Source organism: Bacillus rossius, chromosome 2, assembly GCF_032445375.1.
Source record: "Bacillus rossius redtenbacheri isolate Brsri chromosome 2, Brsri_v3, whole genome shotgun sequence".
In the NCBI taxonomy this organism is placed as follows: Eukaryota; Metazoa; Arthropoda; class Insecta; order Phasmatodea; family Bacillidae; genus Bacillus; species Bacillus rossius.
Window position 1 is genome coordinate 95,295,876 of NC_086331.1, and position 286,734 is coordinate 95,582,609.

Below are 286,734 nucleotides of genomic sequence, written 5' to 3' on the forward strand. Positions count from 1 at the left end.
TATATCCCCCAGCCTGGTACAATGGTCAGTGGCATACAGTGGCAAAATACAGTTACCCATAAGATCTCGGCACACTTCCCTAATTTAACAAATACTTTACAACATTACTATATTACACATGAATGCTAATTGGTGCCACAGTTTAATAGAGGCCAAGACACATCATTGTTTAGTCTGTATGTGTATAAATTATAGTTGCCATCTATGGGCGCTGGCTGAACTAACATTCCATAGAAGCACCAGGTCGGAGACATGTACAATGTCTTTCAGACAAGGGTCTGTTCCAGAAAGAGGTGGGTTTATTGGCGAGCGGTTGCAAGTCGGGCTTGAATCGACCTCCGGCCGGACGACGTTAACACTAAATTACACTAAACTATATGCTCTAGAATGTTCTTCGCAGGAGCTCTGGCTGAGGTGCCGATGAGGCATAAAGTCCCTTGAGACCAAAGTGCTCATCGACTGTCAGTGTCACCTTATATGCTAAACTGTCCTATCTCCTTTAACCATTGTTCTGAGTGTTTGTTGTTTTCCAATATTTATCATAAAAATTTAATTCCTTGCATTAAATAATAGTTTATTTCATACCTTCTATAAAAAACATAAACCTCTTAATCCTATTATGATATAAAAAGGAATTTTTTCCTGATTTTATATTGCATTATTTTAACTGAACGTTTATGGCTGTATTATTCAACGATTCCAAACAATTAGTGCTAGTGATTCATCTATGGTCACCGCCTATAAATTTTGTTAGCAAAATACGTTGAAGTACAATTGAATAGTTTCTTATGTCTAAGAATTTAGTTTGTTTTTACTGCAAGTACTCTTGAGTTTGGTTATTAATGTGAGTGGCGTTTATTTACTTACATTGTCTTAGAAGTGTTGTAGACCCTAGTGTTATCTTTGTGTGATGTGTTTTAGTACGGTTTATAACAAAAACATTTTGGGTAACTATCTGTAATAGAACTAATTTTATTATCGATCCGGAAATGATTTTAAAGGTTGAAAATATTTCTCAAAATATAGTATTTGAATTTGTTTGTTATGTATAAGAAATTCAGTGTTTTATTGGAAGCGCTATGAACACCAAGGCATCTGTGGTGTAAGGGTTAAAATATTTTGGGTAAATATGTATTGTACGGATTAGCGCCAAAAAAAATCGTACAAATATGAAATAACTTTCATTATATGCTATCTTACGTCCTCTTTTCTGAACCGCCTGCGGAGATAAAAAATTCCAATTACTTTTGGAGATATCGAATTTTTTAATATTCATTTTTTGGCGATTTTTTTAAAAAAAATTTTTACAAATCCGAAAATACCTTTATTCTGTGCTCTTTAATTTCCTCTTTTCATTAAACCCGGCGGAGATCAGAAATTCCAAATACTTTAGGAGATATGGAATTTTTAATTTTCATGTTGTGCACTGATGCGGCGTTAAGCGGGAAGCCTACGATTCACACATCCTTCTGGACATACCCGAATACTCACGTTGGCAAGCCTTCTTTTCTTAAAATTAGCAAGAAGTAATTAAAAATACTTGAAAACACTGTGGATGGTTGGTTATATTAGGTAAGTATAGCTACATTAAAAAAACTGTAAAATCATTTTATGGTTGCTTAGCAAATAACTTTTTAATGTGTAGCTATCCAGCGCTAGGAAACCGTTTACATGATTTCACAGTATTTTTAATGTAGCTATCCTAACCAAATCAACCATCCACAATGTTTTGAAGTATTTATAATGTAGCTAACATAACCTAATTGACCATTAGTTTTCATGAGTTGCATATTTATTTACAATAAAAAAATTTAAAAAACCCGAAGATGCACGATCGGGCGTATTGCCTCTCGTCTGTTGAAAGAAGGCTTGCCAACGTGAATATTCGGGTATGTCCAGAAAGATGAGTGAATCGTAGGCTTCCCGCGTTTCACCATTGTTGCTTGTTTACAAGTATTAATTTTTTTTTTTTCGCGACGTATTTGAACGACTACATCACGTAAAAAGAAAATTACGTGAGTTCCTACTGTTCATCCTTTTTCCCGGTTTGTTAGGTCAGGTCAGCTACATTATAAATACTTTAAAACTAAACAACCATTAAAATTAATTTTTATTATTTTTAATGTCCGTTCAGTTTCAAAGTATTTATACTGTAGCTGACCTGACCTAATCTACCTTTGTCCCGTTTTGTTAGGTCAGGTCAGTTGCATTATAAATACTTAAAACTATACAAGTAAAATTAATTGATATTATTTTTAATTTCCGTTTATTTTGAAGTATTTATCATGTAACTAACCTTACCTAATGGAAAATTTCTGTTATTTAGGCATTCACGCACACACGGCAAAATATAAAATGGCGTCTGTTGAATGATTACATAGGGCTTGTATTGCAAAATAAGAACGGCGATATCTCCAAAAGTAATTGGAATTTTTAATCTCCGCAGGCGGTTTTGAAAAGAGGACGTAAAAGAGCATATAATGAAAGTTATTTCATATTTGTATGATTTTTTTTGGCGCTAATCCGTACAATACATATTTACCATATTTTGAGTTAATTCTTGAACATGGTGGCTTTTACGTAAATAAATAATGAAAAGTGTATATTTGGGTACTATTAATTGTGCGTTAAAATCATTCAATTTTTTGGAAATCGCACAAAGATTTAAAATATCCTATAGTGATCAGAAACTTTCCATTAGTTGATACTCCTGAATGAAAGCCAGATTTCAATAAAAATAATACATTCTAAAATGCTTTTTTCTTAAAGTACATAGTTTACCAGTAAGGTGACTATTTTGAAGAAATGTTAGGTTACATGGTAAATATGTACAGTCGCGGTAGATGCCAAAAAAAATGCTAAAAATTCGAAAACACATTTATTCTGTGCTCTTTCACTTCCTCTTTTCAAATCAACCGGCGGAGATAAGAAATTCCAAATACTTTATGAGATATCGAATTTTTTTTAATTAAGCAATACAACGCCCGTTTAACCCTTCGAACGTCGCCATTTTTTATTTTGACGTGTGTTAGTGAATGCGTAATAAATAAAATGGTCGATTAGGTCAGGTCAGTTACATTATAAATACTTTCAAACTAAGCGGACATTAAAAATAATGTGAATTTAATTTAATGGTTCTTTAGTTTTAAATTATTTATAATGTAACTGACCTGACCTAACAAAACCCGGACAAATGATGAACATTAACAACTCACGTTATTTTTTTTAACTTATTACTTGCGCAACAATATCCAAATAAAAAAATAATACTTTAAAATTAGAAACGTTAAAAACTCACCTAAGCTGGAGGCGGGTACATTTCCTTTGCCACTATAAGGAAATGATGTAGTCGTTCACGGCAGAAGTTGACCGATTAATTAAACATCGTATTGAACAATAAATGAATAAATAATCACGTATTGGTTCATTTGAATACTGACCAATCACGGAATAAATAATCACCTATTGGTTAATTTGAATACTGGCCAATCACGGAACAGCCACGTGACAAAATTGTCCAATAAGAAACATGATACTCGTAAACAAGAAACCTTATTATCTATGACAAGAAACAATGGTGATCGCCGCATACTACGCAGGTATTGTGATGAAAATTAAAAAATTAGATATCTCCTGAGGAAGTGAAAGGGCACAGAATAAAAGTATTTTCAGATTTTTAGCATTTTTTTTGGCATCTACCGCGACTGTACATATTTACCGGTTACATTATACAGGGTGTCTACTGACCCTGGAAAACCTGGAAATATCAGGGAATTTTGTAATCAGGGAATAATCAGGGAAAAATCAGGGAATTTTTTTAAAAATCAGGGAATTTTTGTTTGGTAGGTTGTAGTTGGCAATACGTTTTTTGTTTATTGATCAGCTTGCATTGACGTGGCATCATGTGTATCCCCTCCCATTTTTATTTTTGAATGGCAAATAACGAACAGTTCCCACGTCCATTTTCTTTTATTTACCATCAGATTCGGAAGAGTCGTCAAATCACTTGATACAAACTGGTTCAAGATGGTCTGTTATCCTGCTGATGTACGTGCTGCAGCATGTGCTTCCCACGTTCAGATTATACTGACAGGTGCATTTAATTTTAAGTATCTATGGATGCCCTCAACGTAAACTGGACATTTTTGTTATCTTTGAAAACAGATATCACAGACACTTTTGGTGAAGATTCGCCATTGTTGCTAGAAATTGGTAGCTGTGGGCTTCATACGGTCCATGGTGCTTTCAAAACTGGAATTTCTGCTACACAATGAGACGTTGTTAGTTTTTTGAGGCACAGTTACTATTTGTTTAAGCACGTACCTGCAAGGAGGGCAGATTACATTAGAATAACTAGATCAGAGCTTTTTCCCAAGAAATTTTGTGCAATCAGATGGAATACTGCAGTTGCTGAGCGTGCCATGAAAACGTTACCCCATTTAAATAAATTTGTTAGTGAAGTTTCTATTTCATCTCTCTCTTTCAGTGTAGTGAAAAGTGCTCTTGAAGATAATCTAAAAGTAAAATTGACATTCTTCCACTTTTTGGCGGCAGAGCTGGAATTGTTTCTCACAATGTTCCAAAGTGAAGCACCCATGGCACCTTTTCTCTATGATTCACTGGTAGACATTTTATTAGCTTTGGCAGGAAAGTTTTTGAAACCAGAAGTACTGAAGAGCTTTAGGGAGAAATGCAATTATCTCGATTGGATGTAGATAACCAGGAAAATCTATTGACTGCTAACAATATCAAGTTGGGTTATGCAGTACGCCATGCCATCAAGAAAGAGAAAGTACCAGAAAAGTCTGTCCTGTTACAGAAAAATGATAGGACTTGTCTAAAGGTTATGGTAAAAAAAACTTCAAGACAAAAGTCCCCTGAAGTACAATCTTACCAAGGGAATTTCCTGCTTATGTCCGTCTGTGGCTTTAAATTCGGGTGTGAGGAAACAGCGTGTGAAGTACAGTTTAGAATGTTGTCTTCAAAACAGGTGGCTATCAGGACAAGAAGCTGATAACATAGAGTGATCATATCAGTTGGTATGTTCCTCGCAAGATTCTGCAGCACTGTTCACATCTTTTTCTCGAGAAGACGGGCGCCTTGATCACTTGTGGATGCTCATTCTTAAGGCACATACAGTAGCTTCCAAAACAGGCCTTCTAAAGTTTGTGAGGATGGTGTTGGTACTTTCCCATGGAAATGCATCATTGGAAAGAGGATTTTCAGTGAATTCTAATCTGCTGACAGAAAACTTGCAGGAAGAAATACTGATCGCATGAAGACAGATGTATGACTTTGTTCAACGTTCTGGAGGTGTAGAGCATGTAGATATCACCAAGTCCATGTTACAGTATGTAAGAAATGCTAGTTGTAGGCGTAAGGAAGCCCTGCAAACAAAACAAAAAGAAAAGGAAGCTACAGACAAGAAGAAGGCAGAAAAAAGAAGAGTTTAAGAGATCAAGGCATTGCAGTTGAAGAAGGCTTGAATGTTGGATTTGGCTCGTTCTGAAGTAAGTGCAATAGACGCAAAAGTTGATTCACTGCGAAATTGATGGGAGCTTCCTTTTACTAATGTTTTTTGCAAAAGGAAGTGTGTGAAATATTTGTAGCAGCATGTTTTATTTGCCATCAATTGAGTCACTTTGGCCACGTTTGGAAGAAGGTAATTTTTTTTACTAATTTAAGTAAGTTGAAATACTTTGAAACCCGTCAATGTAATATTATGCAGTTTTTTTTCAGTTTCTTGGAATGTTGTAATTTTGTTAAAGAAAACCTGGAAAAATTCAGTTTTAGACCTGGAAAACCTGGAAAAATCAGGGAATTTAATTTACTAGATCTGGTAGACACCCTGATTATAGCTGTATCCGAATAGTGGCCTAATGGATCCCTTAGCTAAGGGATCCATAGATAGTGCATTGTAATGGACGCGGCCATCTTTGAGTTGTATCCGAATTCTCACAAGGGATGTCGATGCATCCTCTCATGCGTCCAATAGTTTGATATTTTTAGGGATGCGACTCTTGCATCCACTGATACATCCATACATCCCTTAGCTTTGTTATTGTGAACATAACCCTTAAAGAGCGAACGTGTGATACGAGATAGTTAATCAAAATGTATTTTGAACTAGAAGATAAACACGTGAAATGTAACTATGGTATTTATAAATACTTATACCATAAGTATATGTTTACATAATTCACATAATCAGTAAATTATTTTGATTTGTAGGAACAACAAGTCCCGAATTAAAATTTTCTTCCATATTTCAATTCCCAACGATAATTGAAATCATCCAAAATTGTGTACAATTTTGAATGTTCATTTACATTTTACTGGCCCACCTTAGATGTCATGAATATAAAATACAAATCCACATTAGTACAATGATAAACCAACAGGTAGTGCTAGCTGTTAAACAATTCGGATATCGTACATCCTTTAGAATGCATCCTTTAAACTGTGGGTGCATTTGTTTAGGGATGTAGGGACGTGAACTTAAAGGATGCATTCCTAGGTATTCGGATACAGCCTATGAATGGAGAAATTGTGAGAATGGTTGGTTAGGTTATGTTAGCTACATTTAAAATTTGTTATTAATCACAAACTGATCAACAGTATTTTTAATGTAGCAAACCTAACCAATAATTTGCACATTTTAAAGTATTTTATTTGTCACTGTAATTGTTCCGTATCACGTATCCAAGTTTATTCCTTGATCCCGATGGCATGATCATGTATGATTTGTCATGTGGTACCTACATGATGCTTGCTGTTTTAATTTAGTATGTCGAGAGATCTTGGACGTAACAAAAATATTATAGGTAATTCAAACAATGTTACGATGTAAACAAAATTCATTTTCAGATTTTTATGTGACCTGATAATATAATCATAATTCTTTGTATCTGAAATAATTCATATTTCAGCACAGAATGGTTAAGGGGATTGGTGCACCAGCATCGTATTAAAAAAAACAATATATTTGTTAATGATTCAGCTGCTAGAGAAGATTTGAACCATTCTGGTGTAAAATTTATTTTTTAATTTTTTTATTTTAATTAAGTTATTGCTGATTTTCGGGAATTTTTTAAATTCAAGCTTTATTAAAAAACTATAAAGAATTCAGTGGTAAAACTTTCGCAGATAAATTTTCAGACACGGGAGATATAACTGTGACCATTATTTTATCTGTAATCATTATTAATTTAACGTATTTACAATTTGAATTTTAATAAATAAGCTGCTACGAAATTACGTGATATTCATTTGCGAATTTAATAACATTCGCGTTTTCATTTGTAATTAAAACGCCTACATATATGTCGGCTGAATGATTGACTTTATTTTAGTCTTTAGCTTATTGCAGTCGGACCTAAAGTAAAAATGTAGCTGTAGAAATTTGAGCAGCGTGCAAGCTCGGATACGAGGAATTATGGAGCGCGCTGGACAGTAGTGACACCTTGCGACAGTTTTCCAAACTTTTTGCAGCTTGTTCCCACCCAGCCACAGCTGTCTGCTGTTTACGAAGGGGAGACGGGATTTCGCGGGAAACTGATATGAAGGTCAACGTACTCATTTTCAGTAGATAAGAGAACGTGTTTGGTATAGCTCGGCGTATAATTGAATGGTTATTCTCTGTTATTATTTAGCACAGTGATTTAGCTAGATGTTTTTTGTTGTAAGCGTGAGATTTATTCAGGAATAAAATGCAGAAGAAACCTCCACCAAGCAGCGTACACAAAAGAACAAAACTATCGAAAACCATTAGAGCGCTTAGAAAAAAGAATAAAGAAAGATACGAGATTATTTTATTATAGCTTTTTTTACCATTTATATTTATTTTTCAGAGTTGCGTATGTACAACGCGATGGACGCGATGCGACAACAAAAAGATGTGTAAAATTTTAAACATTTTTTTTTTGGTTTTTTCAGCAATGCGTGAACCATTCATTAACTATACTCAACATGTATCCGTATAATTACGTTTGAGTTTTTTTTTATGACAGGCACCAATGTTAACAAGTTTATTAAGCCACAATAGACTTTTTTCAGAAAACTAAGTGTAGCAGAAAACACTCAACATAGTCTCACACAAAATCAGTTTACATGAATGCAGTTTTAAGAAGTAAGCTACGTAAATAATAGTTAAAAATTATTTAATATCTGCTGGTAACGTTTCCAAAGTATCAGCTTCGCCTTCATTCACAAACAATATTCGTGAGCTTATTTATTTATTATGCTGGCTATTCGTTGGTGACTGTTAGGACTGCAAAATTAGTAAATATTTTTCACCCTATCCTGAGTTAAATCTAAGTGTGCGCGGTTAGATGAGGACCTAGATGTGTCTCAGGCTTACGCCTTTACACTCTACTCATGCGGGGTATTAACCATGCGCGTAAGGGCGCGTTGCCATTGACCTGTAGGATAGTCTCAACAATCCTCTACGAACTCGAAAAATGTCACCTGCTCATTGCCTACTTGACTTGTGACAACTGTTTGTTGTAATGCCTGTGATTCATCGTTGATTTTGTTGAGGAGTTTTCAGTGATTCAGAGCCTCCCATTTAACTGTGGCCGAATTGAAGAAGCATGTTACATGCTTGAATTCATAGCGAATGGAAACCACAAATATTTACTGATGTAGTGGTTGGTAAAAAAAATATTATTCGTATCGCGTCCATTGCTTCGCGCCATTATGGCTCCTATATTATATGGATTTATAAAATATAACGATTCATTTACGACACTTAAGATAAGGTGTGTAGGATTTTAAGAATTCACTTGAATTAATATTTAAGAACATATTTCAGGATAACTTATGTAGACGCTCGTACAGACGGCACCGGTTGTGATGACTCATTGTTACCAGAGCAGGGGCCACGCATGTGAAACCTCAACACAACTCGAAAATCAGTAAGTATTACATTGAAATGTGTCTGCTACAAATGTTCAGGAATTATAACTTTGAAATCGAGTAGAAATATTCCTGCAATCAGCATTAGGTATATTTTAATAGACATTGAAAGCGAATCATTAAGTAGCTTCAAAATCCAAATACCGGAATACAGATAGTCTGTAACAATACAGACCTCACAGACTAGATATGGTCCAGATTGTTAATACTAACACATTTGAAAAAAAACGGACTAGTTACTGAATATGTTGAAATTTTGTAAACCTGTTACTTTATATGATTGGTGATGTAATAATGTCTCTTGGAAACTACATAAGATTTTAACTGCTTTTATTTCTCCATAAATTCGCAAATCACCATGGCAGCCATTTTACGATCATGATTTAATTCTTAAATTTTAAATTAGTTTATTTGTTGAGAGCCTGGTACAATGTGTCTGACCACTAAAGCGATCCGAGCCGCGTAGTGTATACTACTGCGAGGTTGCCGAAGTAGGCTCGGGTCGGGACGAATTTCGCTGTGAAGAAACAAAGGTTTTTAATACATGGAAAATTATCCCAAAGCCGAAAATTTGTACAGTAGTAGAATGAAAATTCTTAGTAACACGTCAAAAGTTTAAGTACTGCCGCAAACTTTGTGCGTCACACCAAAAACGGGCAGTTAAGTCCAAAATGACAATTTTATGCAACGATCCACAATAATGGATATTGCAAATGCACTTTATGGAGTAGACCGTCAGTATGGAACCCAAAATAATCTAGAAACATTGCCCTATCTGAGGATAGTGATAAAAAGCACAAAGTTTTAACATGTTTCTATAAAATATACCTTTTAAATCATTAAAGTTAACGAATTCACTTTCATTCAATTTTAAGGAAATATAAATACATCTTACATAAACTTAAAGAGCCCAACGTGGAAATCGCTTAAAGTAAACGTTGTTGCATATTTATTCATCTTTAAATTGGTATATTTTTTAAGTGTCTCATACAATTAGTCTGACCACTAAAGCGATCCGAGCCGCGTAGTGTATACTACTGCGAGGTTGTCGAAGTAGGCTCGGGTCGGGACGAATTTCGCTGTTAAGAAACAAACATTTTTAATACATGGAAAATTATCCCAAAGCAAAAATTTTGTACAGTAGTAGAATGAACATTTCTTAGTAACACGTCAAAAGTTTACTGATGAAACCTTGTGATCACACCAATAATGAGCAGTTGAGTCCTTAATGATAATTTCTACAATGATCCACAAAAATGTTTCGTAAATTTAATAACTTTAATACTTTTTTAAGCCGGTTCTCATTATGGCACCAAAGTAATATAAAAGAATGTCCTACATGGAAACTGTGATAAACACCTCAATGTTTAAACGTCCTATTATTAAATTGGTAATTTTAATCATAAAAGGTAAGAAATATATTTTTTTTATAGAAATTTGACTACATGTTACATAAATATGTTGAGTGTAGCGTCAAAATCACTTCATAAATATTGTCTGTGTGTTTTTTTTAAAGGTTTTAATGTGTATATTTTGAGTGTCTGGTACAATAGTCTGACCACTGATGTATTTCAAGCTGCGTAGTGTGTGTGTGCAGCAGTGTTAAAGTCGCTCGTGCTGGGACGTTTTTTGCTCCAGAAAACTAAGGTTTTTAATGTATGGTAATTCCAGACTGAATTTTACTCTGAAAGAATAAAAGTTTCCTAACTGCAGGTGATTTTTGCTGCTTACGTAGATAAAAATCTTCCAGGATGCGATTTACTTAGTTAAAAATGTTAGTATGATCGACTCTTTAATTTCTAAATTATAAATAAATAACAATAGAACTTCCCGGAAAGTTGTGATAAACTGACGATATTACGCGAGTAGCAGACCCGTACGTGACTACAGAGAAAGGCTATTTTCCTTGACCGTTAAGATTTCTGGGACGAACACCCTCTCACAGCTGGGGTCATAAAATACGGTCAAACTCTTGCAAAAACATCCACCACCGCTCTTTGCCACTAGCAATTCAACGAAGTAAGCTAGGCGCAGCACTCCAATGAATTAACTTAGAAAAAAAATACTAAATATGTAATTCTATCAATACATTTTACAACACAACTTATGTTTTATTTATTTTCTGGAAAAAAATAATATTATCATACAAATTATGTTATAAAAGTGACAAAACTCAATAAGCACATTTACGGTGTATCGTTTTCTTCAATTGTTATGTAGTAAACTAATTTCATATAATTAAATATATATATATTTTATAATATAGGCTACATTAAAATTTTGCACAGTTCTGATCTAAAATAATATAATGTATTAGAAATAAAAAATAATTATATTTTTTGGTATTAAAATATTTTTTAATAATAACATTTTTGTAACAAAATACGAACACACATATATAAAAATAGAGGTCCTCTAGAATTTTTATTTACAAGTTCCAAGCAGAAATTGTTTATTGTTAATTTTATTGTATCAAAAATCATTCATATAAGAAAAAAGAATATGTATATCTCAATAGATGTAACATGAATACACCCTATCATATGCATTAAATATATTTTAAGTAATTCCTAAATAAGACCAAGTTTATTGAGTGTCGCAGTACGCAGCGTGTTTCAAAGCCCGCCGGCCGTGAAAGATCAGTAGGGCCGCAGTACACTGCAATGCTCGGGCAGCTTTAATGAGGCAACTAATTATGCTAGACTCTTTATAAATATACTATCTTAAAGCTAAAAGTATAATTAAAAACATTTATTTAGACATTTTTTCTTATTGGGCTCTTCAAATCGGTGTAAATCGTATTTTTATCTGGGTGGCAAAGATAAAATAAATATATGTCGTGAATTAATCGCTTTGTATCATATCTTAAATATTAAAAATTTAAATTTTTTCTAACATTAATGGGCGTATTACAGTTTCTAGATTATTTTGGTAAGTTTACGGACAGTCAAAATTATAAACTGTATAAATGGGTAGTATTTTAATGGACTGATGCTGTCACCTAGGACTTAAATGCAAATTTTCGGTGATAACGCACAAGGTCTTCAGCGGTAAACTTTCGGTATGTTATCAAGCATAGTCAACTCTACCACAGTACAAAAATTCAGCTTTGGACAAATTTTTCACAGGTTGTCTTGGTTTCCTGGAGTAACATGAAAGTCTACGCGGGGAAGGGCGGCTACCTGATCCGAGAATGAAGGATAGGGCGAGATGGGAAGCGAAGATAAGAGCTGGTTGGGTGTCCGTGTTGGAGAGAGAGAGAGAGAGAGAGAGAGAGAGAGAGAGAGAGAGAGAGAGAGAGAGAGAGAGAGAGAGAGAGAGAGAGAGAGAAAGGCGATATTGTGGAAGACCTTCGAAAGATTCCCGCTAGATGGCAGGCCTCAGAGCTGCAACATTCGACAACCTCCCCTCACAGAAGCTCTCTCGCCACTAACTTGCCAAATCTCACCCGCTAGCTTATATACGTGCTGGCTGGCCGTACAGTAGTAATAAACAAGCATTTATAAAACACTTAAGCTCATTTCCAACAAATTCTGACGAATGACTGTTTTTTGTCCTGCACCAATCCCCTTAATATCCAGTTTTACTACCTTAGTATATTTTTTAATTATAAATGAATTTAATGCAATTTATGATTGTTACTTTATTTGATGTTTGAACTGCTGCTGTAAGTTAAATTAAAGAATAAGCTAGTGAACAGTGACCATGCTCTGTATCTGGTTGAATTAGTGTAAATTGTGAAATGAGCTACTAAATTAATTCCATTGGCATTTATAATTACATTGTGAAAAAATAAAATAGCTCAAAAATATAAGAGATGATTGTGAAGTAATTAACTCTTTCAAATATTAATTATCTTGAAAGACTACAAAATAAAATATTTAGGCATACTCAGTCATTTTTATAAACTACAGTTCATGACCCATATGTATTGAGTAGCTGAGTTATACCTTTAGGATAGGTGAGTTGAATGATATTGAGCAAACAAATTGTAGATAGGGCTGAAGTCTAATTTTAAATAGCTTTTTAATGTTTATCTTAAATTTAATAAATTTAGCAACAACTTAATTCTTCATAATGCTGCACACTCAAAACTATTGTTTTCTCTCGATTTTCCATAAAAGCACCAATAATATAATAGGCTGTATTGTTGTTCTCTTACAAACTCCAAAGCCTTAAGTTAGTTAGCGACTAAACCTATGTTAGTAATTGGCCAAATTTAACTTTTTTTTTTAGATTATTACAGGCATTCAGGATTGACCTAGGATTTATTAGTGAATTGTCTAAAGTCCACTGTTAATTCACCACTTAATTGTGACATTTTATTACCACCATAAACTTGGGCCTTTGAATAGCAAGTTCCAGCTAAACATATAAAATAAATATAAACACTTAAAAATTATCGTGATGCCAATTTTCAGAAAGGATATAAGTGTGGGCACTGACAAATTTGTAGAATAATGTTTGTAACGTTGCAAGACATCTGCCCTCCTAGCTAAATAATTTTCTTTTTAAACTATTTCATGAATGTAAACATTTCTTAAAAAAAGTCTCAATAAGAATATTTTTCCCTTTTTATGTATTTTAGGGTTGATATTTTTCACTTGCTGTGTGTTCTAAGAATGTACCTTGTATTTTAACAGACATTTTAAAACATTACTATTTTTTATGTAATTATTCACAAATAAGCCATTGTACTGGATTTTTGCCTGTTTTGGCATACTTTTTCAGGTTTTTCTAAATGAGTTTAATTTTGTAAAGTAATTTGTATTATAATTGCTGGTACATAAGGTTCTAGAACAATGGATTTGGTGTGGGATGTATTAGAGTGAGGCATAAGATGTCTGTAAGTGCAAGTGAGAAAGAAACAGTGATTCCCCAGTAAGAGAGAGACAAAAGCTGGGATTCCCCACTGGTCGTGGGAACTAAGTGATAACTGCTGTCTCACGATGTGGGAGAGAGAGAGAGAGAATGTAAAGTCCCTGGCTCTATGGATAGATAACTGTTTTCAAGGTGTGTCGTGTATTCTGATTGGCTTGTGATTTGTAGTGTGAATGAAGCGTGTGTGTGATTGGTCGGTGAGGTCATGTGACTGCCCTTCCTGCGTGGAGGAACCAGTGTCATGATCTCACCAGTCGTCTGTCAATCGCTGCAAGGCGAGGGCGCGTTCGGTGGCTCGTGGCGGCGGTGTTTTCGCCAGGTGCGGCCGTATTTGAGGCTGCACAGATTTCGGGTACTTACCATAAAAGGTTACTGAAAGACTTAATATGTTTGTTTTCGGTAATTTTCATTGCTCGAGCTGCAAGCATTTTTCAACAGGTGGAGATACGTGTTGAATGCGTGAGCAAAATATATGTAGTTTTGGATGCGGTTGTTTCGTCTTTCGGACAATAAAACTATCAAATGAATAAGGAAGAAAATCTATCTTTATCCTCTGCTTGCTTGCACCTTAATTCTACAAATTTTTACATGAAGCTACTATCTCGTTAACCTCACAATGACTACACCGTATGCAAAATCCATTGTTGTAGATATAATGTAGGTTTCAGTGGGCAAATTTTTATAACATATAAGCAAGAGATTGCTATAATACGAATTCACAAGATTTGCCTAAAAGTACATACCGTACAACATTTAACGTTGACTAGGTTGAAGCACGTAAGTATTAAAATCTTTCCCTGTATTTAGGATATCACTTACATAAATTTAATTTTGATTTTGGAAAGTTGTGTATATTTTTAAGAGGAATACCTTTAAATCACACAGTGAGATCAACTTTAACGCAGGTTTGTGTTAACAGAAATTTTAAATCCCAGTAATGTAATGAAAATAAAAAACACCAATTAAAGCTTGGATTAGGAAAACTATGTCACTCAAAACTGTATTCAAACCAATATACAAAAAAATGAAGGCTTATTTTGTAGCATGCTTTGAACCTTCCCTGCAAGAAAACGAGATTACTGATTACATCACAAATGAACTGAATCTTTCACTAGTGAAGATGTCTAAACTTCATACCAAGTATAACACTTAGCTATGCTTCCTTCCATATCTCTGTTTTGGAAGAGGATTTTCCTAGAATAAAGAACTCAGAATGGGTGTCTCAGCCAGTTTTATGGGAAATTGCATCCCAAACAAGTTGCTAATGACAGTGCAACGGCCTGTGATCCTGTAAACATTAACGGTGCTTCAGATGTCATCTCTAACACGGCACACGGAGGAGCACCTCCAATGTAAAACCTTGCCTTGTCCCCAAGAGTCAGAGGCCTAAGAACTAAATATACTGAGATTTTGCACATACCCAATATGATATCTGCCTTACCAAAACATGGTTTAATGATTCAAGTATCAATTTTCATTACTTTACGATCAATATTTAATTTTCAGAACTGGCAGAAATGCAGATATCACAATGATGGAAAGAGGTGGTGGTGTTTTAATAGCAGTAAAAAAACATATTTTTCCTTCTTTACATCAATCTCATCATTATGATTAGCCTGGAATCGAAGCAAAATGCATAAAAATTCAAATCTTTCTTTATAAATATCTTACATTGAACATCATCTATATACCACCTCAAACAACCCCAAATATATATGTTACATATTTTGAAGCACCTGAAGACCAATTTTAGTTATTATAAGATTATATTTTAATTGTTAGTGACTTTAATGTGCCGGGTGTGGATTGGTTCAATAACCATACTCTGAACATATCCCATAGCTATATCAAGTCCAAGGCTCAGTCCCAACTTAATTTTGCCATGGGTATGAACCTAAATCACCAATAATACACAACCTATCAATTCTCTACTTGACGTGTGTTTAACTGATCTATCTAAATGTGTGGTCTCGAAAGCAGGCAATGCATTAATTTAAGATCTGCCACATTCTACTCTCAATATTAAAATTACCATGGAAATTTATTCAACCACAATTAAGGACCCTGCACATATAGAAATTAAAAAATTGTTATTATTTAGTTTTATATAATGTCATAGAAGGTCATGACTGGTTTGATTTCTACAAGTCAACAGATGTAAACCTTTTGGCTAATGAATTAACAAAGTGTTTATGACAATTTAAATACTTTTATCCCAATGTCGACTGCCCGTGTTTCCAAATTCCCCCACTTTTGCACACTTTGGCATACTTGTACACTACACTTTTGCACACTTGTACACTTTTGCACACTCGTACACTTTTGCACACTTGTACACTTTTGCACACTTGCCTATTGGAGCATTCGTGCCCTCGTGTTATTGGGAACTTACATATTTGTTGCTGTTTCTTGGGGGTGGTGCGTCGGGCTATTCACAATCTGGAGCCGTTGACGCGGTCTGTGATCGCTGGAGCAGCCTTGAGCAGGGTCTACATGGTGGCGTATGGCTCAGGTTTAACCATACAATGCTGTAGGCATAGGCTGGTCGTGGTGGTAGGGACCCGCCTGCGCTGACGCCACCCTGACTTAAGAGACTATTGCGGCAGAGGGCAACACAAGGGTTTGAGCTTATTGTTGTGCTCTACGCCATGGGCTGTCTTCGCAAGAAAATATTGTTCTTTCATGTATGTTTTACTATTTTAATTGTGTAAATCAGTATTGTTAAAAAGTGTTATGTGAGTATTTTGTTGTATGTAGTTATTAAGATCATACCCACATTCTTACTATTTGCAATTATTAATTTTTGTTTAATTAAAAGATACTAATAATTTATCTCTATACACACCTAATATGCAAGAAGTTTCTTTTCTGGCACATGGACTCCACACACACATTTTTTTTCCGTTTAAGCTTGATAATATAAATATTAAAAAAAACTGTAGCTATTAAAGACCTAGGCGTTACACTTGACTTTAAATTATGTTTCCATCAACATATTAATGTTAAGACTTTGGTATCTAGCTCACACAGAACCCTAGCTTTAATCAAATGTATTACCTACCTTGCATCAGAAAATTTCTCTTTACTTACTCTTTTTGTTAATTATAACCAAACTAGAATATGGTTCTGTAATTTGAAATAACATTAAATCTTCTGACAGTGACAAACTTGAAAATATACAAACTAAAATTTTTGAATTGATAAATTAAAAGCATCTTTAAGACCTTTTCTACTGCCCTTAATCAAACACAGCAAGCTATTAGAGTCACTTTTGGTTCGCAACTGCTATAAATCTAAAATAGCAATAATTATTTTTTTTGCAAGTGTTAAAATAAAGAATTAAGTTGCTCACCCATTTAATAATGGTTTTACTGTAAGTGGCCTTATGTCAAGTAATTCACAATGTCAAATATATTATCTTTTTCACCATTAATGTACTTGAAAGACCACACAAATATTTTTGGGCTAATTCTGTATAAGTCGTGTACTGCAGTTTACAATAGGTATTAATTTGCAGAATATACAATGTTCAGTACCACCAAATTGTAGACAGTTCATTACACCTAACTTCATTTCAAGTCCGTTAAATTATTGTAATTGACAACCTTACCTGTAAAATGAAACTCAGCTTTCTTTTTCAAATAATTTAGTACAAAAATGCGCAGCCACCATTATTCATTCAAAACAAATGTGTTTGAGATATAAGGCTTAATTAATATAAACTATCCATTCATGGACATTATTATTATAATTGTCAAACACTTTAGGCACTTTTATCAAAATTTAACATCCATGTTCATTAATCAATACATTTATTTATGAAAACAAGGTCTACAATCTTCAGTGAATACAGTAAACACAATAGCCAGCCACCTCATTGATTTTTATGGCAATTTTTTGAGGTCATTTGATTAAGATCCCAGTTACAAACAAAAGATGTGTAAGCTCAAAGGCAATCAAATGTAGCCAATTTCACCTATTAAACCATCCTGTTTATTTTAAAGTATTTATAATGTAGCTAACCTTACTAATCTGTAGGTAACTCAATTTCACAGACTTTTTAAGGTAGCTAACATAACTTAACTGTTCACAACTAACTCTATTTTTAATGAATCTAACTTAACCAACCGTTCACACGATTTCACAATATTTTTGATGTAGCTAACCTTAGGCAACCAACAATTCACACCTTTGTACAGTATTTTTAATATCAACATAACCTTACAAATCCTTTTCACAATTTTATGATATTTTTAATGTATTTAACATAACCTTACTACTTGTTAAGACAGTTAACTACTGGTAAACTACTTTAAGTATCATAACACTCTCTTAGAGAGTAATTCAAAAGCATGTCAGGAAGGGACAAAATAAAAGCATTTTAGATTTTGATTTTTCTTGTTTGCAGAATCCTCTAAATTATTTTTTTCTACCAAAAATAATTAAAAATTCAAAAATGGATGTTTTTTTCCTTATTTCCAAACATTTTTTTTTAATCATTCCCTACGAGGACATGGTGGTACTTCAATTAGTTGACTTTTTTAATGAGTGGTTATGTTAGCTACATTACAAATATTGTGAAATCGTGAGAATGGTCAGTAATAATAGGTTTGATTGATACATTAAAAATAATTAAAAATTGTGTGGGAGCATTACAGACTGGTTGGACCGTGCCAAAACCTTTTCTAACAATGGTAACAAACATGTTTTGTAGAGTAATAGAAATACATTCTTGACCAATATTTTACAGCACATTTTTGGTCTATGTGACTACTGGCTGGAATTCTAAGCATATCAATTTCTAAGTCCGCATCGACGGAAGTTTTCTTGGTGCTAGTGGAACATGCCAGAAATCTAACAAAGTTTGTAAGAGAATTATGAACCAGAAATATTGAATTGTGGTGACATTTAAATAAATCATGCTACTAAAGTATATATTTACATCCTTGTGGACCTAACCACCAATCTGAAAACACCAAATAGCATCTTTTAGGGGTTTTTATGGAATAAAATACCTAAGTACTAAAAATGATTCAAAATATTACGAATGAAATATACAACTATTAAACTAGGGCATCATTTATTTGAACATTTATAAGCAGCTGATTTTGTGTGGTACCATTTGCATGTATGGTATTAAATGTTTTTTTTTAATATTGTATTAAACTAGCATTGTCTGAAAAGAAGTGTTAATCAGGTTTTATACATGTTAACACTATTCTGGTGTATTTTATAATTTGTACAACATTTAAGTTTAATACTAGATGTTTTATGTATGCTTTGAATTTGTTGTATATATCTGGAAATATTTTAAAAATCATCTTGCATTAAAATTTTTAGGATGATCATCTTGAGTCTTGGTCTACATTTGGGATGCTTGCTTTTGACATTGGTCAGTGCACAAGTAATGCTACCAAATAGTGACTGGAAATGCCCTCAACACTGGAGTCAGTTTGAATCATCTTGCTACCGATTTATGAAGTCTCCACTGCGTAATCGAAATGATGCTAGACGGAATTGTCAGGTGAGTATTCGGTGTTTGGAAAATCACATAATTAACAATAATTTCCCATGTGGCTGTTACTGTGTAGGAAACTTCCTTTTAATGTTATGGTTTTCAGGAATGAACAGTATTTGTTTTTTTTTTGGAAGAAGTTACATTTTCAGTAATGAACCTTTTGGCAATATTTATGTTTGTAAAATAAAAAATATATAAACATTTTACGTGAATGTTAAAATGAAGCCTGAATGTTTGTTTTTATTGCACACTGAGTTACTTGGTATGAGTCAAGGAATTGGAAGTTTATAAGGTGCGCCACCAAACCTGTTAAATGCTGGTGAACTGTTTGCTGGTCCTAACCTGCGGGGAGGGAAAAAATAGAACATCCAATGCAGTTGGGTATGGCCCCTTTTTCTCTAGTCTCAATTTTGAACAACTCATTTGAGAAGGAAGATATATATAAGTTGAAACTGATTTGTTTCTCTACAGTAGCCCAACAGTTCCATTTTTTGTCTGAATGTTTTATATCATAGTCATAGCCCCACCCTTCAATTGGAAAATTTAAGTAATGCAATTAAAATTATTTAACTGATACTGATATCTTAAATAATTTGGTGAAACAATTGTTGGAAAGCAATTTATTTTTCCAGTTTGATCTCTGAAGGAGCAATGTATCAGTTGTTAATTTGGCTTAACTCATTTGCACAAATATAGAGGAAGATCCAGTTTTTTCAATGCTGTGTTTTTGTCTTTCATAATTTGTGTATCACATGTGCTCTATTTCTACTTTTTAGTAAGAATGGCCCAATTTTTTGCATATTGGCCCTACATTTCCTGCTTTTTGCTTCTTTTACTGCAGACATGCTTGGGTTTAATAGGCTGTTCTCTTTTCTTTAAAACAACTTAACATTTGTAATTTTAAAATTTTTGGCTCCTTGGGTTCTTTTACTATTTTCAGAGTTAAAAAAGTTGCTGGAAGTTCTTCATGTAATAGAAGTAAACACACAATGTTTAATCTAGAGCATTTGTTTATAATTAACACTTAGCTATTCTTTCATCAAAGCATTTGTTTAAGTTCTATACGTATAATGGACTAATTTTTAATTTTATTTCATTTCATTCTGTATACTGTACTTGATAGTATTGTTTAATTTTTTTCAGGCTTATAGTTCTGATCTAGTTAGCATAAACAGTTTGGAAGAACATGGATTTTTAATATACCAGTTACTTTGGCAAGATCCTCAACATCGTAGGTGGTACACAAGTGCTTTTCAGCAAAGTCCTGACTATTGGATTAATGAAGGTGATGGAACTCAGCTTGTTAATATGGACAGTGCCTTTCTTCCAGAACAGCAGCAACCACAACCAATGTCACAATCAGTAGCAAATAAAGATTTTCTTGTATACAGGTAAGGAAAAGAAAAAAAATATAATAGTCTAGTTTTATGATGTGTTTATATCTTGAAGTAGTGTTTTTTTAAAACTATTGTTGCTTTTTGCTTTCACTATTCAAATTACCTTTTTCTGTGAGATTGCAGGCAGAGTAGTACGTAAGCTAGAATGTTAGAGTTTTTATGTGTAGTTTGCAGTAAGCCGCCTCTTTTTTTTTTTTTTTTTTCAAAGGCCTCGCTTCAGAGTACTTTTTAGGTTAGTGGGAAGGGAAAGGTTGGAAGAGGGGGAAAGTTATATCAGGGGTACCGTAGGGGAGTGTTATGTGGCTTCTTATGTTCACTTTCATGATGAATGATATAAGGGTGGAATGTGAAGTAGATTGAGAATGTTTGTGTATGAAACCGAAGGGGCACACCTACAGGGTGATCTGGAGAAGTTGGACTGATTGAGGGCAAATCGGGTGAAGATAACTATAAGCAAGTTTAAGTTTACAAGGAGAAGAACATTATTAAAGGAAGTATGTTGTTGGAAGAGACAAGACAAATAACTGGGGGTAACCCTACAGAGAAAGCTAGGATGGGGAAAGCAGGTATAGCAGGTTGTAAGGAAAGTGACGAGGGTCTGGGGCGGTTTGGCAGGACCTTAAAGGGAACAGGAAAGAAAGTAAAAGTAAAGGCTTATTCCACGTTGGTTGGGCCAATGATGGAGTATGTGGACTCTATTTGGGGCCTGTATGTGATGACAAAAATAGAAGAGTTAGCAAAGGTAGAACGCAGAGCAGCGAGATGGCTGATGAGTATGTGGTGAAAGGGATGGGAAGAGTGGTAGACATAGACTAGATCAAGGAGCTGGATTGGGACACACTACAGGGGAGGACAAAGGTAGAAAGATTGGTAAGGTCGTTTATAGCGGTCAAGGAGGAGAGAGGTTGGGGGAACCTGGAAGATAGATTGCAGAGAGATGCTAACAGAGGGAGGAGAGATCATGAGTGGAAGATCCAGAGGGAGTGGAGATGAATAGAAAGTGGTAAGCACTCATTCCTAGTGAGGACGGGCCATGAATGGAATAGGCTTGAGAGGAAGCTATTGGTTGTGAAGGGTGGGAAGGACTTACGTAAGAAGCTTTGGGTAACTGAATAAAAAGTAAGGGGGGAAAACTCAATTCCACCGGATGAAAGTCCAATTGCAAGCATATTATTGAAGTGAATTGAACATTGCTATTTTAAGGCTCAGTCTCTCATTGAAAGTTGATAATTACTTAATTTTTATGGCACTGAGGGCTATTTCTATAAATTTTTACACGATACCTCTCTTGTATTTGTGGTTCTGCCTCAAATATTTTCAACAGAAATTCTTTAAGAGTAATATAATGGTTGTAAAAAGTCATGTGTTTGACAAGACTATCACTTATGTGACTTTTTACACTTGGTGAATATCAGTTGAAAATATTTGTGATGAGAAAATTAAACAAAATTGTGTGTAAGATGAAGCCTTAAATCGTGGCACTGGCTAGTCAAAGGTAGAATGTGATGCACTCATGTGCAATACAAATTTCAGTTGGAGGAATAATTAGACAACAAAAAAGCAGTTCCAGTCACGTTTTCCATAGGGATTATTGATGCATTGGGTGAATGCATGCATGTCCATCTTCGTCTCTTGATTACCAAAAAGTCGGCTGTTTATGGCTGCTTGTGAAACTGCAAAATCACTTTCAGGAGCCTATATCACTGATTGGAACATTGCTCACGACCACGGTCTACGAAGACTTTCGGGAAAATCTAATCAATACAAATGGTAATCTCTGAGGTGGTGCATTTGTATCCACCATCAGCAATGTGTAAAAACACAACTTGGAGAACTTTTGTTAATTTTTTATTTAATTCTGAGCCTATCATCAGCAGTAAGGTCATTAGAGATGTTTAAAACAACACAGAGCAAGGATATTGGGAAAGGAGTCGTTCATGGTTTGCATTTGTCTGGAATGATTTCTGGAAAGCAGGAAAAACCAGAATGGATGGCTGAACCAGAATTGGAACCAGAGTCATCTGGAGTGAGAGTCCAGGGTCTCTCCATTGCACCACCTTGTGCTATAGTGGACAATTCTCAATAACGAAAATTGTTTTTAGTCACCTATTGTGTCTGCTATGGTGAAGTTTCACTATACATCAGATTTGTCAAGTAAGAATCCTATTTTAAGAAATTGTATGATCTTTTTTAGTGTCTAGTGTTGTCATAAATTTTAAATTTAGTCATTAATTCAACAGGAATCATTAAAAATCGTGAGTTAATTTTTTGTTAGAAAATAAGTTACTTGGTTTTCCTTTTAAACTAATTTTAATTTTATTTCTTGTGTTTACCATTGTTACTCTGATATTTCTTATCATATTAATTTCATAAAACTATGTCCATACAGTAATTTGGCTGTCTTGTGATGAAATAATCAAACGTTTTCTACAACCAGTTTGTTCCCCATTTGTTTTTCTTGTCTTATAGCTTCACACTGATACCATTGCTCAGGACTGAAGTATATTCAGTAGAAATTTGCTGTTAAGGACTTTTTATTTTATCAAGTACCAAAATTTAATAAGCAGAATCTTAAAGCTAAAGCTTCATTTTAAATTATGTATTCACAAATGTACTTTTGAATTTATTGAAATATATGGCTTGCAGTATGTAGGTTAAAAAGTGTAAAAGTAAGTGAGTTCGGAGGCTCACAGTGTTAACATCATTTCAACATTTTACTTGTTGGAGCCTTTTATACGTGCTGGCTGTTATTGATGATGTCAAGAAGTGTACCATAAATGTCTCTTTCTTTTATTTCCGGGAATTTGTCAGATTACAGTCTTATTCTTTTTTTTTTTTTACAGTTTTTCGAATCTGCAGAAGCGTTGGGGCTTTGAAAAAGTAACAGGCGATGAGCTACTACTATTTATTTGTGAGGCTCCTGTTTCAAAGTTGCACTATATGGTGGTTGATGATCGTACATATCAGTATGGTTTGGATGTGATTGATCCTGAAAAAATACCCCGTGGGCCATTTTTTATCAAGCAACCCCATGATGTTGTGTTCGATATGTCTAAGAAGAAGGAAACTAATGATGTTTCACTTAGGTAAGTGAAAAAGCATTACTGATGTTTGTTACTTTTTTTAACAACTTTATTAGTGTTCTTCTTTATTGCTCAACTTACATTTTAAGGTTAATTTAAATTATTCTTCTTTAATTGGTATGTAAAGCAGTGCATAGATTCAGAATTCTTTATTAATAGAGTTTTTGGGTTGAAATATTATAACTAGACATTCCACTTTTGAATAACTGCTGCCAAATTATCAACTTTACAGGTGAACCAGAGCACCCAAGAATAAGATATTTTGAATACATTATTTTAGTGATGGCCCGATATCCAAAAACCAGATATCGATACCAATATTTCCAAGTTTACCGATCCGATACCTGATATTCCGATAATAGGCCTATCTCATTTCTAACACTGATTCTATAAAATTGTGGTTCTGGAGTTTTGTTAGAGACAATAATGAAAAATGTTAAATATTAATAAAACATACTTATGTGAATGTATATTACAGAGAAAGCTAGGATGGGGAAAGCAGGTATAGCAGGTTGTAAGGAAAGTGACGAGGGTCTGGGGCGGTTCAATTGGCAAATTTTGTGACCATTGTTCAAGTGTATCACTCCATTTATTGGGTGTGAAAACACGTTAAAAATACGTGAAAAGTAATTTCAATACAACTTTAAAACGTACTGCAGAGTTTATAAAACCACACATCTTTATTTATGTTGTTGGCAATGCACTCATTATAGCCAACATAGTACCTTTGCTGCAACTTGCCCTACTTAAACACGTTTCATATTTTAGCTTTTGTAAAACTTACGTAACGTCTTTGTATAGAACAGCTGTTGGCGACCATGAAACGACACGGAAATAAAATGCAACTTTATTCTTCTTCATGTTTACTTACGGCTACACCACTTATTAAATTAAATATCGTAATTATTTTCGTTTATGTTTTCAATTTATGTACACTTAGTGAACTTCGAAAATTCATCAAGCGAAAACATTTTGCGAAATCTGAAACAAATAAATATGCACTAATGACTGGGATTTGTGTACACATGGAAGAATTGTACCGTTGGGATGCATTGCAGTATCAGAAAGAAGAAATAGGCTTGAAATTGTTTCAGTGGAAAATATGCTTGGAATTACTAGGTAATATGGTGACGTGAAGAAAGATAAATTACGCCCGTGGAAAATAAGCTTGGAATTACAGTTAAGGTTATATGATAAGTATTATTGGCGAGAGCAAACATTGGTTATCAAATTATCGCAAGTATTTACCGATGTCCGATATTGAAAAATGTTCCGATATTACCGATCTCTGATATCGAATATCGGGCCATCACTACAATATTTGCTATTGTTCATATCTATAGCAAAGCTTCAGTATAGTAAATTTAAAGGCATCAATCAGAATTATCACTTGTCATTCTGAAGTCCTATGTTCTGAATAATAAGTAATGCTGAATTTTAAGTTTATGATTGTTGTTTCATAGATGGTTGACAAGTAGAGAATGCCAAGAATATATTAGTGGAAAGAAATTTTAATTCAATACAAATATTATTCAAATAACAGCTTGTGAAATTAAATTAGAATACATAATGGGGGAATATACATATATTGCAAATTACTTGTACCTGTGTAATTTCCATGATTAAATGTCTTTAATTTACTTGTGAATTTAAAGTAAAAATTTGTCCGTGGTTTTTTGCAAACAAGTAAACATCCTAGGCATGACAATCAATAATGACAGAAATTTTATATTTTCCAGCACATCCTCAAGCTGGAAATTAATATTTTGTTAGTTGCAGGGCAGATGTTTAATAACCTTGAAGCAACTGGTTTTTGAAATTTAAGTATGCCTGTTACAAGTAATTTTATGTGGAAATATATTTATTCTACTTTCAGGAAAGTAGTTTTGTTTTAGTTAATTTCATTTTCCTTTATTTTTATTTAAGTATGCCTGTTACAAGTAATTTTATGTGGAAATATATTTATTCTAATTTCAGGAAAGTAGTTTTGTTTTAGTTAATTTCATTTTCCTTTATTTTTATTTTGTTTCAAAGAGCTAAAGCTCATATACAGAAACTGTACAAATGTCAATTCTTTGGATGGTGAAGAGTGGAGAGGTAATAGGGAATGTTTATTACAGTTGTTCGGAGAAGTAGTGTTTAAGGATTCTGAGAAGTGTTGCTATAAATAATAATTTACAATTACTTGGGAAGAGGGCTTTCAGGATTCAATGCAGTGATGTTATAAACTAACAATACACTAACACAATATGTACTATGTAAAAAAAAATACATGATACAGAAACAGTACATGATAAATAAACAGTGAATAAATGATACAGAAATAGTACATGATCAGAATTAGATAGGTACATCACACATCAGCAATATACATTATTGTACCTTTAATTGTCATAATAATAATATGTTCAGTCTAACCTAGGAATGTGAAATGATCTAAGAAAATTTTGTGATACAAAATGTAGCCAGACAAAATGAATTTTCACGTCAAAGTTTTTTAGCCATGTTAAGTCTGCACATAATCCTTAACTGCCCGATGGGTTGCAATTCTCGTTGCCCCAAACATTGCTATTTGTTTACAGAAAAACCAACAACATAACAACCTGCTAATGCCATGGCTGCCAACCTAGATATTATTTACTACAAGTTCAAATATTACACTCCTTTCCTCCAACAATGATCTACTCTACTACGTTAACATTTTATTTCCCCTGAACACATGGTACATAATCACCTTATTTCTTCGGTTTCTCTCCAACACGTGATAACTTCTGCTTCGCTGCTGCTGGTGCTGTCCCCAGTCCCAAGTCCTGTTCACCCGAGCCAGGAACGTCCTATAGGGAGAACGGGAGACTCCCGCGCAGTTCCTCTGCTGAAGGCCTCCAGATCCTCTGATTCTGTTAAGGGCGTATGGTTACTGTGTATAACAGCCTGGGAATGGCCCTGTTACTTCTCTGCCGTCTTCTGGATGCTCTGTTTCGTCCAATGGGAACCCCAAAAACGGATCTGCTTTGTCGCCTTGTGAGACCAGTTGGGCCGCTGGTTGGGAGGACTCTCCAACCCTAGGGTCCCTTTTTGGCAAGGCCTGCTACAACCTCCTCGAGTGGAGCTAACTGCATGGCACAACAGACCAGCGTGCACAGGAGTTACTGGTTAATATGTGGTTTGGTAATCAGCCCTCCGTCCTCTTGAACACTTCCTCTGCACCACCCTTGAGACCCACTTAGGGCCAGTAACATAGTTGCGAATTAGTATAAGGTCACCATCTCTAAACCTGCGCCCAATGTTAACACTATCCTCCCTGGCTCTTTCATCCGTCTGTATACCCGATGAATGGGGAAAAAACTTGTTGAAACATGTATGCAGTGTAAGGCCCATTGTCACCGTGCTAGGAGTTATGTGCACCGCAAATAACAATCTCTGTATTATATTTTTCCAATCCCCTGATTTTAACTTCCTCAGCATGCCCGGAACATGCAGGTCTTGATGAGACTGAGTAACCCTACTTAAGACATTAGCATGTCCAATTTGCACCCCTGGCCAGTTTATAATGGTATAGTCATACATGTTTAATAGCAAGCTCCAGCGTAGCATCCGTGGCGGCCAAATGTCTGGCGTCTGGTGCTGTGAATCTAACAATCGTAGTAACGGTTTATGGTCCGTTATAACAGTAAATACCACAGAAATTTTGTCACCCCAAAAATCACAGGCAAAGCTTCTTTATCTATTTGGACATTGTTGCGTTAAAATTTCTGTAATGTCAGAGATCCGAATGCGAATGGTTGTTCCTCCATCATTCATGACATGCGCCAGAACCGCACTAACCTGGTAGTCTGACGCGTTGCAGGTAAGCACCAAAGGCAGTGAAGGGTTGTACTGCACCAATACACTGTCTGCCTGTAAGAGCTTCTTGGCTCTGGTAAATGCTCTAACATGTTTGTTCTCCCTACTCCCAGCCAGCATTCTTCTTGAGGAGCGGGTGTAGTGGCTCCAGCACATTTGCCTTGTTTCCCAAAAATCTTACATAATAATAAAATAACCCTAAAAATACCTGTTGTTCTTTTAATTACATGGCTCTGGCACATTGTAAATAAACTTTGTCTAGTGTAGGGTAAATACCTTCAGCATCTATCTTGTATCCTGGAAACACACATTTAGCTTTTTTTAATCGCAATCCACTTTTTTAAATTCTTGCAGCCACCTCTGTTACTCTCGCCCAATGTTCTTCACAATGCTACTTACCCCAGCTAACATGGTTTCCATCAATCTTTGGAATATTGCTGGGCCATTACTCACTCCAAACTGTAGCCGATGAACTCTAAAAAGACCTTTGTGGGTGTTGACTGTTGGAAATCCGCTGTTGGATCATCAACTTGTACCTGAAGATATTTTAATGTTGCAAGACCCCTGCCCTCCTAGCTAAATATTTTTCTTTTTAAACTATTTTCATGAAAGTAAACATTTCTTAAAAAAAGTCTCAATATGAATATGTTACAGTTTTTATGTATTTTAGAGTTGATATTTTTCACTTGCTGTGTGTTTTAAGAATGTACCTTGTATTTTAACAGACATTTTCAATCATTACTATTTTTTATGTAATTATTCACAAATAAGCTGTTATACTGGATTTTTGCCTGTTTTGGCCTACTCTTTTAGGTTTTTCTAAATAAGTTTAATTTTGTAAAGTAATTTGTATTATGATTGCTGATACATAATGGATTTGGTTTGAGATGTATTAGAGAGAGGTATAAGAGGCCTGTAGTGCAAGTGAGAAAGAAACGGTGATTCCCCAGTAAGAGAGAGACAAAAGCTGGGATTCCCCACTGGTCGTGGGAACTGAGTGATAACTGCTGTCTCACGGTGTGGGAGAGAGAAAGAGAATGTTAAGTCCCTGGCTCTATGGATAGAAAACTGTTTTCAATGTATGTCGCGTATTCTTATTGGCTTGTGATGTGTAGTGTGAAGGAAGCGGGTGTGTGATTGGTCAGTGAGGTAATGTGACTTCTCCTCCCTGCATGAAGGACACAGTGTCATGATCTCACCAGTCGTCTGTCGATCGCTGCACCAGGAGGGCGCGTTCGGTGGCTTCTCATAAATTATGTTGTAATTGGTGGAAGAGAAAATTTAACGGTGGTGGTCAGAGCCATGTCAAGTTTTAAGTTAACCTAATTGTTTTTATATTTTCATTCGGCCATACTAATTAGAAATTGTGACCACCTTCGTCAGCGTTTGGCTCGTGGCGAAATTCGGTTTCGCTGGGTGCGGCCCTGTTTGAGGTCGCACTGATTTCGTGTACTTAGAGTAAGATTTTACTGAAGGACTTAAGCTACGTTTGTTTTTCCTAATTTTCATCACCCGAGCTACGAGCAATTCTCGACAGGCGGATATATGTGTTGAATGAGTGAGCAAAATATTAAAAGTGATTGAGTTCAGTTGTTTCGTCTTTCGGACAATAAAACTCTCGAATGAAAAGGAAAGAAAATCTTTTCATTTCATATAACGAACTGTAACAATATGCATACTACAAATCTAATTTTGTGAAGTATATTCCTCCTGCCAATGATGCCAGTGCTTCATTGATAGAAGGCAAGGGATAATTCTCTGTCCTGCATACTGTGTTTACTGTACCATTGTAGTCTGCACAAATTTGTACAGACCCATCTGCCTTCATTATTGGCACAATTGGTGTTGCCCATGCAGAGTAGGGGGCAGGCTTATATATTCCTCTTGCCATGAGTGTGTAAATTGACACGCCTACCTTCTTTCTGATGGCACTGACAGACTTTGAAACAATTGGCTTCATCTTTAAGATGTGATAGTTACTGGTGGACCTTTATACTGTCTCAGATCACTATTGTTGAACATTCTAGTATATCTTAATATCAGTTCCTTGACCCATTTCCATCTACCTCATCCAATTTCACTCTACCCTCAGTCATTGTAAATATACCCTTAACTGAAATACCAAATGTATGAAACCAGTTTCTCACTAGTAAACTTGACTCATTGCCCTCAGCCACCAACAAGGAAAGCGTCGCAGAGTTCTTCCGTTGCACATTCTCACCTCATTATTCTTTGTCCCTTTTACCTTCAACTGTTCTTGCGACCTCGTGCACAAAGCAGTGTTACAACTGTTCAAGACTTTCCGTTCCGGCCACACCGACTTGTAGGTCCCCAGCTAATACCTGCAAAACTATCCCCCGTGTCAAATTTCATTCTGTGATTGTGAGCATCGAGCAAAAGATTTACAACTATTGCTGCTGTAGTTTTTAACACCTGAAGGTTGTTCAAACTGTACAGTGTCAATGTGCCATGTAGCTCTTGCTCCTGTAGGCTTACAGTATCAGACAGCAAGTGCATCCTACCATTGTGAACCTTTTCCTCCTGCCTTTCCTTGCAGCCTACTGTTTGTGTTTATCTTCTTTTTCATAATGCATGCTCTTTCTAAGTGACTCAGCCTGGAACATTAACGGCATACTGTTGTTACATGCCTACAAGATTTTGCTGAATAGGGTCCCGAACACCGCCAACATGGCTGCTTAAGTGGAATTTCTGTTGATTTTTCCTTTGCTAATACATGCTCCATCTGCTTTCCCCGATCTGTACATCTTTTCCCCTGCCACCTCATGCTTTGCATTGTGGTTGTCATCATGTGGTCTTACCTTTGTACTTGTCTCACTTCTTAAATGCGACACATTCCTCCCTGCTGCCATGGCAATGTCAACAACATCCTTGAAAGTGATCTTATCCTTTGCCAACATGATGTGCTGTACTGCCCTGTCCCACACCCCACACACCAGCCGTCCCGTAAGATTTGTTCCAGATTTGGAAGGTTGTAATGCATTCTTAAGCATCACAACTCTGCCAAATACACTGTTATACCTTCCCCTTCATGTTAATCCAGTTTAAGAATCTTGTACATCTCCACGATCTTGCTGGGCTTCAGCCTCAAAGTGCGCAGTGAGCTTTGTAAACACTTCACTGAGTTGCACCTGAACAGTTTTGTAAGGTGCGATTAAACACATGACCAAGTCGTACAGCTTTGACCCACAAACTGTAAAAAACACCGTAAACTTTGCATTGTCGGTGTTGATTTTACTTGCAATGAAATAACTTAATTTGTTCCCAATATGACTTCCACGTGTCCCAACCCACCACTAATTCTTCAATCACTCTGATGGTAGCCATTGTGCTATAGCCTCATAACCCTTATTCTCACTGGCACTCCTACATACAATTCTCGTTGCCACTGTTTTGTCTGCACGTAATCCTTAACCACCCAATGGTTCTCATTTCCCCAAACATTGCCGTTAGTTTACTGCACAACCAACAACATAACCTCTCACACTTCTGGCCTTCCGCTCATTGCCATGACTGCCAATTTAGATATTTTGCCCCACAGTGTCATAAATTACAAGCCATTAGATAGTTTTATGATCGTACAATTAGTATAATTCTTAACATCCTAGAGATGAGTGTTCAATTAAGTTTTAAATACATCTATGTTAGTTAAGGATTGTAAGCCTTGAGAGGGAGTGTTCAATTTTTTAAAGGTGTTGCATGTAAATAATTTAGACCAAATGTTTTAGATTTCACTGATATGTCCACGAACTCTATTTGATTTTCTTAACTAGCATCAAAGAACTCAATTCAGAAGACAAGTAAGTGTGTTACTGTGTACACAGCAGTTGTTGGTGTCCACGTAGGTAGATAAAATAACATTTTGATGACAATTTTTGTAGAATTTCTAGCTGTTTTCAGCTTGTTAATGCTAAACTGTGTCCTTAATGTATTATGATAAGTTAACTAGGAAAAGTGAACTAGGAAAAATATACTATTAGATTCTGGTATTTTATCTTTAATACGTTATAGTACACCAATTACGGAAGACACTTTTCTAACTATACACCTGATGTGTTCAGTCCGTGTTAGATATTTTTCTATGGTCGATCCTAAAAATTTCACGTTATCTACTTGTATGATTTCAGTGAAGTTTACTTTTAGTATCCTGGTAGGATTAACAACTATATTGGGCTTGCATATTATAATATTTTTTGTTTTTGTTTCATTTAGAGCTTACTTGTTCCTAGTAAGCCAATCTTATATTTAAATCTTGTATTTCCTCTAGCATATGGTCTATGTTATTGCCAGTGTATAGTAAGTTAGTGTCAATTGCATAGATTGTTATTTGGCCTTTTAAATTACAGTTTGCCAAATCATTGATATATACTAAGAATAAAAGGGGTCTGAGTTTTGAACTTTGTGGAACGCCACTTAGTATTGTCTCCAGGGTTAGAAAAAAACTAGGTTTGTTTTATGTTTAAACAAGGTTTTTTAAGTTAAAACCAGCTTTTTTGTATTACGTTATTTTGGTTCTCAGCATGTACAAATAAAGGCCATACAACATCCTGCTTTCTGCCGTGGCAGCCAGGAGTGGGGCGCTCAATGTCGAGGGTTGTAACAAGGCGCAACGTCCAAGAGTAAAATGCGAGACGTCAAAGGTCGTCATCCGGCCGGTACTAGATGTCCTAACAACCCCCTCTACTCTTTGTTTGTTAATTAGGAGTTACCTTGATCCTCGGCCTGGCGTCAAACATACTACGTATTTCCTAGCCTGACTCCGGAATCTAGCACCTGACATGCCTAGGTTGTGGCTGCGGTCATAAACATACTTTCTCTTTAACTGGCAAGAACAGTGGTCAAGGGTGGAAAGGGGGGGGGGGGGGAGAGAGAGCTATGTTTACCTATGTGCAAGTCTTTTTCTCTTTCAGTAGCTTGCAAACCGACTGGCAGGACTGATGTGTGATATCTGTCAGTAATATGGAGGTAATTTCAAAATAGTCACCTACCTCTGCCAAGTCAGTACTGCACTTGACCCAAGAGCGTACATTAAATGAGGGAGCAGGAGTATGTTTTAAAAATTGTGGTAGAGGCACTCAATGTTGAGGGCTGTGATGGAAAGTGTAACATTCAGGAGTGTATTAACTTTGAGAGGTCAAGGTCACCAATGTAAAGGTCACCCCAAGATGGTGGCTGAGGTCAAGGTCAATTTGCCTTCTTACTCCAGCACCTGGGCCTGAACTCTCATTATGCCACTAATATGGAGCTTTTTGGTATTGCCAATGGAGTGCCCTAGAAATATGAACATTACTGGATTATTATTTATTCAGTTTTATAACAAAGATAAAAACCAATAAAATTAAAAAAAATTCTTTGTATTGAGCTACAAATTGTTTTAACAAATACACTTTAGTAATGGACTAAAGAAAACAATTTAATACAGAATTTATTAATTGTATTGTGGTATTCTGTTTAGGACTTCTTAGCTAAATGGGCAAGCACTTAAATTGAACAAAATAAATAAAAAAAAATTCATTGCAGATGTAGTACCTACATTTAGTGGAGCATTTTGTTGTACTTAATTTTTACTATAGATATGAGGTATGGCTATGAATAACCGGACTGAAGTCATAACACTTTTTATTCATCACCAATTACAGCAGAAGTTTTATCACCTTCAATGTACTCCCCTTGGTGATCCCTACACCGCTCCATACTACGTTTCCATTGTTGAAAGCAGTCTTGGAAGTCCTCTTCTGACACCTGGTTGAGAACCTCAGTCTCTTTTGCTTTAACCGCTTCCACATTTTCAAATCTTGTTCCCTTCCGTGCTGACTTGACCTTGGGAAATAGAAAAAAGTCACGGGGCGAGGTCGGGCTAGTACAGTGGATGTTCCAACACGGTGATGCCATATTTTGTGAGAAACGCTTTCACAGACAAGGCAGAATGGGCTGGTGCATTGTCTTGGTGAAGAATCCAGGACTTGGTCTTCCACAAATTGGGTCTTCGTTTTCTCACACGCTCACGTAGGGCCGTCAGAACCTCAATGTAGAAATGTTGATTGACCGTCTGACTCGAGTACCCAGTGAACTTAGACAATGCCACGAATGTCGAAAAAGACAATAATCATTGTTTTGAATTTAGATTTTCTCATCCTGGCTTTTTTTTACCTTGGCAAGCTTGGGCTCTTCCAATGTATGGATTACCTCTTTGTTTCGGAATCGTAAGTAAAATACCACTATCCATCACAATCACCTTGTCTAACAAATTTGGATTAGTGGCGATGTTGTTTAGGATGTCAGTTCATATGTTCTGTCTTGATTCCTTTTGCTCGGGAGTGAGGAGTTTAGGCACCATTTTTGCGCAAACCTTCCACATGTTAAATGATTCATGCAAAATCTGTCGAACACTTTCTTTGTTGATTGCTGTCATTTCAGCAAGCCCTCAAATGCTCAGAAGGTGATCAGCGTGGATTAATTTATCAATTTGTTAAATTTTTTCGTCCGTTTTTGACGTTGAGGGCCGTCCTGGGCGCAGATCGTCTTCGGTCGTTTCACATCCTTCTTTAAATCGTTTAAACCACTCAAAAACTTGAGTATGGGATAAACATTCATTCCCGTAGACTTATTTAAACATTGCATAAGCTTATGTGGCAGTTTTCCCTAGTTTAACAAGAAACTTGATGTTAACCAGTCGCTCCGTCTGACCACTTGGCATTTTTCCGTTGCGTCGCTAGTGCTTAGACTAATTCAATCAACTGCTACAGTCAAACTGAGCCCTGCTGGCTTGTCTAGCGAGCTCAAGGTGGGGGAAGGACCATCAGAGACAGTCATTTTCAAACATGTCGCGACACGCTCGCAGTTTGCTGGGAGCAATATCAGTCCTGTTATTTAATTTAATAGCCACACCTCGTATATGAGTAATTTATAAAGCATTTAGGTATTTTAATTTATAGAATACATTTATGTCTTTTGTAGTGTGCAGGGTTTGTACGCCTTCTTAATTACCTTGAAAAGTCATTAATCTGTCTAATTGAATTAGGGCCCTTAAAAATACTTAAATTTCTCTAAGAAACTTAAAAAACTCTTTAATAGAAACAAATAGCATGCAACTAATATATATATGCAGGTATTTTTATTTTCTTTTGTTTCCAACTTTTCAGCAAACAATGCTTTGCGATTGCTACGTACAATTGGCAAATTTAAGGCCACGGCATAAGACTCTATGTATATAAAAAATATTTTGGATTTTTTTTTTCCTATTTTGTATCTCACTTTTAAACTAAAAATGTGTGCTTTACTCCCTTACTTTTAACTTATAAAGTAAATGTAATTAGTGATAAAATTAAAAAAAAATGTTATGGCTACAAATTTCAGATAGATGTTAAGGCTTGTGTTAGATATGTGTTTCAGAGATAATCCTGAACAATAGGGGCTTATCTATAACAATTGTACTAACCATCAAAATTATTTTTTATGCATTTATTATTATCATTGTTTTTTTCTTGAGAGATTTTGTGATATTACAAATAGTTTTCTACCTCTTGATAGTGGTGAAAGCGATGAAGTTAAGTTGTCCTTAAAAACTCTTTAATTTTTGATTGCACAATAGGTACAAACCATGAATTATAGAGTAATATTTTGATGATTGGATTTGCCTCACTATTAAGCTTGTGCTTTATTATATATTTTTGTATTTAACTATTAGTGTTAGTGTACAGTTTTTAAATGTTTCAGCTGTTTTGCTGGTGGTTATCCAACACCAACATACAACTGGTTCAAAGAGGACTATGAAAATGATCGTTTGGTGGCCAGACAAATAGATCCTTTTTCAGATAAGCGTTACACTTTAACTGGTGGAACACTTATTATTTATGACCCACAACAGGTAATTATATTTTAAGTCAAGAATAGATGTATAATATTTTTTTTATTTTCTCTGTGTTATCTTAATTAAAAAATCTCTATCCGTACACAAAACATCTTTCAGTGATCCCTTTGTGGGGTGAGATTGATTATAATAACAAAAATTAAACTCGGGAGTGTATGCAGAATTTAATTTAGGGTGGGGGGAGGGATAGAACCACGTGTGCTGTTTTGCTTTCAATTTCTTTCCTTTTGTGAGTGAGAGATGTTGCTGCTAGAGGAAATAGACAGATGCACTATTGGTATCTGAATCTTATTTTGACCATTGTGAAATTTTGTTTCCATATATTTTACTGTAGTTTTCCAATTTAAAAGATCCCCTTACATCTGTATTTCATGTAGCATCTGAGACCAGTTAGTTTGCTTCTATCTAAGGAGGATCAGCCTTTATTAATAAATTGCTGCCTTAATGTTAATGTGACCTTACATTATGCTTATTTGTTATTGGTCGAATCAGCTTATCTTTTTTTCCCAACAGCTTATTATGGAAGAACTTTGCATATCAATGACCTAGCAAACCTGGTATCTCACAAAAATGATATTTTACAGGATGAATGAACTGTTTTTAGTATTTATACTTTGAAATGGTTACTAATAACCACATAAATGCAAACTTTAAAAAGCATATGGTTAGAAGTCTAAATTTTTTTTGGAGATTTTACATTAATTAATGGAGTTAAGCGGTTGGCAATGTTACTTTCATGTAGATAAAAGTTCTATCATGCCACATTTGAAACAATATTTTCATTGATATTAATGAACATTTTGCTTTGGACTATGTTTATTAATTTTTACAAATAAGAATAACTAGTTGTAACAATATTTACATAATATATTACAACATACATAAGGTATTTTATAGCAGTAAGTATGATTTAAAATTTTATACCTGTATGCACACCTTACAGTGGGGTTTATTGTTGTTATTTTTTCAATAAAAGAAATGCAGGCATTTAGGTTTTTTGTATCCATAGACCAGAGAAATGCTATTGGTTTTCTACTGTTTTTCAAATGGAAATTCATCATAAAAATTATGAAAATATGCCTCTATAGTTACTTACGTGATTGCAGATGTTCGTATTTCATTTTCTTCACTTTGAGTCTCTCTCTATATGGCCTAGAGAATGGTTGAAATGCTTTGGCAAATTGGTTTCTTTTCATCCATTTGGGTAGAAGAGTCCAGCTGAGAATTGCAGCTTGTAGAAAATATTTCCATCTTGACAATATCACCGGGCTTTCAAATCAGTCACGTTGGTTCTCCAGCTTTTCATCCAGGTCTAATGGTAGTGTATAAGTGGTGTTAATAAAATCGTAAAGTACTCATAGTTTACATACTTGACCACATAAGGCCATATATTCTTTCTTGTATTTTTGAATTAATGTGTATCTTTTAGTTGTTGCTCAGTCGTAGCATGCATTCAGTCTGCCTCCATTTAGGTGTGCCTTCTCCAAATATTTCTGTTAAGTGACATTTTTGCTATTGTGATGTGCAGAAAAGCATTTGACAATGTATTGTTCTTATTTGGATGACAGAGCATTAGCCATCACTATTAACTGTAAATACACCACATTCTTGTAAATTGCTCTGTTCTGGTGGCTGTAATGGCATTGCTACAATTTTCTCTGCTGTAGACATCCTGAAAGTAGAACTATTGATTTTAGTATGTTGAGACAACTGAAATGTTTTACGTTTCTCCATGGAAATTAAACATCAAATGTCGAATCAAAGATGAAATTTGAGAAGTAAATAATTATATAACATAGAATTTGTGATAACCGTATCAATTAATAAATAATTCAAGTTTTGGGTAATTGTGTAACTGCAATAATAATACTTCAGATAGAATGTTTTTACTTCACAATATGCAGTGTAACGCAGTCAAAAATGTTTATGTGAGACCTCTCAACTCCACACAATTCATTAAATTACACAATGTTCTTGTAATAATTTTTTATACTATAATAATAAGCAGTAAAATGAGCATTGAAACTACTTGCTTGAATACATTTTATGTTCTGTGTTTCACACATAAATTATGACAAACAATAAGAAACAATACAAACATAATGACAAATTGCTTCAAGAGCCATGTAGATTGAAGGGTTACTAGGTTTGCCAACTCAAATATTTATATGATGAGTTATACAAAAACACATTTGATTCAAGTTGTATTTTACTTGGGGTTATTAGCTTTACTGTTTCTGTCAGTGTCAAGATTTGTCACTGGATTAATGGTACCAAAATGTACAAACTAACCAAAAGTGGAGTTACAAGGTGTGCTAAGAAAACCATGTGGCTAGGCCAAGAGATACTCAGCCTGAGTGTATCTTTTTGGTACACATCCTAGTGAATTTTAATTTACCATGTTATAGTCTGGTTTTTTTTTGCAATGGAGTAAAATAACTTGAGAAATTATGCAGGCCATGTGTATATTGTAGAAAACAGACTAACAAACATATTAATGCAAAATGGTGGAAACAAGCAGAAATTATCTGTTGTCATATAATATTAGTAAACGTAGATAACTCGATAGAATGAATTCAGTCAGGAAACAAAACAAACCAACACAAAAACCACACAGTGAGTAATCAAATGGATGTACAACAAAAACAAAACTACTAAGTCAAACAGCTCTGTATGAAACCACAAAGTCAGCACATTATTAGTGAAAATCTTAATATTCACCCAAATGAGTACGAAACTAAGACACCACATGCAAACTCACAATGCTTCAGACAATGAAACAGTTGCAACATATTCCTGGGAACTACCAAATGAAACTTTTTTGTTTACCTTATAACTCATGTTGCAGGTGTTATGCCTGCTATTTCGTTGTTACTTTGTATGCATACTTAAACCTGAACATATATATTCTTGGTATGCTGACCTTAGGCTCTGGCCTTTAGATAGAAGTAAGTGTCAGAGATAGTACAACTTAAGTTTTAGCTGTTTTTATGAGGTTTTCATTTGTTTTGAGTGTAAATGAAAACTGCATGAACATTTCTGCCCTTTTTAATTTTGTAGCAATTTGTCATGTTTTCCAAGCTTTAGAGCAAGGCACTCCATCCTTCATCTTGGCACTGCGCTATGTGCGATTGGCTGGCATTATTGATCAGTTATGCAAGTGGTGTCGGGTAGCTTCCCAGATGGCAACACTATGTTAAGGATACTTCCGGTTTAGCTTTATCTCATGCACATAAAACAGGTGTCTGTTAAGTTGTTCTTGCAGAGATACGTTATTGGGTAGACTTATAGCGAGTTTGGGGTATTGCTGATGTAATATTCCTATCTCATCTCTACCTATGCAGTGCACATTATATTTGTGTCACCTTTCTTGTTTTGTCTTGTTTATTTTTTTTCATTACTTCCTCTAAAAAGAAGGGGACTTCTCATTTCGGTTTTATACATTACTTAACCATCTGGAAGATCCAAAGTGGTCGGGAGTGCCAACACATGAATTTTTGTGGCAAAGGTTATCTGCTTAATCCCAACGCCAAGCGTTACTCAAATGTATGTTGCAGAGTCTGTACCCAAGTTTTTTGGAGCCCAATTAAACTTGTAAGTTCTGATTGCCTGAAGTCTTTGTCCATAACCATGTGACATGAAACTATATCTTAATATTTATCCTTAACCTTTCTAATGTGTAAATGTAACATTTAGGTCTTTGCTTTGTTAGTTAAATATTTTGAACTTACTAGGTTATTAAGATTTTTCAGTACTATAACATTTTTCTTTTAACAGATTACAGACAGGGGCACATACCATTGCAAAGCAACCAATAAATTTGGTACTATTGTGTCAGAAAGTGTTCAGCTTTCATTTGGATATATAAATGAATTTAATCTTAAACGAGCGGCTGAATCGGGAAATCAAAACTGGGGAAAAGCTATATACTGTGATCCACCACCACATTATCCAGGTAAGATTTAATATTTATACACAGTACTATGTATTTGACCAGTAGTATAAAATACACTAACATGTTCAGTAGGGTCCTTGGTGACCTTGTTTGCTGAGGCATTGTGCTAAAGTGTTAAGGGTCTGTGTTTTAATCCCACTCCCAGCATAACTTAGTGTATGAGTGCTGAGTTTTTTCCCCAAGTGGTTTGGCACCCTCTATAATTTGGAAATCTGGTTATTTTAGGATTTGGTTCATAAGCATTTGACAAATGCTGTAGGCATATTCACCTATTTAATATATGCAAGGAATCCTGAATTTTCATGGTATCATCATGTATTGAAATTTTTTTGTACAGAAAATTCTGTATTCTATATATAAGAAAAATCATTTTTGAATAGTTTTTAACTAAAACTATATGCCTGTCATTCTTTATTTCCAACATAATTCCACTTTCAAGACATTTCTCATTGTGCAACAATTAATTGGATTCTTTCCACATTAAAGTCTGCCTCCAGAGTATGGACCCACTACATATATTTTTCATTAGGTAATTGTAGGAATAATTAGTAGGGAAATAAGGGGAAATAACTGGGCGTAGCAGTGAAAGGAAATAATTAGCATATTAAATAAGGATTTTGTTGACCTGGAACTTTACTAATTATTAAGAAAAAAATTAAAATTTTTAGACACAATTGAGAATAAAATAATATGCAATTTAATTCGCAGTGGATTAGACTCTACCAGCCTATTTGATTCTAAAGGAAAAATGTATTTAGCGATCACTCTTCTGGCTATGTGTGTTTTCAGAGTTACTTTTCTTCCAACTAACTTATTTCTACGAAACTCTCCATTAGGACTTTTTCAATGTGATATCTGTGGTGTAGCAAGGGAGTAGCATTTGCAGTATGGTATGTACTGACACCACCATATGAGAAGGGCACGGGATCTGATGAGAGGCACTCCGTAGGGATTGCAAATGTGGTTGCTAGACTTAGTTCCCAGATGGCAATGTTTTAAGCATAAAAACATGGCTAGCTCTCAGCATCGAGCATGCTACGATAACTTACACTGTAGATGTTTAATTACTGTGTGCTCTTTGGTGTCCCACTTGCCTCAATCCGGACTTGCGCTCCCTCGTGGTGGACTCTATAACTCATGTGAATGCATCGTTATTCCGCTCAACACGGCTCACGTGGTTACACATAATCAGTTTAGGTTAGGGCAGAGTCTAGTCACATCTCGTGATATAACTTCGGCAAGCAAATATGCAGTTAAATATCCCAGAAGTCTGCCTCTGGGATGAATGAAAAGAGTGAGTATGTAAGTCTATAGTCTTTAGGCTGCAGAGAACATCCTACCTCTTTAGGAATCTATAGAAGACTGAAGGAGAGGCCAGTGCTGAAAGGCGCTGGGTGGGTATGTTCACATAATTTGGGATGATATATTTACTAAAGATAACTTTTTCATAAGAACAAATTCATTGGGGTTTTCCACTGACATAATTGATAAGTTAGCCTATAAATGAGTGTGCAGGTAATCAATGAGTGTAGTGAAATAAACACTACCAATGAGAATTAATTAATATAAAATACTTTTAAGCACTGCCAATTCACATGCACATGACTGCTGCCAGTATGCTGTTTAAATGGCAACTAGCATACATGTGCACACATGCTGTGGAGGAGGGGGGTTTAAGTGGAGAAAGTGGTGTCATGCTGTATCAGGTTGACAAACTAAGGGCACAGTCCTCAATTAATGTCAGGTTTTTAGTTTTGAGTCTTGTATGTTTGGTCATATTTGTTTACAAACCACTTTAATTTAGCACTAAATTCTGTAATTTTTATTATCTCCAAAAAATATATTGCATAAAAATGAATGCTACAAAATAATTTAATGTTTTGTTATCTATAAGAAGAGGTTTATGTTTGTTATATAAACCACTAACCATCAGTGTCAGCCTAGCACCTCATGTGGGATGCAATATTATTAAAGTTTGCAAGTCTGGATAACCTGTCTTGGAAAACTTTGAAAGGATAGACAAATTTAATTTAAAATGCAATGTTAGGTAAGTAATATATTTTAGAAAAGAATTCTCTAACTGTGAAAAAAATTCTCTATGGGTGTCAGTAAAGTAATTTCTATTAACAGGGGAGTTTTGTAAAAAAAAACATCGTACTGCAGAAAACTAAGCGATCATAACAACTATTTAGGCTTTAAAAGTGAAAATTTTGCAATAAAAATTTGGTAGCTGCTATTTAATTAAAAGAACTATAGGAAATCCTTCTTTTTTTATGGTAACTTTGAACACTCAGGGAAAATTGGTCCAGAAATTCTGGTACAACAATTTGGTGCACTAGAACACTCTGAGCAGAGGGGTTGGAATGGCATCAAACAGAGCAAAAGTCCTCTAAGCTTCTGTGCTAGAGGTGTGTTATTTATTACTGTTCTGTAAACAAGTTTTGCATAAATATGTTTTGTAAAATATTCTTTGTAATATGTATTTTTTGTGATATTTTGGTTTTTAAAATTTTTTATTGGTTTTCAGTTACATTTTATTTGAATTTAAAGAAAAGTTTTTAAAATTGTTTGATTTAGTCAATCAATAGTAAGTTTACGGTAAAAGTTCTGTTTTGTAATCTTGTGGAGTAGTGTGTGACAGTTGGGGAATACAGTTTGGATTTGTTTTATGTATATTTTTTCTTCTGTTTACTTTCAGCTGTGAAATACTATTGGGTTCGTGACACATTCCTGAACTTAGTTGAAGAAGATAAGCGCGTTTTTGTCTCATACGATGGTGCACTGTATTTCTCTGCATTGGAACATATTGACACAGGAAATTATAGTTGCATGGTGCAGAGTAGTGTTTCAGATAAGGGCCGCAATGGCCCATTCTTTCGTCTCACAGCAAATCCTCATTGTAAGTATGAAGTTTTGGTATTAAGTGTTAAACATATTTTTGTTTTTAATATTGAATGAGAAATGGCACTTAATACACTCCATGAAAAACTGCAACAATGTTACATATTTTAGAGTTTGACTATTCTATATTAATAAAAATGTAAATGTTCATTTGTACTAAGTAGCTAATCTCTGAAAGTTCTTCACTGATTGCCTTGAAATTTTGACACAACTTTGCATTCGTGTATGCATGTGTTTTTATATAATAAAAAAAATATATATTGATTCAAACTCATGTACACATGATGGAAGTGAAATTTTTTTGGCGATTCAAACCTCGATTTGTAAGTGCTCTCTTAATGTGTGCTTTCGCTTCCTTTTTTCTTTCCTTTTAACCAGACTGAGCCATGTAGAATTTCTAAATTTGTTTTTTTATTTCCATTTCTGCTTGATTCTTTACCAAAAATGTAAATTTTCAATTTTGGTTTTTAATAGTCTGACCATAAATGCATATAGTATTTACATTTTAGTATGTGAGCTATCTTAAATAAAGAAAGTAGGTATTCATCTGTAATATGATGAGTGTAACAGCTGTAGTTTATAGTTTTCATGAAAAATGTAATTATACTCATTAAAAATTATTTAGTTTAATAGTTGATTTATTCTAAATAAAATCATAACCAACAATGTAGATATTGCCTATAAAAGATATAGCACCCAGCCTTTTCTGTATATAGTGAGGGTTTCTTTGTAGTAAAACACTAATGTACTTTAATAGTTAATTTTATGGTTAAATTTTATTTCCAAGAACTGCAGATATTATAATGATTTAAGTATAATTATAAATATAATCACAAATCGGCTTTAATGCTCTATCTGACAGAACAGTCTCATGATTTGTCGAATACCATAATTCCTATACAACTCATTAACTGTTTGTAAATAAGAATCTATTAGTCATATCCATATTTTTAAATTCATACAAAGAAATATAAACTGAAATGTTTTAATTTACCCACACATCAAAAATTTTGGTTTGTTGCTATTAATTATGTTGCCTGCATTGTACCTGTAAGTATTTTATCAGTTGATTTCCACTCACGTTTAATGTATATTCTATGAATAGGTTAGCTGAATAGTTTGAAGTGTTTTCATACAAATAGTTAGTCTAATATGTTTAACAAGTAACTATTTTTGTCAATTTTTTTGCAGCAAATTATCAACAACTTCAGTTTCCTAATCACTTTCCAAAGGCTTTTCCTGATGCCCCAGTTGCAGGAAAAGAAGTTAGATTGGAGTGTGTTGCATTTGGCTAGTAAGTACTGCTATGTGTGATTACTACATATTTTAGGCAATAGAAGTAATCGGTATAGAACCATTATTGGAATTCAAAAATATCTTGTGTCAGGACTGTGGTCTGTCAATTAATAAAAATTATTTGACATTGTAATAACTGGACGGCCAAATTTAGTCATAAATAATTTGAAACAATCCTGGTTAGTAATGTATGAAATATTAACATAATTTTTAAATTAAAAATAAATATTATTGCCAGCTAACAATCCATGCCTCCTTCAGATATTTGTTATGTACTTAATTATCAGAGCCATAATCCTATACTTAATGCCACGGTGGTTGGTTGGTCTAATCATTTGCCTCCCACCAAGGTGAGCTGGTTTGATTCCCAACTAGATTACCTCGGAATATTCCTAAGTGTGAAATATGGCTGATGTTACAGTAAGCCAGTGGATTTTCTTGGCTACCTCGTTTCCCCCCACCCATTCATTCTCTCAATACTCCATTCCCCTCTTCCTTCATCATCTCTAATGACCAAGTGTAAATGAGACGGTTAGCAAAAATTCATTCATTCATCTACTCTTGGCTCTTTTACAGATATTTGTAATAATGTGTGTGTGTTTATAATGCAAAGATAAATTTTAACTTAAGTTGCATGATGTACACAACTGTAGTCAATGTGGACCTTGGTTTATTTTAATATGTGGGTAATAACTTTCTCACACTTTTTCAGTCCAGCACCATCATATAATTGGACGAGGCGAGGGGCTAGTTTGCCTCGTGGAGCAGTTATAAGTAACTACAACCGTGTACTCACCATTCCAAGTGTACAAGTAGAAGATCAGGGTGAATATGTGTGCAGAGCACATAATGATAGAGCAGCTATTGAAAACAGTGTTTTTCTTAGCATACAAGGTTTGTGAAATTTTATACGAAAACCAACAGGCCTTTTGTTTTCTAATGAAACCAATAAATTATGTTTGTACTTCCTTTTAGGGTTATTGTAAAATAATTATTTTTAACCATTTGGTGCTGGATTATATGATGCATGATAAAGTCTGTAAAAGTGGTGTGGTTAGGATGGATTAATTTGAATATTGAAAGAATATTGTGTAAATAATTAGGGGAGGCTGGGGAGGGTTGGGACAGATTTAAAATATATGTTTTTTAACTCTTCAAATTTATTTTATTTCAATATCTGTCCTGGCTATGTTACTAATTGAACTTTAGGCTATGTCTGCAAATTTTTTCAAAGAAATAATTGGTGTACTTTTTAACAATACATGTGTTTTAATCAGAAGCTTACTGTTGTCCCAAGCCTCCCTATGTTAGGGAGGATTGGGACAACAGTAGGGGAGGATTGGGACAACACAAAAAAAAATTTCTCCCTTATTCATATAGCATAATATGAAGACCAACATAATTTATATTTACATGTACACAAACGGCATATGAACCTACTAAAACAAAATTTTGACATAGGTAGGCGTATATCATTCAGGCACAGGCTTATTAGTATAGCAATTTGTCTATCTAGCAATTTGTCTATCAGTCCCTTTAAACAAAACTTGTTGCCTTGCTTGTAGTTTTTAGGCTAAAAGTTTCAATAGCAAAATTTTTTGATGACAACAAAAATAACCATAGCTCATTATTCAAAAAATATTCAAAATATGCTCCCAAGCTATTTTTTGTGCATGCACATATTTACATTGGCACATCAATTAAGCCTTATCGAATTATTAATGAAAATATAAATGAAGAGGAAGAAAACTTGAGCTTTAGTCCGGCCCTACGAGTTCCGCCGCTAGTCACAGGATCTCGGAGCTTAGTGATGATGTCATTGTCTGCCACTAATGATATATCATCAACCTCTGGATAATAGAAGTTAAATGTTTCACCATCTCTTCGCAAAAATTGAATTTGATATTCAAAGCCACTTTCAATTACGGACTGGATTCGTCCTACATAGTGCACACAGGAGGATTTGGTTGCAAATTTTACAATAACATAGTTCCCTTCGTTAAACTTTCGGTCACTCGCATCATTATCAATTTCTGATTCACTGTCTGACATCTCCAAGGGCAAATCATTTGACTCTTCACTAATGCCACTAATGTCATCTTCGAAGCTATCAAACATTTTTTTAGTTTTATCTGGAGCAGATTTTTTTCTTGCCTCTAATTTTTTTCTTCCTCGCATTGCATACTGCTGCTCTAGCTCCCATTTCTCTGGTGTGTCTGTGAGAATTCTAGTTCTTCCTGGCTTTCGACCTCCACGAGAAGTTTTACGAGCTGGAGCTTTGGGGTATGGTCTTATGTGTTCTGGTGTAATTGTTGCACGGACTTCACTAGTGCCCTCAAGTATTAGTGAACAATTTCTAGTGTCACTATTGGTGGTAAGGATAGAAAGTGTGCCTGTTTGGGAGGATGCTGCTAGCTCATTGTTCATGTCTAAGGTCTGTGATGGAGAGAAATGAGGTGTGATGTGCATAGCACTTGATGTAGATGGTGACACTTCTGAGTTAGCAATGGTGGTGGTAGGTAGACCTGTGTTACTGTCAACATTTTGTGGTATAGGTCGATCTGTTATTGCAGAGCATAAGAAGTCATCACCACTAAATACATCAGAATTGAAGGGATATATTCCAGTCTTTGTAAATCCTGCCTGAATGTTTCGAGGTGTGAATGCTTGACTGTAAGCTTTGTTTACAATACTGGGAATATGGTTAATGGTAATAGTTTTTCCAGGATTGCTAAGCATCCATTCGTCACAAGCACTATTATAATACTTTTTGAAGGGTCCAAAGACACTGACATCCAAAGGCTGCAGCTTATTGGAACAGTGCGGAGGCAGTGTCAGTAAAATAATATTGTTCTCCTTACAGTAGTTCAGGCCTTCAAGAGATAAATGACTTTCATGGTTGTCTAGAATTAAGAGCACAGGTTGGTCAGCAGAAACATTAGTGTATTTTTTGAAATGCTGAAGAAATAATACAAAACTAGGACCTGTCATCCACCCAGATACATGAGCTGAACCAGAAGAACCTGTAGGAGCTCCTATCATCATGATGTGCTCTTTGTAATGCACTCTTGGAAATATGAAGAATGTAGGTATTGAGTTGCCTATAGCATTCACAGCACTACACATCGTAACAAGATTTCCTCGCTCCACAGATGTAGCTTGGCAAACTTGTTTGCATCCTTTACTTGCAATAACTTTGTCTGGTACTTCAACAGTTTTTAAACCAGTCTCATCACAGTTGTAGATCGTGTGCGCTTCCAACTTGTATCTTGAATAAACACTATTTAAGTTAGAAAAGAAATCCCCTACATTTTTCCTATTAAAACTGGTGCCTCTAGATAAGCTTGTGGCTTCCGGTTTCCGCAGTGACAAATTTAGATTTCTTGCCATATATACCCGCATCCAGTCTAAGCCTGCCATTTCATTCGTAAACCAGTTGTCAGGTACTTTGATTTTGTTCGCTTTTGCAAACTGGAAAGCTAATTTTCTAACACCAACTTTTGATAATCCATAATTTAGTTTTGAGGAATGAATGCAATAGTTTGCTAATAACTTTTCCTCTTCAATAGTGAATATTTGGGAATGTGTATATGGGGGGATCCAAACTTCTTGGCATGATCAAAGGAAGAAACATTTTCTACTGCATAACGTGCCAGTGAAGATTTTGGAATTCCAAACTTTTTAGATGTTGCCCTCAAACTCTTGCCTTCCTTCAGGTCAGCTGTTGCTTGCTTGATTACATCCCATGAAGGAATGCTACGAGAAGTGGTCTTTTTGTATTTCTGAGGCATATTTTGACCTAGTTGCTTAAATCACCATCTGTAACAACCATATTTGTAATTGAGGTTAGTAAACTTGTTTACAAATTAATATGTTAATGACATTACAAATTTTGGCTTATTATAGACGCCTAATCATAAATCCCAATCAACACTTGACCAAATATGTGAAGTACTATAATTAATATACAAAACAGCCAAAATTTTAAAAGTTTGTAAAATGTTTTCTCAATTCTGCTAATTTTTAGGTGTGATGTAGTTACTAGGGGAGGGTTTGGACAGTCCCAACCCTCCCCACACATCTTGTCCCAATGCTCCCCGTGAGATGTTTTTGTATTGAATTAAAATATTTTCACCTTTAAGGTTATAATCATAGCATTATGTCAACTTTACATTTTGCTGAGATACTGGATGCACTGTTTAAACATGATTCAAACAAACTAGGTCTACTAATTTGCAGCTAGTACAAACAAATTACATACCCTCAAAAATTACTTTAGTCCAGTGAAATTAGAAAAATGTGTTCTTTCTTCTTAGATGCTTCTTTAGAACTGCCAAAACAATATGGCTGACAGCTTTGACACTAAAGCAAACTAAAAAAAAATTATCTGCCCAGTGCTACCATCCTTTATAATTAAAAATTAGATGTCCCATTCCTCCCTCTGTCCCAACCCTCCCCATTCTCCCCTACATCTTTTTTTTCCACTTTAAAGTCATAATTTTACTCCCAATCTTTATTTTTACAACATAGGTTGCTTATTTATATATTTCTATTTTTTGCAAGCCTCCCTAGCACTCTCAGAGCTGTTACATGGTTGCTACAGTACTAGAAAACTGGGAAAACTGAGAAAAGTCAGAGAATTTAAAATGATTCCGGGAAGTGTCAGGGAAATCACAACATATTTCTCGAATTTATTCTTCTGTTAATAGTGAAACAGAAAATACCACTTTCATCAACGTTCAGACACCTCAAAAAATTCAGAAACTTTTAATATCACAAAATTAGGGTTGATTTTCCTTCTTTTCGTGAATTCTCAGACTTTTTCTATAAACACATAGTTTAACAAGGAAAAAAAAAGTTATTTACACATGATTACATACAAGTTCGATAGCCTTTACGCAATAGTTTCAGGAGAATCGATAGAAATCATTTGCAAACACGTATTTTGATCTTAAACTGTGTTAATTTTTTTATGCGGCCATTTATTATGATGGGCGTGTGTTGTCAATAAATAACTAAACACTGAATTTATTAAAATAATTCGGGAGATTGCCGGCTCTTGTTTACTATAGAGATAAAATCATGGAGAGTTGGGGTTTATGTGTTAATATTAAACAAAATATATGAAACGCACATGTTGTGATGCCCGTGGGAAGAAAAATGGCATTTAGAAATTCAAAATTAAAAGAAAAACAACATGATGTGCTATGAAATTGGTGTCATGACCATAATCAACAAATCTTCAAGAGTGTTCATATGAAGTGAGGTACTTGTGAAAGTAGTGTACTACCACAAAGTGTCCGTACAGACATTTAATTCTTATTTAAATGTATTTTCAGTATTATTTATATACTTTCTTATTGTTTGAATTAACCTTCTCTCGTGTCAATGCATTTTTACGAGCACGCTATTGTTGTATTACCTTAACTTGAAAAACACTATAGGTCTAACCTGAAAACAAGAACTTATAATAAGTATTTTGAACCTTATTATTATGAACTTATTTTTCCTATGTATTGTTGGAAGTCCTACTGATTTTTCATGTATGTTTCATCCTGTTCACATTTTTTATTTGGAATCTTATTGTTTTTCGAGATATTACTTACCTGTGATTTAACACTATTGTTGTGACCGAAGGCCATGAGATGCTGCTCTGGATCTCCCAGACAGGGTCTTCACGGGATTCGGCAGCACCGGAACAGGAAGTAGATTAAAAATTAAGAAATAGGTTTTTTTTGGCGTTACCACGTATAGGCTGAGGCCTAACGCCTTGGTGATTAAAATCTATAAAATATGGTTTTCTTGCATTGTTGCTTATATGGTGTAATGTAAAATTGTGCATCTAGACCCAGACATCGACAGTGAGTAAAGTTGTTCTGGAACTAAGGAAATTATTTTAGATGAAAATTGACTTAAGTTTCACTAGTAAAGGTACGCCATAAGCAAATAGCGTCGCCATTGTACTAAGCAAGGGGCTTATAGCAAAAGTGATTTTACGCCCGCGTTAATTGTTGAACTGTACCGTCACGTAAACTATGTAACCTTAAACATTATTTGGAACGAAGATCAAATATTTTTGGCTGTTTTTAAAGAGAAGTACGTTTTCCGAACACTCAGTGGTCCTTCAGATCGATTAAAAATTGCTTCTACTGAGTAATGCCGTGTGCCTTAAGTAACTATTATTTTCTGTTTTCGTTATAACTATCTCTTTGAATTTAAACTGTATTAAAGTATCTACAAACATTTGTAATTTATCTGTGCCTCCGTATCTCCCAATGAGTTTAGCTACAATTAGACTCCGGAAGGGATTGATCACATGTAAATTTTAAATATTCAAAATAATTATAATATTTTTTTTTTGCTCAGAAATAAAGCCTGTAAAATATAATAAATTTTCAACTAATCCTCAACTACGTCATACACCAAATAGAATTGTAAACTTATTGTACGATTTTCATGTTTATTAATCTTAATACTGTTTAAATAAGATTTTCAAGGTTTTCAGTATTCAGTGTTTGGTTTTATGTGTCAGTGTTTTGTCGTTAGTGAAAGTGTTTGCTGTGTCTTGTCTCCTGTTTATAGTCATTTTATATACCATTTCCACCTTCACAACTATATTTTCATTCAGACTGCTCTTAATTTTAAATAATAAATCTTCCACCATTAAATATTTTTGTTTCTCTCATCATAATTATCTTGTTATTTCTTTTTCTAACTGCATTCCTACCAGTATACTATAGTCTAGGTTTCCATAGCATACTGACCATATCATTTACAGTTTATCAGCAACAGGAGTCATTTGTTGTTGGCTCATTTATTTTCATGTATTTAGTGTTCAAGGGTTTTAGTACAAATTAGTTTTAAATATGTCAACGAGTCATCAACACCACAGATTAAACATTTTCTTCACCTCTGTGGTATCACCCACCATACTCAAGTATTAATTCTGTAAGCTGAAGTATAAGGTTAAGTTCCGAGCTCAGAAAAAAAAAAATATATATATAATTATAAATGTATATATATATAATTATATATATATATAATATATATAATTTTAAAGCTACTGGGCAGTCCCCACTCCTCCTATATATATATATATATATATATATATATATATATATATAGTGGGGACTGCCCAGTAGCTTTAAAATTCAGGTAACCTCTACTTGTGAAATGGGAAACCTTAGGTAAACATGAAATAAATAATTATATTTTATATTATTTGTAATTTAAATTATATTACAAATTTGGTTATACACATTCTATTAAGTGGTTCCTACTTCATTAATATAAATTTTTTTCATTTCAACATCAAATTTTAGGTTAGGTTAGCTAGAACCAATTGTTCAAATACATTCAAAGTATTTTTGATGAAGTTAACCTAGTCTACACTATCTAAAATATTTTTAATGTAGCCAACCTATTCCACTGATTATTATGATCACACACTAATTGTAATATATAAAAGCTAACCTAACTACTCAGAGTGTAAACTACTGGTAAAAAACTTGAATGATTGTAAATTGTGTGAAGGAGTTAAAATGCAACTTACAACTATTTTTTCCAGAAATGAGGCTTTGTTTCAGAATGGCCAATAATTAATTTTAATAGGTTGAGTTCAACTGACTAAAAATATATTGTAGGTGCAGTTGAAATACTGTGCTAGTGTTTTCTTCCAAGGAAAGAGATTTTATTATGTAATTATTAATTAATTTGGTATGCATATGTTTTAATATGAAAATGGGCCATTTGAACGGCACATTCAACCTTCTTTTCCTGCAGAAAAAAGTGTTAACATCAAGTGGCGCTTTAGGATGTTTAGTGTGTGAAAGGTCGAGGAAATTCATTACTTCAGGTCTGGAAAACCTGGAAAAGTGAGGGAATTTTGGAATTACAAGCTTGTAGCAACCATGTGTTATCATTTATTAGTTTCTATTTTGTTATTTGTTACAATTATTTTGATATTCAAGCTGAGGATACAAAAAATTGTTTAATATTTTATTTTGCTTTAATACTTCTACCTCTCAAAGTAATTTTGTTCGATTTGCATGGTTTTGAAGTAATTACGACAATAAATTACAGCATCATTTGAGTTGTTCAGTCATAAATTCAAAGTAGCACTACTTTTCATTCATGTGAATTAGCACGGACATTGGCAACATCACTTTTATAGCATGAAACTCAATCCAACAAATTAATAATATGAAGAATCAATTGATAGTTTGCCCTTTCCTTGTCACCACTCACCACCTCGGGCTAGCTCAAATTAGGTGATGAGTGGAACATACAGGTTGCAGGTCACGAAGAAAGAAGGAATTTATACACAATGTTCAATGTATTACCTGGTTTTAATTATTCATTTAAAAATCACAAAATATTTAGCACAACCGAACAAATAAAAATTAAATGTACATTAAAAAGAAGATAAAACCCGGAGCCATCGCCCGACCACGGCATGCTCGGCCCGCCGCCTGAACAACGACCGCTCGGCCTGGTGCTCGGACAATGACTGATCTTACAGCCTTCCTCTCCCTTGTGCGGGCAGTGTTCTGGGCTCGCTGACGTAATTTTCAGCCAATCACGGCGCATGGCAACGAAAGCTTCCACGAAATGCTTGCTTCTGTTCCCACGACGCAGCGATTTTGTATCTTTCTCGCACTCCCGTGACCGTGACTCACACGCCTAGCGTGTGAAACAAAGCCTCGGTCGTGGAAAAAATGAAGGAAAATCACGTCAGCATGCCTTTCCCCACAAAGAAGCCAGCAAAAAAATACTTGAAATATAAATTTGTGAATTTTATAAATAAAAACAATAAACCCGGAGAATTATTTTCACAATAACTTTGAAAATGGAAAAACTTTAAATCTAACCTGAAATATGACAAAAAGTTTATAATAAATTATTATTGCTGGGATGGATGGGGAAGGCTGTAATCTACGTTGTTACATCCTTAAAAACTATTTTTTTTTTTACCTTCATTGCCCATTTACTTCAGCCCAACTAACATAGTACAGTATTTGGAATTTTTAATCTGTAATTTAATTTTACAATGTTTACTCTCAAAATGGAACCACATTTTTTTAATTGTATGTGAAATGTATTTTGACATATAATTAATACAGTAAATTAATTTTAACAAGAGTTGCATCTTGATTAAAATGGTAGTCAACATATTCAATAAGAAAAATTCCATGGTTGAGAAAAAAATTATTTTGATTAACATACATTCTTAAGGAAAAATTGTATTTGATAAGAATTTTTTTATTAGAGCTCTGTTTTCCTGGAATGAATTAAGGCATTACTTTGAGGGGCTGGTGTGTTGAAGTGACACTGTAATTACACTTATTTGGGTAGTGCTGGTAGTTCTCTCGAAAGAAGAGTGAAATAATTGGTGGTGCTTGTTGATGTGCTTGCTAAGAGGTTGTTAAGTCACGAAAATTTGAGCCGAGCCTTTTGAAATTTATTTGAAAATGTGCTAATGTTCGGAGATTTAACTTTCAAACATAGAGTTAGGAGGCACAGTGTTTAGAGACTGGACTCTTATTCCAGTCTAGCTGGTCTGACCATCCTGATTTTGGTTTTTCATGATTTCCAAAATCATTCCAGGTAAATGCTGGAATGGTTTCTTACAGTAGACTTTGGTCAATGCCTTGTACACTTAATATCTGTAATGACCTTCTGTGGACAAGATGCTAAGCAAATCATTCTAACTTTGCTATAATTGACCAAAAAATAACATGTGTAGATCTTCAAAAGCTTGTTTGAATCAGCATTTATACAAAATATGTATTAATTCTCAGTAGCAACAGTAAAAATTATATATCAGAATATCTGTGGCAGTTGCTAATGTTGTTTACACCATTTTGGCAATTGTAGGTCATGTAATATATCAGTCGGATTCTGTTATTTCATATTTTGATATAATCCAGAAAATGTAGAATTTGACAGTTTTCTACAGCCAGAAAATTCAAATAAGAAAGTAATAAAATTGAAACTGACTAGCAAAATATAAGTTTGAATACAGTTTTGTCTTGCTGCAAATTTAAATCAGTTTGACATGGCTATTTCAACAAATTATATTGGTATAGCTCAAACTCGGCTTAGTGCTAAAATAAGGTGGCTTTTCACACATTGATTTTTTATTCTATATTTTTTTAAATTGAACTGGAAGCAAATGTTCATGTTTCTAATTTGTGTGTGATTTTTGTTGAAATGTTTTAGCTGAACCAAATTTTACTATACCACTGACTGATAAGCATATGGACAATGGAGGAGAACTTACATGGACTTGTGAAGCATTTGGAATTCCAGATGTAATGTACAGTTGGTTACGAAATGGAGAATTGCTTGATGTTTCAAGATTGCCAGATCAAGATAGAGACCGCTATAACATTGTGGATAATGTGTTAATTATTCAGCACTTGGACCCTGAGAGAGATCAAGCTATGTATCAGTGCAGAGCTTCAAACCAGCTGAAAACAAAGTTTTCTTCTGCTCAGCTTCGAGTTCTTTGTAAGTACTTTGTAAATAGTAAGTAATTTGGTTTCACTAACATTTTAATTTTGAGCACAGGATTGACCACAAAAAAAACAGTGAAGTTTTATTATAAACAGAAAAATGAAATGTCAAAACAAAATACAATTGTTTGGCTATTTTTCCACATAGCCACCTGACATAACACTAGACTAGGGGTGCATGAGTACTCAAAATTTTGAATCAAGTCGATTTTTAAGTACTAGACTCGAGCCTAATTTTAAAGAAGCTGGAAAAATTCGAGTAGTTCACTGTTTGGTCTAGGGACATAATAAAACATTCTTGAAACTTCGTTAATACAAACCTGGAGTAATCTAGGATTATATACCTGCTAATTTTGAAGCTCATACACCACAGTGTAGTATAAAATGTAATTAGTTGATGCAGAATTAATTAAAAAGGTATTTGTTACAATTTAAGTATGCTTATAATCTCTCGCCATTTTATTATTTTAACTATGTAGATAATTAAGTACTGAATTCGCTAGCGATGGTGGCTGATTTTACTTAATCTCATACTGTATAAAATTTTCATTTTGGTTTAGACGTAATTGGGCATTGTCGTTACAATTTTGTTATGTTAACCTATACTACAAAAACAAAAAAATATATAACTTTTGTGCAAATGCCATACTCAAAATTTTGTAGAATTCACTGCAGTAACAACTGTTTTCTTAAAATGGGCTTTGAAAAGCCTTTTCAACATAAATATTATTTATACCATGTGTCATTGAAAAGAAATAAACATACCAATACACGTCGATTTTACAGTAAGCCTAGCTGAACATAATAATGGTGTATGTGAAGACAAATGAATGAGTGACAAAATAAACATTGACAAAGCACCATAGTTACCGCACAAATAAAAGAACTACCATAAAAAGAACTACAGTTACTGTAGAAGCACAATAACTTAACACAGATGCATCATAGTTACCGTAAATTACTTCAGATATACATATGGGGCAAATTAAATGTTACAGCGCACTCTTACTTCTATGGGTGAGCCGATGCCGATTGCCAATTATTAAGATCGGCCGATTTTGGTCATTTTGTCATTTGCATGATCGGCTTCATGCATGCCGATCCTTTTTGCCGATTACAGCTTTCTGAACACAAAAAAAAATATCTACGTAACACAAAAGCGCTGACATATTTTTTTGCTTCAGAACTGTTGCTTGACGTTTTTAAAACATTTACGTTACTTACGTCTTTTAATATTTCTGTAGAAAAAAATTAAGTAAAGTTATTCTTAAAAAATTAACATATTCATGAAAAGTACGTTTGTTAAAAAAGAGTAAACAAAAGCACACCAAACCATTTAATAAGTCATGCATAGGGACCTGTTCTTTTCGCGATCGCGATTAAACAACGATAAACGTGAAATCGCCGTAAAATACAGTTTTTACGCGAAATCGCCATAACACAGCGTTTTTAAACAAAATTTAGTATTAAAACGCGAAATCGCAGTGTTTTTACGCAAAATTTAAATACTGGGTAAAAGACTTGTCTCGTCACTGGTAAACAAACACCGCAACATGGCCGCCACTGAACATTAGTCATAAATGCACTAAAGCAAACAAAAGCTTACACACGCTCACGTTATAATGTTAAACTCAAAAATATACTGTAAAAATACGCAAAACTACGGCGTTTATTATCCTTTCCGGCATAATGTTTGGATTGATAAAACAAACAAGCGAAGTTTTAAAGCTTACGCACACCACTCGGGCCACTGATGTCAGCTTGGAACAGCGACACCGGATAAATTTAAAAGCAAGTAGATGATTGGGCGAATGGTGGCGAACTGTGTTTAGAACAGCCTTACGTGAGTGGCCATACCACGTCAGCCGGAGGCGCTGGCATATAGTTGGAACAGCGTCTTAATATCAAGCAGAAAGCATTTTAAATTGCGCCAAAAAACGGAAAAATGTAAACAAACATTCATTTTCGAATGGTGTGACGATGATGATTAGTTGGTCAACAGTGTGTTATAGATTTTGTTAAAGGGATTAATAGTTTTCCAGATTAGTTTATGGGAACAAACTAATAATCAGTGTCTAAATCAAAAGTTTGTTATATAAATATATGTAACCTATTTGTTTAGGGTATTCAGTAATGAGTAGGTTCAAGTAAAATTATTTAACTTAAATAATTTCAGGGTGATTATGTAGTGTAGCGGTATTTGCGGAAAAAAAAATGTTAAAAATCTGAAAATACTTTTATTATATGCTCTTTCACTTCCTCTTTTCATTAAACCCGGTGGAGATAAGAAATTCCAAATACTTTAGGAGATATCGCCGTTCTTATTTTGCAATACAAGACCTGTGTTATCATTCGACCGTCGCAATTTTTTTATTTTGCCGTGTGTTCGTGAATGCCTAATTAATTTAAATGGTCGATTGGGTCAGGTCAGTTACATTATAAATACTTTCAAAATAAGCGGACATTAAAAATTATGTGAATTAATTTTAATGGTTGTTTAGTTTTAAAGTATTTATAATGTAACTGACCTGACCAAACAAACCAGGACAAATGATGAACAGTAGGAACTCACGTAATTATTTTTTTACTTATTACTTGCGCAACAATATCCAAATTACAAATAAAACATTAAAATTTGAAACGTTTAAAACTCACCTAAGTTAGAGGCGGGTGCAATTCCTTTGCCATTAGTAGAAAATGATGTAGTTGTTCACCTACGTCGTGAAAAAAAAAAATTCATACTCGTAAACAAGAAACAATGTTGAAAGCTGCATGAATGCTCAAGTATTGTGATGAAAATTAAAAAATTTGATATCTCCTAAAGTATTTGGAATTTCTTATCTCCGCCGGGTTTAATGAAAAGAAGAAGTGAAAGAGCATATAATAAAAGTATTTTTGGATTTTTAACATTTTTTTTTCCGCAAATACCGCTACACTACATATTTACCAATTTCAGATATATTTACGGTAACACACACACTTTTTTTTTCAAGTTTTTAGCACCGCTTTTGTGTTATCAAGTGAATTTTAGCACAGCTTTTGTGTTTTAAGTGAATTTTAACACCGCTTTTGCTAATGTTTAATGACAAAATCGGAGAATTTTGTTTACCACTTTCAGGTACACTTTGTTCAACTTAAAATAGAAAAAAGAAAACGCATTGCGTCGTCGTGATGTCCATACTACTTGTTTATTTTCATTGTTGTGTTTATTTGTTTGCTACGTTGTCCAGGTTTGTTTTCTGAACTATCGTCTTAGTACACACCATGAAAAAGTGCGGGTTATTAAATTTAGTTAACTCGATAAGAGAAAGAGCACGCACGTTGCATGCATACAGCGAGCTATCAATATTGATATTCGACGACGTGCGCTCGTTCTACATTGGAATCAACATAATTAAACATGAATAATGCAACCGGCTACATTTTTGTATGCTATATGTACAGGATGGCGACCAACCGGGAAAACCAGGAAAACCGGGAGAAGTCAGGGAATTTTGCCAGCAGGGAAAAGTCATGGAAAAGTCAGGAAATTTTTCAAATAGTCAGGGAAAAAATTTAATCTTGTCTAAAGTTCCTGCTGCAGCATTTTACAGCTTAATATTATTCATAGTCTTTGTTAATTTTATGTAGCGAATTATTAACTGAAATTCTGAAAACTATAATTTATATGAAGTTTGACATTTTAATAAAGCCATTTTTGATGTCGCGGGTCTTTGAAAAACTCTTTGCTGTGTTTGCGTTGCTGATAACTACTGGCTGGCGCCCACGCGCAAGCATTGTATTGCCACCATAGTCATGGTACGTGTACCAAATTATTCTATGCTTACTAGTTTTATAGCTCATAGTACACCGAGATAGTTTTATTTTTGTTTCTCGTATTATTGGCAACTGTGGTACAAGTACACGAACGTTTTGGGATGAAAACGTGTGTGCTTTTTTTCCCCCCAGTCGTGTAGTGCTTCTCTACGTTTTACTTTTCAGATGTACTATTTATTTTATTTTGCTGTCCTCTTTGTGTAAACGTTTTGAATAGTGGCGTGTACAAGTTTTCAGTATTATTTAGTAAGTTAGTCAGGCTTTGTTCTGAAGATAAAAAGGAGAGGATAGAAGTAGAAGACAAAGATGAAAAAAAAAATGTGCGCGGGATCAGATATGAACGTGTGGGCTGGGGAAGAATATTGCCGTTGCTGAAAGCTAAGAGTAAAGGTGAGTAATGAGTTACAATAATTTACATAATTGGGTAAAATGGCGTGTATAACAGTTCTGTTTTTAATCTTCACTTAACATACACTATAATCGAAAAATTTTAATATATAAAAGGATTTATTTTATAGCTAGTTAAAGAAATATTATTTATGAAATGTGTTCATTATAGTGATTAGAATACCGTTTTGTAAATATACAAATTTTAATTTTTTTTAAGATTTAGAAATAATCAACAAAAAATGTGATATTATTTACAGGCAACAAAATTACGTACATTATTAAGAAAAAAGACCCATCACTCTTCTAATTTGTTACCTTACAATTAGACATAGAAAAACTAATAAAAACTCTTAAGTAAGATTGTTTGCTAATATTGCTTAAGAATGTGATGTTCATTAGGACCTATATATAATTCACTAAACATTAGCAAGTTCATCATCACTTAACATACACTATAATCGAAAAATTTTAATTTCTAAAAGCTATTATTGTTTGTCTGATTTTGGTTTGACATATATTTGTGTATGTTATCTGATAAGTTAGTTAATATGCAAAAATAAGAAGGTTTTACGCTTAAAAAAATTGATGAGATTGTTAGGCATGGTCAGGGAATAAAAATGATTGTCCTGGAAAAGTCAGGGAAAAGTCAGGGAATTTATTCTTTACAGTTTGGTAGCCACCCTGATGTAGCGGCGACGAAGATGAAAAGATAAAGATTAAAACGTTTGAAAAAATTTTTAAAAGAAAATTTACACCTCAGACAACTTCATATTTCTGTAAATTTAATACGTAAACGGTAAAATCCAAATGAATAATAGATTTCAACTATAATATACATTGTTTTATCTGGGAAAACTACGTACACAAAGCAGTTAGATTTAAACAGCGGGACCAAAACATATTGCGACTTTTTTTCCCCTCCAAATTTGGACGTCAAAAATAACGGTGCAACAATTATGCGATAAAACACGGGTATGTATATGGACGACTCGATTGAAACAATCCATTACTAATTGATTGTGTAACAAACTGCGATAGTTGACCTCGACTGTCTGGCGTGTTTACAACAGTATTTTCATCACGTTTTTCTTTTAGTCATTTTGTTAATGTTTTGAAAGTCAGAGTTAAAAATTGGAGTTTATATTTTCCAGTTAAATATTGCATTTTGATTGTAAATGTCAAAGGAAAGCAGCTTTGTTTGGAAACATTTTACAGTTGTTGTAGGTGATGAGGGGAAAGCAACCTCTGCAAAGCCGAAATTTCACGTGGTGGAAATTCGACACTTGGCTTCAACACCACAAATTTGTCAAGACATTTAATGTCATTGCATGACCGTGAAATATATTGTGTGTATATATATATATATACAGTGCATATATATTTTTTACCAACAGTGATCACGTTTGTATCTTTATACAATACTTTTCAAGTAATTTGGAGCATATTTTACAACCAACTTAAAAAAGCACTAATCGGTCAAAAAAATCGGCATGATCGGTACCACATTTCTGGCATCGGCATGATCGGCAAATGTGGTGATCGGCTCACCCCTACTTGAATCACCCACCGATCACAAGCATGATGAAACAATGAAAAATATATTGTTTTTTACACTATAAAGATGGGAAGGCAAAAGATTTTTTATCATTTGAGTCCTACATCTAAGAAACTTCTCAGTGTACATTTTTTTTTCGCTTACCTTTTGCTGCCCTAAATATGTTAAGAAAAGTGTTTAAAAAATTATTTAAATGCATGCCAAAAATTGTTGTTAAACAGAATACATCTTAGAAAACATTTTTCTAAAACCAGTGTGTTAACTATATACACACCTTTTTGTACATATCATGCGAATATCAGTCGGTAACTGTAAAGGCAGGTGTTTCAGGTCGCACAACAATACATAGAGGCTAAAAATGAGACCTTAAACATTTAATGGGATTCAAACCATTAGGATGCTAACTTGGTGCTCATGAATTAAGTAATGCCAGGTTGTTGGGCAAGAAGCTGCGACCCTTGCAACGTGAGCGCGATGGTTAGCAATCAGCTACTGAGGATTCCTCATGTGAGTGGGGATCACTTAAAGTGAAACAAGAAGCATCAAAGTTCACATCACAAGGCAACATAATATCACAAGAATAACATATAACATGCAGTCATGGATTAGGTACGCGTCTCACAACGTTAAATTTTACAACATAAAAGTATTTGATGCTGAATCACAGTGACAAAACACTAGCCAAAGTAAAACATATGCTAAGAAGGCTAATAAGGGAAGGGGGTTAGTTTTGAAGTTAATTTGATTTACATTTAAATACTTCACTCACCTATGTCTCAACAGAGATTTGAACCAAGAACCTTGTGTACCTAAGTGGACTGGCACTTAAAACATCCATACCAAAGTAATTTACAAGTTTCTGGCTGAATGTTTGATACTCTAGTTGTATACAGTAAACTAAATGAACACTAAATCTTACCCTCTTTTATCGCATAATCGTTGCACGCGCATAATAGTTGCACCTATATTTTAGGGCGTCAAAATTTGTATAAAAAAACATCTTGTGTAATCGTTGCATGATGTTTTTGGTCCTGCTAAGAGATCCCGAGTGCTTTATGTGGGTATTTTTTCCGTATAAAACGAGGTATTTTAAAGTAGATATCTAATATTTATTCGGAAATTACCTCTTACTTATTTAATTAATGGAAATTCGAAGTTGTCTGATGCGTAAATTTTCTTTTAAAGACTTTTTAAACGTTATAACCTTTTTTTCTTTTTGTTTGCGTTGCCGCGGTGTACCGCCTATAAAAATGTAGCCAGCGCCAGTTGACATCATTCATGTTTAGTTATGTTGCTTCCATATAGAGCGCACACACGTAGTCGAATATCGATATCTCGCCGATTGTATGCAACGCGCGCTATCTGTTGAGTGCCGAGTTAACTACATCTGATGCCCAGCACTCTTTTGTGGTAAGTGTGTACTACGACGATAGTTACGCGTTCACGTCACAGATTCAAGTGGCTTGCGTCACAAATTTTGTTTTTCTATTTAAAGTTGAAGAAAGGTTTTGGTTGCATGACTTATTAATTTAAATTGTGTGGCGTGCTCTTTTATACTTCACTTTTTAAATAAACGTACTTTCCATGGATGCGTTTTGTTTTTATGAATAACTCTACCTAACAAAAAAAAATATTTTTCTCGCATAAACATTGCACCCCTACTTTTCAAACTTGGTTGTATCATAAAATGTGTGACAATTATGTGATAAAACACGGTATTAAAAAAATTATAATCTTTCCTTGCATAAATTTAATAATTTAATAAGATAATATATTTTATATTTATAGTTACAGTGTTTATTGTATCATGTCTCTATATTATATAGTCAAAGGGTGAAATTTCCTAACTTTACTTAATATTGTAAATACTGTATAAAGTATTTCACATATGAAGGAATATATTATACAGTGGGCTTCCAATTATCTAGGTACGGATCATCCAGTATGCGGGTTAACACTGCCATATTTCACTTCCATAAACCATAAATGCAAAAATAATTTTTGATTATTTATTTTTTTATTTTTGTGATAACTGGCCTGCGTAGTTTCAAGGCAGCATTCGTAATGCAGCAGTATTTCTTTCTGTAGTAATCTCTAAAAATATTAAATGCAAACAAGTGATGCTTGACATTCAACAAAAACTAAAAATTATAGACCATCGAGACTTAAAATACGGCAATGTAAAATATGTTTGTTTTAGTGATATGTACTGTAACTATTTCTGTAAATTATGGCTCACATGAATTGTGTATATCCTTAATTATACAGTGTTTGTCTAGATAGTCAGGATGATCAAATTTTGACTAAACATTTTTTTTTGACATTGCTTTAACCGTATTTTTCGGTTATCATTGGACCATTTGCCAGTCGTTACCACAGTGTATCAGATGTCTACTGTAGGTGTACCTTTTAGTTATGAATAGTAGACTTAATCAAGTTCCTAAGTATCTGTTATTGTAAGCTGTATATGATGGTAACTTAAATAATCTGAATAACTTGGAATTTGCAATTTTGAGTTCATTTTAAGGGGTCTGTCTCGGGTTAGGAATATGTACAAAATTTTACTTTTCCCATCTCTACCTAAAACCCTTAAAACTGTAAGTTTTGGTCTAATCAAAAATCCAACAATTTAGCTATTAAACTGATAATGTCAATATCATTATACAAGTTATCATGATTTTAAAGTTCAGGAAATTGCAGTGAAGTTGTAATGCTAGTAAGAGCTGTTTAATAAACTGAACAGTTAGTTTTCCGCTTAAATTGAATAAAGAACTTATGACCATATGGTGTTAACTATGTTTAAATGATTTCACTTTCTTTCAGCTTTGAAACCATCATTTAAAAAACATCCGTTGGAAGCAGAAACTTATGCTGCTGAAGGAGGCAATATCACCCTATTCTGTAATCCAGAAGCAGCCCCAAGACCCAAGTTCATTTGGAAGAAAGATGGAAATGTCATCGGTAAGTCTTGGCTCTACTATTCTTGGAGGAATATTGTGTAGTAGGGTTACTCTTAGTTATTTTACCCAGTTTATTTATTTTAAGTTTTTTAGTTTTCCATTTTTATAAGGATCAAGCCATTACCTTCACCATATAAGTGTGATGCCTCAGCCATTGCGACAATCAAGAGCTACTGTTAAGGATAAGCATAGCTGAAAAGCTAGTACTGTCAACTCTATTCTACGACTGTTCCAGTATCCAGGAAAATGGACCAACTTGGGATCAACTTTGACCCATTCCTATCCTCTTAACCCAAAAATCACATTTACGTCTGAGTTTAACCTTCTTTGGCACAGAAGTGACTCACTGTTTTATTGAATTACTAATTTATTTTAATAGGCAGACATCTTGCAAAAATAAAAGATACCCTGTTAGTGCAAAACAAGAATAATAAATTGTACCACATTTGTTTTAATGAGGATGCATGAAGTGTATTTTAAATGGCTTTTCGCATTAAAAACAGCTAGAAATTATTATTGAAACGTTAGCATTTTGTTAAAGGTCTATTACCGGGTCTTGGCTGCATTAAATACTCCGTGACAAAGGATATGAGGGTGGGTGGGTCCTGTGATGTAGGAAGCAAGTGAGAGGCCATAACATGTGAGGGAAAGGCAATTAGAATACCTCTTTCCCTTGCCTTTTTTCACAATTGATACCACCTACTTAGCGGCTACCTACTACAAGAAGATTGTTAGCATTTGTTTTTGTTAAGTTTAGAACCCAAACAAATCACATTCTCTCATGCACCATGTGTGTGACAGTCACTTATGCCTCAAACCCAGTTGTATTGTGCCATTAGGATACAGCTACAGGAACTTTAAAAAGGCAGTACACAGGCATAACGTTTTAGTAATTTAACTGTAACTCGTGAATGTTTAAACTCAACATGTTGAAAATCGAAACTGAGGTGGTTTACTTGGAAACATTTGTAAACACATTTGTAAACTACAATGCTGCTAAAAGAAGAAACTGACTTAATGTTGCACTGATTCTTCTGTGTCTATGTGCAGTTTTGTGAATACAAATGCTGATGGAATAATATTTGTATAGTTAGCTGCACCTGTTAGTTAATGGAATATATTAAATCAGTGCAAAAAAATAAGCAAGAATAATATGTGTTCTTGTTGGTCTGGGAAATTTTAAAAAATAACACCTGTTTCTAATGGGGCCCAGATGCGGCACTAATCTATGAGTGACGAGCTGCAGACACAGTCGCTTCTGAGTGATTGACTACAACTGCATTCCTAACTCGGTGCTCCAGTTGCCCATATTTTTTTTTTTTTGCTGAAGATTCAAGAGTGAAAGGCAAATCCTTTTTAATCATCTTCACTAGATATTTTTGTTGCACTTGGTATTGAAGGCGTGTAGCCTAAGTTCATCCAATTTTATTAATTTTTTTATTATGAATTTAAAAAACTTTACTTGACACTCATCTGAAGAAATAGGATATGGGATTGGTTTTAGGGAAAGGGGAGCAGATAGGCTGGCAAGCTTGGCAGCTTGGAGCAGCAGGGTAGCTGGAGGAATGTCTACCTTGAAGTGGTGTGGGTGTGCTATGTTAGAGCACTGAGCAATAACACACAGCTGTTGGTCCTCAAATTCAAGCCACTTTCCTACTGTTCTGGTAACCTTTGTTAGATAACACACGCTAGATGTTAGCACAGTGCCCAAAATATCTTTATCAATATAATTTTCTGGCCTAATTTTAGTCAAATTTTCAACCAAATATATCACTGATTTCTTAAAAAAATGTTTTTTCCCTATAGGTTTGTTATAGTTCAAGATCCAGGGTCTATTTTTGCAATTGATCACTATCAAGCTAATTTTCCGTGAGCTTCATTTTGATGAGAGCCCAACTTTTTCTCTTACAAAAATTTTTGATTGTGGTAGCGAACAGGGGTAGCAGGGATAAATTGTCAATTTGATGATTGTCAAAAATTGATTACTAACGTTTTTTTTTAAATCTCAAGATAATTATCTGAACTATTCGAAAAAATATTTGTCTTACAAAATGTATGGTTTGATCCTTTGAACATGTATCGATAACAAGGCCATAAAAAATTATTATTAACTATCTGATTTTTTTCTGTTGCTTAGTTTATATTTATATAAACAGTCACATTGTCCTTCCTACAAATTGCGTGCTATGTTATCCCGGTCCTACGCTCAAAAGTTGTTAATACCACAAGACCATTTTTCTCATTACTAACTGTAGGAGAAAAATTATACATAATAGGATAGTGTGTTTTCTGTCTAAATGAAACAGTGTCCTATAACTTTATTTTACAATAAACTAGGTACAAAAATTTGTGTTTTTACATATTAAAAAAAAAACTTGATCTTCATCAAATTCATCTGATAAACCTTCATCATCTTCGCTACTACCATCACTCTCATCTTTATCTCCTTCATTTTCCTCATCCGTGACATCTGACTCAGCAATAACATGAAAAAATAAAATAAATTGCTGAATAATCAATCAATAATTAACAATAGTATTAATAGCGTAACTTGTAAGTCAGTAGACAATTCTTCAAAAGTTGGACTTTGGGGATCATCAAACCAGTAAAATTCATATTTGCCATCAATTATTGTCCATCAGCACCTCCTCAACAGTATTATCCAAATATTTAATATTACTGGTTTCATCATTAATTATTATCGAACTCTGGTCAATATTTCTGTAAATGATAACATGCAAAGCAATTACATAATTAAAAAAGAAATAAATAATTTCAAAAAGCTTTTAAGAGATTTCTATTCAGACGGATAGAATTGAAAACAAAATTTTAATGGCATAATTCCAAGAACAGTATATTCAGATTAACTTGTTTTGAAAAATGAACAATTACTAAAAAAATACATAAAAATTATTTAATTAACTAACCTTGAAGCGCATGGCAATGGGTCCGCTTCTACATTTAGAGCATACGTTAAGGATATCGAGGGATCTATGATTCCAGTAGATTGAGATGCTGATGATGTCAAAGCTGGCTCAGTGCTGTGTATGAGAAATTATTAAAAAAAATTAAAAATGGTTTATATGAGAAACATTCTATTGAAAAAATTATCCCATATTAAATTAATATTTAGTAAAATAGTCATATAAAAACATAAATTTCAATGATAAAAAATTTAGTATGTATGTTGCATAGTAATGGATAAAATAATTTTTAAGTACTTCCGAGAACAGTCGATCATTTCCGAACATACTCGAATTCTCAGACTCTTGATCGAGTAAATTAAAAACACGTAAAATTTACTATTGCATTTAATACATTTATATTACACTCCAAATTTATTAAGAAAATATGTAAAATATCATGTACTTTCTAAAATTATTGTTTACACAATGTAACAAAATTTCACAATACTAATGATTGATTTTTTTTCTTAATAGCGTGAAAGTATGAACTTAAATTATATTTCATTTATTTTAAAAATAAAGTCCAAAAATATTCGATCGACTTACCTTTCATAAGACAAATATTTAGATTTCACTCGAAATTCTTTGTAGCAAGAGGAATGATAACCTATTATTTTGTCATTCCAATTTTCAGGCAGTACATCATCTCAATATTTGTGTTGATGATGCTTTCGAGCAGATAAAAAAGTTTTACAAGAAAACCAAATGTCTTTATTAAATTTCTTTACTTCTCTTTTTTCTCAAAAAGTTAGGTTTTCACAAAGTAAATTATACAAAAAACATTTCTTGAAATAATTTCTCGAGTGACAAACACGTGGTCGACTGAAAAAATCTTTGCACGGTTATGGTCAACACTAACATGGGATACCTGATACACAGTAAGCAATGCTCTGCGCATGTGTACTGATGTGACTCCGCTGTAGTAGCGATATGCAGAAAATAAATAGATTTTTAATTTCATTAATTTCAAATATGTATTCAATTGTAGGACCGGGATAATGTACCACGCAATTTGTAGGACAATGTGACTTAAATTATATAAATATAAACTAAGCAACAGAAAAAAAATCAACTGGTTAGTAATAATTTTTTGTGACCTTGTTATCGATACATGTTCGAAGGAAGGGACTCTTTCTTTGATCAAACCATACATTTTGTAGGACAAATATTTTTTCGAATAATTCAGATAATTATCTTGAGATTTAACAAAAAAAAAACCCAGTTAGTAATCAATTTTTGACAATCATCAAATCGACATAATTTATCCCTGCTACCCCTGTTTGCTACCACAATGAAAAAATTTGTAAGAGAAAAAGTTGGGCGTCTCATCAAAATGAAGCTACTCACGGAAAATTAGCTTGATAGTGATCAGTTGCAAAAATAGATCCTGGATCATAGACTATTATTCCCGAGGGTTAAAAAATTGGGATTTGACTTGTAATTTATTATTCATTCTAAAGCATTTAATACTGTTTTAAATTCATGAATGCTGTTACTACAATATCAATAGTAATTGTCATATATCTTAATAAGTATTTGTAAAACAAGTTATATATTAAAATTTTTGTTGCTGAAGGCCATTTCATCCTGATTTAAGTACTCCATGGTTTTCTCAAATTACTTAAGAAAATTGCAGGAATGTTTCCTTGGCAAAAGCCATGGCCAGATATTTCCCTAGTTCACTTTATTTATGTTGTATGTCTTAGTCTATACGTAAAGCCATATACAAAAAAATACGTACAATCAGTTGCATAACTACAGTGTTTGTTTTACTACATGTATCCTGCTCCGAACTTTTGGTTTTATCTAATTAGCAAGACACATATGGAGTAAGGTGGTGCTGTGGTAAGACTCTGGACTAGCATTCCAGATGACCCATGTTCAAATTTTGGTCTGGTAATCCTGATGTTAAACAAAAAAAAAAAAGATGAAAGCTTGAAGTGGCAGCTCAACTGAAGGTGCAGCTGTCTCAGAATATAAATGAATTATTTCAAAAAAATCCATTAACTTGCTGTGCTTTAGACTTTATTTATGTACATGTGAATCAAAAAGATCATAATTGCATTTTAATCATCATCCTCCACATTATTTTTAGTTGCTGTAACTTGTAATGTTTCTTTTGCTTGCTCACAGGTGCTGGAGGACGTCGCAGGATTCTTGAAAACGGCAACCTCATCATCAGTCCAGTTTCACGCGATGATGAAGGTGTCTATACTTGCAATGCCCAAAATATGTATGGCTCTGATGAAAGTCGTGGAAGGCTTATAGTTTTAAGTAAGTATATTTAGTTTGATAAAAGTTTTAAAAAGTGGCTGTACGCTTATGTTAAAGTTTAGGAACTTTTTCAGTGTCTTTGTTTTATTTTTGTTGGGTAATTTCTATTGTGCTTCATTAAAAGAATGATGCAACTATAAACAAAATATACTTTTTTGTTTTGGAAAGCATTTTGTTGTCGTTGTGATTTGATCATCGAACATGACCAAAGCATGAAATAATTTTACACATAAGGACAGGCATATGGTTTACTTCCTCTTTCAAGGAAATTAGCTCAGGGGAAGAATGAAGAGGCATCAGTGTAAGATTTAGGTCAGGATGCTATTAATTGAGAAGTTTTTCACGGATACACTTGCAAAATCATTTTATGGTTAGATACTGGGTCAGTAGGACTGATTTTCGCCACAGCCGTAGCATCTGTCGAAGTCATGTCACTGATGTAGGTTCATTGATAAAATATATTGCCTGATGAAGATAATTCCTAAACATTGAATTCCATAAAAAATGTTACAACAGGGTGACTACCGGCTTTGAATTTCTGGAAAAGAGGAAAATATGCATGAATTTTCACCGCCTGGAAAAAACCTGGAATTATGCTTGAATTACTTGTTGTTGCCGGGAATCTCATCACTCACAAATATGTCTGCTAGTTTTACAGGTTATGTAAAATCCAGACTTTTGATTTTAGAATTTCATTTCAAATTAACAAAAAACCAGTAATAGTATTTACTGTTTGCTAATGGTGACAGTTCTACTGTAAAGTGGTTTCGTCAACTTTTATTAATTTTAACAACCACTGCCATATTGAAAATTTGCAGCTGATCACCAAACAATTGAATACCTTTATCATCCTTGGGCATTTCCATCGTCAATATGTAGGTGGTGTTACTTTACAGAAGGTTTTATGCTTAGACGTAGAGTGAATATGGTTTTAAATACATACAAAGTGCACCCAACTTACTGAGGCTTTGCTTACGAGACGTTAATTTTACCTAATAATTTAGTGTTTTCAATTTTCTATTGATTGAATTTCGTATACAGCTTCCGACCAATTTTATGATATAAATGCCCAGAATCTTCTTCCCGGTTTTAGTTTGTACAGGCGAGCTACTACATTGGAAAATAGGTGTAATTTGTGAAAAATGTAAGTTCCCCAGATAGTCCAGTCAATGAAAAGTTGTAGAGGGAAATGGAAGGAACACAATTTTTGACTTTGGGACTTTGTTTGGAATAGTAAGGAGGTAAACATACTAAAAGTCCCCACTTCTAGGTGGTGAGCGGGAGGGAGGGGGGCAAGTAGAAGGTCCCTTTTTTCGGTTTTTCTCTTATAAATCGGAAACTATACGCTCTAGTGAAAAGACCAATCTATACTTAAATAAAGCTGATAAAATTTTCCACAAAATTTATTCGTTTTAATTTTTCGCTATCTTGCATAGTTTATGAGATATTTGCGTTCAAATTCGCTAATTTTTAGGGGGGAAAGGTTTTTTCGTACGTTTTTTGCCCCATTTGACAAGATAACTTTTTATATGTTCGTCGTACGTAAAGGTCACGCGGAAAGAAAGCTGTAGAGAATAAAATTGTCTTTAATAAAAACCAAACATTTTAATTTTATCTTCAATCACTAAGAAGTTAGAGCAATTTTACCTTTTTGTGTAAATCGCGAGAATTTACAGCATAGTTTAAATTCCGTCTTTTTTGTTATTCCACTGATCTAACTCTAAATGTAAGCCAATAGATACGTTTTAATATGTGTAAACAGTATCAAGTATCAACTACATATAGGCTAAGTGGCGTATAAAGAAATAATATGAACATACATTATATATTTGCCTTAACTTATGTACCTAGTTCTTTAACAGTATAATTAATTTGGTGTCGTATAAAACTATTTTCGGCACCCTGAATGTAATGGAGCAACTTTGACAGCTCCATCTCTTACCCCTTAAGAAATGCAGTTACTATATATGATGAAAACTTCCTAATAATACTCATAATTGGCACTTTATCAAGGATCACTGCATTTTTAATTAGGAGCAATAATAACCCTCTACACAAGCAATAACACTTGTATACAGTTAAATTTATAAAATATATAATGTACTTTTAATAATGTATAATATATGTATCTATTAACTGTACATTCATTCCGTAAAGGAATTGTGTTAGGGTGAGTATAGAGGCAACAACATTTGTACTTAACTATTTTACTGACACATGAACTTGTAAATGTTTTTGTAGAACTATGTTACTTTTCAGTTAATAATATATTATTACCTTATAGTACAATTGTGCAGTAATAGTTGTTATCAATTCCTGGCTCTTTTGGGGTGAGATGGTCCGGGCTCGTCATGGGAACTTAGCCATGGGGTGGGTTCTGCTTCGTTTTCCTCTTCATCTGTTGAGAAAGGAGATAGATCTTGGAGGATGACTGGCAGAGTATAGATGTCGAGTTCTTCATCTTCATTGTCCAAGAGGGGGCCCCCATTAAGACAGTTACCCTGGCAACTTTGGCAGGCAGGGGAACACTTGAGAGATGCCTTTCTGCATCCACATTTGGTGGTGGCACAATCCTTCGTGCACCGACAAAATATCATTTTTAATATTTCATCTGGTGCAGCCTGTTGCTCACTGTGCACCGGTGTTAGAAATTTATTGGTGGTTAGCTTCCACCCATACATCTGAGGAGGCAGCTCATGTCCCAACCACGTCTGGACTTGGTGATATGTCCTCAGTGAATGTTGTTTCGCTGCCCCCTCAGTGGGTGTAAGGCTTGAGATGTCCGGTTTTATATTGGCTACCGATTTAACAAAAGATTGGTAACGGTAAGCGTTTAAAGACCTCTCTTTAGGTTGGGCTCCATACCACCTCAAAATACACTTTTTTCCAGCTTCCTCTATATCATCCTTTGTTGAGGAAAGGTCTGAGAAAACTGCAGCAGCTCCCTGGACATCTGGAGACTTCAAATACATTTTGATAAATCCAAGCTTACTCTTTCGGAAGGCTGCTGAGGTGGTATCGCACCCAGTGAAGGCATGTAGAAAAAGTATATCCCGCAGCCCCTGGGTCTGAAGCTCCTGGGTAGAAAACAATGAACGATTTATGTTTCCACGTCCAGGCTTTACGAAAATTATATCCTGGTCACCAGGTGTTTTGGCCATCAACAGGACTATTAGGTCGACATCCTCACCTATAACAGCAACAGCAGTGGTATGTGATAACTCTACAGCTGTGTCTACAATGAGGACATCGGCATCGTTCTGTGCTTGAAGGGTACTGATTCCATGTGCCTGTAGTATGACCTTTAGTATGTTAATCAGTCGACTTTTGTTGTAGACATTTGAAAGGAAGTCTTCCTGCTTCACAGTTATGACTGTCTCCTGATTAAAATGTATGTCGGCTGACTTTCTGAGATGGTACCGCCTTTGCTGCTCAGCGACCTTGGTACTTGATGATGATCTCGTGTACCCATCAAACACTACAGTACAACTCCTTCCACGATAGTGGCTGTTCACGAAATTGGCATACCCATCACAAATTACAGATATCGTGGAACCTCTTGGCCATATAACTTTGTGGAGGAGAAGTCCTCCGTCCATAACAATGTCAAAGTGTGTCACATGTACTTCTTTGGTTGTTGCTTTGAGCTCTTTGTAGAGAACCGACTTCCTCGATTTCCTCATCCCACCCTCATTGAAGAAAGCCAAAGGGAAAGGAGCTAATTCATATTGCAAATAAGTTTTTAAATCTTGGTCAGTTTTCTTGCTTATGGCTATGCGTTGGAATAGCAAAAAAGGATCCACCGACACTTTTTCGTCATTGATCTTGATTGACGAGCTTACAGTCGAAAGGGGGAGTGCTAGATTTTTTCGAGACAGTTTAATATCAGAAAATGGGCAACTCACCATTTTAGCTATTGCTTGTTTACCAACTGTAACAGCATTGTAGCATGTGATTGTTTTGTCACCAACCACCCCAGTCGCAATGGATATTATGTCGCAGGTGGCCGGAAAGGGAAAATATTTCCCAAACCACTGAATTAGTTTGGTAACATCAGCTGCATCCCTAATTTGGCGGGCTTGTCCAAAATCTTTGTGCTGCTCACTTGATGTGAATAGAACCCCACAAAACTCTTCTATGGAGGTACAAATATCATGTGTCGCACTCATTCCAACTACCCATTTGCTGAGTGTACTATTTGTCACACCTCTACCACGAGTCATGCCACCTTGGCTAGAAAATGCTCGCATAAGGGTGGTCTCAATGGTCATATCGGACCACACCCCTGACCAAAAGCGATCAGATTGGCGCATTGTAAAGTAACTGCTATTTACAAATTTGTTGTACTGTTCGGCTGTCAGTTTTGAAGACAGAGTTTCCATATCTTGGATGTATAAATGGCATGACTTGGCATAGGGAAAGTGCCCTGAAGCATGAAAGTACGGGATCATTTGCTTCACACAAACAAGGTGTCCTTTCCAATCCCCAGACCTCTCAGCATGAATGTACTCTTTCATCAGGCATACCATTTTGAAGTACTGCACCCAAAGTTTTGCTGTTGGTCCCTTATCACTGAGTTGATCCAGTGCAGCTCTGAATTTCATGGACACTTCTTTAAGGTGAGAGTTTTTATTTATTGAAAGCACAGAGGGAGGCTCGTTAAGAAAATTTGATGTAACTTCTTCAATACATGTCTGCTCTTCTTCTGTCAACAGAATGTTTTCTAATATTATGTTTGACAAAGCTGTGGTTGCGAGCAAATGTCCTCTCACTGCCCTGGCAAAAGCACGGCCTTGCAGCATTTTGTCTACTGACAGAGGAGCATAGACAACACTCAGAAGTTCCCTCAGACCACTTCCAGACATCAAATAGCCAATGGCTCCCAAAAAGGACATCAGGATGTGGAATCCCCCAAGACGCACCACACATGTTGAAAGTTTTGAGTCAGGTGGAGCAGCTGCCACAATCTCTCTGGCCTTCCAATAAAGAGGCTGGTCAAACGTAACGATCAAGCACTGTTGCTTAATAAGTTTTCCACATAAATTAGCTGCATATTGTAATGCTGTATAGATGGTATCGTAGCTGGAGGGAGGTGAATTTATGAAGGGAAGAGGTACAACTCTTGTCTTCTCGCTGAAGTGTCCTGTTGTAATGTACTGCATGTATCCTTTCCACTCTGGTATTGAAATACCTTGATGTTTAGCAACAAACCACAAGGTTTCATGAGGATAAGGATGTTCTTGTTCATCTGAAATCACCAATTCTTGTACCATGATTTTTCGCAACCCCACTTCCTTGCCGTGAAATGTTTCGAGTGGAATAATCCCGAGTTTTCCTGTCTCCCGCGATGTTGGCATGTTGATCAGTCTAGGAATGTCGGATCCTTTCTCCACAGAACTGGACGGTGTAAAACATCTGATACCACCCATAGCATGAAAAGAATTGAGCCCGTCGATAGAGCACACATTAAAGTCAGCATTGTCAAATACGAATTGGCTGAATGAGTCTGACTTGAAAGTTGGTTGAGCATGCATGAGAGCAGAAAATTCCAATGTTTGGGCTTCATAATACGATGAACAAAAACCCAAATTCGCTAGAACATCAATTAGTCTTTTAGAGGCATATTTCCTGTGGAGAAAGAGGGAAAGACTGCTCATTACTGAAGACGTGAATGTGCGTGGTCTGACAATCGAGGCGATAGCATGCCCAATAGCAATACACTTTGTCTTTGTTTCTTTGACTCTTTTTGTTTTTTTCATCATCACATCCTCTAGAAAGGTTAGTAAGGTTCGAGGGAGAGCTTCTGCATCCTTAAGGAAATCATCACTAGGGGGATATTTTTCATAAGTGTACAATTCACTCTGAATATCTTGCCGAATGATTTCGGCAGCTTTTTTGACAATCCTGAGTCGTTCATCACATGCATTGTCCTCCTTGTGTTCGTACCAAGCATCACGTATCAGTTGTTGCCCAGCATCTCTAAAACATAGCACTGGAACTTTGAATCTGTTCGAGCCTTCAGTCACTAGTATACGATCCCCATACTTTGCTTCAAGTTGTGCTTTTATTGTTTTCCATACAGGTTTGACACCAGTGACGACACCAAGTATTTCGGTCTGTGAAAATTGGCAGTCAGTTGTCTCTTCAATGTAGGCACAAATTTCATCCATTGCTCTTGTAACATTGGCAGACTGGGGCAAACGACTGTCTAATTGCGGTTGAGCATAATAATGCTTAACAAATTTCAAACGACAATCATTGTGATAAACACCCTCCTCAGCGACGAGGTCGTTAATACAGGATAAGCGACCTAATACTTCATTGCCCCAACTATCTTTTCTTAACGAGGCGGCTTCCAGACATGTTTTTTGTAACTCAATAGTGCGAACATTAAACACTTTCCTCCTTTTATTCAGAGGCTTCTTGTCTTCACTTTTTATAGGCTGTCCACAGAAGAAACAATTCTTCTTAAAATCGAATATTGGAATTTTAGATCTCACAACCGCCGGTTGTGAAGATGTTGATGCTTCATATTTTTTCAAAGCTACAATCGTATTGTTCCTTGTGTAATTTTTTCGACACAAAGTGTGGACAAGAAATGACTCCAAACCATCTAGTTGTCGTATTTTGCCATCACCCCTCTCTTTGCTGGCTTTTTTAAGGGAATGTATTCCCTTTTGACTCACCTTTGAAACACCGTCACTTGATTCACTTATCTCTTCATCACACACAAAACACCTACTACTCATTGTGACGCTAAAACACTCTTGATATTGAACAACTACTGTAATATGTGGCACATATAAAACGTTTCTCAACCGAACGCAACATTTCACAAGCGCAGTTGAGATACAACTGAATGGTAAGGAATCTGGTGTTGGGCCCCCAGCTTGCGAGCCCTTCGGAATTCCTGAGGGGGGTGAGGGGTGGGGATAACGGTCCCCATTGTATGCGAGGTTCGAGTGGACGGCCTGGGGGCGGACCCTGAGAATATCACGCTGTCTGAACTTACAAGGTCGAACAAAAATGACCTGAGATACAGTGAGTCACTGTATCTCTACAAAGGAGCCCTGAAAGATCTTCCATTCGATTCCCGGTGCCAAAAATAGTATGAAACGATACCAAACAATATTACAATTGGAGAACTATATATGTACCTGAAAAAACATTATATATACATGTATACAAATAATTTATTTATGTGCCATTTATATATACTATACATATAATACTATTTATACGCATAAATATGTATATATTAACTTATATATAGTTAGAGCAGTAGAATAGCGAAAAATACGGAAGTTAAACTATTCTGAAAAATCTCGCGATTTACACAAATAGGTAAAATTGCTCTAACTTTACAATGATTGAAGATAAAACTAAAATGTTTGGTTTTTCTAAAAGAAAATTTAATTCTCTACAACTTTCTTTCTGCATGACCATCACGTAACACGAACGGATAAAGAGTTATCTAGTCAAATAGGGCAAAAAAGTAAGAAAAAAACATTTCCCCCCTAAAAATTAGTGAATTTGAACGCCAATATCTCATAAACTATGCGAGATAGAGAAAAATTGAAACGAATACATTTTGTGGAAAATTTTATCAGCTTTATTTTAGTGTAGATTGGTCTTTTCACTAGAGCGTATAGTTTCCAAGATATAAGAGAAAAACCGAAAAAAGGGACCTTCAACATGCCCCCCTCCCTCCCGCTCACCACATAGAAGTGGGGACTTTTAGTATGTTTACCTCCTTACTAGTCCAAACAAAGTCCCAAAGTCAAAAATTGTGTTCCTTCCATTTCCCTCTACACCCCCCTTTTGAGCATTCATTGACTGGACTAAGAAGAGTTATTCTTATTTCTGTTCACGGTGATCAAGTTGAGACGTTTATCTTCTCTCCTGTCAGTAGTTTTATGTTACGTTTTTGCATGGGGAAAATGTAAGTAAATTTATTTCCTATCACAAATTGTTAATTGCATAACTGGCTCTATCAATACTGATTAAAAAATATTTTCTTACCATTTGCATGTAAGAGTACAAGCTTTGTTTTTTTTGGCCTAATATGATTTAAAGCCCTGGTACGAGTAGGTGGTCCTCAGACTTGACCCTATCTGATTCTGAAATTTTATTGTACGTGATGTCACTCTGTACGTTTCCAGTTGGCCAACTTTAATATTTGGGGTCGTCAGCAGGCTGGCAGGGTGTGTGGATTCCATTCGCCATTGTTTTGTGATGTCATGAATGACATATGCCAAATCAAAGGTTTATCCGGTGTACAAAGGTGCAGTAAACACTATTTGGGTTCATTGAAAAAATATATATTACATGAAATAAAACATATTAATAAGCAAAGTATGTTGTTAAAACATGCTCACTCACAAACTTTGGCTGGCTGAAAATGTGTTTGAGAGCATAAACAAGAGGGTTGCATTCACATTTTTTTTGTTTTCACTTTTTTATTCTTTAATTATGTTGTATTTAATTTTGTAATAAGTTATAGGTCTAAAATTTTTATTTATAAAATGTGCCACAATTAGTTAATGAAAGGACAATTCTGTGAAAGCTTCTATTAACAAAAAAAAAATGAAGTATTTCGATGAGCACATGAAAATGTACCTAGCAAGTGTTTACTTTATTCACAAACTCTAGATCTATATTGACTAGAGAAGAGTGTAACAAATTTTTGCATAGGTTTCTTGAGTGGTTCTTGCCTACCATTATTATCTTTATTCTCAGCTATTAATAGTGTTATGGCGAGCAACAAAATGTAAGATATAGTAGCTTAAAAATTTTTAATAAAATTATGAGTCTTAAAATATAAAAGTGCCTGTGAATAACATTTAAATATTTCTGATATTTTAATAAGTACAATAGCTTATGTTTCAGTAATAAGCCAATAAAGGCACTTTGGAAATTTAACGTACCACATGACTATGCATATTAATCATTTTTGTTTGGGTATGTAGTTTGGGACTTATTCTATTAAAGTATAATTTTTTTAAGTTCCGGTAGCTTGGAAACAATAATTAAATTGTTTATGCTGTCTTTTGTTGGCATACAAGTACAGGGCGTGTGCCGTTAGTAAATAACTTTATATCAGCATCTTCAATTTGCGTAGTTTGACCATCAAGCAAATTCCTTTAAAAACTAAATTTTTATCCTTGAAAACCTGGAAATGTGCATGAATTTTAAAATCAAAGTTTGGTGGCCACCCTGTACAATAATTTTGAGTTGAACCTTTTCAGCTGCTGTGCTATGAAATTACACTTGATGACACACAAAATATACATTTTTTTTTTTTTTTACAAACTCAGTTTCAAGATCATATAAGTTAAATGTGAGCTAGTTCTAAGCCTACTTGCAGGTACCTTTGCAATTTAACTTTCTTCATTTGAGCTTCAGAAAATTACTTTTAAGTAAAATACGGTAAGTTTTGCTACTACATTGTTTTGCAAACTCTCCAGGGAAATACTGGGAGTCATCCTTTCTATAGGGAGTCCTCTGTTATCATGATAGCTAATGCTTATGTGATGTGGGTTTTGGGTTCAATTTTAACCCCTTGTCCCATTGTTTGAAACCTTTATGCATAACTGTGTGATTTAATTTTACCCTGTTTAATTTAGGTCAAATGCAGATTTGTTTCCAAGTGTCTCTTTTGTTTATATTGATTCTTCAGTCTCCAAAAATTTTGTTGTTGATGAGATGTCAAGCTCAGTTTAAAAAAATAAGTTCAGTGTTTTACTTGAAACTTATTTCTTTGGTTACTAAATCTAATGTTTACGTGAAACATTCCTAAACTTGTAAACATTTCAAGTAGCCTTACTTCCATGCAAATTAAAGGTAGTATATCTGTTGCATATTTTTTGCAAAGTTAGTTGAAATAAAAATTTGAATATTTTAGGGATGCACAAATTAGGACAACTAATTAGATGGCAGAACTTAAACTATCAGGTTTAAATTACATGCTACTGGCTGCCTCATTATATAGCTGGAATATCTTCAAAGAAATTGACATTTATTTAAGTTTATTGAAGTATCAAACTTTTCAAGACTTGAAAATATTTTTGACGTGACCACGTCTAATAAATCGATGAACGCCGGCTGCACGCACAAAAAAGTGTCCCACTACGGATGTCCCACTACGGATGTGTCCTGTTTGCTTTTTGTACGAATGCGTGGCATCTCTCTTCATGCTCATTGTACGCATGCGTGGCATCTCTCTTCCACTCAATTGGAACAACCATCGATTTGACTTTTCAATCATATTTTTTTTTGTGTCTTAAGTTAAGTTAATAAATTTCCTAAAATAATGTTTAACTAGAAATATTTTAAAGTTTTCCTAACAGAATTTCAAACTAGAAATATTTTAAAGGCATTCATTGGATTGAAATTTGGAAAGTTTCAATTTTGTAATCCTTTTAGTTCATTATAACTATACTTCCTGATTATCATACAAGAAAAATCTAGTGCAAATTTTTTTTTGGTTTCAAGGTAGTTAATGCTCAAAAAAATATACAATTTAAACAGTTCTTCATGCAAAATTCAAATAATGAATTGAAAGTTTATGCACACCTTTATCCTGGTTGATATTGATGAATTAAATATTATAAGTTCATTTGAACCCATTGTAAACTTCCAGAGCTTACATTTTCAGACTTTATTTTTTATCCTCTACAAAATTATGGTTATAAATACAGGCTTGAAATTGATACTTGCCTTTTAAAAAAATCTACATATTTGATTGTGTACGTAGTATTTTTGTGTTTAGAAAAAAGAAGAAATTAATTCATACTCCAAACCATATTTTCCATGTTTTCAAGTGAAGTGAAAAGTGCCTTTGTTAGCTTGTTAAAGATTTTGAATCACTTGAAACAAACCTTCTGAAGAACATAAGTTTAAATATTAATAAACCCTACTGATTTGTTTCAGGGGGCCCGAGATTTTTGCAGGAAATGGTGCCTCAATTAGTAACGTCAGTTCAGAGGAATGTTGAACTTCAGTGCCATGCTGTCTCAGAGGAAATCCTTGATGTTGCTTATATTTGGACACACAATGGGCTTCGAATTAAGGATACAGATTCAATGCGCACAAGAGTGGTAAGTCAGTTATGATTTTATGTTATTAAACTGTTCCCACACTTGCAGATATTTTCAACATGCTATAAAAATAGTAATATGCAGCCTCTTTCATAATTTGGACATATATCAGAATATTTTGTACAGAAAGTTGGAATGTTTTCTATTATATGAGTGTTTAAGGTAAGTAGTCAACAGCCAATTAGTTAACATTGTGTTATAAACTCATTCACTTTCCTATTCAATACAATAACCTAAGAGCTTCTAATATTTAGAAGCAAAATTGATCTTAAATTTGGCCAATTCGGAAAGAGAAGGCTGTTTGTGCATTTGCAGCTAATGAACATGTAGTATGCTGTAAATATTTTTTTGATTCCATTAAGTTTTCATTTTAAGTTTCTTACACGAGTTTCTTGTTCCAAAAAATATCTAATAACTAGCTTAGAAGTTAAATCGTATTCATGTAGTACAAAACATTCCACTTTCCTTAGTAGCTATATGCTTAAAATATTAGTCTCAACTAATTTTAAAATCAATGGCTAAATGTGATGTGTTTTTATGAATGCAAAAGTTTAATTGTGTGTCCATTTATTGTACGCTTATAGTCAGGGTTGGCTGATTTAAACCACAATTTTTATACTAAGTGTTTTTTTTTTTTAAATATTTTAAAATAGAATAGCTTCATCAATTTTAATGAAAGGTCTAATTTCACTCTAATAACTACAATAGTTTGCTCATTAATGTTTCTTATGATACAGGAACATATAATTATATACTAATCAAGATCTTATTTAAATTATCTGAATAAGTTGTATCCCTGTTAAATTCTCCTCTAAAATTGAATTAATTGGTAAATTATAGTGATGGGTCGAGTCACCCTATTTCAGCATCGAGTCGAGTTCGAGTTAAACAAAGAAATTTATCTTCCCGAGTCGAGCTCGAGTCGAACTCATAGAAATTTGTCTTCGAGTTGAACTCGAGCCAAACTCATGGAAATTTATCGAGGTTCAAGTGGCAGAATGATGAGCGAAATAAATATAAGTTAAATATTTCTCAATATAATATAATTATTGAAGGTTGCACTACACATTTTGATTTTTTGTCTTTTTTTTTTTATCTTCATACTGAAAAATGCACATCCAAGTGACGAATCAGACTTGAAGTTGTTGATGACGGAGTGTTGTAAATTTTTTTGCAGCACTTGAATCTAGCTGTCTGATGATCAATTTTTTCAAAAAATTCCCAAATCTCTGCTCTTGATTTCTGTTCGTCACTTTGTAACGTCCCAAGCCGTACAAACATATCCATTCCACTAATACTAAACCGTTTATGATTAATACGACGCCGGTGACGCAAACATTACTTTCAAGTTTAAACATAAACATCAACAGCCTCAATTTTCCGTTCGGCCATGGAAAACTGGTTGGAGATTTCAATTATTGTTGATATCGATTTGTCAAAGTGGCAACATTCCCTGGCTGTAAGATGACTTACGTAGGCCATTGGCCCAGAGTTAAAATGGCGGCTATCTAGTGTTTAGTAGTAAATATTATTTACTTCCAAAGCTGCCCAAATATTAACGATGTTCGCGGTCTTGTTCATGACTGAATCTAGAGAACATTTTTTAATTCCGTTATAGTTAAATAAAGGTATTTTGTTGGAATTAGAAATATTAAGTGCATATTGAATGATGGGATGCACTGTTTGCGGTTATACACGATCGAAAATAAATAATATTCCGACCTTATTTTCAAGGTTTTCAGTGTTGGATCAGAGGTTTTCCACTAGGTAGGCCTAAATAATACATTTTATTTTATTTTAAAGTCCATGGTTTCAGATAAGTACCTTCACGATTGGAAAATGTGCAACATTATGGTCGAGCCAAAAACTAAACTTTGACGAGACTCGAGGACACGATCTTAATCAACTCGGTTTTCGAGTCGAGTTTAGTTTCGCCGGCTCGACTCGACTCGCTCGATTTTTCGAGTCTCGACCCATCACTAGTAAATTATAGTCAAAAGTGTAAAAAAAAAAAGAAGAAATAAACTAAATTTATGATTTTACAAAAATATTCTATTTTGAGGAAAATTCCTGTGACTGTACTGTAAATCCCCTTTCTGTGGGAAACTTCCATTTTATAAAGAATCCTCGTGTGGAGAAATACCGGTATATATCTTGCATCGTGGCTTTTCCGCAAAGTAAAAATAAAATTACGAAAATACCATTTTCCAACACTAGAGACATTCCTGTATTTACCCTGACAACAGCATTAATAAATTCCTACTAGTTCCTGAGAAATCCCAGTTTTTAGCTCACATTTCAATATCTGTGCATTGCCGCTGAGAAAGTATGTGGTGGTGATGTTTTAATTATGTAAATAATTGTACATGATAATTGTGAGAATGCTGCTGCATCCTTTTTTACGTGTATTTTCTTTTAAAATGTGTTGAACCAAAAGTCTGCAATCATTGTAGAAAAATAATGGAGACAGTATAAACTTCTACAAATACTACTTTATTTTACTGCCATGATGAAAAATAAAACTAGGTGGGTGCATCAAGTGAAAAGTCCGAGCAGAACACTTATTAAAAGTTGTTCGTGTAAGCGTGTAAGGGTAAAGAGAGAAATGTTTTTACATAGGCTTAACCTGGCATTTTCTCCATGGAAATAGTGTTTTCAGAATCACTTGGCTATTTACTTGGTTTTGTTATCAGTGCTGGAATCAGTCACTATTAAGTTAAGTCTTTAATAATACTGACATGTAGATGGGGGTTACAGAAAATAATTAAGTTGAGTTGACTGAGTTAACTCATTCAAGTGACCAGGTGTACTCTTGTGATGTTTCTGAATGCTTTAATGCTCACTCACATGCTGAATTTGTTAATATTATTTCAGGGCTTTTTGTATAAATTTATTCCTATACCTACCTTGAATATGTTGTTGTATCACAAATTTTCTCACCAGATATTTACTAAACATTATTTTCCAGCTGTAAAATTTCCTGAAAGTGTTCATAAATGTGAACATTTGCTTGACTTTTTACAGCTATCAGATAATATTAGTAAAAATCTGTTGAGAAAATTTAATTTAGTTAACCATAAAATGCAAGCAATGTATAGGAATAAATTTATACATAAAGCCCTGAAATATTAGTAATGACAATGAAAAAAAAAAAAAAGGAAATAACCAACTCAGCAAGTCAGACAAAGCCTTAAAGCAATTATTATTATAAGATAGTAATATTCTAATTATAACGCAGAAGCATTTGTATCATTTGTAAAGTTCAATGATACATAATTAATATAATGATAGTGAATAAGTATATTAAAATTATTTTTATGTCTTCAAATAGTAAAATGAGTAGGGGATGAGTTTTGGGTATTTATTTTTGTACTGAATTAAGGTTATCTTTAGGGTCACAATGGGTGAGTGTCTTCCCATAAGGTGAACTGGGTTTGATTTCCAGCTTGGTCAAAACAATATTTTTCACGTGGTGGAATTTGCAGCAAGCCAGTAAGCTTTCTCAGTACACCCATTTCCCCCATGCTTTTTATTTCAGAATATTGATGGTGGTGTTTTGGATATTTACAATACAACTTTGGCTGAAGCTGGAGATTATGAATGCATAGTGAAGAGTGCAGTCGGTAGAATTTCATCCAAAACTTCATTGATAGTTGAAGGTCCACCTGGCCCACCAGGTATGAACCAATACAGTACCTGAAAAAATTTGTGTACATTAATATGAACTTGATACTCAGGAATCACAGATTCATAAATTGGTAAAAAATTATGTAGCCTACTTCAAAAAGGAAAAAAAAGAGGTTTGTTTATGTTATTAGATATCCTTCCTGTCTCGTATTACATTTGTATGTGTTCTTTTAGTTTTAAGTTTTGCAAGAACTTATGACTCATTTTTTGTTAGAGCATTTGAAATTTAAAAAATTCTACAAGTACCTTGTTCATATTCAGGAGAAGTTTGTCATTTTCATGCTTTTAGTCATGCTAACTCCATATTCATCAATCTTTACAAATATCCAAATACGGCCACTTTTATTTTTCTTGGCATGCTACCGCTGGAGTGTTACATTGTGCCATCAGCTCATTCTGTTGGGTCCTCAGTGGCAGTAACTTCTAATGTGTTGCTCATGTGTTGAGGGTCATGCATTCAATCCCAACTCCCTGGCATGACTAAATTTAATGAGAACCAATGGCAATACAATAATAGTATGCACATGTCGGGAGAAATGGCGGGCAGGTGACATCACCAAGCAGTCATGGCAATGCTTGCTGATCACAGCATTGTGTGTTGTGGAGAACAGGGCATATAAATATCTTTAGCTGCTACTTTCTGTGCAGTGTACATTTGTAATAATAGAAACAAGAACACTAAGATTGTTTAACATGTTTCCTAAAGACAATGATCTATAAAGCTATAGGATGGTGCTCATAGGACAGAAGATAAACTAAAGGTTAATATAGCTGAACAAAACTCGCAATGAATTTCAAAATAGTGGTTATATTATATACAGTTAATAGCCTACAAAACAAAATCATAGAACATTATTTATTGTATGACCAAGGCTAGTGTATTATTTTAGTGTTTTTGGACAGTGAGTTAAAGCCCTCGCATGTTAATTTTTCTTTAGATCACATTCAATTTTTATTGGATTGGCAATTCCTTGAATGGCACATAATACCACTAAAATGTCGTAACTGTGGCCATCTGTTCATTCAAGGAATTGATCCATCCAATTCTCAAAAATGAACAGAAAACAAATATTAATTTTTGAAAACATTTTGTTTGCTATTGAATACCTATCTACTACTACAACAGCAAATTTATTCCTACAGCACATTGTTGTATTACTGATTGAATACTAATATAAATTGCAATTCACAATTATTGAATTGTATATGAACTCAGATCCTCTACTGTTACACAACTTCCAAGTGTTCAACAATAATTTCAATATTCTTTGAAATTTTTTGTTCAAATACATATTCTTATTAATTAATTTTTGTTCAAAAATGTAAAATGTGAACCATCAGTTTTTCTTAATACTGCATATCGTTCGTCCGGAAGAACAGTGACACAACTCAAAAAAGTAAGTTTTTCAGGAAACGAAATTGAAAATTTTACCTAATTTTGATATGTTTTCTCTCACAATTTTGGAAAGGTAGGTTTTCTATAACAAGCCCTATTATGAATTTCATATCTTGTATTTATTTTACAGTCGGATTTTTTCAGAAGAACTGTTTATATACTTTTTAAAATAATATTTAAAAAAATTATTTTGACTTATGACACTTTTCTTGTGATAGGTATTGTTAAGTTTTTGAGTTAAGTAATGTATGCAAAATAAAAAAAATGCCACAAAGAATGTTTTGATAGAAATTTAAACTTAAATCGCTTTATTAGGCTTTGAAATATTATGTACTGATTGCAGACATAATAATAATAATAATAATAATTATTATTATTGTTATTATTGTTATTGTTATTATTTAACTACACATTTTCAAACTACATAAGTTGACAGTTTTGAATTACAAAAATTAACAATTAACAGTTACACATCTATAATCAAAACTTTCAAGTAGCATACACAATGAATTATACTCTAATACATTTATTTTCCCTTCTAATTAAAGTAAAGGTATGCCAAGAACAGTTTTATCTACAAACTAAGAATTAAGTTTTAATACAATACTTTCAGAAATTCCACACTATCAATTCAGACTGCAGACCAAAAAATATTACTAATTATTGTTTTGTTATACAAATTGAAACTTTTCATTTACAAATTAGTATAAAATGTCGCATAGCAATTTGGAATACATTTTTTCCTCAACAGAGACAATAGACCATCTTTTTTCTTCTCGGAAATCCCTAGTTTTCTTTGGTACGCTTTCTGCAACTGAATGTTTGACACCTTGCTATGTTTATTATCTCTTCTAGACTGCAAAACATCAACTTGTTTGAATTCACTTTCTTCATAGGAAGTCTTGTAGAAGAGTTTTACAAACTGATCCTTCTTCACCTTGAGCACTTTAACTTCCGAAATCTTGAAATGTTCTCCATCAGTATTTTTTATTATCCGAAGGCCAAGTTCAGCTGGTAAAGCTTTCATATCGTTTATGTCTTCATGGCAGATTTCATGCACTCTGTAGGGCTTTCCGGTTTTCTTTGCGCATCGTATTAGGGACACGTACTGTTCAGGAACATAAATTGGTCCTGACTTTAGGGCTCGAGGGATGTGTCTCTCTATCACCGAATGAGCACCGTCCCCTTCATTTTGACGGTGTTCGGTTATGAGAAACTTATGTGTTATACTTTGTATCCACGAAAACTTTATCATTGCATACATGTACGTAGCTATCAAGAAACGGTTTTTTTGTTGACCAGCGCAGTTGTCGGAATAGAAAATCACATCAATTTCGTCCGAATGATCTGTTTTCGTACTTTCGAGATACAGTAGAACAAGGGAACCTATTTCAATTACTCCTCTTTTAGCCTCTCCCTCGTGCCATACATAGCATTCAACTTGGTTAGTTTTCACATTGTACTTAGTGAAGTTGAAAACACTCAGTTTTGACACAAAATAAAATGAGGAGGCTTGTCCATTTGGACAGGGTAGCACTGCTTGAAAATCGAACACAGCTACTATGGCGTTGGAGTTGGACTTATCATTTGCCTTTTCTTCTCGGGATAGCTTGGTTTCTTCAATGTGAGTATCATAACTACACTGTAATTCAGCTTTTTCCTCTTCATTAGCATTTGAATAAGCAAGGCACTGTTCGCACTGATCCTTCTTAGGAACAAAGAATGATAAGTTGAACTCTTCGGGGAATATTCGGAAATACAGGACATAATTAGCAGAGGGCTGGCTAGTCTCTTTGCACATTTGTTCATAGTCCCTATGTAGTTCCGCAATCGTTTTGTTTCTTTCTATATACTTCTTGTTTTTCACAGCACGGCAATAATGGCTTGGTATGCAAGGGATGCTATTTATGTGATTTCTCACACTTTCCTTGACGTTCTCGTCCACTTTATGGTGATGCCCGTGTTTTCTTCTCATATCCAAGGAGAGAATGTTGCCTGTTGAAGTATTTTTCTTCTGCTGAACAGTTCTTATTGACCTGTCATTAATGCAAAGAGTCGACTTGAAAAAATGCTTACAAACACGAGTTCGCTTACCCTCAGTAACAAAATGAAATGCATTATTAGGAAGCCTGTTACTGTCCCCTTTGAGGTACTGATATTTCAGTTTTACCTCTGACATACTAGCCAACAGGAATTCACGTTGCCTTTGCAAGTCCTTGAAGCCCCAGTACTCATTGAAAATATTCCTACGCTGATCTTCAGTGAACTTACTAAAACATTTTAGTCTGCATTTTACGTTGCATGGTGGTTGTAATTCTCTGCCTGCGACAACCTTTTGGCTGTTAGAAAATGATGTATAACTTTCACCAGCATTTCTCGCTCTTTTAGCTCGATTCTTTTGCCACTCGTCTGGATTACGTAACCTTTTTATACCCCTCTGCTTATTTTTGCTGGGTCTCAAAACACACCTCTATGTAGCTTTTCCACTTGTTGATGTACGGATCAGCATTTTCAAATCCCTCTATTTGTAGTGATTTAACATTCGATGCTTTGTCAGATGTAGAGTCTGTAGGATCTAAGGCATTGCAGTCTGGATCAGCCACGCTGTCATCACTTGACAAGTCTGATACAGAATCGCTGCTGGAAAGTTCATTGTGGCCAGAAGCATTTGCTGGAGGGTTACACACACTGGCCCTTCCAATATTGTCCGGAAAAAAATGCACAAAAAGTTTTATTTTATTGATTATAAATTCTTGTCAATAATTATAGTTAAAACATTACAAAAATAATTACGTACCTAAGTTTAATTTTTGGCGTCATAAGTTTTTTCAGGATGTTTATCAGTCGTATTAATATCGGACATGCTTTCTTGTATATCACCTTTTTTGTTTATAGCGATGTGCCACATACAAACACGGCCAGATGTAGCTCTTTCCTCTTCTTTGTCATTATCATGCTCTTTGCAGAGTCTGAGTATTAAATCACAGCGACTGTTACTGGACATTGTTATCTGAAATAAACAATAAAATTTAGTGTCAAGCATATCATTGAGAGTCTACAGTATGCTAATTATGATAGAAATATCTTAACACAATCATGAAATGCCATTGTTACAATTGATGAACGAACATACAATCTAGGCTCACACTCATTGCCATAAAACAAAAATTACAATAGCTACGCATCTTTGGGAACATAGCTTTTTCCGAACCTTTTAACTTTAATATCATATTTTAATATATTTCATTTAATAATTGTATAATACCAGTTTAGTAATGTTATCGGACTGACACAATTAAAAATGCAGGATTATAATTTGTTCTGAGCTTAACTCAGCACAGTCATTGCAATAATTCTAAATTATAAAATATGAAAGAGAGATTCGAACAAGATAGAAATTGAAAACGGATCGCTAAAAAAAATCTACACATATTAAAAAGTTGTTCCATTCTTGATCTTTATTTAGAATTGAGTTTCTGTTTACAGAACCACTTTAAACCAGTGATTCTGGGAGACCGATAATGTAAAATTTTCAGGAACAGTGACAACTTCTTAATACATACAAATACCATCTTAATAGATGCAGAAACCGTAAGGAAATTCAATCACATAAACAGACACATATCTAATTAGCAGTATACTTTATTTAATAAGTGTAATATTTTTACTCACTTTCAACGAACAGTGACACAAATCATAAAGTGTCACTCTTTTTGAACAAATCACAACTCATGAACAGCACCTTTTTGGGATATGTCGTTCTTCCTGTTTAAAACACAGTTTAACTCTGTGAACGTCGTGACTCTCAACGAAATGTGACGTTCTTCTTGCCCCGCCTGAAACTCATCTGCTGAAAACAAAGGTGACACTACTGCCATTTGGTGAGCGGTTACTGCCTGTAGTTTTGTGATGTTTTTTTAGAGAAAAGTATGAATGATTAGGAATGTGTTTCAATGCATAACTCAAAATCCGGGTTTTTTGAGTTGTGTCACTGTTCTTCTGGACTAACGATATGTTTTTTCTGAGACATTTTATGTATATTAACATTAATAATGTTTTTGGTTTTCAAATAAAATTGTTAAAAGTTTTTAAAGGCTCGATCATCTGGTATGATCATTACTTAAGATATGAGTAAAATGATTAAAAAAATACAAATCTATGATTAATGGACCTTGCAGACCTTACACCTGCATTGTAAAATATTTAGGTAGCAGTGTAGCAATAGTTTGCATGCCTCAATTATTCTGGAGTGATAGAGCAGAAACTCACTCTTTACTTTTACAAAATAATTAGTACTATAGTTAACATAACCATTATTATTTACAAAATGGTAACATAGGGAATATTTTTAATTTCTTGAAATTTAAATCCCTAATTCAATTGGATCTGAAAAGACATAGTATTAGGCAATTTGCTTTGTACATATTATTACAATTTATGTTGTGGGGAGAATTGGGTTTGTAAGGGATAGCCCAATTAAGTTTTATTAAAGTTTTATTGATTACTAATATTTACATCAATAATAAATAATCCTTCTTAAAAACGCCTAATCACCAATTACTCACACTTAAAATGTTTATTCCCAAGTCACTCAGTGTCTGTCAAGTTCCACAGTCCGTACTCCTCACTAGGCCGCACTCCCCGTGCAACTCTCGCCGCACTCCTCGCGCAACTCTCGCCGCACTCCTCGCGCAACTCTCGCCGCACTCCTCGCGCAACTCTCGCCGCACTCCTCGCGCAACTCTCGCCGCACTCCTCGCGCAACTCTCGCCGCACTCCTCGCGCAACTCTCGCCGCACTCCTCGCGCAACTCTCGCCGCACTCCTCGCGCAACTCTCGCCGCACTCCTCGCGCAACTCTCGCCGCACTCCTCGCGCAACTCTCGCCGCACTCCTCGCAGAACTCTCGCCGCACTCCTCGCAGATCTTACGTGGCACACCCCGTGGAACTGTTGCCAAAAACTTGCTGCTGAACTCACCGCAGGACTCTGTCACCAAATCTGGCCGCACCCACTGCACTCACTGCACTCACTGTCGCGGGACTCGTCGCTGACTCATGTTGCACCCGTTGCTGAAATCTCGCTGCACTCCGTTGCCGAACTCTTGCTGTTTCTGTCGTTGAACTCTCGCCGCACTTGCGGCACTCACCGGTCCTCACCGCCACGAGACTCTGTCGCCCCAAAAACTCCCGTGGAGGCTGGCGTCCCTGCTTAAGTAGTCTGTGGCGCCCTTCTAGAACTGACGAGAGCAGCTGGGGCGAGTCGCTTCATCCTGTGCCGACCCGACGCCCAAAGCGTCGAGAATAGTGCCGCTTGCTCATGCCATGAGCCGCGGAATTTCCAAGGCTGCTCAGCGATAGATATCAGCACTGAGGCAGGACGCAGTGGGGGGAGGGGGGTAGCGACGACCCTTTTAATCCGGCCAGGCATGCGTGGCAGGCTTTAGTTAGTGAACACCATGTGACACGGCGCATGATGCCAGTTGCCTGGTAGGGCGGCCAGCCAGCTCCGAACTTGGCGCCTGTTGTGGTCCTGTCTGCGTTCGTAACAATATTAAGGTTTAATTATTTTATAATAATTTCTCACTTGTTCACGGAGTAAGGTGTTGCATTGATTAGCCACTTGACTTGGGCTAGAGTCCTGGTTCAGTCAACTTGCTGTTGTCAATGGTTTCCCTTTATCACCCCAGGCACTGCCAAAATATTTCCTGAACACAGGCTGTGGCGATTCCTTCTTTAATCGCCCTCTTCTTTGTAGTTGTGTGTTACCACACCTCCCTGTCAACAAGATGTGAACCTTAAAAAAATTTACATTGAAGGAAATCTAATATAGTGAAATAAGAGTTGTCAAGAAATTTAAATTAATAAATGAAAGGTTTTCAGAATTTGACCAGTAACTAAGAAGCAGAGTCTCCTTTTTGAAAAGACCATGGCAATCAGAAAGACTTACTCGTAAACACTCTAGATTAGTTTGGCAATAGTTAGTTATAATTTAAAATTTCCAAGCTAGTTAAACAGGGGTCCCCTTTGATAAACTCATTGTTGGTTAGGTTGCATTGATAATATCAGCTGTGTAAACCATTGTTTAAAGTGTTATAAAATTCTTTAGAGCAAGAGATAGCTTTAATTGGTCATTTGAGTTAGTTACTTGAAATGGAGGCTAGTTATTTATCATGAAAGTAGTTTTGAACTGTTCCTAAGTTTGGAACTGCATTCTAAATAATTAAGATTAAGTGTAGGGTAATGAAATGTATTTAAATTTTTTTACTAAACCTTTCACCTCATAAATTCAGATTTTAAAATCTCTTATAAAAATTCTTACATGTAAGCTAATTCTAAAACACTATTTTGAGGTGAGTAAGCAATATCAGTAGTAAACTAAAACATACTCGTAAGTCTTATTATAAAATTTTCCAAAAATTTTTTTACATTAATGCACACAAACATCTTGACAAGTAAACTGGTAATAGTGTTGCTTAGATAAAGGTTGTGCTGAAAAAGAAATTCCCAAAAATTGTGTGCCAATGTTTTTTCAAGTTAGTCTCATAGACTATGTTGGTTAATTCATTTTATTGATAGTATTACTATAATTTGAAGGCTGTTCCCAAAAATTTTGAACCATAGCTGTATACATTTTGTGTTTCATTTTAAATATTCTTACCAGATATTTATTATGTTTTATTTAATTGCAGTAAAACATAATTATGACCACTTGTGTGACATTTTATAACTTCCAAGCAATGTTTAGTCAATATCTAATAACAAAATTTGTAACAAGTAACAATTTTACTCTAAAGCATCCATTTAGATTTCAGTTGGGACTAAACAGGTTTGTAATCATTAGTTTCAACTAATGCTTATAATACAGTACTTGCAAGTTGTTATTCAGAGAGAAAAGATCTTACAATTAATTATGCTAACTAAAAAATTCTTACATTATAATTCAATTTACTAATATATTGGCATATAGTATGTTTACAGCAAAATGATAGTGCTATCAACAAAATTTGTATTTATTTGTTTTTTATGTTAAAACTTATAGTTTTCACTTTTTCAATTTTTTTGTCTTTTTTATCTCATATAGCATACATACTAAACCGAAAAAGTGAAGGAAAAAAAAATCACCTTTACTGTGTAAGTTTTTGTATATTGAAATGTAATCTTTACTGTAAAGGAAACAGGACAGTGAATTATTGTATTTACATGGTAAGTTTTGCATTGAAATAACAGTATTAGAATATTGGTGGAAGCATTTCTGTTACTAGTATTACTTGAAAATTTAGACTTAGTTGGAGGATAATATTTTGACTTTGCCAATGATTTGATATAAAGCTATACATAATTTGCCAATGAACTGATGTAAAGATCTTCATTATGTGCCTTTAATTGACCAGTATTCCATAATTTTGATTGTAGACTGAAAAATAATGTGTTTTAGGTGGTGTTCAGGTCATCAGCGTTGTGAAGACTTCAGCAACAATTCAGTGGACAGATGGTGCGTCAAATGGACGCCCAATCACCAAGTATTTGGTCCATGGTCGTACTAACTGGAATAACACTTGGATAGTGTTAGTTGAAAGTAAGAATTTTTTTGATATTTTGCAGTTAATTGACTTTTATGTGTTATTTTGTTAATTTTAATGTGGTTTTGTGCAATGAATGAAATGTATTTGTTGTAAAGTATTTGCATGCGATTTGTTTTAGATGTTTTTGCAAGGGAAGTGAATCGCTATAATGGGAGAAAGGAAACCGTTCTGGAGAACAGCCTCTCACCGTGGTCAAGCTATGAGTTTCGTGTTGCGGCTAGCAATGATCTTGGCTATGGCCCACCTTCGTCACCGTCTCCAGTGTACAGTACGCCTCCAGATCGCCCTTACAAGGCTCCTGCAAATATCGGTGGAGGGGGTGGCAAAATTGGTGATCTGACCATTACATGGCAGGTAATATACTATGTAATATATTTAGTTTCTCGGCTGTTTTATTACTATGTGCTGAAATTCAGTAGCCCAGAATTATAAAACAAGACGTCCAGTTATTGAAATTGGACTTAATCAGATCCACTGAACTGTTCTTAAAGTAATATTTAAATATATGCAAAACAGTACTTCATTAAATATTTTGTGTACATGGAAAAAACAGTTAATGTATGAAAAGCTGGGCTATGCTGTTTCCAACCCTTTTTTGGACGTTATTGCTTAAAATAGTTCGGTGACAGGCAGCAGCATAGGCTTTTGCGAGCCTTAAATGTTTCTTCATTTTTGCCCAAGAACAATAGTGTTCTCAGTATGTACCATGGTTTCAAGTTGACTGTGAAATATAGTCATTGCTTCTCTTTTAGTTTTAAAGTAAAGTAACTGTAAACATTTTGCAAGTTGTTTAGGAGCAGCAAATTGTCTTGGTGATGTAAAGTTTTTTGGTATGGAACTATGTAGTCATCATACAATTTTAGTTAAAAGAATAGAGGAACAAAACTTTATTTTTGACTTCTGTTTATTTTCATACTTCTGTTTATTATCATCTCAATTCTCTATCAAATTGATAGTAATAATTTGGGAGTTTAAAAGAAATTTTTTTAGTACCTATGAAACTTTTTAAGGGTTTACTAGTGACTTGCATATAACTGGAACAGATCATAGTCATTAGCCAGTACGGTGTTTTCACACCCCTTCATAAAAATAAACTAATGCTCAAATAAATCCAAGTATAAGCAATGAAGCATCTTCACACATGTAAAAATATCCATCATTAGCTTGACCTTCAAATCTGAGAATTGCTGCATGGGATTTTATTAGCTGTCACGCATGGTCATGCACTGGGGTGCAGCACATTGTCTTTTGTAAACATATTGTTACATTCCAGGTTGGCCCGGCAAAACAACCCAGAAAATAACAAGACCCTTTAAAAATCTTACTGTTGCAGGTAGTTACTTAAAGATTGTTTTTAAGTTAACCAAAGCAAGTTATTTGGTAAAGTTTTTATTTTGAAAAATAAAAGTGTATTCAAACTTCTTTTGTTTAGGAATTTCTCGAAGAAGAAAAAACACAACTTGAACCTACAGTACCAACCACAGTTCAGTCCCCTGATCAGAGTTTGTTAGTTGGAAAAGCTGGTCGGATTACTTTTTGATAAAAAAATTTTACAATACATACCAACACACTTCGTTGGACTTCACAGCTTCCTGTCACTTGATATTAAAAAAAAAAATTTAAACCCTGGATTAAGTTCACTTAACAGGTACGTCCTCACACGGAAATATTTCCTGGGTGGGTAATGACGGTCACCCTGGGCCGATGGCGACGCCGACGCCTAGGGTCAAATTTATAATATTGTCTGAAAAAATAATACCGTATTTACTCGCGTAAAAGCCCCCCTTTTTTTCCAAATTTTCGACTCCAAAAAAGGGGAGGTGGCCTATACGCGAATTTGGAGGAAAAAAATAGATTTTTCTTTTTTTCAGGTATGAAAAACTAACATTTAATAAAAGCAAAATGAAATACCGCCACAACTTATTTAAACGCCAATTAAATTTTGATTAAATGAAACAGCTGGCGGAACGACTGGCAAGTCGTGCGTCTTTGTTCAAATGAGGGAGGGTGGGGGAGGCAGCGACACGGCAGGAGGGAGAGAGAGAGAGAGGCAGTAGCCCGCAGGGGGGAGAGGCAGCGCTTGGCTGGGGAGGAGAGAGACAGAGGCAGCGCTGGGGCAGGGGGGAAGAGAGGCAGAGGCGTGGCTTAACCTCCCTCCTACCAGCTAGCCAGCCAACCAGACAAAGGAGTGTAGGTACCTGCTCCACCCACTTCCCTTCCCCTCTACTTCCACTCTTCTTCTCTGACAACACAGCACATCAACACAAGCGCGCGAGTCCAGCTTTCTTTATCTTTATGTCGTTTGAGATACGACAACTGCGTACGTCTGTCACGCCTCACAACAGTCCTACTGAGAGCGGACAAACTATAATACCAGTCTCTGTATCACTGCCGCTTATAAAATCACCTCCCGCCGCTCACAATACATGGCTTGCTGTTTGATGCATGCCAAGCTGCCCTGCCCTAAGATAAACCCAGAAAAACACGTTTTGAAATTTTTTCTCAAAAATGTTTACAAAAAAGGAGGGGGGGTGGGCGTATACACGGGCGGGGCCTTTACGCGAGCAAATACAGTAATTAAAAAAAGGTTGCAACTCGGCCTGGCCCTGACCAGCAGGCATTAAGTTGTCACTTAGTACATTTTTCTTCATGAGTTCACGAGTTGTCGACGACGAAACCGCACGCGGTGCCCATCGAGCGACATCTGCCTTGCACCACGCATTTACCTTCCTTTCAAAAGTTGGAAAACAAAGGGAGGCAATCCCGTGGGCCAACTGACCAAATACAACACAGTATTCAGTACCTGACCATATAGGGAAATTGTGCTTACAAATTTTATTTTATGAAAAGCTGGAAAAGCACATCACACTACCTCATGGCTTGCCCTGATTGGCTGGCGAGGCAGCGCCCAGCGCAAGTTCCAGTCTATTGCTCCCTGTGCTGGGTTTTTCCAACAACACAACTAACTTGATGCTTTAAAAATAACTTGATGACGACAGAGTGTTGCACCTGTCTTCCATTCTTTTCCAATCGTCTAGAATGTTCTAGAACATCAGTCTTATTGCCCATAGTGTGCTTTATATTGTAGAAATGTAATTAATTAATATATTAATTTTAACTGACTAAACAAATTAGAGTGAAAGAATAATAATAAAAAATACTACATTAAACTTTATGTAAAACTTAACCCAAATAATAATTTTAAAGCACAAACAAAATACTTTAAATGCCTATGCATAATAAAAGAAACACAAGTATAAATTAATTATGAAGAAAAAATACTATGCAAATTAGTTAAAATATTATTAACGTAGGGCAGAAGATACGCTGTTTTACAATCTGACTTAGTGATCATAAACACCAAAGCACTTAAGATAAAGAAACACATTTGAAAACAATTCATAAATAGTTTAATGTTTAGACCAGGGGTTCCCAAAGTGTGCGCCGCGGCGCCCTGGTGCGCCGTAGAAAGTTAAGAAGGGCGCCGTGAAGCGATTCTCTTTGCCATTCTCCGAAACCTCAACTTAAGTGTTCGCGGGTACAAAATAAACAATTTAATTTCTAGCGCTCGCGTAGTGCTTCGCTTACTTGCGCACTCGCCGAAACTTATCTACTACACGCCCGAGACAAGTATGGTCCCGGTAAAAATGTGAACTACCCAAGGTCAGACGGACCCCTCCCTCCGCAACACTGTCCCCTCCCTTCACCTAGTCCGCCTCGAGGGTCAGAACGCATGTCGCGGGTGGGGCGGCAAGTAGAGCTCACCCATCACATTGACTAGCTAGGTAGCTAAAGTATTTTATTTTTGTTGTTCTTAAGTCTCTCTTGAATGTTTTTGTGTTAATTTTAATTCTTATAAATATAAATGTACAGTTCAGATTCATAATGAGGATATTTTAATTTTTGTGGTTATTTACCTAACTAGTATCATTGTACCTATCTATTTCGACGAGCCAAATAGGTTAGGGCGCCGAGACAAAATAGTAAACACGTATTTGCGCCGCGAAATGAAAAAGATTGGGAAACCCTGGTTTAGACCATTTTCATTTTTAAAAGCAGCAGATTTTGGTGGTATTGTTTTTTATTTTTTTAAACTCTGTTTATTAATAAAGATATTACTCATTAAATATGTCACTAAAATATATTTCACGAAGGTAGTTTAATTTTATTGTGATATATGATGCATTTTCACAATAAAATATTTTGTCATAAGCATCTCTTGGACAGAATTACTCGGAACAATAAAAATATTGGCAAGCTTTGTGTTCTCTTTTTGAAAAATGTACTTGTCAGTAATGTAATAATGAGATAAGAGATATAAAATAAAACTATGTAAAATTAAATTTTTTCTATCCATTTCTTCCATTCATTTTGGTACAAACTTCATGTAAAATAAACTACATTAATTGAATTAAATATATTAATGTATTAAACTTTTGTGTTTTAAGTTAAGTTTTGTTAAACAGATGATAAACCTTTTTTTGACGTGACAACGTCTAATAAATCGATGAACGCCGGCTGCACGCATGAAAAAGTGTCCCGTAACGCACATTGTCCCACTACGGATGTCCCACTACGGATGTGTCCTGTTATGCTCATTGTACGCATGCGTGGCATCTCTCTTCTACTTGATTGAAACAACAATCGATTTGACTTTTCAATCATATTTTCGTCGTTTGAATTATTAATATTATGTAATTTAACGATCGTCCACCGATTTGCAGCAGACAATATCTTTTTAATTTCCCGCCTACCACTATAAGAAATAAATATGGCGGACTACATACATTTTTAAAACTCCCACAACACAAAACAAAATTTATATATATATATATATATATATATATATATATATATATATATATATATATATATATATATATATATATATATAAAACATCTGAAACAATTATTTTCAATATGGCCTTGTGGCTGTGCAGTTAGCATTGCAGGGTGTCTACTAGGTCACGAAAGTCACGAATGTTGTAAAAGGTCACGAAAGTCCGAAAAAAGTCACAATTTTTAAGTATATTTTGGTAAAAGTCACGAAAAAATTAATTACAAGGCTAATGTGTATTTCTTGTGCACTGATCTTGTATATACCATATTTTTTGTGCTTTTGGCAGCTTGCATTTTCAGGAAAATCATCGCTTAAGATGTTCTCACACAATACATTTTCCCGTGTTTAACTAGGCCAGTCCCGCCATTTTCGCCATAAGACGTTTACTTTAAATTCCCGTTCAAAATGTTGCTTACAGCTTCTATTCTCCTACGTTCAACGTCATAATTTTGACATAGAATGCAGAGAAAATTTTAATAATAGTGAATTGCTCTTCTTTATTTATAAAAAAAGTCCATTCAAATGCTGTGAAAACGTAATTTATTCAATTCTCGTACTTTACACGCTTAAAAAAGGATGGTATTCGTTCCGTGGCGGTCACGGCGTAGTCAGTTTCATTCTTACTCTACAGATCGCACATAATCGTTTGCAGCTGTCAAGGCGTCAATGCGCGCGACCTGCGTCCATATCGATAAGTTGTTGGCCAAATGGCGAGCGTTCATAATCGAACTATTAGCGTTGAGTTCATTTGTTTATTGCTTGCTTGTGTGTACGAAACGTAAATTTATGTTTGGCTAGGATAAAAGAAAGCCAAAAATTTGTGCACAAAATGTGTGATGTATTTTCGTGTTTTGGTTTTGTTAACGACTATGTTTACAAATTACAAAACAACAAAATCCCTAAGTTGCCGCCCTATTATATTTTCCAACTGAAATCATTGTCGAAGTGGTTAAAGTGCTACGGAATGGAATTGTAATATTTTCTATGATATAATGTGCTGAAAATGTTTGCTAACAAATGTTAACGTGTTTTAGCGCTTAAAGTGCTACGAAAAATTGGCATGCGGGAAAGCAGATATAATTAATTTTATTCAATTAAGTTTCAAACTAACCTTCATTTGTAGGCTTAACTTATGTCTTTTTTTCCAGCACTTAGGCCTGTATATTTTGATAAAGAAACGTAAAAGTTCAATTTGTCATTTTATTTTTGATGTAAGGTATAGGCTACACTTAATTTTATAACATTTAAAAATTATACCGTTTTGACAAGTTTCGTGGTCACACTTCAGTGGAAATTGTCATGAAAAAGTCAAGAAAAAGTCACTAATTTTTATTTTTGTAACTCAGTAGACACCCTGTTGCTGACTATCAATCCAAAGGTTGATGGTTCGAATCCTGGCTGCTGCAAATTTTTTTTTGTACTTGTAAAAATAAATACGGAGTGCGCGAATCTTCAAAAGTAATAAATATATTTAAATTAATGAATGCAAATAAAAGTAAATTTATTAATAAAATTGTACATTTCATTTCACTCCTTCTTTGTATCCATACAAAATAGTGATAATTCAATAAAAATTATTCAATTTTATTCATAAAAATATGCAGAGGTAGATTTTATCATACAAAAGATAGAAAAATTAAAAAAAAATGTCTTCCTCAAAGAATATAATATTTTTCTGGATCACTCATTTCATCAATGTTTTGTTATGACATCACGTTAAACTATCGTCCGTAAACCGACTTTACAGACAACAAATTTTTTTGTATGCATTTGTTTCATATGGTGTATAAACTTGTTTTTCAGTGTTATATAGTGTATTGGCATGCCTTTCTGTTTTATTTTGGTTTTATCACAGTTAACCATAAAAACTTGTACCCATTAATACCATGCCAGCTTAATGCATTCTGTGCATTTATACTTGGGATGGGCCGAGACTTGAAAACTTGAGCCGAATCGAGCGAGTGACTAAAGCTCGAATCAATTTGAAAATCAAGTTCTTTATATTTGACAGGACAAGACTCGACTATCTTTTTCTTTAACTTGTTACATATGCAATGAGCAATGAGCATAAAATCACGTACAATTATTTTGCAAACACTTCCCAAAATAATCTCATTTTTATATCATTGCAGTTTTTTTAAGTATGGTAATTTTACACAATTACACTGCCCGAATAACGTAATTTTTTGATTTTTTTTTTTTTTTTTTTTGCTATTTTCATCTCAAAACACTTGAAAAGACTTCATTTTGAAATGGCCTGCTGTACGACAGAGTTTTGAACACAGCAGACAAACTATTAAAAGAAAATATTTTTATTTTTCAATCTTTTTTTTCTATTATAGCAGCAATTGATAGTATCTCTGCTCAGCACAAACATGAAAGTGTTGCATCATGTCTCTTCATATCTTTGACTATCGAGTAAAATGACGAATGCCTAACCTCTAGCAGTGTGCGGACTTCTTTTTTTATTTTTTCAAAAACATTTTCACTCTTAGTTTGATGCCATTTTTAAAAGAAATTTTTGACGTGACATTTGAAAATGCCTATGTATTGCCATTTTTGAAGTCTGGTCATTCATTTCTAACCAGAAAATTGCAGATGACAAAGTTAATTTTCAGTTTGGTTGCATTTTTATTTAAGTAAGTATACTTAATGTGCATGATTTTTGCGTGTCCTTTTAATAACACTAAAAAAATAATACTTGAGAAGATAGTGTTTTTATTTTAGAAATATATAAGAAAATTCCGAAAATCAATATACAGTACCGGTCAAACGTAGTTTATCTTGAGCAGAAGATGATCTACGCGCAGGAAGAAAGCATGCTTCTGTAGCTTACTCGATAGTTAAGTTATGAATTTTTAAATATCATGTAAAAGAGTGCTCTTTTTTTTTTTTTTCAATAAATGTGCCCGGCTTTTCTTTGGATATTTTTTCGGATTTTTTTTATTCAACCAAACTGACAACCACACTTTTCTATGAAAACAAAAAATTCCACGTGAATGTAACTTTAACAGTATAGGACACAAAAATTTTTGTATGTCACAAAATGTGGTAATTTTGTAGTTCCAAGAAAATCTTTAAAAATTAATAACACCTAAACTAAAAAAAGCCTATCGTCGCAGCTGTAGCTATTCTTTACTTATATGTAAAAGAATATTTTAAAAAAATGTAATACATTTCTCGGCAAAACTTTAGGTTCTATGTGCTGTTTTATTATTTTACACAGTGGTCTTAAACTTTTGACCGGTACTGTATTGGAGTACAAATGTTGCTAGATTATGCTGTGAATGGCCTTTTTTTTTAAATCAACTAGTTTCTTAAAAAAAACTTTATAGTCAGGAGGTCTGAAGTTTAGGGGATAATCCTAAAGAAAAGCCATTGTAATTTCAAAAAATATTATTTTTCTACTTCATAACAGTTTGAGTCCTCCTCTAAGACGGTACAGTGATACATTAATTAGTTTATCAATAGTTCACAGTTTTAATGAGAGATTGTACATGAAAAATTGTGTGAAATTAAGAGAACAAACGGTTAGGTTGGGTAGCTACACTAAGAATGCCGACATATGAATTCAAGTATGTATTTTAACTTCATGTATTACTATTTTATGTAATTTTATTATAGCTTACCATTCAAACAATTTTTCAGTATGTTAACTGTAGCTATACTGACCTAACAAACTAATCCAGCCAACCATTCTCACCGTTTGTAATGCATTTAACCTAACCTATTCACTCTTAAAAAAGGAGAACTACTACTTGTATCACGATGCTCTCTTTGAAAACACGTTTGGAAGTTTCAAATAGAATTGCGAATGTTTTTATAGAAAAGATGCTCTCCTTCAGAGTTACCATTTAAAGAAATTGTAGGATTAAAATCATTTCAAATAAGAAAAAAAAAACATTTTTTTAAGCTATCACCGATATTGTCTCAAATTGAATTCACTTAACCATTAAATTTTCCTTGGCTTTCAAAGGCCTTCACATCTACTCAGTTTTTCAGCACAAATACTCTATTTTAAAATAAATTATAAATGGCTATAATTGATAGTTATATTTTACTTATTCACTTGATACCAATGACTCACTCATTGAAGACATGTATGAACATTAATATAATACTTATGGTAAATTAATATAAACACCAGGAACATAAAATTAAACTCTAAAATTTCTGCAATTACTCAAGCTCAGCTTGATTTTTAAGAACTCACCCGGACTAAAAAAATTTGCTGACTCATCTATCTCTAATTTTTACCCGCCATCCTATTACAGCAAGGTGTGTGGGCAGAGTGTATGTTTAAACTGATCATAGGTTGAAATATTACAATTCATATTACTTATAAAATTCTGTGTGTACTCATACACGAAAAAGTATAAATCATGACACAAAAAAAATCCCTGAGAAAGAAGTCATAGCAGTAGGTGGTAGGCCAACATTTTCCCAATGTTTACAGTTGATTCACCAGAAACAAAACCTCGCAAGAGTGAAAAAAGGATGTAGGCAGCTGCTGACGGGTATTTGCAGACTGGCCTGTATCCTAAGTTTAACAGATCCTCAGCTACCCATCCGAAACATGCCATTTTGAAATTGTGCCTCCCTGTCCCCCCAATGGTCTAGGAGTTGATATTTAAAGTAAAGGGTTGGTTAGGTCGGCCACATTAAAAATCTGAATAATTGTTGTGCTTTCCAGAAAGCACAATTCTGAAGTTGCACAAATACTGTTTTTACAGGCAGGTAACTGATGACCTGTGAATGTTAGGCTTCCCGCAAGTTGGCAGGAAATGATGCATTGGAGAAGTGTATGACACACTCATGCATGCTATTTACTATAGTAAGTTAGCGCAGTTAAGGCGTGCAACATTTATAAGAAAAATTAAATGTTTTGTGCATTGATACCACTGAAAATTATGCAGGAATTGGCAGATATATTATTAAAACTGTGAAAATTGATGGAAAATGTTATTTTGAATCTCTGACAACTAACCGAAAAGTCAGTACTATTTTAAAATGAGTGATTTTATTCTGAATTTAAATAAATCTGTACAATTTATTTATGGAACTTTCAGTATAACTTAAGTTACTGTTAAAATTCATAAAGTTATCATCATTAGTCAATACAGTAGACTTACCTGAGCTTCCTTGGTGTGGATTTATGATTTTGTTTTTATTTTTTTACATTTCTCCTTAAAACCTTTAATCCATTTGATAAAGCATTGGGTATGTTAGTAAACCAATTTTCTTTTTTGGAAACTTCAAGAATTATCAAATTCAAAATATATTTGTGAAGTTTCTTACCATACATCATGATATCTGTGAATGTGACCTTATATTTAGTATATTTTTACAACACATCATTTCTAAACCAAACAATTGATTTGATTTCTAATTTATGTTATTTTTTAAATAAAGTTTTATTTAAGAATGTTAGGGAAAAGTGAAGAAGACAACTGCTGCAAACTTGAAATCAAAGAAAGTTGTTGATCCAGCCAGTATGATATGAATTTTTTTGGTCCTTCTAGCAAATGAAAGGATGGTTCCTTGTTAATGACCATTATAGATTGTTCCATGTTAGTTCATTGTTTTATGCACCAGGGCACTTCATGCTTGAGTTGCCCTTAGTTTTTTTTGTTTGTGTTGAAGAACCCCAGGTATGTCTTTGGTGGAATCATTTATTAAATTTCAACTGGTATTATTTCAGTTAACAAAAAATAAAAATCACTAACTTTATTACATTAAACAAAATATTCTTTATGATATTTTAATTATTATTTCTTTAGTAATCATCGTTCATTATGCACCAGGTTTTATTTTTAATGGGTTGTAAATACATACAGCATGCACTTATTTCTCAAAAAATAATTTAGGCCATGTGCTTGCAACCCACATTATGGGAGAAACCAGACAAGTGCTATTGTGCTTAGCTACAGTGACTTACTGCGTATCTTTTCTTAACCTCTAGTTAAGTTTTGAAGGAAGAACTAAATCTATACATACTACTTGGGTGAATTATTATGATTGGTCCTGTTTCCATTTAACATAAAAGTAAAAATAACAGGGTGGCCACTCACCGGGAAAACCGGGAAAACCGGGATTTATCAGGGAAATCACGTTGATCGGGAATTATCAGGGAAATGTCAGGGAATTTTTTTAATAACCGGGAATTTTTTGTGTCATGTATATTTCCGCAGAGCTGCCAACCATTACGGATTTTCCGTAATTATTACGGATTTAACACAATATTACGGAATTACGGAACATCGCTGGTTTATTACGGAAACGAGGCTTTGTGCTGCTGGGTAACGAAAAAAAATTCCGTTTCTGGTGTGCGTGTTTCGTGAACGCAGTTCGAATACATCACGTGGTTGCGCAGATAACGGAACTGATAAATGTGTGCATGTACTGTCGAAATAAGTAGATTAATTGTTGTGTTTTGTAATAGAAATGGTACGGTATTACGTCCGTTGTACGATACAACTAGTATATATTCTCGGTCTTTTCGTTTGTTAGCTACTTACATCACGATAATTTTTGTACGGTACTTTGGCTAACCTGTCTTGTGTTATTTACTTTCTTGAAAGCCATTTTTTTCATCAAAGTGTTATTGTCGTGTGTACAGACGTGAAACCTTTTTATGTTGTTCGATAGTGTTGTGTTCTTCAGTGCCGGTTGTAGAAATGAAGCGTGTGACAGAACAATGTGTATCTGGGGCAAAAAAAAAAAAAAGAACGTTATTCTTCAGAATTTTTGACCAAACTATATAAAAGAATGGCCATGCTTGTCATCTTCAAATGTTTTGGAACGCCACGCTTTTTGTAATGTATGCACGTGTGACTTTTCGATTGCGCATGGTGGAAGGGATGACTGAGGACGGCATATTGAATCAAAGAAACATGCAGAACATTTTAAAGCCGTGACGAGCAATAAATCTATATCGTCGTTTTTCGGTACATCTGAAGAAACGAAAGTAACAAACGCAGACTTATAGTTTTCAAGTTTTTTGGTAGAACACAATTTACCGATAGCAGTATCCGATCATTCGGGTAATTTGTATTGAGCTATGTTTTCGGGCTCAAAAATTGCACAGAAATACAGCTGTGCGAGAGCAAAAAAATCTGCCTTAGTGGAGTATATGGCTGGTGAAACTAAATTGAAACTGTTGAATCTTTAGTAAGTGGACCATTTGCTTTAGCTACAGATGGGAGTACTGATTGTAATGCAGTGAAGATTTATCCATTAGTTGTTTCATTTTTAAATCAAACACAAGGTAAAATTTGCACTGTACTGTTATCCCTTGTTGAGAGTACTAAGACTAAGAATATTTCACAACTAGAAATGTTACACTTCAAAAATGAATTAAAGAACAGTTATCAAAAGTTGTGTGAAAAAATGTTTGAGCGCTCGCCACTGAAATACCCCATTACATAAAACAAAACACAGACTGCAGGTCATTGAACGGGACGCTATAATGTAAAGTGACATATTTAAAATGTATTTGTTATTTAACGAACTTCCGTATGTATATAATAAAGAAAATACAGCAGGGTGCTAAAATATGAGTAATCTCTTTCTATAATATTATCTTTTTTCATCAAAAGTATGTTTTTTTGTAATTGTAAATATCAGGGAAATTTTGAATTTTTAATCAGGGAAATCAGGGAAAAATCAGGGAATATTTTTGGTGACTGTGAGTGGCCACCATGAATAAGGATGTAAAAAAATGTGAATTTTTTACTAGATGCTGAAACTATTATTTGTATAGCTAACATTTATCATTTTAAAATGATCATTTATAGATGATGTTATTTTAAGAATAGGCACTTGTAATAGCCAAATAATGATTACAAAATGTTAAAAGTAAGTTCTTTTACCTTTTAAAAAATTATTATTTTCCAGCAATTTCGAGAGAAGAATGTGTCATAGGGAACAAATTTAAATGATAAAAATTGTTGGAAATTTTACTATCAAGAAAGAGGGTTTCTACAAAGTTTTGTTATCTGTAACCATTTTGATTTTCTTGGCAAATAACGAGTTTCTTTTTAGTTGGCTATGTACTCAAAGTTTAATAATTTTGTTGGTAAATATTAATGTTGTGAGTTTAAAACTCGCATAAAACATTGTAAATGTGAAATACATATGTTGAAAAAAAATAGATTTTTGATTCCACACTAGTGTCGGTACTACCATAGCGATGCTGTCCAAGTCGCACCAAGTTTACACTCAGGCTGAGATACCAGATTCTTAGAGACCTGCAAAATTCGCGGTTTCGATGGCCTTCAGGATAGACTGCACATACCCCTGTACACTGGGGCAAATAACGCAAGTTCATTGGCTGCCGACTTGTAAGTCGTCTCAGCTGGTTTGTATGTGATTCGATCCTTCTTTGGTTGAGGGTTTATAACTGGTTGAGATTCGTCCAGATGAACAGTAAGCCAATAGCAAAATTATCTAAGAGGTATATGAGTTTGCATTCTAGCCTATCACCCAATGAATCCGCGAATTTTGCAGGTCTCTACAGATTCTGCATTCATTTGCTTTGATTGTGAAGGCCTAGATACTAGGCTATTTTCTTATTCCCTCAACATGTCACTGTTCTTCTGTTCTTACTCTTTGTGTTCGTATTATTTCACATATTCTGTTTTGATATTTTACTTTTATATGCTATTAGCTATGGATTGGCTTGGTTGGAAAATTACATGCTGTTATATAAAGTGTCATTTATGCTACTTTTGATCAATATTGTTATCTGGCTGAACCATTACAATAACACAGGATGCACAAAACAATATCTACAGCTATACTCAAAAAATAGATAGAGACTATTGACTGTTGGCCACTAGTAGCCATTGCAAGGATGGGGAGGGGTGATGTGTTTGGATGCTGACAGCGATGTGAGGGTTGTACAGTAGTCACAGCCATCTGCGAGGGTTGGCCAACCTCCTCACCTCCTCAGCTGACATGTAACTCCCTGTTTTACTATTTATTCGTGCTGTTCTAGAACTGCTTGCACATTGAAGTTTATATAATTTGATCTGTTATTTATTTCAAGTGGGTGTCTGCATACATTTCTTATAGTATTCTTATTAACAGGTTACTACCTCATAAGAGGCCATGTATTCTTCTGGTGATTAAAATAGTGTCCATTAATAAAAGTACCTGTTAAGGCTCAGTTAAGTTATTGCATTCTCAGGTCCTTGTTTTTTATATAGTACAATTTATAGGGATTTTGCACTAAATAAGCATTGCCTTTTTGATTTTTATTGCAAATTTCATCAACATATATATGCCACATGTTACTTGCTATGCCTAAAGAATCGGTTAAATATTCCTAATTAAAATTTTTGCTTGGTTGATAGTATCATCACTCGCTAGCAATTTATTTTCTAGATTTCCACACATGCGTATGCATATTCAAAATAAGTTTCTATTGTTTCATTTTTGAAACTATTTCTTTTTAAAAATCTGAAAATAATTGGAACATGTTGTGTGAGACCAAGCCTTAAGAAAAGGTTAACTGCAATGCATGATAAGCATATTGTTCTTAGATTGCAGTGTGTAATGTTATGAGCATTCACTGACTTTTTCCATTACACAATTTATTCTGTAAAATTTTTGGTTATGTAGTATTTACTTATTGTTGGATATAAATTTACACTCAAAGAGTGAAAAAACTTAATAAAACTAGACTTAACTGTAGTTCTATTCTGCTATAGAATAAGATGGATGTAGCATATCCCCTCAAGCAATAAAAATCTACCCTGACTAATGTTGTGTGCATGCTACGTACTCAAAAAACAAGTAATGGTTGTCTTTACAGTAATGGATCTGTTTATCTTTGCTAATGTGCACTCCTGTTTTCATAAATATATGTAAACAAATAAAAGCTATTTTAGGCAGGCCTTTCATTTGTAAAATATTTTTTATCCAACTTGTTTAGGACTTGGATTTCATACTATACTGAAAGGTGTTTAAGTATAAAATGTTGTTGATAAAAAACTTGAAGCTATGTTGAGTATTCGTGTAGAATAAGTCCATTTAAATGTTAAACATAAACTATGGAAAAGGATATGCACGTTTAAGAAATTGGTGACCTACTAGGGAGAGCATACCATATGAAAATATTTTTCGAAATGCATGAATGCGAACATGAAAAGAAAGAATCAACTGTAACACCATGCTGCTCCAAAAATTCCTTTCTCATTATTTATTGAAAAGGAATAAAATAAATAGGGTATTTTAATAATAACTGAATAACTAAAAGATGACTAAAGGTATAAAAAAATGTAAAGAAACTCGTTATATCAAAAATGAGGATTATGTAGGGTGTATTGCTTTCAAACTTTTGTTTGCGATACTACCCGCTCCTTCCATTTTAATGCATGGTAATTATCATCATTACAATATTGCATAAATGCCATTATAATATTCTTATCATTTTTAAATGCAAGTTTTATTAAAATATTTTCTCTTGCTTTCTAAAGCAGTCAGTACATCTAAACCCTCAAATTTTTATATTCAGTTTGTTTTTTGATGGGTATACTTCTTTGGTTTAATGACAGATATCACCATGTTTTCTAGGCATTGCTAATTTCTTCTCTTATTATTTTGCTGCTTTTCCATTCCTGTCTAATATTAGAGATTGCATACAGGTCAATAAAATCATGAGAATGTAACGTAAATGGGGACTGGTTAAAAGTTACAAAAAGTTCTGAAATAGTAATGATGCTGAATATTTCAAAACTTTAGTTTCCAGCAGCATTTTACTAACTTCCAGATTGCTTTTTGATGCCTCATTAGTTTATAGTCACACATTAATTATACCTATTTTAAAACTGTTGACGTATATTATGGAAAAGCATCTCTGAAAAGTAGACCTGTTCAAATATCAGTTTCTTAGTTTGAATTGAATACAAATATTAATATCAAATTATTCGCGAATATGAATATTGAATTCAAATAGTAAGAATGAGAATAAGAATCCCACAAAAAATTTTTTCAAGTCACTTGTGGAAAATTATACAAATAATACTAAAGTGAAAGGTTGGTTAAGTTTAGTCAGCTACAATAATTATAAGGAAAATGTTTGTTAAAATATTTAAATTTTGAAATAAATATATATTTTTTAAACTATGCAGCTAACCTAACTTAAAATAACCGAACTTAACCTAACCCAACCAACCAACCAACCAACTAACCAACCAACTAACCAACCTTTCATTTTAATTTTTTATTTGCCTTATTTTCCACAACCTGCTACTCTACACATTGACCAGAAATTTTTCGCGAACCGCAAAATATCTGAAATCCATTGCAATCTATTTTATGGAAAACTTTATTCTTTTTTTAAATGCTGTATTCCCAAATTAGTGTTTGAATGATCTAATATTTACATATTTAAACCCTAGTTATTCACAATTTTCAATGTTAAAGGCAGCTAGGTAAATTGTATTTTAGTTCAGCAATATTATAAACACAATTTTTGCTCATTTCAATTGGAGTCCTAAACCATTATTTACTTTTTTTAAAAAAAATACATTTTCGAGTCTTAACGTCTGTTACATCATAGATATATACAGCAAGTAAGCTGCTACTGTATCATGTGATGTTAGATTGATTGTAGCTATTGATTTATACGCCGTTGAAAGTATGACGATTACTTCTTTTAATGCCCATATCAATGGAGTGTCCATATTTTGTGGTGTTTGGTCCGTGGTTGTTGACGTTTGTTTATTTTTTCCCAAGTTCTGGTGCATGTGACAAAAAGAATACAAATAATATTTGGTTTATAAGTTTGAAATGACAAATATGATGTGTTTTGAATTGTTTACTTGATTTTTTCCATTACTGTTTAGCGAGACAGAAGCAAAAAAACTTTGAATACTTGTATGTTTAAAATGTTGCTTATTGTTCATGTTTATTATGAAGTCCCATTAAACATCAAAGAAGAGTATATCGCACAAATGACTTAATCTCATCAGTAAACATTATATGACAAACTCACAATATATGCTATGTAAGGTATTCGTAAACAAATGAATATTCATTATTTTGAAGTGTTAGTATTTGAGGTCAAATCCAATACGAATAGTTTATTATTCGTATTTGAAAATTCGAATGTTCGCACAGGCATACTGAAAAGGTTTTAGTTTTATAACATTGAAATTGACTTGTTTCAGTAAATAGAAGTTAATAACATATTTGTTCAAGTTTAATGTTTGTCTTTTTAATATGGATAAAAATAATTCTGGGATAATAAAAATAGTTGTACAGAAGTTTCATTAAAAGGTTATGTAAGAGTCCTGAAATTGGTTCAGATTTTGTAGACATTCTGTATCTTACAGTGTTATTTTCACCAAGAAGTCACTGTTAAACATGCAGGAAGGGAAATGGAGGTAATTTTTATAAGGGCAATTTATTGACATGTCAGCTGCTAATGATTAAATTTATGCTAGCATTTTAAGTATATACATGCCGTAAATGTGTTAATCTATTTCTACTAGTTTGTTTGTATACTTATTAAAGAAAATCTGACTGCTTAGTTTTGTGGTTGCATTTTCCAAGTTATGTTAATAAATTATTATATTTTTATAGCCATTGAAACCACAAGATCAAAATGGGCCTGGTATACACTACAAGATATTTTGGAGAAGAAAAGATAATGAAATTGAATTTAAGACACTTGTTCTGAAGGAGTATGGAAATATTGGCCTGTTTGTGGTCCACATTCAACATGAATTTTACTACACCAAATATGATGTCAAAGTTCAGGTAATTGAAAGCATGGTTAAATAATCAAATTTGACCTATGGTTAAATAATTAAATATTGATTGTCACAGACATAAAATTTGTTTAAAGACTGGAGAAGTAGTATGAAGAATAAACTAAGGTCAACTACTTTGATTAAATTAGAGTTTGATCAAATGATATACCCTGATCTTAACCTTATAAACTTTTTACCACTACTTATGAATGTTTAATATGACATGTACTATTATCACAGTGTTTGGTTTAATTTGCAGGCAATAAATGAAGTCTCAAGTGGTCCAGAATCTGAAATTGTTACGATTTACAGTGCAGAAGATATGCCCCAGGTGGCACCTGTTCAAGTGGCTGCTTTGTCGTACAATTCAACAGCTTTAAATGTGAGCTGGTTGCCCATAGATCAGACAAGGGAAAAGATACGAGGAAAACTTATTGGTCACAGGGTGAGTACTCTCATTCATAGGAAAAGTTCCATAGGTTAAAGGGGTTTTGAAGAAATACCTTTTAAAATGGCATTGCAGTTATCTTTTGATATCATGTACTCCACTAACCTACCCATAAAGTTACAGCTATAACATTAGTAGATTATTCCAGCTTTTTAAAAATCATTTTTTGTAATTTTTGATGAGGAAACTGACCTATAATTCTTCATTTTGATGTTTGATGGGTCAGATCACTCGCCTCACACCAAGGCATATCCCAATTTGATTCCCAGCAGGGTCAAACCAGAAGTTTTTAGAAGTTAACATGATGCATGGCAGAAATTGCAGTGATTTGGTTGGTTTTCTCTTATATTTCTTATTTCCCTCACCATTGCAGTCTGTTACTGCTCTCTCCCACTGTTTCAGCTGGGTCATTCCACATCAACTTACCAAATTTTGTAAATGGCTCAGGCTCGACCCTCTTCCATTTGATTTAAACATTGACAGAATGCTGTGCATAATTTTAATGGCTAACTCAAATGGTTATGGCACCAAAGCCCAGCCTGTGTGTGGCTGTGGGCAACACAAAAGTGATTCACGTCAATTCTGTCTGGTTTGACGTCCTACAGCTGTGCACTTAATAGGGGTTTACAAAAACTTTTTTTTTCAGTTTGAATCAAAGTCGAAGATTTAACTTAGATTTACAAAAATCATGCAACTGCAATTTAAGGTCTTAGTTATATAACCAAAATGGTTGTAGTGCAAGGATTTAGTTTATTAGTAACTTTTTGAGTTGTAGGCAATTTTTTTTTTCAAGTTTTCAAATTTCTACCCTGCAACAAGTTGTTAGATATTGTGACTGTTAATTTGTATACATGTATTATAATTTTTGCTATGTAATCTTGAATAACTAATGTCTAACAAGAGGATTCACCAGGAGGACCTGAGATGAGCCGTCCACCATTTTGAATTGTTTCGTCATGGGGGCCATCTTGGATGACTTTGACCTTGATCCCAGATGCCATCTTGGTTTCTGCCATATTGGATTCTGAGATTCTGACATGGATTCTGACATCATGCCCACCATCTTGGATGTCCTTGACTACAGCCAGTTTGGATTTGGCCATTTTGAATTATGTCTCAGCCACGATCTTGGAATCTAGAACATTTTGCCATTCTGAATTGTGTCACAACCACCGTCTTGGATTCCGCCATCTGGGATGATGTCACATCCCCATTGTGTTTTCTAGAACCTTCTGATATTTGATTTTCTATAACTTTCCACTATATTGGATTCTGCCTTCTTAGATTAAGTAATGTACACCATATTGAAAGTCCGTAACTATCCAAACAAATCTGAAAAATTAAAAAATGTAAAAAAAAATAATTTTGCATCCACCATGTTGTCGGCCATTTTGGCCGCTGTATTTAAAATCTGTAATCATAAACCTAAAAATTCCAAAAATCACGAAAAAAAAATTACTTGCTACTATACCGATTGATTTGACCGATTCCTGTCCTTGGTTTGATGCTTTGTTGATGAAAGAAGTAAAATTTAGTTTAAAGTTATATACATATATTTTATTAAATTTCACTGCAATTTAACATTTTACCATAAAAATCAAAACCCCAGGTTGCAGAAATTAAAAACAAACACACATTTTTACATACATTATTTATTACATAAAGTTTTCTCTGCTACAAGTACTATCAAGCAAATGACTAAATTCTTTAACATTTCTTTATATCTTCAGTATTCCTGCAGTGTGAAGAGAGTCCTTTGCATGTCTTTTCACTTTATCAGGTCTACTAATTCGTACACTGCATTTTTCGCACACACGAGAATTTTATATTTCATTAAAAGAACAGTGGTACTTTGCACTAGATATGTTTATTAATGTCTTGCCACAGAAGATGCAGACTTTGGAAATACTGAACACCAACTAATCTCAGGAAACATTCTGAAGAGAGCCAATGTGCACTGCACCACAGCTAGAGAAGGACTGAGGGTCCCATTGTCTGGGCCTCACTTATATACCCATGGTTGCTGGTATAAAATGAAAGTTAAAGTAGTGAATATATTAATTGTTTGTGTATAGTTAAATAATATTTTAAGAGGTTAAGTTGAAAGTACATTAAGTCTCTAGAAATAAAACAGATAAAATAAAATTTTACACATTTATTTAAAAAGTACACAAATTACGCATACATGTTAAGGCATTAAGTGTTTTTACAACAAGAGTTTTTTTTACACTGCACTGACTGCCTTGTCGACTCCAGTTCCAAGTGTTTCGCTGGCCTCAGGGTCAGAAACACAGGTATCAGACTGGTCATGCTCTGATATACTCTCAGCGATGACTATTTCAGTTGACATGGACAGCAACATCTGTGACTACAGCTGCGACATGATGTTTGACTCGGTGCTTGTTGGAACATGATCACTTACAGAACAATAACGAGAAGTGTGTTTTCTCTGTCAGTTAGGCATCTACGTAGATGTATCGCAGGTCGTAACAGGTGCTACAGTTCGTTATATGAAATAAAAAGATTTTCTTCCTTTTTCATTTGAGAGTTTTATTGTCCAAAAGACGAAATAACTGAATCCAATCACTTTCAATATTTTGTTCATTCATTCAACACGTATATCCGCCTGTCGAGAAATGCTCGCAGCTCGGCCGATGAAAATTAAAGAAAACAAACGTAGCTTAAGTCCTTCAGTAACATCTTACTGTAAGTACACGAGATCAGTGCGGCCTCATAAACAGGGCCGCACCCAGCGAAACCGAATTTCGCCCTGAGCCAAATGCCGACGAAGGTGGTCACAATTTCTAATTAGAATGGCAGAATGAAAATATAAAAACAATTAGGTTAACTTAAAACTTGACATGGCTCTGACCACCAACGTTAAATTTTCCATCCTGCAATTCTCCTACATATTTGGCGAGAAGCCACCAACGCGCCCTCGTTGTGAAGCGATCGACAGACGACTGGTGAAATCATGACAGTGTGTCCTTCACGCAGGGAGGGCAGTCACATGACCTCACCGACCAATCACACACACGCTTCATTCACACTACAAATCACAAGCCAATAAGAATATGCGACATACATTGAAAACACTTTTATATCCATAAAGCCAGGGACTTTACCTTCTCTTTCTCTCTCCCACACCGTGAGACAGCAGTTATCACTTAGTTCCCACGACCAGTGGGGAATCCCAGCTTTTGTCTCTCTCTTACTGGGGAATCACTGTTTCTTTCTCACTTGCACTTACAGGCCTCTTATGCCTCTCTCTTTTTACACATCACCCCAGACACAGTCCCTTGTTCTAGAATCATTATGCAACATCTGCATTCTAATAAAACATAATATATAATTATAATACAATATTCAAATTTAAATAAATAATAGAAACAACTCATTACACATAATATTAGGTAAATATAAGTAGCAAAACAAAGTTGAAAGGATGACAGAAGAAACATGATTATTAAATGATTATAAATTCAGAATAAAATATACTGGCAACCTAACCCCTTCTTAGTAACACTTTTATTAGTAGAAAAGGCTTGTATACTGCAAAGCTACACAGGTTGGAACAAGTCTTGACCTGTACAGTTTGGTGTTGCATGTACAAATGAAACCACTATTTCTTCGATGCTAGCTGGAAGGATCTTGTGTGTTCTCATGTGTTAGATGGCACATTGTCGAGGTTCACAGCAATCTATCAGCTGCTGAGAGTGTTTGTAGGACAGAGGAATGAGCGAAATTCACCAGTGCTGAGCACTTTCATAGTAGGTTTCTGTATATGTTCGTAAATATTCAGCATCCCAGTAACTGTACTCGGCACTGCTGAAGCTAGGTCATAAGCTCACATACACTTTGGTAGGATGAAACGAAAATATCTTCTTGCAGGTCGAATTACAACTGGAGGCACAAACTGTTGCATGCTTTTATACATCCAGGAACAGTGAAGTCTCAAACAAGTCTACTCACACTCGGAAAACCATTTTCGCGTTAACTGAAAGTTGTGCCAAGCGCACGTGAGGTTGCTCGCTTTACATACACTGGCATGATGTGCCATCTCCTCTTGGAGCCATCACATGCACATGCCTCCGTGTTGAAGAACCACTCCATGCAGCTATTTTTGCTTATGTGTTTAGGGCAGCCAGTGCATGGAATGGCATTGAGGCATGGTGCAGGATGACACAGGATGTGCAGAAAGTCCATGTTACAGGATGTGTCATGCTTACCAACCAATACAAAGTCAATGGGAACTTGCTTGGGTGCCATCAGATTCCAACATTGGGTTGCTGTGAGATCTGAAGCCTCATATGTTGGTTATTTGCACAATAAGACCACTCGGCTTTGTGCAAACCCACAATTCGGCTTCTCTCAATTTCTCATTGTTTTTCTAATCATTTACACAATCATCACTTGTATGCACAAGTATGAAATAATGTTAAACTTGGACTTTTTTTGTTGTCAGACAGTGTATAAATACATAAAATGGGAGACAAGTTGAGATTAACTGTTGTCATAATACTACGAAAAAACTCAGAAGTAATTAAGTCAGTAAACAACAAAATTGATTCAAAATAGTTAATAATTGAATGCACAGTGGAAGAAATTAATATTGAAAACAGCAAACAATTTTGAAAAACACAATGATAGTACAAAGGAACAACTCAGCAAAAAACTTGACACAAAGAGAGCACTGGTAAAAATTTGCAATGTTTTGAAACTACAGTTTGTTCCTTTCCTCATGAAAACGTGCTGATTAGTTGTTGTTTTCAACCCTCTCCCTTTATGACCAATGACAAACAAGCATCCTCCAGATTGGTTGTGTAGTTGTTTCTCTGTGCTATTGGCTGAGCCTGGAGTTAATACCCAAGTGATGTGAAGCCCACCAAATCCCATCATTTAGGTCTTTGTATGGATAAAACCCTTCCTGTATCTTTCACTTTTAGTATTTAGTTGATATAAGTGAAATGACAACATTTTGTAGCTATTATCTGTATGATTATTATTGCTTTTGAGATAAACTGCTTCAAAACGTTTCCCCTTAACTTAAAAATATAGAAAAGTCCTAATATTTGTACTGAAACCATTATGTTTATGAATTGTTGTAGTTGAAGTACTGGAGGAAAGATAGTCGTGAAGAAGAGGCTACTTATTACTTGAGCCGAAGCACACGTTCATGGGCAGTTATTGTCGGTCTGCAGCCAGATACATATTATTATGTAAAAGTTATGGCATACAATTCTGCCGGAGAGGGTCCTGAAAGTGAACGGTATCTTGGTAAGTATGGACTTTAAATTAAAACATGACTTAAAATGGCTTAACTGTAGAGAATGTGTTTAACTTGGTTACAGTGGTTGTAGCTATTAATGTTAAATATCGGTAGCTACTGTTATAATGTCACAATATCACAATAAGTTGAATTCGTTTTATGAACAAGAATGCATTCTAAATTAATATTGATCATTCTTGTAAGTGGGTATGGGTAGTAAAGTAAATACAAAAATAATTTTTTTTTGTGTGGGTGTAGTGCCAATTTTTGTGCATTTTAAATAAAATTATCGGATTTTATATAAAAATTATGAGTGTCAGATTTTAGCCAGTCTTTTGTGATCTGATTTTTTTAATCCATGCATAATTTTTTTTTTATTTAAATGAGAGGGAAAACAAGGGGCATAATCTTTTATAAGCACTTAGTATATGATTACTGTTTTTTCATTGATTAGTTATTGGCAAGGAATTTTTCTAAGTTTCACATGTTGTTTCAATGCTTAATGAGAATTATATGGTGGATTTCGTTGTCAAGCCAAAAGTAATGTGAAATACATTAACTTAATATTTTAAAACTTTTCATCCTACTGACATTTTTATATTGGTACTTCTTGAAACTTACAAAGTAATAGAGAAGTTCTTGTTCATAGTGGTCATATTACTCCACAGATGTGCTAGCATCTGCACGCATAAACACACATATTCAGTGCGCACATACATACACAGGCTCACACAAAATTCTCTTAGTGGTGTTAGTGTAAAGTTTCACTGTAATAACCTTAAAGGGGCTAAAAATATTACTTGTTAAAGTGAAGTTTTTGATAATGAAGGAAAGTTTTCCATGAACTGTTATTTAATAGACTAAATTCCTTAATAGGTGGCTAAAACAACTGTCAAATATGTTGAAAATAAAAAATGAAATCACTCCATTAACCCAATATATTTAAATGCTATTTTAAATATAGATGGTTAGTAATTTATTTTAGGGTAGGATTACATTCATTACTACAAAATAATACTTGGCATAGAAATAATAGCTAGAATTGATTTTACTAGTTATACTTTACCCTAGCTGTGCAATGACGTCTTGATTTAGAGGCTGTAAATGTTAATGGTGCATATGAAAGTAAGCTAAAGAAAATCAAGCTCGTGTTGCTGGAAATTTATTATATATGATTGCAAGTATTTAGAACTCAAACAAAGGTGAAGTTTTTAGTGCTTCAATTGTTACTTAAATAAACATACAGCACACAAATCGCCAGTGCACTAGCATTGCAACTGGCCTGAAAACAGTCAAAACAAACACCACAGTTTTGGTAGGTTATAGAAATTATTTATTTAAACAAAAATGGTAATCTGGCATTATTGTATGTCTGGCCACATAAATACTGTTCTTTAGCATGGATATTTTACGAACCATCCAAAAATTGAATTAAAATATTTCTTAGTGTTGAAAATTTTTTACAGTAGAATGTACTGTTTTTTTTTTACCATAACCAAATTAATGGTTTGTTGTTGGGAAGTATTAATAAAATTGAAATTCTTTAACATGGTGCTTTGCTTTACAATTTTTTTTGTAGCTTTTGAGGTCTTTAATTTCGACTACCAAGTGTTTTAAGTATTAAAGGAATTCTAGTAGAAAATACTTTGGGGATAAAAGTGTGTGTGTGTGTGCGTTTGTTATTTATTTATAGTAGAAGGCTGATTAACACATCCTGATGTACTTCAGATTGAGGTACAATGCTGTGATGATTGTATCCTCTGCCTATGAAAAGTAACCAAGTATTTAGGAAATATCTTTTCAGCATTTTTAGTAGTATGCAGAGGTTTTATTTTATATAGACACTTCTCCCTTTATCGGATGGTGGCCTATGGTTGATTGGGCCAGGTAGGAATCATTAGTTTGTTTATGGGTGTCAAGATTAACAGTTGTTTGCATTTCATTTATTTGAGTTTCAGTAAGCTTCTCTAAAAAGCGAGACCAGTGTCCTACCACTGTATCACCTTGCTCTTTAATTTTTTAATTTGGCTTACTGTGCAGGTGATTAGCTGAAAATAATTGTGGGAAAGGGAAACGCCCAATTACTATTTGATTTTGACACCTACTGCCTGGTTAGGGAGATAAGTGGAAGATGGGAACTTTAAGGGCCTCGCCCCTTGGAGGAGATACCGCGCTAGAAACACCACAGCGAGCATTGTACTTATCTTCCCGCCTCACTAACACAAATTCCTCAGTGATAAGGTGTGCACATTTATTACCCAGATATCAGTTAGCGTAAAAAAATAAGATATGGGAAAGTGTGCTAACTTGTTGCAAGCACGAGATGCAGTTGGAATCTTAAGGTATGATGTAACTACGTGGCATGCAGACAGGCGATAGGGTCATTACCTGTTGAGAGTTTCTCCAAGTGGAGGCTCCGGGGTTGCTGCTGATACACGTTGGAATAATAGATGTTAAATCTGATATGATGTTTAAAAATGCACACATACATACTGCTCCTGTACAGACATGATCACAACCACTACGGGCCGAGGCTCGTCAGCATATGCTGGGTTGAAGAAAGTATTTGGCATATGGGTGCTTAGTGTGCCAGTGCAGAAAGTGTGAGGAACATGTAGTTAATCCCCTGGAACATTTGTGACATGGTTAGTAGAATTTCAAATAACTGTAGCACATTATAATACATAAATGGCTTAAATACAATAAGCCAAGATGAAGGATGGTTAAGTTTTCTACTGCATGGTTATCACAAAAAAGGCTGCATATTTTTGAACCAAGTTGTATAAAAGTCTACTGAGGCACCTTGTGGTGAATTACAGAATCAAGCCAGTGATCAACTAGGCTAGTCAGATACTCATTTTCTTGACTGTGTTAAATATAGATAATGACATTTGTACTGTGTATCCTGTACTGTATTCTTTTTATTATATCGCATGTAATATTCCTTTTGCAAGAAATATTATCGTGTATAAAGTCAGTATATTTTTATGATATTTTTACTACTCTAGACTTTTTAAACACAACACAACTAAGCCTACGCTCCCCAAAGAAAAACTAAAATATCTTTACATTATTTACCAACCAAAAAACAACCAAATTTATTCAAGCTAAAATAATTTAGCCTTAATTTATTTACCTTGAAATCGTCATTCTCAAATTATCTATACTATTTGAGCTTGACTTTTTAGACTAAGTAATGTGTTGTTTTTAATTATAATGTATCTTAAATAGTCTTACTGTATATATTTATTTATCTTAAGCAGTATGTTTTGTTAATTATATTTGTTTAAATTAAGTTTATAGACCATTTTATATAAATTTTGAATCCATATTATTAAGAGACAACTAAAAATTAAATGTAAAAAAGATGCATTTTTTTTTGTGTTTTGTACATAAAACTTGCTTGTATACATATTATTTTAGCAAATTAAAAATCAGGCTGAGAATTATTTGTAAGAATTTATTTTCTCTTATATGTTTGCTTCCACGTATGTTTTGCACTTTTGCCATTTATTATCATTATAAATCTTGTTTAATCATTTACATCACTAAAAAAAAAATCAGTTAAAGGTTGATTACCAATGTCAGTTTCTTTGTGTTTTTGCAGAGCGAACATACAGAAAAGCTCCTCAGAATCCACCATCATCTGTTCACGTAATAGGTGTTGATCCTTCAACAGTAAGGGTTGTGTGGCGGTATGTTGCCCCAAGTTTGGAAGAGGAACCTCTTATTGGTTATAAGGTATCAATTTCATATTTCTTAACATTTTATTGGAGGATTGGTAGTTGTTTTCTGGTGTGATTACTTCATTAACCCTTTATTCAGCAGTTTAGTACCTATCTTTACTTAATGAATTGTTTTTTGATCACCAATAACATTTAAAACTTACAGTAAAATCCCAACTATTGTGTAGCAACCTGTATCTTTGATTCTGTTGTCCTAAACTTATTATCCATATGTCATCTGAGGTGTGGGAAAAAACAGCTACTGTATTGTGAAGTTAAAGTTCAAACAATCTGCAAAACTCCCACCCAGGGGTGCAGAAAATGTACAGGGACCAATATTTCCCCAGAACACCATAATTTTATTCAAAATTTCCCCTAAAACTGCGTAAATTTTCGTGTACGGTAATGGACAATTAAATTATGTTTAAAATTATGTACCGTCATTAAAATTTGAGTTTTGTTACATATTTTACACTTAATTTCATTATGAAAAATACATTAAAACATGCACTGTTTTCTTAAGTCAATCATCTCCGAGAAATGGCAGCCTTCCTCTCTCTTTGTGAAGTTTGTCAATCAACTTCGAAGTGTTGTACACCTTGAGACGAGATGCTGAAGAAAATCGTGTAAAATGGTACTTTCCACCATGGAAATGCCTGTCCAAAGATTCTTTTAACAGCTGTGAAGCCTTGTGAACTGGAGGTCCATTCCAAGAAATAAAGACTTCATGGAACAGAGTGTCAAAATGAATATTCCGATTATGGAGGTGGTTCCCAATAACTGATCCTACTGATTCACAAACTGCTTCACTACATATTTTCATACAGTTCTCAAGCAGATAAATTATTTCAGGAATGTGAGCAAACACATCAGGGTTAGTAAATGCTTCTTTTATTACTGTGTTGTCCTGAACGATTAATTTTGGTTTCTGATTTTCTTCTAAAGAATCGACGTTTTTGAAAAATGGTGTGTTTAAAAGGTTGTTTCTCAAACTATTAAGTTGAGAAAAAAGAACCTCACTGTCTAGCTTGCATCCTCTGTTTTCATAGACCCATGCAACAAGAGTTTCTAGAGATTCCTTAATTGTAGGCACAGCTGATGTATCTGGAGGGCATGTCAAGTATTTGCTGCTAAAACATTTCCTCATATTTTCTACTATTGGTGGTTCAGTAATTCTAAGTGCAAGTTTTTCAAGAAGTGTTACACAAAAAGTTGCTAATTTTGTTCTGGAAAGTTTGAAACTCTTCATTTGATGCTTCGTCCTCCTGATGCGAAGTCTGGGAACGGCTTGATCTAAGACAGTCTGGATTAACCAACAGACAGTCTTGATATACATGGCATTTTAAAGAGTCAATTTCCTTTACAAGAGATGGAAAGTTTTTTTCAGTTATGCACCCTTGTTTCAGTTCCATTACCATGTCATTGTGTTTATCATGCAATTGTAATAATCAAAGATTGTCCAAATGCAAGTGTTTACATTCTGAGAAGTACAGCTGAATTCTGTTACAAGCTCCAATATATCAATAGTCCCAAGCAGTTGATATATAAAACTAGGACTGGAAAAATTATTCAGTTCCAATGAGTAATCCTTGGCTTGAGTATTGTTGCCTTTCTTGATGCATTCAGTGCGCTTCTTTTGTAAGTCTATAAAAAACAACTTGAAGTATTTTTTGAATGTTTGATAAACTCTTAATTCACTCTGAACAAAACAAGTTTCCTGGAATGATTTTGGATTCAAAACAGCCACTTGTAATTTATCTGCTAAAGCAATTATTTCTTCATAGCCAATACCCCAATTGTAGTGTTTCATTAAATGACCTACAGTTTGAGCTTGATTGTTGAGCCATGATAATGACTGAACTTTACGAACATCATTTAAAACACACTCTAGCCTATGGGCTAAGTCCCACATAGGAAGAAAGAAGTCATGATGGGCATCTTTACAAAGGCTTACTAATTTTTTGTCCACACCAAGATCGAAATATTGGCCATCAAATGCCATTCCATTAAGTTGTTCACTCAACTTAATTTTAAAGTTTTCAAGGGCACACTGCAGTTTTTCAACTAGAACAACACCTTTGTGTGAGGTACCACATGGTGAGATATCAATCACGATGCATGTCTGAACACCCTCTACAAGTGTAACCAAACATGTTATCTGGTATGTTCGGTGTAGTTTGGTGATTTTGTCCGCTGTAACTGACACAAGGGGAAGATGATTTGTCACTGGATTTTTTGTACTTAAAAAGTCACATATTTTTGCATTCATAGTAAAGAATATATTTTTCCTGTATTCCCTGAAAAATTCGGTGGAATGATTAAGTTCATCAACATCAGCATCATTTAGAACATTTAAACTCAATAAACGTTCAAAAAACTTGCCACCCTTTCCTTCTTTGATTGCACTGTAAGCACTCCTGGCAACTATAAGTCCCACCTTTTCGTGTTCTTTGTTCACCTTCACATTCATTTTTTCTGTTGTTTCAGAAAACTTTACACACCACTTATGTGCATTTGATTCTAAATGATCAATGATGTGGGTCTTCATATTTCGAAACTCAGTACTCTGAGTTGGTTGCATCAACTGTTTTTCACTTGGAAGAGTAAAAATACCAAAACTGCTGGTTTTTAGAATAGCTACTTCCTTAGGAATACATTTATAATGTTCTACACATGGAGAACATTGAATTGTTGTTGTACCGCCGACTAAACAAGGCATAATTTGACAAATTTCTGGAACTGTTTTGCAAACTCTAAGTAACTTAATTTTTGTTTCAAATGCTTCATTATCGAGTGTTAACGTTGGAATGACTCGGGCCTTCGTCACAGATTTATTTGGTTTCAATAATACATCAACTTTGTTAGTAAGGCTAGACAATGTTTGGAAAATAGTCGCTAACTGCTGATCTCGGCAGAGTTTTTTTCGTCAACAGCATCATTGTCATCTTGTGTGCGAGACGAAACTGGTGATTCCCGACTCAGTGTTTCCTCAATTTGAATGACAGACGAGTCTTCTAATTTTCTTACTTTGTTTGAAGGTTCACAGCTACTATTACAGGGGAAATCATTTTCAGTCATATTAATGGTACAAAGTTCTACAGCATCGCCGGTTTTGTTTGTTACAAATGTGGAAATACTACTTTGGTCTTTAGTTCTAGGTTTTTCATTGGGATGTTTACTATAAACGTGCTTTGTGAGCTTATCGCGTCTCCCTCGCCAGTCACAAAATGCACAGTTTACGTCTTGTTTACTTTTGAAAGTATACATTGTTTTCCTTGAAGAAATTCACAACATAGGCCTACATTAAGAATCGGGTCGCGGCAAACAACACACAGTGTAGGCCTAATCACAGAGCGAGTAATATACTGCAAAATATCTCCACATTTTTCAAATTACTTCGAAAAAACAACAAAACAACTGATTTTACCGTAATGATACGCCAGATACGTCTTTATCTCGAAAAATCGTTAGACAGTTGTTACTTGTTACGGAACTATTATCGATCTCTAAAGCGAATGTCGAGAATATCAAATCGAAATCTCTTGCTTGCATCGTAGCGTCACCGCTCTCTTTTCTCGCACATGTACTAAAGATGCAAGCTGCTAGTTTTTTTTGACCATTCATTACTAGGTAGCTAAAACTGTTTATATATCGGTCACAGAGAAAAGTATTTAAGATTTTACGAAATTTTAATCTCAGAATAAATCCCGGGTGAAATGTATTCTACCGTTGCATTTCACACAGGCAACGATTGTGCGTAGTAACTTTTTTTTATCTACGTGTGTGACAATCAACCAGACAAAACCGAGCGTTGTACACGTAATAAAAATAAATAAAAATACAACCTCGGATATATTAATTATTAAACAAGTCAGTGGTAACAAAGATTACCAGACAAACTAATAAGAAGCAAACTAAACACACGCAATACGCTGTTCTATAAAGCGATAAAATAAACGGTAGGTTATGTACGTTTGTTTATAAGACCGGGTTGGAATCGAGGGACCTAAAGTTTATGTAGTCATGAAAGTGTAATGATTAGATATATTTATTATATGGTAAAACTAGGACTGTACTGACGGGTAGTGTGTGATAACACGACCTGAGTGTTCAGCAATAATTTTGCATGTAATGTAAACATGTTCCAGTGTTTTTTCTCAACAAATATTTCCCCCAAGGTGCCCTGATTTCCCCCGAACATTGTTCGCGCGATCGGACATATTCTGCACCCCTGCTCCCACCTAATCTTCATGAGTAGAGATGATGAAAAATAGCATTTAAAAAGCTACTTTATAGTATTTATTTTTTGTTCTGTAGCATTTATTAGCGTTTATAATTTTTTTAAGTCCTGTAGTATGCGTTGTTCAAAAAATGCTTTTTAAAAATATAGGAATATAATATAATAATACTGACATAGTAATTACATATAGTAATAAACTAATAAAGAATTGAATCAAAATACAAATAGCAAATACAGCTACATGGGACAATCAATCATACAAATTGTTGTTTCTGATCACTAGTAACACAACATACTGTAGCAGAGAAATTTGACACACTAAAAAAATTACACATGTTCATGACAATTCATTATTAAATTAAAGCATTGAACATGTTTCAATGGTATTCCCGGTCATCCTTGTCCTCCTGTCAGTGACAATGAGGGCAATAACAATGAACGCGGGTGGTTTGTTGTGACACACAGCAGGAGGAGGGAGGAGAGGCGGAGGGTGGCTTGTTGAATGATGGACGGCGAGGGGTGGGAGAGACTTTTTTTTTGCTCGTAAGGAATATGAGGGGGGAAGGGAAGTTTGAGGGTGGCATGTTGAATAATGGAAGGTGAGGGGTGGGTGAGACTTTCTTTTGCTCGTAAGTAATGCGAGGGGGGAAGGGAAGTTTGTTTTACAGTTACCGGGTAGTGTTTATGAGGAAAATAACAAGTTATACAGCTGACTTCAAACAGAAAGGTGTGAAGTATGCCGAATGAAACGGAAAAAATGTGGCGGCGAGAAAATAAGATACGGCAGTAACTAATGTCAAGTACTGACTGGTGCAGCCAAACATAATCCAGAAGGCTCCGAAAGATTTCGAAGGATGAAACGAGGAAAATATCCAGAAATAGAAGCGGCCGTGTCCGTGAGTGACAGGCAAAGAGATACGGTACGTACAGTAATTTATTGTACATCTCGCCCGGGACACGAGTTGTGTTTACAGCACTTTAGTGCAGACTGTACTGGTTGGCCTTGACAACTTCCGCTGGCTTATCGCTGCACGCGCGCAAACACACACACACACACACACACACACACACAGAGAGAGCTGCCTAGTGCCTTGCCGGTTGCAGCTTCTTGGAAACAAAACATGTGCTCTGACGGAAAAAAATCCAGTAACTCAAAATAACACAATGGTTATTTAGTAGGTATGTAGCGCAATTTCGCAAGTTGGTTAGTTTATCACATTTTATCGCTGGTAAACGGGTTTGTCGCATTTATTTGCGGCTATATCGTTAAAACGATTTTTCATCATCTCTATTCATGAGGCATAACAGGTATGGCTGATGCTGGAAGAGCCAAATTTGGAGTCTTCTGCATATACCTTTTAATGTTTTAATTGAATATTGGGCTTCAGTGGCTAGAATCTGTATGTGTTAATTTCAGGATTTAATAATTATCATAAAAAAGATGTAGAATTATGTAGAAAACCATTCACTTGCCATGCATGTGGTAACAAAATTACATATCAAAAGAAAAAGATTTGAGTTTTGTCATTCCTAGTTAAAAGTTCTAATCATGTCATCCAAGTTAAAATTTAAAAGTTCAAATCCCCAGGAGGAGAAACGAGAAAGGGCTGTGTTCAAGCGAAACCAAAGAAATGGCTTGTGAGAGTCACACATTTTATTATCTGTAAATATATGGTTAACAAAGACAAACAGATAAATCTCGAGCACTCAATTGGTCGTGTGCACATGTTCTTTGTTTCTTGACTTGTTCAAGGACATACACAGAATGTGCCTATCAACAAAAACATTTTGATTATTACTAACAAGTCGTACATCAGCTTTAATATATAGTGAAATCTTATTATTCTGAAAAATCAACAAAGTGAATAATTATGTTTAAAATATTTATTGCCTCCAATATTTACAATAGCAAGACTGGAATAAAAAAAAACTTGCATATATTAAATGAGACTAAGCCAAGCGAGTAATATTTTAAGAATAAAATATCTGAGGCAAACAAATGTTCAAATCACTTGAGGACAAAACTGAAACAACTGTTTAGAATATTATAACATCCTCAAACATTTCGTTTTCATATACAATACCTCAAACACAAATATTTTCCCCCAAAACCTCTACCAACTTCAAATGAACCCCTCGAGTATGTGGGTGAAATATGGCCGGCCACTCGCCTTAAGAGTTCGTGGGGCGTCCTGTCCCAGGCTCGCTCATCGAGTCGTCTCTTCCACCAGGACATCTGCCAACTAGTACTCTCTTGCCCCAACAGCACTCGAGCCAGACTTCGATGCTGTACTTCCAAACAGGAACAATGAATTGCCCCAATGTCTCCGACTCAGCGACGCGAAAAACAGGCCCCGGCCTGTTGGGAAGAGGGGGAGGGAGAAGGGGGGGGGGAGATAGAAGTTATGGGCAAGGACTAGCAACCACAACAAATTAGTAGTCCTTTTGAAGTCATGCATGTTATGTCTACATACAATAGAATCTTGATTTTATATTCCCATTTAAACTTAATTCTTAATTACACTAATTCCTCCTTCCCCCTTCACAACTTATATCCTGCGTATTCTGTAACAATCCACACTTCCGGCTTGCTCAAAATTGATGTGATAATTCACAAGTCACAGTGGGTGCCATATTCTGACCACAAAAAAGAACATGTGTCAAAATTACAAACTGGTTGCACAAATCATCTGCACTGGTTCCAAAACACAAATTTACTGTTCATGAGTATCACATGATTAAAATTATATGCTGTTCGCAAGTAAATCCGGTGTTTGCTTCTAACTCGCAGTACAAGCTGATGGACTCCGTCCTTGGAACAGTGACAAAATTACTTTTATTATTGTTTTAGTCTGTTACCGACGACTGTGGCCAAAATTTCCGAATACAAAAAAAGGTTGAAATATAAAGGGTAGAGCCCTTACCACAACCTCAAAATTGTCTCATCACTACATTCTTTGTTAAATGTGAGCCACCGCCTGACATGCGACTTCTCGGTACCTCTTACAAAAGCTTACTGACACCATAGCTACCTCTCTCTTCCAAAAAAGACAAAAATGCACAATAAATATCAGCCAATACTGGAGCATGGGTACAGCAGTTCAACCAAATTGTGAGTCTTTCCCATGCGCTTGTACCTCTCTCTCTCGCTCTCTCACTCTCTCACTCTCTCTCACTCTCGTGCTCGCTCCAATGCTTATGTAACAGGCAAACTATTGTATCAGCTAGCTTTCAAACACAGAACCATAGCAAAAAATAAAATCAAAAAGAACATTACGTGAACCTCCATAAAACTTAACCAACCAAAATAGGTAACAGCAACTTAAAAAGTCTTAGTTAAATGGAATTAAATAAATTAGAAAATTTTTACAATATGAACTCATGTAACTTATAATCATTAAACACGTTGCAAATGCCCAAATACTTCTCAAAATAATAAAAAGCCAGTATTTATATGATATCAAAAAACCACACCAAGTACTGTATATGATCCGACAACATAATAAATCTTAAATAAAACTCTTTAATAAGTCAGGACTGCTGTAGCCTGGATCTTTACAATGCAACCACAGAATTGAAAAACCTCAAGCAGCTGCTCCTTAGGGTGTTGTAAGTGAAACACCAGCTCTCACTTGCAGCATCCTAAGACATGTGGTGGGTAAACAAACTCAAGTATACTACTTTTAAGTTGAGGAAACTTGAGATGTTGCGAAATGGCATCCGTAAACATATGTACATATGTGTTGCTACACTTGCTAAGCAGCGCCTGAAAAAACTCCCAAGTCTCCGACTAGACCAAATTTTGCTTTGACCCTGCGCGACTCATTGCCTTCCAATCTCAGTAAACTAAAGAACAATTTCAAACTGGAACTTGAATTTGAAGAACCTACGTTACTAGGGGAAAGTGCCTCGACTTGCTGTTACCCGATGCCTCCATGGTTACACACATGCTGGACCAGCTTAACTCACAGCTCCCGAACGGTGTCAGTGGGCAGGCATGACTTCTCATGCTCCTCCAAATGTAACACCTTGAATTCTGTAAATTCTCGCAAAGAGTAAGCATCAGTTTAGTACTTTCTTATTTTCAAGGATTCTGTTCACTGATTTTGAACTTGGAATATGAAGACCCCTGATGCTGAAGGCAAGAGTGCTAATTTATATTGATAATGAACCATTAAATTCATAGCTCAGGTGTATATAGTGAATCATCTTACTTTATAGTACAGGAGTTCCTTGTAAATAATAACTATAAAGCTTGGAATAGTTCTTTCACTTTAAAATGCAGTACATCAGAACACTTTTTTTGCAGGCAAAATTACATCCATAATTGATGTGTTGTGGTCATAATTTAGGAAATATTTGTCTTTTCTATTAATATAAAAATTAATGAAGCTTCAATCAAAAAGACTTAACTGAAAACGAAAATAAACTGCCGGCCGGTACAAGATACGTTTAGCATTTTACATACATCTTGATATTTTAATATTTAGTTTTGGTATCCTTGCTTAGTAATTATGTTAAATACACATATCAGTAGATGGCTTAGCTGCAGACTTGTGATGACAGCTGGTCAGTAGTAAAGGAGGATTTTCGCAGGCCGAGTAATTTATGGGTTGACCAGCTCCTGGACAGCGGTAGAGTCCAGCAATGGCTACAATGGGTAGAGAAATGCTCAGGCTAAGACAGTGTGGCTGAGAACAAAGGGTGAATTTTAGGAGTCTTGAATATTCAAGTACATACACCCACAATGATGTTAGTGTTTAAAAGTGTGAAAGTATTTTCAGAAATTTTTTGAAGACGTTCTAGGAGAATTAAACCACTTCACTTAACTACATAGTTCTTTAAGAAAGTAGTGAGGATTATCCCTACACTAAATGACTTCATGTCAATTACAAAATTTATCTGCAATATCTCACACAGAGAATAGCCAATGATGTGGAAGTATGGCTGACTGGAGACTAAATGTTGAAGGCTGGTGCGACCATGTGTAGTTAAACCTGGACCGAAGGCCTGGCAGAAGGATTCCAGAAGTCACCAGTGGCAGGGGTTATTTCTTTCAGCGTAAAATGCCTAGAGAGAGTGAGGGGAGGTAGCCAAAGCGGAGGCAGACCACCCAGTAAGTGGCACTCTTGGCGGCAAACTCAGGAACTACAGAGGCTAAAGTTTAGTTACCACAGCCACTGGCAGTTTGTTTCCAGAGCTCAGCGGTAGTCATAGATCTGAAGTGAGTAGTTAAAAATATTGCCAATAGATGGCTCACAGTGTCCGTCCGAGGTAAACAGACATCTCCAAAATAAAGGGGGGTGGGGGGTGCGCCAAAGCATACAGACATTTGGGAGGACAAAAGGGGTAGGGGGCGGCCCTGATGACCACAACGGCAAGAATGGGGTTTAAGTCAGGAACACTACACAGCAGTGGAGCGAGGCTGCCGTGGCAGTTTCCGACGTAATTATCAGTGCTACGCCGAGAAGACGCCAGCAGGAACCTAAGCGTGCTTGTGCAAAATGGCGCAGCGCATTGGAGACCTAGGCATGACGGTATGGTTGTTCAACCGGGCTATATGGTTGTGCGCAGCAGACGATAACTTGCATGAGCTAGCTGAGGAGAAGGCTAATCACGCATGAAAATGGAAATGAAGTGGGCTGGGGCCCGTGTGGCTATAGGCAACTTAAACAGTTCTTGGGGCACTAGAGTAGGGAGAACTCCAAACAATACTAGAAACCAGTAAAAATTTCATAAAAATATACACTCAGTCACATTATTGAAACATCATTAAGTTGTTATTAATTTAAAGGTATATATTGTGCTCAGAATTAACTAATTAGCAGCACATACTCTCTCGCACAAAGGCGAAGCTCAGGTTACGATACGCAAAAGATAAACATTAGTTTGGGCTGGTAACCTAACTACCCTGGTTACAAATGCAACTAACAACAAACATAGTAAAGATGAGTAATAACTCGTCATAGACAATTAAATAACAGAAAAGTGTGTGATACTGCCATACTAGTCAAATGGGACTTTCCCTTGCATACCGTGTGGCACTACTTCCTATAGGTAGGGCCTGGAAAATTTGGGTGTTTTCAGTATGCAAAAAGCGGGTACTTTCAAATTAGAAAAGCGGTGGTTTAAAGTCTGTATTTTCGTTATGCAATGAAAATTTTACCGGTATTTTAAATGTTGACTAAATAGTGCAGTTATTGAATATAATAGTTTACATATTTAATAAACGATCCATGTATACTAGGAATAGACTAATATGCATAATAATAGCCAATTTAATCCAAAACAGTTACACAAAACAGACACCTTGCTATAGATGTTTGCAACTACAAATTTTCTTCTTTTTTTTCGGCTGCCGATGCCACATGCTTAGCCGAATTTAGGTGTTTGTCAATGGAATTTTTTTGGGTTAAATGATACTTTAACCTTACGTGAGTATAAGTGATCTGCAAATACGTAGAATCCCACTGATGCGACCCCTCACGGTTCCCGGAAAAAAGGACTTATAAACTGAATGGCCGCAATAGAGAATTCGGGCCGATTCTCCCCCCCCCCCCAAATATATCTAAATACATTAAAAAATAACAGTTTTTTCGCATATATTTCATATTCAAATAGTCTATGGAGTAAAAAAGACAACTTTTTTAAATTCATTTTACACCTCGGACTCGCATACCCTGAACCATGGGCGCAAATCTGTAGGATTTCCAGGGGGGGCCCGTGAATTCTGTGGTTTAAGAATTTTGCGCTAGAGGTCAACCGAAACAAGTCTTCTCTGGATGATAAGCTCGTATGTTATACACTTTATTTTTACGTAAGTGATATTAACAATAAAGCAGAGCAACATATGTTTTAGTAATTATTAATTAATGACTATAAAAAGTGATCTCTCAAACATGTTTGAATAATTTGATAACCTAAATACATAAAATATCCATGAAAAAATCTATAAAAATAATATACGTGAATGTAATGCAAATAGATAACACCCCACCTATACATTACCATTTTCCAAAAGTGTTTATTCTGATTTCAATTTAAAAATAAATGATTAAATTAAAATAAAACAAATATTTAAGGGGGGCTCCCATACAACAAACGTGAAAACAGAATAAAATTTCACAAATGATGTATTTCTGTTGCCGCTGTAACAAGAAATACTAAAACAGAATAAAATAAATATTTAAGTGGGGCTCCCATACAACAGACATGATTTTTTTTGCCGTTTTTATAGATGATGGTACGGAAGCCTTCGTGCACTAGTTCGACTCGCACTTTGTCGGGTTTTTTTATGCCAAATCACATAATTACTGTGATTCAAATGCTGTTCGTGAAATTCTTTGTTCACAGTTTTTGATGCGCCCCAAAAACCCAAAGCGCCAAAGCTAATAAACGGATCAACATCAAATGAACGATCGAATCATATTTAAACCCTTTAAGACTATTTTATTTAGTAAATGCATCAACCAGGTAAAAAAGAAAAAAACCTAATGACACAAATGAAAAATCTCGGAGATAGAACTATGAAATTTATCCTACAGCTAATTGAACCACATACATTTATCGGCTTATATTTAGTATAATCAGTATTTTGGCAGTGAATTATTTAGTTAAAATATGCCGCTTGATTAGTTATTAAAAAGACGCGTTTGCTTCCTTATTAACTTAAATACGGATGTGTAACGTTTAATTACTTCTTTCTCACTCTTACTTCTGTTTACTCGTGCAGTATTGCAGTTATCAAATAACAAATGTTATAAAGTGATTATCGGCCATGAATTGTGAAAATTATCGTTTGATAATAAAAGGGGAGTGATTTTAAATTCCATATTGACGAGAAAAAAAAATTATTCCCTGTATATTCACATGTAACGTACAGAGCAGCTAGCCTTACAGAATGGAGATGAGCTAAAAAATTCCAGAAAATGGTATATAAGTTGAGTTCGTAAATAAACTAAATTCTGTTATAAAAAATAACGTTACATAATCACTTAAATAAAATATATTACCTAAATAATAGTCACTACTTATAAAACAATCAAGCTTACCAGGTGAGAATCAGATTCTGTTTTCCGTTTCTTCCGCGTCACGAACTTATCCATGTTGATGTTTGCCAAGAAAGCAGAAGACTGGCGCACACGAGAGCAAAACCACTTTAAAAACAGACTACCTGAAACCTATAATACTGTCGTTTCAGAGGACAAGGTAGTGTGGGTAACAATGGGGAGGAAATGCTAACGGAACCCTACCCTAGCTTCGTCCTTTGGAATGAACGGTTTCTAGGAATTAAGGGTTTCAAAGTTCTCACTGGAAAACTCCATACCATGGCTTTCGCAGAAGGGGTAAGGGAAAATAACTACGGAACTCGTAGGTACGAATGTAAAGCATGTCAAAGTGTTTGTCGTGGTTGTAAATAATAATCTGATGCTGTGTACACCATTAACTTTAAAATCACGAAGTGGGCCCCCCCAAGGAGGGGCCCATTAATTCCAGGGGGGGGCCGGGCCCCCCTGGCCCCCCCGGATCTACGCCCATGCCCTGAACAATGGGTTCCGATAAATACTCGCGCTAAGTGAATTTGCGTCACGCGAGTTCGTCTATGCTAGCCGGCTGGTGGTTATTTTAGTTCAAAACGTGGCGAAGGAACTTGTGTGGATCAGGTAGAAAACATTCGGCTATAAACGAAAGATATAAGAACAATGCTATCCTGAAATGCTGTGACATGTTTTTGGAGTAGATAATCACAGCGACAGACCGACAGGATGCGCGCCCGCCCCTGCCGTCAGCGATGTTTATTTTGACAGCTCAAGCAATTATCTTGTCCACGTCCTTTCACAGCGTAAAAAAAAAATAAGATAAAAACACTTTGGAATGCAGATGGAAAAGTAACTATGCAGTAAAATAAATATGTTTACGGCCCTGCTAAATTTTTCTATTCAATAAAATTCTAGGCATTAGTGATTTTTCAGCAGAAACTGCTGTGTGACTAATAAACAAATTGTTTCATAATAACTTAAACTTATAAAGTATTTATTAACGGCGAAGGACAGTCGTATAAGCCCATAAAAATATTTATTTTACTGAGAATGGACTATACAACCTGGCTTTTGGCGCACGCGGTGTGGGAGGGGAGGAAGATGCTGACAGTTTCTCACGCAGAAGGTTGAAATAAGGAAGGGAGAGTGTTGAAATGTTAGATGGAAAAGGGGGGGGGGGGGGGGTGTTTTTACATGGTTTGTGGCTCTGGGAGGGATGAGCCTTGAAGAATTAGCAGGGGATGGGAGAGGTAAGCGTCACGTCACGTATGACGTCAAGCCGCCGCTACCGCCAGCCTGGCCGGACGAGTTTCTTATGCTCTCGCAGAAGCTACCTCAGCGGCTTTTCGTGCGGGCGGGTAAGATAACATCTAACATGACAGCTGAGACGGCTTTTCGTGCGATAGTGGAACGCGCCGAGCTCGGCTAGACACTGCCGCGTGGACAGTCTAGAGGGGTGGTATCTATTTTTAGCCGTCTTTTGTATGCCTGCCTGCTTACAGTACAGCTCTCGCCAAGATAAACGTGAACACATAGCGTCCAACAAAGTGTAACAGACTTGTTTTTCAGCCGATTTTGCTCAAATTTTCGACTTTCTCTGCTCAAATTTTTCACGGTTTCTCAAAAAACAGTCGTATAAACGGAATGGACGCATCAGAGGGGGGGTCGTATCGGCGGGATTCTACTGTAATGGTACTTTTCGGGGATATATTCGCAGTGTAATATAGAAATGTTGTGGTTTTCGCGAATGTACTTACTTTTCGCGTTTTCATGTGAAATTCGCGCGAATTTTCGCAAAATTCGCGATCGCGAAAAATTCCAGGCCCTACCTATAGGTGGAGACGTGCACTCAAAACACAGATAGTAAAAAATATACATGACAAGTTATGACTGCTATGAATAAACACTAGAACAGAAAGACTAAGACTCAGACAAAAACTGCATTCCAAGACTAAAACAGGGAAAGCTGAATACGGCAATCATGCTGTCATAACAAACATTATGGCAAATGAAAAACAATATTAATTAATTCGAACATAGTTTAGATAGGGCAAGCCTAATGGGAATTTAAGAAACAGAAGGCACTTATCTTTTGTCTCAACCAACAGACTCAGCCCCACGTAAGGGCACGAGGGACAAAGCACACGCAACTTATGCTTAACAACTCATATACCTAGCTAGCCATCATCAACCTGCTCAAACCATCATCCACAGCCACTCGCTGCCGAGCGAATGCCAGGCTGTGCCAGCAACTGGCGATGCTGACCCAGCCACCACCAGGTGCGCTGGTGTCAACAGACCAGGAGGGAAGGAGGGGTAGGCTGACACGTCACAAACAGGAGGGGAAGAGATGCACGGCCAGTTGCCTAAGAGGAGATTGCAGGGGCGCATGACTTACATTAGTGTCCCTGCCCAGTATCTTCTTAAAAGGACATTGTTTTTAACAATTTTTTAAAACTGTGCAACATACTACATATACGTACATCATCTAGGTCATTACAGTACGCCACACTTACAGTATGTTTAAGAAGAAAAGTCACAAATTTTTGTTGTATTTTTAATGGCAGCCTATTTTCTTAGTGGAAAAAATAATTTTTTTTTGTTCTTTTCAAGGTTCGTGTCTGGGAAGTTGATCAAGATATGAGCACAGCAAATGATACAATTATTTATGTTGGCTCAAAATTGGAGGCATTGATCACAAATTTATCTCCAGGAAAAACGTACCACATGCGAGTACTGGCTTTTTCAACTGGAGGTGATGGAAGAATGTCCTCACCAGCTCTGACATTTCAAATGGGTATGTAAAATGCACAAACAGAGATATAAACTTTATGGCAACTTTTTCATATCTATGTTACACTTGTACTGACTTTCAGATGAGCTTGCGAAATGCACAAATGACTAGGTTAATAATTTTTTTTTAACCTATTCTGAAATAACTTCAAGTTCATGCTGCGTTGGTTCGTCACTAAAGACCATGACCAATATATTCCCCAAAATCCCCGATTTTTGATGTGTAACATCTCAGCTGTCTGTATACAGCATTTGGTGGGGGTAATTTTATGAATTGAACAGAAGTCGTATAGAATGTAAATGTGTAACCACGGTGCTGCCATCTGTGGCGGATGGCAGGAACCAAAGTTTGTAAAGCCAAAGGGAATCATTATAGTATTAACTGTTTGATAAATTTTAACAAGATAGGCAGTATATTAACCCCGTTTCAAAAATCATGTCCAAAGCCGGTGTGTAGTATCTTTCAAGTAGTGGTGCACCGATATGACTTTACCGATTACCGATTCGATTACCGATTATGAGAGCAATAATCGGCAGATACCGATTCAGTTGGAAAGTTGACAAAGTCTGAGATAGCACGGCAGCACAAGATATCGGCATCGACCCTGCTACCATATGGAAACGTAGGGACGCGATTATGAGTGCTGTAGAGAGGGATGGTCGCAACGTGAAGGATTTTCAATAATTGCGGGGACGGGGGTCATTGAAAATCGGTAAATCGGATTTAACGAAACATCGATTTAGAGTAAACATTTTCGGTAACCATAGCACTTCGTTAAATCGGGGCTATACTGTATTTAATTATTGGAAATATTAAGTTGTTTGACGTGTAAATTTTCTTTTGAAGACGTTTTTCAACTTTATTTCCTTTATCTGACCGCCTGTGTCGCCGCGGTGTACCGCTTTAAAAGATGTAGCCAGCGCTAGTTGGCGTCATTCATGTTTGGTTATGTTGCTTTCCGTATACAGCGCGTGCACGTAGTCGAATGTCGATATCTCGCTGCTCTCTGTCAGGTGCAGAGTTAACTACATTTGATGGCCCGCACTCTTTCGTGGCAAGCGTGTACTACGACAGTTACGCGTTAGTTCACGTCACATATTCAAGTGGCTCGCGTTGGTGTCACAGATTTTGTTTTACTATTTAAAGTTGAAGAAAGGTTTTTGTTTAATGAATTATTAATATAAATTGTTTGGCGTGCTATCGTTTTCTCCACCTTTTTTTAAATAAACATACTTTCCATGAACAGGTTTTGCTGTTATGAATAACTTTACTTAACAAAAAAAAATTTCCAGCATAATTGTCGCACCCCTACTTTTCAAACTTGATTTTAGAATAAAATGTGCAACAACTATGCGAGAAAACACGGTATTTTCAAAACTGCTTGCAGTTGTTCTGAATCTAAAATCTTTTTTTAATTAATATCACTTTTTACCTTACTTGTTTTCTTAAAAATTCAAGCCAATTTCTGAATGTGATTTGATATGCACTCAGTGTTCATATAGGCAGGACTACATTTATTACATATTAGCAATAATTAGGGACATGATTTACAACCTATCATAAACACATTTGGGGGGGAGGGGGGGGAATAAAACAAGGTTCAGTGGCTATTAGGTGGCTCACTCCTGTCACTTCTCTTACTTGCTAACATTCTGAAAACCAAAAAGGGCAGTGGATGTTATAAATTAAATTTAAACAAAAAAATATATATATTTTGTAAGTAGTACATATTTGGAATTATTAGTTCGTACCTTTGAAGAAAAGACATTTAAAAGTACTCCAGTTGTAATGGCTAATGTAACAACTGTATTGTCAATACCAATTATGAGAAAACAAAATCCTTTTAAATAAATGCAGACAAACATTAAATTTTAAATTTTTTTTGTAATATTTTAGTATTATGTTAATTGATCTTTTTGTTTGTAGACATGACCAAGGATTGATGATATAATGTTCCTTCAAATTCTGTTCTTAAATAAAAGAAATTCCATTGGGTTTAAGTCATTTTTAACTGGAGCTGTTCATCAACCTGTTGGCAATGCATCCTTAAGCAGCTGTCTCATTTATTTTCTATGTTTTCTTGCATGTTTTGTCTACTTTTGTTTAAGAGTACACTGACTGGTATTTATAAAAAGCAAGTTATAAATGGGTAATGGTTTTACTGTTTCAGGTGAACCAGCAGCTTATGTGTCACCTTTACACAGCATGTCAATAAGCTTACAGTCTACTGCAGTGCTTAGACTTATGTTATTTGTGCTGTTATGCTTTTACACCTTTTGAAAAGCATGAACGTTTAATACTCATATTTTGCTGAAAGTGTCCTTTATATAATTAAGCAGACACACAAATTTTAATTCTTACCTCAACTCTAAATGTAAATTACTATTCAGTTTTAAATTAGGCATTTAATAGACACTATCATGTAATAATATAAGTGAAATGTGTTCATGCATAATTGCAGTGCTTGCACAAAATATTAATTTTTGCATTTATTTATATTATAACAAAGTTCGAGAGGACTACTAATGTTGACTGTAGCTGTGCAAAGAAATGAGGAATTTCTTTCTTTTTACTTAATTTCATAATTTATATGGCAGCTTTTTTTTGTGGCACTGAATTTTGTAATGGATCTTAAGTATTTTTATGTGTGTGTGTGTTTGTGATATAGGTATGGTACTCACTCACATGTGAAAGATTGGTACTAATACCTGCATTACATACCAGTACCGTTTGTTAGTTAAGTGGCTTAGAAATTACGCAAAAATGTCATATGCTATAATTGTTCAAACAGAACTGTATGTCCAGTAGCATAAATAGAACCATAAGGAAATATGCTCCATTTAAGTATATTAAAGCAATGTTTTTCTATTTTAATGAGATTAAGGTATGTTGTTTTTCATTTAGTTAGAATTTCACATGGGATAATATTTTATACATGTCCATATACTGTAGTTTTATTTGCTTTGTTCACAAAGTTTCGTTTATTTGTTGACTGTTGTGTGTGGTTAAAAAATGTTATGCTTTATGAGAGCTGGTTTTTGTCAGGTAATTTCAAGAACATGTCTTTGAATGTTTATGTTTGAAAGCACCTTAATGAAACAAGTGCCTAAAAGAAAACTCCTTCATTGTTTAAAATTACTTACTGCAGTTTTGTTTTGAATTAACTTCATACATAGATTTTTCAGTTCATGATGTTGCTAATTTTTTTTTCATAAGTACGGTAATTAATTTGCATAGATTCTATCAATTAAGTATTTTGTATGTTACTTCCACTGACTATTAAGATTAGTTAGTTGTCCATGCTTCAAACTTGTACCAGAGGTACATTATAATTAAGTATGCAAGTTTTACTTGCTGTTTTGAAATTTTAGAAAACTTTCATTGATAAAGTCAAAAGATATTCTGCATATACATCCGTCCAGTAGTACACTAAGTACAATTAAATCCTGAGTGCATGTTTCTTTATTTTGTATGCTAGATGTTATGTTTTAAAAAAATGTTTTTTTTTGTATTATTAACTGTAGAAAGGCAGTTTCTCTTGTATCTGTTTACTATGGTTGTGTGTTTTTTTAACCATTTTAGTAACTTGTAAAATATATATATTTTTTATATTTTCATACTTAAAAGTGCATATAGACTTTATATAAATAATATCAGGGTTGCTACAAGTATAGACAAGCAGGTAGTGAATACCAAGGAAAGTTAGTCACAAAATTCCCTAAATTTTCTTTTTGCAAGAACAAAATGTATTGTTCAATATGCTACTCCTGTTTTTTAATGTTTACCACATACCTTTCTGTTTTTCAAGTGCCAATAATGCCTGTCTCTTTACATTTTCTCACAGTATAACTGGCATTTTTTTCTCTACATCCCCTATAGCATAATCAACTTTCTGAGTGGGTCACAAGAACAATTTTTAAAAAATAAACACAATTAATTTAAAATTATAAACACTATTTTTGAACTGTTGTGAGAAAAAAAATGTCTACTAATAAATGAAACATGGTAGTAATTGGGTCAAACAAATTTATCCCCTAGTTGAGAGGTCTTAGCTTTAAATAACTCTGAACTTCTGGAGGAAACACTGAGCATGGCATTTATTTTAGCAAGCTCATTGCACTTTTTCAATTGCTTTATGCTTTAAAATCACAGATTTTAATGTTGAAATATTAATTAAATTTAATTCAATCTCATGTTTCCAGCAAATAAATTGTAAACAAGAAAGTAGATTTAGCAACATGCATGCAGTTTATATTTTCAGTTATCCTGCAAAGAATTGATAGGATTTATGACAGAAATTTTACAAATAAAATTGTACTATGATCTCCCCCCAACATTATAGGAAACATCAGGGAATTCTAGTTACCTGAGTTGTAGCAACCCTGATAAAATAATTTACTAATACATTCCGTCCATTTTATGAACCAATATGCACTTAGTATTAGATAATTTTTGACAGTCAAGTGTAATGCATCTGTCATGTTTACATGTGTACATGTGATAACAATGGTTTTAGATATATATTCTTATAAATTGCAATACTGTTGGACAATATTACAGTGAAAGTATTATTTTTATACCAAATAAAACTGTACTTGGAAAATCATATTTTTATTATAAACCAAAGACACTTCCTGCTGAGTTAAAACTGAAATGTAAATACAGTAGAACCCCTGTCATACACTTTTCAACGGAGGGCACAAAAATGGTGTATGATGCGGGAAAGTGTATGAAAAGGGAATGGCAATAATAAAAAAATTTTTCAATCTAGCATGCCAGCACAATGTCAGATTATACTTTAATACATAATGTGTAAATAATTGCATTATATTAATGAAAGATAGAATTCATCATTACATATACATATAATAAAACCACCAGAAATGTAAAATACAGTCCATAATCAAGTAAAGCTGACATGAGAAACAGTGATCTTACAAAATGATATGAAGTGCTTTCTGGGAGGGGGGGAAAAGTCACCAAGCCTAAATTAGAAATTTAAAAAATTAGGCTATTGTAAAAAGAAAATCAGAATTTTTTCCTTGTTTGTTTCATTTTACAAACAACTTTACGCAACAGAACAATTTTCAATAAAATTTTAACCTGAGAAACGTAAAATACAAAACAATCCGACGTAAGTAAACAATAACAAACGGGTATATTCAGTTCAAAGATTAATGAATGCAAAAAATATGAGGTCCGTGCCTTGGTAAAGCAGGTGCACCATTTTCATAATCATTGCTTGTTTGCGCCACTAGTCTCGCTTGGTGCTGGCCATAGATGCTACTAGTGAAGTGCACAGTCTTCCTAATACTATCCATATCTATGGTGTGATAAAGTTATTTTCTTAAGTTTGCAAAGGTAAACAATGAACGTTTTTCAAAATAAAAGCATTAAAATGTAGTTTATCGGGAGGAATATAACAAAAAAATTTGTGAATTTTAGGACTTTTCCACTTTGTAAAAACGTATGAAACGGGAACTTAATGATTTTATAAGCGTATGTTCCGGGAAAGTAAGCCATTGTAAATATAGTACTTTCGGCGGGACCAAAATTAATCGGCGTATGACACGGGAAAATGTATGAAACGGGAACGTATCATCGAGGTTCTACTGTAACATACAATATATATATCACATTCCATAAATACACCTGTCTCTTGAAGTAACGCCCTAATTTGTTCGAAAACAACTGAGCACTAATCAAAACAGCGCTAATAAAATATGTTTTTTCTATAAATTTGTATGTAAATCAAAATAATTTGTTTTTCAACTATCAAGATACTGCTCCCATTAAGATCAGTTTCCAGCATTAATTGTCTAAATACATTTAAATAAATACCGTATTTACTCGCATAATCGTCGCAGAAATTTTACCAAATTTTATGAAAAAACAAGTGAGATGCGACCAATATGTGAGGAAAAATTAAAAAAAAAAAAATCTTTTAAGTAAAATTTTTTAGTAAATTGCTTGGAAATGCTAAATTAAAGAAGTTAATATCTAGGTACATGGTACCTATACGTAGGGCCCCCTGAAAAGGGTAAATAAAATTTTCGAGGACGCATCACAACTCTGAAATGCCAAATTGATCACGACGACAGCTAGAAAACTGCTGTGTATCACAACGCCGAAAAATGTCATTACAGGGCTGCCACAAAGGTCGGGTTATGTTAGGATAGACTAGGTTAGGTAAGGTAAGGTAAGGTTTAATTGTGGTATTTCGGCGTTAAGGTACATTAGAAACGCACACAAATTCATTCAGTTGTTATTTCGGCGTTGTGGTCAATTTTGACATTCGGCGTTATGGTATTTCGGCTTTGTGGTCAATTTTGACATTCGGCGTTATAGTATTTCCGCGTTGTGGTAACGACCCAACAAAATCTATAAAAACTGTTGGCCAACTAATCATCATCGTCACACCATTCGAAAATTAATGTTTGTTTACATTTTTCCGCTTTTTGGCGCGATTTAAAATGCTTGTGCCTGGTTCGCCTGATAATCTGCTTGATACTACGACGCTGTTCCAACTATATGCCAGCGCCCCCGGCGGACGTGATATGGCCACTCACGTAAGGCTGTTCCAAACACCGTTCGCCCAATCATCTGCTTGCTTTTGTATTTATCCGGTGTCGCTGTTCTAAGCTGACGTCAGTGCCCCGAGCGGTGTGTGTATGCTTTAAAACTTCGCCTGTTTGTCTTATCTATCCAAACATATGCTGGAAAGGAAAATAAACGCCGTAGTTTTGCGTATTTTTACAGTATATTTTTGGGTTTAACATTATAATGTGAGCGTGTGTAAGCTTTTGTTTGCTTTAGTTCATTTATGATTAATGTTTGGCGGCCATGTTGCGGTGTTTGTTTACCATTGACGAGACAAGTCTTTAACCAGTATTTAAATTTCGCGTAAAAACACTGCGATTTCGCGTTTTAATACTAAATTTTGTGTAAAAACGCTGTGTTATGGCGATTTTGCATAAAAACTGTATTTAACGGTGATTTCGCGTTTATCGTCGTTTAATCGCGATCGCGAAAACAACAGGCCCCTACCTATACGTAATATTTAATTACAATACACGCAAAATAAACAAAACAACTTTTGGTTACAAGAAGTTTGGCAAAATAAAAATATAGTATAAACACAAAATTGTGGAAAAATCAATAAACAAAATACATTTATAAAACACATTCAGTCTCAACACTCACCAAGTTTATCTATTCATTGTCTGAACTAGATTCTGATGCATCAGATTCATTTGCCGGGACGTCAACGTCTTTTAGTCGCCGCTGTCGTCACGTGTTATTCAAGTTGTCTGTTTTTTTTCGCCAGTCACGAACAAGTTTTTCACTTACTGAAAATTCTCTTCCATGCTCTTCTGCAAATGTGATTACGCGCAACTTGAAAGTGGCAGTATACGAATTGTATTTACCCATATTTTTACAAAATGAACTTTCTCAAACTCTGCAATTACCGGTACTTTCCACTCCAATGCAAACGAGATAAAACAATGGCATCACAGCATCTTATCTTCCACACACATTCCTTCCTCCCACACGGCCAATTAGGACATGCTGCTCAAGGTTTGACCAATGATAAGCGCCACACGCTACGTGAAAGCAGGCTGTTCTATTGTGTTTACGGCTGTTCCGATCGCGCCACACGCCACATGAAAGCAGGCTGTTCCTTTGTGTTTACGGCTGTTCCATTCGCGCGTCGCGCCTCGCGCCTCAGTCGCCGTCAATAAATAAGGGTGCGACGATTATGAGGAGAATCTTAAATACCAAATTCATTACCTCAAACAATAGGTGCGAAAATTAAGCGATGGCGACGAATATTCAAGTAAATACTGTATTTTAATTAGGGATGTCCGAGTATTCAACATTTCAAGTCGAGTCAAGTTTTAAGTACTCGACTTGAGCCTAATTTTAAATTTAAAGTTCAAAAAATTAGAGTAGTTTACTGTTTGGTCTAGGGAAATAATAAAACACTATCAGAAACCTGGAGTAATCTAGGATTATATACCGTATTTGCTCGCGTAAAGGCCCCGCCCGCGTATACGCCCCCCTCCTTTTTTTGTAAACATTTTTGAAAAAAAATTTAAAAACGTGTTTTTCTGGGTTTATCTGAGGGCAGGGCAGCTTGGCATGCATCAAACAGCAAGCCATGTATTGTGAGCGGCGGGAGGTGATTTTGTAAGCGGCAGTGATACAGAGACTGGTATTATAGTTTGTCCGCTCTCAGTAGGACCGTGGTGAGGCATGCCTGACGTAAGCAGTTAGTCCTATCTCAAACGACATAAAGATAAAGAAAGCTGGACTCGTGGGCTTGTGTTGACGGAGTAGAAGAGGGGAAGATGAGGGGAAGTGAAGGAGGAAGGGAAGTGGGTGGAACAGGTACCTACACTCCTTTGGTTGGCTGGCTAGCTGGCAGGAGGGAGGTAAAGCCACGCCTCTGCCTCTCCTCCCCCGCCTAAGCGCTGCCTCTCCTCCCTCTGGACTAGCTGCCTCTCCTCCCTCTGGACTAGCTGCCTCTCTCTCCCTCCTGCCGCGTCGCTGCCTCCCCCAACCTCCCTCATTAGAACAAAGACGCACGACTTGCCAGTCGTTCCGCTGTTTCATTTAATCAAAATTTAATTGGCGTTTAAATAAGTTGTGGCGGTATTTCATTTTGCTTTTATTCAGTGTTAGTTTTTCATATCTGAAAAAAAGAAAAATCTATTTTTTCCTCCAAATTCGCGTATAGGCCCCCTCCCCTTTTTTGGAGTCGAAAATTTGGAAAAAAAAGGGGGGCCTTTACGCGAGTAAATACGGTATCTAGTAATTGTTAAGTTTGTACAATGCAGTTCAGTAGGAAAGGTATTGTTACAATTTTAAGTATGTACTTCAGAAGGTGATGCTTATATTCTCCTGCCGTTTCATTATTATTAGTATTGAATTTGCTAGCGAAGGTGGCTGATTTTACATAATTAAGTACATACTGTATTAATGATTTACATTTTTTCTTGGATGTATTTGTGTTCATTTAGCGCATAATCATAATTGAGTTTACGTTAACCTATATTACAAACACAAAAAATATAACTTCTATGCAAGCGCTTTACTCAAAATTTTGTAGAATTCACTGCAGTAACAACTGTTTATTAAAATGAGCTTTAAATATCCTTTTCCACATTATTACTTTACAGTGTGCCATTAAAAAGAAATAAACGTATATTTAACTGTCCGCCTAGCTGAAAATAATAATGGTGCATGTGAACGTGAAGTGAAGATGAACAATGATTGACGAATAAACACTGACGAAGCAGCACAGATGTTTCGGTTGATGATGCTATTGCCATCATCAGAGTAGAGTTACCTACTGAAGTTATTGCAAGTTATCCTGCCTTTTAAAAGGGCAGGAGAACTTGTAATAACCTCAGTAGTTAACTCTACCCTGATGATGGTGATAGGAACGTCGATCGAAACGTCTGTGATATACTTGCCATGGACATGGTTACAACCCAGAAGCCAAGCAACTTCGATAAAGATATGACCAGCGACACTGATACAAGTACCGATGGGGATGAGTATTTACCATCTACTTCAAACACACCAAAACTTGCTCCAGTGGCTGTGGATAATTCCATTCCAGTTGGTGCATCACTTCTTACGAATTCAGATGAAAGTTCAAGTGTTTCATCGGATGAAAATTGACAGAGACAAATAATATACTGTGGTTTTTTGTGAAGACTTTTCACCACCAAAGCACAACATACCAAAGTTTTTAGAAAATGCTAGACTAAAATATTTACCGCCTTGAAACTCTAAGCCCATTGCATATTTCCAGCTAATGTTTACTTTTTCTTTACGGCAGCTTCTGGTAAAGGAAACCAACAGAAACGCTCAGCAGTTTTTATCACAGGACAAAAATAAATTATGTGCAGGTTTGCGATCTCTTTCGTGAAAAAACACTTCAGTTGCTGAAGTGAAAGCATTTGTAGCATGTATCCTAAATATGGGCCTCATAAAAATGATGATGCTCTCCTCATATTGGTCTACCAGCGTACCATGGTTTTGAAAAATGTTTTCTCGCAATAGATTTAAATTACTTTTAAAATTTTTCCGCATATTCGATAACAAAAACACTTGGTCATCCTGGCGAACCAAACTATGATCCAGAAGGTAAATTTAAGCCTATTTTTGACAATGCAAATAACATTTTCAAGCACCACTTCACTCCAAAAAATGCTAAGAATTGACGAAAGTTTAGTCAGAACAACAGGGTGGCCACTCACCGGGAAAACCGGGAAATATCAGGGATTTCACTATCACCTGGAAATATCAGGGAAATCTCAGGGATTTTTCCTTTAAAACCGGGAGGTTGTTTTTGCCGATCTGAATATATTTATTTTCAAATTGCAGGGTGTCTACATACATGGAACAACAGGATTTGTATAGAAAATATAATACCCATAAATAAAAAATAATGGATATTTGGTCCTGTGCCTCACAAACCTTAGCTTACATACTTTCGTGTTTCGTGTTTACCAGCGTGCACTTGTAGTGCCGGGATTTTGCGGCATGGTATGTATGCGCATGCGGGGCCGTATCAATGCGCACTGGTATGTGCCTTTCGGGGCCTCTCAACTGCGCAGTCGCAAGTAGAATGGAATGTTGTTTAGTGTTTACAGTTTTTTTTTTTAAATGGCGGGTATTTATGTAAAGCTTGGTTGTTTCGATGAATTACACTGGCCGTACCATTGTTAGTAACTACCAGAGTGGCCACTCGACCTGGAAAACCTGGAAACCTGGAAATGTCAGGGAATTTTGTAGCTACAGGGAAAAATCAGGGAAAGTCAGGGAATTTCATCAAAAATCTGGAAATTTTTTGTTGAAACAGGATTTTTTAAAAATATTACTAGTAAAATAGAAAATGAAAGGTAGGATTTATGTTGAATTTGTGTTTTCGAGACCTCGTGTTGTCTCGTAACATTTTGCGGCTTTCATACATTAAGTTGGTGCACCTGTCTCGCTATTATTTTATGGTTTGTAAATCCGTTATTCCATTGTTGTTTGCATGATTATTAGGCCTTCCATATAACCATCTGCGCATGGCTTCTTACAGTTAAATGGATAGTTATTGTGTAAAAATGGCAGGATACGTCGATGAAGGCTGGCATGTGTTTTTAGTTTTGGTACGTAAATATGTCGATTAAGGCTGACAAACTTTTTAGTTGTGGTACGTAAATATTTATTTGTAACGACAAAGTGACAAGTTTTCGTCATGTCGTGTTCCAAACAAAAAAAAACTAGCTTTAATTATAAATGGCTTGCGTGTGAAGATTTTTCACAATGGTTACTTGAAGACGAGTAGAATAAATTTTCAGCCCGGTGTTGTGCATGACTAAGTTCAGCCTAAGCAATATGGGAAAACAAGCCGTGATAAGCCATAGAATGGAAAAAAAAAACACCAAGAAGCAGCTGCAAACCGTAAGAAGTGTGTGGAAATAGACGTTCTATTAAAACATGGACAAAGCACATCTGAAGCTTCGGTTAGTAAGTACCCAACGGATACCACTGAACCTGTTAGTCCAAGTCCAGTGACTGATATGCCTAAGAAAACTTTGCATGCTTTTCTATTAAATGATAGCATAACCAAGTCTGAAATATATTGGTGTTTGCATTCTGTGACAGAACATAATTCATTTAGGAGTGGTGCTAGAAGTGCTGACCTTTTTCCAATACTTTTCCCTGACAGTGAAATAGCCAAAAAAATTCAACTTAAGAGGACTAAAGTTGCATATACAATAGTACATGGGTTAGGGCCTTATTTCAAAACACAGCTGGTGAAATTGATTTCAGATTGCAACTATGTGGTTGTAGGGTTTGATGAGAGTCTAAACAAGGTGGCTCAAAAGCAGTAGGTGGACCTTTTCGTAAGATTTTGGGACTCTGAAAAAAATGAAGTTTCATCACAGTACTTTACGTCTGCATTTCTTGGTCATATAACGGCTGCTGATTTGCTTATCCACTTTAAAAGCTCTCTGTCTGATATAAATTTAAGTAAACTTATACAAGTTTCAATGGATGGCCCAAATGTCAATCATAGATTTTTGAAAGATTTGTTGTTTGACTTAAAAGGTGACGACCCTAGTAAGCCGACATTACTAGATATAGGATCTTGTGGTTTACACACTGTCCATTGTGCTTTTAAAGCAGCTATACGTGAAACTAAGTGGGAGATAGTTGAATTTTTGAGAGCAGTCTACAACTTATTCAAAAATGTACCTTCACGAAGAGCAGATTACATACAATACACAGATACAAGAATATTTCCTATGAAATTTTGTTCTATTCTTTGTGTAGAGAACAGCAAAGTTGCACTTCGAGCTATTGAAATTCTACCTTGTTTGTCAAAATTTGTGGAGTGTGCAGTGCGGGATAAGAAAGCATATACTAGACAGAATGAATGTTTTTCTGTTTCAAAATGTGTCAAAGACAACCTGTTTGGCGCAAAACTTTCATTCTTTTATTCTCTTGCAGGTTTGTTAGAATCTTTCTTGAGACAGTTTCAGACAGAATCTCCAGTGGCTCCATTTCTTCATTCTGCTCTCTTCTCATTGGTACACACATTGATGGTACGTTTTGTTAAGGAAGATGTCATTAAAAAGAATTTTCTTTCACCAGGCAAACTTATTTTGAGCACAGATAACTTGCTACATGCAAAAAATGTTGATGTTGGTTTTGCTGTAAGAGATGCATTACAAAAAGCAAAAGGAGTGAAAGAACTTAAGATTTTGGAATTCAAGCAATGTTGTCGCCAAGCTCTAACTCAATGTACCACAAAATTGTTGGACAAGTCGTCTCTGAAATTCAGACTAACTGAGGCACTGACATTTCTTGATCCTGCTGTTGCTACTAAATCTGTTCTGTTCAAGAAAAATTTGGCATCATGCTTGGAAATATTGGTGAAACACAATTGGTTATCTGGTGTGCAAGCAGACAGCATTCAGCGTGAATTACATCTTCTAGAGTCAGAAGAAGTGATTGGATGCATGACTGCATTTGAAAAACATTCTCGCGTCGATCATCATTGGATGAAGTTGTTTAGTTCACACAATGTTTCAAGCCAAGTAGTTAATTTTGTTAAATTTCTACTGATAATTTCTCATGGAAATGCTAGTTTAGAGAGAGGATTTTCGGTGAATGGTGACTGTTTGATTGAAAATCAAAAAGGACACAGCCTGGTGGCGTTAAGAAATGTGCACAATGCAGTTATCTTAGCAGGTGGGGTTGAGCATGTAAAAATAACAAAATCAATGATGCAGTTTGTTAGGAATTCCCATGCAAAATACCTTGAGGCTCTGTAGACACAGCAAGAGCTGGACAAAATTGAACATGATAAACACCAAACCAAAAAGCGACAAGTAAAAGAACTAGAATTGTTGGAAACAAAAAAATTGAAACTGGTAGAAGATATGAAGAAGGAAGTTGATGCCATCAATGCAAAAATAGACTTTATAAAAAAAAATGAAAGGTTAATTTAGTGTGTGTGTTTTTATGTACATAATTTTTTTCAACTTTCAATTTTTGAGGTTTTTAAATAATAAAGTGTCAAGTTGAAGAATTTGTTTGTGTTGTGTGATATGCTACAAAAAATGCAAGTACCAGCAGTTTGAATAGGTATGTACCTAGGCCTGAATACATCTCAATTTTTGCTTTAAATTTTAATTAATATTGGAATTTTAACTAGGCCTACACTGTGCATTTGGTTCTCTTTTTAATTTTCTTTTTAGAAATAAATATTTAGCATGATTTGTCTGCATGCATGTGTTGTTTACAACGGGCCTTATTTTTAAATTAATTTTGCCGATGATTTTGACTGGTCAGAAAAACCTGGAAAAGTCAGGGAATTTTTTCAGCTGAAATGAGTGGCCACCCTGACTACTTAATATGTCGTTTTTCTGTTGCGGCTGTTTTGTGCCACCCATGCGGACAAATTAATTTTCTTAACTAGCGGGTTGGAGTGGCCTTAATAATTAACTATGTTTAGCAAACAGTGTTCACATTTTATCGGCTACAGTATGTTTGCGGCTTATTGAAATGGTTGGCTTCTATTTGTATTTTGCAGTGTTGCAGTGTGTTTGTGTAGAATAGAAGGTAAATTTTTTCATGCGACTTGTAAAATGAATGCCAATTATAAGTGCAAGTTTTCACAAGACTGGCTTGTTGATCAGCGATTTAAGGAATGGCTTGGTCCAGTAAAAGAAAATCCATTCTCTGCGGCATGCAATTTGTGCAACACAACCTTTTCATTAAGTAATATGGGAAAGACTGCAGTGATGAGTCATTTAAATGGCAAGAAACATAAATTGATAAAGCTTTCAGGTTCGGGATGCACATTGGACGTATTTTTTAACTGTGCTGATAAATCACCTCGTGGATCTGAGATTACACCTGACTTATTTTCGCAGCAGTCTTCTACGCCAGCAGCTACTGCTGTTACAAATATATCAGAAAACACTACAGCTGTAAGTGAGGTTAAATCTAGGCAAGAGTCATGTGGTATGAATAGTTTTATTATGAAATGAAAATGTGACTCGTGCGGAGATCATTTGGTGTGTTTTAACAGTTATGTCACATGTCAGTTCGCAGTGCGGACCTAATTGCATCGTATTTAAAGGTTGTGTTTCCTGATTCTATGATTGCCCAAAAAATGCAGCTACACCGGACAAAAATTTCTTATCTAGTCGTGTATGGTTTGGCACCATATTTCCATAGAGAACTTGTTAAAATGTGTTCAGATGCTTCACACATTGTGATTGGTTTTGATGAATCTCTCAACAAGGTGGCACAAAGATGTCAGATGGATGTTGCGGTTAGGTTCTGGAATGAGGTAACCAATTGTTTAGTTACAAGGTATTTTTGTTCTGCATTTGTTGGGCATGTAACATCACAAGACGTGTTAAAAACCCTGACTTCAGCCTTAAGTGAGATTGATTTGTATAAAATTGTACAGGTTTCAATGGATGGGCCAAACGTTAATGTTAAGCTTATGAAATATTTACGTGACTTTTTGAAGAAAGATCCAAGTGTTGCATCAATTTTGGAAATTGGCACATGTGGGCTGCATTCTCTTCATGGGGCTTTTAAGGCATCAATCCAGGCCACTGGGTGGAAGGTAATGGAATTTCTGAGAGCTCTGTATTTCTTATTTAAAAATGTGCCTTCGCGTAGAAGTGATTATATTCAGTATTCTGGCTCTTCTACTTTCCCATTGAAATTTTCTCCCATACGATGGTTGGAAAGCACCAATGTAGCAGAAAGAGCAATGATAATTGTGCCTTTTCTAGAAAAGTATGTAGTAGATGTAACCAAAAAAAAAAGTTCCACAGTGTAACAGTTTCTCAGTCGTGTCAGAACTACTGAAAGATAAGTTTTTACTTTCCAAGCTAACTTTTCCATTCATTGACTACCACTGTAGAGCCTTTCCTGACCGACTTTCAGTCTGATGCACCAATGGCACCTCTGTTGTTCGAGGCACTTAACTCACTGGTGAAAAATATCATGACAAAATTTGTCAAATCTGAGAAGCTAGACTCTTCTAGATCTTGCTGTTAAAAACAAAAACTCTTAGAAGAAGGAAAAAAGAAAGCTTCACTTATTGATGCAGTAATTGAGTCTCTTAAAAATACTTAGTTAGGTTTTAACAATTATTTTAATCAAAAGTTTTGTATTATGTTTGTATAGTGAAGTGAATTAGGATAGTGTTATTATGACTGATAAGTTTTCTGTTTGGAAATTTATACAAAATTGATTAATTGGTTTTGAAGAACTATTTACATTAGAGGATGATTTGGTGTTAGTAACTCTGACTAACTTTCACAGACACAAGCTTATTTATTTTGCACTTGTTGATAAAGTCCATCAAATTTTCAACGATTTTGAATTGCAGGTATGTAACAGATGCCTTAATTATGTACATACCATATACTGTAGCTTGCCAGGAAATGTATTTTGAAAGTTTAAATGAGTGTTATAAATATCAGGGAAATCTCAGTTTTCACATGGAAAAATCAGAGAAAAATCAGGGAATTTTATTTTGTAAATTGGGTAGCCACCCTGAACAAAGAGCCATACATCATTCCTTATAGCATACTTTTGCATACTTATATGGAAAAATGGGCATAGTTATTTTATTTACTAACACAAAAAGTGTTATTAATTGAAAAAGAAAATTGTTTACTGATTTAATTATTTAATGTATTTTTTTTGTTTATATGAATTAATAAATTTTCTTAATTATTTTTGATACAAAAAAATTAATATTCATAAATAAATTATTCAATATAACTTTCATAGAATGTTTAATATGAATTGACCCATAGTAAGAAAAGCAGTCTTTTAAAAAAATTCTGTGTAAAAATTACATAAAAATTATATCTTTGTATTCATAAAACCATGAAATATTTAAATAAAATCAAACCAAAGAATATTACTTTTATAACTATGCCCTATACACATTCCAATCCAGTAAAATTTTTATTTTATTAAAACAAAAAAATAAATATATAAGGGATGAAAATGTTATGTTTAATCTTAAGAAATAACAAAAATAATCATTTATTTATAAGCAGTAAAAAAATTTAAGTTCCAAATGTAAAGGTTAAAAAGTTATTAATTTTTAACTATAGATATGTAATTACGTTAAAAATGACCTGGCACTTATAACAACCATCATAGTAGAGGCTACTACTAAGAGGGTTAATAATGAAGCACCAACATTATTGAGTTCTAAAAATAATATTAAATTAATACAAAATGTGTGTTTCAATTCTTATCAGATTAAAAGTTTCTTATTAATGAGGCAAATATTATTAAACCTCTTAACATAACCGCGACACTGTTTAAAAAATACATGCATGCACTAGCGCATCCTGGATGGTGTGAGGTAAACTAATCTAGAACTGCTGCTGACTTGTAGGATGGCATGATGCAAACATTGGATGAACACTTGGGCATAGGAGCTATTTCTGAGTAGTATGAACTACTGTTCTATGTTAATGGGCTAACATAAATGGGCAATTAAGGCAGCTAAAAACTTTTAGGGGCAAACTATTGTTTGTTGGTTCATCATTAATTTGTTGTATTGTGTTTAATGCTACCCAAGTGCTGTTGCCGTAGTGTGTACACAGAAATAAAATCCATGTACATATAAAAAAGCAGGTTTGATAAGTCTTGCATGTTGATTGAGCTGCCAGTTTTCTGGGGCTTCGAATATTCCACAATGAGCAGTAAAAACAATCTGTAGGAATAGTCGATGAATGGTACAGTCTGGAGGATTTTGTCATTGCCAGTCAAGTTCAGTACAAGCTTGTATCTTCTTCACTTTGTGGCTTACAACAAACATTTTCCATCTATGTAGGGATGAATAAATCCATTAATGAGCAAAAGTCGAGTCAGATGAAGCGACTACACCATCAACCATGAGGCTGATGCCATTAAGAAATATGAGCAGTTTTGCCAACAGTCATGGACTGAAAAGCTCTTATTGGGAAATTAAAATTCTATTTAGTAGGGCCACTTTTAAAATGGCATCCACCAAACAGTGCAATGTTACGAAGTAGACATCAAAGTAATATATCAAAGATTTTTTTAACATTTAGGCTTACTAAATGTGTCAGTCAAACTTCCATCAATGCTATTCTTTGCAGAACACTCGCAACTTGTAGTGCTCCTGACTTCAGTATACAATGGTATGTAATATGACAACCATTTTAATTATTGTTACTTCAGTCTTGATTAAACTCCTCCATCACTCATTCGCAAGAATCCAAAAACTTTAGTTTGGTCACCGTTAACTTGAGTCTCGATATATGACTGGGAATACAATTGCTTACAGTTTGCTTAGTTTAGTGGCATCAAATAGCACTTAAGAGCTTCTACATACATAGTAAATTTTCACTAAGTAAAAAATAGTTTAGTCTAAATGCATCATGATTTTAACATTCTCTGCTCACAAAAAAAAAAAATTATACGTATAAGTAAATAAACTAAACCCACCATAATTCAATCAGTGAACAGGGTTCCCACCAACTTGTTTCAGTAAATTTCCCTGAGTTTTCCCTGTCCTATAATATATTTTCCCTGTGCTAATTTAAAAAAAAAAAGAATGCAATAAACTAATCACAAGAACAATTTTACATAATATACAGGCATACCTATGCTACTAACATAAAGGTATTATCAGCTATTTTATTACATGCTAAATTTCTGTGAAAATTTAGACATACATAGGGCTAATGTTATACTATACCACTTCTGCTGCATAGGAAAAAAATGTTTAGGTATCTTGCATATTCAATGTACATTCACAAAATATTACAAATATGTACTGGTTATTCTTTAAGCCCATTACGTATTTTTCTTAATTTTTTTAATTTTTATCTCTAAATGCTCTTTTTGTTTCTCTATTTCCAGTTTTTTATTTAGCAGCTCTTGAATTTCTAAAGTCTTGCGGTTTTTTCTTCCTTACAATATCTGTCCAACTTCTTGTCTTCTTCATTTTGACGTTTTTGCTCCAGGGCACCTTTGTACCTTGAAGCTGCTCCTCTGGCATATTTTATCATTTCCTGATCTACTTGAATACAATTTTTACCACCAGCATTACTAACTCCATCCCAAACTCATCGCAAATCAAAGATTCCTCATGGAGATTTTCAACAAGCATCTGCTTATTGATGGAGAATCCAGATTCCACAAAAGCATTACCATGTGAGAGAATTAATATAATTTTCACTGCAAGCCATATATCTTTAAACTGTTCTTCTCCACTCAACATATCTGCAAAAAAAAGTGTCCAATCTGTTATTGAGTACATGAAATGATGCAAGTTTGTCAGAATTGATATTAGTAACAAATTTGGTAAACTGAACACTAGCTCTATCAGATTGAAGAGCAGTTAGGTGCTTGGCAGACATAAGAATTTGCAAACATGTATCCATGCTTGTCCTACACTCTTCCTGTTTGTCCAACAATTTTCTAGGGTCTAAACAAGAAGCAGCTTTAACCATTTTGTATTTTATTGGGCTACGTTCAACAAGTTTCTTGGCAATCTGAAGCATGCATGTTTTGCATTCTGTTAGGAACCTTTGTTTCTGAAGTTCTTTTACATCAACCACACCTAACTCATGCTTTGCAGAAAATCCAATTTTCAACTTTGAGAGTGGAAGTCCCAGACTTACATCGTCTAAATTAATACTAATAAGCTGATATGCAGTTGTCTTGGCTTTCAAAATTTCCATCTTAATGAAACGTCCCAGCAACTCTCTTAGCAAGTCCTCCAATTCCTTATGCAGAAATGGTAACATTGGTTTCGATGTTTGGAACTTCTTTAAAAATGGTTCAAGTGAAGAAGCCATTGTCAGGGAAAAACTCAGCTTAGCTAGCAACAAAGGATCCCTCAAACAATCCTTCACTTTCTCAACAGAATATGTAGCAGGTAATTTACTGGTCTTAAAAAAAAATTTCAAGTGAGGAAAAATTTGTATTGCTCTCTCACACACTGGGACATTTTCCAACCACCGACAATCACAAAATTTGATCGGAAGAAGACTGCAACTTGTAACTTGTCTGAAGTCTGATCGTCGAGCTGTCCATTTGTTGTACCTTTGATACCCTATTGAACGATTCATCAAAGCACGCAACAATGTATTTTGTGGATCTGATTTCATCTAAGTTTGTGAAAAAAAATATGTGGCAAGTCCACAAGTAACTAAGTATGCAGTCTTGGTACTACTAAGCTGCATTTCTTGTGCAATGGAACTATCTCGAAACATTTTAGCAAACAAATTGCTTATTCCTTGTTGGCTATTAAAACTGTCTTTTTTCATAACAACATGTAATGCCCACAAATTTCTGCCTTTCTGACATTACTGTCTCCCTGAAAATGTATTTTATTTACCATACCTGAAGATGCCTCTTTGAGAGCACTGAATGATCATGATGATGATGATGATGATGACCCAGTTAACAATGAACAGGATGCTGGTGTGCTGGATGCTAATTCAGGATTTGGTGCTGTGGAAACACTTGAAATAATTAATCCCTTTGTTTCTTGGTGATTTAAAGGCTTTTTTAAGTATGCTGACATAGATGCAGAAATACTGCTCGCAGTAACCAACTGTTTGTGAAATTTCCCTTCTTGATGGCTCTTCACAGACTGCCTACCCATACTACTCAAAGAAAATACCTTTTACACAAAATACACTTTGCAATATTGTCATCACCCTCAACACGACGTAGCCACTTTTTCCAGTCAGGAAACAGTGATCCATCTAGCCAAGCAGGATTGAATTTAGACATCGTGAATGTCACACAATTATCCACTCGGACTAATGTAGAGTAGCATAACACATTTGATACTGAATCGCTTAGTCTCACAAGTTTCACCGTGTTTTCATTGCACAATTAAGGAAACTGTGCTAGCATACACCCGTGAACGTAACCTATATTTCTAATGAGAAAATAATAAGAGGACCGCCATTGATTTATTCTGGAAAAAAAACACTTCTCACAATTGACTAAAAATTTTTAAATATATTTAACTGCTTCTGTAGAACTCTTGACTCAGAATAACACAATGTGTAACTATTTTCGCGGTGTTTTTGTTGTGTTTGATAGACAAAAATCTCGTCATGAAACCATAATACTACCAACTACAAAAATTACAGTGATACAAAAACACCACCACAGCTGCAGCACTTTTGAAAAAATACATCTAAATAAATGAAAATACGTTCACTAAACAATCTTCAAAAAGTTTCCAGCGTACTGGATACTTTAAAGTTATGACACTAAACGACCAAACGTATACGAACTACGGTGCCGCCATTTTCTACAACTGGCTTGGCGCAGCTCGGCATGGTCCGGGGCCGCCTAGCATGAAATTTGGCACGTCACAGCTGTATGGTGAACCAAACTTTCCCGGGACTCGTGGCTTATCTACTACTTTGATTTACATGTACGACCCGCACCCCAACTTTCCGATTCGGTTTTTAAGAAAAAAATGTGCTTGTGATACATGTATTAATCAATATATGTATATAAATTATATACACACACCGTGATTGCCGCACAACAAATTTCCCTGAGTTTTCCCTGTGTTTTTGACCTATTTCAATTTCCCTGAATTTTCCCGGTCGTTGGGAACCCTGGTGAAGAATACTGGAATGAACAGACTTTCATACCTGCCAACTTGTAAGATTTTTTCGGAAAATGTACGAAAAAATAGTTTCGTTGTACGATTTTACGAACAAGTGTTATTTTGTATGAATCTTCCACAACTTTAGATAAGTTCTGCGTACCAGAATGATTTATCTCTAGTATTGTAATCGATACCTATGTAGATGTTATCCTTGGGAAACGATATATCTCGGTTAGTGTATGTGTCAATACTGTTGTATCGTTTGTTTTATCCCCTTTCTTGATGCTGATGGTTTTCTTTTCATTAGTTGCAGTCAAGATGGCGGTGTTTTAGCAGAGTTTATGCGTGATTTGGTATTTTATCGTTTTTTTCTTTATTCATTATGGTTTCGACCTATGAGGCATGAGTTTGTTGTTAGGTAAGCCGTTAATCTTTTTCTCAGGTTATTGTTTGATTTAAAAAGTATGCTGTAAAAATGAGTACGAAGAAAAAACAAAGTGTATAAACAAGTATTTAGAGAACAGTACGGTGTTGAATTCCCTTTTATTAAGAAGTCTGTAAAGGATGAAATTTTTTCTTATTGTACAGTTTGTCATTCCGACATAAATATAGCACATGATGGGAAAACGGACATAACGGTTCATGCTTGAAGTGTCAAACATATCACAAATGTTAAATGCCAGGAAGAAAGCCAGAAAATATCAACTTTTTTTTGTCAAATTGGGAAATGCCGACTTAGACGTGATAAAAGCAGAGTGCCTGTATACGGCCTTTTTGGTAGAGCGTAATATACCTTTGACTGCTGCAGATCATGCAGGTGCATTGCTACGGAAAATGTTTCCAAATTCAGAGATAGCCAAAAAGTATGGGTGTGCCAGAACTAAAACCGTAGCTATTGTAAGCGAAATGGCTTCTGATAAAACAGAAGACCTGGTTCATTGTTTACAAAATGGACCATTTGCTGTTTCTACTGATGGTAGTAACGACTCAAATGCGAAACTTTACCCGATTGTTGTCACATTCTATGATGAAAAGCAGCAGAAAATTGTTAACACAGTTTTGTCCATCTCTGCATTGGAGGGTGATTCCACCGGACATAATATAGGGACTTAGTGCTTTCACAGTTTGAACTCAAGAAAGTACTTGTTAAAAATTGTATAACATTGTGTTGTGATAACAGGGTTGCCATCCAGCTGGACCTCCAAAAATAGGGTGTTTTAGGGACTGACAGAATAAGAAAAGGGACCTTTTAGGGTCTTTTTAGGGACTGAAATTTTGCGGAAACCTTAACATTTCTAGAATTTTTCATACAATTTTATGGTCGAGTACAACAAATAACACAGTATAAACTCAGCATACCAAGTAATCCAGTATATAAAACTTGAGTCCCTGTTCTGCTACAACCAAAACCACAATAGATTATGTGTTCAATACCATCATTAAAAGAATGGTCACCCTTCTCCCCAATGAGCAAAAATACAATGTGTGTATGTCATTCCATAATATTATACTTTATAGTTGAATTTACCTTGAAGTTTTGCGGTAAGAAATGTCAATTTCTTATTTTTCTTTTAAAGTCTTGCAATCTTCAGTGTTAGAAAATATTTAAGAAACATTTTGTCAAATATTACTAACAAGTAATGCAAATAAATGCTGCTTTGATTATAAATTAATTTAGGGGAAAAAACATTATATATTTTGCTCATACCATTCCCTTTCCACCATAACTTTTATTCTGGACTTTCATAACCCCTTCAATCATTGCCTGTGCAAGACTTGCTTGTTCTTTTAAAGCAGCAATATCATCTGACTTAAGTGCCTCTTTAAGTCTTTTATTAGCTTCTGAAAATAACCTTTCAGCAGTTTTCCTTTTTTTCTCATTTTTATTTCTCAAATCTTTCAACTTCTCTTCAGCTTGGAAAATATACATCTTTTTTTTCTCCAACATTATAGTATGCTGCTTTTCTTCAACCTTTTTTCTCTGTTCTTCCAGTTTTTTTGCTTCCAATCCTTTTTTTGCTTTCTGCTCCTCTAAGGGCCGATATTATGACCCCCGGCTAAATCATCAGGTTAGCTAGCCTTCCGGTTAGGCTAGACTCCGGTTAACTAACGAGGGGTGTATTATGACCCATACTTAGCCTGCGGTTGGCTAACCGGAACCTGACGAAGCGTGTGGTTTACTATTGGGTGTGTTGGTAATGAAATAAACCAGAATTTTGAAACTTTTGTTGCAAGACAGTTTTTTTTCTGGTAGAATGTTAGTTAGCTGTTTGTTTGTATTGTGATTCGGAATGTTTACAGCTGCAGTAAAGAAATATGCCGTGAACTTTATCTTGCAACAGATATAATTAAATTAACCAAAAACCACTTTGACGTCAAACCTGCTTTGTATTAAACCATAAAATTACAATTTACGATTCAAAACTGTGTGTTTTCAACTTTACTCTTGTATTGAAACTCATGATTTTGTTAGGTTATATATTAAGCCAAAACTAACGAAGTAATTCTATACAAACAAGTAAATAGGGATGACATTTTTGCTAGAGAACACTTATTTCTTTCATAAATTTATTTCATAATCAAATAATATAGACCCTGTTTCGGGAAAATACTTGTCGATTTTCATTTCACTGGTGTAGGTTTCATTTTTGTACTAATAGTTTCGTATCACATATCTAAATTAATCCGATTCTGATGGAATTAGTTTGTGGTATAGGATGCTTGCTGTTTTAATTTAGTAGGTCGAGAGATCCTAGACATATTCACTGGGGAAATAATTATGATTGTAAAATGTATACGAAAGAAATACATTTTTACAAGACCTGACATAATTTGTTTGCATCGTGAGATGTTAAGGTATTTTGTGTTATGTACAGGATTTTTTAACATTCTAAATTAAAACAGCAAGTATAATGTAAAACAAGACCAACATATAAAGGGTCATGCCGATAGGATCAAAGGATAAACTTGGGGACGGGAAACAGAATATTTCCAGTGCTGTTTTCGTTTTGCACTTGCGTGGCAGGTAGATAATAAGTACCTAAAGGTTTGTAAGATAGGGAAGGGATAATTGGGTAACATTTATTTTCACATTCAATTGTATTCATTGAATTAGAACCACGTCTGAAGTCGTATGAAGTGCATTTCATTCCCGGCATATGTCCACTGTATTACGAATAAAAATTCACAGATACAACTTCCACGAAAACACACATTTTATAGGTAATTATAACCCTCGTTTTGCAATTTTAAAATTCACTTATTTACACATATTCTTAAGCAGGAACATTTAAGTTTATAGGCCTATACATTGCATACGTTTATGTACTTTGTGATCAATTAAAGTCAAATAATAATGCACTACTCGACGAGAAAAGAAAAGTGTGACTACACTTTCATGTCATGTAATTTTTTATAAAACTTTGACGAATACGGCGAAGCATTTTATATTTAGTAATAAATTATTCCATCGCATCCTGCAAATATTCAATAGAATTCCTCAAATAGTCATCATCACTATCAACAACTAACCTCGCCTGATACATCGCCATTTTATTTTCTGTTGCTTAGCCTCCGGTTAAGCAGCTAGCGGCCGGTTCATCCACCCGCTAGGTTAGCCGGAACTTTAACTGGAAGGTAGACGTTAACAGGGAGTCATAAAACCGAAATAAGAGCTAGCCTGAGGTTAAATTTTAGCCGGAACTTTAGCCGGGGGTCATAAAACCGGCCCTAAATAAGCACAATATTTCTGATGAGCACACCTTGCAAAATTCAGGAGCTCTCTTGTCACAGGTACCAAATGTGGCTTGTTGTCATATATTTTTAAGGCTGACTTTACAATTAACACAGCATTGAGAGTGCGTTCTGACAACAAAGACCTGTCTTCTGTTTAAATTCTCACTGAAGTTGAAAACCCTCTCTCTACATCTGAATTTCCATGTGATACTGCCAATGCAGCTCGACTACAGTTGAAACTGTTGGATACTTTGGAGACCCTAAAGCATTTTTTAATGTCATGAAATGATACCAGTATTTGTCAATTCTTACTTTACACTTGTCAATTATGTCTTGATCTGGTTCTGACTGCAATAACTTCCACTCATCAAAAAGCAGGTTTGTATTTATGTTCAATGGAAGAGTTGCTGATGGTAACAATATCAAGTGAACTCTGCTCTAACACACTCTTGTTAGGCTGAAGACACTGAAAACATTTCAGTATTGGTTTAAGTAATGATGACTTTGTCATTATATGTTCTACAAATAGATTATAAGCTATATAGAAGGTACCTGAAATAAAATGCTACAAACAACTTGTGTTATACCAAGTTGGAGCATATGTGCCCCTCAGTTAATCTTCATTGGGGCTTAAGAATGTTATCTCCCCCATAAAATTTAAATTTGTTCACACAATATTTTTTTTAATAAAAACATTGAAAGAATAATAAAACAATATCAATACTGTAAAACTTACATGTAGTAAGATGCAGGAAAATGTAGCTCGACAGCTGCAAAACTTTATGGATGTGTGGAAGCGTGTTGATGGCCACTGTTCATGACACATTCATAAAAAATTAAATAAATATGCTAATTTTCCAATGAATTCCATTTCAAAATTTTAAAAAAAGGGACCTTAGGGACCTATCACAAAATAGGGACTTTTAAGGGACCTATGGAAAAATAGGGACTTTTAGGGATTTTTAGGGACCAGTGGCAACCCTGTGATAATGAAACTGTAATGGTAGGTAGCAAGAAAGATGCTGCAGCTGTATTAAAAGAAAAGCAAAATGATCTCATGGTTGTAGGATGCATTTGCCATCTAATTAATCTGGCTGCCGAAAAAGCTATAGGTGGTTTACCCATCAAAATAGATTAAATACTTGTAGATGTATTATATTACTTAGAAAAGAGTGCGAAGAGAAAAGACAGATTCCACAAATTCCAAGAGCTTCATAATAAGGAAGCAAAAAATATTTTGAACCACGTTAGTACAAGGTGGCTCTCTCTTGGGCATAGTTTGTGTAGGCTAGTTGAACAATGGGACCCATTGGTTAGTTTCTTCAGTGAAGAAGTTGTAAGTCAGATATCGTCATCATGTGGTAGCCTTAGCTCGTACAGAATTCCTAAGATAAGCCCTACACAGAAAAAACAACCCAGTCCAAACCCTGTTGGAGTGGGCCTAAATGCCAAAAATGAAAATGAACGCAAAAGGAAATCAGATTCCATTAGTGTCCCTAGTTCCAGTAATAAGACAGTTGCTTTAGCAAGCTCTTGTGACAAACCTATTATGAAGAATCTAACTCCTGTCATTAATCGAGAAGAAGAATTGTTTATGTTCCTGTCATCTAAACTCAGCAAGACTGTCTATTTATTCTTAGTGTAATACCATCATTTGATAAGGTAAATGCAACCCTCCAGTCGGCATCTCCACATATCCATGTCCTTAGGCAACTGTTTGATTTTTTGGGAGACCTGTTATCAACCTTTGTCAAGCAGACAGTAATTAAAGGCAACTCCTTACTTGAACTCGACTACCACTCCATTGAGAATCAGAAAGAAGACACCGATTTAGTTGTAGGGAATCGGTCTGTAAACATTGTGAAAACACTGGAAGACAAAGAAAAAATAGTTTTCTATTCTTCTGTTTGTAAGTACTTTGTCTTAGCTTGCGATTACATTGTCAACAAGTTTCCTTTAAAATATGAGGTACTGAAACATGCAGAAGTTGCTAGACTCAGTAGCATTGAGGATGCCAGCTTTTCTTCTGTCCATTATTTTGTGGAATTATTTCCTATTATGCTTGCTGTAAAGGAAGGGGAAACACAAGATGCTGCTATAGACAAAATACAAAAGCAGTTCACAACTCTTCAGGTCAACGACATTTCAGATATTTGTGCAACAGAAGTTAGTGAAGACGTAAAATGATCTCAGTTAGCTAGTATTCGAGGAGTAGATGGAGTGGCAAAGTATAATTGGATAGCTAGAGTAATGTTATCAATCTTATCCATCCCACACAGTATTGCTGTGTGTGAGCGTACTTTCAGCTTAATTAAGAAGAATCAAGCACAGTTCAGGTCATCATGTCAAATGAAACTGGAAGAAATTTCTATCCTCAAGTCCAGACAAACTGGTGTATGTTATGAACAGAATTATAGTGCAGAATTTTTGAAGAAAACGAAGAAGACGGCAGCTTCCTCTTTGAAATTGCAATGCTCGGCTTCAAATTAAGTTAAAAGGTAGTGAAAAAGCTATTTATATAATTTTCTGTTAATTTACATTTATTTATTTACATTTAATTTATTTACTAGTGGGCAGTGATTAAAATAACATGGCAAAGATTTTATGGAAAATTTTATGCACAACATTTACATCCATTGTTTTTACCCTCGTGTGCAATAAAAAATTAAGGAGTTTTTAAGGACACTTACTTTGCCTTCAACACTATTCAGAGGTAGAAAACTGGTAATATCAACAAGTCCCTCAAAAAAATAATGTTAAATAGCAAATCCACAAAAAATAATATATCTTAATTGATTCTGAATAATCAATGGAACATACATCTAACACAAGTATAGTGTCCATCTGAAATTTGTAGCCATAACATTTAATTGGAGCAGTAATTACATTACTTTGTAAGTTCAAAGTAAGACATTAAAAAACACTATTTTAGTTTAAAGGGAAAATATAAAATTTAATTCATGTGACTTTAAATCTGCTAATTCGTACACGGCATGAAAAAGACGAAAGTGTTTTGTGAGCTATACCTAACCTATACTACCAGAACCAGAAGCTAAATTACATTGGGAAAACATGCACATGCTGATAGAAAATGTAAAAAACCATTTAAATGCACAATCTGAATTCTGAACAAAAATAATGTATGCACATTTAGCAATTCGCTTAAGAGTAGAATTTGTGCATGGATATTTATTTTATGGATTATACAGATTGCTGTTCTCTGCTTTGAAAGACCTAAATATAGAATTCAAGCATAATGATTAATTACGGTGGTAAAAAAAATTTTTTTTATCTTATGCCTTTTTTTACTGGCACTCTTTTACTACAATATTAAAATGTTTTAACTTGAAGATTATTTGGTATTTTTCCATGAAAAAATTTATAGTTCTCCAAAAATAACATTTTGATTTATTTTGTAATAGTATACATAAGGTGACATTTACACATTGCTATTAGATTCACTAATATTACTGATTTGATTGACCAATAGCAGTATTTGTGGTCATATATCAATGACTACAATAACAGTACATTCCAGCTAATCTGAATGTTTATAATCAACTTCCAACTATCATCCCTGTCTACAACTACACAAAAGTTAACCTAATCATAGCTTGGCTTATAAGTACTTCAACTAACATACCTATTAGGACAAGTATTTTCTTAAAGTTATTCCTAACTGAAATTTTTTTTTTTTCATTTCTTCAGATTAGATGGAATGCATTATAAGAGTAGCAAGGAGAATATATATATATTTTTTTTAAGGAGCCACACAAGAGAAATTTGCATATTTACATAGCATTCACATAAAATTAACTACCTATATACATATTACAAAAACATTTATTCTTTCATCAAAAAGCTTACCTAATACACAAACATACACAAAAATTAAAAATCTGATACCCATTGTATTTACAAAGATACAAAGAATACATATAATTTATATCCCTTCAGCTGATATTTCACTTAAATTTAGTATGATGTTTAACAGATTAAACAAGAATTTATTTGTGATTATATAACTAAACTGAATATAGTATACATGCTAAAAAAAAAAAGTCAAATTAACATTTTTTTCTATCAATGATCATAGCCAAAAAATGAAACTATTTTGCTATCTTGTTAATTAACAACATAAAAGCTACTAAATATGTTCAACACATTACAAGTAACAAATTGCATTTGGCATAAATATTGAACACATTTTTCATTACTCATTTTGGAATATCTAAATAATATACTACATATATTATATACAAAATACACAACCATTTCAGGCCCAGTAGCTTAATAAATTACATAGTAGAAATGAGAAACTGTACGTAAATATGTAAACAATTGTACAAATGCACATGCACTGAAAAACCTCTTACATTTTTTTTACGATGCTGAACTTTTCTTGTACTAAAGGAACACAAAATGTAGGAGATTCAGTAAAAGTAGATGAAGTAAAAATTTGCATATACTTACTAAATAAAATATTTAATTTTAATGGAAAATAAAATTGCACACAAGAGCATAATTCCAAAATAGAATTAACCTATAATCACATGTAAATTGCAAAACAATAAGTGAAAACATTATTATTAAACAAAGTATTCACTTAAAATTCACTGGTATTGTACTAGATGTCACATACTTTTTAGCAGTAAAAAAAAAAAAAAAAAACTAAAATATGTGCACGCTGAGTTTCTACAGTTGAATAGTCTTGAAAAGAATATGCTATTTCTGATTGCAAGTTTACATTAGGTTTCAAGTAAGCCACACACTAAAATCCACAATGCTGAACATCAGGATAGTGCAAGCAGTGGGCAGGATTTATATGGCATGTTTTGCATTGACAGACTGAAATGAACCAAGTCTGCTTAGCACCACTTCATAACTGACTCGTCACTTAAAACCCTGTTTGAGGGGTAATGCTGGCTATTAAATAAGTTGGGATGGATAATCTTTACATATGTTTTAAATTCTACCACACTATAAAAGTTCATTATTGGACTGAGCTAACTGAAATGTTTCAATATTAACTTCATTTTAAAATTATAATGATGCATCACATTGTTGAATGAAAAATATGAACAGCTTAGGCTAGTAATTTTTGAAATCACATAAATACTTTTTGCATATAATAAACAGAATATTCTGCAATCTTTGAAAGTTGTAAATGCATTTTTATAATACTTCCTCAGTGAAATTACTTTATTGACAGCATTCATACAAACATTATTTTCCCCCCACAACCTCTTAAAACTCAAATACTTTAATAAGACCAAAAGTCAGCCATTTAAATTTTTGCTAGGCAAAATGATTTAATCAAACGTCCAACTAATTTTACAACTTGCCCTAAATACCAAACATTTGATGGAAACTGAAGCCTTCCAACATGTTAAACAAACATGGCTGTACTGGAAACAAATTTTGGCAGTGTGACACAGATTTTTAAGCATTTATACCAAAATAACAAGAAAATTACTTGAAACGCAACAAATCTAGCTTGCTTAAGCCCGAATCACAATAATCCGTTGACCTCCGTCCATCAATCACATAACCTGTAGCCAACAGGATGGCTCGTAAAATTCTATTCGTCCATCCTTCGAAATCTTAGCAAACTCATACTTTTAACAGAAGGTGGATGAAATTATAACCTCCAAATGTCTGCAAGATTTTTGCCATAATTACCTGAGAGAAAATTTTTTAGCTTATATAGTTATAAATACATACCTTAAATTGACTGTCAAACTAATCTACTTATCCAATAGAAATTTTATCATCAGTTGGAAGCATTAAAATCCAAAAATATGATGTATGAGCGAAGTGCTATAAATTTCTCTGTGAGCTGAAGGATGAATGGATGACAGACGGATAGGCGACCTAGATACGTGACAGACTATTGTAATTTCGGCTTTGCCACATAAGCCTCAGAAATCATAGTGACTGACAGACCACAGCGGTTATAGAAAGGTAATTACAATTTTCTGAACCACCGAGAATGCTTATTTATAAACATAATAAAAAAATTTAATATTTGATAGACTGAAGTATGAGGTTTGAAGAAATTCTAAGAAATTTTTTCCAAGTACGGAAAAAAATTTATTTGTGCATAATAGGTAAATATAGGGTATGTTGTAGACTCAAGTGTTCATAAATGAAAAAGCACAGAGTTTAGAGTAATTTCAATGACATGAAAATGGGGTCCCATGGTGAAAATATTTAATGCCATTCATTCATATTGTACTGTTTTGAGACACCAAAAACTGGCAGAGCTTTATACTATACCAGGGGTGAATGCAACAATTTGAATTTGATTCAGAACTATATTTTAAAAATACAGTGATCAAATGCAAAACGAAACACTGTTACTTGTTTTGCTATTCCATGATGTAATGCAATGCATGTAATTTTACTACACTGTTATCCAACGCATATGCATACAGAGATCACACTGTATTAAGTTTTAACAGCCTCACATCAGTTTTCAAGACATTTTACAAATTTATGATATTGTGTCATCTGCAATCATTGTACTTGGTGAGTCTCCAAGTAATGGATGAGATGTATTCTTGGAAAGTGTTTAAGCAAAATGTTTGTTAACTAGTTTTTTTTTGCAAGAGAAACAAGGGAAAGTATTGAGTTAGAACCCCTACCTTAACAAATTTTTTTATCTAAATGACTGGCTTGCGAAAGAAACACTTATATCTGTCAAAAACTTGGACTTTGACATAACTATAAAAACTGTGGCACAAAATTGTATAGGAGTCTGCACCTTGATTGTGAACAATGCTGGTGTTTGCCTTAAAGCTAGATCTACCCTGTACAGTATGTATTGTTTTCTTCAGAATCAAACACAAGGAAACTCTTTAATTTCTTGAACATTCTGTTAAGTCTTATTTTATCTATTACCTCTTCAAGTATATCAATAACCTCCTCACATCTAAGCTACAATGTTTTATACATGTGACTCACAAAGCATTAATTTTTATTTTTTTAAAATAGCCTAATCAGTATAAACTTTTAATATTAATCAACTATGTAACCTTCTAGCACACCATAACACCCATTTAACAAGCAGAAACAACATATTTATTCCAAGTAACGACTGTGCACACACCATAGCAACGAAGGACACAATAGCTGGTCACTAAACAGTTTTAAATACAATTCTTCCGGACTTCTAGCATACATCACTAATATTAGTAAACAGTGACTATATTATGTCATGTAATGCAAATGAAATAAAGAATTCAAATGCTTGCATCACCCAAAGAAAGACTGATATGTTTACACAATGCAGCAACTGGAAGAGGGAACATGCCCTATTATTCAACAGTGTGGGCAGAGTTTACACCTGTAGGATACACAGCAAGCTTTCTTTATATAAATTAAAGGCTAGCCAATCAGCATCCATTAGAAGAAATTAAACCAATGTACATTTACCAAAGCCATACTGGATTTAAAAATTTAGTGCCTAAATGATGTAGGAGAGCAGCACACTTTCTACTGACTGAAAGACTGGCTGCATCCGAATACTATTCTAATTGATCCCTTAGCTAAGGAATCCATTAAAAGTGCATCATTGTGGACGTAGCCATCTTAGCATTGTTTCCGAATTCTCACAAGCGATGCCGATGCATCCCTACATGCGCTCACTAAACTCAATATTTCTAAGGATGCGTACCTACTTCCATTAGCTTCAAAATAGTGTTTTGGCTTCAGAATTTTGGTAAGATTTGCTGTAAACATAAATAGCTTCATTTATAACTTACAGACAAAGGTAAATGTAAATATAAGTATTAAAAGTGTTATCTATTGGTAAAGTTAGACTTATTTGGGTATTTAATGTTCGTAAGTATTTTTAATATTTTGGGATTCATTACAAAAGCCCATTGTTAAATACATTTTGGCGAATCTTCATAGATATGACTTTAAATGGCTGCATGCACATTAGTATGACCAACTGACAGCAGGTGATGCTAACAGTAAAAGTATACGGATACCATCCATCCCTTATAACTGTGTCCTTACATTGTGGCTGCATCTGCTAAGAGATACAGGGATGTGTATGCTATGGATGTGTATCTATGTATTCGAATACAGCCATAGTGTTTAAAATCCTACCAAGAATAAAGATATATATGATGAGGATAAGTTAGGTTAAGATATGGATGTGAAAGATAATCATCTATGAAATTTTAAGGCAATTAGTAGAAATAGAACATCTATTAACATGTAACAATTTGTAAAAAGATGAGATTTACTTCATTTAAAGATCATACTAAAAATTTGAAAACAAAACTTTGTAAGTTCAGTCTACAGAAGTATGTAATATGAAACCTCAAATGCTAACTAAACTTAAAAGGCAATCTGTCCACATTTTTATGTATTTTATTTTTAATCACAATTTTTTTTAACTATTTGCATTGCTATGTTTTACTGTTAAAACACCAAAATGCTAACAAAATATGTAAAAACTTCGAGAAATTTCCTTGCATTTAGCAAATAAAGATGATGAAATAATTAATAACTCATACCTAAACATGATTTCAAGAATAATTTGGAGTAATGTGCATAGCAAACTAACACTAAATATAAAATTGTTACTGTGACTGATGCAGCTTATTTAACTCTTTAAATCACAGAAAAATAGCACAGTAATATATATATATATATATATATATATATATGAGGTAAAAAAACACATATGAAAAAAAAAATCAGGTTTTGTATTTATATCACATAAATTTCTATAAAATAAAATATTAAAGTAAACCCCCAAAAAATATATTGGCCAGTCTCTCTTAAGAAATAAATTATTTGGAAACTGATGTGCTTGCATTTCTAGCAAAAAAAAAAAGGCAGTTATTATGTTTAAAAAGATAAATAAAAAATCAATTACCTATTGGTATTTTAATAGGCATAAATGTTAATATTGGAATATTATAATATAAAATTTATAGATAAAAATAATACAATTCAGCTCTTATTTTGTGATCTTTACAACTCTTCCAGGGTTAAATTCCTTGGCACATATTTATTTTTGGGAATGCATACTTCTCCTAACTTGTCTACACATGAGAACAAACATACGTTCAAATATCAAGTCACAGTTAACACATTAGAAAGTTAAAAATGCATGTTTCTTCAAACAGAATAAAAAATACTGTATCAAACCACAACTTACTTATGTCATAAATGTATGCTAATTACAAATTAGTAAACGGAGGAACAAATATATATCGCCAACATAAAATTAAATGAACATGAAAAACTAAAGAAAAAAGAATTACAAACAACAGAGTCCACTTGTAGGGATATGTCTTCTGAATTCTTGGTTTTGTAGGTCAAATTATTATTAACCTAAGTTACGAGTGTGTTTATCAACATGAATTACCTGACTAAATAAATAATATAATGTACATAATAAATGCTTCATTATTAGACATCATTAAATAACTTAAAATATTATATAAGTAGCTCACAAAATTAAACTAATGTTTCAGACACACACACATGAATTACATAAAATGGCAATTTCACATTATTTATCTACTACATTTTCATTATGAGAAAACCTATACATAATATGCAACTTAAGATTTTCATAATGCAAACAAAAGCGACTCTGTTAGCAAACTTTTTTTTTTAAATTACACATTGGTGTTGTCTCAATCTGTTTTCATATTCTATTTTAAACTCGCACAAATAATAAAAACATCCTCTTTTATAATGGCACAAACTAAAGCTAAATTTTACATTATGCTATATCCCTAAACAAAAGAAATTTTGAAGTAACAATCAGCTGCTTATTATGTTAACACTGCTTTGCTTTTTTTAACATCACAAAAAAAATATATTCATTATAGTCTGACCATTCAAAATGGGTTACCTTGAACTTCAAAGAGAAGGCTTCAAAATATGTACTAACAAATTTTTGCCAACAAAAAATTACAATGAAAATTATCCATAATAATTTTATTTCACTACTGATATAGCCGATCAAAAATTTGGGGAAATGATTTATTTCACTTAAAATTTTAAGTAGAAAATATATAGCCTACCTGATGTTAAAAATTGTATTCCATTCTCAGGTTTGGTTATAAACATTAAAATGAGAAATAAATCTCATTTGACATGGTGTCAAATGCATTTAAGACCATAGTAGTGAAAATGTCAGTGGCAGACAGAATTGTCGTAATGTGCAGTAGATCATAAGACAACATATACAGAACTGTGTGAAAAAAAGGCAGTCATTTCCCTTAAAGAACTCAAATTTAGACAGGATCATAATGTATTTTTATCAAGTTATTTTAAGCCCAGTCTACGATGACAGTTGCAGAAGATGATGTAACAGGAGTAGTAGGTTCAGTTTGCAGAAATGTAGAATGCTAATCATAGAACTTAAATATAATCAAACTTTTACAGCTACTACTGCCAATCAAGTATCAAAACTACATACAAAACTTTGTTGTTTTAATTTATGTAGCGACAACATATGTTTATAAATACCTATAAAGGGGAAGAGAGATTAGTTTCTATGCAACTGAACCAATGCTGTTCCTGCAACACAGATTTCACCACGAATTCTACAAAAGAAAAGAATTGCATAATCCAGATGACAAGTGCAAAAGTAAACTCGGTACTGTACCTGTGAATGATTTGCTTTGGAATACAGCCATTTCTTTAATTCTTTACACACATTTGAAAATATTATTTTTATTACTTACAAATACCTGTAAAAGATCTTTCTCATGCCGAAAATTAACTTCCATTTCAGTAATAGCACTGGTTTTTACATATGTTATTGTTAACATTACAACATCCAAGAATCTAACCAAATAAAAGTAAAAAACAATAATATAGAGCTGGTTTCACCATCAGAGATAAGGAATTTTATTTGGTTTGAGTCTTGATCTTACACATCATCATGAATGTTTTAATTTTCTCATCATTACTGTTAGTTAAGGGTTATTTCTGTAAATTTAACAAGATAACTCTTGTATATGTTGTTCTAGCACTGATATTTACTAAATGTAATATAATGGGTGTAATAACTTAAGAAAGTGCTGATAATTACAAATACTTGCTTATATTTTTTACATCTATTGTTATTACATTTAGTAAATAACTGTTGAAAATATTTGTGACAGAAAAACAAATGTAAGAGAGGTATCATATAAAAATGTGCAGAACTAATCCCTTGAACAAAGAAATGAAATAAAAGTGAAATTATCATTATGGCATGTGAGAGAGCAAGAACCAAACCATCTTCATCATCAGCTATTTATGTTCCACCAAACACCTCAATTTTCTCAGTTTCTCAAGTTAAATATTTAAACATGTAATTTTTAAGTATACAGTTTTGTTATTGTAAGAGATATGTAACACAAACAAATTACTTGCAAAATTTAATTTGATTCTTAAGAGGAAAAAGTGATGGTAAAATTTACTATTGCTTGTCAACCCCAGCAACGCAATTATTTTCAAGAGTATGGTGCAATCTATGTATCTTTAAATTTCTATATAAAGTATAAGACATGGTGAAACTTTATTCAGTAAAAAATTAAAATTTTTATCCCAAAAAATTTTGATTTCCCAACTTTAAAAATGTTGTTGGTAAAACTTAACCACAGTGTCCATATCTGTCTCTCTATTCATTTATAAAAGGAAGATACTTTATAAGTTAAATAATGATTAACTTTACACGAAACTTACCTTTGAGTAATTTACTGCTATGCTGGTGTTCAAGGTCCTTTCAAAATCAGTTATATGTCAGTTTATAAGAACTCGTGCTCTTAAAAAATATTGTTCAGTAGCAATTACACTGTACTAGTATTTATATAGTAAACATGGAATGTGAATTTACCCATTTCTCACAAATAGTAATACTTTAAAACTATGATTTTTACATCATTTGAACCATACAAATGTACAAAACAAATAAAGAACGAATCAATGAATTCTTGCCACAATGACTAAAAATTCAGTAAATAACTTATACATACAATAATTAATTTTTATTCTTATGACCTCAATAACATGAGAACTATGTAAATGAGAAGAGAAAACTTAACAAAATAAACAGCTATTACACATGATATAAACTACAGGATGCTATAAACTACTCAAGCTTGATTAGAGGAAGTTGAAAATTATGAATTTAGCTTGAAATAACGCAAGTTCATTGGCTGCCGACTTGTAAGTCGTCTCAGCTGGTTTGTCTGTGATTCGATCCTTCTTTGGTTGAGGGTTTATAAATGGTTGAGATTCGTCTAGATGAACAGTAAGCCAATAGCAAAATTGTCTAAGAGGTATATGAGTTTGAATTCTAGCCTATCACAGAATTAATCTGTGAATTTTGCAGGTCTCTACTAATTAATCTTAATAGTTTGGCGTGCTTCTGTATAATTTGCTTTTTAATTAAACGTAATGTCCATGCAACATTTTTGCTATGAAAAAATTAACCTCAACAAAATACTTTTTTTTCCTGCTTTTCGAACTTGATTTTATCATAAAATGTGCTATGATTATGCGGTACAAAACAGTAATCAGAACATCCAAAAACCATTTACAACAGTCATTCCTATCAACAATATAAAAGTCTACCTTAACGTAGCTTGTCTTACACCTGGTCCAACTGACAGCATATTAGCCATCTTGAATGAAAGAAAATGCTTGGCAAGAATTGAGTGATCAGATTATTTAGAATGCACTATAGATAAATATTAATTCAAACCACATAAAGTCTTACTAGGAGGAAGTGAGAAGTCTCATATCATGGTATCATACACTGAATAAACAGCTCATTGTGCAGTACTTTCAAGAGTTCATACAATTCATCATATGTTACACAAATTACATATTAACCACCAGTTTACATTGAAACACATTCAGAATTATCACAATGTTAACACAATAACACATTCCTAAATGCAGCTAGTTTCATATACTGATTTTCTACATTTTTACCTGTGAATCTATATGCAGTCATTACAAATTTTAAAATATCTGTTATGTTTGTTAAGAAATTATTTACACCAGTTCACTCACTTCAAGACAGTACATAAAAAAACGTTTTGTGCACTATGATGTTTCAATTCATTACCACAGTATAAAAATGTCACACAGCAACCATGGTGAACAGTTCATCAGTTCTTACAAAGAAAAGCAACATCTTAAAAACACATACATTATCCTACATTCAAAGATGGCAATTAAATAAATATGTACTGCACTTTTATCAAAATCTTTAAACAATTATTTTTGCTACATGAAAACATAATGACATATCATTTAACATATGAACATTGCATACCTGCCAACCTATGAAAATCTGAATTAGGAAGATTATTAACACAAATAAAATTACCGATTTAGACAAAAAAAATTACCTATATGGCTACAATGCAGACTTGTACTGCTAAAATACAACTAAATTACACAAATCACCCACTATCAAATAATATATAGCTACATTAAAAAATATTTGTGTGTTGTTACCTGTTGACTGTGATACTTGAAGATCAGCACAATATTTCACACAAGAATACAACTCACAGAATCTATCTTGGCTTCCGATAATAATTTTACCAGAAAATTAATATAACATAGTCAAACAATGTGGATTATAAGAAGAAGAAAAATAATAAATAAATGCTTAGCTAATTTGGAGCACTGGAGCACTGTGGCTTTAAAGAAGCAACTGTTGCCTTCTTTGCTCTCTTTAAGAACTCAGAACTAAAATTTTGTTCATAATACAAATTTGATTTTCTTGTCTTCAATATTGAAAGGGATTCTAAAGTGTCACTGGACATGGAGGATCTGAATTGTGTTCTGTTCTTTTTCACCAAACTGAAAATCCTTTCACATTCCGCATTGCTGTGTGGAATGGAAAGTATTGACAGCATTATTCTACAAATTTTATCATATTTCAAAATACCATCAACTCCACGAATTTAGCTCGTAAATTATAAATCAAAATCACCCGTCTTAACTAACCATTGAACGAACAAGCGACAACGTACTCTCTGTAGAACTGTGTAAACGAGAAAAAACAATCGATAGTCATGAGCACAACACGCGATACATCGATCGACATGAATGTTGAATCGATTTGGAAGACACCGACTTTTTTTTTTTTACCGCGAAGCTATTTTAAAATAGGAAGAATTCAGACAATTTCGGAAAATCGTAAAGAGCAGTTATAATTCGGAAGACTTCCGGAAAAATCGGAAAGGTTGGCAGGTATGACATTGGCTTCTGCGTTGAAACTACAGCTACTGGCAATTACTTCTAGATGTTTGGCATGCTCTGTTTCATGCTGTCTACCAAAAAAAATAGTTGCAAAAGAGATGTAGGAAATAAAATGTTACCAGATGTGACTACAACCCAAACACCAAGATATATTCAAATTATTCTGTAATCAACTAATAAAACATGAGTAATACATCAATAAGACAATTTTTTATAAATTGCACACATAAAGACACATTTTTCATCACTGAACACAGTATCATATTGTGCTAGTTCATAATTTTCCACATTTAATAAATTACAATATTTTCTAAGTGTTACAAAAATTTATATCCAATTTTTTTTTATAATTTTACTTCAATAAAAAAAATTGCAGAACAATAGACTCCTATTCTCAGAACAATGTTTGTAACAAAGATTAAAATAGAAGTCAACCGAGATACCATCACATTCATAATATAACTCCAAGGTACATACACAAATTAATCTATAGCAATAAAAATTGCAAATTAAAGTCTTAAAGAATAAAATATAATTATTAATCATGTATAAATGCTGAATAGTGATAAATATAGAACTCCCGTGAAGATCAAAATTCAAAATAATAATTTACATTGGCAAGCAAACCTATGTATGTGTTTTAAAACTTTTTAACTTCAAAACTTGCAGCAGGCTAGTTCAATACAGCAACCCTAATTAAATTTTATAACCTTAATTACAGACGTTTTGCAACTCTTATTGACCTAAATAAAAACAAAAACCTGATTGTTGTATATATAATGAAAATATTGACTTATACCAACCATCTTCCAAATTCCTGACTTATTGAGATGACAGCTCTGGGCTAAAGAACAAACATAGCATAAACTGACCAGAACTATATATTTAGGTTAGAGCAAATTGGTTTAGGTTAACAGGCAAGATTGAATAAGGCTAGAAAAAGGAAAAAAAATAGCAGACAAAATTTTTAATACTCATCAAATGTGGCTTATGTCTGGCTTTAGGATAAGAATGCCATGTCTTGCAATCATTTATGTATGGAAAGAAAAATAACATTCGATAAAAACTTATAGTAAACTCATCTCCATCACTAATTTATCCTTCAAAAAATCATTATGATTAAAACATGAAATCAAAGATGGAATAAATCTCTTATAATAAATCTGAAATGGCTAACATGCAGTGGCAGCTGGTGAGCTGTTGCAAACTGTGCTACTATTTACTTCAGACTGTACTATCTTGCTTCCTGTCTGATGCTACAGCCACTGGATGCAGCTCTGCATTTAACTGCACTACCTTGTTGCTTGCTTGTGAATTATCATCATAAGTTCAGTGGCCCAAAATGGTTTCTGGTGCAAGCAGCAAGAGTGTAGACATGAGCAAACCCAACTGCCACTGAATGGGCATTCACAATCATACAGTATGTCAAATGTTGATGGGTAACATGCAAAATGAAACATTAACAGGGTGCCTCTCATTTCAGGTCATGAATTTGTATTTATGTTAGTCAAAGATGAAATTGTAGAATTTTTTAATAGTTTGACTTTCACTAAATAAAAAATGTATACATAGCATACTTTTTGTATATATAATTAGTTGCCAAAGTTCCATTTTTATTATTTTCAGGGAGTACAAATGAGAAGAATTAAACATATCACAGAACTGAAACTTTTTAGGTTTAAAGACAATGCTACGGGCTACTTCAAGATCGAGTTTGTATTTCTATTATAATTTTTTTTTTCTTGGCTGTCAAAAATCTCACAAATTTCAGAATTTCTAAAGGCTAGAAATACTTATAGAAAATTAGCCATTTAGCCAGTAGCATTGTTGTTATACCTAGAATGTATTCCACTAGATTCTCCTTATTTGTTCGGCTCGATTAAGTAAAAAAATTTAACTTTGGCAGCTTATTATGCAGAAAGTAAGCAATATAAGTATTTTTGGTTTGGTAACAGTTAAAAAATTGAAAAAGTTTACAAGTGTTTAACTTAAGATAATGACCTGAAATGAGATGCACCCCTTTAAGTTAGTTTGTTTTGTTAGTGACAGATCCTAAATAGGGAATTGAGCACAGGATACATTCTGATAATTAAAGTTAAAAAAAAATTTAAGAAAACATCATAGCTTGCACTATATAATATGTGTAGCAAGCAATAGTAAGAACACAATAACATTCATATGTGGTTGAACATTCAACCTCAGTATTTTAGGTAATTTTAAAGTATACAATATGGCTAAGCATGTTTATGAGAATGCACATGCATTACTATACACAAGACCTAATCATGAAGTTATAGGTGGCAATAGTGTAAGAGGAGTAACACAGACTTTGTTTGATGGCACTAGAAATGATAAAAAGTAGTTCTCAAAATTTTATTATTGATGGTTAAATTAGCATATCATTGTTTAGGTTTCTTTGTTTTTACAAGTATATTTTATAAATGCAGTTATTTTTACAAAATTATGAATAAGAAGTCTTTGAGAGTAGTAACTCCTGCACAGTATTATCAAAATTACATCATGAAAAAAAAAAAACTTTTTATAATAAGACAATTATCAAAAACTATACTGATTGATACAAATAAAATAACTTTTGTATCTCAATACCTCAAGCTCTAAGAATTTAACTACATATAGAAAAAAACATTAAATGTATAATTAGCTTAACATGACAATATATTGAACATAAAAATGTGTAAATTTTTCACTACTAAGACAATATGCATGGTTAATGATCAGACTTATTTAACACTCCTCACTTTCATTCTCAATAAACATTTTACAGTAAAACCTCTATATAATGAATGGTCTTTAATTTTTACACTATTTAATAGGGAGATTCCTTAAAAGGAAATAAAATTATTTCCTGTCCCGTTTGCTTTTTCAAACAATTACAAATTTGATATTTTCAATTTTTAATATAATAAAGCATGGTTACTACAAAACTTCAGAATCTAGATTTCACTGATGAAAAATAGAGGAATATTTATTCTTAAAAAATGAAATCATGGAATACTTGGCTATTTTAAAAACCATGCAGGTAGTTAAATATTAAATTACAATACTAACACTGTTTCCTTTTAGAGAAATGGTAATGTTTATTAACATCTGCATTACAGTTTTTTTATTTAGCACCTGTTTTCCTTATAACTCAAAATATGTAATCCATACACAATGGTTTAAAAACAGATATTGCTTTAGCATTTTCTAAGCATACACAGAAGGTAATAAATTCCTGCTATTAAATTTCTGAAAAATTATATCATAACTTTAATACATAAAGAATTGAATTTTTTGTAGTGTTATTCCAATCAAAACTTTCCTTTCTGATTTTGGGTTGCAAGTTTCCATATAAAAAAAATTGCAACATTAATGAATAGGATATAATATATAATTTGGTATGTTGAGTCCAAGTGAGTGATAACTATTCAACATGTCAGCAGTTAATAATGAAAGAATCATCCATCCAAACCAAGCAAAGTTAAGAATACAGGTAGAGTTGATAAAGCTAATGTCAATGTGTGCTGCAAATAACCATTAAGGCTTGGTCTCACACGCTGAATTGGCTATTTCATTTCCTTTTCAATGCTATTAATTAAGGACATTTCCTGTAAATTTATTCAGATAGCTCTATTGCATTTGTTGTTGGCTCACAAATTTTCTCACAAGATATTTACTAAACGATCTTCAAGCTGTAAAAATTCAAGCAAGTGGTCATAATTATGAACACTTGCCAGCAATTAACCGCTGTACTGGAATTTTAGTAAATATCTGTTGAGAAAATATAAGACAAAACATAAAATGCAAGAGAGCAGTTGTGATTAATCTGTAGGAAAAGTACTCAAATAACAGAAATGACAAGCCAACATGAAGTGTGTGACTGAGCCTTAATAATGCACTACTGCATGCCCTCACAACATGATTTGTTGAGATTAATGTTAACTGCAGCTACCATGTATTATTATTGTCAACATGTTTAGACTTAAGAATTTAATTTTACAGGAAAACAAGAATCTTTTTAGATACTTGGTGTAATCATTGAAAGCAGTGAGAATCAGACATACAATGCAAAGAAAGGCTGCAAAGTTTGAAAAATTTGCAATTTCTAAGTAAATAAATTTATTTACCTTCTCATAAGCTATGAACATTGATTTGAAGCAAAATCAATAAACTTCTGTGGGCTGCGATGGACTGCAGCAAGCACATTAAAAATGATTACTTGAGGCATAATAGGTGTCCACTTTCAGTACTTGTGTCCTTTAGGTCACATAACACATTGGCATGCTTAGTTAAAAAATAATCTGACGATGAAAATTATCAAACAGAATTCATTGACTAACTCATCATATGAGATGATACAATAACTTTTCTGTAGTGTCATAATTAGTCCTGCAACATGATTATTTTTTATTTAAAGGCAAGAGACATAATCATTAGCAAACAAAACTGCAGTGCTCACTTATGGAAATTCTCTGCTATCCACTTGCAGATTTTAATTTTCAATATAACTTGATTTCCCTGACCTTCCTAATAATATTGTCAGGTCTTTAAATGCCTTTGTTATAAATAGATTTTACTTAAGAAATATTAATTTAAAGAGCTGAAATTGTTTAATATTAAATATTATTCTTAGTGAGCTAAACACAATTTACATAGAAGTTTTTTGCAATAAGGACATAGAGAGGTTTTACTGTACAGTAATAATTTATCAACCTACATATAAAAATATAAAGCGGAAAAGTGATCATCAAAAGAATTAACTTAAAACTTTCATAAAGACAAACTGAAAGGTTTAAATAAAAAATGCACTGAAAACGTATACAAATAAGGAACTACAATAATGGATATAGCACAATCATACTTTCAAATATAATTTTCTCTACAAGCAAAATAAACTCTCAAGCCATTCAGGGCACTAAAATAACATATAAAAAGGTCCAATTCTTTGGCACTTAACTTCATAGTGATAAGAAGATGAAAACAAGAATTTTATCAGAGACAACACCATTATTTTTATAGGTATTTGCCAGGCACTTGCATAATTGTTTACTTGTCCAGTATGTAAAATATATTATTTACACACATGAATTACTCCACGTTGCTAAAAGTTCACGAGACATCATTTATCAGCATGTATGAATACGGCTCAAAAAGTACTGATAGATCAATTTTTTTTTTTAAAACAATCCACAGTCCTTGAGATTATTCTTAATGATGACATCAGTCACAGCATCAAATACAAACTGTATGTTGTTTGTATCTGTAGCACAAGTAAAATGTGTATATATCTCTTTCTGATCTTTCCTCTTATTCAGGTTCTCAAATTTCAACTGAATATAAGCTGCAGCTTCTTCATAAGTGTTGGAACCTATAAAACAGAATAAAACACCAAAAATTGTATTTTAAAGTGGTTGTACACATAAACTTAGCATTAGCTAAGAGCATTTCACAATTCAAATTTTGCTTCAAATAAAATAACATATAATTTTAATTCCGATCGCATGAGAAGAATAGTTATGTACTTGGTGAGGGAACCAGTAGAGGAGAGTGCGTCAGCGGCAACGTCACTCAACGCATGCACCAGCTGTCAAATGGGAAGGCTAAAAGGAGGGGGAGGGGGATTAAGTACTTAGCGAAGCATACTATATGCTAGTTGTAATGGCCGGAAGGGGACACGGCAGGGGAGAGGTAGAAATGATGCAACAGTGATGCTACGGAATTCTCGTAATGCTGCTTGTGTTTGTCTACTCCTCAGTTTTAATAACGGCTGACGATTGACTTTACCATATTACTTTTATTTTATTTAAAGTATCTACAAATTATTTATTTGTGTGGAAAATCTATTGATTTGTGCAATTAACTTTATAAGTATCATTAATTTTTATGTGAATAGTGTGATTGAAAATGTAAATAATTTATCTCTATCTATACCAAATAAGCAAGAAGTTTCACTTCTGTCATGTACGGACTCCACGCACACATGACTTTTTTTTTAGTTTTTCAATTCAAGTTATATTAAGTAAAATAATAGGAAATGGCACCCCAAACATATATACCAATAATAAAAAAATGCATAAAAAATTGACAGGCAGTTGCAATACAATTTCCTCCCCAAAAAATAAAAATTGTTCATTAAATGAGACATACTAACTAAAACAAAACAATTTATGAGTACTTGAATAGTGTTAAAATGCTTTAAATAAACAGTTTAATCAATCTTTGAAATGATTTCCAATGTATCATCCAATGGATAATAATTTACTTTTTTTATGTAAAAATGCCTCCAAAAAAGTTTTGAGTGTTCAAACAATAGATGTTATTAACAATATACATCAAATACTCATCTCACATGCAAAAATGTGACTCTTGTTAGGGCAACTTATTTTGCTTAACTGTTTTTGCCTATCAATTAGGCCAAAATCAGTTTGATTCACTAATAACAATCTGTCAGTTTTGAGGTTATGTAAATGTTACTGGTTAGTGCAACCCATCATGAACCTTAGTTGAATCAGCAGTATTACAAACCGTGTAATTTTAAGGCTGTTTCTGTAACTACGGTACGGTGTGAGTACTGATATTGTTATCTAATCTATAAATGGTATCCAGTTACAATTAAATTTTTTTTCTAATTATTTCAAATAAATATAAAAAATACAGCATTTTTATTTTCTCTAAATTTATTTTATTCTAATCCAGCAAAATAACATTAATTTCACCACTTTTTAGTACACAGATTTATTGTTTTTATATCTGAAGAGGAAATTAGTATACACAAATTCTTTAGTGATGTCAACGTTGAGCACCTGCCCCCCAGCATGCAGGTTTACTTCCGCGCTACTGTGCAGCTGGCTACTTGTATCTTATTTTAAGCTGTGCATTTAGTCATTAACATGCTATTGATTATTCATGTACTAAAACATACCTGCTTGCTAAAATATGTTTCATTCCTAGACCATATTTTCTCTTGAACAGCAAAACACTGCTACATTATAGCTGTTTGAAACTATTTTTAATTTTTATATACTTACTAAGTAATTTTACCATCACTTTTTGCAATAAAATTCAACTCAGTCAGCCTGGTATTTTCAGTAATCGGAAATGAAAAGTGTTGTATTGATTAATGTATTTACTTAGAATAATTTTACAACTTAAATGCACTAATCCAAAATAATCAATTTCTTGCATTAAATAGCCCAGTCACCAATCCAAAGATTGTCCATGTAAATGATGATACACTTAAGGGTGTAGTATCATAGATTATTTTGCATATAATAATTAATGTTTTTACATATGATTTAAAACAAATTCATAATATAACCATATTTAATTGTTGTAAAAGTTTTTTTTAATTCTAAACAACCCCTTATTTAATGGTTCTTATGTACTTAAAATCAAATTTTAATGTCAGTCTTAGCTTGTACTGAAAGCACGAAATCATGCGGTACACAGTTTTCAATTAACCATTTGTATGTAGCCTTCATCTTAAAATGCTTAATTTGTAGTATATCATTGATTAAATCAATAAAAATAAGATTTTCCTAAACCATAGAGTACTGAGCTTATCAGGGTTTTGGGAAGAAGATGAAGTCTACATACAAATGGTTAATCAAAAACTGTATACCAAATGATTTCATACTTTCAGCACATGTAGAATTCCGCTCCATCACCATTCGGCCAAAAGTTGGAAATACCCTTTTAATCAATAACGACTTGCTGGGAAGCTAAGCTTGTACAAGTCTGTCTAGCAAAGCTAAAGGGACGAAAAAACTAGGCATCCAGTGTTGAGGGAAGAATGATAGGCAGTGATGTGCTCTACAAGAATTGCTCAAAATAATGTTCATCTTGCATACCTGCATACACAGTTATGATTGAAACATCCTAGCTCATTCCCATTATTCACCATTAATTTAAGAAGTCACTTATTCTACATATAGCTGCTAAAATGTCACCAAAATACATTCAAAAAGTATATCACATATATGTATGTCTACAATGATTTTTGGATTAGTATAAGTCCCCAAGATTACATATAGTAACACGGGAAGAAAAACACTAAAATGATTTACTGCTGACACAAGCATGTTATTTGTAAATAATCCCCATTATATAAACTTTTATTGAACTTATAAGGTTTACTATTTATAATCCAGTTACTTCCTACATAAACTGATATATTATATATATTCATAAACATTCATATATCCCGCTAATCTGAACTAATTGGGGACGAGACCAGTCAGGATTACCATATTTTCTGATTAGTTGAATAATGGCTGTAATGCAACAGCGTGTAGTAAAATACATATCTACAATTGTTTAGTTACCACATGACATAGCTTAACATTTATCCAACCATGAAATCAATGAACATGATTTGGGTCATGACTTCAAAAATAATTTTTAAAATACAAAAAATAAAATTCTTTTAAATATTTATTTTCATCCTAATCTTGTTCAGATTAGCTCGATTTTTGGATTAGCGGTCTCCACTTTTTATGTAAACACTATTAAACAAAAATTACTATCTTACAGTAAAGGAAAAATATTTTAGCACACATACCTGTATATTCTGGGAAACATACTGTTAGAGGACTTTTAACAATCTTATCCTCAAATAAATCTTTTTTGTTGAGAAACAAAATTATTGATGTTTCCACAAACCATTTGCTGTTACAAATTGAATCAAATAACTTCATAGATTCAATCATGCGATTCATTTCCTCATCTTCGGCCAAAACCAAATCATATCCTGCAAAAATTCAACATTGTCAGCCATTCAGCTATTTTAACAATGATTTTTACTCTATTTAACACAATACAGTAGAACATCTAACATTCCCCTCAAACGTTTCTTCAACCTGCTTTTGGTATATTTCAGATTAGAAAATCACCAATTGTTAGTGCTGAAAGGGATTAATTTTGTTTTGTAACACTCCATAACAGTCTATATTTTTCTACCACTTTGAACTGTGAAAGCTCCAACGAAAGTAAGTGGGTTATAAATATTTCCCATTTTATTGGTTCAAACCAATATAAAAGAACTTATCATGTCAACCACACTTTTACCATAACCATGTCTAACAAAACTCAATGCAAGATTTACAATGACAATTTAAGTTTTCTTTCTTTCATTGATTCATAAACACTTCCATAGTTGTTTTATGGTTATTTAACACATCCAAAACCTTATAGTTTCCCAGTCAATACAACATTAGATTATGAAATGCTAATATGTAGTCAACTTTGACTGCCTGAAATCTCGTTAGCTTTGTAGAGGCAGTCACTTTGGTGTGGTTCACACCCTTGGTCGATGGTAGAGTAGTGGCAATACCAGTCGCAAGAAATGGCAGAGAAAAACAAGGAAGTAATTTTAGGGATCTAAATTAATGAGTGTAAACACGTTCCTAGTAACTTAAAAAATTTTTATATGACTTTTATTTCTTGTAAATGCAATTTTGTTAGAAAACTGACTGAGGATCGGCTGTCTCTCATACCCAATATCTTGAAGGATCATGCCATTCATACTAATTGTGACACAATGTTTATTAATAAAACTCATTATAATCTAAAATTCAATATAGTGAACTCCACAACAAACCTTGACTTAGGCTGGTATTTATAGTCGCATCTTGAGCAATGTCTTGAGACCGTCTTAACGAAGACGGTCTTGTTTCTCAAGGCAGTGATTTTAATCTCCATGTTTCATAGTCCGCGAACAAGACGAGCTTCATGAAGACTGCATGCTCAAGCAAGAGCTTGTTTGCCGTACTTATGGCTTGACGAAGCACTTACTTGAGACAGCCGAAAAGACACGAGCATACACGAACTTTGGCGATTGACTGTTTTCGTTAAATATTCTGGTACTATTCACACCAAGCACTGAAACCCCAGAATTTGAGGCTATTTATAGTAACAAGATTTAGTGAGTATATATCACTACATTCGAAGTGCGTTTGTACGTTGATGTGAGGAATTCGTTTATTGTTTTAATACTCTTGAATCACACATGGAAAAATTGATGTTTTGCGACCACAAATATGCATACCTTCTAGTACATCTCAGCTTGTGTCACTTGAGATTAATGAAATTAAGAACTTTATAGACTTTTGTCTTTCCTGTGCAAGTTTAACATTAAGAAATTATGTATGTAACAATTTAATAATACCCTTTTAAAAAATAATAAAATTAAGTTAGCATCTTCAGAACTGTTAATACTGAATTACTACTTGTTTAAAAGCTACCTGTCTTTACAGAATTATCAAAAAATATTTCAGGTAGTGAAAAACCTTTTTTTTTGAGAAAATGTCACTCTGCTGCAGCTTCAGGATAAGGTACAGTAAATGTTAGTTTAATAAAAATATCAGATTTAACTACACAGTAAAAGAAATTTTTTAATTTAAGTAAGAAAAATGTATGTTTAGAATTATAACAATAAGTTTGAACGAATCTGATAAGGGTACATAGTAAGGAACTTAAAATTTTGTAAACCCCTTTATAAAGTGTTTGTTCATCAATAATATAAGACATTAATTTCCTCATATAATAGGTTAATTTTTATTGTTCAAGTTACTTGTGATTCTATAATTTAATCGTATTATAAGTAAAATATATAGACTACAGTATGTCTCAAAGCCTACTGCGTATGAAATAACCAAATCATTAAATTGAGCTATATATTTAAATATATGTATTATAACAATCAGATTTTAAAAAATTAATCTAATAAAATTTCTCTTAAAGCTATATTTGCATTTTTCATTTACTGTAACTATAAAAAAAAATATATTGTCAGTGCCAGGATTTGAACCACATTCGCATTGTTCTCTTAATCTACGGACTTGAAACCCATCTCCCTAACCATCACACTACGAAACCTCTAATGAAATTTTGTGGAAAATTATGTTATATCAATAGTGTAATGCCACTTTTTCTTAAATTATTTTTAATGTATTTTGGGTGTCACGAATGTAGAATTAAATTTTCTGATTGTGATATGTACCATCAACCATCATTAAACGCATCGTTTTCCACATCCATTGTACTCGTTCTGTGATCGATACGTAAATAAACGTGTCTGTTTAGCACTTGAAAATGTAACCACTGGTCACAAACAAACACTAAACTCATTTAAAATACATATAAAATTGCTTCAGTACTTCATACAGGATTTATTTAAGTTTAAAATTACGAGGTTCACGAGAATCCGCCATTTTATACATTGCGATCAGAACAAGCAATTGCTTGAGACATGCCTGCAGTGGTCTTGGCAAAGACGATCTTATTCGTGTTCTTAAGCACGGTCTCAGCGACTATGAAACATGCTTCTACGATGGTGTTCTCAAGCAACGACTATGAGACAGGAGAATGCCCTCTCATAAATAAGAAATATGTGACTATCATAAGATGGTCTTCATCAAGATTGTCTTGTTTGCGATCACTTGAGATCATCTCAAGCAACCTCTATGGCACACAAATGTTAAATAAGAATGCATATAAGAATTTCTTGACGAAGGAATTGCTCAAGACGTGAATATAAATACCACCCTTAGAATTTTAACATGTTATTGGAAAGACTGGATATGAATAAATTTTAAAATAAATAATGTTAAAAGAATTTAGTCATTACTATATTTGCTATTGTAAATAAAAACAAATAATAACTAAATAACCCTTATGAAATAAACAAAGATAAAAACATTTTAAATTATTACAATTATTACTGCCTAAATGTAATGTAGTGCCTATCTATCAGACAGTGGCTACCTTGTATATAGTGCCTGCCTTGTAAAGTTTGGAAAAACTGTTTGGCTGGCACTTTAAAAACAAATAAATGAAGAAAAATTAATAGAATTATAAACCATGGTTAATATGCACATGCATGCACACATGTGCTTGCATGCACACACACAATATTATCTACCCTAAGAAGTAGCAGGAGTACTGTTTAACAGACCCTTATGCGAACACACACATCGGTCAATGCACTAGACATGAGATGCTATGCACAAAGGATTACGAAAACTACACGTCCAATATTATGGTAAGCTCTAAAGTACTTAGTCACATTCCAAAATGCCCAGCTAGGCAATTCAGATTAGTAACAATTCATAACACATTTAAGATTTGATACTGTTGATATGCAATAAAAATGTTTTACTAAAATTCTCTAGTTACTTTTTTTTATATTGATTTTTGTAGAGTAGTTAAAAAAAATGGGTAGTGTACTATGTACATGTGTTAGAAGTTATATTTACTTGGCGTGATAAAAAACTTCAATTTTACATGCCAATAATTAATAGTAATAAGATAATAAAAGGACAGGAATGACATTATAAATATGGTTGATAAATTATGAATTCAATCGAATTATAAAAATTTAAATAAATACTAAGTATCCAATATTGATATTGACACATATATAAAATGAAATTTTTTATTTAGTAAAATAATCGAGATAAATTTTAATTAGTTATGAAAATCAATAACTATGCTGAATGTTTATTCTAATTTATTAATTTTCATTATTTATTAAATAATAATGTGATAATGTCACTGCGCTACCGAAACATAACATGAACCCAATGAGATTATGTGTAATGAATTTAATAATGCTAAATTTCTAACGTATTTTTAAAGTTAAGATTACTCCTTTCTATGACTATTAAAGTTTACATTTTGTATTTTGCTACTAAAAATTTTCATTTGGCACACCAAAACAATTGGTATGTCCCCATTGGGATACATATAGGTTAATGCTGCAACACGTGGGTCAGCAATGTTTTTATGTATGTAGCCTTTTTGTCATCCTGTGAAAATTTTATTGCATGATGTGTGTGCATTGTAAATCTTCACTGTCATCATTTTTTTCATAACTTGCCTATAACTTCAAAAAGTAATTTGTTGCATTATAATTAGGGCCCCACTTTCATGGTAAATAAAATTAACAGATTTCGTCATAAAAATATCTTGATTTCGTCATAAAAATAGTCTCATTTCGTCATAAAAAACTGCTCTCTAAAATCACGGAGAAAAATGTAAAAATACAAAACCAACACATAAAATTATAAACCATACTACAATCATAACCCTTAAATTATACTAGTGATTGTGAGTTCCATAAAAGTAATTTTAACACTATCAGAGTTTAAAAATCATTAAAAGAATAGGCCTATGTACATGAATAAAAAAACATGTGTTTCCAGAATTAACAATTCAGTCTCCTAAAGTATTTGGAATTTCTTATCTCCGCCGGTTTTAATGAAATGAGGAAGTTAAAGAGCATAGAATAAAAGTATTTTCGGAATTTTTAAAATTTTTTTTAACAAATATCGCCCAACTATGAAAATTAAAAATTTGATATCTCCTTAAGTATTTGGAATTTCTTATCTCCGCCAGGTTTAATGAAAAGAGGAAGTAAAAGAGCATATAATAAAAGTATTTTCGGATTTTTAACATTTTTTTTAGCAAATACCGCTAAACTACATATTTACTGCCTTCACTTTCAAATTCGAGTGCACGATCGAAAACAGTCACTACTTCAGGCATTTTGAGCATACAAGGCTTACATTTACACAAAATCTCTTTCATACGAAAGCGTCACGATCTATGTAAACAATAACATAGACACATTTGTCTTTGTTCTTATTCTCCTCGTGACATGGCCGGTAGCCTACAACTCAAGTAGTTCCGGTTCCCTACCACGTTCGTGCAACTTCGGATTTCTCTCAAAAATTGAAATTAAAAAAATCGAAGGATCAGGTTAGGTTAGTCACAACATGTTTGTTTTCATTGGAAACTTCTGATTTAGCGGCTGAAGTGGCGTTAATACCAAAACGCAAAACTTCGGAAATCTTCAGAAATTCTTGCAGGGAACCGAAACTACGTGAGTTGTAGGCTTCCCTGACATGGCCATAGTAGTAATCTGTGCAGCCAGAGTTTAACTCTCACGTTTTACAAACGTTTTTCGCAGGCGGTAATTTCATTTTAAGGTATCGATTCTCATATTAAATAAACCGTAAATGGGACCGAGTCGTATGGAAATGTTAAACTGATGAAATACAGGAAGAAAACTATGATTTTAAGCGTAAACGTGATAGCGAAGTATACAACTCGATTCTTGAATCGATACTTTCGAAATCAAAACGTCTCGCAAAAGTCATATTTATACAGTTGCTACCGAAGCCATTATGTTTGTTTTGATACATGTACGAAGACGAAAAGTGGTTAATAAAGTAGTCTTTAGGTGGGAAATTTGTGTTTAGGAATCTACTGATTTAAAAATGTTGTCTATGTTGTTATTAATTTAATTGACCATTCCAGCCAAAAAAATTGTGTACAATTAAGCAGATTTCGGGTCAATTTCGCGAAAAGGGTATTTTGTGTGGAATTTCGTGTTTTAATCAAAATTGCTAACATTTCGCGTTATTTCGCTTTATATCGCGGTTCGCGAAAATTTCAGTGCCCTAATTATAATTTATTCTTGTTAGCAAAAATTGAACAAATACACACTCTCTTACAGTTCAAAACAAATGCCCATGTGATTACACTTAGTTCCTTTTATCTTGATAAGAAACTAGCTTCTACCCGCGGCTTCGCTCACGTTGATGTCCTTAAATAAGTATCAAAGATCATTGCAAAGAAAATAAAATAATATTGTAATTGTTTTTTTTTATTGTGTGACTGGGATCATCAGTATTTAAAAATTCTAACATACAATTTAGCTTAAAAAACTGAAAACATGCTTTATTGAAATATGTTTCACTATTACAAAAAATTAATAATTTTAATACTAACATTTGAAAAGTTCTAAGTATTAACGTACAATTAATTTTTTTTTTAAAAGAGCTTAAATCATAGTATTAATCTAGGATGTTACTGAATAATATTTTAATATGTTTTTCTGTCTGGTGAAAATATGTGTAGATTTCGGGCATTCGACACACGTGAACAGCCTACATACAGTTGGCCATGGGAAAAGCATGGCTTTTCCAAATGCACCCCTGCTACCTGCAATATTTGCCCTTGCACTTTGTTGATGGTAACAGTAAAACTAAGCCTGACAGGAAACAGAAAACTCTTTTGAATTGGAACGGTAGATCAGTGGAGATAATTGGAATTTGAGGTATGATAACACTTTCTCCTTTACCGATACCTGTTAAAATAGTGGCACCAAATATATTCTGCCCCAATTGTGTGATCCGAAGCCTCGTTCCATTACATAGTCAAGGAGCATCTAGATTTCGCAAAAGCATACCTTGTACATTTAGTTTAATTTGAAGTTTATGTGAGGGTACACCCGAAAGTTTAAGTGAATCGCAGGATATGAAGTGCTTTGTTCTGTATCTATGATTGTATCTATTGACAAATACTCCTTATTTTCCCCTTGTACCTCTTTTAAAATATAAGTGTTGATTTTTATTAACAATATCAAAATAAATGTGGAAAAAGATGCTATACTAAATTGAATGGTGAATTGACCACCGATATTACAGTATTAGATTGGCAAATTATTTAATTTACTTATTGAAATGCCAAATGGCATTAAATTTCATTCAAATTACTCAAACCTCAGTCAGACTATCATACAAACTAGAGGTGGGTCGAAAAGTATCAACATGATACTTTGTCACTGATACATGCCTGTATCAGGTACGGCAAATGAGTACACTTGAAAAGTATCAAGTGCTTTAGTATCAGTTAGGAATTCGCCTGGAACAACACCACGGCCAATGTGCGCGTGCGCAGAACCCGATCGCAGAATAGATGACGGTCACTTGGGCGGAGCTTGTGAAAGGGGAGGGAGCAGGAACGACGAATAAGGGATAAAGAAGGGAAATAATGTAGGGGAGGAAGCGCAGGGGAAGGCGTTGAAGGAGAGGCGCAAAGCGAAATTGTTACGAGTCGTTTGGTTATTGTCCCACATCAAAAAACGCTCAGTGCGCAGTGCGTGCACAGTCTCGTTCAATAATAAAACTAATAAAATTTTAATATTAAAAAGTACATTAATACAAGATATAATATTTATATTTGTGCACCTAACAGCTATGAAAATGCAAATAAATTCTCAGTTGACACTAATAACAGATGTAATCAACAGATGGACTTTTTTTTCCGAAAACAATTAGTAACTAGTGTTTTCATACATTAAAAAATTACGATTTTATCAAAAATTAAAAATAAAAAAAAAGATACGTACATTAGTGAGCATACTATATCAATGTTTACGTTTCAAATGTTTCTTCAGATTAGTCGATGATGATTTATAACTCAGTTTTTGTTTACACAAATTACAATTAGCAAACTCATTATTTTCCGTAAAAAAATTCCACACAAATTAAGTCTTTTTCCTGCACTTATCCATTCCTTATTTCACTATAAAGATACTAACTACAAAGCATGACAGCCCGCAACAATGTACATGGTGGTAATTAATACACGGCCAGGACGAACTGCAGTGAATGTTGAACTGATTGATACTGGCTGTATCAGGCGGGCATGAGAGTAACAGAGGTAGAGAATTACCGGACGTGATAAATAATGTATCAGAGACACCGATACCTTTTTACGCTGGTGATGACGGCACGGAGGATGTGTACCCTGTAACGAGAATGCTGATACCTTGTCGCTTCCTGGGACCGCTACTGCTCTGATACAAAAGTATCAGAGACTTGTAACTAGGTCCATTACTGTATCAGTATCAGGTTGGAACAGATACCGAAAATTGCTGTAAAACAACCCACCTCTAATACAAACCAATTTCAATTTTTTTGCCATTCGGAAAAAATATTTTTTTTTTATAAAAAGTGTCCTATGTCCTTTACTATACCCTTGAAAATATGCGCACAAAATTTCATGAAGATTGGTTGAGTAGTTTCCGCATGAAAGCGTAACCAACAAACAAACAAACAAACTCATATTTATAGTATTGTATGGATTACAGTCAGACCGATTTTCTGAAAATCACGAACAATTAAACGTCCCTTAAAATTCCCCAAATAAATTTTTAGAGGGTACAATCCAGGGCACAAGGCCACTGTGGCAATTGCTGCATGATAATTCTCCACCATAGGTCAGTGCAGATGCTCAGCATCGGTAAATTTATAAATTACATTTATAAAAAAAGGTTTATTTGCAGCTGACCCAGACCAGCAATTGTTAAATGTAGTCGCCAAAAGACATGACCTGTCAGGACAGAATCTAATGACAAACTAGATGGACAATGCAGCTAACTTCCTTTTCCAAGGTGGAACAGAGAGAGGCAGTCCCGTGTGCCAAACAACTAATCCAGAGGTGCTAAACGACTAATCCAGAGGTTCCCAAAAGGTAATCCGCGGAACCCTGGGGTCCGTGGCAGGGTCACAGGGGTTCCATGAGTCAGGATGGTCATATAAAGCAAGCACAATTATTGTCAAATAACTTTCTTTGAAGGAGTTGGGGTTCCACCAAAAGAAAAGTTGATCATTGGGATCCCTGGATGAAAAAAACTGGGAACCGCTGGACTAATCACAACAAACATTAACTTATAAGGAAAAACATAGGGCCGTTCAGCTTCAAAGCCAACTCCATAAGGTTAACAAATACAACCACTGTTTCATCAAGTTCTGGAGCAACACATCACGCCAGGGCATAATTCAAGTTCTGGAGCAACACACCACGCCAGGGCATAGTTTGTCTGATTGGCTGTTGAAAATAACATGCTGCAAATATGTGACATAATTTCCTAGCTGCACAGTCACGTGCTTACGTGCAGGATTTTCCCATTAATGATAAAGAGAAAATAACTGTGTCTCTCGGGCAGGTGCCTGATGTCACGCTCCCTGTCTTATTTTCTTTCTTTCTGAGACTGGAAAACTGTCCAACTGCGCCAGAAGCAATACAAATTGATGCTAACGTATAAATAACCTAATTAATACCATATCCATATACTATGATCAAATACTGACCACTTTTAAGCATAATCCATATAGGTCATTAAATTCAAAACAAGTAAAAAGTTACCTAAGTGGTTTTTTTATAAATAATGCTCAAATACCTCCAGGAACAAATTAAAAAACTTTGGAAATTGCATATTCCCTATTAAACTAGAGCACGACGACTTTGAATTGTAGAATCGGCTGCTCTACTGTAATTATGAAAAAACATTATATAAAAAATACTTAAAGTTGGGGAGGGTGGTCTTCAGTGTTATGATTTAAGAGGCCATGTCAGTAAATGTTTATTTCCAATATTCTGCTCCAGAAGTTCTTTCTTTTAACAGTGAGATTTAGTGGCTTATTCAACCGAAGTAACTGTAGCCGCAGCACGTGATTTAGCTACGAAAAATGTATCTGGTTCCTCGACAATCTGAGAGGATGACAATCTGACTGGCGGCTCACTAGGAAATTGCGGATGCAGGATTCAGAATCAAGAAATCTCACATTTACAACTGTAGTATGAGTCGTATCTAAAAATTTTAATACTTTAAACGTATCGGAATACAATTAATCTTCAAACATGTGGTAATTATTCTTTATCTGGATGTAATATTCCGTGAAAAATAATGTTAGTTGACATTAAAAAGTATACGAAATTCATCATGTAACGTTTTAAAAGGATAATAACATAAATTCATATGCTTAGATATTGCATATGCATTACACACAATCTAAATACAATCTCACTTAGTCAGACTACCTAATTTTTTACAATGCACCATTATACAGTTTAACAGAGGTAGGAGAACCTATTATCGACGTTGTTTCAAAGAATTTAAATTTACAAATATTACTATTTATGTTATTACGATATGTATCTTTATGAATACAAATTTACAAAAAAAAATTATTGAATTGATTACATTACACTTTAACATTACACAAGACTAAAACACTAACAAAACTTAATTTTATATATTGCTGCAGCATATTAGAAGACAAAATAACTCACAAGACTAACATTAAGAGGGCTGCATTACAATTTTACTTTACAGATGAGAAAATATTCTTTAAAGATATTTCATTACCTCATTGATTACATAATACTGACGTTGATGTGATCGTAGATATAAAGTATTGAAAAAATATATTCCATTATGTTTATGTAAATATTTAGAAAACATTATTGCTTATAGATGCTCATTATTTAAATAATAAAGAATCTTTTACTTTTATGTAATGAACAAACAAAATACTTATAAGTTAATAAGAATAAGCTTAGTTGAGTAACATCTTCAATTTGTTTTGAATTCAATGTACATATCGAAAATCATGTACAATGAATGCAACTGATTGAATTCAATAAATATTTGATCTTGTGAAAACGGCCATAATGGTGATGTCGATAATTAAAGATGCTCACATGCATTTTGAGAGTCCCTATAAAGCCTATTACAATTCTATAAGTATACATTAAAATGCTTTTAAAATAGACATGTGTAATATAATTAAAACTTGTTTAAGTAAGATTACAAAAAAAAATGAAAATCCTTCAACAGTAAGTTATGTTTTATAAGGTTTTAACAAAACACACATACCATAAGAGAATATTAATCATGCCACATAATTCAACACAAAATACTCATTCCAGTAAGCGCTACGTAAAAATAACTTTATTTTTATGCTGATAACTTTGCATTGTTTTATATATCATTATTTCTAACTTTTAATATTCCCTACACATTAACTGAAATTAATTATCTAGAGTCTTAGCAAATGTTGGTTTGTACCACATACAGTTCGTACGATATCTACGTGAAACACATACAGTTCATTATTAGTAATTTCAATTATATTTCCATGAACATAATGAAATTAGTATAGGGCCTAGGTTGTTCACTGTTGAGTACTTCTGAAGTATTTTCATTGTGAGTTAACATACATACCAAATGCCATTCTTCCAGGAAAGTTACAAAGAAGACAACAAGATAATATAAGTATGTATGTAGTACCATATTTTAAACCCCTATTAAATGAATAATAACTCAATCTCTTTTCTGGACTATTAAGTAATAATTTTTTATTACTGTTATTTGTAACTTAAATGACAACTAACAAATTAGTAAAATATATAATTACGTGTGATATAGTATGACATTTTTACTTGGACGGCAAACGATTATAATAAAATGTCTATGACAATGTTAACTTTACTCATTATTATGGAAAGAAACAAAATGGGCAGATAAGCATATTCTACGCTGACATTTAAAAATGCTCAATTAAAAATGAACATTTATTTCCAATGACAAACAAAAAAGTTGTATGGTCGCGAATAATACATTCGTATGGCGTCACATCAGCGGAATATTCCCTTGGCATAAATGTGTGAAGTCTGTGGCACTTGTGGAGAAGTAAACCTTCGCTCGAACACAAAAACAAATGAACGAACAGCTTTTTTTTTATGGGATGTGCAATCGGAGACCCCTTGGGTGGTTGAAGAGTGTCAGGTCGGTCGCCAGACCAGATAGTAAAAGCTCAGGGGCTGAGGATAGAAAAGGCCTATCTCCAAATTATTAAGTATAAATGTTGTCATGTAATAGTTAAAGACGTGATTACAGCCAGGTTTTTAAACCCATCATGATCATGAAGACACTGATCGGAAGGTAATGTGCAATACATTTCAATGGTATTTTCAGTTTTTGCTAAATAATTACAAATATAAGCAAAATTTCACTGTATCTGGACAAATCAAAATATTGTTACGATCTGCCTCGGGGGTTCGTAAAGGATAGCCCAATTAAAGATTTTTATCACACACACAGTTTTATTTATTACCACTACTTGTCAATACAAATAATCTTCTAAATTGGCAGATAATTAATTACACGTAAAGAAATGTCAATTCCCCAGTCACTCGTTTCACACACCTCGCTGGGCCGCACTTCCGGCGCAACTCTCGCCGCAGCACCCCTCGTGGGTCTCCGCCGCGGGACTCCGTCGCCGCACTCCGCCGCCGCCGTCACACCCTTCGCCGAGATCCCACACGACTCACTCGCAACTTCACTCGGGACTCCGCCGCGCCCTCGACTCTATCGCTCGGAAACTCCCGACTCCACTGAACTCACTCACTCACTCCCTGCCCTGGATCCTTCGTCCAAGGACTTCGCCACTCTGCCGCACCCGCGACACTATCGCCCGGAAACTCCCGACTCCACTCACTCACTCAGACTCTCTGCCCTGGAACCTTCGTCCAAGGACTTCGCCACTCTGCCGCACCCGCGGCACTATCGCCCGGAAACTCCGCAGCGGGAGAACTCCCCACTCACTGACTCAGACTCAGACTCAACCTCCTTATATAGCCCTTGGGTTCCCGTCCAGAACAATTGGGCATGTCTCCGAGATATCTCGCGACCTTCGCCGTCGAAATGCCCAGAAACGCGTCGTGAGTTCCTCGAAGGACGCGGTGGCTGCTCTAAGAACGCCGATAAAGGCGTCTGAGTCCTTTTATTCCGCAGTGCGGCCTCTTTTAAGTAACCCGATCTGAGGCAGGTGCGCGCTGCGACGGTCAGGATGTAGCGAGATAGTATGACACGAGATACCAGGGAGAGGATGCGGGTGGAAGGGGGCGCAGACAGGCCGAACGAGCGCGGCGATGCCAAGCACTGCAGCCAAGCGCGATCGTAACAATATTGATAATATTATTTTCATCACAGAAATAATATATGATATGATAACTAAATTTGAAAAAAGCGGTTATGTTAAATGTATTGTATACTTTCAGTAGGCAAAATTTCCGGTTCCTACCTCTTATAGACTTTGATAAAAACTGTCTTTTAAAATAACATTGATATAGATAGGAGCGCAAATTTGTGACAAGGCCTCTTAAGTACACACGTGGTGCTAATACACTGAGTTATGCTTGGTTGTGATTGAATCACAGACTCTTGACCATGTGTGTGGTGCCTCAACTATTACAGTTACCAAGCACCTGTCAAAATACATGATAAAAACCACTTGGCAAAACAAATTTAGAGAGAGGATGGTAATATTGACAGTAAAAGCCTTTTAAGATTTTCATGGAACTTAGAAATTTGGACTAGTTTACAAGGAAAAATTACTAAAAGGGTAAGTAACATTTAACGTATTTATAGGTTAGGTGCTAATTTTTAAAAACTTACTGTGAAGTAAATTATATAAAGCAGGATTTTCATTTTAGCTTGAACTGATTGTCAAACATGTAACCTTAAAGTTGAAGAAGGGTAGGCATAGCAACACAAGTGCAAAACAACATTGAAAACTTCTAAGATTGTAGTTTTTAGCATATGTGGATTCTTGCTTAGGGGTTATTGGTTTAAGTCCGACTTTTGGGCATGGGTGTATTTACAGTTAAGTCCTCTAGTATATGGCAGAGACATTAATTTATAACAATCATCATAAAGAGCACAGAAAAAACTTCTAAAGCTGCCTTACTCATTTCTGCCAAACTGAAAATTAAATGTGTGTTTGCTTGTAACCAGGAAAAGTTAAATTTAATAGCTACATAAATTGGTGGACCAAACTGCTGTGCTCACATTAAGTATCTGTATACTAAATCAAGACAAACATTAGGATGTAGGTCAAATGCACTTGCAATGCAAGCCTACTAAGGTTGATAACCACCACAGTCAGTGTCAAAAAAGCACACATTATCATATATATATTAAGTAAATGGATAGCTTACACAGCTTAACACTAAAAACTAATGTACACAAAAAAAAACCATTAGCAGGGAATAATGAACCAACATCATTCACAATAAGAAAATAATGAGAATAACATTAAGAAAGTAACAATACTTCAACAGTTAACCAAGCCTGAAAAGCATATTTGAATCGTGCATTTCCAAAACGTTGTAAGGGCCAAAAGTAAAATTTTACAGGAGAAAGAAAAAACATTTTTTGCAAAGAAGAAATTTATTATAAAATAACTGAATAGCACATTACATTATGTTTTTAGTTAGAATTAAGTGTGTAAATTATGAAAAAAAAGTTATTACTTTTTATTAAAAAAATAGTTTTTCTTCATTGCAACTGCAAAACGTTGTAAGTGCCACTATGCAAGTCACTGTGTCATTGCTTGAGGAAAAGTTCATATTTCTTCGTCATTTTGTGGAGCGTTTGGTGGTGTTTCCTTTAACATTTCCTCGAAGTATTCCCTCACTTCATTTCCTAGGTAAGGCATAATTTTCTTGATATCTGCCTTTTTCTTTTCTGGCAGGCCAAATCGTGTTCTGTTCAGGGGCAAATTCACATTACGAAAATCTTCCACAGACACAACTTTTTTCCCAGTTGGTTAATTCACAATAGTTTTTAGCCACTTGCACTTTACCAAATTCTGCAGCTGTTAGACGAATCAGGCATGCAGATGAAATGCCGAGCTTCCTTGTATCCAGGAAGGCATGGGCTATTGTCTTGAAATCGTAGAACTCTTCTTTAATAATACACATAAATGGATTCTTATGGGCTGCACTAGTAATTACAACAGCAATATCCTTCAGAGGGCAAACTTTTTCCTCTTCTCAATCAAGGCAAAATCTCTATCGCAACTGAGAAATGTGTGCCCTTTCACTGGAAATTTGTGAACAATTTCAGAAAAGAAGTTATTAGCAATTAGGACTAAGTACATGGCCAACATAAACTGGTTCTTGTTCTGGCCCCCACAGTTATCTGACCAGCATATAAGTTTTTTTTTTCCCTCTGAGGTTAGCCATCGTCAAATATTTATAAACACAAGAAGAAATTTCTTGGGAGACCCTTCCACCATAGTTCTCTGACCAAAGACACATACAACCAGTTCTAGCAACACTGTCATGGATACCGAAGTTACAGCATGCTACTTGTTGAGAATAATACATTTCAGAGTGTGTTAGTTGTGGGATGTACATTTGCTGCTGTAGATCAAAAGTTATGACATATGCATCAGAAGAGATAGCATTTTGTTCATCATCTTTCATTGCTTTAAGGGCAGCTTCAGCTTGTCGATGGTGTAGATCCTGGTGAACATTCACTGATGTGTCTCCTGCCTTCAATTTTACTGCAAAGGAGTCACAAGTTGAGCATGTATCAACTTTGGGTGATTGAAAGGAGAGGTTAAATTTTGACAAAAATACCTCGTGATACCATTGCCTGCTGACTGGGGGCTTACCAATATGGCCTGGAGCATATTTTACCAAAAACTCCCTATACATTCTGCTGACATTGAGGTCAGGTGACAGAAAAAGCTTATTAGGGTTTTTCTTTCTTGAGTAGTGGTTCTCGTAGGTTGGAAAGCTCTGAATATACTCAATGATTTTATTGGTCCATTTCATTTTTTCAGCATTCGTTCTTACGCCCCCTCACTTATCAGTACATTCAACTTTACCTTTGAGGATATTTTCTCCAAGTAGCTGCACTCGTCTAGGTGTAATACCAAACGTATTGCAAAAAGTTTTCAAACAAACCTTTACCTCTGATCCTCCACAGAGAACCAGAACATACGAAAAAGAATGCTGCCTTCTGCTTTCGCTCGGGTGATCATATTGTCCATACCTCCGCCGTTTTATTAGTTGTGGATGGATAAGCCTAATCAAATAGTTTTGTTGCTTATTATAGTCATTTAGCTTCCAAAAGTCTTCAAACATTTCTTTTCTGTATGTCAAAGTTATGGCTGTGCATGATAATTTACATTTACATGATACCTGAAAACAAACAAACAAATTAGTTTTGCATTTGAAATTTAAAAAATATGTAGGTGTATGTGTGGTCTATGTGTGTGTGTGTGTTTGTGAATGTAGGCTACATAAATTACAAGCAGAGAAAGAACAATGTAGGCAGTAGATAAACATGGCCTACATTGTTTATACAATATATTTCATTGTATAGAATTAACTGATTAGGCAAGAAGTAATCTTCGTTAGGTATCTGTATAAGTCTATAAATAAATAATCAATTAGGAGCCTAAACTTACCTCAGATGGGGGATCTTTTACAGGAGTAGTTTTTCCAGTTTTCGGTGATGTGTACTCATTTCCAGAATTTCTGTCCTTCTTTAACTTGTTTTTAACCCATTCTTCGGGGCACCTTTTATTCTTTCTTGGTTTTGACGTCGTTTCAATTTGATTCAAGCTCATATTTATGGATTAGATCAAGATACTCACTCTACGAATGAATAAATAAACAACACAACATAACCTATAAACGTGTATCGTTGTTGTAAGTCAGACTAGCAATGGAACAACATATGGTAGCTTGGTTGCGCCATGGACTTACAACCTTTTGACTTGCACTGCTACTTCTAGTTCAGTTTTCTCCCGCTAGATGCAGCACTATCCAGACAAACTGTTTTTCAATAGAAAGATATGGCATTTACAATGTGTTTTAGTATGGAAAGTGCATTTTTCAAATTTTGGCATTTACAATGTTTTGGAAATGCACGATTCATTTTTGTTATGTGAAAACATAAACACTGCTAAAAAAAACATGATTTAATGGTCATTACAAATAATGCCATTATAATGTCCTCAAAAGCTCAAAATGTAAATTTCCAATAATGGCTCTTTTGAAGTTAGTGCCAGAATTGTATTGCATTGAGTCAAATTTCATACAATTAATGATAATTATCGTACAACTAAGTGTATTTTGAAAAATAAAATAGCTGACAGTATTAATTACACTGACTTACCAGACAACGCCACACAAAAAATAATGGCTGTAACTCCTTCAAAACAATGAATCCATTTCTTACGTTCAGATCTTTGTCCTCCTACATCAAACATTCTGAAATGCAAATGAATTACACCTTTAGAGTTTAACTCATAGAACAGTTATATTACTAATAGCACTTCTATGACAAAATAAAAAAAAATCTGAAATTTACACAATACAAACTACACTGTTGCCAGATTGGCATTACCCAGCGAAATTAAAGAGTTGCACTCTGTTAATTGATGTATAAATATAAGTTTTTTAAATTAAATTTTTTATTCTGTAGGTCAAAAAAACATTAAAAGTTTTTATTTTTATAACATCACATCTACAGTACAAGTTTCTGACCATATTTTTAAAATTACATACTGTATCTATATTTAAGTACTCTCATTGAACACAAAAAATCAAGTTTAGGTGTGTCTATTAATGTGGATACCCAACTATAAATATGATATCCAAATGGAAAAAAATTAATTGTATAAAATAAATGCATTTTCATAATTATGGGTAGTCATAAGTGACAATCATGATACAAATCTGCCTTTAAATACCCTCTACGAACATAAATTTAAGCTAAAACCACAACTAAAACTGTGGCAATATTATAAAAATAACATGTGATAATATTAAACTGTTAAACACAATAATTATACAATCATAAATTTACTTGCTGCAATCAATTTTTAATTTTCAGCTTTACTTTTGCAGGAGTTCCATTTTTTTTTAACAATAAGATGCAACAGAAGTTATCTTCGTTGCTTTGCTTATATTCATGGTTTATTAAAGAAACGCTAACACATATTATTTATTTTCTCACAGCTGACCTATTCCTACAGAATCTTACGTGTGCTTCACTTACTAAAGTTCAGTAAGTTGTTAAAGACATTTAAAAAATTATGATGAGCACTAAAATATAGCTACTTAAGTATATATCAATAAGCTTTTGACAACAAAATGTATAGTTTAATTAATGAGCAATAAAATATGTCTTTACTCCAAGGAACAAATGTACAAGCTTACTGTTTAGTTAAATATACAATGAATATGAATTGGCCCGCATTAAGAGGTTTTAATAAGTTATCAATAATTTGATACCCTCAGAAGGATAGAATTCACATCAGATAGGATAAAAATATCCACTTCAGTTCACCAAGTAACTTGCAATACATCCATGACTTAGAATGGCTCTCAACATAGCTCCTATTTTAGAATTCCAAAAATTATAATTAATAAAACCACAGCAGATTTTTATAAATATAAAGAGTTCCTACAACTCTTCCATTGGTTCTGTCCCTATTTACTTAAAAATTAAAAAAAGATGACCCATTATTTACTTTTGAATGTATAATTTTGTTAATGTACATATGTAAGGTGCAAAAACAATTTTTATTTTGTGAAAAGTATGAAGTTAAGCCTAACACTTTTCCAGTGGTATCAGGAAATATGGATTTACTTGTCATTAAAACTGCAATGTGATACGGCAGTGTACTGTATCTTAATGCCAAAAATTTACAGTATGTAAAAATTTTTACACACTTCAAATGGTCTTAACAGGTAAACATTTTATGTAATCAAATGTGGATTTTGATAAACTACAATAAAAAATTTTATATTTATAAAATTCTAATTTCTATTTTTTTTTTTGTCTTATCCTGCAACAGCAAAAGCCAGCACAAAGAAATCAAAAATTAAACCTGTGACCTAATGTTTGCTATTCAATTGCACAACCAAATTTTCAAGTAGAATTAGCTTTTGAATTTTTAATTTGTGATTTTAACTCAGAAAAGAATAAACAATTTTTTTTTGTAAAAAAATACTAAGAGTTTTCTATAAGTATACAGCAATATTTAGTTTCCAAAAATTCAGAATGCTAATATTAACTTTTATATAAGTTGCATCAAAAAATTTATTTCACATTTACAGATTACGTGTAATTACAGATGCTAATCTTGGAAAAAGTAGATGCTTATTTTTCCAACCCCTAGCTAGTAATAGAGTTCACAAACGTCACTATATTATAAGCGAACAGTGTCTGACATTCCTTCATGTAGTGCTGATTAGAAAAGCCTTTACAATGGTGGCGTTATCAGAAAGTACACAACTCCACACCAACTTATAGATGTATAGTACAGACTGTCCAGGAAATGTAGAGAAATGTCTTTTTTTTATAGTATGAAGCAAAATTAAAATATTCTTAATATCTTAAAAGGTGTTACTGAAAATTAAAAAAAATAAAATCTATTCACAGGATAAAAAATAATGACTAAACACACAAAACAAAATCAAATGAATATTCTTACTTGAAATGCAAACCCTTGAAGGTAAACTGAGTTTCCACAATGCCAGTCGTTTTCACTCGGGTGCGCAACACGTCTTGCTGTGTAGGGACATAGTTTGGCTGAGATATTCTATCCAACGCATTCAGGTAGTAGGCAGCAGAGTCGTTTAGCTGGTATTCTCGCGAGCGGGAGAAGCACAACTGCACACCAGCATCCTGCCAGAGTCGCTTCATCAACATCACCAGTTCTGGGGTCAGCTCACCTTCTTCAGCCGCACTGGCCAGCGTGAAGAACTGCCTGGCATTGTCCTGCAGCACATAATGCATGCCTCATTCAACTGTCTCATTGTAGTTTTGTATAGCATTTATATTGTAAGTACTGTTTGATCAACAAAAATTTGAATAATCATCTTTTTTAAAGGCCCACTTAGCTTAAAAGCTAGGAAAAACTTCAATAAGACAATAATATAGCCCTCTAGCATGGTAATGTGGCATTAGGTAACCTTACCCTAACCTTGGTCCTTTCGCAATCATATAATGCTTTAATTTTTGGCTGTGAGACTTATCTCTTCACTCTTCCTTTCTCACAACTCATACTTGCCTTATTGATCCACCAAAGTAGTTTCAGTCAACAAAGCCAACAAACTTTATATTTTTAATTTTGATTGGGTAATATAAATGAAAAGAATAAGAAAGTAATTCATTAATAAATTTAGTAATGTTGACCATCTGGGTGAAATACAAGGTTTAGGACATGCTATAAAAGTTCAAATAAGTAAACTATGAAATAGGCACAATTTAAACAAGTAAATAAAGCCATTATTTTTACAGAATATTAATCATCAAATATATAGAATTTTTTTAAAGCCAGTTACTATAAGATTGCGCTACAGCATGGGTCATCAGAAAAACTTATTTTTGAAATGGTTCCTGCCTCATCTTAATTTTTTTATCTGACTCCTCAATTTTATATTTTAGTAATGTCGGGTTAAAATGAACTGAATTTTCTTATCAAATGACTCTCAAAATATTATATCCCAAAAATGTCTAATGAATACTTACTAACCACCATAAACTAGGTTAATTCTTTATAAAAATTATTAACATTAATTATCTACAGTCAAGTTTAATAATATCAGGATTTGGTGGGAGTGTAAACGCAAGGTGAACACTAACCTAACAAAAAAATTATAATAAATTTCAATTTACTAAGTTCTCAACATAATAGAACTTTACTACACCAGGGTGGCTAGCAAACCTGTGATGAAAAATTCCCTGACTTTCCCAGTCTAGAAAAATTTTTTCTTAATCACTGTACAAAATAAGTATGAAAAATACAAATTTAAAATCACGACACATGCATACCACACTTTACTACTGCCACAGGTAACTATCAATTATTTTATTACACAGATGTCGATACTGAAGTCGATGATGCTGTAGTCAAAATGCTGATATACTTAGAGCAAAATAGATTGGGAGAAAAACTTTTAGGGGTTGGAAAAAAGGAAGAAATTATGTATATGGGAACTGGTACAAATCAAAATAATATTCTGCCATTGCATTAATTTTTAGTAACCTTAAACATTTAAAAACTTCCTTTACTACATAAGAATTTCCCTGACTTTTCCAGGTTTTCCCTATTGCTAGCCACCCTGTTAACTAAAACTAAATATAGTTTACAATAAACATAATTGGTAGCATTATAAAAATATATTCAAAAATACAAAAAAAAATAGTAAGTAAGCTAAAAAAAAAAAAAAAAAAAAAATAGAATTTTTAAACATAGGGATGATGATAATTTTCTTCTAGAACTTGCTAAATAATGAATTTTATAGTGATACTTGTAGAGTTACAAATTACTTATTATTCGGAATGCTAGGGAATGTTTAACAAACCCTCAAGAGTTGTACAATTCAGAAAAAGAACATTCCTTTTCAATCAAAGCCACTACAAGCAAGTTTTTACGTAAACAGAATACACACTACATAAAAAAAAATTAAAATTTACCGAGCTAAGCAAATACAAGAACATGTAGTTACCCTCTGTCCACCACCCTCTGGGCTGCATGTTAAAAAAAATAAAGCTGAAATAACACATCTTGTAAAGCCAATGACTAATTTTAAAAACCCAAATTTTTAACTCAAAAGTAATAGATACATTAACATGTTTACATTCAAATGAAAAAAAATTACTTGGTTAGATTCAAATCTAGTATTAGTTTCAAAAGAAGTAACTGGATGAAAATTGAAAGAGGTTATAAGTAAAAAAAAGGACCTAAATCTGATGTATCAATCATTTGAGGCTATGAATATGATTTAATTCAATTTTTTGGACATACGCCATTGCAGTTTTGCAATGTTTGTTATGGAAAAACTTCAAAAAAGCAAAATAAAAATATAAACCCACAGGGACCAAGCCTAAATCGGCTTATGTCAAACTTTAAATAACAGACCGCAAAGGAAATTGCAAGGAATTTTGTCATGACAAAACAACAGCACAGATGAACACAGTGGGCTAACAATGACAAGACAGTTTCAGCAAGAACAGTAAATGCAGACAGAAAACCACCCTGTCCAACACAGTGAACATATGAACCCAACAATGAAACTTTACAGACCTTATGGATAACACAATGATGGCAGCACAGACAAACACTGTCAAACTTTAAATATCAGACACCACACAGAATTCCATGGAAGGAATTTAGTCACAAAAAATAACAGCACAGACGAACACAGTGCAACACAACAAACAGATAAACACAACGATGAAAATAAACCGGTTTTGTGACAACACAGACGAACATGACAGAATAGTTGCGACATTTCATGAACTGGCAACAGTTCTCATCAGGCATAAACAGAATGATATTGAACACTGGAAATCAGGGGTTTATATGTGCTCAACCCCCTCTCCTAGTAAAGCCAATGGAGTCATTCCATTTCAAATCAACCAATGAAAAATTAATTTAGAAACTTCATGTTTCAGGTTTATATGATTTTTTGTATTTTGATAATAAGAACTTAATACATTATAAATCCATTTTTTTTAAATTTATATCTTGAGTAGTTTTTTGTATTAAATTTTTCAAAAATGCCAAACTAGCCAATTTTAGCAATGTTTTGGATCACTCAAATACTTGTAGGTTTCCAACCAATAGTGCTAGAAGGCTGTTAATTTTAAAGGTCATTGAATGGGCTTCAATTTGATATGTAACATGACCGACTTCAGAAAAAAAAATTCTTTTAATTGTTTTCAAAAATTTTAATATTGAATTTCTAAAAAACACCATTTTCAATCTTTTTTTTTTTTTTAAGTATGTTATTCCTACATATATTGATTAGATTTGTGCCAAATTTCAAGGTGGAGAATCGATGGGATCATGAGTAAATAAAAATGAGAAGTTTAGTAGATGCTTAAGGGGGCATGGTAGATAAATAAATGCTATAAGCGTCAGTTGGACGTTATAGGTTTTTGGAAGACAACATTGAAAAACTGCAAAACAAAAATCCTACATAATGTTATTTGCCAACTTTATTAGCAGACGTCCCAAAATGACAATTTTCGAGCATTGTTTCTTCCGCAGCAATTAAATGTTCGAAATTACCGAGCCAGAAGTTTTGGCTTCAAGTAACCTTCAGTTTTTAATTAATGCAGTTAGCTCTGGTTTAGATACCATGCCGCATTAAGAAATAGTTGCAGCAAGGAACAGTAGCATAATTTTACATCAAATTATAACTTAGGCTACATCCTTTCAGCAAGATCATGTGCTTTGAACTTAGGCTACATCTGTTCAGCAAGATCACTTGCTTTGTATTATCATATTGATTAAATGTTTAATCAAAGAACACTGGATGAATGTAAGGTAAGATTTGTTATCCGTGTTTTATAATTTGTAAAAAAATTTTAGTTTATAATAATAAAATTTGAATACTTTACTAAGTCATAATTTGATGTAAAATTATGCTACTGTTCCTTGCTGCAACTATTTCTTAAGGCGGCATGGTATCTAAACCAGAGCTAAATGCATTAATTAAAAACTGAAGGTTACTTGAAGCCAAAACTTCTGGCTCGGTAATTTCGAACAGTTAATTGCTGCGGAAGAAACAACGCTCGAAAATTGTCATTTTGGGACGTCTGCTAATAAAGTTGGCAAATAACATTATGTAGGATTGTTGTTTTGCAGTTTTTAAATGTTGTCTTCCAAAAACCTATAACGTCCAACTGACGCTTAAAGCATTTATTTATCTACCATGCCCCCTTAAGCATCTACTAAACTTCTCATTTTTATTTACTCATGATCCCATCGATTCTCCACCTTGAAATTTGGCACAAATCTAATCAATATACAGTAAACTCCCGGTATATCGCGCCTCGATTGATCGCGGAATCGGGTATATCGCGGGTCAAACCATGTCCCCCAGTCAGAAATGAATAATAATAATGGAATAAATGGTTAACAGCCGATTAGGATAATTTTGCGTTGTAACTAACAAACTAAGCATCGGGCATAAAAAAGCCTAGGTGTAGAAAATGTCCGCATTAAAATTCTAAACAAGATATCTCCGTACATTATTCCTCTATCTTGTAGGGTTTTCAAATTATGGTCCAATCCAGCCCAGTGATATTTTCTGAAAGACTAGTTCTTTACGTCGCTTTATCTCACAAATGAAGCATCGGACAGGGGACCTGATAAAGCCCACCGTCCAGCGACATTATCCAGCGTGACTCGGCTGGGGATTGATGTTGGATAGGCTTGGTTGTCGGCAAGCGCTGGGAGGAGAGAGGTAGATATTAGAGCGGGCAGAAACATGACGAGGGGGAGTGGGGGAGGGAATGTGTTCACGCAGCACACAGGCAGAGCATGAGTCACTTGACTGAGCAGCGTCGCTGCGTACAAGGCAAAATCAGGTAGTCCGGTGTTTAAAATTCCACTCCAGAATATTAATTGGTACTTTACTGGACATCTGTATATAAATGTTTTGTTAAACTTAAACCTACAGACGTAATATTATTGGGTAATTCATTGTATTATACAAGTTCATCTTTTAACTTTGGTATAATGTTTTAACATTAAATAGTAAAGTAAATCGGCTAGCGTAATTTTAATCTTTGCCCAGGAATTCCCAGTGGTCCAATATTTACGTGAACCATACTGTACCACTTTTGCCGTGAGGTAGTAAACAAGTCCCGGAAATGTTTATGTGTAGCGGTCTCCCGACCTTTAAACAGAGGCTGGGGAATATAACACTTGCCGATCCGAGCCACACACACTCAGCAACTCGACACAGCGTTTGGTGAAATAAGTAAAGACAAAGTTTAACACGGTTTTTAATACGGCGTCACTGATGGCGCTAAAATTAAATTGGCGCAATTTTTGTTTCCCACATGTGACCATTTATAATTTACTGTAAGCATGGATAATAAAGTTTAACCACTTGACACGATAGACGATTCTTTATTTTTTATTGTACGAATGCTAGACTCGTTTTTTTCCTGTATCTGCGGCCTGCTTCTACAAAATACAAGCTATCTGTAAGTAAATCTAGAATTTTTATTTTGTCAATCAAACTCGGTACTTTGCGATTAATATTCGGTTTGAAGTATCACTACGGCCTTTCTTTTTAGAAGACTTGGACCACAGAATCGTGTGTAACCGCACACACTGCACTTACTTTGTTACGGACTCTGACGAAGCAGATACTGTGGCTAACACCACGAGACTGGCAGCAGCAGCTTGTGTGCCGCACGTGTGTATGGCGGCGTGTGGCGCGCTCGTAGGCCGTGCGACGAACTGTGCGCGGCACGCGGAAAAATAAAAACAATTCAACATTTAATATTTATCTTTAAAATTTATTATTTTTATTTTTTCACCCGTGTTTAGTGAAAACTGCGGATGCAAAGTCCGCACAAAGGCGGGCCGTCTATACTGTGCGTGCTTGCCGACCTATTAGAACACAGGCGGTGTTTTATGCATTTTGACCTTGGCACATCGAAACATCGCGGTTATGCAACAACGCGGGTAAAAGTTATGTCCCCCGACAACCGCGTTAAATAGGGAGTGTACTGTATGTAGGAATAACATACTTTTTTAAAAAAAATAATCGAAAATGGTGTTTTTTAGAAATTCAATATTAAAATTTTTGAAAACAATTAAAAGAATTTTTTTTTTCTGAAGTTGGTCATGTTACATATCAAATTGAAGCCCATTCAATGACCTTTAAAATTAACAGCCTTCTAGCACTATTGGTTGGAAACCTACAAGTATTTGAGTGATCCAAAACATTGCTAAAATTGGCTATTTTTGCAATTTTCAAAAATTTATACAAAAAAAACTACTGGAAATTTTTTTTAGAAAAAAATAGATTTATAATTGATTTAGTTGATATTACCAATATACAAAAAAATATGAAAATCTAAGGTGTAGGGGTTAAGGCCTCTGGTTGATTTCATATGGAATGACCCAATGGCAGCATTTACTTTCTTGTTGAAACTGACTCATCATTGTTAACCCACTGTGCTTGTCTGTGTTATTTTTTCTTGACTAAATTCCTTTCACGGAATGTTTTGTGCTGTGCGATATTTAAATTTTGACATCAGCTGATTTAGGTTTGTTCTCTGTGGGTTTATGTTTTCATGTTTATTTTTCATTCTTGAAGTTTTCCCATGACAAACAGTGCCAAACTGCAATGGTGCATGTCCAAAGAATTGTATTAAATCAAAATTCCCTATAGCATGAATCATTTAAGAATTCTATGGATATAGTCATATTTTCTATGTCATGTACAGGTACAATCAAATTATCTTATGAGAACGCTGCTGGCAATTTGTCACACTTCATATGATTTCTCATCTACTGTCTATCTCACTCTTAATGCCTTTAAGTACAAGCTAAGACTAAATTTTTCAAAATAATAGAACAAAACCAAATGCCAATGGTAAGCACGTGAATCCATGAAACCATGTATATATAAAAGCTCAATGTGTAAATGCTATAATCACTTCAACTTGAGCTAAAATTTTAATTTCAGTGAACTCCTGCTAAAAATTGAGAGCCTCAAAAAGTGAGAATAATAGATTTGTGAAAAACACATTCTTGTAACAGTACATAAATTTAAGACATTAAAAGATAGAAATAACATAATTATTATAAAAGGCAAAAGTCAAGTCTTGATAAATTGATAGGTATACTTCCATACAACAGCAAATTAAGATGCTTAACAGGACAATGAAAATTAATACTAAATACAGTGTTTTAACACATTATTGCACTCTAGTGTACACATTATTTAAAACAAAACTATAATTTGTAACCCAGACAAAAAGAATAATTAAGGCCACTTTTATAGAGATCCTCTAAACTCTTAAAGTAGCAAATGTATGGGTTTCTTTCAACACCTCTGTCACTAGACTCTTTGGAAGGAGTAGTTGCATGGTGGCTACTTTTCCATTTGGACTCTCCCATGCCCTCATTAGCAGCCCATTCACCATCTTCAAGGAATCCCACTGTGCCCAGTAAGCTTTCATAGCCCTTCGGTCACTAGAGATCTTATGCCATATTGGACGTCCAGTACCATTCTCTAGCCAGCTTATAATGGGTGCCAGGTAGGATCTAGCCGCTGCGCTGCTTTCAAGCTGGCATTATCCCATTTAACTTCCCCATTAGTTATCATTGTTCACCGAATACCTTCAATTCCCTCATTTCTCTCCACCATATTGCAATGATTGCAGTCTACCTTGCAAAGTCTTTTAGCAAAGGCATAGGCACTGCTGTGAATTTGGCCTTTCCTGTGTTCCATTCGACAATCATATTGCTGTATCTGTTCAATCCACCTAGCAAGTTGTCCCTCTTGATTTTTGAACTATAGAAGCCACTTAAGTGCAGAATGGTCAGTGCATAAAAGGAATTTTCGTCTCACATAAATATTCATGGAAATGTTGCAGACTTCACTACAGCCAAGAGTTTTCGTCTTGAGATGCAATATTAGCATTCAGGCTTAGACAAAACTTTGTTGTAGTATGCTACTACTAGTTCATTTACATCTTGAACCTGGGAAAGTACAGCACCCAACCAATCTCCGCTTGCATCTGTGTTGAGGAAAATCTCTCCACTATGACGGGGATAGGCAAGTATAGGGCTCATACACCGGGATTTCTTGCGGTCTTGAAAGACCGTCACACATGCGAAGTCCATATAAATTGTCTCTTGTCCTCAGTCAGCTATTACAATGGTTTAGCAATTGTCGAGAACCCAGGCACAAACTGCCTATAGTACAGAGTCCCAAGAAACTCCTTAATTCATGCTTGCTTATCCTTAGGTAAAAGCCACTCTTTAACAGAACAGATATTCTCAGGATCTGTTCACACACCATCCTTAGATACAATATGTCCCTAGAATTACCTCATGGGTGATATCAGCAACAAGAAAGGTCTGGGTTAATATCCAAGTTCCAATGCTTACCTCCAAATCCATCTGTCCATGCATAGGTGAAATGTCTCTGGTAGCTGTTTTGAGTCTGTATGGAATTGGGTGTTCTCTTAGCTTTTCCCTACTTACAATATCTGTGCGAACTATAAATTCTAATGCTCCGGTGTTACCAGTAAGTAAAAACTGTCTTCCATTGATCCATCCATTGAGCATCAAACTGTCATTGCCTATACAAAGTACGAATACAGGGAAAACCCTAGGGGCTACAATTTCCTGTAGAGCTGGCATTCACCCCCTCACACCAGCTATTGCTCATTTCCCTGTTGATCTACCTCTTTCTCTTTCTGCAGCGATGTCTCCTTGCTTGTCAGAAAGTCCCAATGGATGTGCAATGGTTCATTGCCAGCGAAACACTGTGGGTGCCGTCCTGCTCTTCGGAACTGGTTACCTGGAGTGTCATTCAGCAGCTTCTTCAATGCCCTGAGAATATCTACTTCACTAGTGGTGTCACTGGCATTTGCTCCATTGTAGGGCTCTAGTCCAGCTCTCCATGTCCTGATGCTTGTGTTTCTTGAGGCAATGCGTGCTGTTTTGATTTCCAGGGCATGGATCAAGGTCTTGCAGCTCTTCTTGTGCCGGGCCAAACGAAGAGTTTACTGAACCTCTGCATCTCGGAGTTCGTCTATAAACGCACTGGTGGCTATATGCTGGCGGAATTCTGTTGGTGCTTCTGGGTAGGCTAGGTGCATGAGTCACTTAACGTCGGCTTTGAATTCTTTGAGTATTTCTGAAGATCGCTGTTGATGTGTCTTCAGAACCGTTCTATACACCTCGCCCATGTATCGGTCGCCATACCTGAGCTCAAGGGCCTCTACTAATATTCCATAGTCTTTCTGGTCTGGAAATGGTATGGTCTGCAGCAGCTCTAGTGGAAATCCTTGCAGGGCCAATATGAGTGCCGTAGCATTTTCTTCATTGCCCCAACCATTTACTTCTACAGCTGCCTCGAACTGTCTTCTGTACACTGTCCACGAAGACTGACCATCGAAGGTGGGTGGCTCGAATTTTTTGTGGCCGCTGGAAGTGTCCATCTTAACATCCTCGGAGTTACTCTTTCGGTTTGCACCAGCTGTGGCTTCCTTAATCATCCGACAGCACTCCTCATATACAGCTTCTACACACCGTTTGGTTGCCTGTTCAAGTTGAATTAACTGTTGTTCCTGTCAGGCAAGTTACTGTTCTTGTTGTATGAGTTGCTGTTCTTGTTGTGCAAGGTGCTGCTCCAAACTCTGCACTTTGCCTTCAAACTGGATGCTGGTTTCATCTATCTTCGTCTTCATTTCTTCTTGGTTCTTCTTGATGTACTATATCTCTTCTTGGCCATTCTTCATTTCAATCTTCATTTCCTCTTGATTTTATTTTTATTATTCATTTCCTCCTGACCTTTTTCCATTTCCTCTATTTTATTATACATTTCGGCCAAGAAAGCCATCATGTTTTTTAAGTTAGCTGGCCGCCATCTGTCGTGTACACATACACTACCAGCCTATCACTACTGTCTTATAACTTCACTGTAATTTCCCCTATGAGCTAACATAAACCTCAACTAAAAACTTTCACTAACTTCACTATTACTACTATCTCTACAACATAACTAAAAACTAATTACAGTTCCTAAACTAACTCAATTCTCAAATAACTTTGTTAAATATTATTTTTTTAATTTTAATTAAAAAAAACTGTACACTAAATCTATTAATTAGGGCTATCCCCTATCCCACTTCTGACACAAAAATGTTAAAGTATAATATGAGGGAACTGGGTTCGTAAGGAATAGACCAATTAAGTTAAATTACAGTTTTATTAATTACTAATATTTACATGACTCATAAATAATTATACTTAAAAATGTCTGATCACCAATCACTTACACTTAAAAATGTTTATTCACAAGTCACTCACTTTTACCAAATAGGATTTCACTGTTTTTAACCGACTTCAAAAAAGGAGGAGGTTCTCAGTTCATCTGTATTTTTTTTTAATGTTTGTTACATCAGAACTTTCGACTGGGTGAACCGATTTTGATGATTCTTTTTTATTTGAAACCTGGTGCTTCCTGTGTGGTCCCATTTCAATTTGGCCCAGTTCTGATAATGGCATCCATTAGAAAACAATATAAGTCTTAAATTTGCATTAAGTATGTGCGCAACAAATGGACGAATAACTCAATATCACGTCAACCGATTTAGATGATTCTTTTGTATTGGAAAGGATGTACTTCAAGGGTAGTTTGATGAAAGTTTGGTTAGGTTCGATTATGGGATCCATGCAAAGTAACGGAAATCTTCAATTCTTAGGAGCAAATTAACGATACTCGGCCGAATCTTTTATAGTCTATCGGGATATTTTTGTCACCTACCGTAACGTGGATCAAGCTTAGACGGTTTGCACATTGCTCTTCTGTCTCTTTGGATAGACGATCGTGTATCACGCTGAGTCTGGGCACGTTGCTCCTCCGTCTCATTCTATAGATGATCATTGATCAAGCCGAGACTGTGACTACGTTTTTCAATATTTTCCCTGTTCAAAACCTTTTCATGTAAAGCCGCATTTTCGAAAGTCTATTATTGCGCTCTTCGCAAGTCTCTTTTGAAATTGTCCTCGAGGTAGATTTCCTCTGTTGAGACTTCGTTTGTTTCATTTAAACGGCGCTGTCTCATATGAGCAGCGCGTTTATCAGGTCTACCCATATTCAGACAAATTAGTTAGTAGTGTACTTCAGATTCACTAAAAATCAAAAAATAAACACAAATTTTAACAAAAAAAACTGACTTCCAAAAAAAACTATTTTAAAACAAATTAATATGCACTAAAAAGTAAAAAAATAATTGCGTATTCTTCTACAACTTAATTATCAACCTACTTTACTACTCATCAATATGTAGGTACGATCTATGTGTTTACCATGCAAGAAGGTAGGTATAATGTAGTTACAATTATTGTTATTTTTGGAGTCAGTGTCTGTCACACTTCAAATCACATAGATTTTACCTACATATTGATGAGTAGAAAAAGTAAGTTGATTATTAAGTTGTAGAAGAATATGCAATTATTTTTTTTTACTTTTTAGTGCACATTAATTTTTTTGGAATAGTTTTTTTTAAGTTTTTTTTTGTTAAAATTTGTGTTTATTTTTATTAAGTAATAGCTAGTAGAATCGTGTTAATCAGAATACTGCAAAGTAACTAAATGGAAATTTCGTAATTGTAAAACATATTTAAAACAAAATTATAATTCATCTTTAAATAATATGTTGAGAACCTTTTGTAAAATATTTTTATCAGCTTTCTTAGAATGATTCTTGCAAAGACTGATTTAAATCATTATTCTGGACTTACGCCATTGCTATTTTGCACTGTATGACATAGAGAAAACAAGAACAGATATATACACAGAAAACAAGCCAAAATCTTCCAATGTTAAATGAAAAACAGCACAGAGAATTCCACAGAAGGATTAAGTAAGAACAATATCATAGTACGAATGAACACAGTGGGCTGATGACCAGACTGTTGCAACTAAAACAGTAAATACAAACAAATAACAACTTTGGCATAGCAACAGACAGAGGAACCCAACTGTGATACTACACTGATAATCTGGACAACACAGCAACACACATGCAAACCCAGCATTGAAATTAAACAGGTATTCTGACAACACAACAACGACCACACAGATGAACACAGTAGGCTTCCCAAGACAAAACTGTTGCAACATTTCTGGAACCAAGATCTGTTCCCGTCATACAAACTGTTGGCTGTGTATAAGCTTAACTATCTGGGCCCGTATAACCATAGTGATGTTGCAGAGCCCCTTCCCTCCCTATCTTTTCTAAGTATTTTTACGATGTAATGTTTTTATGCAATTACAGTAGAGAAACTGATTATTTACTTCAAAATCATAATGCCCTAGTTTGATACTGTATCTGCAATTTGTAAATGTTTTGATTAGTTTCTAAGGATGTTTGAGAATTTATTTATAGGAGGCCATTTAGGTACCTTTTCACATATTTTTAATTTAGTAGCTAATTTAGATTGTGCTTAAAAGTGACTGGCTTTTGATTATTTTATATCATAGTGTTAACATGGTAATTTACACATTAGTATCAGTTTGTATTGTTTCTAGAACATGGGATGATTTTGTTTTTTAAGTTAAAGGAAGAAAGAAAGATGAGGCACAACACACTTGCACCTGAAGGAGAGACATAATTATTTTATTGTTATCTGGGAAAATCCAGCACATACGCAAGTGAATGGGCAGCTAGGAAATTATGTAGAGTATAATGTTCGACGGGAGTGATTTAACAATCAGGACGAACCACGCCCTGGCATCATGTGTAGCTGCAGAAACTAATGGAACACTTGAATTTGTTAACCTAAGGGATCTGACCTTGGAACTAGAAGATATGGTTTATTTCCTTATAAGGTATATGTTGTAATTGGTTGGTTGACCCACAAGGCTGCCTCCCTCTTTGACACTTCGTAAAGGAAGGTAGCTACATCGCTCAACCAGTTGTTGCTCGATCATCCTACCAGTAGGTTGTGTTTTTGGAGGCCCACAAAAAAAAATTGAAGTGAACCACCAGGCGGACAGATTAACGCCTGGTTGGTCGGGGCCGAGCCATGTATTTTAAACTAAACTTAATCTTTCAGAAATGTTAAACTACAAATTTTGATCCCAGGCATCTGTAAAGGCCCAGGGCGAAGGCGAGGCCCACAAGGAAAGTGCCTAATAGTTTTTGCACCATGTTAAAAAGACAATGACATTTTATCTGTGTATGTGTGTGCGTGTAAATATATTCTTTTTCGTAATCAAATGACGAGTGTAGTGGGTACGAAGTATCATCTAGAACTATATTTGGTAAGGAAATGGTTTGCTACCATGCTTTGGCAAAAGAATAAAACAAAAACAGTTTTAAAAAAACTCATTTTTTATCCATTAAAGAACTCTTTTATTCAACATATAATTTGTCCCAACTTTTGGTGAAAAGAACTAATTAAAAAGTCTTATTTTCGTATCAACAGTAACTAAAATCTACAAGTGTGTGTTAAGCTGGCCTCACAACCATCCGTTTCATCCGTCCGTCACCCGTCCGTCCGTCAATCACGTGACCTGCAGCCAATCAGATGGCCCGGAAAATTCCATCCGTCCGTCCGTCAAAACCTTGCCAAGCTTTAGCTTTTGACGGACCGACGGATAGACCACAGCCTTGTAAAATCGATTTTTTAACGACTTTTTGAAAACAGCCTTCGATTGTTCGGGTTTGCAATAACAACAAGGCTGTGATGTATAGAACGTTTGTTTACAAATTAAATTTTTGTGGATTTAAGTATTTGTGGTAAATTTCGATTCAAGAATGTGTGTGCCGTTTTCAGAAGAACTACTTATTTATTATGTAAGAGAGAGGGAGCATTTGTACAATATTTACCTCAAAGACTATTGTGACAAACAAATGAGGGAAAAAGCCTGGCTTGAAATTGCGGCATTGTTTACAGACAGTGATGGTAAGCGCTTCGTTAAAACTTACAGCATTCAATATAATATATGTGGCGTTATGTTGTAGCACTGGAATTTTATATTTGGGACGGACGGACGGATGGCGGATGATTGTGAGTCGGTACGAATCGCGGAGAGAAAATGACGGACCGAAACTAACGGACGGACGGGTGACGGACGGATGAGACGGATGGTTGTGAGTCCAGCCTTAGGAATTGTTACACTGCTGAGCATGACCAAGCCAACTTGAAATGTAACCCAATTTAATGAAGCTAGTTAAAAATGCCTAGTAAGATATCATACCTAGTAAGATAACATCCACTGATAATTTAAAACCAAAATTACTTAGGGAGAAATCAACACATACAGTTTATCCTAGTGTCAAATTTTTTCAAAGGGAAATTAAGTCTTACTTAGGCCTAAATCAATGTAACAATGTTCTTAGTTGCATTGCCATTTATAATTGAGAAGAAATTACATCAGACAGATGTCAATTTAAAGTATTATTACCACAATTATAACCTAAGTTTATATACAACTGTAATTTCCAAGAATTTTTTTTTAAACATGCCATGTATTTTATGTAGTCACTAATGCTTTGTAACCACACATCTGATCAATTTGTATCTGTCTTGTAGGTAATGACAGGTATTTACACCAAAATACAAATATTTGGAACTTCTAGAGCTGTCAGACATATAAGTATGTACAGTCACTTAACAATCCCAAATACAATGGAAACTTGCAGATAAAGCATGCATACTGTATTGTGTGTACAAAATCAGCAGTTGCTTCCAAAAATTCAATCCATAAATGTGATCGGCCAAGCCATCCATTAATTAACGTTAGGAAGTAATAGAAATTCAGCTAGTAGGTAAATGGATAACCTGAGATAAGAGCTTAAACTCAAGTTAGCTAGGTAAACAGACACAAAGCCCAATGACCAACAGCTAAACTTCATGACAAAGCCATGGTAACTGTTAATACTTCACAGGCAAGCAAACAAATCTGTCAGACAAGAAAATGTAAAATGTGTTTAGTGAAACTTACCGCTCTGGCTGGGTCAGCAAAATCTATTCTGAGCTGTCCCATTGCCCTTATGATAGCCATTAGACTCTGAATTGTGTTGCTGTACACAACAGGACAATACTGTTCACATTCTTCTTTAGAGTATCCAGTTTCATGAATTATTTTCATCTGCTTAACAATGGTACTCTTGCCAGATTCTCCAGCTCCTAAAAGAGAGTCAAATTATTATCTCATCTCAACAAAATTTGCAAAATATATTTGTTACAATGCTGATGTAATATCCTTTCCAGGTTTACGTGTGAAAGGCTAAATATAGGTATATATACATATGTTTTCCTTCAAACATTACAAATATAAATAAACCAAAGTTCAAAATTGTGCTTTTTATAAAAATCAAAGCTAAAGGACCTTACCAATTTACTGGTATGCAATAGTGAAAACAGTGATTGCATGTTAAGCTTATGTCCGAAATGTCCCAATTCTGAAAAAGTACCAGAATACGTAAGAAACATTTTTACTGACTTTGAGGATGAAGATGAAATTCAGTTTTCACATGGGTAACTACTGATCGCAGCCTTACAAACGTTGATCCTTCATTTATGTGAGTTTATTGATCTCCTTTTGAAGAAAGTGGCAGCTTTAATACCGCACTCATTCGTTTCTTAACAGCAGTCAAACTATGTGAAACAGAGGAAAGAAAACATTCAGCCAAATGAAATACTAGTTTTCATGGACTTTGCAGAAAACTATTCTGTTGTTATACAAGGCGAAATTCAATCATATCATTGGGTGTATTCTGCTTGCACATTGCATCCAGTAATTCTATACTTCAGAAAGGATGGAGAAACATGTAATATGTATTTGTGCTTTATTTTAGGTTAAGCCATGATGTTCTCTTTGTATATAAGGTTCAAAAAAGATTGAGCTTACTAATTCATTAAGAATTCCTTGACATTAATCAAGTGGAGTATATCACAGACGGTAGTGCAGCACAATACAAGAATTTTAAAAGTTTGATCAACCTCTACTATCACTTGGAAGATTTTGATTTAAAAGCTTCTTGGACCTTTCATGCAACAAGTCATGGTAAAACAGCTTTTGATGGTGTTGGAGGATGTGTTCAAAGACAGTATCTAGAGTGAGCTTGCAAAGACAATATTAAGATCAAATTTTGACAACTGAGCAAATGTTTCAATTTTGCAATGAATAATTTACTAAAATTAAGTTTCAGCTGATCAAAGATGATGGCGTTCACACTGTGGAAGAAAATTTAACAAGCGTTTCTCAGAGTTTACAACTGTGCCTGGAACAAGGTCCTTGCACTGTTTCATCCCACTATCTAAAACTATAATAGCAGCTAAGCAAATAAGCTCTGATGAGAATTTTTCATTAAAGTACTTTTTGACTGAAAAAAATGGAGAGCCAAAATTAAAAAACAATTTGTATATGTGTTCAGTTTATGATGATAAGTGTTATATTGAGTTAGTGCTTGAAAAAGAAGATGCAATGATTAAGTTTATGCATCTTCACTGGCCAGCTTAATTATTTTACTGGCACATCAAAATGGAATCAGTTTCTTCATAGATAACATTGATAAAGAACTTCAGGTATGTACATCAAGTGACACCAGTATTGTAAAAAAAATGCAATTTTCATGAGCACAGATTGCAGACCTAACTTTGACTAGTGTAATTCTGTAATTTTATTTTATTTATATAAACTTTTGTACTGTACGTACAGTTAACAAAAATTCTATCCACCAAAACATTTCTTTAGGTAGGGTGAGAGTGGGAAGGTAAATATCCACAAATATTATTCCACCATTTTGCAGCAAATTTTGTGCTCTTTATAATGGTACACCGCTCGAGATTGTAAAGATTAATAGAAAAAAGTTATAACAGGATTACCGAACTGATGTTTAAAATTTTTGGTAATTAATTTTTTTCCACTTCTAACATAAAATGCACGTACTTCTGGGCATTTAATTACTTTTTACAAGTGATATCTTAAATCTACGCAAAATTCTGAAAAAGTATGGTGAATTTCATGATTCTACATTAATAACTGTTATTAGAAATGTAATTTGAAGCTAGATATGTCACTTGACTTTGGTTGCAGATCCAAAAAATTCCACTAAACAGAAGGAAACTTTGAAGGGCTTTAAATTCCAAACTAGAGCCAATATTACAAAAATGAAAAATACGGTTCTTGTATTTGTCTGAAGATACCATGTACCAAATTTCATCCAAATCTGTGATGGTGGGCTGGACAATGTTGACATTGATGATAGATCTGGCATGGTATTATTTTTTTCCGTATCTACTATTATCACTTTACTATTTTCATGCGAAGCATTGCAATATTACAAGTTTTTACCTGCAAACAGTTTATTTCCCAGTGGACTGGTATCATTATACTATTCCATCATGATGGACTCTCAAAATGGAAGTGTAGGTTCACATTCACAACATATGTGGCCCTTTACAAATTGTTTCAAAAACATACACGTGCCAAGATTGTATGATTTCAGACAGTTTGTAATTCATTATATAATTTTTTTTGTATTCTATAGTTTTGAATTTTTTTATCTAAATTGACATATTTATTCCTATTTTATTTAAGAGTTTGCATAAATAATTTAATTGGGCTTCCAGTTCATTGAATGTAAGGCAAGGCTTCTATTTTTTTATGTCAAGTCAGTGTTATGAAGATGGCTGCTATGACATGTGCTGGAAATCAAAGTTTTTACTGAATGGAAAATATGTAATGGTACATTTTACCACAAATTTACAAATTTGTGACAGTGAATTTGTGTGATATTGCAAACTTATTTCAATATTTTACTGAATTCATGGTGCATGACATATTTTTGAAGAATCCGGGTGTATCCCAGTTGAAATGTACAAGTCACACCAAGGGTGTAGCCAGGGTTTTTTTTTAGGGGTTCAAACCACCCCCCCCCCCCCTTAGCACCAAATCTTTAATTAATTTCTTATTCATCAGTCAAACAAATTTCATATTAAAATTAATAAAATTTTTACCATTACAATATTTAAATTTAAGTACCGAAAACTGCTAAAATAGCACTATTTCACACCTTAAAATCCAAATTTTCCCGGGGGAGGACCCCCAGACCCCCCACTTTAATACGGGGGGGGGGGGGGGAGGGGCCATACTTCTTAACACCCCCCATACACAAATCCTAGCTATGCCACTGAGTCACACTAAGCATTCATAGTGACTGAAAAAGGCCAGTTTTTGTGTAATTTTTTGTTCATTATTTTTGCTTCTAACGATATTCAAATGATTATCTCTAAGCCTTAATGTAGACCGCCATGACACGAGTAAAATGAAGTCCGTTCTGAATGTCTACCTACCTACTGCCAACGGTTGTGTGAAATTTTATTAGATAGGTTTTTTGTGCCTGGCTAAGTTTATGCAAGTCTAGCATCTTGGTGATCAGAACTTAACTGAAAGGTTGGTTAGGTTTGGTCAAGAACATTACAGATACAGTAAAAAACTTAAATTTAAATTATTGCAAAATTATGGTTTATATTACCACTGGATTCTGCCAAACTATAGTTGTGAAATGCTATGAAATTAAGAAATGTGGAATGTAAGGTATTAAAAATGTGAAAATACTGCTGGAAAATCATAATCATCTCTGTAAATCACTATGAGTTTTCCAATAAATATATTTTTTAATGATTTTTACACACCACAATTACCTTGCTCTTCATCGCCCTTTCCACTATCAAGTTTTTTTTAGAATCCAATGGGGATAAAAAAAAGCATTTTGCAAGATAATTAAGAATAGTTATTGGTACTAAAAATTACTACTGTCAGTTTCCTAAGTTTTTCGGGGAAAATCTACTCTTATAAAAGTATTACCACATTAAAATGCAGTGATGGATAAATTAATTATTAAATCAATTTTATCAGCACCCAAACTTAAAAGTACTTTTTTTTTGCTAGAAGTATTTCTTTACCTGTGATGGATAGTTTGTTTGTTGGCATGTTTACAATCTTCCATGGGAATTGCCATATTATAAATTGTTCTCCCAATTTTAAAATGAAGGAAAAAAATTATGTAAAGTGAATCAACTGGTAAGAAATTTTTACTGATAACATTAAAATGTACACTATACTCGTTACCTATTCATTTTCATGTGTCTGTTTCTATTTGGAGTTAAAATATGAAAAACTAAGAATTTGGCTATAAAAATATGCATATATTTATTATATAGTTTTAATAGTGTTTCATTCAAACTTGTGAAAGATTGGAAGTATTGAATAGTTATGGTCTGCACAAAATTAAGTTGGTTTCAGATGTTTTTCAAAGAGCTCTAGATTGGTAAATATTTTTGCATTAAAAAATAATTTTCAAATGAGTTAATTTGTGAATATATAAATATACAAACACATATATTATTTGCATATATAAACAAATTCATACTGAAGAACATGTTTTTCTGGATGAATGATAATGTCTGACCTAGCCATGGTAACCATTCACAGTGACTGTGAATAAAGGTGAGTTTTTTTTTGGAATATGTGTAATTTTAATGTTTAGAGAGTGCATAGAAAATATTTTAATTCTTGGATCGGTTATAAAAGATAAATAAAGCCAACATTATAACTAAACACAAAATAAGTACACAAGTAGTAAAAACACTCACCTTTTTGGAAGGCCAGTTAAGAGCTTTCCACGGTAAGAAATTATGACGCCTACCTATTTCATCCCAAAAAGTTGACAAAACAAAGTCTGCAAGAAGGCAGTATGAAGGAACAATTATTCTTATATCCCTAACAAACTATTTCAATTTTTTGAGTGTCTGGGCCAGTCGGGACCCAAAAAATTCATAGTGTGGTTCACAGTTAGATTATGGAAATTGTGATAAGAAATACGCCTGTAAGCTCTCCAACACTCACTCATGTAGTCCCCCCAAAAAGTAATTCTTCTGTAAATATGTAGTTGGGCGGTATTTGCGAAAAAAAATGTTAAAAATCCGAAAATACTTTTATTCTATGCTCTTTAACTTCCTCTTTTCATTAAAAGTGGCGGAGGTAAGAAATTCCAAATACTTTAGGAGATATCAAATTTTTAAATTTCATCATATGTAGTTCAGCGGTATTTGCGGAAAAAAATGTTAAAAATCCGAAAATACCTTTAGTAGATGCTCTTCAACTTCCTCTTTTCATTAAAAGCGGCGGAGATAAGAAATTTCAAATACTTTAGGAGATATTGAATTTTTAAATTTCATCACAATTATACCAGTGCATTCATGTGGCATTCCGCATTGTTTCTTGTTTACGAGTATCTTTTTTTTATTGGATAATGATGTCACGTGATTGATCGTGATAGGCCAGAATTCAAATGAACCAATACGTGATTATTTAGTTCATTTATTGTTTTAAAACAGTGTTTAATTACCGCCTCCAACTTAGGCGAGGTTTAAACGTTTCTAATTTTAAAGTTTTATTTTTTATTGTTGCGCAAGTAATAAGTAACAAAAAATTTTTTACGTGAATTGTTACTGTTCATCCTTTTTCCTGGTTTGTTAGGTCAGGTCAGTTACATTATAAATACTTTAAAACTAAAGAACCATTGAAATAATTTAATATTATTTTTAATGTACGCTTAGTTTCAAAGTATTTATAATGTAACTGACCTGACCTAATCGACCATTTTCATTAATTAGGCATTCACAAACACACGGTAAAATAAAAAAAATGGCGGCGGTCGAATGATAAACACAGGTCTTGTATGCAAAATAAGAACGGCGATATCTCCTAAAGTATTTGGAATTTCTTACCTCCGCCGCTTTTAATGAAAAGAGGAAGTTGAAGAGTGTCTAATAAAGGTATTTTCGGATTTTAAACATTTTTTTTCGCAAATACCGTTCAACTACATATTTACCAATTCTTCTATGACGAAAAGCAAGTAAAACTCATGCAGTCTTGAACAGGTACTAAAAATATTTTATTTGAATTTCTTTTGATGCCATTGAAAACACACTGGCCCTTTATGACACAACCTTTGCATGTCTACCTCTTATCCATTTTAGCCTAATTTTCTCCACAGCAGTAGCACTACCCAGACCTCTAAATTTTCCCAAAGTTTCTTTCAAACTCCATTCGATGAGCACTTCCCGACAAAACAAATACCAGTCCATGACAATTTGACTAGTGACATAGTGACATGACAATTCCTAAATTCCTTCTAATGCAAGCATAAAGAGGATAATAATTGTTAAGAAAAGGTATGGAATAAGCATAAAAATCTAAATATAGACAAACTGCTCTGGAAAAACTATGTACAGCGATGAAGAAAATTCTTGAAATTACATTTCTCTCCAATTTTTTCCCGAACACATTTCACTATCCTTAAACAACAGAAAACGTCTCTATTCCAAATTTCTTACAACAGACCTCACTAGACAAAAGCCAGTGATCCACTAAAAAATTCATACAAAAAATGCCAAAAATCATTCAACCTGATGAAATTGCAAAACTCCCACGACCACCCATAACATATCACGACCATCTGAATGAATTAAAGAAACACGATCTATTAAATCAAAAACACACCATGTTTATAATCCAATGTCCTAATAGTCACTTCAGCATGCTTTCCCCATTTGACGATATTCCGCTCAAATCGATGGAAAGAATTAATGTTCACACAGTTCCCCACCATTTCCTACACATTCCTACACACTATAACATGCAGTTTTCAAATTGATTACAAGGTAACGTAAATATGATTGAATCGCAATCCTCTTATAAACAGTTGCAGATCAATAAAAGAATGATCTTCTTGTTTGCAAATGCCTTGAATCTGCTCCATTATCAACAAATTAGTCTGTAATTCTGCATAAGAGTGGTTTAAAGAAAAAAAGTGAGTACCTAATTAAAGAAAAATGTTTGTTTGCTTAGGTAAGCTACAGTAATATATATTCCATATATAAAAAATAAATACTAAAAATAACATATAACTAATCTAACATAACCCACCTTTCACATTATGTCTTTTTAACTGCTTATCTGCAAAAATTTCCAATTAATATTTAAAAATTACTTTACATTGAAAATTTAAAAGTAAAATTAGTAATACAGGTAGTATATGTATATTTAAAATAAAATACTAAATATCTACTGACCAAAAAGTTTAAATACTAAATTACAAACATCAATATATCAGCCAGAAAAGAACACAACATTTAAATTAACACAGTGCGTTTCCCCCAAGATCACCAACAACCAAAATCTGTTCCTAAGTGTTTTACTACTAATCACTAACCATATCAATGATATTAGATGAGGAAATGCAATCAAAGAAAACTGATCTAATACAATAAATTAGAATGATTTATATCACGTATATTGTTACAAATATACTGTACTAGTGTTGAGTGATGCATGAGTTTATCGTTTAAAACAGAATGTGTAAACTTTGTTGGTTGCAGCCACCATCATTGTAAAATTCACAATATTCAAGAAAACAAGCATGTTCTCACCAAGCAACAGTAGTTTAACTTCTCGTGCTGCTCGTTCTCCAGCAGCACGTAGATCTTTATCAATTTTTTTGGATCTTTCTGCGGCTTCCTTTTCACCAGCAGTACTAACAGCACACCCCATTTTTAGAGTTCGATGATGTTATGACTCACTATCCGGTCAGCACAAGGCCTTGTTATACACTTACAGACATTTGACAAATTCAATTGGTACCGTGGAACAACTAAACTTTATAACAAATGCGAACTTTTAATGCAAAATCATTAGTAATAACTACAAACACTCGTAAACGCCTCCTGCGTGCCGTCTTTCTTTGCTTCGTAAAACAAACGACTATAGTTCTCGAAGACACAAACTCATAGTTTACATGTATATACGGATATCAAACAATCAACCACATATAACGGACCATAGAATCATGATAAAATGTAAGTAAGTATTGTGTACGATATATAACTTAAAATTATCTTGTAATATTAGTCATCCCTTTAAGATATGACTATTGGTATACTAAGGAAAAGGTTTTTGACAAAACCATTTACGTGTATATATATATATATATATATATATATATATATATATATATATATATATAGCCGGTTTCACCCAATATCGTTTAAATTTTAAGGTCTGCTTAATGCTCTGGCTGCATAATGCTTTGAATCGTTTCACCAAATATTAAGAATGTCTCAGTAATTTTGAGCAGCTCTTAGTTTAGGTGGCTTTAATCTGACATCTGATTTTTTTTAAAACAAACCCTTACTGTTTCAAAACAATCACAATAACAAATATATTGTGGAGGAATTCGAAGAACTAGCCAAAGAAGTAAATTGTACTTTTTATATAAATGTTATTGCTGAAGTTGTAGAACAACTGCTACGACTGCAGGTATTTCAAAATATGCTTTATTTTTATGAAGAACTGGGACCCTATTCTTAATGGTATCGAAATAATTCCGCTAGAGGAATGGCTGAAATGCGATAGAGATTTCCTAAACTGTACTCATGAATTATGTATCGGATTGATGTCACAAACGATCGGAATTCATTTGCTGGCGGAAACGCAATTCCGCTAGAAAATTGAGAGTTTGTTGTTCTTCGGAACTTCGATTTGTTGAAAATGAAGCTCCATTTTAGTTCTGAAATACTTCATAATCGTGTAGATGGATTTAAGTGCAGTTAGCTAGATTTAAAATTTGTAAATAGGGCGGATGCCAAAGTTATATTTGGTTAGTTACATTTAAATACAGCAACAACTTATTCGTCTCGTTATATTATGTGATGTATTCTTGATCAAAATTAGTCCAGAAAAAATAGACGAAAAAAGATTCTGAGTTTGCATTGATTCCCAACAAGCTGGATTTTTGCACAGGTCTTGAATACGTAATTGTGAATGATGTGTCAAAAGTCCCCATCGATCCCGCTTGTGTGTTTTTTATTCGCCTAAACGCGTGGAGCGCGGGAAAACCGACCCGGCCAGTTTTGGACTTAAAAACAGGTTACACAATATATGCTTATAAGACAATTAGACATAATTTCCCTTACATGCATCCTCTTTTAAATTGTTATTAATTTAGTTGTTTTAATTTGACAGAATAATTACGTATTTGATTCGGCGCATTGCCACACCCAGCCGGGCGCTGACGTCGCTTTGGTGTTCGTCGCGGCGCACTTTCACACACTCGGCGGACATCACGCTCGGGTGTGTTCGGCGCACTTAAGAGTAAGTGTTGTTGTGGCATAACGGCCTGTGCGAACCAAAGGGAGCACCGGCGGTCGGCGTCAAGTCATTCAAACCAAATCTCTTTTATTTGTTACGTTAACTCCCCGTGCGTCCCCGGTCCTTTTACGGTGTAGGGCCTAACCCGAGCCGCTTAATTATTAAACTCCCCGCAAGAGACATTACGCGGGGTAGTTAACTTTACGGCACGGGCCGACTCTCGCTAACAGTGAACTTTCATTAATGTCGAGAGCATAGACACCGACGACAACCATGAGTGAACTTTGTATCTAATTTAACTGCGGACCGCGATTCCCACAAGTAAATCCGGACACCGCCCAATTAACAATTTTCGGGATTGGCCGCTTCCAATCAACCTCCTCCTTAACCTCGACTGGCGTGAGGGTATAACTATAGTGACAGTGCGTCAGAGCACTCAAATTGAACTAATTGTAACTTTGTAGGGTAATTCTGTGTGCGATGTGCAAGTGTAGGGTAAGTGTAATTTGCGACTGTAATAATTCATCTAATTAAACGGCCTCTCCGCACCCCCCGTGCGCGACATGCCAACAACCATCTAAATCTCGAGTTCGTGTCTATTATTGAATTCAGCATCCCTACAGCAGCTAGGGCCCCCCTCCAACAACGAACTCCGCCGACGATCCTAGTGGGACACGCAGGGGCAACGCACCCACACGACCCACATTTGGTTAGCCGCTGAGCTAACCTGGCGCCCTCCCAGAACGTAATTTCAATAAGAGCCAATAAGGATACATGCCCGGTCTCAATCACGAGAACCCGGACGACGGCAAGTGTATGCTATGTAGGTAGTAGGAATTATGATTTTTTAAAATCCTTTTTAATATTTCGACCTCCATAAGTAATCGTATGTCTCATCAAAAGTTGTTCAGACAATTTATTTTAGAGAGTGTTTGAATATTTTTACAATAAATTGTAATGAATTTGATAGTTTTAAGATTTTTTTTTCCATGTTTCAACTCTTCTTTCCACCCCTTTTTGTAGAAGAAGTTACAAACTTTCAAAAAATGTTTAGTACCCGCAATTATTATTAAAAATAATTTTTCATTAAAAAATTATAAAAAAGCTTAAAATGGCCAGTTTTTCTAGAAGGGAATCCATCATTAAGCCCAGCACTCAAAGTGTTAAAAATAAATAAGAATGGATTAGATAGTTTACAGAGTATGGAGGTTACCTATTATTTTTCTATTCCTAAATCTGATTTTTTTTCTATTCTTGCAGTAACGTTTCGTCTTACCAAAAATTGTTTCAGACGATAGTCTTAGATACTATTTGAATATTTACAATAAAATTTAACAGATTTAATAGTGAAGTCAATTAAGAATTTCTTTGTCCTTTAACCTTTGTTTTTCCACCTTTACAGTTATAATTGTTCATATTGCAAATATGCTATAAAAATTATTTTTGGTATTGTTTTTACAATATCTTACAACTTCATACAGATGCGATATTTGTTTTGCTAAGGGAGTCATAGCAAAGTTTCTGTTTTTCAAAAACCCTTTCCTCTGGATTTCTCACAGTGGTAATGGCTACAATAAACAGTTATTTCTTCAAAATCTACCTGAAAACTTGAATTTTAAATCGTTTATTGTTTCGCACTTAACCATCGACAAATGTTTTCATAGCAAATGCACTTACCTGGAACGACTCTGGGGTAAAATATTACAGACAAAAGAGTAGTTTGGTCAATGGAGGAACAGGAAGCCCTCGATAACTGTGTACTTCTCCAATCCATGGGCTTTTTTGGTATAACAACATTTATTAAGCCCACCCTATGCGATAACAAATTTCCACCATACCTTCTGTTATTCCCATTGGTATAAAAGTGGGCATGATAGTTTATACAGCAGAATATGCAAAAGAGTGCTTTACTCCATACATGCTATACCTAAAGTGCTAACAGAAAACCAGCCAACGCATTTACCGATCAAAGAAATCATATCGGGGTAAGATAAAAATGTTACTGTTGATTTAATCAAATACTTCAATGCTATACAATTTTAGATGTTTATTCCAAAGTTATGTAACCTTTTGAAGTGGTCGGTGCGCTGTGATTGAACTTCGCGCCGCGCGGCGGGCTTTGGCACTCCTTCCCTTCCTCCTTTTCCCCCCCTCCCAGCGTCTTGTGCTGTGCTTGACTTCCCCTCTTGAGGTGTCCGCGCATGCGCGTGGCGCCCTCTGTTTTACTTAAAACTGCGTGTATTGCCTTGAAGGCTCTTCTTGTTCGTTAGCACTCAGGTAGATTGGTCGTGATAACCAGTCGGTGCTGGTTATGCGCTGATTTAAGCATGTAGGTCAGATAGTTGATTTAGAGAGAGTGTGACAGCGGGGAGAATGCACGTAAGTGTTTGTAAGGTGGTGACCCTTACAGTCATGTAATTGGTAACTGGCCATAGCTAAACTCTAAATTCTTTATTCGGCCGTCTCCTTCTAAATTCTAGTTGGCATTTATTTTACCCTATTCTTTTTGGATTAATTTCTCTCTTTGCTACGTGTAGTTTGTTTGACGTTTCTCCCCGTCATGTCTTCACTCTTCATTAGGACTTGTCTTTCGCTTTTACGTAATGTATTTAATGTGTTAATTTGTGGGTTTTCTTTTGATGTCATGCTTTAAAGTAAGTTTCATACTGCCTAGTGTAGGTTAGGCCGCGGTCGCCTGCTTGTTCATTTACGGGTTTTGTATTGTCTAATGAGGCATTTGTCAGTGCTAACGATATTCATGGTCCCTGTGTGTTAACGTTTAATATTATTATAAAGTATTCTATCTATAAAGTTTTCTATCAAGTATTCAATTCTATCTGTCTAAAGTAAATATAGAATTACGTTCACGTATAATGCCGTGACATTTGTACTAGTGTTTTTTCTTGCTATCAGTATTAATCAGTTAATCAGTATTAATTTATATGTGAAAGAATGATGTATTTGTATGAGTATCTACATGAGGCTTTTGCCCATGATTAAACGAAATGAATTAATTTAAATACTTGCTACTTTAACCTTTGCATCTATCCTTGGCTATGATTAATTAGAATACCCTTTTGAACACTGTTTACTCAGCTCAAATTATTTTATTAATTTTTAAGGATTGTGTTACACGCAGTTGAAGGTTCACGTGAAAGTACTTCTCCTGTTGACACTTTCCTATGAAGCTCATGGAAGCCTTCACTTTAACTAATTTCTGATGTTTTATCTTCTGCACATCACTTGCAAAATTATAACTAAATTTTCCTAATATTAAAAAAAAATAGTGAAATTTTAGACTTAATGAGAATGAATTTGAAACTCTAGTTATATAAAGTTAAACGATACTAGGGAATTGCAATTTGCTTTAACTTAAATAGTTTAAGATATACTCATAATATTTCGCTTATAAGAGAGCTCATCGAGCTAATTCACAGTAATAAAAATTGTGCTAATTTCATCGTAAGCGTTCAAAATGCTACCGATTCACATTAAAAAAAAAAAATTGAACTAATTGGGTAAAAGTTCAGTATCACATATCGAAGTTAATCCCTTGATTCTGATGGCATGGTCCTGTACACTTTGATCCTGTGGTATATGAGGCTTGCTTTTTTAATTTACTACATCGACAATTCCTGGACTTAAGAAAAACATGTGATATAAAAATGAATAATGTTCGCAGGTTGAACACAAAAATAAAATTTCACAATACATAATTTGTTTGGGTTGTTAGTAGTATAGGAATGTATGTCCGGGCCCAGGATTCAGGATGTGGATTGTGATTGTCGGTCCGCCATCTTGGATTGTGACGTCACGGCGGCCATCTTGGATGGTTGTGACCTTGACCTTTGACCTTGACCTTGACCCCGACGGCCATTTTGGAACCGCCATCTTGGATCCGCCATTTTGGATGATGTAATTGTGTTCTCGAACATTCCGGCATTGTGTTATTCGCCATTTTGAATTATGACGTCACCGTTGCAATTCCCGTTACGGCCGCCATCTTTAACTTTTGTATTTATTATTCGATTTTAATAAAAAAATTTTAAAATTTATAAAAAATTTCACTTAATAAAATTTTTATAAAATATTTAAAAAACAAACATTTACGACACGGAGTTCGGAGTCCTCGGTTCGAACCCGATGCGGGCAAAAAAAATAAAAATGGCGACCGATCCTTCCCTCACAGTGGACGCAGGCAGACTGACCCCCACCACTTTTACCACGCATATACGAACTTACACCCCCCCTCCTCCCCCCCTCCCAAAAATATTTTTTTTTCTCGCACACAACGCTCCGCCCCTCCCCCACCACCCTTTTTTAATTTATTATTTTTTTCATTGTAATAACCTCCCTCCACCACTACTCTAGTTTTTTCCCCTCCCTCCCTCCCTCACTTTACCGTAATTCCCACCCCTACCCCTCTCACCTAATTTGTTTTAGCCTATAAATACCGGCTGCAGGACCCGGGAGCCGTCAGTTTTGCAGTAGCTCCCAGCCTGAAGGAAAGACGATGTTTTCGTGTTGTGCGAGCGGAGCAAAGATCTTGTCGGCCATCTTGGCATATGGTAAAGTGCGCACGCTTGCGGCACTGGATAAGGAGACGGAGATACCTTATCTACCAAAGGAGTTTCTCCTGGTCTACACCCCGTACGAGATAAGATACGTGTACAAGTTCCTACCGGTGTACCTGCAGCTAGACCCAGACATCCAAGACTGTCTACCATGCACCGAGTGCGACAAGGATATGTCGTCCGTGCCCGACACGCCGCACATGAAATCGCGGTGCAAGAAGCGACGAGATGCGTGGCAGCGGCAGCAGCAGCCTAGCTCCTGAGTGCCAGGGGTCACAGCTGCGAGCATCCAGACGTCCCGGTCTCCGGCAAGGCCAGCCTCGCAGCCTTGTAGTGTCAGCTCTCCGGCCTCGCAGCGCCATCCTCGCAGAGCCAGCATCTTAGTCACGTCACTCCAGCCTCGTCGTATGTGTAACTGTGAGTAATGACAATATGACACTCTTTCTTGTCAACCTTCAGTGTCTAACGTCCCAAAAGGGGCCCGTAGTGAAGCAACTGTCCGTGACGTCCGTCATTGGCGGTGACGAAGTCAAGACTAGCGAATACATCTTTAAACCGCCGTGTGACTGGACTAAGCTAGACAGAAAGTCACAACGCGAGAACCGTCGTCTAACCTATGAAGTAAACGGATTCTCATGGAATGACGGTGATTTAGACTATGACCGAGCCGGAAGACGACGTTTTTTACGTCCTTGGTAATGAACAGAAACTTATTGTGAGTGATTTGTGTAGTGCCAATGTAATTGACCTACGTAAACAAGGCAACTGTCCTTCCTTCAAAACACTGTTAAAGATGTACGGAAACCAAATTGAAAAGTGTGATAAATTTTATAATGGTTTCCACTGTGGACATTGTAATAGTCAGTTACTGAAACTGTGGCTCTATGAGCATCCTTATTACTACAGTGATGTTTAATTTTCTATTCTTTTTGCAATTGTAAATATTGTTTCCAATGTCATCGACTGATGTGAGGGGTGATGGAATTATGTAAATAAAATATATATAAACCAATGTATTTGTCTTTTTTTTTTCACCTTTATTTCATTGGAGATTTATTTGTAAAGTCTATTAATTATACTCTTTCGAAAAAAATTAAAATATAATAATCACTATTACTGTTTCAAGCAATTTTCATTCCAAACATACATTATAATAAAAAATTTTCTCAAGAAAAAATAAATCAGCAAATAAAAAAACAAGGGTATTAGTATTATAAAAATAAAACCAAAGGTAAAAAATTTTACAGATATATATTTTCGTTAACATATACAATTAAATATATTCTTATTTTATTTGACATGTATGCATGTGTGTAGATTCGTAGGTCTCTTCCTCTCTCTCCCAGCAGCCCACGCTCGTCCCGCCGTCTCCCCATCACCATCTCACCAGCTCCCCACCCCACACCGAACCTCTCTCCATCCCAGCAACTGCTCACCTGCTAAAAACTTAAACAGAATATTAGTAATTTAAACAAAAAGCTTGCACCGCAGCTCTCTGTGTTTGGAACGGGCTGGAGACCGACACCGCTAAACAGGCTGGTCGCGCACAAGCCCCTTGCCTCCATATGCAATATACATCACATATGTAGTCAAGTACTTATGAACAACGTCTCTATTTAGCCATGGCCCATTACAACGATGCAAGCCTACCAGAAAGAACTACCATATGATACAATGACACAAAGCACGTGCCTAAATTAGCATATGAACACATAGCAACGCTGAAATTGCCCAGTAACAACGATGTATCAACGCCGAAATCTTGCATGTCAACGACTGTGGAACCCAGCGGCGTAACAGTCCAGCGGTGACACACAACGCCGAAATCTTGCATGTCATCGACTGAGGAACCCAGCGGCATAACAGTCCAGCGTTGACACACAACGCCGAAATCTTGCATGTCATCGACTGAGGAACCCAGCGGCGTAACAGTCCAGCGGTGACACCATCGACATGACACCACCGATGTAAGAGCCCAACGTCATGACACCACCGATGATAAGAGCCCATCGTAGTGACCCCATCAACATGACACCAACGATGTTAGGAGCCCCATCGACATGACTCCATCGATGTAAGGAGCCCAACGATGCATAAAAAATGCATAAATCACATAAAAACGCATAAAATCGCATATAATCGCATAAAATCGCATATAAACGCAAAAATAAAAAACGCATCAATGTAAACAATGCTTGCACCACAAATCAACGTAGGTGCATAAAACCACCACTTCCATCCCAACCAACCAACCAAGAGAGCGCAGCATCGCAAACAACGAGGATGCAAAACACCACCACCTCCATCCCAACCAACCAACCAAGAGAGCGCAGCACCACAGACAACGAGGATGCAAAACACCACCACTTCCATCCCAACCAACCAACCAAGAGAGCGCAGCACCACAAAAACATCGTAGGTGCATAAAACCACCACTGCCATCCCAACCAACCAACCAAGAGAGCACAGCATCGCAATCAACAAGGATGCAAAACACCACCACCTCCATCCCAACCAACCAACCAAGAGAGCGCAGCACCACAAAAACAACGTAGGTGCATAAAACCACCACTTCCATCCCAACCAACCAAGAGAGCACAGCATCGCAAACAACGAGGATGCAAAACACCACCACTTCCGACCCAACCAACCAAAAAACGTAGCTCCACAATCAATGCAGGTGCAAAAACGTACCCCACCATCTCCGCCACCGTCAAAGCCCATCGACGTAAAAACTCCACCGATGTAAGAGCCCACCGCGTAAGAACTCCATCGATGCCAAAGCCCATCGATGAAAAAAAAAAAAAAAATCCACCGACGTAAGAACTCCATCGATGTAAAAAAAAACTCATCAGTGTAAAACGCATCAGTGTAAAGCGCATCAGTGTAAAATACATCAGTGTAAAAAAACGCATCAGTGTAAAGCGCATCAGTGTAAAATGCATCAGTGTAAAACGCATCAGTGTAAAAAAAGTATCGGTGTAAAAAAACGCATCAGTGTAAAAACAAAATTCTTGCACCACAAACCAACGTAGGTGCATAAAACCACCACTGCCATCCCAACCAACCAACCAACCAAAAAACATAACACCACAAACATCGTAGGTGCATAAAACCACCACTGCCATCCCAACCAACCAACCAAGAGAGCACAGCACCACAAACCAACGTAGGTGCATAAAACCACCACTGCCATCCCAACCAACCAACCAAGAGAGCACAGCACCACAAATCAACGTAGGTGCATAAAACCACCACTGCCATCCCAACCAACCAACCAAGAGAGCGCAGCATCGCAAACAACGAGGATGCGAAACACCACCACTTCCAACCCAACCAACCAACCAAGAGAGCGCAACACCACAAAAACATCGTAGGTGCATAGAACCACCACTGCCATCCCAACCAACCAACCAAGAGAGCGCAGCACCACAAATCAACGTAGGTGCATAGAAGCACCACTGCCATCCCAACCAACCAACCAAGAGAGCACAGCATCGTAAACAACGAGGATGCGAAATACCACCACTTCCAACCCAACCAACCAACCAAATAAGCACCACGAAATAGTGTGTAGGTGCATGAACAAAACGAATCGCACCACGAAACAGTGTGTGTAGGTGCATGAACAAAACGAATCGCACCACGAAACAGCGTGTGTGGGTGCATGAACAAAACAAACCGTACCACGAAACAGTGTGGAGTGCAAAAAATCAAGGAAAAATAGCACCAGAAAACCAAAAATCTAGGTGCAAAAAAATAAACAAAAAAAAGAGCACCACGAAACAGTGTAGGTGCAACAAAATTACAACGAGCGGACTCAGGAAACCAACGATGAAAAATCCATCGACGAAGGCTATGTACACCAAATCAACAGAGACATGGGTGGCTACCAAGTGGCAAACACTAGTCCCATACTCGTACATCACGGTACAGATTCCCGTCAGGGTCTTCTTCTCGGCTACCACAACAGCCTGGGACACCGTCAGAGAACACTGCGCGAAACGTACGAGCACAGACACCAGTTTCAACATTTCATGTTATTTGTTCAGTTGCTTTTTTTTTGTGGAAGGAAAAAAATACCTTTTTGCAATCAAATTCATTTTTCCATAAATATTGCGGTATTGTTAAAATAACATTAACCATTGTACCCATATGGTAATGTGTGTATACCATCATCACATATTCGCCGCTTATCATCGTGCCATGAGAGTGCCAATTTATTCGTACATTCTGTGTACAATACCATTTGGTGCGACCTTATGGACCGGACGTTTACGCGCTTTGTTGTGTGTTCTTCCAGGACCTCGAGGAAATCTTAAAATAATATTTTATTTTTCACTACACATTTCTGAATTCCTTTTGCTCTCTTTGTAATCGTTTCCCCATATCTGTACGTATATAATTTAGCTCTGAGGCCGACAAACTCCTCCATCACCACCCCATTGCACTCATCCTTGAACTTACCCACCACTTTTTTATTGGTGGGTGAGTAGCAGGGGTGGTAAATGGGATACGCGCTCGTATCAAATACACTCATGAGCGCAGAGTCGTCGGCCAGGTCCTGGTAGAAGTCACGCGTCTTGATCTCGTAGATGAAACTGTCCGTATCCATGTACGCCAGCGAAATGTTGTCCTTATATTTCTGTTTCATTACATCATAGTGGAAATTGTACATGAGCGTTTTGGACAAGTCCAGGACCGAGAACCCCGCATATATTGGGCGGTCAAGATAAATTTTCTCATGTTGGAGTTTTATTAGCGACAAGTCTTCGTCCAAAATGGTTCGGTCCTGGAATGCTGGCTTAGCAATAACTTTTCGGAGCCTTGCCTCGCTGCATACGAGCTCCATACGCTGCCGCTTGAATTTATTCTCTATAAGCTTGCCAAAGCAGGAGTTATTTTCCAGCTTGAAAAACTCCTTCTCGAAATCATTAGTAGCATGTTGTCTCTTTAATGTATTCCAGGACTCTGTGCACCTTCTTAATTCGCAGTCCGTGCTGGAGAGCTTGCTTCAGGTTTCTATAATGAATTATATAATTTTCCTTATGCTCGAGAGTTGTCATTAATTTAGTTTGACTCGAGCCGGGCGGGCACTGGTTGACGGGGAGGAACGGCAGATCTTTATGGTCCTCGTGGAGGGCAGACGGATACTCTACATCGACTTCAAGGATGTAGCCCGTCTGCCCCTCGTCAGGTATCGACATCACGTCAATGTCCGTGCCCACCCACCTGAAGCTTCTGACTGGCAGCGGCAGCGACATGGTCCATCCGTAGAGATTGTTGGCGTCCAGATAGAGTATGTGCTTCGACGACTGGCTGGGATCGTAGGTGCGGGGAAGGCAGGCGTTGTTGGCCTTGCAGTGGCGCTTGACCACTTGTGCGACCCCACCCCTGATCCCAGCTTCGACGAACATGTACATATCGTAGTCGATCATCAACTCCAGCTGTACCTGCGTCTGTTTCAACATTGCGTCGAACGTGAACCCTGGGGAACTGACGTAGTGGCTGCAGTCAAGCCTGTACGTCTGCAGACAGAGCTGACGAAAGTTCTCGAAAATGTCTGCAAGAAGCAGCACGTCCGTCTTTAAATATACGTCGCTGTAGTCACCCAGGGTCACACAGCCGAACTTGCTCCACACTGCCTGCGCATGCTCGTAATTGGCAGCACTGACATTGCTGTCATTTAATATATTGTAAAAATCTTCCTTTGCAGGCAGTTGTGGCTCGTCCAGTTTCTTCCAGCTGGAAACATAATCATAGGGGAATATACCCTTTCTCGTGACGAGGGACATTTCTTCCGTTGTGAAATACTTTGAAGTCTCTTTGAATTTGCCGGCTGGCAGGTACGATGCAAGGGACGCCAAACTTCGTGCCATGAAGCTGAATGTGTCGATAAACTGTATCGAAAATTTTTCGCCCAGACTTTTCGAAAATGTTATCATTTTTTCCTGCATGTGGGGAATAATAAATATTTCCTTGTTGTCGTAGCCCAGTTTCTTGATGATAAACTTTTCATCATAACCCAGGTTGTGGAAGTACACAAAGCTTCTTGGGTCGCCTCCGCAGAAGATTGCAGCTGTTGCAGGCGGCACCAAGGTACTTTCCACTGAAGTGGTCGTGGTCCTTGACTTTATAATTGCCAGCCGTAAATACTGTATTACAGTAGTAGGGAGAGCGTGCCGACTCTGGAACATAGACGAGGGGGGAGCGGGGTAATCCGGGGATTATCCCATTTTTTATGGTTTTTTACGCATTTTTTATGGTTTTTTATGTGCAAATCCAGTTTTTTATGCGCTAATCCAGTGGCTAATCCGGAGATCCGCAAATCCGCAAATCCGCAAATCTCAAATTCGCAAATCCGCAAATCTCAAATTCGCAAATCCGCAAATCCGCAAATCCGCAAATCGCAAATTCGCAAATCCGCCATTTTGTATTTATAGAAATTTCAACCAACTTCGAATCGTGACGTCATGATTCTGTGTCGTCTGCTGGAGGCCGCCATCTTGATTTCTTCTGGCCGCCATCTTGTTTCGTCTGCTGGAGGCCGCCATCTTGTTTCGGCTGCTGGAGGCCGCCATCTTGTGTGACGTCATATAGTTCTGTTGGTCGCCACCAGGTAGCAGCAGGTATTATTTTATTTTAACTAAAATATTTTCAGTGCCGAGGCTGGGATTCGATCCCTGGGACGTGAAAACGTCCAGGATGTCGTGGTTACGAGGCGGACGCCTTGACCACTAGACCACGAGACCAATTGGAATATGGTGGAATAAATAATCTATATATGCTACGTACTGACGGCAAGTTTATGATAAATGGGGGAGGGTGTTTTTGCCTTCCTTAATGCATACCTAAGGCGCCACATTTGAAATTAAAATTATTATACAGCCGCCATCTTTAATTCCAGCACAGACTACCAGATGGTGCTAAATTCAAAAAATTAGTTGTCAGAGGCGCCGCCATCTTGGTTCTCAAGTTGGCTGGTAGATGTCGCTAGTATCGCGCGGCAAATTCAAAAATTAGTTGCCAGAGGTGCCGCCATCTTGATTCTCAAGTTGGCTACCAGAGTGTGCCACCGTCGCCATCTTTATTTCATATTTCAGCTGCCAGGGCGCAGCACCATTCGATAGGTCGAATGCTAATCGATATATTTACTTTTATTTCATATTTCAGCTGCCAGGGCACAGCACCATTCGATAGATCGAATGCTAATCGATATATGTACTTTTATTTCATATTTCAGCTGCCAGGGCACAGCACCATTCGATAGATCGAATGCTAATCGATATATTTACTTTTATTTCATATTTCAGCTGCCAGGGCGCAGCACCATTCGATAGATCGAATGCTAATCGATATATTTACTTTTATTTCATATTTCAGCTGCCAGGGCGCAGCACCATTCGATAGGTCGAATGCTAATCGATATATTTAGTTACAAGTGTTGCTACCAGAGGGCGCGATATTTAAATTTAAAAAATATTACAACCTTTAAACAATTCTCCGCCATCTTGGATTCAACAGCCCCACCATCTTGGAAGCACATGATACACCCAAGGACTCGTTCCAATACATGCACAGAGTGCACCGAAAAGATTGTTCCCTTACATGCACAGAGTGCACCATATTGAATGATCATGATATGTGTTCCTTTATATGCATCAGAAGCAGGCATAAGAAATTTTTTCTTATAGGCATACTTTAGTGTTAGCTTTCCTGTAATGCATTTAATAATAGTGTAAGCTCATTATTATTATTTAGTGATAGTGAATTTATAACTATGATGTGTATTCTCATTCTCTTCGTCTCGACGTGGCGGAAGATTCTCTGGAGTGTAAGCTGAAAATAAAAAAAATAAAAAAACTTGTGTTTGAATTTATAGTGGTATGCTGCTTTCCACATCACCTTAGAGACTATGTCTCAGGAGGTACAGCATTAGATGCGTTAACTCCTTTTTTTTATACATGGCGAGTTTCCCCGAGAGGCCTATTTTCCATGTTTAACAAGGGCGCAAGCATTATGCTTCACCGTCACTCTCTCCCAAGCCGCTGTCCACTCCATCATCTGGCTCCACTTGCTCTTGAGCCTCCATTACAGCTTCAAAGCATGCTATAATACCGTTGTAAAGGTATGTTAGAAACTCGTATTCCTCTGGAAATGCAGCGAACAAATTGATCGCGGAGACCTCTAGATGGTGTACTATCGCATCTATATTCATGCCGATGCAAGCATGAAGCGCATATTCAATGCAATCGCGCATTACCTCAAAAGCAGCCATGTTCATTATGGAATTGTCAGAGACAGAATGAAGACTATAGTTGACCTGGTCTTGACGGAAAGATGACATGCAACAAAGTTTAACCACATTAGCATTTAAAATCAGGATAGACTGAAATTTACTTTAAATTATTAAACAGACTAGCATTTAAAGAAAACTATCAGATTCACTATCTGAACCGTGTAAATAAGATGAGTGCAATCTCTACATGTTAAACATACCGATGGTTTTATCTCCACATGCGCAGTACAGTAGTGCATGAGTTCTGTCCAACATTCTTAATGTTTTATGGGTGAAGGGGGAGGCAATGAATCGAAGTTGGTTGCCATCTACCCAGTTGGCCACTCCGAGCGGAGGAGGAGTTTGGAGTGCTGTTGTTTTCCTACAACTCGACTCGGAGCAGCAATGCTTATTGAGCGTACCAAGGTATGAGGATAGTACAAAAAAAAATAAACTGGAAAATTATAAAATAAAAAAAAAGTTAGAATCTCTTATTATGTGGGGAACTCAGGTTCAGGGATCTAGACGGTAATGTCCCCATGGAAGCGAGCTAATTCCATCATCGGAAATGCTCCGCTTGTCGTCACCTGATGACAACGCCACCTTAGTCACGCGTTCAGTACAAACAATGTGATTTCGTGAACGAAAATGATATTGAGTCCCCCAAACCCGTGAATTTGTTTGCAAGCAATCCAGATATTGCTCAAAAAGTAGCGAGCTGAGTACACTGGCCTTCACACCCTTGGCTTTAAGCGTAAAAGCACCATCGTCCATCTTGTATGCATAAAGTTTGGGGCGAAGACCAACATACTCAGTAATGATGCGTCCAGCGGCTTCATCCTTCATGACACCAGTCATGCCGTGGTTGACTGATGGAAACCTTTGAGCATTATCTGGAGCATAATTCGAAGTGTCGAATCGAGAAGCCAAATCGGGGAGAATCGAAGAATACACATCGCGACACTCGATGTGGTACAGAAGAGAATCGGTATCTGAGTAAAGCAGGTGCAGAGATGGAAAGGGAAACTTAACCTGCATATAGTTATAGTGGAAATCATAGAGATGCAATTTGGATAAATCTAAGATGGCCACACCAGTGTAAAGGGGTTTGTTGAAGGTTACCGAACCTTTGGCTAACTCAATGAGGACCAGATTCTCATCGACGATCCGCCTTGCCTTAAATGACGGACGACCTATCAACTCTGCCGCACCATATATGGTATCGTACCGCGAAACCACACGTATGTCACGCTCCCTACGCGGCGACTGCAAAGATTTGCCAAAAACGGAATTATTCATTAATTTATAGAAGGATTTCTCAAAGGGGTTCGCTGCCTGAGCACGGCAATTCAGATTATACCGTACGTACGACGCCATCCAGGATTTTTGTTCAAAGCGCAAAACACGATGAACATTGTCAAGAACGGCCCCGTACGTAAGGTAGTGCTGCAGTGTTTTTGCATGTAAAACATAGTTCTTTCGCGGTTCAAGTGTCAATAAGAGCTTTGACATATTGCCGTTCACCGGTACGCCATTCACGGGTGCAAGCGGCAGGTCTGATAGCCGGTCATGACATTCACGCGGAAAGGATAGATCCACCTCTATAAAACATGAGCAGTCACCATCGGTGTCCATGGTGCTAAAGTTCCAGTTTGCATATTCGAGTTCCTGCACCCACTGGAAGTTGCCCACCGGAAGCTTACCAAGCATCGTATGACCATAGAGAGAATTTACATCGAAATAACAGATGTAGGAAGACGGCAGGCTGGAGTCATAATCGCTCATGTAAACATTGTTAGCCTTCGCATAGCGCCGACTAACGTCGGTGATCCCACCCCGAACAGCATTCTCCAAGAAAAGATAGATATCTGGATCGGTGACTAATTCCAGACACACCTCAGACTTGCTCAACAAACCGTCCCACGCAAGTGATGGGGCCGTAATGTAGTGCGCCGGATCCAAGCCATAGGACTGGCAACAAACTGAACGGAAATTCTCGAACACGTCAGCCAACAAACACGTATCCACCTTCAAATACTGCAACGCGTAATCGTTCAAAGTCTTACAGCGGAAAACATTCCACGCAGATCTAGCGTGAGCATAGTCCCCGTCACTCACGTCAGTCCCACTAAGAGCATTATGAAATGCTTCCCTAGGGGGTAGTGAGGTCGTCTGCAGTTCTGCCATACTAGTGACGAAATCGTATGGGAACACCCCTTTCCTACGAGCTAGATCAAACTGTGCGTCTTCTGGAAACTGGACACGAGTGAGGCTCAGCTGAGCAGGCGAGAGATTACCTGCCAGAGTATCCAGAGATGAAGTTAGGAAGTTAAGGGAGTCAATGAATCTTAAACGCACTGTTCGAGTACCTCCTCTCGCATCATTACCGGTAATCGGTATGTACTTTGTTATGCTCTTGTAACTTTCAAGAGACGTGCCTATAACCCTGACCTCCCCGGGGTTCTCCAAAATGGAGGAACCGTCAGGTTGTGCAATATGACGTGAGACTAATGGTCTCATCAAAAAGTGGGCGTCATAATTCTGAAGATTGTGGAAAATAGCCACCAGTTGGTTCTTCTGCAGTCTAAATGCAAGATTACACTTAGAATGCGCATAGCCACGAATCTCACTGGTCAGGTGGTCATGGTCCAACACTGACTTGTCACCTAGTGTCTTATTACATATATGGCAATGTGTCTGACTCGCCAACCGCGCAGCAACAGCAGGAGTCTGGGCTTTCATGGGAACGGTCTTAGCATAAATCGCGCACACCCACTTAGTCATATCAATCAAGGTAGAGACCATGTCGGCAACACAATTCTCCCCTTCAAAGTGCGCATATCTGGTAAGCGAAGCATCGTACGAACAAACTAATAAAATGCTACATGCATAAGGCACGTGCTCGTTCACCGTTGTGGTGCTGGAGGCATCGGTCTCCGGTAAACAGGTGGACATTGGTTTCAAGTAGGTCTCTGTATCGCAATAAGCGACAAAGCCCATACATTCATTCTTGGATACATTTGTGAACTCGAGCCATTTGGTCTCCTCAGTCGGGAATACTGACCGAACGGCCGTGTGTTGGCTGCACAAATCAGTGTGGGAGTTCAACTTGTCCGCAGTATGGAAATACTGAAGACAGCGGTCGCAAACCCACTTTGTATGTTGATCACGCGAGAGTTGAGAAGAAAGCAAGCGGGACAAATTCTTAATAGTCACGAAATGGAGATGAGCGGGAGCACCAGACGCACGAATAGCCAAAATATTCACATGGCGAGCACATCGCATAGAGGTAATGCAAATCGGCTGGATACTTGCATCAGTGGGTTTGTTAAAATCCTCGTCAATAATCGTTCCCTGATCACTCACGCAAGAATAAACGTTCACGGAAATATTATTGAGACTCTCAAAGATCTTAACCTGATGCAGTGTCATGGGGAACGTCATACCGGTCGTATCAAAAACCTCGAGAGGATTAGGATACGATCCAGTACGAGTAACCATCCCAGCCGCCGGCGTCACACCTGCCATAACGGCATACAGAAAGCACATCTCACGGTCAGTCTCGATGTTTACACAAGTTTTGCGGTTAGACAAAAATGCAGGCAACTTTGTATGCGCGGCCCCCACCGTGAATGGTCGGTATGCAGAGACATGCATGTCGAGATGTTTTACATGACTCAACATCCATCCAGACCCGCGCAAAGCAAACTCACTTACATGCTCCATAAGCACAGAAACTAATGTGAAACTGAAAATTTCTGCTAGGTCCTCACTTAACAAAACAGGGATACTTTTGGAGGCGAAGTGGAAGCTATCACTGATGGGCCCCTGCACAGGATCCTCCTTAATAAATACCGCGGCCAATGTAAGATAAATTTTGAATGGGCGGAGAACGCCACCCACTACGTCCAAAAAGGGTTCCCTGCACCTGGAGAGAAATCTATTAATGTTGGGGTCGGGCTGGGGAATATCATTCGCGATTCTGGAATCAACAAGTCGACCCTGGAATGCGGAATCTAAAGTGACGGGCTTCAGGCTAGGCAAAGAGGGAGGTGGCGTGTCTTCGATCTCTAGGTTGGATGAATCATCAGCCGACGATAAAATCACTGACTCAAATGATGATGAAGATGAAATCAATGAATCAATAGATGATTCATCGAGCTCATACATCGAAGGCTCGCTTTCCTCAAATCTAGCACGCTTATTAGAGTATGGAGAAGACATTATGATAAAAGGAATTTAAAAAAAATAAAGAAGGATACGCTCAACAAGTTAGAACCTGAAAAATAAATAAAAGATGCTTGCTCTAATATACTGAAACCAACAGCTGTATCATCACTTATAATTTTCCATAATATGTGTAAAAATTTGTATTGAAAAAATAAGTGTAAATATGAAATAATTGTATGTCATGAGAAAACTTCTTGTAATATTTATTTGTGAAGTATTTCAAGTTGTAAATAATGTAGAAATATAAAATGTTTAAGACATGTAAACAATGTGCAAGAAATTAATTATATGTCGGTATATTCTGAGAATGTAGAGAATTATTATTTACATGGAACATACTGTATTGAAAACAAATGTATATCAACTTCATATCACGCTTAATATTGTTTAAAGTTTGACAAAATTTATTTAACTGTTTGCAAGCAAAGAACGAGCTCTGAATGGTTGTTATTTTTATAAATCGCGCATAGCGTTCAGTAACAGAATGAAAGATGTATTAAAGAAATATTAAATACACGCATCCCGTTGTAAAAATAATTATGAAAACAAGTTGATTCTCAATCATTAATAAATAAGCGAAAACAGGAATAATATTCAAAGTAATATAATCGCAACAAAAAAAATAGAGTTTAGTAATTTTTCCGTGATAATACACAATTTAAGTAATATAAATACATGGATTTAGTTATTGCTTAATTCGACCGTTTTAACGTGTTTATTTATTTAAAATAGTGGACATATTGTTAAATAAGAACTGTAAACACAGTGCGCGAACGTGTTTTAACGAAACGAATGTACTCCATCTCGTGTTGTCAGTCAGAACTGACAGAACACATACCTTATCTGGAGAAGAACGTCTCTCTGCGGAGGAGGTATCGAGGGCTGACGAGGGCTGGCTGCGATCAAATGAGGTTTCCGACCTCTGTGGCAGGTGTATATATATATAAATCTGCGTCGGGCGATGACCTGAATTCTCGCGGAATCGCCTACTCTGTGTGTCGGCTTTAGATGACAGTTATAAACTGAAAATTATTAATTTAAGAAAGTTGAGTAGATTATATTTGGTAAAATCATTTAATAATATGGTGATCATGGAAAACTAGTTAAACTATATGTTTTTTGTTTTAGAAAGTAGATTTTCTACCATTCACTTTTTTCAGAATTAAAATTTAATTAATGTTTTTTTTATTATAGCTTACTGAAAACATTTTTCTGCAATTGTTGTAATGCATTACAACGATTGCAGAAACTGTCAACCAAGTCTGTGACAGCATATAGACACCTCTTAGGTGCGACGACAGTTGTCTGGAAAAACAAATTCCTTTCTCTGAAAATAGAGAGCTTCATCCACGGGCTACGCACGTCAACACGCTGGTCGGCCCAGGAAGGCAGGACGTTTCAATGCTAGCTTTTATTTTATATCAGAGGAATACTTAAATCATAACAATAAATCAGAGGTTACACATTAGTTTTATTGTAGTCAACATACATTTCGTGAACGTGCGGGCGCAGAGACTGATGGATAATTTGAATACATTTTTTTTTAAATTATACTAAACCAGAAAATTATATAATTGAAAAGAGCATTAATAAAAAATACAGTAACCTACACGTTCTTTACTTAAGTTGCAAACAGTTTCGGTAATAAAATATGCATTATGCTTTTAACAATTTATTTTAAAACTTTATGCAAAACTGAAATATTACAAGAAAATCACACATAATGTTTGCATACAAACCTGAACATTTACATACAAAGAGTATTAAAGTGACGATAAAAAAAAGATTTGAATGCTAACTTGAACATTTCCTTACACACAAAGAATATTATATTTACGTATTCAGCTGAAACATTTACATACACAAAGTGACAAAAATTCAATTATACTTTGCTTAATAATTCTAGAAGTAATGAGCGCACTGCTACCCGGGCCATCTCGTCAGTTCTTTGTATGGAAGCACTAGACTCTGTTTGAACTCCGACATCTTGACTCACCGGTCCTAAATGACTGAGATCTCTGGTTCGACTCTTGCGAGAGGCAGCAGGCTTTCGCTGTCGTCTGGTGGACTTCGGTGTCGCCTCGGTGATTGGCTCAGCTACAGGTATGATGGATGTTGGCGAATCAGGGCTGATTTGAATGCATTCAGGGATAACCTGAACCGATTGGGTAGCTGTCTGGTTGAATGCGTGTGCGTAGACGTCTTCACTAGTGGCAGGCAGCACTGTATCGTGTCGAAGCATGTTAACAATACATTGTCCATAACCCGAGCAGTTAATTAATTCAAATGGTATGTCTTGAGGTCCTGGGTCGAGTATTTGTTTCGAGTGAAACATGCCGTCACAGCTTTCCGATATGTGTTTTAAATTGTCTTGACTCCACTCGCTGTAATCAACACTGCCTAGACCAGGATTTACACTCACGTATTTCTTTCTTGAATGAAAGTTAGACATCTTGCTTGGCACAGATCCTCACACCGACACAGATTCAGCTCGACTGTCGACCCAGGAAGCGGCGATCCTATTTAAAAATATATTGCCCATCCGAATGAATAAATTGATTACGAAATTCCATAGAGTAGAGCATCTCGTAGAACAGTCCATTATCTATATCCCCATAGTTGCTTGCTTAGATGCGTCGACACCGAGAATTTGTTTTCTCGTAATAAACGACCTCTCGACAAGGAACACAAATGAATACTGCAAGGCGTGTCGTGAGGTGGGTTCCACATGCATGTAGCGGGATTATGCCGATAGTGTTTAATTCCGGTACACCATTCGGAGAAAGTACTTTCATAGTCTCTGTCACGGGATGTCTTGAGCTCATCAATAGTACAGGGAAACTTTGCCATTGGATGACTAAGATTTATTACACAGTCTTTATGCTGACAGTCGAAAACAGTCAAGAGAGTCACGGACTTGTATGGTCTATCAGCGTGCCACCTCAGTCGGAAATGAGTATTTTCGCGACAAAGTTCGAAATAAACGTATCGAAGACTACTCAATCCAATATCAAATTCATAGAACTCTACATGAAATTCAACACAGTTCAGACTTGCACGTTTGTAAAGATATCTATTTTCGGTATTGTCAAACAAAGTCGAAGGCTTCATTTCTTTAGATCGTGGATCAGGAGGATAATTAAAATATCTTGTCGCTTCATCCCATGTTAAGATGCTCGGTGCCCACAATTCATCTATTACGGCATCTTCTTGGCTTTGAGTTATATCATGGAATCGCGGTGATAACATGACTGACATAGGTATTGTCTTAGCTCTCAAACTTAAGCGAATGGGGTGAATCGATAAAGTTTACACTGAAGGAAACTACATGTCTCGTAGCAAACACTGTTTTCATAAGTTGTGTAGTGAACATAACCGTCACACTTCTCCTCCCAATGCACAACTGTCTCTGGGTTCGTGCTGCGTCTCAAATCACACCTTACTGCAGAATAATCTGGTTCTGAGGTTATAGTTTCAGTAGCGGCTGCTGCCTTAAGTTCTTCTAAGGTAGTAGGAAATTTATTGTCGGGTCTCAAGTAGTGCACAACACAATCTACCTGATTGCAGGGCGTCTCAATAAAGTCCGGAGCCTCCAGATCGCAATCGGTGCTCCAGTGATGATTGAAGGTGCAGACTATGAGGTGGAACTCTCCATCTCCGGTAAGGTATGCCACACGACGAAAGCCGGGTGACACGTCTGCGTAGAGTGCCTATGGATCGAACGTCATTTTTCTTGAATATATAGTGAGTCTACGCCCGCACGACCGCGAACTGTACGCTGACTGTCGTACCTCGGGACGATGACCTCAATTTATAGCGCCTCCAGTCCAGACATGTTTACCGTTGCTTCGCTTGTTGTTGATTCCATTTCGAGTGCGTCATCCAACATTCCAGGATCGCTGTGTTCTAGCATCCAAGCCCTAAGCAATGCGACGTTACGGCGAGACGATACAGGTCTTATGCTGTCACGATTTTGAGCATACATTATGTCTAATTTTTTGAAAGCCGGGCAGCCATATTCCTCTTGTGCATCCACTATGTGCATGTGTTTGAGACAGTGTTTACCCAACCATCTTTTCTGTTCGCTTCCAGCAACTATTACAGTTCCACTCAAGTGAGTTGTCAAGATGGTGGAAAGACTGTTGTAGGGAAACAATCCGTGTTCCCATTTTAAACTATGAAAATTTTTAGTGAGCCACGCATTACTTCTCCGGTATTTACGACTAATGTCTCTCCACTCAAACGACGGTTTGAATGTTCGCGTAATTATGTTCCCCTCAGAGTCAGCAATGCTAAGTTCCTTGGTAATAAAGCCATACTGAGAGAAAAATCCTTGCAGATTAACATACTTCATGGTGGCTGAGACACGACTGAGCCTCTACTATGCTTAACTCAGTATTTTAACAGCTTTGTCTCGTGGATTATAGGAGACAAGTCTGTCGTGCAATATTATTGCAAATGCTTGTGTTAAGATCGGTAGGTTGTCTGAGCTTGTGATCTCCAACTTGCAATCTATGATATTCGAAGGTATTTTCTCAGCTTGACGGCTTACATCAAACATGAATAACGTAGCCAGTTCCTTAAACTGATGAGGGTCAAGCAAAGGTGCATTCTGCTTTCCATAGTAAGACTCTTGAAAATTTGAATACATATCATATGCGATTAAGTAAAATCCATTGTCGAAGTTTATGTCCAAATCCGTGTACGGATAACTTTCTGAATTCAAGAATAGTTTTATATTCTTTATGTTGCAGTGGTCAAACCTCGATTTATCGGCAGCCATTACATTATGTTTAGCCGATTGAAAGCCGACTATTATGTATCGTGGTTTTTCCATCGAGAAGCTTGTCTTTACTGACCAGCTGACATTTTGTGCTTGTGGCATGCTGGGATATGTTTCAACAGACCAAGATCTAAATGCTATATCTATATTTCTGCCTTTCTCCACAAGCTTAAGCAGTCGCGTGCGTTCCGCTGGAGACACTTGGATGTGTGGTACGGCCCAATCGATAGAGTTTATGGTTAAATTAACTGCTTGAGGCTGCGCACTCGCATCTACGATCGAGTTAATGTACGTATTTTCTAAAACTATAATTAACTCTTGTTTGGAGTTTAGAAGTATACGGTGATAATCCTCAGCAAAGCCGAGGAGATGGCTTAGCGGAACACAGATTTCGAAAACACCATCGGCTGTTAGAGGCAAGCTATAGTTTTCCTCGAGACACCATCCCTCCATTTTGCTGATGGCGTATTCATCATGAGTTCGTGAAAGATAATTCTTCACTGTAGATACCACTCCTAGTGATCTGGTCTGGTCTATAAGAACGCCGTTCAGTTCAAATCCTATCCGATTGATCATATGTAATACACCTTTCTTAGGTTAACTAAGCGTTCTTCCTGATCGACTATTTGAATGTCGAGCTCCGATATCGATTGAACGGTAACTGGGACATAAATGAGCGTGGTAGGTCGTTCATTTATCTTATATCCCGGAGGTACTATGGGGGAAAATTCATGAATAGTATTGTTTAATTTACCATTCAAGTATGTGTGTCCCACAGCATTGCTTGTAATTCGTATAACATTCACGGGGAATATATTTACAGGATTTGTCGATTCATGCAGCTCACCTGCTTTGTATACTTGAGAAGAAAATCCAAGCATTTCACCTAATGTATTTTTTCCACTAAAATCCACATGTATATTGTTGCTGAACATTATGCACTGTAAGGTGTTGGGGTTGCCTCGTAATAGAAATGTTGAATCTGCAGGTAGGTTCTGTTTTATGTAAGCTTCCATGTCACTTATTTCATATGCACCTGTTGGTAATTTCATTTCATGATGTTTATTGTTTGCGATGTATCGAAAAACTTGATTATTTTCATCAATGTTCGGTATCGAGTTATATGTTGTCAGATCGATCAATGCCATTGTCCACTCTCCATCCAATTGCAAGGGAGGGAAGTAGTAGGTTCTCATAATCGAGCTCTTCCCAGTTAAAATTAATGTTATTGACATTTTGTCTAGTTTACACTGCGTCTCGCGTTGTGTGTGGTCTCTCTATAAACACTCTGTCGCATATGTGGCTTATGATAACACTAATGCTTCTTATATATTGATACTAAAAATCTTAAGCATAAGTGACCGCAATTCCATGAATGCAACTTTTGTTGCCTGTCATATTTATAGGTTATGTTGCACTTGTTTAGATATCGTATCAGTTCCACTGGTGGAGGCAAGTCTCCGAAGCTATCGTAATATTCAACGTTAGGACCGGTCTTGACATAAGCAGTCCAATGCGTTCCCGGTCCTTTGGATGAGTCTAGATTCAAAATAGCACTTTCATTACACAATGGTTTCTTAGGTAGCGAATCGCGCATGTATATTTGTCTAAAGTATGGTATTTTCAATTCTTTTATCGCCTTCATTAACTCGAGGTTTGTAAGAGCTCGCTTTGGTAAGTTTTTGATTATCGCTTCCTGCTCCCGCGATTTTTCTTTCTTCTTCTTCCTCTTCGCTTTCCCCCACCACCCGACTGTGGATAGGGGCGTAGATAAAGTCCTGAACCGTTTTTTGCTGCACGTGCTATCGCTTGCATACGTGCCTGACTCCGGACATCGGAAACAGTTTTAGCAACACCCGCAGCTCCACCAATTAAGCTGCCTAATGCAGCGAGTGCTGGAAATATAAATGGTAATAGACCACCCTTCTTCCCCAGGGCTTTCCTGACAGATTTACGGTTTCTCTTCTTTGATGATGAAAATCTTAAACCTGCACCAAGCTTACGTTTCACTCTCATAATCTTGTTAACGGTCCACGCGGATACTCTCTGTCCAAATTTAGTTTCGGGAGACTTTCTAATCTTCTCGGCCGTGTCAGCTAATATTTTATCCGCTTTATGTCTTTCAGACAAGTTATTACTATTCGCATACGCAATATCGTGAAGACGACACGCCTCGTCTAGTGCATTCACACCACGATCACCTCTTGCTAGTCTCTCGGCTAGTCTCGTGCCAGGTCCACAGAAATTGTAGCCCGGAAGATGTGCCTCGAATGGTAGCTTATTTATAACAGAATTAACTAAGCCTGAACCTCTCTTCCGTCTCATACAAGACATATCAAGACACTGAGTGGTTTCACTATAAGGATGACTGTTTTATAGTGTTTAGGTTTAGTATTAAGAATGGAGGTTGTTCAACAACAGCTCGCTTTACCAATTTCACTAATTGATGATGATGTGTTTAGTAAAACTGAAGAACATCATGGATCTCTGTTACCAAATACCATACGGTGTATAGTGTCAGGTCCTTCGAATTCTGGCAAAACTTGTCTTATTCTTTCACTTCTAGAACACCCCAATGGGATACGTTTTGAGAATGTGTATTTATATAGCAAGTCCCTAGAACAACCAAAATATCAACGTTTAGCCCATGTGCTGGAAAATGTCGGGGGAGTGAAATTTTTTAAATTTCGAGAAAATGCTGATGTTTTAGACCCCAGACAAGCCCTCCCCAACTCTGTGCTAATCTTCGATGATGTTGCTTGTGATAAACAAAGCATTGTTCAAAAGTATTATTCTATGGGGCGACACCACAAGATCGACTGTTTCTACTTGGTACAAACTTATACCCAAACCCGAAAGCAATTAGTGCGAGATAATTGTAATCTAATAATTTTGTTTAAAATGGACGATCTTAATCTAAAACATGTGTTTTCCGACCATGTCAGTACAGATATGAGCGTTGAGAGATTTAAAACTCTTTGCGGTCACTGTTGGAACAGTCCTAATGAGCATGGTTTCATTGTGATAGCTAAAGATTTTCCTCTACATAAAGGGCGTTACAGATGTGGTTTTGATCAGTTTATTGTGATAGGTTCATGAATCATGATGTCAAAGTTCGGTGGTGGTGGACTTAAACGATCGCACGACTCATGCATGACGTTTACTCGTGAAGGGGACTGCGACTTAAGCTGGAAACATTTGAAGAGAGTTGGTGATCCTAAACAAGATGGTGATGCTGCTAATAAGAAGTATGTTGACGCAGTAAGCGGGGCTTTTACACATGCTTTGCATTCGATGACTGATGGTATGACACGACAAGTTACAGATATCAACAGATCACTTACTGTAACAAGAGATGTGCAAGTGGGGATAATGGAGTTCTTGCGCAATATGGAGGCTAAAGAACAGCATTTAATTGCTCAATTAAATGAAAGTCTTTCAGGTGTGTCGACAAAGTTGGGTGATATGTGCACCTCGTTGGAGAGCAGGTTAGATTTATTCGCACAAACATTTATAGAGGAACTAAATGATGCACTAAATGCTAACATGGTTGAGATGGTATTGAAAATTAATGCTGGAATTGTACAACAGCTTTCACAAATGAATCGCACTGTTGGTGTTTTGACGATTACTCCTGATGAATATTCTCACGGTGTGTTGTCTAAGAAACCTTCACCTCCAAAACCAGCACCTGCAAAAACAGCATCTTCAAAACCAGCACCTCCAAAACCAACACCTCCAAAACCAGCACCTCCAAAACCAGCACCTCCAAAACCATCAAGCTCTAGACATGCCTAGATCACTCACGTATTGATGCTAGTTGTATATAAAAGGGTGATATGCTATCGCTAACTCTGCAGTCATGGCTCTTGAGGCTAGTAAGTTGGAGCGCGTCATAGAAAATGTTCGTGCAAAGTATCTACTTGCCAAACGAGCTCGTTTGGAGAGGGATGCAATTAATGAAGAAATATTCAAGTCTGTTAATTCACGTTTGGATAAACTTGGACCTACTACATCGCTCGCACAGTCTATCGATACTGTGAAGCAGGATTCTGCGGAAGAAGCTACTGTGAAACAATGTTTAGAATCAAGCGACAGTGATGACTCGAACGCTATTCCTTTAAAACATCACGGTGTTCCATATGATGATTCTTTAGGTGGAGTGCAGTCTTATTTGCAGAGCTACAGCCTTCGCTCCGGTGATGGAACCTATGGTGTATCTAAACGACATAACCGCTGGTTTTTAGGGGACACGGAAGTATTTTTTCACGATAACAATATGATTCGCGTTAAAGATGAACTAATACAACCTGCTCCTGGTTTATTTGAACTTTTATTTCGCAGAGAGCCGCATACGTACTCGGAATCGGCCCTTAAACAATATGGTAATCTACTAGAGCTTACAAATGCTTATTTTAAAAAGAATGATCCTGCAACAAATCTCTATAAAAGCACGTCACATGCGAAATTTGATATCATTAAGCAACTGTTTCCACATATTGGTTCGCAGCAACGAGGAAGTGGATTGTTACATAAAACATTGGATTTAGGTCGTAAACGAGAGTTCATTTATTGGAATGATCCGAATGAGATAGTAGATCGACTCAGGTTGTTAATGGCCTCGCAGGCTTCTGGCCACACCGGACACAATAACGAAATCCTTTCGATACTTGAAGAGTTACAAGAATCAGGATACATTGCAAAATGAGCGACGCACAGCGTGGGATTGCATACGAGCTTCACCGAGGCAAACGTATTATATTTCCTCGCAGAAAGGTTTTAACATATGGACTCCATGATTTACTACAGATTGATTTGGTAGAAATGATACCATACAGTAAAGTGAACAGTGGTTACAAGTACATCCTGACTGCCATAGATGTGTACAGCAAACGTGCTTATGCAGTTCCAGTTAAACAAAAGACAGGTGTGATGGTTACTGCTGCCATGAGAAGTATTTTGAAAGAAGCAGGAAGTTTTAAAAGTATTCAAAGTGATGCGGGAACAGAATTTTATAACTCAACTTTCAGAGCTCTTATGAAAAGAAAAAAATATTAATCATTATTCCACTCACAGTGAGATTAAAGCAAGTGTGGTAGAGCGGTTTAATAGATCTCTAAAATCGCTGCTTTTTCGCGCGTTTTCAGCTCAAGGAAATTATAAGTGGCTTAAAATTTTACCACAAGTTCTACGTGTCTACAATAACAGATTCCACCGCATCATTGGCATGGCTCCGAATCAAGTGAAGGATGACTCTTTGCTACAAAGTGTTTACAAATATGTAAAGACAATTGACCATAGAAAACCTAAGGCTCGTGTGGGGGATCATGTACGCGTGTCACGAAACAAGAAAGTTTTTGAAAAGGGGTTTACACCGAATTGGTCTCACGAAGTGTTTAAAGTAACAGCTATGAGGTCCAGCTTTCCGCGTGTGTATAACTTGAGTGATATGGATGGAAATGAAATACAAGGTGTTTTTTATGCTTCAGAAATTCAAATTACAAAATACCCCGATACATACTTGGTAAATAAAATTCATCGAAAGCGTGGTGAAAGATTCCAGGTGTCTTGGAAGGGGTTTCCCGATACCGTGAGGACATGGGTAAAGAGAAAGGATATGGGAGTTTAAGATTACATATACACATTTTATTTTACCTTATTGCTTGTTCTCAATCGAAGCATATTCTATGGAATCGTTTGTGTGGGCTGTTGTTGAGATTCTATTCCTGCAATGTATTTATAATGTGTGGACTACTTCCTGAACACGACCCAGCACTCTGCAGCTTGGGATCAACAAGCTGTGACGTCAGCCCGCGCTGGGCGCCTCATTGGAATGTGTAGCGCGACATCGGGGTTGCATGTCATCTTTCCGTCAAGACCAGGTCAACTATAGTCTTCATTCTGTCTCTGACAATTCCATAATGAACATGGCTGCTTTTGAGGTAATGCGCGATTGCATTGAATATGCGCTTCATGCTTGCATCGGCATGAATATAGATGCGATAGTACACCATCTAGAGGTCTCCGCGATCAATTTGTTCGCTGCATTTCCAGAGGAATACGAGTTTCTAACATACCTTTACAACGGTATTATAGCATGCTTTGAAGCTGTAATGGAGGCTCAAGAGCAAGTGGAGCCAGATGATGGAGTGGACAGCGGCTTGGGAGAGAGTGACGGTGAAGCATAATGCTTGCGCCCTTGTTAAACATGGAAAATAGGCCTCTCGGGGAAACTCGCCATGTATAAAAAAAAGGAGTTAACGCATCTAATGCTGTACCTCCTGAGACATAGTCTCTAAGGTGATGTGGAAAGCAGCATACCACTATAAATTCAAACACAAGTTTTTTTATTTTTTTTATTTTCAGCTTACACTCCAGAGAATCTTCCACCACGTCGAGACGAAGAGAATGAGAATACACATCATAGTTATAAATTCACTATCACTAAATAATAATAATGAGCTTACACTATTATTAAATGCATTACAGGAAAGCTAACACTAAAGTATGCCTATAAGAAAAAATTTCTTATGCCTGCTTCTGATGCATATAAAGGAACACATATCATGATCATTCAATATGGTGCACTCTGTGCATGTAAGGGAACAATCTTTTCGGTGCACTCTGTGCATGTATTGGAACGAGTCCTTGGGTGTATCATGTGCTTCCAAGATGGTGGGCTGTTGAATCCAAGATGGCGGAGAATTGTTTAAAGGTTGTAATATTTTTTAAATTTAAATATCGCGCCCTCTGGTAGCAAAACTTGTTACTAAATATATCGATTAGCATTCGACCTATCGAATGGTGCTGCACCCTGGCAGCTGAAATATGAAATAAAGATGGCGACAGTGGCGTCATCTGGTATCGATTATATGAACTAAAATATGGCTACGGTGGCACACTCTGGTAGCCAACTTGAGAATCAAGATGGCGGCGCCTCTGGCAACTAATTTTTGAATTTGCCGCGCAATACTAGCGACATTTACCAGCCAACTTGAGAACCAAGATGGCGGCACCTCTGGCAACTAATTTTTTGAATTTAGCACCATCTGGTAGTCTGTGCTGGAATTAAAGATGGCGGCTGTATAATAATTTTAATTTCAAATGTGGCGCCTTAGGTATGCATTAAGGAAGGCAAAAACACCCTCCCCCATTTATCATAAACTTGCCGTCAGTACGTAGCATATATAGATTATTTATTCCACCATATTCCAATTGGTCTCGTGGTCTAGTGGTCAAGGCGTCCGCCTCATAACCACGACATCCTGGACGTTTTCACGTCCCATGGATCGAATCCCAGCCTCGGCACTGAAAATATTTTAGTTAAAATAAAATAATACCTGCTGCTACCTGGTGGCGACCAACAGAACTATATGACGTCACACAAGATGGCGGCCTCCAGCAGCCGAAACAAGATGGCGACCAGGAAAAATCAAGATGGCGGCCTCCAGCAGACGAAACAAGATGGCGGCCAGGAAAAATCAAGATGGCGGCCTCCAGCAGACGAAACAAGATGGCGGCCAGAAGAAATCAAGATGGCGGCCTCCAGCAGACGACACAGAATCATGACGTCACGATTCGAAGTTGGTGGAAATTTCTAGAAATACAAAATGGCGGATTTGCGAATTTGCGATTTGCGGATTTGCGGATTTGCGGATTTGCGGATCTCCGGATTTGCGGATTTGCGGATTTGCGAATTTGCGAATTTGCGGATCTGCGGATTTGCGGATTAGCGGATCTCCAGATTAGCCACTGGATTAGCAGATTAGCCACTGGATTAGCGCATAAAAACTGGATTTGCACATAAAAACCATAAAAAATGCGTAAAAAACCATAAAAAATGGGATAATCCCCGGATTACCCCGCTCCCCCCTCGCCTATGTTACAGAGTCGGCACGCTCTCCCTACTTACAGTAGCAGCACTGTTGGGCTGCGGCGAATCTGGCATACTCTTGAGCCGTCAGCGGCGTCATGGGCAGGCTCGTCTCGTATATTTCCTTCACCTGATTCCCAATATTGACTATGTCCTCCACGAATTTTGCTTCAGCATCGGGCTTCCTGTATAACATCGGCTCTTGTGGCAGCGAGGCGGTGAGTGTGGCTGGGATCACATCAGTATCTACCTTTACATATATGCAATAGCTATAAGCTTCGTGCTTCTGGTAGGCCTGTGTGCTTGATTGCTGGGGGTCCGGCTGGCATGATGAGATGGGCACGAGCATGGCCTCAAAGTCTGCGTATACGACGATGGGCATCTTTGACATGTGGTGGTAATTTTTAAACTCCATGACAGGTGGCTTGCCGTTCTTGTCTAGCTTCGGCATCTCGACGCGCACGGGAGCATGGGTGTTGCAGAACTTTCTGTGCGCGTCGAGACACTGCTGCCCTGTCAGCCCTGAATCTCGTGTCAAATCGTGATAGTACGTGAAGCATCTCTTGCAGACATGTATTTTTTCTGTGTGGGCAGTGATCTGGGGCCTGACGAGTCTTGAGAAGTTCTTAATATAGCAGAAATGAGAGTTACTATCTTCGTTCGACAGAAGCAGGAGGTCGAAATGATGACGTTTTTCTTCCTTCCCCACACGCACTGGCGCGATCTTGTCGTTCTCGTCAATGTTGTAGACGTTGACAGACACTTCTTTGTTGTTTCGCTCAAACACTTTGATTTGGTGGAGGGGGGTAGGGAACTCCAATCCTGAAAAATCAAATTTGTTTTCAAGCTCAAAGTAGCGCTTGTCCACACGTTGAGGATTCACCCCCTCCACGTACCGCGCCAGTATGGCCCACTTGAAGCACTCGCTGTCTTCCAGGTTCATGGGATTTATGCATGCTTCACGGTTCTTGATGACAGCAGGCAGATCAATGTAGGAGGAGACTCGAATAGGCACTAACTTTTTGAAACGGAGCTGAATTTTCTTTACTGCAGACAGAGTCCACCCCGAGCCTTTACTGACATATTCGTCTTCCTCCCTACATATTTTCTCAAAGCATTCTGTTACTGCCTCTTCAATGTCGCTCTCTTCGTAGATGGGTACATTCTTCGTCTTGAATGCCCTCTTGTCTACACCTTCATCGAAGGGAGCGGGCTTGGCATAATCGCATTCAAGCCATACATTGAACTTCACTGGGCCATTTTCACGTACTTCCTGGGAAATGCGATTTATCAAGTTATTTTTCATTTCGCCCAGGTACGTGCAAATATCATTTGTCGCACCATTGTTGACTGCCACTAAGGTCTTTAGGTTGCGGCGGAATGCACTCTCCGCCTCAACGAACCCAGTACCGCGTGCCTCCAAGTCAACCTGAGCCTGGTCAGGCGTTTGCGCCTCCAAGTCTCGCTGTGCCTGGTCGGGCACACTCGCCACGTATTGCGGACGAGTGCTGGGGCCAGGCTGTTGCAGGCCGGAGGTCACGTCTACGCACCGTCTCTTGGGAGCCAGGCCCTTGCACGTCTTGATGTGCGTCAATAAATTGTCTTTGCGGGTAAACTCGCCCTGGCATGTAGTGCATGTAAATGATATGCGCTCAGGGTTGAATGAGCACTGGCTCTTCTCGTGGCGTCTGGCTTCATAGCTATATTTGAATTGCTGCCCGCAGTGAATGCACCTCGAGCCTGTGCTGTGCTCGACGGTGCCCTCACACGTTCTCATATGGCGGGCCAAACTGTCCTTGCGGCTTATTGTCATACCGCAGATATGACATTGGCTTGCTGTATTACAGCCAGGATTAGCTGCACAGATGCGCTCATGCCATCTGGCATTTTGAGTATTGGTAAAACCTTTGCCACAGTACGCACACCCATTCCCTGGTGACGGTGCACATACCTGAGATGACACAAGCTGGCAGGCTCCCGATGGCGAGGGCTGGAGGGCTCCCGATGTCGAGGGCTGGCCGGCTGCCACGGGAACACCAGATGCGGTCCTCTTCATGATGACGATGATGGACTCTGTAACACGGGCGGAAAATTATAGTAATGCAATTTATCTAAATAGTTCCACCATTAAATTTTGAAACTGCAGCAATGAATGTTTAAAGTGTTAGTGATTATCCTGTTGATTTAAATTGACAAATATAATCAAAAATTAACATGTCACACAAATAAACGTGTATATATACAACCACGAGCGCACACAAACACATACAAACACAAACAAATAAACGTGCATAAATACAACCACGAGCGCACACACACACAAACAAATACATGTGCATAAATACAACCACACCTACACACACACAAAACATCAGAAACAAGCACACAAACAAATACATGTGCATAAATACAACCACACCTACACACAAACAAAATACACTTGCATAAAGACAGCTACACGCACGTACAAACACACACACACACACAAAACATCAGAAACAAGCACGCACGCATGAAAAATAATTAAATTCCACTTACCAGAAGAACACAGGAACGACTCTGTGTGTACTGCACGCACGCACAACGAGAAGGGCTGGAACGTCGTACAGCACACTGTAACCTGTAACATTGAAAAGAGACCACCTGGCTTAGCACTCGAATTTTTTTTTCTCAAGACAGCGCAAAGACACTGACGTCAAAATTTTATGTTTTATGTACTGACCGGAAACGAAGAGGAACGGTGCAGGACTCCAGAGGGCAGACAGGCGTTCAAGTGGATCACACTGTGGAGTAGCTCGACGCAAGGAGAAGCACTGAATACCTGCAACACATACAGTATTTTTACGTAAATGCACTACAATAGTAATTTACTCGCAGTTTTTTGGTATATTTCTGTATTTAGTTTTTTTAATAAATTTTAATTTTTTTTTATCAAACAAATTTTATTTTTTCTATTTGATTATGATGGCAAGTGCGCGTGCATCTGTTATTTATTTTTTTGGGCCTGGCGAGGGGGCAGGCAGGTCGACTTGGGCGCTCCATGCGGCGGTGCGCGGTAACTAGCCAGACGTAAGCTGCAGGGCGCGGCGGAAACATCGCTCCGTGCACGGGTCAGCCAGGGAGCGCGGGGGGTCGGTAGGGTCCGCACGCGCCGAAGATGAGGGGGGGGGGGGGGGAGAAGTCCGTCCAGGAGGAGGGAGGGGAGCGCTCCGCGCACCACGGGTGGGGGCTGAAGCAGGGAGGGTGGAGGGCACGCTCTGCGCGCTGCCCCGTCGGTAGGACACAGGTGTGCACGGCATCCATCTTGTTTCGAGCTAAGTCGTTCATGCATGAATAATAACTAACATGTATGCCAGGGAAAAATATTATTTCAAGAAGAAATATACTGCAACTGATGACTCTAATAATTTCGACTAGAAATTTTTTTTTAATAATCACGACTCTACAATAGTAATACTGAAACTAACGAACGCAGGCTCTAAACAGTTCCACTCGCACACATCATCTAAGCAGTACCAATCTTAGACGTGAAAAAAAAAATAAACACATTCACAAATTTCTTCAAAAATTTTTGGAACACAGCCGATTACTATGCCTAGTGCGTACTTTTATTTTCCCTGCGCTCTCTCTGCCGGCCGGCTGCCCGGGCCGATGGCAGGCGCGCTCGCTCGGGTGTTATCACCACGTCACGTACTAGCTAGCTCAGCTCCGGCCTTCACCCAGTGGCCAGCTGTTAGGCTTGCTGACTGAGTGAAGGACGCAGCGAAGGCGTACACACACGCGAAACCGTAATGTTAAAATAAAAAAAATTTCAAAGTTGAAAACATTCGGAAAAATTTCAAAGTCGAAAACGTTCGGAAAAATTTCAAAGTTAAAATTTACGAAAAAATTTCAAAGTTGAAAACATTCGGAAAAATTTCATAGTTAAAATTTACGAAAAAATTTCAAATTTCAAATTTACGTCAAAATTTTCAAAGTTAAAATTTACGGAGAAGTTGTACTTAACAAGCTGCTGGAGTTGTAGAAACGGGAAGTAAAGCTGGAGAACTCGAACACGATCATATGGTGACGGCGGCAAGACCAAAAGTGAAGCCTCCGGCGTCTCACACGACAATTTATAGGTAAATTCCCCCCCTTGGTCAAAGGCTCAAGCCAATCAGGTTCCGCGAAAACTGCAGCATGGTCAGCACTATTTTTGAGTTAATGGGAGGGATGAGGGAAAAGTGGGAGGAGCGAATGTTGCGGGAATCAGGAGGGGGACAGGAAATGTTGACTGTTTGGTGGGGGGGATACTCACTAGCCAATCAGAATCATTCAGCTCCTGACAGCTGGAAGAGTTGCCACGTGAATCGCCATGCTCCAGACGAAATAATTACCAACTTATTGAAAAATTATATATTATGACACTTTATAGATTAGGTTATTTTCATCACTTTCATATTTAAATAATTTACTGAAAAATATCATTTTTTTTAGTTTTATGATTTCCTTTTCAACAGCAAATTATTAATTTGTAAACGGAAGGGGAAATAAAAAGTCATAACAATAGTTTTCAATTTTTTTTTATTACTTCAAAACATCTATCAAGGCAGATAGTACAGAACACAGGGCGCTACGAATGGTTTTTACAGTATCGAATTCGTAACAGTCCGTAGCATTATCACTGTAGATCTGCGACGTATCGAGGCTCAATCCACGTTTCTTGATGCTGCGGCACCGAGTTGCCGGTTCGAGTCTGGGAGAGGGTCGATGACGAGTCCTAGTCTTGAGTTCAGGTCTGGACAGGTCGCTGCGCTTCGAAGCGGCGAGTTTGGACAGGTCGCTGCGTCTCGTAGACACAGGTTTGGGCTGCTCACTGCAGCCCGGGATGTCTGGGTCGATACCGCTACAGTCTTCTGACGTGCAGTCGGATGCGTGTAGAGTTGTACCGAGAATTTCTTCCTTGGTGCATGGAAGAACGGTTGTTGGTCTGAGGTTAAACACGACGCATGTATCCGGACCGGTACAGTTTATTTGTTGTTGTGAGTGCTCATAACTGCGTGGCGAATGGACCATTAGGAAATGCAATACTCCACCGTAACATATTTCCGTATATGTGCGTAAATTTTCTTCTTCGTCCTGAAAACTGTATTCAATACAGCTGTAGTCTGGTTTCGCACTCAGGTACTCGGTTTCCGGGTTAAACGACGTCATCGTGTCCGAACGTCAACTGATTGATAGAGCATGGTTTTCGAGCTATTTATACTAAAATTACAATTCAGGTGTGACAATATTTGAAAAAAAAATCGTGTTTGCCAATATTTAAAAAAAAATTATTCGCACTACTGCGCGTGCCATTTCTGCATTAGCCGCGAGTTTGTGCAGGCACAGACACGTTCAAACTTGTCGCTTGGATGCTTGGCTTCGTACATTGAACAGAGTTTGCACAGGGAAGGACAGCCGTAGTCGGTCTGTATATCCACAATTTCAGCTGCTCCGACGTCACACAGTTCTCGTAGCCATTTCTTCTGTTCGGGTCCGGCGACGTAGATTATTTCGTTTTGCAGTAGTAAATCCTGAAGTGTGTTTTTCACTTGGTGGTACGGAATTTTTCCTTCGTCCCACTCCAGGCCGTGATAATATTTACATAGCCATTCATTCGACCGTTTACTTTTTTCGTCTAGTAGTTTCCAAGGATACGGGGGGCGGAAGCTGCGGGTTCGAGTCCAGCCGTCGTGAGTGCCGCCAATTTTCTTGAGCACGAATCCATTTTGGCTCTGGAACCCCTGCATGTTACAGTACATCCTGAAACCAACTGATGATGGGATGGTACATGCAGACGTATTTATATGTTTTTTTATCTAGTTCAATATTTTCATGAGACCTGAAAACGCATCGTAATTAATTACTCTGTCGTGTAGGATTAGACAGAACGCCGTTGTGAGTGGCGGTACGTCATCTTTCGTGGAAATTTCCAATCGGCAATCAATCATAGAACTGCGAATCGATTCGTCTTGTTTGCTCACGTCAAATACGATTAGCGGAGCCAATGTTTTGTATGTGTCTGGACTCAGGATCGGGTGCGATTCTCGTCCGTGGTACGAATATTGGAACTGCGGGTACATGTGGTACGGCAAGGAAATACCGCCATTTTCAAAATCAATGTTAATGTCCATGTACGGGTAACTTTCGCTGTTTAAAAATAATTTTACATTTTCCATAAAACAGTGGTCAAACACCGATCGGTCAGTCTTGATGTTCATTTGTCTGTCTGTCTGCAAAGCTAATATTATATACCTAGGTGTTTCTGTACTGCTCGACGTCTTGACGACCCAGTGATTGCGTCTATTCTGAGTCAGTAAGGGACACGTTACGAGATTCCAGCTCCTGAAAGCAATTTCAACCGTCTTGTCCTTTTTGACGTAACTTAAAAGTCTGACTCTTTCCTTCGTGCTGACGGTTATGTGCGGAACAAACCACTCGGTGCTCGTGACGGTAACTGCGACCGGCTGGGGGTCGTTCCCGGGTGCTCCCACGACGGCATTCAGGTGCGATGTCGCTAGAATTAGCACCAGTTCTTGGCGGGCTTGAATTAATATTTTCTTGTAATCCTCCGCGAAGCCGAGAAGCATCGAAAGCGGTATGCTAACTTCGAATTTTCAGATTCGTAGATGGGAATTTTGAAATCGGGTTCCATTCCAAAACCTGCGATTTTGGTCGCGCTCAGGTCGTTCGGTGTTAGAGACAGGTAATTATTCATCGTGGCGGTAATGCCCAAGTCCCACGATTCATCGATCGCAATATTATTCAATTCGAAAATAACTCGTTCGAATAAATGCAATATTCCGTTTCGTCCGAAATACGCAGTTGTAGGATGTGTTCCGTCCGCCTTTGTCAGCGTGCCTCTTATACGAATAAACGACTGGCAAGGTAGAGTATAAACGTCTTGTTTCTGTACCGGGATGCATATTTCCCTACCGGGCATGTACGGCCCTTGGAGGTAGGGTGCGTAGCAGTGATATTCAAATTTATTTACATCGTCGCTAAACTGAGCTTTTTTTGACATGCTTAAATAATCTTCCATGCTTGTGAACTTTGTAGCCTAAACTGCGGAGATACTTAACGTTAAGAGGTGTTAGCGCGCCGCGGCCTCGCAACAGACTGGTCCTGGGTTCGTGTCGCTTCTTTGATTTATAGGCCTTGAAGATCAATCCCATCGCTTCAAGTTTAAACGTAGTGTAATTTCTTCGTTTCTAAAATTTATTAGTTTATCGTTTTGATCGACAATGTCCACTACCACTTCGTGTACTGTTTTGGCGAGCACAGGGGCGTAAATGATACTTTGCGGTACTTCGACCAGTTTATATCCGGGCGGAACCGTTGGCGAAAACTCGTGTAGCATGTTGTTTAGTCTTCCGTTGAGATACGTTCCACTTGCCAAATTACAGTTTATGCGTATGGCATTTGTCGACATGATATTTACAGGTCGCGTGGAGACGTGCAAGGTCTTGGCTGCGTATATTTTCGGTTCGAATCCGAGCATGGTACCTATGGTCCCAGGTTTCGTAAAGTCGACATTTTCACTGCAGTAAAGTTCGCACTGTAGCGTGTTTGGATTATCTCGCAATTCGAAAATTGTGTTTGGAGACAGGGCTTGCTTGTTGTAATTTTTAATATCGCTCAACTCGTATGCGCCGGTAGGTATGGAAACTTCCCGAGCTGTTGTTCCATCACTTTTCAAGAGGCACATTTTGCAGTTTTCTTCGTCAATGTTCGGTATGGCATTATACGTTTGAAAATCTACGAGTCTGATGCTCCATTCTCCGTTCAAGTCCAGCGGCGGGTAGAATGTGGCTCGTAGTTGCGAGCTACGACCTGTCAATATGAGTGTTACGGACATGACTGATTGATTTTCGCTACTGTACATTTATTTTATATACGAAAAAAATATACTTGTTTTTCATACTTCATATTTGGTCAGAAATCTCAAGCACAGGTGTCCGCAATTTGTTTGATTAGGCCTCTGTTCCGTTTCGTAATTGTAAAACATTGTAGTGGTCCGGCCCAGGTACTGTCGCAGTTCGGGCGGAGGGCGTAGATTACCGAAACTGTCGTAGTAAGTAGCTTTTTTCCAGACTTTACATAGGCCACCCAGTGCGTGCCGCGACCCGACGACGTGTCTAAATTAATTATGGCGCACTCACGTGTGTTTGGCTTGCTGGGCAAAGTGTCTCGCATAAACACGCCGCGGAAATTTGGTATTTTAAGTTTGCGTGCGTACTTTATTAAATCTACGTTGGTGAGCAGTCGTTTCGGTAGGGAACTTAGGATTTTCTCTTTACTCGTTTCTTTTTTTTTCATGCCTCGGCCTGCCTTGTGCGGCCGTAAGTACAGTCCTGCGCCGTTTTTTTTTACCGATGACAATGGCTTCCATGCTTGAATTATGTCTACGTGCTTCCTCCAACTGCTTTCGCTGGTTCTTGCTAGTGTTGACTGCTCTAGCAATATTTGCCGCGGCTGCTGCGATCCCACCTAGTGCACCTATAGCGGGCACCAGCAGCGGTAAAAATCCGCCCTTTTTCTTATTGGATCTTTGTATCTTGCGCTTCTTGGTCTTGCGAATTCTGGGTTTACGAGCACCCATTCCTAATTTCGTCTTTGCCTTCATGATTTTAGATACGCTCCACGCTGCGATTTTCTCTCCTAGTCCCGCGTCCGGCGATTTGCTTATTTCCTCGGCTTCCTGTGCCAATATCTGATCTGCTCTGTGCCTAGATTCCAGATCCTTGCTTAATGAATATGCGATTTAGTGCTGCTTGCACTTTTCGTCGAGAGAATTAATGCCCACGTCACCGCGAGCTAACCTTTTCGCTAGTTTAGTGCCGGGGCCGCAGAATCTGTAGCCGGGAATGTGTAGCTCGAATGGTAGATTGTTTATCAGCGAGTTTACGAGTCCCACGCCGATGTGTTGTTTGTTCCTGCCTCTTCGAGACATTACATGCAACTGACCTAAAATCAATAAATACGATTGCTCTTATAAGATTTTCGTCAGTACAATGCAGGTCGTCAAGCAAGACGTGTGTTTGCCCGTGTGCATTACGCAGGACGATGAAACTATCGGTCGTGAATCGCGACATGGTATATTATTACCGTCTACCGTACGTTGCATCCTAGCAGGACCGTCAAACTGTGGTAAAACGTGCGTTTTACTGAGTTTACTGGAGGAGCCAAACGGTCTTCGGTTCGAGAACGTTTACTTGTATTCCAAGTCGTTGCAACAGCCAAAGAACCGGCGCTTGGCCGTCGTTCTACGCTCGGTGGAAGGACTGGAGTATTTTACGTTTAGCGATAATACCGATATGGTGTCTACCGACGAAGCAAAGCCTAATTCCGTGTTTGTGTTCGATGATGTGGCTGGTGAGAAGCAAGGCATAATACAAGAGTACTTTTCCATGGGTAGACACGCCAAGGTGGACTGCGTATACCTGTGTCAGACGTACAGTAGAATACCCAAACATTTGCTGCGTGATAATGCGAATGTCATAGTTTTGTTTCGCATGGACGAACTTAATTTACGCCACGCTTACGACGATCACGTAAACACCGACATGTCGTTTCAGGAATTCAAAGACATGTGCTCCTTGTGTTGGAAAGACGAACACGGATTTCTAGTCATCGTAAAGGACTGGCCCCTATATAAGGGTAGATACAGACAGGGTTTCGATCAGTTTATCGTCAAACATGAATCATAGCATTTCTAAATTTGGACGCAGCAGTCGAGCTCCGCGTACCGAACTATGCACCGTGAAACACGATGATGAAATACGTAAATACATTTCGCTACTTGGCCAAGAAATAAAACGAGCAAAAGACGAAATAATAGTGTACCTCATAGCCATAGACCAGCGCGTGGAAGCTTCGGATTCTCGAATTCGCGACATGATCGAAGTTTCGAATGCACAAAGGCGTGACGACCTAAAGTCGCTTTGTCGACACTTAATTCGCGTCTGGTGTCTAAAGGTGCTTCGAAATAAAAACAAAATTATGGATGTTAACACCGATTTGGCTAAGCAACTGCACGATGTAATCGAGGCCATACGAACAAAGTACTTGCTCGCAAAGCAACACAGATTAAGCGACGAGGTTCGAAGAGAGGAAAAATTGCGGCCCTTGAGTACCCATCTGGATAGTTTCATAGCCAGGCGAGGGGACGTCGAAAACGAGAAACCGACTAAAATCGAAGTAAAAGAAGAGCCGTCAACTACGTCCACGGGCAAACGAAAGCGAAGTCCACAATTGACAGACGATTCCAACGTATCTACTAGCGAAGACGAAGTTCGTGTCGGTCGAACTCTTAGGAAGAAATCTCGAAATAAAAAAGGTTTCGAAGTCGGTCCTCTCGCTAGCGAGTACCTGGCCTCCTCTGTGCCTCGAAACAGCGACGCGACGTATGGCGTGCATAAACGAGGTAGTAAATGGGTCCTTGGTTCGAAGGAGGTTCATTTCTTGTCCGGCGATAATATTGAATGTGGAAAAGAGGTGATAAAACTTACTCGTGGATTATGCGAACTTTTGTTTCGTAAAAAACCGCGGCGATATTCAGAGATGGATTTGCGAAAATATAGAAGGTTGCTAGATGCTTCCAACGCCGTTCACGCGAAAAATGACCCGAAAACGGGTCGATTCAAAGATTATGAACATGAGAAATATCCTTTGATAGCTAGTCTTTTCTTAGACATCGAGGGGGCCGGACTTTATAAACTCGACACTGGTAGAAAATTGGACTATGTATATTGGGACGACCCCAATGAAATAGTTGATCGTCTTAGACTGCTGCAGGCATCTCAGAGTGTGGGAGATAATTCGCACACCAACGAAATCGCTTCCATACTTGAAGAATTATGGGAAGCGGGATATATTGAATAGTGATCATGTCAAAGTTTGCCATTGCGGGCGAGTTGCATAAACCCGCAAGACGTAATTATCCGCGTCGAAAAATCAAAATCAAAGGATTGGATGACAATTGGCAGTCTGACCTGATCGAGATGATTGAGTATTCGCGTGTGAACAAGGGCTACAGGTACATTCTCGTAGTCATAGACACCTATTCAAAGTTCCTGTGGGCTAGACCCTTAAAACGGAAAACCGCTGTGGAATTTACGAGTGCCATAGCGAATATTTTGAAACATAAACGAAGACCTTCGTTACTGCAGACGGACGACGGGAAAGAATTCTACAATGCATCATTCAAGGCATTGATGAAAAAGTTTTACATTACGCATTATTCTACGTTTAGCGGTGTCAAAGCGTCAATGGCAGAACGTGTGATTCGTACGATGAAGAATAAACTGTATAGGAAATTTTACAGCGAATGGTAATTACAAGTGGCTGAGTTTACTTCCTAAACTCGTGCGAGAATACAATTCTACTGTGCATTCTACAACGAAACTGAAGCCGAAGGACGTAAAGGATAATCGACTGCTTCGAACTGTGTACTCCAAGACGAATATACAGTGTTGTTAAAAGTACTCGGAAAAAGTAATTGGGCTCAATTACAATTACTGTGGTGATAATGTAACTAATTACAAGTAAAAATTACTTTACATAGAAGTAATCAGTAAAATTACAATTACAATTACTTTCCGCTACCAATTTAAAAATGACCTACGATTCAATTTTTTACACTTTGTTACATTAATAAACATACATATATATGTTTTGTTAAAAAATGATTTCATGTAATGATTAAATTTATTATCTTTAATTAAATGAATAATATTTGATGACAAACTTGCTTGAATAACATAAAAAGACTTCTACAAGTAGCTACCTGTAATAAAAGTAACACTCTTTAAATTTTGGAATTGACCTTACAAAACAATTGAATTTTAAAGTTCTCATCAGATAGATTTCATCTCTTGATGGCAAAAACATCATTACCAACACTAAAAATACGCTCAACGGGAGCACTTGACAGCAGCGATGTATTAAATTTTAAAAATACATATTTTAGGATAAGGTAATGTTGGAGACACTGCAAGTCACTTTGGCTCTTCATTTTTGATCATAGATGTTGTGCATACGATCGTAGCACTACAAGCGTAAAATTATAAACTTTACTAATACAAAAGTGTATGATCTTCTTGTTCTTAATTGTATTCATTATACGTTCCGAGAATAAAAGTAACGGTAAGTAAATATAAAGTATCGATTACCTTAATGTATCGATTACAATTAATTTTATGTATTCCGATTACAAGTACGAATTACATTTTTAAAATGTAATTCGTTACAAGTATAAATCACTTGAAAAGTAATCGTTACAAGTAATCCGATTACTTGTAATTCGTTACTTAACAACACTGCGAATATACTAGATTCGCGAAAGAAAAAAGCGAATATCGGCGACATTGTGCGGATTTCGAAAAATCGCGGAATTTTTCACAGGCCTTACAAGGGGAATTGGACTGGTGAACTTTTTCGTGTATGTAGAATAAAAAATACGTATCCACGTACTTATTTTCTCGAGGATCTGAAAGGGAAACGTATAACAGGGGCGTTTTATGGAGAAGAGATTATGAAAACTAAATTTCCAGATACTTTTCTCGTTGAAAAAGTGTTACGGCGTAGGAAGGGTAAGGCCTTAATACGATGGTTGCATCATGGACCAGCGTTTGACTCGTGGATTGATGAAAAGGATATTTTAAAATAATGAGTTTGTGTAAAAAACTTGTGTGTGTAAAACATATTTTGTATAAATAAATCTTTGTATGTAATAAATTGTATTTTTTTTTTAATTTCTGTACGTGTATAAATGCGTCATGAGGGGAGCATGCAAGAAGAGCGACCGCTCCAGCCGAAAGATGTTGGACGACTGTCGTGGCTTTTACCCCCTCCACAGCGCCCGTGGCGGTGGTGGGGGGCCCGGCGTCCCCTGACCGCGGCGGTGGTGGCAGGGTGGAGTGGTGGAGATCTTACTTTGCAAAAATATGATCCCTCCTCTCCCCTGGTCCATGCAGGTGCATCTGCCCCCTCCATGCCGCTCGTCGGACCGTGGGACACGGCGCTGAGGGCACAGACCTGATGTCCTCTTCCAGGACACGTGTGCTGGTCGCTGCTTGCTAACAATATATTACAAAAAATATTTTATTAAGAGTAACTTTTAATATTTTTAACTATAAAGACGGAATTAAAGGGTTTATTCCAAGTATAAAGTTATAACGAATTAATTTTCTTTACAAGTTTAAAGTCATAAAGAATTAACTTTTTTTACAAGTATAAAGATGTATAATTTTTTTCCCGGTATAAAGTTTTAAAGATTATATTTAAAAAACAATTGAGTATAGTGACTCGAGGATTTATTATTATGATAAAACACAAACATTAAAATTTTTTTTTTCTACGTAATAATACAATATGTAGGGGAGAGTAGGGTATAACGGGGTACTTAGTATAAATCGCTTTAATTTATTGTTTTAATATTGCGGTATCTGTCTGAAACCATCAGCATGCGTAGATTAGAATGTGAGTTTAATTTTGCAACTAGTACTGTGTCTTCTGAAATATTATTATTGCAGAGATTTTTCATTATTTGAATGTATGCACACTACCCTGTTTTACCCAACTGGTTGGGTAAAACGGGGTACAGAAAGCAGATTTTTAAATGATTAAATATGTGCATTATAAAAAATTCTGAACATCATGTAATATGACAAATAAATACAATTGTCAGTAAAAATATGAGAATTAAAAAAAAATTCAATTATAAGCCTTCACCTTACATGTTCCTCTGTATTTGCAGTAAAACTTCACAAAAACATTGGTTTGCGGAAAATCACAAACATTGTTTGAACAACAATAACATAACACTGTTAATTTTGAGGAAGTGGTTAGTCTAATAGCATAATCTAATTATGTATAACACAACCTTGCATATGCGGTTAACCCAAGTATCTGACAAAACATATGATTGTTTAATTAGCCTAATATGTCTTAGTAGGCTTGTCAGAACACAAAATAAGGTCAGAGTCTATATTCAAAACTGGCAGAAATCACATTCAAATGGCCTATAGTCATCTGTGTCTACACCAGCACATCCTTCATGGCTCCAAGAATGACACTTTAAGCATTGCACCCAACTTTCGGCTGATTTTGAAGTGGAGAACTGTTCAGCGCAATACATGCAAGGAACGTCATCATCATCAGACACACACAAAGTTACTGTTGGTATGGATTTGTTGCTGTCTTCTTTATTCTTATGTTTTTTAGAACTGTTTTGAGATTTAGACACACCAGCATTTTTCCTTTTTGAAGATTTTGGTGAAGCTGACTGAACAATAATTAGTTCGTTCTTATATGGCGAGTCGGTCAGCACAGCTGCCTTGCCACGTCGTCGTCCTCTTCCTTATGCAGGTTTCTTTTGGCATGGGGAATCGGCATCACTGTAGTCGGTGGAATTGTGAAGCTACTGTTTGATGAAGCATTTCGATGGTTTTTATCAGATAGGCCTAAACGAGATTCAGTTGGTGAAGATACCAAACCAGATGTCCCAGGAAAATTACCAACACTGACATTTCCATGGGACTCTGAAGACCTCGTGTAAGCCCGGTCAGTTGTTGCAGCAGTCACTGGAATATCACCTGCACTGTCATTTCCACTCAGTTCTGAAGGCCTGGAGTTAGCTCGGTCAGTTGTTGCAGCAGTCAGTGGAATATTACCGACAGTGTCATTTCCACTCGGTTCTGAAGGTCTGGGGTTAGCTCGGTCAGTTGTTGTCTTTTGGGTGACTGTATAAATGTACTGTAGGTAACTCTGTATAACATTTAGTATCCATAAAAAAACTTTTTTTAATTTTAAAAGTCATTTGCACAATTGATCGAAAAGATGGTTAAAACAGGAAACTGGTTGGGCAGAACGGGGTACTACCCCGTTTTACCCATTACCTGTGTACCCTGTTTTACCCTACATGCAGGTTCTCAAGCAAAAACGACAACAGAAAATCTTAACACCCGTTAATTACATCGGTAACTATGGCACAACATAGCAAATATAATACTTTACTTGAATACAACTTACCATAAAATATATCTGCAACCACTGATTAAATATTGTATAGCCAATACACGCTAAACATTTTAGTGAAACATCATAAATTTGTAATTTTCATTAATACGCACGAAATAATACTATGCGACACTTCATACTACCTCACTCTAGTGACGACGTGTAGAGGAGTAACTTACCAAACGTACACACAGATAGCAGCACGTGTACGGAAAATAACAGTGGTACCCCGTTCTACCCAACTACCCTGTTTTACCCAACTCTCCCCTACATTAGTTTTTACCTCAATTCCTCCTCCCCCCTACCGAGTACCTTCTTTGTGACGGGTAGACGTAAAATTTTTTTTAATACATACTTTAACATCTAAAACATTATAAGATTGTAGAGATAAATTGAAAAAAATTTGTTGATTAAAAATTTTTTTGTAAAGATACATTGAAAAAAATGTATTTATTAAAGTTTTTTTTTCAAAGATACATAAAAAATAGTAAATTATAAAAGGGTGGTGGGGGAGGGGCGGAGCGTCGTGTGCGAGAAAAAAAAATATTTTCGGGAGGGGGGAGGAGGGGGTGTGTGTAAGTTCGTATATGCGTTGGTAAAAGTGGTGGGGGTCAGTCTGCCTGCGTCCACTGTGAGGGAAGGATCGGTCGCCATTTTTATTTTTTTTGCCCTCATCGGGTTCGAACCGAAGACTCCGAACTCCGTGTCGTAAATGTTTGTTTTTTAAATATTTTATTAAAATTTTATTAAGTGAATTTTTTTATAAATTTTAAATTTTTTTATTAAAATCGGATAATAAATACAAAAGTTAAAGATGGCGGCCGTAACGGGAATTGCAACGGTGACGTGATAATTCAAAATGGCGGATAACACAATGCCGGAATGTTCGAGAACACAATTACGTCATCCAAAATGGCGGATCCAAGATGGCGGTTCCAAAATGGCCGTCGGGGTCAAGGTCAAGGTCAAAGGTCAAGGTCACAACCATCCAAGATGGCCGCCGTGACGTCACAATCCAAGATGGCGGACCGACAATCACAATCCACATCCTGAATCCTGGGCCCGGACATGCATTCCTATACTACTGTTGTTGTATTTTAGCTATGTTCAGGATCTGTCGACATATTAAATTAAAATCACAGGATCATTATACAGGATCAATTCATCAGTAACAAGAGGTAAACTTGGATACGTGATAAAAACAAAAACAAGCACTCCTCGAAGTTGTATATATATTTTATAAATGAAATATATTTTGGTAACTATACAGCTTTGCATCTCAAACACAACCAAATACTTGACGCCAGACGCCGGTGCTCCCTCTGGGTCGCACAGGCCGTTACGTCCCAACAACACTTACTCGTAGGTGCAACGAACACGCCCGTGCGTGATGTGCGCCGCGACGAACAGCAAGTCGACTACAGCGCCCGGCCGGGTGTGGCAATGCGCTAGTGTGTAATTTAAAAAGTAATTCCTCTTTTCAAAACCAAAATAATAACAATTAAAAGATACTGAAATAATATGAGAATTATGTGCAATTGTAAAATAATCGTGTAATATCAAATTTAACAACTAAGTCCAAAACTGGTCGGGACTGTTTTCCCGCGCTCCACGCGTCTTGGCGCGAGGTCGCTCAGCGCTCTAGCTCCAGTTGCCTTCCGGCGCTCACCAGGGACGGTCGCTCCGCACCCTTCGCGCAGACATCATCGCGCCAAACCAGCATCTAGGCGACATGACGTAAGAGCATCATAAGTAAGGACTTTTGTATTCGCAATCCAGCCGCGTCACGGCGATCTACAGTAACTTTCATGTTTTAGCGTTTGTTATCAAGTTAGGCTTTTCTAGGTTCATAGTTTATTTAACATTATTATATTTCATTTGTGTTATGCGTTCACAATCCAGCCGCGTCACGCCTCGCAGTATATTTTCACGTACATCTAAACGTATTTGCAATCCATCACGAACTTTGACTTATAAATATATGTAGTTGCATTCTTGTTTAAGAACTGTTGATCGTGTACTTTTGACATTTCATATTCAATTTCAGTCATTACATAAATTTATTTGCAACTTTTCAGTGCTACAATGTTTCGCAGCGGCCTTAGTTTTGTCAGTGCCGGCCTCATGATTAGAGACCCGGAAAATTCGCGGGTTCAATGACCTCCAGGATAGACTCCAATATCCTCTACACACTCGGGCAAATGCCAACTGTTCATTGGCTGCTGACTTGTGAGTCGTCTCGACTGGATGGCCTGTGATTCGACACTTATATGAGTGAAGGTCTCTAATTGGCCCTCAGTCCTCCAGATGAACAGTGAACCAATGACAGAAGCAGCACTAAGGTATAATTATTTGAATTTTAGTATAACACGAAATGAACCCGCGAATTTTTCGGGTCTCTACTCATGATAGAACATCTACACGCGTTTGCCGCCTAACCTGTTCGCGCGCAACGTCGGTGTGTTAAACAGACCGTGTAGAGACGGTCTAACAACAGACTCGGTCAGGGTTGGACCAGCAAGTGTATCAACCTTAATAAAGTAAAGTGTTTTCTCAATCATTTCCCTTTTATTTCAAGGCGTCCTGGGTGGCCTGAACAGCCCAGGTATTTCCCGTGGACGACGCACTCCTGCCTGCAGCCACGAGATCGAACCCCCCTTTTTGCCCCCTGAGATCATTTTCAATTTAATATTTAATTCAAAACTTAAATCAGGCAGTGGGAGTGGCGTCATACTTTCTGTATTTTCATATTTTATTTTAAAATACAACTGGATATTCAAAGAAACACTTGCCATTAATTGATTATTAACTTATAATCCTACTTTGAGAAATTGTAACTAAAAAATATTTTACCAAGCGAAACAAAAGACAAGCTTGTTTAAGAACATAAAAGTGCCCATAATAAACTTAAATCCGAAGTGGAATAAAACCATCTCATATTTTCATTTAGGCTAACAGGCATGGAGTTAAGTTCGTATGAAGTGTTCGTTTATTCATCAATAACATATGACATTTATTTGCTAATATAACATAGGTTAATTATTGTTGTTAAAGTTACTGGTGATCATATAATTTATTTTTATTATAAGTAAAACATAAATATTACAGTAGGTCCTATATCACAAAGCCTACCTAGTATGAAATAACCAAACCAATAGACTGAGATATGTATTTAAAGATATATACCCACCAATTAGGTAAAAAATAAAAATTATTAATATATTTTTATTAAAGCTATATTTGTATTTTTCAATAATCTGTAATTTAAAAATAAGAAGTTTTGTCAGTGACGTGATTTGATTTACATCTTTGTCCGCAACCGCACGCTCTAACCATTACACTAGTAAGGCTCTCAGAAATGATTACAGATTAATTATTGTCAAGACTATAATGCCATAGTTTTTTTTATTTTAATGCATTCTGAGCCTCAAGAATGTAAATTTAATTTTTTCTTTCGTTGTTAATATATACCTAATCAACTATAATAAAACGCATTGTCTTCCACATCCTTTGTACTCGTTCTGCAATCTCTATGTAAAAAAACAGGTCTGTTTAACACTTGAAAATGTAACCACCAGTCACAAACACTAAACTAATTAAAAATACATATAAAATTACTTCAGCACTTCATACAGGATTTATATAAGTTAAAAAATACGAGGTTAGAATCAACCATTTTCTATACTGCGATCTGAACAAACAATTGCTTAAGACATGTCTGCAGCAGTACTGGCAAATATGGTCTTATTCGTTATCTTAATCAAGGTCTCAGTGACTATGAAACATGCTTCTGCGATGGTGTTCTCAAGCAACGACTATGAGACAGGAGAATGCCCTCTCAGAAATAAAAAATATGGGACTATCATAAGATGGTCTTCATCAAGACCGTCTTGTTTGCGATCACTTGAGATAATCTCCAAGGAACGTCTAGGGAATACAAACATTTAAATAAGAATGCATATAAAAAATTCTTGACGAAGGAAATGCTCAAGACATAAATATGAATAGCACCCTAGTTAGGTAATAATTTAGGCAAAACAATATAGAACATTTTGTCATGGTACACATAGGGGCTATAATCACAATTATCGAAAGCATGAGCACTTTGGGTCATTATGTTCCACCAATGATAATTATCCCTAGAACAAAAACGACTTATGCTCTAATGAGAGGCTGCCCTGATGGTGTAATTGGAAGAGCCCATCCTTCAGGATGGGTTCAAAACAATTTGTTCACCGAATGGTTCGTTCCCTTCATTGAAAAAACATGCCCTACTGAACAAAGGCCTGTTATACTTATATTGAATGCTCATTATAGCCATGTTCGTAATCCAGATGTAATTGACTTGGCAAGAAAGAACCACGTGACTATCATCTCGCTTCTTCCCCATTCCACCCACAAATTACAGCCCCTAGACAAGACTTTTATGGGGCCTCTGAAAACGTACTACAGCGAGGGATAAAGAGTATTTTATTGCAACAAAATGGGCGTTCTCTCACACCCTACGATGTTATGGAGGTTTTTGGCCAAGCCTATGTTCGTGCCCAAACTGATGAGATAGCAATAAATGGGTTCAAGGTAACTGGATTATACCCTATGAACCGCTACATCTTCACTGAAGCTGATTGTATAGCTGCTGAGTTGGTTGCAGGAAAAACTTGCTCCATATTGACAAATAATGTAACAGAATCACATGCTCCTCCACTCGCTATCTCTGGAACATCGACATCATCTGCCTCTCCTTCAAGTCATCCTGATATAAGAGCACATCAGGCTACTGTTATGCCAACTGATGAGGCTTTTGAAACACCACAATGTTCCACGGTAACTTAAAATGCAGTTTCACCGTTCGACATATCTCCTGTTCCTAACATTAAGAGGAGAACCACTACTCGGGGGCGCAAAGCAGCAAGTGCCAGCCTCATCACTGGAACGCCATTCAAGATGCAGTTGACCAAATCGCTTGTAAAAAGTGCTCTCAAGAAGTGGTCGTTGAGTTTTCCAGGGACTAGAGACCACCCTGGAGGTAGGGGTGGAAAGACCAAAGGCCTTCAAAAAAAGAAAATTCAACCCATGAAAAAATACAGTTCAGCTTCGGACTCATCAGACATTTGCGACCCTTACCTTGTCGACAGCGATGTCGACTTGGATACGAATGATGGGGATATACCAGACTCGAGTGATGCAACTTGCATCTTTTGTGATGAAAAGTTCTCTGAAGACTTTCGTGGAGAAGTGTGGGTTAAATGTGTTATGTGCCAGATGTGGGCACACTTAGATTGTGCCGTGGCTGAAAGAGCCATTTAGGTTTGCGATTTCTGCTAATAATGTTTTGTGTGATGTTCATTTAAAGTTCTTAATTACACAAGTTTCTCTTCGTAACAGTCTGAATTTTTTTAATCCAATTTAAAAACAGTTAAACCGATTTTCTGTGACTTTTTTTGGAGCAGACCCATATTTACACCCCAATTTTTCAGAGGTTTTTTAAAAAGCTTTCTGTAGATCTTTGTTTTCGAATTGAAATAATTGATATTGATAATTATTTTGCTTCCTATCATTTAGTAAACTTGTTATAATTTTTAATGAAAGGGAAAAATCTAGAATGTTTCCAAAATAAAGTATTTTTAAGACAATAACAATAGAGGTTGCCCATATTTAAACCTTTTCCTCTATTATATCTCTACACTATTTACTTCATAAATTAATGTCTCAGAAAATTCCTTTATTTATTCATCGACTTCCTTAATTTGTTTACTTAAACTACGATGTGACATAAAGCTTTGTGATCTGTTAGAACTTATGTTTCTCTACCATAAATGTATGTACGAAATTTGGAACAGGCAAATACAATACAAAGAGTTCTTTTCCGTGGTATTATAATTTATTGCAGCAGTGTTAAGCAAAGCTAGTAGGAACATGCTCCCCTCCCTCAATTACATTGTATGCATCGCATGCTATAAAAAATTTCTCACATAACATAGGCAGGTATAAAAACATTTATTTTTCTACCTAATTATTGTTTGTACTGTTTGACTGCCTGATCTTGCTCTTCTCTCTAACCCCACGCCTTACGCTTTTGCAATAATTTCCTTAAAGGTGCACAAATATCACTGCAATTTGGAACATACAAAAAATTAAAAAAAATAAAAAACCCTGTTAGCATATCTAACTGTTTGCGGTTCACTGGCAAATGATACTCTCTTATCACTTTTAATGTATCAGGATCAATATGAATTCCCTGGACAATCACAATATTGCCCAAAAATGTATATCTTCTTTAAAAAATTCTGATTTCATCACATTAACGGTCATTCCAACTTGTAACTTCCCCAAAACATTTCTTACTACCTGACAGTCTCCACAAAAGATTTTGTAGCAATAAGGATATCATCAACATAGTGCTTTCGTGTTACACATATGTACTGATTCCTTACAAGAACAGGACTTGAGAACAATATCGAATAATGTGACACTGACATGATAAATGTGTTATGGCGGAAGGTGGCTCAATGTAAATTTTCGCAGTTTATAATTTTCATAGTGTCAGCTTTCGCAGTATGGTAACTGGTTTCAACTACGGTATGTGTACTACATTTTTGTTGTTGAAAGTTATACATTCGTAGGCTGGTTTTCTGCTCTGGTTTAGTTTTTCGTACTCTGAAGTGATTCCAACAAGTAATTAACATGTGCTGGATTATGATTTCACAGAAGTTTTTACGTGTAATGAGATGCCAGGCTAGCAGCGCGCTGTATGCCTTGAGGCCAGCTGGCTGTCGCGGATTTCTGCACGCTTGCAGCTCGCGCGCGCGGAGTCAATGTTAATTTGCAGGCGTCGGTAGGAGTAGTATATATTGGCCGGTCCGGCGCCTGGGTTCGCGGATGAGGATTGAGGATGGGGTCAGTGACCGACCTCTCTGACGTCACGACGGCCATTTTAGATGACCTTGACCTTCAAAATTGACTCAAATTAACTCAAAATGACTAAAAATTCCTAGAAGTTTTCCATTTCCGCAGGAAAAATTCCCGTTTTGAGAGAAAATTTCCTGTTTTTGTCCTTAAAATGCCATTGGCTTCGAAATGCCTAAAAACGGCTTAAATTCCTTAGTGACTAGCCGCTCTAAGCCGTACCTTTTCAATTAGGATGTTAAGGCCACCATCTTGAATTACGTCGTCACCGTTTGCAATTTACATTACACCCCGCCATCTTGAAAATCTGTCATTTTTATGCTATAAATTTGGAAAAAAAATTAATTAATAAAAATTTAATAAAAAATATTTAAATACACTGTTGCTCATTATGTTACGGTTGCCATCTTGGATTCTAGAAACATTACACATTTCTTTACGCCCGCCATCTTGGAATGTATGATATAATCGTTGCGCGTTTCGTTACGTACCCCATATTGGATTCTAGATGGTTGAAATTTCCATTATGCTCCGCCATTTTGAAAATCTTTATTTATTAACCGATTTTAAAGATCAATTTTTAAAATTGATAAAAATTAATTAATAAAATTTTAATAAAAAATTAAAAAACGCTTTTACGTCCTCGGTTCGAACCCGGCGAGAGAAAAAATAAAAAAAAATGCCGACAGCTCCTTTCTCCATGGAATCTGAATACAGACTGACTCCCACCACAAATGCCAATGTATATATATAACTTAAACTAGTATGATGTCATGTCCACCATCTTGTTTTCGTCTGTTAGAGTTTGCTACCATCATGTTAGTTTAATTTTCGTCCACTAAAGTGCAGTATTCATTTATTATCACTGAGGCACCCGCAATCTTGAAATTTCGATGCCATCTTAGAAATGTGTATTTATTGACCTAGAAATTCGGGAAAAATTCCAAAATTCATTATATAAATGTGCAAATAATACACTGATTGATTCGATCGTCTTGGTCCGATACTTGAACAATAATTTAAATAAAAAATAACAGGTTCGAAAATAAAACACCGCAAGTTCTTTTACAAACATAATTTTATTACATAATTTATATTCTACTACAGATACACTTGAGAAAGTTAACAATCTAATAAACATTTAGCTCTGATCAGCATGAAATGACTAATTCTCAGCTCCAATCGGTTTATAATAGATACAGACCAACCAGATCCTTTACTGACATAGGCTTCCTCTTCTTGACAGAGTTTCTGGACACCGTGTTTAACAGAATGCTTCACATCGTCAGAACTGTAAACTACAGCAGCCGATGTCTTGAGAGGACATTTCTTCACTTTGTCTTCGAACGAATATGGCTTACCATATACACAGTCCAACCACAAGTTATATTTCAAAGGACCATTTGTTGCTAAGTCATCAACAAGCTGATTAATAATGTTCTGTCTCAGTAGTATGTATTGGCCGGTCCGGGCGCAGGGTTCATGTTATGGAGCCTGGAGCAACCCGCCATCTTGTATTTGTGACGTCAAGGAGGCCAGCTTGGATGACCTTGACCTTGACATTTGACATTCAAAATTTGCCAAAATAGGTCAAAATTTGCCTAAATTTACCCAAAATTCGCCCAAATCCCCCAAAATTTCCAGTTTTTTAGAAAAAAAAATAAAACCCGCCAAAAATCCTGAAATAATTCGACGATTCGAAAATTAGAATTTCGAAAAACCTCAAAAGTCATTTTGCTTTAGAAAGAACACAAATTCCTAAAAATGGCTTAATCATCAATGTCTACATCCTCCGATAAGCCGTTCATAGGAATTAGGATGCCATGACCGCCATATTGAATTATGAGGTCACAGTTGAAATTTACTTAATGGCCGCCATCTTGAAAATCTATATTTATTATTCGATTTTAATGAAAAAAATACTAAAATTCATAAAAATAAGTAACTAATCAAAATTTAATTAAATATTATTTAAACCATACACTTAGGCCATGGAGCTCGGAGTCCTCGGTTCGAACCCTTCAAGGTCAAAAATAAAAAAAATGATGTCGGGTCCTTCCTCCACGGAAGCCACCGGCAGACTCACATCCCACCACTTATGCCAAGGTATATATATCGTCAACTAGTATGACATCATGTCCGCCATCTTGAAAATTAGTAATTATTATCATCCGATTTTTAAAAAAAAATTTAAAATTTATATAAAAATTAATTAAAATTCAATAAAATATTACATAAAAACAACCATTCCACATATCGTAATGGTTGCCATCTTGGATTCTATAAATGTTGCATGTTTTGTTATGCCCGCCATCTTGATTGAGTATGAAGTCATCGTTAAACTTTTCGTAACGGCCGCCATTTTTGATTCTAGATAGTTGCACTTTTTGTTACGGCTGCCATCTTGAAAATCCGTAATTTTAATGCTAGAAATTCAGAAAAAATTCCAAAAAATATTTTAAAAATTGCCTACTTCAAATGTTTAGTTACTTAAACAATTTCGGTCCTTGCTTCGATTCCCGGCGAGAGTAAACCAGAAATTTATTAATATATTTAAAAAAATCTCAATAAAAAGTAATAAAAACATCTTACACCACATCCGACATTTTGAATTATGTCGCCACTTTATCAATTATCGTTATGGACACCATCTTGAAAATCTTTATTTATTATTCAATTTTAATGAAAGACAGTCCAAAATTAATCACAAAAATAACTTATTAATACACTGATTGATTAGCTCGATTCCCGACAATGTTTCGAACCCGGTTAGAGCAAAAAATAAAAAACGACAGATCCTTCCTCCACGGAAGCCACCTACAGACTGACCTCCCACCACCAATATCAAGCTATATATCGTCAGCTGGAATGACGTCATGTCCGCCATCTTGTCTCGTCTGCTAGAGTGCACTGACGCCATGTTAGTGTAATTTTTTGTTCGCCATACCTTTGACCTCAACTGTTGGCATTAAACATTGACCTTGACCTTCAACTTTGACCTTGACATTTAACTTTGACCTTGACCATGAACTTTTACCTTGACGTTGACCTTCGATTTCTTTAAAATGATAGTGATATATTACATGACGTTTTGCACTTGGAGTATTTGCTAATGCCACAAAATATACAGCTTGAATCTAATGAATGTTCATCATATCCTTTGCAAAACCACATGTGCCTTTTTAATTTTCCATGGTGTATAAACTGACTACAACACACAATGCACTGACATTTAATGCGTTCAGAGTTATTAATACAATTGTGTATTACATAACCACGTAATTTCAAGTTTTTGATTTTGTCCCAGTACGTACATTTGGGTGATGGAACACCATTGGATGCTGCTTCCTTTATCAATGTCACTGGCACTGTTGACAACCATTGTAACACCGCTGAAATGTTAACTTCTGAAGCCTTCGAGGTCTGCTCTGCGGAAGATGTTGCACCAATCGAAATCTCCTGCTGTGCTGAGAGAGTAGGTGTAGCTGTTGACGACGTTGTCATCGGGCTCTGCACTGTTGATGATAGACCTTACATCCAGGTCGGTGTTAATAGTGATAATGATGACATCGAGTTCTCAATAATAGCTAGATACTGGTCTATTATGTTATGCAAGTCTAACGATCCGATCCGTACGGCACCACGGCCAGAGGTGAACTGAGGGTTCAGTAGTCTGAACCTCACGTATATATTCTCATTGGCTGGTTCTATTCATGTGTCAAAACAACAACCATGTTCATTATGCTTGCACTTAACTTTCTCGGAGCATTTTTATAATGACGATGTAAGCTATCGAGACGTGAAATTAGTTTATTGCACTTGTGGCACTGAAATAGTATTATTTAAGCATTACTCGAACAACCGATTCTTTCATGTCTGCGCGCACTTGAAGTGGTAGTGAATGATGCACCACAGTATTTGCACTGACGCGATGAACGCTCGTCATTCATTGAAATCTACAATGTTGGTGTCGAAACTTCAATCGATGGAACAGCACAAGTCGGTACCGGTATCATAGATTGCACCGAAATGTCTGCAGTTGGTAATACCGATGCCGTCAGGATCTCCGCAGCCGTCGATACCACAGCCATTGAGCTCTCCGCTGTCGCAGTAATCGCTGTTGTCATCGTCGGTGTCATCAGGTTCCACGATGTTGATGATAGACCGTTCATCAAGGTCGACATTGGAACAGTAACTAAATCTCACGAAATGTACTGGAGAGAGACAATTTGTACTACACCACGGCCAGAGGTGGACTGAGAGTCCTGTCGTCTGAACCTCACTTATATTCGCGAGGCCTACTGGTAAACTAAATGAGTCAAAATATTGTCTTTATTTAAATTAATTTTTTATAGAAAAGGAAGCACATTTGGAAGAAAAATCACGAAAAGGAAGCACAATCGAAAGCACAATCAACGAAAGGAAGCACATTCGGAAACACGATCATAGAAAAGGAAGCACAATTGGAAGCACAATCATCGAAACGGAAGCACATTTAACGAAAAGGAGGTGCATTCTCACGTACTTTTAACTCGGTAGGACGCGATCGTCAATGTTAAGTTAGGATATAATGTCTCCAATAGTCTATGATTCTAACAGTTTTTAGTTCCAAAAGTCATTGTCTCCAAATGCTCCATCAGCACCAAATGCTCCAACAGCTCCAAAGCTCCAACAGATCCAAATGCTCCATAGCTCCAAAGCTCCAACAGCTCCAAAGCTCCTAAAGCTCCAAAAGCTCCAACAGCTCCAAATGCTCCAAAGGATCCAACAGTCATATCCTCCAACTGTCTTTGACTCCAACAATCAATGATGTCAAAAGTATTTGGCTCCAAATAGTCTTAGGCCTAGCGCTATTTGACTATAAGACTAGGAGGCTACGAAGATACGAGACTACAGGACTACATGTCTACATGAGTACCTACTTGATTACGAAGCTACAAGTCTACAAGGCTCCAATTGCTGCATTTGTCTTCGGCGGAATTTTCTCTTTGACTCCAACAGCTCCAGCAGCATTATGTTATGAGATTACAAGGCTACTTGGTTACGTAGCTACAAGTATACATGGCTCCAAGACATCATGACTACGCGACTACGAACCATGAGGTTACGAGACTACTCGACTACGAGTATACAAGTTTACGAGACTGCAAGGCTACAGTACTACGAAGCTTCCAGAACACAAGGTTACGTGGCTACGAGACTACTTGGCTCTAACTGACTACAATAACACCATTCAGTAGTGAGAGTTAATTTATCTCATGCTAAAGTACTTTTTAAAAGTAGTGTCGATTCTTGCCAACAGATGACACCACATGTTGCTTACAGGTAAATATTATTTAGTTATTTTATGTGGGATGCGAGATGCTCACTAACGATCGCAAAAGAAGGATGGCTTCACTAGATACAAAGGAGAAGGAAGTTCGTCTTGCATGTTAGTGTTTCTCAGATGTCTTAGAGCCTATTATTTGACTGAGTAATGGATGTTTATTTTTTGAATTCCACCTGGTAAAAATATTGTAAGTGCTGATTTAGTAGCAGATATTCACTAATTTAAATGCAACCCCAAATAAAATGTCATGTTTCATTAGGTAAAAAATACTTCATGCTGAGATAGGTTTCTCAGAAATAGCCAGAAGCACTCCAAGAAACCACAGGAATAATCAGGAGCACATGGAGAAAACCATCAAAATATTGACAAGAATAATCGGGAACACACGGAGAAAACCATCATATTGACAAGAATAATCGAGAGCACACGAAGAAATCCATCACACGTTTTCATTAATAACAGAAAATTACAGAAAAAAATAAAAAATGAAATTACAAAATAATAAAAAAAATTAAAAATTTAAAAAGGATAAAACATTACAACATTTTTGGCTTGTGATAGAACTCTATCCTTGCTCAACAAATGAGAAGTTCACAAGCTGGCAGAATCTGTATAATTTTTTTTTATTTTACTTTATTATTTTTAATAATTTTTTCCTGTAATTTTTCTTACATCAAAGAAAATGCGTGACGGTTTTCTCCGCGTGCTCCTGATTATTCTTGTCAATATTATGATGATTTTCTCCGTGTGGTCCTGATTATTTCTGAGAAACCGATCTCTGCACGAAGGCTTGTTTATATAATTAGTCATGTCATTTTATTCAGAGTTAAATTTAATTAATTGATTTTCTGCTACTAAATCATCACTTGTAATATGTTTATCAGGTGGAATTCAAACGAAAATACCATTACTCAGTCATATATAATAATAAGCTCTGAGACGTCTGAAAATCACTAATAAGCAAGACGATCTTCCTTCTCCTTAGTGCTTAGCGAAGTCTTCCTTCTTTTGTGATCGTTAGTGAGCATCCTGCATCCCACATAAAAGAACTAAATATTTACTTGTAAGCAACATGTGGTGTCATCTGTTGGCAAGAATCGACACTACTTTAAAAAAGTACTTTAGCATGAGATAAACTAACTCTCACTACTGAATGGTGTTATTGTAGTCAGTTAGAGCCAAGTAGTCTCGTAGCCACGTAACCTTGTGTTCTGGAAGCTTCGTAGTACTGTAGCCTTGCAGTCTCGTAACCTTGTAGACTCGTAGTCGAGTAGTCTCGTAACCTCATGGTTCGTAGTCGCGTAGTCATGATGTCTTGGAGTCGTGTATACTTGTAGCTACGTAACCAAGTAGCCTTGTAATCTTATAACATAATATTGCTGGAGGAGTTGGAGCCAAAGAGAATATTCCGCCGAAGACAGATGCAGCAATTGGAGTCATTTAGACTTGTAGCTTCGTAGTTAAGTACTCATGTAGACATGTAGTCCTGTAGTCTCGTATCGTCGTGACCTCCTAGTCTTGTAGTCAAATAGCGCTAGGCCTAAGACTATTTGGAGTCAAATACTTTTGATATCATTGATTGATGGTGCCAAAGACTGTTGAAGCAAATGACTGTTGGAGCCAAATGGAGACTAATGGAGCCAATGACTATTGGAGCCAATGACTTTTGGAACAAAAAACTGTTGGATTCATAGACTGTCGGAGACATTATATCCTAAATTAACATTGACGATCGCATTCTACCGAGTTAAATGTACGCGAGAATGCACCGCCTTTTCGTTAAATGCTCTTCCGTTTTGTAGAATTTCCGCCCAAATATGCTTCCTTTTCATTAAATGCTTGACCTACGTGAACGTTGCGTAGTCATTGCGTGTACACTTCGTAAATTGCGTGTACATTGCGTGTATTACGCGTCAATTGCGTGAACATTGCGTGTTCGTTCCGTTTCCTACGTGCACTATGTGTACTGTGTGTTCATTCCATTTCCTGTGTGTACATTGCGTGTATTGCCCGTACATTGCGTGTCAATTGCGAGAACATTGAGTGTTGGAGAGAATGGAGTTTTGGAGCTCTTGGAGCACTTCAAGCTGATGGGCAAATTGAGCATAGGAGCCAAATGTAGATGGAACAGATGGCGTGAATTTGAGCTTTTGGAGCCTAGCGTACATTGGTGAGATCGAATTACTCAGACGAGAACGTATCACACCGTTTCAAAATTTTTCGATTATATCGGCTTCTATTTTTAATGTTGTTTTGTCTCGTGTATCATAGTAAATGGATCTTGATTTGACTAGCATATTATTCCATCGGGTGCATGTATAAAAGCGAGTCCTAGACAGCAGGACTCTCAGTTTGTTACTGCCGTCGACGGTGTAAGGATCACCTAGTTTGTTTAATCTGGTGCATAAGTCGCGTAATTACCTGTTCTTGAGAACTCGATGGCATCTTTACCGTCTTTAACGTCGAACTCGATGGAGGTTGTACCATCGACTACGGGAAGCCTGACGTCAGCGACGACGATGATGGAGCAGATCCCGTTGGCAACGACGACGTCAAAACTGGAGGAGATTCAACAGTCGTGGTACTACCAGCAGAAGTGACTTTAATGATGGTAGTGCTGGCTGTACAGGAAACCTCGACGAATGCTGTTTCGCCATCGATGGAGACTTCAATGGTTGGCGAATCGTCAACAACTAACGAACATCGATGTCGTTACTGCGACAAGATTTTCTCAAACATCAGCAATGCTCGACGACATGAGAAGAGAGAATGTGCTAAGAACCTTTATCGTAAAATTTTTGGCTGTAAAAAGTGTCGAAAGCAATTTACAAGAAATGCTAATTTGAAGCATCACTTGGATACATGCAAAGGTCCTGCAGTGCAGCAGAAAGTAAAGGTTTCGGTGCAACAGCGAATGATTGATGTGCATAAGAGTATGCCTGAAAATTGCACAACCGCAGTTACATCGAAATCTGGTTCCGGTTCGTCTTCAAATAGGCATCCTTGTGGCTACTGCGATATGATGTTTGCATTTGCAAATGATGTACGGAGACATGAGAGGAGTAAATGTACGAAGAATCCTTCTCGCATGAAGTTTCGCTGTGATGAGTGTCATAAATGGTTTACTCGAATTAATAATTTGCGTCGACATGCGAAAAAAACTGTAAAGAAGAAGTCCGTGTGCCTACTGTTGAACTATTTATAGAAAGTTCGACTCCTCGGTTTATATTGGAGATTAGTGAGCGTACAAGCAAAAAACAGATGTGCAGCAACCAATTCCTATGACGTCTGGACATGAAACTAAACCCAAGACTGTGTTCGGTGCATTACAAGTGAATAATAATGGCTTCTACTTGGCGCAGTCTGCATTTCGTGGAACATTGAAAGACTACTATTATCTAAATACGTTTAGTGAGTCCAAAGACATTTGTAATTTTCTTGACTTTATCAGACAGAACATAATCAGCTTACTGATGTAGCAACAAACGGACCTTTGAAATATAACTTGTGGTTAGACTGTACATATGGAAAGCCATATCTACATTCGATGACAAAGTGAAGAAATGTGCATTCAAGACATCGGCTGCAGTAATTTACAGTTCTGACGATGTGAAGCAAATTGTTAAACACTGTATCCAGAAACTCTGTCAAGAAGAGGAGGACTATGTCAGTAAAGGTTCTGGCTGGTCTCTGTCTAGTATAAACCGATTGGAGCTAAGAATCAGTCATTTCACGCCTATGCAGACCTAAATGTTTTTAAGCTTGCTAACCTTCGCAGGTGATCCTGAAGTAGAATAGAAATTAAGTAATAAATATTACATTTGGAAAAGAAATTGCTGTGTTTTATTTCTCGAACCTGTCACTTTATGTTAAATTATTGTTATATTTAATTTGTTTGCATCGTCCAGGGATCCAACCAAGTTTCGAGTCAATATGTAAATTAATGAATTATATTTTTGTTAAATTTTGACCTTTTTCCCGAATTTCTAGTTAATTATGAGAATTTTCCAAGATGGCAGTCATAACAGCTTACTGAAGGCTGGTAGTAGATGATTTTAAGCCTCTTTAAGAATTCTAAACATGATTTACTATTTAAATTGATTTTTTACATAAAATTAAAACTTATTGCTTCGATCAAGTCTCGAACCAAGGACAGGAACTGATCGAATGAATCTGTAAATTGATTGCAAATTTTTTTGGTGAATATTGGAATTTTTCAAATTTCTAGCTTAATAATCACACAATTCCAAGATGGCGCCCAAAGGACAAGATGGCGGGGGTCACAGTAATAATAAATGATTACTGCACTCTAGCGGGTAAGAATTAAACTAACATGACCTCAGA

General features: G+C 35.7%; 2 protein-coding genes across 3 annotated transcripts; one reads left to right on the forward strand and one right to left on the reverse strand.

Moving 5' to 3' along the window:
• The first annotated feature begins 705 nt into the window (after positions 1-705).
• On the forward strand, positions 706-138,640 carry LOC134529487 (contactin). 2 transcript variants are annotated; one of them, XM_063363625.1, is made up of 23 exons: positions 725-844; positions 8,813-8,915; positions 19,138-19,321; positions 20,459-20,706; positions 23,556-23,798; positions 35,373-35,523; positions 39,304-39,481; positions 42,180-42,380; positions 43,574-43,676; positions 44,391-44,572; positions 53,900-54,190; positions 62,780-62,917; positions 68,016-68,156; positions 79,089-79,255; positions 82,794-82,932; positions 91,774-91,914; positions 92,040-92,275; positions 109,353-109,529; positions 109,782-109,967; positions 115,079-115,247; positions 118,847-118,980; positions 133,857-134,040; positions 136,208-138,640. In XM_063363625.1, exons 2-23 carry the CDS (start codon positions 8,854-8,856, stop codon positions 136,315-136,317), a joined length of 3,765 nt encoding a protein of 1,254 aa, XP_063219695.1. In that variant the 5' UTR covers positions 725-844; positions 8,813-8,853; the 3' UTR covers positions 136,318-138,640. The 2 variants fall into 2 exon arrangements, with proteins under 2 accessions (XP_063219696.1, XP_063219695.1); XM_063363626.1 differs by lacking the exon at positions 8,813-8,915 and having other exon boundaries at positions 706-844.
• A 23,698-nt stretch (positions 138,641-162,338) lies between these two features.
• LOC134529488 (guanine nucleotide-binding protein G(i) subunit alpha) lies at positions 162,339-224,022 on the reverse strand. Its single transcript, XM_063363627.1, has 6 exons — positions 223,659-224,022; positions 216,160-216,344; positions 201,142-201,428; positions 198,816-198,910; positions 181,764-181,952; positions 162,339-178,571 (listed from the first exon to the last, which is right to left on the reverse strand). The coding sequence occupies exons 1-6, from the start codon at positions 223,777-223,779 to the stop codon at positions 178,381-178,383; spliced, it is 1,068 nt and encodes a 355-aa protein (XP_063219697.1). The 5' UTR covers positions 223,780-224,022; the 3' UTR covers positions 162,339-178,380.
• Between the last annotated feature and the right edge of the window lie 62,712 nt (positions 224,023-286,734).

Excerpts from the sequence above, each read along its gene's own strand:
- LOC134529487 (XM_063363625.1), top strand. The coding sequence starts at position 8,854 with ATGACTCATTGTTACCAGAGCAGGGGCCACGCATGTGAAACCTCAACA. Across the intron at positions 8,916-19,137 it reads TCAACACAACTCGAAAATCA|GATGATCATCTTGAGTCTTG; the intron begins GTAAGTATTACA and ends TAAAATTTTTAG. Across the intron at positions 91,915-92,039 it reads TTGGATAGTGTTAGTTGAAA|ATGTTTTTGCAAGGGAAGTG; the intron begins GTAAGAATTTTT and ends GATTTGTTTTAG.
- LOC134529488 (XM_063363627.1), bottom strand. The coding sequence starts at position 223,779 with ATGGGGTGTGCTGTTAGTACTGCTGGTGAAAAGGAAGCCGCAGAAAGA. Across the intron at positions 198,911-201,141 it reads TTCAAGGGTTTGCATTTCAA|AATGTTTGATGTAGGAGGAC; the intron begins GTAAGAATATTC and ends TTTGCATTTCAG. Across the intron at positions 178,572-181,763 it reads ATGTTTCCCAGAATATACAG|GTTCCAACACTTATGAAGAA; the intron begins GTATGTGTGCTA and ends TCTGTTTTATAG.